A 288,358-nucleotide genomic window follows, 5' to 3' on the forward strand; every position below is an offset into this window, starting at 1 on the left:
ATTATATCAGATTTCTTGGGATTCAAATCAAAATTCTATACTTAATAAAACTATGACGAATTGTAAAGCTAATGGCTTACATGCACGAAGGTAGAATAAGTATTGATCTACAGAAGTACTGGCCTACAGAATCACTAACCTACGTCACCATGTCGTGACGTGCGTAGAATGGCAATGACCTAATGCGTATCGATCTAGTATAACAGGCTGGGACAGATAAAGCCAGACTCTAAATATGAATAGATTGCAACAAATACAAGCTGGATGTATCAAATATCAGACTCCTTTAGACAAAATATATATAAGCCTTTGTTCAGTATACCAGAAATACGTTTAATATGAATAATAAGAAATTCTGTATATCAAACCCTGTAATATGAGGAGCACTGGAACAACACCTCTATACTCCTCAACTATTCTCACAATATTAACTGATCTGTAATGCGCAAACCCTTTAAGTAGCCTAAGCGCGGACCGCAGCTGCCAATCAGAAGACACGCATAACCAACCAATCAGAAAACAATACATGCCTAATAATTTGTTGCATAATATTGAATAATAATTTGTTGCACAACATGATGCCAGAAGTAAACTTGTATGTGTATGTGTGTATGCGGGGGTTTCAGAAGAGGCGGGGGCGGGGGAGTGCAAAAAGGAAAATCGTTACACGTGGAAATTTCCACTCGTACATTTTACAGAGTATTACACTAAAAGCAAAAAGCTCATATGAGCTTTTTGGCTTAGGCCAAAACAGTGTCGAGAAAAAGCATATTTTTAACAAACTTATAGACAACAATCTGGCAAATTCAGGTGTAGCCACATCAATCTGAGGGGGGTCATACTTTCTCGGAAGCTTTTTTACAAAAATCGTAGGTTTTACACAGTAGCAATAAAATTAAATTAACATTTTGCCCTAGTTTTAAGTATTTCTATTCAGTCTGAAGGCCTCATACTTTCTCGCCCCAGTAATAGCACCAATGACACTACTCATAAGGCAAGTGACTTTCTCGTATAAGCTTGACTATCTCCTTAATCTAAACTCACTTCATGAGGTGCTAGGAGACTTCAGTCATTAAGAATATAAATGAGTGGTCCTCGGGGCCTATATATGTAAAAAATGTAATATCTTTGTTGCAATAGTCTTAGCAGTCATAGTTCAAGCATTCTAAATCATTTACAAGTTACGGTCAGTTTTAAACAAAATTTAAATTAAACTTTTAAGGAAATTCAATTAATAATAATAACAAAAAATTAACTCAGAAAAGCATACTCCCTGCTATGACTCGTTAACATGCACATAGTGCCATCGAGTCAGAGTCAATAAACTCTCATTTATTTTCCTCATTCATGAATAACTTTAAAATCCACTTTTAATCCAAGTTTTTAATTAATTAAAATATTAAAGGGTAAAAAATCGTTTACTGTAGCTTACTGCATTATTTTAATCCTCATAACCAACGCTGTAATAATTTTCGTATCCAAAATCGTGTAAAAATTTTCCTACCTCTTATGTTCTAAAATCACTGTCAATGCAAGAAATCATCGAATCTAAATGCCTTATTCTCCTATAAAATTCTGGGAATGGTAAAAATTTTCCCAGTTGGGAATTCTGTCGTAGCCATGGTACCGAGTTCGCGAACAAACCACAGCGCTACCACGAGCGGATTGATGGGGAATCGTCCACGGACGTCCCTGGGCCGGCCACATTTTTGATGAAATGGGTCTTCCTAAAATCCGACATCGAACCTTCCGCCACGCGGAATGCTGGACGCTCCTGATAACAAAGCGCCAGCCCGACGCGGGTAACCGCGACGGAGCTAGGGCGCAGTTTCCTCCGCATTTTTTACATTTTGCTGATTACCGACCCAGACTTGAGGTCGATAAATTTCATCGGATTCATCCTCATGTTAGACTAGACATCTATCATGGCATATAGAAATTCTTCTCCCCCCATTAATGTTAAAAAAAACCTTTAAGCCCTATGTATTTCAACATCAATTGTGGCAAGGACATACTAAAAAAAACTAAACAAGTTAGCAAAATTTTGGGGTGGGATAATTTTTAAAACTGGTTATTGAAACTATTCTTTCAATTTTCATTTACTTCTTGATGAAATAAATGAAAATCCGAGCACCTCTACTAGATAACATTCTATTTTCTCCACGTAACGAACTATTTTCTCATCGCATTTCCGAAGAAGTGGATGAGAAGCCCCAGCAATCCACTACGTAACGAACTGGAGATAGGGGAAAATTTCAAAGCTAACAATTAACTACAACTCTTTTCATTTCCGAAAAAATGATAAGGCCCGAAGCACTCCACCACGTAACGAACCGTGAAGTTCGTGGGATCTTACCTAGAATGTTAACCAATTAATCAATGGGTGATGTAAGTTATTCATCATTCATCCTCTGATGAGAGCACTCGTTATTGGCATGACGAGTTAACGCTTGGCAATACGAAAGGTACAAATAAGATTTAGGAAGTAATCAACTAGAAAAGACAATGGTCACTCGTTGGGTTTTCTGAACCTTTGAACCTGAATCATGGCTGGGTGTTAGGATAGTTACCTGTCTATCTGATGTATGAAGATAATTACAATGAATAGAAATATACTAAGCCCTCTGTTGGCTTCTCTATCGGTTGACCAGAGCGTCGTCTCACTTCTGCTCCACCACTCTCCTAACCTCTACTCCGTTCTCTATTCCAAACCAAAGTCAGTCCCCTCTCCGCTTGTCTCACCTCTATATCCCGGCCATGGAGCTCTTCCTACATGCCGAATCGTGTTTTTAATTGCCACTATGCAAACCGCTGACTCCATAGGCAGAAGAAACTACCTGTTTCCTGAATAGCTCAGGAGGTTTGCATAGCACAACACTGCGCATTGATAACATGCCTCAGAGGCTGAGACAACTGAGAAAAACAAGTGAATGCCCTGGTCAACGTGAAGCATTCAGAGAGGCTTTTATAAAATAAACATATAATCTTAGGGATTGATATGATATGCTTACTTTTGGTAACATAATTTTGTACTTTGAAAGATAATTTGATCTGGAGAATCTATTATGACACTGCAGGTTGTTTTCTGCTATATAAATTGTTCAGGCAGCAGGAAATATTTCACCCTGATTTTTCCAGGACGAGGATAGTAAGTCTATAATATTTAGTTTCTTGAAATTTAGATGAATATATATCCTAACCTACTTCAGTAGTGGCGGAAAAAGGGGGATCTATTACCCACAACTTTTGTCCCTGCAGTAGAGGTGTGCGGGATCCAGGGTTGGCAAAATTTGTGTTTTTTTTTAAATAAAAGAACAAAACAAACTGTTTTTTTTGTTTAAAACATGTTTTTTTTTGTTTTAAACACAGTAAATTATAGTTAAAGTCATTGAAGGAAAAATACTCATTTTTACGAGAACAGTGGCAACAAGGACAGTTTATTTCCCTTTGGAGATAAGGTTTACCATACTGAAGGGTAGGAGTATGCGGGACAGAATTTTTTGGGTCGGGACGGGAAATTCTTTAAATCCCGACATTCGGGACAGGGAAAATTCTCAATTTCACGACAAAGTCGGGATATGTTTGAAAGTTGTCCGATAAGTTCCAGACATTTACGATGAAGAAAACATCGACAATTGACGACTTTTTAAAATGACCATTCGGCATTTCCCGACTGCTTGGGATCTCGAAAAGTCGGGAAGTCTTTCCCGAAGTCGGGATCGGGACGGGAATTTTCTTTCCCGATCCCGACTTTTCGAGATCCCGCACACCTCTACTGCAGGGACAAAAGTTGGGCGTAATAGCCCCCCTTTTTCCGCCACTGCTGAAATAGGTTAGGATTTATATTCATCTAAATTTCAAGAAACTAAATATTATAGAATTACTAACCTCGTCCTGGAAAAATCAGGGTGAAATTTTTTCTGCTGCCTGAACAGTTTATATAGCAGAAATCAACCTGCAGTGTCATAATAGATTCTCCAGATCAATTTATCTTTCCAAGCAGTGGCGGCTCAAGGGGTAGAGCCGCCGTGCCATGGCACTACCCTCAGAAGAAACGCATACCTCGCCAAGTATTGTTAAATGAATACACTGATAGTTTACAGACAAGGAGATTCGAATCTTGCAATCGGTCAAGCTGACGTGACGACCGCCCCAACCTCCTCACTGCATCGCCAGCTGTTTCGTTCGTACCCTCGCGAGGCAACAGTCCGTGCCGCCTAAGAGCTGGCCTAACCAAGTTGACACACGTGCAGAGGGTTGAAGAAGACTCAGCGAGGAACATTTCCACCATGAGCCGAGAACAAAGTGGCAGGATGCGGGGTTAGCCCATAAGAAACCGTGCCCGTCTTGGCCTCGCACGGCGGGGGAACTTTGGCAGTGTTGACACAGTTGCCACCTTCAGAGAAAAGTCGCTAAATACGACTGATTTGTAAGACCCGTTGGGGAAGGGAAGTAATTTCTGCCTACTTTTGGAGAAATGAACCTAGTACTTTTCCAAAGCTAGATGAACATTTTTGATAATATTGTTGATGGATGCACCAAGAGGGCCATTCAGACTTTTTTAAAAATATGAAAGTGACAAATCCAATGATGATGCGAGTTTCCTTTGGCATTTCGACAATTTCTTTTCATAACAAAGATATTTTCGACATCCAGTTAGAATACGTGTGTATGGAGAAGGATAAGGTGATAGGATTTGCTTTTTCCTTTCCTCTTGTAATTGTTATATTTTTAGGGAAGTGTCCTGTAGTGTATAAAGATAGGTTAGTGAGTGAAGATAAATCGGATTAGTGCGTTATTACCTAAACACACGTTGTTTTCCACGTTAAAAAACGAGGATACACATCTTGGACAGTGGTGAAACCGCAAGGGGAGGGGGTGGCATTGCGGAGGGTTTTTTTTCGATTTCTTGATCACGTTGGCACTACCCATCATAGTTGCCGCCGGCCGCCACTGTTTTCAAGTACAAAATAATTTACCAAAAGTAAGCACGCATTGTGTATTCAGATATTAGTTTCTAGCTTCCACCAGTCTCAAATTTATAGGACGGTACGAAACAAGGAACTGAGAAGTTTCGAATTCTACAGTAAAGCACGGGTCTTTCTTGTTGCACGACAGTTTTGCTACCTTGTGCATAGACAGCTAGCCTGTCTAGCCTAACAACGTAGGCAGTTAGCCTAAAATTAAAAAGCCTTCTCCTTTGACGTAAGAACATAAGGTTGATCAAGTGTTGTGCGATAAGCAAAACCCGTAAAGCACGGATTAATGGACACTGATTCAATGAAAAGGCAGGGTTGCCAAACAAATCTATTATCACAGACTATAAAATATCAAGTGCCAAAATGTGTTTTAAACACTTGTAAGAAAACATGTTTAAAACACATTGTTTTAAACGATTAAAACATTTGTAAAAAATAAAGTCGTGTGTTTTAAACGTTTAAAACAAAGTGTCTTAACACTTTTGTTTTAAACACGCCACCCCTGGAGGGATCCCGAAAAGTCGGGACCGGGATCGGGAAAGAAAATTTCCGTCCCGATCCCGACTTCCGGAAATGACTTCCTGACTTTTCGGGATCCCAAGCAGTCTGGAAATTCCGAATGGTCATTTTAAAACGTCGTGAATTCTAGACGTTCTCTGCATTGTAAATGTCTGGAACTTATCGGAAATTGTTAGGTTTTGTACCAGAAGTGCAAAAACAAGCACTTAAGATGGAAATTAAGTGTAGAATTCGAGATTTCAAAAGCTTTGGGAAATTTCAAACACATCCCGTCCCGAAAATTTTCCGACTTTTTCGGGAAATTGACAATTTTCTCCGTCCGGAATGTCGGGAATTAAAGAATTTCCCGTCCCGTCCCAAAAATTCTGTCCCGCACACCCCTTCAGTATGGTAAATCTTATCTCCAAAGGGAAATAAACTGTCCTCGTCGCGACTGTACACATAAAAATGAGCATTTTTTTCTTTAACGACTTTAACTATAATTTACTGGGAAAAGGTTGACTTTGTTTTGTTTAAACCATGTTTATAACATGTTTTATTAAATTCATGTTTAAAACTATGTTTAAAACAAAAAAAACATGATTTAAACATAAAAAAGTTTGTTATAATTATTTTTTTTTTTAAAAAAAATGCCAACCCTATAAAACAGTTGATCCTCGATTAGCCAGTAAAGATCTGGAGTCACGCTGAACTCTGATTTTGTGTTGTATAAAAGTTGAACTGAGATTAAGTCTCTGCGATCAAAGTTGACCCGCGATTTTATTCCGATCAGCAGAGATTGACCGTAGTTCAGCTGTTGTAACATGGCTGTACTAACGAATATTTGCTTCTAAAATGTGTTGCAAGTGAACGTATGCGGCAAAACTGGAGAATCAATTCATAAAATCCTGTTTTCATAATAATAAAGAAGCATGCACAACGAGGTGAACAATGATAAATATTTCTTCCATTTTTTTTCTTTCCATATATCGTATGTCATTGTTATTTACTGTTTGAAATACCATGTATTTTTATCTTGAAATTTGCCTCAAATGACTGCAAGAGCATATTGTAACATTGCTTAATTGCACGATCAGAGAAAAGTAATTTGAGAACAATCGAGCGTTGATACAAACCGAAAATATGACCCGCTTACGTTTTCTTGTTGATATCATTGCGTTGGGATGAAGAGGGAGTATAAAAATATTACCATTTCGCTTTACTGCATCCAGCCAAGTGTTATTGCAATTCCATCTTGTCCGCAGAATGGAACAGAGCACGTGTGTATATATCTACTGCTATATGAACCGAGCACGTCGCATTTTAGTTGGTAAAGCTTTCTCTCCTCCCGATATATAAATAACACATATTTTATTTCGAATATTATTTGTTTTGGGCATAACTTACATCCGAGAGGACAAACGCCATTGTTGTTTCAATATTTCTTTCCATTCGGGAAAACGCAAACACATTTTACATTTCACAACGTAGCATAGGCGCCGACTCAATGGGGGCTCGAGCCCCCCCCAATGTTAACGATGTGGGGCAGGGCCCCCCAAATAATTTTGCTTAAGAGGATCTAATGTATTATTTTGCTTCTCTTGTAAAGTTTACTCTGAATCGTGTAACAGGAACTAAAGCCTGAATCACACGGAACTGGACATCCAGTAGGAACGCTGGACTGGCTAGCCATTTGCTAGTTTTCGCCTCACACGGTACTTGTTATACCGTACTTGTCGATAGTCTTTCGTTCCCATAATGGCGGCCGCGCGAGATGTAAGCAACGTATCACTTCACACTTATAAATACGATAACTATTCAACCGAGAGGAATATCGCTTCGTATTAAATGTTTTAGGTAGAGAAGAACGGCGCTGATAAAATACATACTTTACAACGTTTGCTATACACGTATGGAAGAATATTTTAGCTTTTTCAATTGTAAACATGCCTTTCGTGCTGTATGCACTCGGAAACCAAAGACAAAAAGGCTACTTTGCAAACTCACAGATTATCTTCACATGGCCAAACTTTGCTCTGATTGGCTGTTCCACAGAATCTAGTCGAAGAAGTTAGTAGCAATTAGAACATGTCTACAGCGCCTAGAATAACGTAGTGTGGAAAACGGCATGGTTCTGCACTCTCTGGCTGGTTCCACTCGAAAATGATCCGCTAGAGGCGCTAGTGTTGACCCCGGTGCTTGGTGTTCGACTGCTTATAATGGAAGTAAATGGAGTTTTCGCTGCAACGTCTGATTCTTTTACATGAAGCATTTCTATGAATGTGATAATTGCTATGATATTTGGTACAGTGGTCGCGAAGATATTAACGAACATTCTAGACAGTCGACCACGTCCTGTTATCGTCATACTTTCGTCAATAATACGGGAGAAAAATACGCGTGGAATGTTCTTGGCAACTAAATTTTTGTGTATGAATTAGGTTCATTATTATTATCATCATCATCATTTCTTTTAAAGATATACACACTGAAGCATTTGTATTTTTGAGTAGTTGTATTTGCTATAATATAAACCCACGAAAGTATGAACCCCCCTCAAGCAGGTTTGGCTACACTTAAAACAAGCTCAACATGCCTACATGAGCTTTTTGCTCTAGTGTGGAACCCTGCCTAATCCAAGATTTTTGTAAAAAAGCCCTCATGGATTCCATGAGAAAGTATGAACCCCCTCAGATTGATTTGCCTATACTTATAAAAGGCACTTCTGTGAGATTGTTGTCCATAAATTTGTTAAAAATATGCCCCTCTTGATATTTTTTTTGGCCACACTTAAAACTAAGCCAAACGTATTAACACACTCCCACACCCACCCACACCCACAACACTGATCTTGATCTTGACCTTGAGATGACCTTGACCATTTTTTCGATTATTTTTTCGATTATTTTTTTCGATTTTTTCGATTATTTTTTTCGATTATTTTTTCGATTATTTTTTTTCGATTATTTTTTTCGATTATTTTTTCGATTAATTTTTCGATTATTTTTCGATTATTTTTTCGATTATTTTGACCTTGACCTTGACCACACCCACCCACACACACGTACACCCACCCACACCCACCCACACATATTCACTTCCGGTCCACTTCCGGTCCACTTCCGGTCTACTTCCGGTCCACTTCCGGTCTACTTCCGGTCCACTTCCGGTCTACTTCCGGTCCACTTCCGGTCCACTTCCGGTCTACTTCCGGTCCACTTCCGGTCCACTTCCGGTTTGCCTACTTCCGGTCTACTTGTGGCCAAGTTGTGGCCTATTTCTGCTTTTTTTATCCAGCATAGAGTTTTGATTTGAATCCCAAGAAATTGTATATAAATACCAAAGCCAAAAATATTAAGTGTATACACACATACACACATACACACACACACAAAGCACAGTGTTGAACCCAGCTGATATTTTTATCCAGCATAGAGTTTTGATTTGAATCCCAAGAAATTGTATATAAATACCAAAGCCAAAAATATTAAGTGTATACACACATACACACACACACAAAGCACAGTGTTGAACCCAACTGATATTTTTATCCAGCATAGAGTTTTGATTTGAATCCCAAGAAATTGTATATAATAAACAACAACAAAAATGCCGAATCAAAAATATTGTAATCAATGCAATAAGAATATATCCAGCCCCAATTGGGCTAAGCACCAAAAGATTTGTGACCCAGACAAATACAGAACTCCCACAAAAATTTGCCCCAAATGCAATAGAAAATACAGCATGCAATACTTCACATATATACATAAAGATACTTGCTCTGTACAGTCATCAACATTGCCCTCACAACCATCTACATCTGGTCTGAAAAGAAAGCATGAAGCACTTGTTAATGCTGGACCTGCAAAACAGCCACGCTATACACCACCTATCCGTAGCAGTTTTAACGGTCAATTAAGGGATCACCGGTTTGTATCAGAGCCAAGATGTGGCATTGAGAATTTCTTGAACAGTATAAATTCTGATCTCCAGGCAATTCTTAATGCACAAAATGGCTCTTATAAACTGTCTCTCAAATTGTTTGCACAATATAAGAAACCAAATGGCACAAAATTTACACAGCCCCACATAACAGAAACTGTACCTGTATACTCAAACGCAAATTCAGACAAAATAATAAGCAGTTTGATAAATCAATTGAATATTAAACACTCTGAATTTGCAGCAAAAGAGTCTGGATGGAGCCTATGTGGCTCTCCACACAAGTTATATGTTAATATTTCTGAATTCAGCCCATTACAAGGATCTACATATCTGCCATTACCTGCCAATATCAAAAACAAAAGAGCCGTGGTCAATATTGAAAATACCGACCAGAAATGCTTTTTGTGGTGTATTTTAGCTGCTTTGTATCCAGTTTCAAGGCATCCTGAGAGAATAACTTATTATAAACAATATGAACACCAATTTGATGATGCAATGGAGGGTTTAGAATATCCAATATCTGTTCAGAATATTGATAAATTTGAAAAAAAGGCCAGGAATATCAATAATAAACAATTATCTATTAATGTATTTATTTGTTCCACTGGCAATTGCTTGATAGAACCTCTCAGAATCAGTACATTTGATGATGAATCTGCTGTTCCGATTGATCTGCTCTTAATTGAAGGGGATGGCAAATATCATTACACTCTGATACATAATCTTGAAGCTTTAGTGAGAACACAACTAGACAAAACTCATACAATATTTAAGTTGTGCAGAAGATGTTTAACTGTATTTGATGGCAGGAAAATGGTAAATGGGGTTCCTGAATGTAACACAGAAATTGCTAAAAACAAGTTAATTGAGCATCTGAAATATTGTGGCAACCATAAACCTGTTCATATGGTGATGCCCAATCCAAGTGAAAATTGCAAATTCAAAAAGTTTGAAGCCTTGTTGGAACACCCAGCATATATTGTCTGTGATTTTGAATCGAACCTCAAGCCTCTTGCATTCTGCAATCCAGATCCTGAAGAATCTTCAATTACACCATACCAGCTACATGAACCTTCCAGCTTTTGTTATATAGTTATACGGGATGGTGTAGCTAGTGAGCCACACTTATACATGGGACCAAATGCCATCAAAATATTTGCACATAGAATAGAAAATGAGTGCCGTGACATAGCATCTAATATCTTATTAAAATCAAAGCCTATGTTGCCTTTAACAGAGAAACAGATTGAAGATTTCAACAATGCAGAAAAATGTCCGGTATGTGATTCTGAATTTTCAGATACAAATATCAAGGTGAAACACCATTCTCATACAGATGGTAAATTCTTAATGGCCCTGTGTAATAGCTGTAATATTAAGATCAAGAGACCAAGATTTGTCCCTATATTTTGCCATGGAGCATCCAATTATGATTTCCATCATCTGATCAGATATGAGGGGTTTGAGAAGCAGAATTTAAATATTTTAGCTGAAAATGATGAGAAATATATATCTATTAGCAAGATAATTAAAGTTAATGGTGTTTCTATTCACATAAGATTTCTTGATTCTTACAGATTTTTATCTCATGATAAATTCAAAATCACACGTGCCTCGTTTCCAAATCAGGACCTGAAATTAATTAGGCGGAAGGGTGTATATCCATATGATTATGTTACAGATTTTTCTAAATTTGATGAGTGTTCCCTGCCACCACAAGAAGAGTTTTACAGCAAAATCAGAGGATCTGGAATCACTGATGATGATTATCACCATGCCCAATTGATGTGGAACAATTTAAATTGCAAGACATTTGGTGATTATCACAAGGCTTATTTAAAACTTGATGTCACCCTCTTAGCTGATATATTGCAGGCATTCAGAAAATCTTCTATGCAAAATTATAAACTGGATCCAATATATTTTTTCAGTGCCCCGGGCCTAGCATGGGCCGCAACGTTTTTGAACACTAACATGCATTTGGATCTGATCCACGATCAAGATACGTATCTGTTTATGGAGAAATGTATAAGAGGAGGGATGGTGCAATGTTCCCAGAGATATGCCAGAGCAAATAACAAATATATGCCTGATTATGATCCAGCACGGCCATCAAATTATATACTGTATGTAGATGCAAACAGCCTCTATGGTCATGCCATGATGCAAAAACTGCCATATGCAGGGCTTGAGTGGGTTGAAGATTTCAATATTGAAGATCTTCAGGACTTTGATGACAGTGACTATGGCCTCTTCTTAGAGGTTGATCTGACAATTCCTGATGATTTGCACAATAAATTTTCTGATCTGCCCCCAATTCCCGAGGTTCAGTGCTCACCTGGCTCTAAACAGAAGAAGCTCATGATGACTCTGGAGCCGAAACAGGGTTATGTCATATATTACAAAAACCTCCAGTTCCTGATGAAACATGGTGTTCAAGTGACCAAAGTTGGAAAAGTCTTAAGGTTCAGGCACTCAAGATGGTTGAAACCATACATTGATACAAACACAGAGCTTCGAACATCTGCAAAAAGCCAATTTGATAAGGGCTTGTTTAAATTGATGGTTAATTCTGTATATGGCAAAACAATTGAAAATGTCAGAAAACATACCGATGTTAAAATAATTACTGACCCCAGCCTGAGCAAAAAATTGGTTGCAAAGCCCAACTTCAATTACAGAAGAATTTATGATGAGCACATGGCACTTTTCAACATGAAAAAAACAAAGATTAAGTTTGATAAACCTATTTATGTAGGGGCTGCGATATTGGAATTGTCCAAATTACATATGTTAACATTGTATTATGATGTGCTGAAACCTTTTTATGGTGATAATATAAAATTGATGTACATGGACACGGATAGTTTTATTCTTGATATTAAAACAGAAGATGTTTATCAAGATATGTCACAGCCTGAATTGCTTGAATATTTTGATACCAGTGAACATACAATAATTCAACACCACAACAAAAAGGTGCCTGGCAAGTTAAAAGATGAGACACTTGGTGATGTTATTGTGAAATTTGCTGGGTTAAGTGCCAAGATGTACAGTTTTGAGACATGTAGTGGTGCTGTTGCCAAAAAAGCCAAGGGCATTGGCAGAGTAACTGTAGACCAAGAACTTGAATTTGAAGATTATGAAAATTGCATCAAATCCCAGAATTTAATCAAAACATCAGAATGCAGAATTCAGAGTGAGGATCACTTCTTGACTAGCAATATTGTAAGAAAAGCGGCTCTGGATCCACATGATGATAAGAGATGCATTTTATCATGTGGCATACATACTTTGCCATGGGGGCATTGTGATTTGAAAAGTGGTAATCAATGCCCAAACACAGAGCATGATTTGAAATAAATAAACATGCCTATGAACTTATTTGGGTTCAAAAAACAGGCTATTATGGAGCTGCCGACACCACAAGCCTCTCCTGATATGCTGTCTAAACTGAGTGGCTTGTTAATTATTCATCTGAACAGCATACTTACAGAAGTTGATGATAAAACAGGTAAAACATTGTACATATTTAACAATAATTTAAATCATTACCAATTACCTGTAGGTGGTCAATTACAATTTATTACAACTCCTGAGGGTGATGTCAAAATTTCAGTGGGGAGAAATATTTATAGAATTAAGCACTCAAACATGATTTCTGGCACTGTATATACTGTTTCTGCTGGTGACTGCTTATATATTGAGGTCCCGGGATCTTATGACAAGCTTATACCCTTTTTTATAGAATTAAGAATCAGATACTCTATAATAAATAACCACTAAAACAAAAAATGCCTAATGATATATTTGGCCATACAAGACATGAAGATCACAGTGATGAGATTCTGATGCTTGATGTCAGAGTCAAGAAATTAAGAAGTGATTTACAAGCTTTACAAACCACACTCAATGCCAGTCTTCAATTAGAAATTACAAATTTGCAATCAAAATGCATGGACCCTCTTCTTAAAATTGATTCAGAACTGAAAGTGCTGCTTCAGAAATATACTGATCTGGCCACATTGGATAATTTTCAAAGTTTAGAAGAAGCTGTAGCAGCTCTTCAAGCCAAATTTAAGACCCAGGCCACCAACTCTGAGCAATTGAAACAGCAATTAGAGGAGCAGATTAATAATGTCCAGACACAGCTCCAAACAATTGTCAAAAGCATAAAGTCACAAGAAGATTTTGATCTAGTGATTTCCACTTTAAAGGAACAGATTCAATCACTCCAAATACCTAATCTGGACCCCTTGAACAATGCCATAGCCGAGGTTAAAGAAAAAATTGAGACACTTGAAAATTTTATGAACAACTTGCCATCTTCTGATGCTTTGAATGCAATAACTCGGAGTGTAGCAAATATTAAGCTGCAACTTGAAACATATGAAGATTTTGGAAAAATTCAAAGTTCCATAACCCATCTTGAGGGTACAATAGCAGCAGTGCAAAGTGATTTGGCAAATGTACTAGAATCCCGATTGCCTGGGATTGTAGATACCCTTGTTAGTGTCCAGCAACAGATCACAAAGCTTGAAAACCTCAACACTGAATCTGAACTATCTCATTTTCATCACTTGATAGATGATATCCAAACAAAGCTTGAAATTTTACAACAATCCACACCCTCTCAGGCAGATATAGCCCTGCTCCAAAATGCTATGCAAAATGTGGCTGATGCTTCCGAATTAAATAATGTGAAATTGGCACTTGAATTTTTACAAAATACAGTATCAAATTTGCCTACATCACAGGAACTTAAAAATATTAAGAGGGCAGTGAATAGGATATTAAAATCAGAAGATATCAAGAATATCCAGACAGAGATCAAACATCTCACACAGACAGTGGCCACTCTACCAACCAATCAACATATTAATGAATTGCATGCCCTATTTGAGGATATCAGAAGACAGGTCCATGATCTTACTGCTCAAAATTCAAAATTGGCAGTTGTTGAAAATTTGCAACAAATTGTAGCTAATATCAAGCAACAGCTAGGGACCATGGAATCCAATCAAGCAAATGCTCTGTCTGTTTTTGCCACCCAGCTTCAAGAGATTGTGCAACAATACAAGAAACTTATTGTGGACATAAAAATCAAGCCAGGCCATGATGATGTTGTTAGGACCATCAATGAGCACCTTGAATCTGTAACAAGCAGATTGCTTACAGCAGAAAAAGAAATAACAGGCATAATCGAGAATCCAAAACATTCAGTAATTCTTGAATTGTACAGCATCCCCAACAAAGAATATGATTCTCCATTTACACCAGGTGGCAAAATATATATGCTATCCCCTGCACAGTTTTATTACCAGTTTTTTGTTGGGGGCACACTGAGACCAATCAAAATCAAATATTGGCTACAACCACAGGCACACCACTACCCTACCTTATCAATAACAAATGCTGATAACAAAGTGAAAATCACCAGTGTAGAGTTAGAGGATTTTACAGATCCCAATACATTAGAAACATCTTATGCTGAAGATGATGGCTCTCTGGAATTTAAAATACAAATAGGAGACAAATTATATTTAGAAAATCCTGCAGTCTCAGCTGCTGAACACCCCATAGTTGCAATATTCTTGTTTACGTATTATGTCTAGACAAATTATTGTTGATGAATTACACAGACAAGCCAGACATAATTTTAAGAGACTCCCAGTAGTCACAAAAGGCATAGATGATTTATGGCAGAGCGACTTGATTGAGTTGTCAAGTGGGCAGTTGAAAAACTTAGACAAAATCAACAAGGGCTACAAGTATCTACTCACTGTCATAGACACATTTTCAAAATTTGCCTGGGCTGTGCCACTCAAATCCAAGACTGGAAAATGTGTTACAGAAGCCATCAGGACAATCATCAATCAGAGTGGAAGATCCCCGCGCTATTTGCAAACAGATAATGGCAAAGAATTTTATAATTCTGTGTTTCAACAATTTGTTAAAAGCCAGTCAATACAACATTATTCGAGTTACAGTGATCTCAAAGCCTCAATTGTAGAGAGATTCAACAGAACCTTAAAAAATCTTATGTATAAACAATTTACCCTCCAAGGTAATTATAAATGGATTAATATTCTTCCAGAACTTCTACATAAATATAACAACTCGGTCCATTCCACAATCAACATGAAACCCTCTGAAGTAACTTCATCTGATGAGCAAAAATTGATCAGCACTGTTTATTATCCTAAATACCAGCCAACAACAAGAAAAGCCAAATACAGGGTGGGTGATCAAGTAAGAATCAGCAAATATAAGCACTTATTCAAGAGAGGTTTTACAAGAAACTGGAGTACAGAATTATTTACAGTGGTTCAAGTTAAACCTGGGACCCTTAACACATATATAATAAAAGACCACCGAGGAGAAATTCTCAAAGGCAGATTCTATGAACAAGAGCTCAGCAAAACTAAACAGCCTGACACATATCTCATAGAAAAAATCATCCGCAGAAAAGGCAACAAGTTATTTGTCAAATGGCTAGGACTCCCAGAACACAGCTGGATCGATGCAAACAAAATAATAATATGAGCACCTGGGATGTTATAAAAAGGCTGCCAGAACCTGAACAGCAGAATAAGAGAAATGGCAAGTTGCTGCCTGAAAATATTAGGTGTCTTATTGTTGGGCCATCTGCTTGTGGTAAAACTACACTAATGGTTGATAATTTTTTATTGGCACCCAACTGGTTAGACTGGAAAAACAGGCACTTGTATGTTTTCTCTAAGAGCTTGGAACAATTAAAATATCAGCAGCTGATGAAGCTATATGATGGATTGGATATTGCCACTTTTGAATCAGATGTTAAGCCACTTCATGAATGTCTCGATAATTCTGTTGTTGTGTTTGATGACATTATACTGGATAATCAAAACAAGGTTAGAAATTTCTTTACACAGGGCCGACACAAAAACATTGATTGTTTCTACCTGGCACAGACTTTTTCTAAAATACCGAAGCAGCTGATCCGAGACAACAGCAATTTTATATGTGTGTTTCATCAAGATCATACCAACCTCAAACACATACATGATGAATATGTAGGTGGGGACTTGAGCTACAATGATTTTTCCAAGTTTTGCAGTAAGTGCTGGAACCAGGACAGTTATGGGTTTGTCACAATTGATATGACAAGAACACCTAATACTGGAAAATACAGAAATAAAATCAACAATTTTCTAGACATTGAAATATAAATAAATAACCATGAAAAGGCCAATCATTGATGATCTTAAACTAAGAGATTATCTTGTAAAAAGATTTAAGGGATGGAAATCAGAGAACCGAGGAATTTATGAAAAACACAAACAAACAGAACAGCCTGTAATTGATGCTATTAATAATTTAGGTAAGAATATCAAAACTGTTACAGAGCAAAATCAAAATTTGATCACAGAGCTTGTACCTGTAGCTGCCAGGAACATATTAGATTATCCATTCACCCCACTTTCCAGTATTCATACACCTAGTCCTGTTGCTCCTCGAAGAATTGAAGCTACTCAGGATCCTATTGAATTGGGTCTTCTTGCTCAAAAATATTTAACCACACCTAAAGACAATAAAGATGAGGTTTTTGGCTTATATGCTGACACAGAGCGTGATGGTAGCATCATACATAGAATTGGCAATTTCAGAGTAACATTTATGGGAGATGATATAATTGTTTATTCAGAATCTCGTCTCGGAGAAAGAGGTGCTTTTGTTAAGTACCCCGGAACACCTGGATTATGGGAACTGATGACTAGGAAAAGGCCTGGCAGCTATACAGATCAAGATTATGATTATTACAAAGAAATATTAATAAAATCAGATGCTCTATACCAGAACAATGATCCCACACAAAAAAGAGTCAAGTCTAGCAGTGGAGCAAAATACAATAATTTAATCAAGCCCATATGGTCACAGATCAAGACTGGCAGTGGAATCAAACAATACAACACCCTGCCCAAAGAATTTGTGTGGGTTGATGATGTCAGGAAACTTGTAGATAGGTTATTGGTGATAGCTGGGGAGGAAAATGCTGGCAACCACAATTTTTACAATGAAAAGGTTGGAATTATGGACATGATAAGCACCAAATTGTCTAATTTTATAGTGAATGACACTAAGGGGATTGGATATCTCATAAAAATTATTAATACTCTACCACCTAAATTTTGGAATATTTCTGAGGGTCGGGGGTTGGTTAATGACATTATAAACAAGCTGCCATTTGAACTACATATTCCAGGCTATCAGTATTGTGGTCCAGGCACAAAATTGGACCATAGATTAAACAGAGGTGATCCTGGTGTAAATCCCCTAGATGCTGCTTGTAGAGACCATGACATAGCATACAACACACATACTGATCTTGACAAGAGACATGTTGCAGACAAGAAATTAGAAGAGGCTGCATTTGGTAGATTTGTAAGCAAAGATGCTTCTTTGAGTGAAAAAATAGCAGCATTGGGGACCACCATAGCTATGAGCACCAAACAAAAACTGGGGTGGGGGTTGTGAATATGTATATAATAAACCTACAATGAAGGCCAAGGGTGTTATGTATCAAATACCTTATGCAGGTCTCAAATCTCTTAAAACTATTGACAGTCTTTTGACCAAAAAGCAGCGGAAGAAAAAAAGCTCTTGTCTTGCAAAGGGCCATGGTATGAAATTGTTGCTTAGTACCCCCCAATTAAAAAAATTACAGCAATCAAGAAAAAAATCACATGTGGGGGGATTTATATTTACCATCCCTGCCATCTTAGCTGCTCTCGGGGCTGTGGGGAGCTTGGCTGGGGGATCAGCTGCCATAGCAAAAACAGTAATAGATGCCAAGAAAAATAGGGCAGAATTAGATGAGCAGAGGCGCCATAACCTTGCCATGGAGAAAAAAGGCAAAGGTGTTAAGAGAGCCATGAATAAGTTTAAAAAAAACAAGAGCCGCTTACAAACCAAGATATTGAAGCTTTAATCAAGCCACTGGGCATCAAAAATTTTAGAGGTGTGTACATGTCTGATTCTTTGCCGGAGCAACCACTCAACAAAGAGTGTGGAATAGTTAATTTGGATAAGTACAAAAATCAGGGTACTCACTGGATCTGCTATCTTAAATATTTAAAAGATGAGGCATTTGTGTTTGATTCATTTGGAGGTGTTCCACCTGAAAATTTAGTAAAATATCTAAAATCAGCTAATCTTTATTACAATAATGCCCGTGTTCAAAACTTCAAAGATGTTAATTGTGGACATTTGTGTTTATCTGTTCTTAGATATATGTCTCAAATAAATAAACCATCAATTGAAAAATTTCAAAAGGCCTTGTGGTATTTAAAACATCATGGGGGTATTCCATCTCACCAGCCAAAATTCAATATTGAAACTCAAATTGCATGATGACATAGTGTATCCCAAAACAATAGCTCTCAGAGCATTTTACGGCATGTACCTAATCCCCAATATTACACACCACAACAACAAAATTGCAGTAGGTAATGAAAAAATTGTCATCACTCCAGGGCAATATAATCTGTCCACTCTAAATGCTCAATTACCCAGAGGTGTAGTGTTAAGTCAAAATTCTGTCACTCACAGAGTAGAGATTGTATCTGCTACAGAAACAGTGAATCTGGGTACTATAGGAGAGCTGTTAGGATTTGAGAACAACACAAAACTTGAACCCGCCATCAAACACACTGCTATGAATATACCCAAATTCTTAGCCATAGAGACTCTGAATATTCACTGCAATGTGGCTGAGGGTATGATCACCAAATCAAATGGCATAGGCACTCACAAACAAACTGGCATCATTGCAACATTCAAACCTAATTCTGAATTTATGGAGCCCATCATCTACAATCCATCCCCAACATTATATTTTCCTGTGTGTCATAACAGAATAGATTATATTGAATTGATGGTCACTAATGAAAAAGAAGAATTAGTTGATTTTGCTGGAGCCACAACAACTGCAATCATAGAGATTAATATTTAAATAAAAATACATACAATGGAAAATATTGAGAGTTATGAGCTATAATCTTTCCCCCCAAACAGGAGGACATTTGCAAATTTAAATCAACCCAACACAGAAATTGAGGTTGATCTTGATGTAGGGGATGGCTTTATACACCCCCACAGAGCAGATCTATACATCAAATTTGATGTTGTAAAGCTCGATGGAACAGATTATCCGGCAAATTCAAATATAAGACTTGTAGACAATTTTGTGCCACATCTGTTCTCTGAAATTGAGATCAGAAAGCATGGCGTTGTTATAAACAGAATAGATTATCCCGGCATTACCTCCACAGCTTTGGCAACACTAAAATTATCCAAAACCGAGGCTTCTTACTACAAAATAGGTGGATTTGAAGCTGGTGATAAAATATTATCTAAAAACCACACTGTGCTGTTCCCCATGCGCCTGTTGCCAGGATTCTTCTCAGATTATAAAGATATTATGTGGAAGGGTGGTTTAAGAATTACATTTAGAAGAGCTGCAAATGATAACAATGCTTTGATGAGGTACAGTACAATAAACCCTACAGGGGAAGCTCTGCCTAATACCCTACCTGATGAGGGCAAATGCATTATTCAGACTATGGAGTTAAGAATCCCAGTTGTTGAATATGAGGCCAGTTATGCTCTTAAATACAAAGCTGATATAATAAAAAATCCACAGGTTCCTCTGCAATTTTTTACATATCAATGCGTACAGAAGCCCGCATCTGGTTCTTATTATGAATTTGATGCCACAAATTCATTCTCCAGTATTCAATATGACATGCCTGATTTTGTAGTGGTATTGTTTCAGACTGGGAGACACAACAATCAGGAAAAAAATTCAAGTAAATTTGATAACTGCAACATCAAGAACATATATCTTAAAAATGGCAGAAATGAGGTCTTTCCTAGAGAAAATTATAATTTAGACATGTCCAAGGATGATTTCCTCAAATTATATGAGGCATTTTCGGCTTTCAAAAGAGTCACTACTGGCAATACTGACATGTATTACACACCAGATGAATTCAAAGAACAGAGACCCATGTTTGTCATCAACACTTCAAAAAGAAAACAGGTTGTGGTGAATGACAGGACAAACATTAAAATTATCTGTGAATTCCATGAGGCTTTACCTGATGACACCATATGTAGTGTTATTCTCATAGGAGAAAAATCATATGTTTATGATGTAAGAAATGAGAGGGTCACAGAGCAATTCTAGAGGGTCTCTGCATATTGCATTGTCTTAGTACTAGATATGCAAGATGGGCCTGGTGTCCAATTGAACTTAAACCGGAAGTAGACCGGAAGTGGACCGGAAGTGGACCGGAAGTGAATGTGTGGGTGGGTGTGGGTGTGTGTGGTCAAGGTCAAGGTCAAGGTCAAAATAATCGAAAAAATAATCGAAAAATAATCGAAAAAATAATCGAAAAATTAATCGAAAAAAATAATCGAAAATAATTATCGAAAAAATAATCGAAAAAAAATAATCGAAAAAATAATCGAAAAAATAATCGAAAAAAATAATCGAAAAAATAATCGAAAAAAATAATCGAAAAAAATAATCGAAAAAATGGTCAAGGTCATCTCAAGGTCAAGGTCAAGATCAGTGTTGTGGGTGTGGGTGGGTGTGGGAGTGTGTTAATACGTTTGGCTTAGTTTTAAGTGTGGCCAAAAAATATCAAGAGGGGCATATTTTTAACAAATTTATGGACAACAATCTCACAGAAGTGCCTTTTATAAGTATAGGCAAATCAATCTGAGGGGGTTCATACTTTCTCATGGAATCCATGAGGGCTTTTTTACAAAAATCTTGGATTAGGCAGGGTTCCACACTAGAGCAAAAAGCTCATGTAGGCATGTTGAGCTTGTTTTAAGTGTAGCCAAACCTGCTTGAGGGGGGTTCATACTTTCGTGGGTTTATATTATAGCAAATACAACTACTTTTTTGATATTTACTGTCTCTTTTCTTCCGATTTAAACTAATCGCGGCGATGATGATAATGATGATCGCATGAAACGACAAGGGGAACCCAACAAAAACTTTCTTAGTGCAATCGACATGAGTGTAAGGCAACTTTCAAACCAATGGGACAAGCGACACAGGATGTTCATACTGTCACACTAGTAACACACTTCCAGACTGTAAAATAGCATTCATTGCACATGAGGATCCAAACAGTAAACGACACGTTCATATGGCGTATTCGCGTGCTACTTGTTACTTCGGTCGGGAAGCTCCTTAAAGGAAGGGTGCGGAGACCGAAGCGACACGCTACAGGGGGAGTTCCCAACTAAGTGACAAGCGACATGGTGCCTTCAGTCTATTAGCAAGCGTTGCTTGCGAACAACAGATAGGCGACACGATAAACCGTACATTACAACAACAGATCTAGGCGACACGATAAGCCACACGTGTCGCTTTGTCGCTTCTGCGTCTCTCAAACTGGGCCATTTCCTCAATAGCTTGCAACAGGTTGCCGTGGTTTGTTGTTCGCGCATACGCGATGCAATGAGTGTCTTGCTTTAGTGAGATTGCGCACCAAAGCGGCACGCGACACTTATCGCTTGAGGATTTCACCAACCGAACGCCGGCCTGTGCTTCCCGTCATTCCGCTACGATGTGAAATGTTGCTCTTGATTGGCTCGTTTCCAAGCAACATGTGTCAGTTCGATATGAAAGTTGCCTTGGACCGAATGACTCGTGTCGCTTTGGTGTGAAATCCTGGTATCGTTTGTCGCGTGTCGCTTTGGTGTAAAATCACCTTGAGGAAACGGTGCAGTCAGAGCTTTTGTCCCTACGGTTCGAAAGGCTGCATTGATTTCCGACTGCTCGCTTTCAAGCGACATTTGTGGTTTGTTGCCTCGGTATGAAATATCTCTCAGGATACTATTTATATTCTAATAACATAGAAAAATAAACTCTAATACACAGTCCAAGACCTGACGTCCGGAATCACATTGCCATGTTTCTTCTTGTGTTACGCGTGCTATTTATTTATTAATTTTATTTTACTTTTCTTTCCAAATTAATGCCATTTCGTGACTGCAAATCACTCCACAAAAATAACTGTTTCCATCAATTCACTTACCGCCTTTCTAGAGAAACAAATCTACACAACATATTCCAAAAACTAACTAAGCCGCATTACTTTCATAACAAAATTAGCACCTGGCTCGATCGCACTGCCATCTACTTGTCATCGTCTCGGGGAACTAGTTTCTTGGGTCGTTTTCCAGACTACGTTATTCAAGACGCTGTAAACATGTCCTATTCCTCAAAACCAGTCAGCCAGGCGGCCATGATTTCTACCTAGAAAGTCAGTTCATCGCCAACGAGGGCATTCTAACTAGAAATCCAGTTCCGTGTGATAGGGACTTAAATTTAAATACACATTTGAAATGTTCTAGGATCTAGACCATCAACTTTAGGGGGCTATGACCAGAGACAGCCGCAGGCAGCGACTAACTGTGGATTGATGCATTTGAAGTTGTTGACCAATTTCTCCCTGAGAATGACCATCCATATTCAAAGCAAGAACCATTCCTTGCTTACGTGGTTTTTTTTCGAGAAAACATGCTCAAATACACTACACACCACCAGAACACTTCACAAATATGATAACGTATCCAAACTGTCAATAATGAACATGCAGTTTGCAACATAAAACACGTCACAAGTTGCACTACGAACAATCGTTTTACAGATTCCTGACAATTGATTACAAAGCCTTGCAGCAGTAACTGATTGCAACACCCTCTAGCGGACACTCCAAACACTAAATCAACAAAATAATAACACCACACTACGCGGTGATACCAGACCAATGCTTCAATCAATTGATTTCAAGTTGTGCAGGAAAGATGCATGCATGCGAAACTCAAAATTTTCAACATCCGTAATAAGAATACAGTGATGCTATCTTTTTTTTTTTTTTTTTTTACAGAGTGTAGTTGTTGGCAGGGATTATTTGAGAAATTTTAAACCTTGGAGGGGATGCCAATAACTAGGGTACAGATTTTTTTTACATTAGAACATAGGCTTTAACGTTCGCAAACTGAAGCAAGAAAAGTAAATAGCAAAAATGTTGCCATGCACAAACTGCGAAGATCTGCGAGCTGAACTTGCCAGCAAAAACGAAATTATAAGGATTCTAGAAGCCGATCTCTTACTGCTCAAAGAAAATGAAGTGTGTGAAGAAACCGTGTGTGCTTATCAAGAAAAATGGAGTGATGTAGTTAAATCACGTTCGTCGCATTGCAAAAACCCCCGTCTGCCGAGCGGAACTTATTGTGGAAAAAATTTCCCACGTGAAATACCGGTACACAAAAATCAGTTTTCAGTGTTACAAGACTTTACGGAAGGAAAAACTTCCAACAACGACAAAGTATCTGGAGCAATAAAGAAATCCGTCACAAAGAGGGCATGCAGCTACAAAGTGAAAGTATGTAACAATGGATCAAAACGTGTGAAAGACAATGATACTAACAACATAAGGAACATTGTCACATACGCAGACAGTCATGGGCGCAATTTAGCTCCACAAATACATGGACTTACACCAAACATGCGCTGCAGTGCTATTGTGAAACCTAGTGCAAGGACTAAGAGGTCACAAAAACAGTAGTTGAAGATGCAAAAACGCTGGGTGCAAAGGATAATGTGGTCATAATAAGTGGTGCAAATGACGTCTCAAGAAACAACGCAGATGCCATCATCCCAAATCTGTTAAATACTTTACGAAGGCTAAATCACACTAACATAATCATTACCAAAGTAAACCGTAAATTAGAGAAAGTATGTAAAGCCTTCAAAAATATGAAACTTTTGGATCTAAACTCAATGGACAGGGCACTCCACACGCAGCACGGCTTGCACTTTAACAGAACAGGAAAAAATCGCATTTGCCAAAGGATCATGGATATAGTTAATGAAGATCATACAGACTGTTCTACCATCCCTCTCCCTTGGAAAAAAAACCCTCTACAGTGAACGTGGAATACAACACAGTGCTAATTACATGCAACAGTGATGATAGTGATACAGAAATGTTTCAAGAAATGCCAGATGCAGGCAGTGGTGATGATCGTGATAGTTATATGGAAATATATCATAAAGTGCCAAATGCATGCAATAGTGTTAATGGTGGTAGTGATGTAGAAAAAATTCAGAGTTCAAAGATAAATACACATCGTACATTAAGATCCTCAGAAAGGGTAAAGCGTGTGCCCCAAAAATGGAATGAAGATTTTTTATGGTAAGTCGTAACAAAAGTGAAAGAAAAACTACTAAAAAAAGCAAATGCTTCTTCAATCTAAAAGGTAAAACGACAAATCCATCGTGTCTAAAGCAGCCAAGTGGCAATTTTCGCGTCGCTCATTGTAATGTGCGGTCTCTTGTACCAAAAATAGATGAACTACAGTGTGTTAGATTACTGCATGATTTTGATATTGTCGCAATCTCTGAAACCTGGACTGATGCCTACATGCCAGTGGCATCTATCAACCTACCAGGATATCAGATCGTGAAAAATGATCGGATGTATAAAACCGGAGGGGGCATTGTCATTTACATGAAAACAGAACTGAACTTTCGCATTGTAGGTTATAATGACTTGGACAATGGTAGTGATGTTGAATATATCAGTATTATTGTAAATAATAATAGTAAAAGAATAGGTGTGTGTATTATATATAGAGCACCAAACATAGCGTACACAAAACTCTCCATTGTAGATAATCTACTCTCTGAGCTATACCCTTGTGTAGACACCCTCTTGCTGCTGGGTGACGCAAACTGTGACTTCTTAAAACGCGAATCAAGACACTATGTATTTAAAAGCAATTTTTAACACATTTGGCCTGACTCAAATAATCAACAAACCCACTCGAATCACAGCAAATAGTAGGACACTCTTAGACTTCATAGCAATAGATGATACTGAACTTGTTCACAGGTCGAATGTTGAAAAACCTATAGGCACCTCTGATCACTGTCTCACATATGTATCGTTGGTTTGTGAGAAGCCCATAAACCAGATGAAATACGTTGCATATCGTGACTTTTCTAATTTTGATAGCGACAAATTCGAAAATGATATGAAAGCCATAGATTGGGAATTGCTGAAACCTATCCATTATATTGAAGACAAAATAAACTATTTTAATTCAAAAATCATCAGCGACTTTGAAATTCATGCACCTACCAAAACGGCAAGGGTAGGTAAAAGATATACTCCATGGAACACAGATAATGTAAAACTAGTAATGAAACTCAGGGAAAATGCCTTACGTAAATTTAAACGAACAAATAACCCACACGACTGGCTACAATACAAGCATCTCCGTAACTTCACAACGTCAATTACAAGGCAGGAAAAGAAAGCATACTTCACATCCCATATAAACAGCAGAAATATGAACACACGTGTTGCACCATCAAACATTAACAAATATGCATTTACGTGTACATGTGTGTGTGCCTATATATATACACACCGCGTGAGGCACCTAAAAGTACCACCTGAAATAGCGAAGAAACCAGAAACAGTAGCGATGTGAGGTTTGCGGGAAACAATAATATCAAATGGGGCTCGTAAATCGGAGGTATGGGGTGGGTCGAAAATTATCGACAAATGGGGCATCTGGAGCAAAGTCATATTTTTTTAAATGGAACGATATACAATAACATGCATAATATAAAAGAGTGCATGCAGAGAAACACAACGCCGTTGGTCTCATGCATCTACTGCACATAGGAACGAAGATATGGCCATGTGAAAATATGTAAACAAACTAACAAGTGGCCCACTTGACCGTCAATACCACGGCATGTAAGACTTCTCAGGTGCCTGACAGAACTGCCTTTACGCAGAGCAAGTTTTGATAGCAGGTCCACGAGATCGTGTTAGTTCATAGCAAGCAGTCGTAGTGGTAAGAGCGAAGATTATGGTGTTCACAAACATAGAAAAAGCGGACATGATCCTGATTTATGGGGAATGCCGAAGGAATGCCTCAGAAGCCTACCGTGTGTACGCAGAGAGATATCCGGACAGACGACAGCCATCTCGACGTCTGTTTGGTAAGTTATTTATTAAATTAAGAGACACCGGAAGAGTAACACCACGAGCACGTGTGCGGAACAAGCCAACTACAGGTGAGGCAGGTGCAACAAATGTTCTCGCCGCTGTTGCTGTGAATCCGCAAGTTAGCTCCCGTGAAATTGCCAGGGATGCTGGGATGAGTCAGCGAAGTGTATTGCGCATTCTGCACACACACAAGTTTCACCCATATCATATCTCCCTCCATCAGGAACTTCACGGGAATGATTTTGTGGACTGTGTTCGGTTTTGCACATGGATGTTACGACACGACACACCCGATTTGTCACGTATCCTCTTCACTGACGAGGCAACTTTTACCAATCATGGAAATGTCAACCTAAGGAACATGTACTATTGGTCGGTGACAAATCCACATTGGCTTCGCCAAGTGGAACGCCAGCGCCCATGGAGTGGGACACTGAATGCTGACTGATACATACAGTATTTACAACACGAACTGCCTGTACTATTGGAGGACATACCACTTCAGACAAGGAGGGAAATGTGGTACCAACATGACGGGTGCCCAGCTCACAGTGCAAGACGCGCTACAGCATGTGTGGAAAATACATTTCCAAATCGTTGGATTGGACGTGGAGGGCCTGTCAAATGGCCGGCTTGTTCCCCAGATTTGACACCGTCAGACTTTTTCCTGTGGGGAAAGCTGAAGGACATTGTCTACCGGGATGTGCCCACAACTCCAGAGGATATGCAACACCGCATTACTGCGGCCTGTAGGGACATTCCCTACGAGATGTGCGATGATCTTTGCGTGGGCGCCTCGTTGCCTGTATCGCAGCTGACGGCCACCACTTTGAACACACACTTTGACAGGTTTTCGCTTCTTACGCAGTGGTTCTTCGACATACTGTCATGGTCATTTTCATTATGCTGTAACACTGTCAAATACATGGTGCTGACGATGTCTACTGTATTTTTTCTTCCTTTAACACGTTCTGTCTTCATCTGGTCCAATGGCTTCCGACATCTCATACTTGTACATGTCGTGGTACTGACGGTCAAGTGGGCCACTTGTTAGTTTGTTTACATATTTTCACATGGCCATATCTTCGTTCCTATGTGCAGTAGATGTATGAGACCAACGGCGTTGTGTTTCTCTGCGTGTGCTCTTTTATATTATGCATGTTATTGTGTATCGTTCCATTTAAAAAAATATGACTTTGCTCCAGATGCCCCATTTGTCGATATTTTTCGACCCACCCCATACCTCCGATTTACGAGCCCCATTTGATATTATTGGTTCCCGCAAACCTCACATCGCTACTGTTTCTGGTTTCTTCGCTATTTCAGGTGGTACTTTTAGGTGCCTCACGCGGTATATATATATATATATATATAAATAAAATTGTATTTAGAATTTAGTTTTATGTAGTTTTATGTGTATACATATACTCATTAATTGTATCGTTACAGTTCTTACTTGACTTGAAATTGTCCATACGCTTTTCTTTCATCTTTCTTACTTATTTACTATTATTATTATTATTATTTATTTTTTCTTTTGTTTCTTTTTTTCTTATTGGATATATATACCTTTTGTAACTGTAGACTGTATTCTGACAAGGGTTAGGTGGGAGAACAGCGTACGCCGAACCTCGCCCGCTCAATAAAGATATATTACTTTATTATTATTATATTTACAGTGATTGTGGGACAACCTTTGTTGGGGCTAATAGAAAGTTAAAGGAATTCATGAGACTTGCAAAACAACCTAATCACAATGAAGCCATTTCAAGTGCACTAAGCACTAAGCTTAGGTATCCAGTGGCATTTTAATGTTCCTCGTAATCATAGGCGTAGTTTTGCCGGTCCGCTTGGGGAAGGGTGGGGGGGGGGGGGGTGGCTAGCTGGGGCTAACTTTATTCATGCTTTTATCCATTACAAAAATATTCACGGGCATTCTCCCTGGGAGACAGGTGATCCTCACATCATCTCATCCAAAGGAAATGGAATTGATAGAAGGAATAAATACGGTATTATAGATGGTTGCAGATTTATTAAGGAACACATTTTTTCTTTAGGATACAGAAGGTATGATTTTAATATGTCATAATTTTAATGGTTAATCCTGTGTTCATGGTAATGAGCAAATTATAATGCTGCAAGGCATTTAAAAGCACGATCTACATAGGTAATGGAACAGTAAAAATTTAAATTTCCTTAATTTATATACAACGAAACCTCACATTTTCCTAATTTTACTACAACTGAGAACAACTTGTCACTAGATTCGTGAAAAAACTTTAAGATATCAAACCAATTACGTATCTACTCGTCTAAAACTTCAATAGAGGTGCACTGTTTTTTGCACATCTGTATAAATCCCTGATTTTCTTTTGTCGGGAAATTAAAATTTTCCTTTCTGTGTTTAACAGCACTGACGTACACAGGACTGGGGGTGGGGTGGAGCTACAGCCCCTTCCGAAATCGTGAGAAAATCAACATTTTCAAATAAAAGCAGTAAAGAACTCGAAGGAAAAAGAGAGTGGTAAATGCAAACCCCCTTTAAAATGACCCCCGATCGCCATTTTAAGAATGGAAAGTTCTAAATATATACATAATATCTCACTGTATATGCTGCACCCCTTGAAATCTTTCCAGTTTTACAATTCCAGCCTGAAAAAAAATCCTTTGAACGTCACTTATCACCATACTGCACAGAAAGCCCATATGCTGAACAACAGATTTATTTCACAAAATGAAAGAAGAAGCAAACATAGTACACGAATACTACAGCTTTACGGAGTACTAACAGCCAGCCCCCTTCGAAACACGGATTGCAAACAAACATCGTACATCACAGTCTGTACAGCAAGTGTCTGACGTGAATCACTCGACCCCGCCGGTCAGCTGATGCCACTTGGCAGTGCTGCCCTCACACAATGGCGGAATTTACAGGTACTACACACATTATGGTCATATCTCCCCCTCCCTGGAGAGAATAATTTTTGACATAGGAAAAAATTATTTACAATACACAAAATATACAAGAAAATATAACAAGTTTAGTCCAAAGTTCAAAATAAATATTTGAATAAACAAAAATCAACTTAAATTTTTATCCGGTTCCACACTTCAGGATATTTGTTCTTAAATTCATCCAAATAAAATTTCCTTCTTTCTACACTACAATTCCATTTTTTCAAGTTTTCAACATGATGGTTTTCTGTTACTTTTCCTTTACTTAATTCAATTAAACTAAATACACCTTTTCTGAGTTGCTTAAAAACATAATATGGAACTTCATATACATTACAATATTTTCTAATCCTCTTGTCAACAAGACTACTGAGATAATGTGTTTTGAGAAATACCAAGTCATGAATTTTGATCTCATCTTAATTGTGTTACATTATGTCTCAAGTTTCTCATTTTTCTCTTATTTATATCCTGCAAAGTGTCTGAGAAAAGTTTATCATCAGAAATTCTTTTCTTCTGTCTGGGGAATATTAAAATAATTTACTACACTGGCATCTAACTTACGATTGAACATTAATTCCACTGGTGCATATCCTAAATTGGAATGGACAGTATGATTGATTAAATGAACAATAAGATCTATATATTTTGGCCAGTCTTCCTGACTTTCTGAACAACACATACACATCATTCTATTCAATTCTGCATGTACCCTTTCTACTAAATTAGAACTTGCATGATAATTTGGAGTAGACATTACTTTAATACCTAGAGAACTTAATGTATCCACATATTTCTTTGAATGGAATGTTGTAGCATTATCAGAAACAATACCATCTGGAATACCCATATGTCTGATGCATGCTTCTTTCAACCATCTTAAAATACTATCTGTATTACAATTACGAATAGGATAAACAAAAAGATATCTTGTTTTTAAATCTTGAATTGTCAACAAATATATCTTGCCACACTTGCTCCTGACAAGTGGCCCTTGCACGTCAAAAAATAAAATAACACCATTCAAAGAAGAATCGTGAAATGAAAATACATTTTTGAATGGATGTCTGTCAGCTTTGGTTCTTAGCCATACCTCACAATTCTTAACATATTTCAGCACATCTTTTCTCATTGCAAAGTTTTTCAAAACTTTCACTACGTATACACAAATCATCTACATATATGATAACAGAGTCACTTAAAGTGTCAATTAAAACTTTAGACATAGCCATTGTAAAAGCTTGGACACCGTTACATGTACCAAAAACCAATATCTTGAAATGAAATTGTTTTCCATCAAAAGCAAACGCCGTGGAAGGCCTAGACTTTTCTGTAAGAAGTATCTGATGAAATCCAGCGGACATGTCTATGACTGAAACATAAGATTTATTCTTAAATCCTCTTAAAGCAAGTTCAATATTTATTGGACATAATTGGATGGTTTTTATGTAACTTTATAGGCCTAAAGTCTGTACACACTCTTATACCTCCAGAAGATTTAGGTACTACGACTAAGTGATTTAAATATGGAGATTCACAAATTTCAATTATATCACATTCTAACAATATTTCAATATAATCTCTCACATACTTTCTATATTGGTAAGGAATAGGGTAAGGCTTACTTACTAATGGTTCTTGAGTATCTAGTTCAATGTTATGTTCATATACATTACACACACCTGGTTTTTCATCAAATAAATCTTTAAACTCTACAACCAAATTAAACAATTGCTTCTTTTCTTCTATTGACAAGATTTCTGCCTGATCTACCTTGTTTCTGAAATCTGTAGTATTGGCAACCATTTCTGATACATTTTTATTTAATCCAACATTCAAACATTCTTGAAATATATCATCTACTTCTTCAGATACACATGGTAAAAGCTTAATCAACTTATTACCTTGAGCAGTCTTGAATAACAATTCATTACATGAAAAATCAATATTGGTTCCCATATTGTATAAGAAGTCTAAACCTAATAAAATTCCAACATTTAGGTTCTTTACCACTACAAATTCTATTAAAATACCTTCTCCATCAAAACTTAGATGACAATGATCTTGCCTAATACCTTTTGTTGTTTCTTGCCAGAATAATCTACAAGTATTATGTCTGTTATTGGTTGTAAAATTGGTCGTGTAACTTCTTGAGTAATCTTTTTCCATTTATCTGCAGAGAGTAACGAGAGTTCACTACCCGAGTCTACGAGGCATTTATAATCTAAACCATTAATTTCACAATTAATAAAGCATGTACCTTTTATTTTTTGTCTAACATTAATAGCTAAATTCATGTTTTTTGTACTGAATTTCTCTTCTACTATCATCAATGTTGTAGAATTATCAGAAAAAATACCATCTGGAATAAGCATATGTCTGATGTATCCTTCTTTCAAACATCTTAAAATACTATCTGTATTACAATTACAAATAGAATAAACAAAAAGATATCTTGTTTTTAAATCTTGAATTGTCAACAAATATTTCTTGCCACACTTGCTCCTGACAAGTGGCCCTTGCACGTCAAAAAATAAAACAACACCATTCGAAGAAGAATCGTGAAACGAAAATACATTTTTAGATGGATGTCTGTCAGCTTTGGTTCTTTGACATACCTCTCAATTCTTAACATATTTCTGGACATCTTTTCTCATTGCAGACAAATAAAATATTTTAGTCATTCTTCTGAGCATTTTGTCTGCTCAAAAATGACCCATGTTGTCATGATATGACCTTAAAAGTATTGGAACTAAAGATATAGGTATACACAACTTATAATGATTAATGAAATGAAAATCACGATACAACAAAATTCCATCCTGTAACTTAAAATACTTTTTCCAGTTTCTTGATCTATGTTCAAAAGTACCTATAATTTTGTTTCCAGATAAATAATCAATGATTGGTTTAAAAATCAAATCTTTCTTTTGTTCATCTATAACAACTTCTTTTGGTATATTAATAACATCATTCCTTAATAAATCTACTACATTTACATGCAAGTATTGAGTACTTTGATCTGGAAAATTTCTAGAAAGAAAATCCGCTAACAAATTATCATTTCCTCTGCAGTACTCCACTTGAAAGTCATAATTTTGGAGTTGTAAAGACCATCGCAAAAAACGCGAATTCCAATTTTTTGCATGTCGAAGCCAGATTAGGCAACGATGATCACATACAATAGTAAATCTGTTACCTAGGAGATATTCCTTGCATTTATCAACACAAAAAAGAATACTAAGGCATCCTAATTCACTAATTGTATAGCGTGACTCATAATCCTTAAGAGTTCTACTCATGTATGATATTACATGCTTTTCACCATTAATAATTTGGTATAAGTTACCACCATGAAAAACAGAAGATGAATCTGTTTGAATGTAAAATATGTTTTCAAACTCTGGATGATAAACCTTGACATCCTGTTGCTTCTTTTAACAAATCGAAAATAGATTGTTCTTTGTCTCCCCAGTGCCATTTCTTCCCTTTTTTCAGCAACTCCTACAAAGGTGAAGATAAATTTGAAATATTAGGAATAAACTTCCTTAACCAAGTAAAACATCCAATGATTTTTGAAGACTTTTAACATCTTTAGGAGGTTGTAATTCCACTATTGCCTTAACTCTATCAGGATTCATACTGATACCATCTTTATCTATGATATGTCCTAAATACAATAGTTTCTCTTTGCAGAAAAATGTCTTTTTCAACTTTATGGTCATTCCAGCCTGCCTAAGCTTTTTAAATACTTCTCTCAGATCTTGCAAATGTTTTTTCAAAACTTTCACTACGTATAAACAAATCATCTACATATATGATAACAGAGTCATTTAAAGTGTCAATTAAAACTTTAGACATAGCCATTGTAAAAGCTTGGACACCGTTACATGTACCAAAAACCAATCTCTTGAAATGAAATTGTTTTCCTTCAAAAGCAAACGCCGTGGAAGGCCTAGACTTTTCTGTAAGAAGTATCTGATGAAATCCAGCGGACATGTCTATGACTGAAACATAAGGTTTATTCTTAAATCCTCTTAAAGCAAGTTCAATATTTATTGGACGTAATTGGATGGTTTTTTTGATGTAAGTTTATAAGCCTAAAGTCTGTACACACTCTTATAGCTCCAGAAGATTTAGGTACTACAACTAATTGATTTAAATTTGGAGATTCACAAATTTCAATTATATCCCATTCTAACAATTTTTCAATATAATCTCTCACATACTTTCTATATTGGTAAGGAATAGGGTAAGGCTTACTTACTAATAGTTCTTGAGTATCTAGTTCAATGTTATGTTCATATACACATTACACACACCTGGTTTTTCATCAAATAAATCTTTAAACTCTACAACCAAATTAAACAATTGTTCCTTTTCTTCTATTGACAATATTTCTGCTGATCTTCCTTGTTTCTCAAATCTGTAGTATTGGCAAACATTTCTGATACATTTTTATTTAATCCAACATTCAAACATTCTTGAAATATACAATCTACTTCTTCAGATACACATGGTAAAAGCTTAATCAACTTATTACCTTGAGCCGTCTTCAATAACAATTCATTACATGAAAAATCAATATTGGTTCCCATATTGTATAAGAAGCCTAAACCTAATAAAATTCCAACATTTATGTTTTTTACCACTACAAATTCTATTTAAATATCTTCTCCATCAAAACTTAGATGACAATGATCTTGCCTAATACCTTTTGTTGTTTCTTGCCAGAATAATCTACAAGTATTATGTCTGTTACTGGTTGTAAAATTGTTAGTGTAACTTCTTGAGTAATATCTTTCCATTTATCTGCAGAGAGTAACGAAAGTTCACTACAAGAGCCTACGAGGCATTTATAATCTAAACCATTAATTTCACAATTAATGAAGCATGTACCTTTTATTTTTTGTCTAACATTAATAGGCAAATTCATGTTTTTTGTACTGAATTTCTCATCTTCTATCATCAAGTCATTATAAAAGTCAACATCTACTTGGCAAATATGTACATAAAAGTTAAGCTTAGGTCTTTTAAGTGTCCCTTGCACGTCAAAATATAAAACAACACCATTCGAAGAAGAAGCATGAAATGAAAATACATTTTTAAATGTATGTCTGTCAGCTTTCGTTCCTTGACATACCTCACAATTCTTAACATATTTCTGCACATATTTTCTCATTGCAGACCAATAAAATATTTTATTCATTCTTCTGAGCATTTTGTCTGCTCCAAAATGACCCATGTTGTCATGATATGATCTTAAAAGTATTAGAACTAAAGATATAGGTATACACAACTTATAATGATTAATGAAATGAAAATCACGATGCAACAAAATTCCATCTTGTAACTTATAATACTTTTTCCAGTTTCTTGATTTAGGCTCTTAAGTACCTATAGTTATGGTTCCAGATAAATAATCAATGATTGGTTTAAAAATCAAATCTTTCTTTTGTTCATCCATAACAACTTCTTTTGGTATATTAATAACATCATTCCTTAAAAAATCTACTACATTTACATGCAAGTATTGAGTACTTTGATCTTGAAAATTTCTAGAAAGAAAATCCGGTAACAAATTATGTTTTCCTCTGCAGTACTCCACTTGAAAGTCATAATTTCGGAGTTGTAAAGACCATCGCAAAAGACGTAAATTCCAATTTTTTGCATGTCGAAGCCAGATTAGGCAACGATGATCACATACAATAGTAAATCTGTTACTAAGGCATTCTAATTCACTAATTGTATAGCGTGACTCATAATCCTTAAGAGTTCTACTCATGTATGATATTACATGTTTTTCACCATTAATAATTTGGTATAAGTAACCACCATGACCAAGAGAAGATGAATCGGTTTGAATGTAAAATATGTTTTCAAACTCTGGATGATAAAGCTTGACATCCTGTACAATTGCTTCTTTTAACAAATCGAAACTAAATTGTTCTTTGTCTCCCCAGTGCCATATTTCCCCTTTTCTCAGCAACTCATACAAGGGTGAACATAAATTCAAAAAATTTGGATAAACTTCCTTAACCCAGTAAAACATCCAATGATTTTTTGAAGACTCTTAACATCTTTAGGAGGTTGTAATTCCGCTATTGCCTTAACTCTATCAGGATTCATACTGATACCATCTTTATCTATGATATATGAATGGAATGTTGTAGCATTATCAGAAACAATACCATCTGGAATACTCATATGTCTGATATATCCTTCTTTCAAATATCTTAAAATACTATCTGTATTACAATTACGAATAGAATAAACAAAAAGATATCTTGTTTTTAAATCTTGAATTGTCAACAAATATTTCTTGCCACACTTGCTTCTTACATGTGGCACTTGCACGTCAAAAAATAAAATAACACCATTCGAAGATGAAATCATGAAATGAAAATACATTTTTTAGATGGATGTCTGTCAGCTTTGGTTCTTTGACATAACTCACAATTCTTAACATATTTCTGCACATATTTTCTCATTGCAGACCAATAAAATATTATATTCATTCTTCTGACCATTTTGTCTGCTCCAAAATGACCCATGTTGTCATGATATGACCTTAAAAGTATTGGAACTAAAGATATAGGTATACACAACTTATAATGATTTATGAAATGAAAATCACGATGCAACAAAATTCCATCTTGCAACTTAAAATACTTTTTCCAGTTTCTTGATTTAGGCTCTTAAGTACCTATACTTATGTTTCCAGATAAATAATCAATGAGTGGTTTAAAAATCAAATTTTTCTTTTGTTCATCCATAACAACTTCTTTTGGTATATTAATAACATCATTCCTTAAAAAATCTGCTACATTTACATGCAAGTATTGAGTATTTTGATCTGAAAAATTTCTAGAAAGAAAATCCGGTAACAAATTATGTTTTCCTCTGCAGTACTCCACTTGAAAGTCATAATTTTGGAGTTGTAAAGACCATCGCAAAAGACGTAAATTCCAATTTTTTGCATGTCGAAGCCAGATTAGGCAACGATGATCACATACAATAGTAAATCTGTTACTAAGGCATTCTAATTCACTAATTGTATAGCGTGACTCATAATCCTTAAGAGTTCTACTCATGTATGATATTACATGTTTTTCACCATTAATAATTTGGTATAAGTAACCACCATGACCAAGAGAAGATGAATCGGTTTGAATGTAAAATATGTTTTCAAACTCTGGATGATAAAGCTTGACATCCTGTACAATTGCTTCTTTTAACAAATCGAAACTAAATTGTTCTTTGTCTCCCCAGTGCCATATTTCCCCTTTTCTCAGCAACTCATACAAGGGTGAACATAAATTCAAAAAATTTGGATAAACTTCCTTAACCCAGTAAAACATCCAATGATTTTTTGAAGACTCTTAACATCTTTAGGAGGTTGTAATTCCGCTATTGCCTTAACTCTATCAGGATTCATACTGATACCATCTTTATCTATGATATGTCCTAAATACAATATTTTCTCTTTGCAGAAAAATGTCTTTTTCAACTTCATGGTCATTCCAGCCTGCCTAAGCTTTTCAAATACTTCTCTCAGATCTTGTGAATGTTTTTCAAAACTTTCACTACGTATACACAAATCATCTACATATATGATAACAGAGTCACTTAAGATGTTACCTAGAACTTTAGACATAGCCAAAAACCAATCTCTTGAATTGAAATTGTTTTCCTTCAAAAGCAAACGCCGTGGAAGGCCTAGACTTTTCTGTAAGAAGTGTCTGATGAAATCCAGCGGACATGTCTATGACTGAAACATAAGGTTTATTCTTAAATCCTCTTAAAGCAAGTTCAATATTTATTGGACGTAATTGGATGGTTTTTTTATGTAAGTTTATAAGCCTAAAGTCTGTACACACTCTTATAGCTCCAGAAGATTTAGGTACTACAAATAATTGATTTAAATATGGAGATTCACAAATTTCAATTATATCCCATTCTAACAATTTTTCAATATAATCTCTTACATACTTTCTATATTGGTAAGGAATAGGGTAAGGCTTACTTACTAATGGTTCTTGAGCATCTAGTTCAATGTTATGTTCATATACATTACACACACCTGGTTTTTCATCAAATAAAACTTGAAACTCTACAACCAAATTAAACAATTGCTTCTTTTCTTCTATTGACAAGATTTCTGAATGATCTACCTTGTTTCTCAAATCTGTAGTATTGGCAACCATTTCTGATACATTTTTATTTAATCCAACATTCAAACAGTCTTGAAATATACCATCTACTTCTTCAGATACACATGGTAAAAGCTTAATCAACTTATTACTTTGAGCCGTCTTGAATAACAATTCATTACATCAAAAATCAATATTGGCTCCTATATTGTATAAGAAGTCTAAACCTAATAAAATTCCAACATTTAGGTTTTTCACCACTACAAATTCTATTAAAATATCTTCTCCTTCAAAACTTAGATTGACAATGATCTTGCCTAGTACCTTTTGTTGTTTCTTGCCAGAATAATCTACAAGTATTATGTCTGTTATTGGTTGTAAAATTGGTTGTGTAACTTCTTGAGTAATCTCTTTCCATTTATCTGCAGATAGTAACGACAGGTCACTACCCGAGTCTACGAGGCATTTACAATCTAAACCATTAATATCACAATTAATAAAGCATGTACCTTTTATTTTTTGTCTAACATTAATAGGCAAATTCATGTTTTTTGTACTGAATTTCTCTTCTTCTATCATCAAGTCATTATAAAAGTCAACATCTACTTGGCAAATATGTACATAAGTGTTAAGCTTAGGTCTACACTCTGAATTTATGTTAGTGGTTTTCAATAAAGTTTCATCACTACTGTCAAAATCTTGTATCTTATGTTGGTATGACACAACAGCATTATCTTCACCTATTGTACCCTGTGTCGCCATAGTAATAGGCTCACAATTCAGTTTAAACTTTCATGAGGCAAAAATGTAGAAGCTTCAGCTCTCAAAGAAGAATTTTCTCTATTATTCCTATATGGAAAATTTACTGCATGTACTACATCAGTATTATCTTCAAATTCAGTATTAGTACTACTTGTTCGCATCAGAGGTTTCCTCTGATTAAACCTATTATATGGATTATATCTATTTCTATCATTTAATCTACTATAATTTTCATTTCTGTAACCTCCTTGGTAATCATTGAAATTATTAAGAGATCTATTGCTTACAGTATTATTTCCAGATTGATAATCTGTATTGTTGTTATACCTTCTATAGGAATTAAATCTATCACAATTGTTGTTACCAACATTTCTTGCGCTATTATTTACATTTCTGGATGTATTTGGTTCAACATTGCCATCAAACTTTCTTACATTTACTTGCCTAACAAACCTACTGGATGGCTTTGAAACTACATCACACTAATTATAAAAAGCTTCATGTCTTGAAACTAATTCAGCTGCAATTCCCAATGAGATATTAGGCTGATTAAGTATAGCCTCTTTCTCTTTCATTGGCATTTGATGAGCAATGAGAATAAGTTTTTGCTGATCACTCATTTCAGGTTGAACTACATTTAACACATTTAGCTGTGACCAGAAATAACCTAACAAACTTTGCTTACTCTCCTTGGAAAATTTCTTAGATAGTACATTTGTCAAACAAGTACTCTTCCATTATGGACTTTCAAACACATTTAGAAACAATGCTTTAAAAGTTTCATAATCATCTATCAATTCTTTGTTTTGATCAAACCAATGTTTTGCAACACCCTTAAGAACCATAGGTATGTACTTCATGTAATGTTTAATTGGAATATCTGACATTACAAAACTATCTTCAATTTCTTTTAAAAGCTGAGACGCTAAGTAATCTGTCCTTGTAGCATTGAAATTTGGCAACCTTCCAATATCAGAGTATCTTAATACACCATGCTTCCATTAATTTCAGATTCAGTTTCACTAGCTACATAACCATTTCTATCTTTATTAAAACTAGATTTTCTTTTGTTAACAACATTTCCGTTTGTTCTCAAAGAATGGCTAAGTCTGTATAGTTTTTTCTTATACTCTATTGAGCTTTCAGTATCAGAACTAGAAGTATCAGACTTTGTACTAGTAGTTTTCTTTCTAAATGTAACATTGGAACATTTTTCTACTGGATATCTCTCATCTATTTGACTAGATCTTGAAAAACGTACATGACTAGCAATACTACTAGGATTTTTATTAAAATCACTAAGTTTACTGGTGCTTTGCACTTGACTTTTGTTAGTTTGTTGCTGAGCAATGACCTACAATGCTCTTAAGTCTTTCGAAATATCTCTTAACTGATAATCAAAGTCAACAAATTTATTGTCTACTATTTCTACTTTTGACGCAATGTCAGTTACTTGTTGAACACAACCCTTATATGTAATTTCACATCCTGCAATTTTATTTGATACTAAATGAACGCTTTGACTCAGGTCCTGTATTGTTTGACCTGTCTTTGTTGAAAGTTCTGAGAATTCTTCTTGTAACTGAACAATACTAGCATTCTGTTCACCTACTTTATTAACAACAGTGTCATACCTAGATTGGTCAGTACCGATAATGGACTTTATTTCTCGAAGTTCAAGATCATTCTGTTTCACGTGTTCATTCCACCTTTCTTGTAACTTGTTACTTTGATCGGAGCAGTTTTTTGCAACCTCGTCAATTTTTGTTTCTAACTGATTACGAAAAGACTCAAAATTATTCTTTACATCAGTTAAAGACTCACGAGTTTGAACACACAAATCAGTAACTCTTTTCTCAACCTTCGCTTGAAGACGAACAAATTCGTCATTAAAGTTAGATTCAAATTGATCTAGTTTTTTAGCACGTTTTCCTTCACGTTAGCAACACAGTCTTCTACTAACCTTATTTTCCTTGTAACAGTTTTTTCTACTTCAGAAAACTTCGAACCCAACGACGACAGCTGAGAATCCATCTTTTCATCCCTCGCCGCGACGTTCTCTTGCATGGAAGCAACATTTTCTTGCAAGCCAGTAATCTGGGATCCAAAGGTAGATAGCTGCTGCTGCAATACATCTCCTAGTCGAGATTCCAACTGCTTCAATGACTGTTCAATGTCTGGTTTTGCTGGCATTTTGCTGCAACTAGTGACCTACTTATCCTTTCCACTAAACGCACGTAGCTGGTAGTCAAAGACCATCTTCAACATTCGCGACCATTACAGTACATGGCACTGAACAGCTGCTTACCTTCGTAGTGAAATCAACTTCTCCCTTCGCAGCACAATTCGTAACATAACGGTCAAAAACTTCGTTTTTCGTTGTGCGGTCTGATATTTGGTCCGTTGTTCATGCACCACTTATCACCACACTGCAAAGAAAGCCCATATGCTGAACAACAGATTTATTTCACAAAATGAAATAAGAAGCAAACATAGTACACGAATACTACAGCTTTACGGAGTGCTAACAGCCAGCCCACTTCGAAACACGGATTGCACACAAACATCGTGCACCGCTCACAGTCTGTACAGCGAGTGTCTGACACGAATCACTCGACCCCGCCGGTCAGCGTTGCCATTTGGCAGTGCTGCCCTCACATAATGGAGGAATTTACAGGTACTACACACCTTATGGTCATAAGTGATATGGGAGAACATTTATCTTGCCCATTGTTGACTTTAGCCATGTTTTAATACATCTCATTGTAGAAAAAGACAGTTCAGCTGTAGGTGAAGACACTGACAGTCTTCCGTAAATATGTAATAAATCAAATCTACTTCAGCTGAAAATGATCACCAGGGTGTGATTTATGATTTTATGAGAGAGGATGGGGAGGGGATGAACTTAGTTGGTTTGCTATCTTATTAATCTTATAGATGTTTGTAAAGAGCTCCCCAGAATACTATTTATTAGGCTGTAATAATTTTCCATTCATTTTAAACTCTTATGCAGATCTTTTTGTACCAATATAAGGGTGTTTCATAAAGTGCGCAGTTTTTGAAAATGCAATAACTCAGCCAAAATTGCATGAAAATTGACATTTTTATTTTTATTATTTTACACATTTACTACGATTTAATAATTGAAAAGTGTCCAGCATATGCCCGTATGCGATTTAAATGTGAAAAATGATGTCTGGCATATGTCCATATGGCATATTTCTTCGTTTCACGTGATCAGTTGCTTTGATCTCTTGCGTCAACTGAACCTTGTAAGGGTGCATATGAAGGTCTTCTTTCAGTATTTGTTGCACGGAGGATATCGATATCCCCAACTGCTGTGAACGACGGCGAAGTGACTTCGCGGGGCTAACATTCACACTGTCTTGCACTACTGCAATGTTTCCATCTGTGCGACGACTACGTTTTCGCCCAGGAAAATTTATGGTTGCAAGTGACCAGGATATCTCGAATTTCTTCACCAACCTCGTAACTGTTGTTGCAGGGGGGGGGGGCATTGTTATGTCCGAAGATCGCGCGAAGTTTACGAACTTTCTGTGCATAAGACTGTAATGTGTTTTCAAGATAACGACGCTTTGCTCGATAGTGAAACGCTCCATGGCAACTAAACTGAACAAATGACAAGAAATTGCTCAATTAATAATCGGAGTGATCAGAGATTACGAAAATGATAACAACAGTGTTGCCAACCTTCAAACAAAAAAATGACAAGCGATTTAAAAACTGCACACTTTATGAAACACCCTTTACTATACATTATTATAATTTGGATGTTAATTGCTTAATATCTTATCTGATAGAAATCAACGCCATTTTAAGTTTCATTGATTCAGATTATAGTCCAGTCCAGTACTGCCTATTGGCAAATCAAAGACCAAATAAGAATGAACAGCAATATAAGTTTTGCCAACATTTAATGAGCAGCAACGTGTCTAAAAGATAAGGCATAACAAAATAATATGTATTTTTATATGTAGATACATATGGGACTCTAAAATTAAGTGAACTAAACTTTAACACTATAAGTAGTATGAATCTTTCGGATCTTAAGAAATTGTCTATTGAAGAAGTTTATTAAGAAAACAAAGAATTACTATTACCTCGTAAGTTACTGAATTATCACAAAAGGTGGAATATTCTTGTTCTCTATGTGGGCTTAAGGATAAATTAATTTATTTATTAAAAAGAATTACCATTTCTGCCTGAAAAGAAAGTCTGAATGAAACAAAATATAAAAAAACAAAATGCACTAGAAGGATATAGAAAGTTGCTATTTGTAGGTGAAATATTATTTAATTATCCTGAAAATTAGACTTTTAAATGAGGATCGTCGACCAAATAACTTTTATATACCCCTGGCCAGATGACTTTAAAAGAAAACCAATTATGGCATTCGAAGCAGGTTTTATATGATCACTTTGCCCATGCATTCTTTAATTTTCTTTCTGAAATTCCATAGTCTAAGCTTGTTTGCTTGATGCCTGACGTTTACTATTAATAAACTCTCCAATCAAAAGGAATGATCATTCTGCCTTAATTTCACAAACAGTATAAGCACAACATCAAAAGAATGATTTTCTGATAATTTCCAATCTCCAAAAGATGATTACGATTTATTTTTGATACATAACGAGTGTATCCTTCCATGACAAACTTCCCATGTGTTACTTGAAACAACAAATAAGCTTCTTCTTACCTTCAGAAGAATCAATTTATCCTGAGACTCCAAGAGATAGATACCTGAGATTCCTAGACCAGCATCCTAGAAGTGATCCTCAAGATTCACCCATCACCAGGAGAGTTGAACACAACTTACAACTTCATACAATGAAAAATCCAAATAAATCCCGCGCATCTGGATACATAGGGGACGATGTGCAACAATTACAAAAGACTTAAAAAAGAGTGATTTCGCCAATAAACTGTAGTTATCACCATTTAATAAAGCAACTTTGCACAATTGAATCGCTTCTACAGGATTGCGACACATTCACGTGACATTTAGGTGTACATTTTTAAAAGTCCCGCATGCAATACAAATCCACAGAAACTAAATTAACTTCTTTGTACTGACGCCTTCCACCCCCCCCCCCCCTCAAGACTGCTTTCTGTTCGTCTCTACAATGACGGCTTCTCTTTTTTATGTTCGATTGATTGATTTAGTTTATTTTACTTCTCGTTTTGTGCTCTTGGCTAATTTGCGAAGATGGGGGTGAGAGATGAAATGATGAAATTGATGAATGGACATTCACAAACAACCAAGCCCGAGCGGGATTCGAACCTGGGACCCTTGGCACCGCAATGCACTAACCACTTGGCCACAGGGTCCAACTTTTTTATGTTCGAAAAACAAAACACAATTGTAGGAACTCATTTTTGAAAGGATACATTTATGTAAACACTGGATGCAATGTCGCTATTGTTTGAATATAAGAATGTTTACAAAGCTCTCCAAGGTGGAAGATCAAAAGAAATAATGGTGATGTATTTCATTTGAAATTTGGTCCGGAACATATGGTTCCTGTAAAAAGGCACTTGCACTTCAACTTTCATTGTATTCTACATCAGGACATAATTTGAACTTCTTTCCTTACATGTGACTGCCACACCACAAGAGTAACATATGAAAGTTTCATGAGTTTTTTTTTTTTTTAATTGTGTGGTTTCTCTTTCCTTAATTATTTTATGCATTTGTCACATGGGCCGGGGGGGGGGGGGCTAATGTGTGTTTCTTGGAGGGTTAGCGCCCCCTAGCCCCTACCTAACTACGCCTACATTCGTAATCCTCATGCAGGAGCTTGTGGGAGAGTGGTATCAAATCAGTGAAATACCACCCCAAAAGAGTTGTGGGAAATGACATGACATACTTACTTTTGACGAGTTATATACAGTGTTAACCCAAATCGAAGCATGTTTGAATTCCAGACCGTTAACTGCTCTATTCAGTGACCCCAACAACATGCAGGCACTTACTCCAGGGCATTTCTTAATAGAAGAGGCATTGATAGCTACTCCAGATAGGGACTTTGCTAGAACAAAAATGAACAGACTGTCAAAGTGGCAGCAGCTTGTGCAAAGGCTGACACAGCATTTCTGACACAGATGGTGTACAGACTACCTTTCTCAGTTACAACAGCATCCTAAGTGGAGGAGGGAGCAACAGAATCTACAGGCTGATGACTTGGTTGTGGTCAGAGAAAATCAACTTGCACCTCAACAGTGGAAACTTGGCAGAGTAATCGACGTTCATCCAGCTGGAGATGGATTGGTTAGAACTGCAACAGTGAGAACCACAGTGGGAACCAATGAAGGAACCTATAAGAGGCCAATAGTCAAAATTGTCAAACTGTAGCTTTCATCAGTGAGTGAAATTTGTCACCAGTGATGTCATTTTTAGAATGAAATTTTGGAAAATTGCATTGAATTTACAATTGTTCATTAAAAATGTATTCTATATTGTGTATTTAGTAAAGTGTTGAAATTAACCATTTCAAGTTAGGTGGCATGTTCTGTACCTTGTACAGTTGGAGTCAAGATGGCCAACAGAAGACTTGCAGGACTTTAATGCATACTCAAAAGTGAGTGAATAGTCTGTGTGAGCAGGGAGAAGGGTGTGACAAGATGTATTTCAGCTGTCTGCAATTAATGTAGTACCTTGCAATGAATACATCATACATATGTAATTGAGTGTCTATATTTTGTGTACTAGTCTGTCTACAGCATCATAACCATTCCTGGAAAGGTTACAGATGGCATCCAAAACAAGAAGAGTGCTTCCTGTTGGTCAGTGGGCGTGAACACATGCCTTCCACGCAGGGGTGCCGACTTGTCAAAATTTTTGGGGGGGTTCTGATCACTGAAATAAATTAATTAATGACTCCCTCCCTCCCTTTTTTAAGTTTTGGCCTCAGTGTTAGGAATCTCGTAAAAGCCCATGAATTCCTCAAAAATATTAAAATTTCCATTTACAGTTCGAATGCAAAATGTCAATTGTTCACGGATGGATATGTCACAAGTTTCGTCAACCATAATAGCAAAATATTCGCGCCTTTTAATATCTGCTACCACGGAGCGCAAAACAGATCTCCCTAATATATCAATGATCTCGTTCTGAATGTCATGTAAGAGCCATTTGTAGCCCGAACGTCCCATCCACTCTCCTAGTTCATGCACATCTTATTTTGAAACTCTTTTTAGTAAAAATGTTAACAATACTCATAATTATATACTTAGTATATAGTAATAAGTCATGTGTTTTGCTGTCTCTGGTCATAGCCCACCCCACCCCCAAAGTTGATGGTTTAGTGGTCTCAGCCACCCAAAGTTGATAGTCTAGAACATTTCAAATGTGTATTTAAAGTTAAGTTCATGTGGCACAATTCAGAGTAAACTTTACAAGAGAAGCAAAGTAATACATTAGATTATCTTAAGCAAAATTATTTGGGGGGCTCTACCAGTGGCGGCTGGCCAAGTGCAACAAGTGCAGATGTTTTCACCTAATTTTCAAATTAATATTGACATTTTTCATTTGCTTGTTAAATTAAACTATTTCCCAGCAGAATGCACACAATAATACTCAAATAACACGCCGCTCGGCGCTACGCACGTATTGAGTTCGTCCCAACCCAAGAGCAAACACCACTAGGTTGCGGAAAACTTAGCCGGTTGTCATGGCAACAGTGACGTCACCTAGCGTTGGCCTTGAACGGGTGTCGCCTTCTAGATGAAGCAGTTCTCTCGTCGGAGAAAACATTGCATCCAGTGCTTGTGGCAAAATCTTCGCGTTCTCGCGAGATCTTGTTCCGCGTGTGTGTTTCGCGTTTCCTATCGTGTGTTGTGTTCATGTGTTGAGCTGTGGTTTCTACAATGAACCCAGTAAATGACTTAGTGTGTAATTTGTTGCAGACACCATTTTCCAGACAAAAAAGACGTTTTAAATTGGGGGGGGGGGCACTGGCACTTACTATTTGTTTTCATTGCCTATAAATATACTTCTTCACCTGTTATTTTAGGCACGAGCCGCTACTGGGCTCTACCCCACATCGATAACCTTGGAGAGGCTAGAGCCACCCAAGCCCCATGGAGTCGGCGCCTATGCTTCCACGTCATCACAGTGAAGCATTTTGTTTTGAAGTGAAAAGAGGGCATAACTAAATAAGTGAGTGGTCATCAATAATAATTGAGAATTGTTGAAGTTCTTGGATACCTTGAAAATATGTAACCTTGGCACGACACAATTTAGATACATGTGGCAAAAGTAAAACAATTTTTAGACGTTCATGTTCCACATGAAAATTCTTGCAACTAAGAAAATAACCGTTCCCTAATTAGAATCTTACCTGCCTGAAAACATGAAGAACCAATAAGCGCTCATTAATTAGGATGATCAAAATTTTATTTATATTGTTCAATGTGCATTATTTAAAATTGATCTACTCGGGAGAAATTTACTGTGGTAACACATGGTTAAGAAGTGGTACTGGTTTACAGCACGAATGCACAGATCAGTTGATGAACAACTGGCATCCAAAAGCAAAAACCAGAAGGTAATTTTGTAGTTTGTCCTGGCGGGTCATGGACTATTGTATTTGCATACCAGAACATATATACATAATTGTAAACATGTTATTGGGAATTAACCAAAAATGAACGAATGGTGCAGTGCAGAAATTAATTATTTTTGAAGTGAATTTTCAATTATTGGTATATCGATGAATTAATCTGATGAGTGCATGTTGAAATCTTTTTAGGCAAACCACATGTTCCAAGAGTAGTTACAGTAATCAGATTAAAGTTGAGTTTATAAAATTTTCTATGTTTGTCATTATGCTATTGATTAAGAAAAATGATTGTTTGATCATTTACACAACACTAAAGCAAAGCAAATTTTGTAACTGGGTTATTCTGGCCATATGTCTTACTTAGTTGGGATTGTTCAGGGCTCGATCTATGCACAAAGTTATGTTGACCAGGAAACGCGTTACATGCTGGACCATTTGTTAGGGATTCAGCAACATTCGATTATCACTAGACATTTAGTGCAAGCCATGTGGACATTTCATCTACAATCACAGTCACTTCTGGGATGTAATGATCTCATTGTAAGTCAATTAAATAGTTACAACCCAGAAGTGTCCATGAATGTACTCTGAGAAAGTAAAGTAAAAGTAAAAAAATAAAGTGCTTCCCTGTGCTCTTGGACCAAATCGTGAAGGTGTAAAGAGGATGTGGAGTTAGGGTCCAAGACTTTCTTCATCTAGGCCAAAGGTGGGGGGGATGTGATCATCACCATGCCCCTCTGCCTTTACCCCATGAAAAGTGATGTATAGTAAACTAAACACAAAAACCCATATTTCAAGTCTATGAAACTAAATTTGGAGAATATGCGGTAGTCAGTTTGTTATAATCCTGACACATTCTTATGGAAAAATAGTGAATATAAAAGTTACAAAAGCTAAGTATTTATAATCTCAAAGTCCCTGTGACTAACATAAATTGAATTTCTTGATGCATATGTGAAATTAATTCACATTGGCAACATTAACAGTGGTGCTAGCGTTGGACTGATGAAAGTTTCAAGTGACATCCTAATTAGTTCTTCTGTAACTAACATGTAAAGAGGAAAACTTTGTGCAAGGCAGATTGCTTATACAATCGTCAACATCTTGCTTGACATGCATTTTGCATATTATATTAGGTGCAAGTTCCTGTAGATAAGTGTCTTCCAGGTCTCATGCAGGCCTCAGGTAATGACTCAATTCTGTTAATTTTCTTATAATTAATTCTAAAAGCTTATCCGTGAAGTTACATTTTTGCAGGCAGTACCGGATTGCATTTTATTACTTATTATTATATTTTAGGGAGTTTGAACATCCAAAGTCCTAGTTCTGTATTTAAATTTCAATATTTTTACATTAAAATAAATTAATGTAAATTCCTGTTGTTAGAGGACAAGAACACCACACTTAGATTCCCCTACTACAACAGGTAGCGCTGGGAAATAGCAGACTACATGGACACAGACAAACAGTTAACAACAGGGCACCTAGCAGAGAACTACAAACAATAGAAGCATGCCAGGCAACAGGACAACAAGTTCCAACGAGGATGGTGCCTGTTTTATATTGTATTCCAGATACAAACAAGGTTCATTGAGTAACCTATTTATTAATGAAGTGCGTACAGCAACACAGCTTACTGTGGACGTTCATCTTGTGCACACTGCCTGCACTGCTTGCCATATGCTGGACATGATGCTTTTTTATGCTTTCTCTTGAGAAAGAGAAATTTGTTGAGTTCACAAAAAGTGATCCAGTGTTATGTAAATTAATAGACTATCATGTAAAAGGACGGCCTGATGACAAGAAAAATGTACCTGAAGAGTTGAAGTTGTATTATAAGTTCCGTAGTGAAATTCATGTGGAGGAAGGATTGGTGTTTTTAGGTCATAAGGTAATTGTTCCACTGGGTTTAAGAAGCAAAGTTTGTCATTGTTGCATGAAGGTCACTTTGGAATAGTCAAAACTAAATTGAAAGCCAGAAAAATAGTCTACTGGCCAGGATTGACATCAGACATTGAAAACTTAATTTTAAAATGTAAGGTATGTCAAAAGCTTCAAAGAGCTAATAGTAAAGAATCATTGATATAAAATTCAATTCCAGAAGTACCTTTTGAGAAAGTTAGTATAGATATTTTTGAGTTTGCAGGCAGTGTGTAGTTGCAGTGGGATGCAAAATTAAGCAAGTGAAAAATGTGTAGATGCAACATTGAGAATTGAGCATGTCTGATAGTGAAAGAGATGTGCTAGGTGTAACATATGCAGCGAGTATTGATGGTGCCACTAAAATGAGTGCTCAAAGTGAAACCAGTAAAGAATGGTTAGAAAAAGTTAGGGTAGAAAATGAAAATGTAGTATTCAAGTTGGATACAGGTGCTGAGGTCAATGTAATGCCAGGGAGAATGTTGAAACAAATCAAACCTAAGTGTAAAATGAAGTCTACAAAAATTGTGCAAGAAGTGCAAGAGAAAGCATAAAAAAAGCATCATGTCGAGCATATGGCAAACAGTGCAGGCAGTGTGCACAAGATGGCCGCCCACAGTAACCTGTGTTGCTGTACGCACTTCGTTAATAAATAGGTGATTCAATGAACCTTGTTTGTATCTGGAATACAATATAAAACAGTGGCAGTTGCCACTGAAATTAATAATAAAAAAAATATATAAAAAAGCAGTTTTGCGGATAAAGTGAGTACTAGTTTCTTTGTATTTATCTACTAAGCATCTCTCATTTCCCAATTATGAGTAAATAATTTATATGACAATATTGTGAGTTTCGTTATGGATAGTGCCACATGTCTGAATAATAATCAGATGATTGTGAAATGTGCAGATTCTCTGGGTACATAAAAAATTCTATACAGTTGAATTAACAAAATTGCTGTGTGAAGACAGAATTTAAGACAGGTTTGAAATCTTTCGATGACATGTGTGGCTCCGATTGCATAATTTATTTTTATTCTTTTGATTTGTTCAACTTTTCTTTAATTGATATGGCAAGTTAATAAGCTATTATAAGACAACATAAATTAACACACACACACAAACTTCCTCTAGTATGTAACATTTTCTCTTGGGCCAGGCTTTGCACAGTGGTCCAAACAAATTCACCATTAACTAGAAGTTGTGAAAATAGATTCAGTACACTTGTGGTTCAAGAACAGGAAGCTACTGGAATATAAGAATCCTAGAATTGAAAGCTACCTGTGGTTATAAAATGAGAGTCATCTCTTGATGATGTGATCTATTTTAATTTGTAATAGCATAGACTTTTTCATCTAGTTAGCCTTATGTCTTTATAAACCTCTATTGATGCCAATTCTGGTTTGAAACTTAGCTTTTGTACTTCTAAGATCTAATTTTAAATTGATCTTATGTAGTGTTGCATTTGTAATATGCCATAACTCAAGTTTTGTGAATAGAGTAACAAAACAACAAACAACCAGAAGTTAAGAATGTTAGCATAATATCTCAACTTTCAAGATTAATTAATTCTTGCCATTATTAATAAAATGTAAAATGCTGTACATGTTATTTAACACCTTCATCAATCATTCAGCAAAACATGCGCTCTTCGTATAACCAGGTTCTGGAAGCCATGAAAAGGTGCTATCCTGAAAGAGTTCATGAAAACTAAATCAGATGTTGAAGTTACCCTTCAGTCAGTGCTAGACCATAGTAAGTATGACCTGAACATAAGCAGGGGACCAAGAAGAGAGATTACAAGACACACACTTTTACTTCCTGTTCCTTGTGTCACTTCAGATATACAGTAGAGCGTCGATTATCCGAACGTCGGTCAACCGAACGACCGCTTAACCGAACTGTGTACTCGCTCGCACCTGTTACTCTCCCACCCTACCGTCCATCATCCCCCTCACTCCCAAACCAAGTTTCCCACAGTAGTCGCCGCACTGAGCCACCGCTGGCGGAACATTGCTTCTAATGGGGCCTTCATAAGGCGCTGCTGACCGGCCAAGCCGCCAGTCGCTGTGTTTCAACAATCAGCACACTTCTGTCGGTGTATGTATTGTTCATGCAAAATGCGTATGTAATATGTACATATTTTTGTTTAATAAACTGTACCACATACTATATATTCCTACTAAAGTTGCCTTTGTACGTTACTTTGTAATACTTAAAGAGATGCCTGTTTTTATGAATAAATTTACTGTACAGTACTTCTTTTTGGCAAATAAACATGTACAGTTCGATTATCCGAACAAACCAGTTTTCCGAACACCCATGTCCCCCAATTACTTCGGATAATCAACGCTCTACTGTACTATGAACCTAAGAAACTATGAGAAGTTGCTCTTTGTCAAAACTTTCTTTTTAAAGACAATCAAAATAATAAAATTTTTAAAGATTGCAACCACTACCAGATTAGGGTTGGCCACAAAATCCAGGTAATGGGTATCCATATTCAAATCATCTGATATTCATTTTGGATACAACAGATAATCTGAATATCCTGATCATTCGGATAGAACAGAGATGATGGATGATTTGTTTGGTGGAATCACCAGCAAATGAACCTGCGCAGACCCTTGACTCCTGTTCACCGCACTTCTGCAAGGAGGGGAGGAGCAGAGGGGAGCATGCTTCCTTGTGAACGGAGCTGAGCGGATTGAGGGAAAGGTGTGCAAAGCATTTTAGCAAAAGATTCTTTTGTTTCTGGTCACTCTGTAGGAAATCCGTGTAGTGAAATACAAATACGACAAATAAAAGATTGGATAGCTTGTAAAACAGATAAATGGTAAAACTGCCCAGATAATGAACACGTTTGGATATACGGATAATCCTGACAATTCAGGTATCCGAATAATCGGTATATCTTCATATCAGATTATCTGATGTTTGGATATTTGAAATCTAAATATAAAATTTTCTAACATCCGGATAAAATTTTATCGGGATTTGGCTATCCATATTCAACATCGTACTAGTATGTTTTGTAGTAGGTGTATGCAAACAAATACATAATGTGAGTGAGTGTGACTTGCACTTTGAGCAATGAAAAATAAATGCGTAACAGGTAGAATTTCTAAATTTATTAAAACGAATTATGGCATAAGTCCATAATTGTTATAATTTACAGGGTGTATTTTTAAATGTTATACTATAGAGGATGCATGAAAAGACGATACCGCAGTAGGTTCTACATTTTATATCCCATCCCAGAACATAATTAGACAATTTAAATTACCTCCCAACGTGTCAATCTTTTTGGCGGAATGTTATGCAATATATAGAGCATTACTTCATATTCTAGAACAGGGCCTTCCACAGTCTCTTATACTGACTAACGCCTTGAGTGTGCTCCAAACGTTGTCAAGATCAGGCACAGCAATCTATAAACTTATGTTTTTTTCCTTATCTTATTCAAAGTGCAGCGTTACGGCTCTGAAAACGGGGACAAGAAGTGACCTTTACTTACATCAAGGCACATTAAATCAAAACAAATCTCACGACTTCATAGACATCTACGCCAAGCAAGCACGAACACTAAAACACACAACCCCCTTACTATTGCCTTATACAGACTTGCTCCCTCGAGTAAAAATAAAAATCCAACACGAATGGGATGAATGGTGTGCACATGAAATCCAAAACACAACCACCTATAAGTAGAACATGCACATCGGCACAAAACAACCTTGGTATCAATCTTTGAAAATGCCTCGAGCAGTGATTGTGTTCACCTTGAGAATGCGCACGGGTCACGTTCTGGTGAATTAACATTTGGCAAGAATACATACGGTACCTATAACTTCCTGTCAATGCGGAGAACCCAGCCAAACAATAACGCATCTGTTTTTCCAATGCCCCTTACGACAAGCCCATCGGGAACAGTTGCATCAAACCGTACTTCGACTAGCTGTTCCATTTCTGGTGTCAATCCCAACCCTGATAAGTCGTCCTCGAGCTCCCATCATGTGGATGCTATATAGCTTTGCACGAAAATACAGCATCTTAATGTAAACAAAAACAATAAGGAAGATCACAGTGTAACATACCCAACAGGATAACCTCCCATCGTGAAAATCACGCGTGAAAGTAAAAGTGTATTGTGCAAGTTCCATAAGGAATAACGACTGAAGGAGACAAAAAGAAGTAGGATCAAATAAAGCAGTCCCAAAGTCTAGAAACTGCAAAGGATAGGTGGTGTGAGCCACGATAAAGCAAGCAAGTTATACTATAGAATGCACATATGTGACTAAAATCATGTACAAAAATTTCTAGAAAAGCACAAAAATCAAAATTCCAAACCTATACCCTATCCCAGCTAACTGTAGAGCAGATCCGTGCATATTGGCAGAGGAGAAGGAGGAAAATCGAGTGGTGAAAGTGCAGCATTTGCCAACCGTATGGTCCTAACCATACATTTACGGAAATTTCATGGCATGTACAGATGTACGGTCCAGACCTTAGTCCATACGCTAAATGCACGGCTTGTCAAAATTTGCTCTTGCAGTTTTATCCCTAATATTTCTCTAAGCAATTCTTAAACCAGTCGTACGGACCTGGAGACAAAAATATGGTCAGTTTGCAATGTGCGTTTGGTATTATCATTTTCAAAAGTTTGCAATACTTACAGTGCGAAGGAGGAAATAGGGTAACTCCTGTCGCCCATTACACAATCCCGTTTCTCTCACTGTTCATTGGTGGAGCCGTCTCACGTCACTACTTGCGCAGAGACTTGTTCTCATTCGCCTGGTCTACAGTTACCTGGTACTGAGTTTACTAAGGAATACAATGTACAAAATAATCCAGCCATGTGAGGTTGTGTTTTTGTATGCATCTTTTAGTGTAGCTAGAAAAAGTTCTCGGAAACCAGAACTAAACGTCGCAGATAAATAAAATAATAACCACTAAAATAACTGTGCTAGATTATTTTGCATCTATAAAAAGTGGTTATGCATATCTTTAAGAAGAACATAGGAAAACAATATGTAGCCTACCTGATAAAAAGTAAAAAACTATCGGAGTAGATTTCCATGTCCCATGTAGTGCTCGAATGAGGTTAAATCCCATGTTTGTATACCTACTTACCCAATTTCATTGCTACAGTTAACACAGCATTACAGATACATCTTCATAGACAAGTGCATACACAAAAAAAGTAATATTGTCATGAAATTATCAACTAACATGGAAATCAAATTGTCCCTTACATCACATGACTTACCTACCTTAAATGCGATGAAGCAAGTTTATCAAACATCCTTATTTATTGACTGATAGACACCCCAGAAGGGTGCTTGCATACTTTCACAATTCTTAAAGTTCCTTAGTCTAAGGGCACAGTGCAGGCGGGTAGTGTTGGCTTGGAAACTATATGATAAGTGGTGGAGCAAACTAAGTGGCATCCTAGAATCTGTCAATCATGAAGAACTTGCTCCTCTCAAAAGTTTTATAGAAGACTTCTCTCCTTTGACAGACCTTAATTCAGATATTTTAATTCCATTAATGAAACGAGTTTGAGTTCAGGTCAATGAATTTAGCAGAACTGTTACTCTTGTACAGAATAACACCTATTTGACAAAATCATATAGAAAATATGACAAACCCATTGAATTGCATCCTACATAAGTACTTTGTATGCAGCACGCCACACGTACTAGGGTTGAGATAACACTAGCCTGAACCAATACGAATTTCTGCTGATATTGAGACTACTTGGAAATTTGGCAATTTAAAGAAGTTCAAAATACATTGTTATTAAATGTGGAAATAAAAGGATCACTTCAGTCTACCATATTTTCATATCCAAAAGTTCATGTGATATTAATGTTCTCACATTAGCTTTTTCAGCCATAAAAATATTGTGTGTACCCTGTAGTATGCTATAATAATTTACTACAAACAAGATTTATGATCTGCTACAAACGACCCTGATTGGCAATCATCAATAATCCAATTCCACTAATGTGTACCTCTGCTTGATTAAGTCGTCCTGGGGTGGCACCTATCGTAATTCCTATTGATGGCATGGCTCATGAGTGTAAGACATCTGAGGATGTAGTTAGGATTCGAATATCCATATTAATCAGTAGAGCCCGGAAGTTCAGGCATTTATTTTCGTTAAAATAGGCAGGCAAAAAGGCATTTATAATGTAGGAAATAGGCACTAAAAATGAAAAAAGGCAAAATAAACCAAAGAAGGCACATTTGGAAGTCGCTTACTTTTATCTATAATTTCTGGCAAAATGTTAAAATCTAAATTGGGAAGAGCATTTCAATTTTCTCCGTCTTGATTGCACATAACTTCAAGGTGTTTTTTTAAGTTCTCAACATTCATTGATAGTCGTCTGTCAGAGAGAATGTTTTTCATAATAGAAAATGATCTTTCTACTTCGACAGAAGTTATTGGAGCATACATAAAACAAGCTAATGTAGCTGGACTCATTTCGGTAACAGCATTTTCACCTTTTAGAATATCACAAATTGTTTTCAATTGTTTCAAGACCTCATTTGCACTCACTACCCGTTTGCACTTTTCCCCAACAGCTGACCCCTTTTCTCCTGGCACTTCCGTCATCTGCTGCATAGATTCCTCGAAGATTTTCATGGATGCTATAATTGTAATTGTCTCTGGCAATCCAGCAAAATGTGCAAAAATAAACTTGAATAGCACAGGAGTTTTTTCACTTCACGAATTGAAGCCGCTTCATTTTCTGGAAGAGCATCCATCACCTCACTGATTTTTTGAAGGTTGTTAGCATAATATATAGCTGTTGATATCCAGGTTCCCCATCTCGTCAAGACTGGTGCTGAGGTAAACTAAGCTCAATCGCAACTTCCTGAAATTTTCGGGTTCGAGAAGAAGATTTCAGAAATATCTTCTTTGTGTTCGAAATCAACCTGTCCACTTCAGCAGTCAATCATGCACAAGAAATGTTACCCGAAAGGCAATATTCTAACTCAGCATGAAATACTTTTTCTCACACTTTTCTCCTTCAGCAATGTTGAAACATGCGTGAGTTCAATATTACTTAAATAAGGCGAAAATTATTCACATAATAAACGGAAGAATAATAACTGCCAACAACGTTTTTGGGAGAAAAATAATTTATATACACATTTTTTTTTAAAAAATGTCAATTTTCATTGAAAAAGGCAAAAAAGGCATTATAATTAAAAATAGGCAGTGGGGTCCCAAATAGGCAAAATAGGCAAAATGAAAAGGCTTCCAAAACATTCGAAAAAACATAAGAAACGTATATCCGGAAAAAATTTATCAATATATGCAGTAGATAAAAAGAGGCATTTTGCCAAACTTCCGGGCTCTATTAATTAGCAATACTGTCTGGTTATCTACATCTAAAAGTCTGAATGAGTTTGCTATTATTTAATTTGTTGGGGTTATATAAGAGTCAAATTCTGCTTTTATAATGTGCCAACTAGAAAGTCTATCAATCAAAAATTCGCATCCCCTTGGTTCACCACTGAAATTAAAAGAGTGCTGAACAAAAAGAAAAAATATTATTATAAATATTTTGTGACAAAAAACATTTCATGGTTTTTGAAATTTGTGTCTATTAGGAAAGCAGTAAAGAAGAAGATAAGAAATGCGAAATTTAATTATTACAATGATTTAAATTTTTGTTTTATGCATGACAAAAATTCATCTTGGAAAAAAGTTAAATCTTCAACATCCAGTGATTCTTGTATCCTGGATCCTGTTAACGGAATTTTAACTGACAAACAAAAAATAGCTGATACATTTTGTGAAATGTTTGAAAAGAATTTTTCTCTTCCTTCAAATGGTAATTATGCAAATAAAGAGTGGTCTACTATGCCAATATTTCCTCCAGTTATTGATGAAAAGGAAATCTTAGATGCTTTTCGTAAACTTAAACCCAGAAGTGATTCCGGCATTCAACGCATTCCTAATTATATTTTCAAGGGGTGCAGTAATTTACTTGCTCCTGTTTTGTGCAGCATCTTCAACAGGTCTCTATCAAGTGGTACATACCCTAAAATGTGGAAAGAAGTAACAATTATTCCTATCCCAAAAGCGAGAGGGAACACTGAGGTATCTAATTTTAGACCTATTTCAATTATTAATATTTTTAGTAAGTTGTTTGAACAAATTGTTTTCAAATCACTCTATTTTAATTTTAAGAATAAGATTAGTATCAACCAACATGGATTTATGGCTGGGAGATCAATAAGTACAAATCATTCAGTATTCTTAAGTGACATCTCTCGGGCTTTTAGCAATAGACACCAATTAGATGCTATTTACCTAGATCTGTCTAAGGCTTTTGATTCTGTGAACCATAAAACTTTGGTTGCTAAACTTAGCAACTATGGTTGTACACCGATTTATTGTAACTGGTTTAGTAATTATCTTACGCACAGATTATTTAAAGTCAGGTTTCAAAATGCTCTTTCCAGACCTGGTTTTATCAACAAAGGTGTACCTCAGGGGTCTCCCCTGGGTCCTCTTTTGTTTATTTTATTTCTAAATGATATAGAAGATGTTGTAAAGTATTCGAAATGTATTTTATATGCTGATGACTTTAAGCTGTATGCAGAGATTAATGATGTAAATGACCATTATAAACTACAAACCGACATTAATGCAATTAAGAAGTGGTTAGATGATAATCAACTTTCTATCAACTTGTCTAAGTCAGCTGCAATGACCTTGTGAATCTTAGTCTTGTAGAAGATGTTAAGGATCTTGGGGTTTTTCTTGACAGGAAACTTAGCTTTAAGGTGCATCTTAATCATATGATGTCAACAAGTAGAAAACTGACAGATTGGGTCATAAACAAATGGCAAGGTCTGAACAACCTCCACCTTCTCTTAGTTATGTACATGGCGTTTGTCAGACCCATTCTGGAATTCAGTTCTGTGACATGGAATTTTTCCTGTGGTGTTGGAAAATGTGACATCATTGAGAATATACAAAAGAAATTCCTTTCCTATTTATATTTTAGATTTAAACTGTTTAAATTTTATAGTTATGACAACCTATTGAACAAGTTAGAAGTTGAATACCTTTCAGCTAGAAGAAACAGAAATGATATAAAATTCATTGAGAAAATTTTAGAAGGTTACTACTCTGTCCCTACGCTTTTATTGAGAATATCTATATGAGCTACACCATATCGAGTACGTACTAAAGATTCGATATTGACAACATCGACAGATTATAAATATAATGAGTTTTTAAAATCCATAGTCAGTAGTAATAATGATTTCCAACGAGCCTAAAGATCAATTTTATTTTAATCATTCATCAGGCCTATTTTAATGACTTATCATGTATTAACTAACTAACTAACTAACTCTCTAGCCTTCTTAAACCCGAAGGTTCATGGCTGCAGTAACACAGGCCTTCCATCTGTCCCTATCTTGAACAAGATCTATATACTCTTTTCCATCCCTACCGATTTCCTTTAGGTCCATCTCAACGTTGTCCCTCCATCTTCGTCTTGGCCTTCCTACAGGTCTCTTACCATCAGGTTTCCCAACAAGAATCCTGTAAACTCCTCTTTCCTCTCCCATTCGTGCCACATGGCCTGCCCACCTAAGTCTTCTTCATTTAATTATTCTAATAATATCTGGACATGAATACAAATTATGTAACCTTCTCCACTCACCTGTCTCCTCATCCCATTTAGGTTCAAATATTTTCCTAAGGATCTTATTTTCAAATACTCTCAATTTATGTTCCTCTTTCAATGTAAGGTTGAAGTTTCACATCCATATAATACTACAGGCAAAATTACTGTTTTGTATATTTTAACTTTTAGTTTCTTAGATATTAAACGAGAAGACAAAAGTTGATGAAGAGAGAAGTAACATGCATTTCATGAATTAATCCTACTTTTTATTTCCTCTTTAATATCATTTTCATTTGTTAATATTACTCCTAAGTATTTGAATTTGGAAACTGGTTTAAACAAGTTGTTATCAATAATTAGATTCTGATTATTACCTAACACTTGGTTTCGGCCTGTAAGCATATATTTAGTTTTCTCTTTGTTAACTTCCAAACCTATCTCTTTAGCAGTTTTGAAAAATATTTTAGCATTATTCTTAATTGTATTTATATCATCCCCATATAAGTCGACATCATCTGCATATGCTAACAACTGAGTCACTTATCATGTATACTTTAATATATATTTCATTCATATTTTATTGTACCTCTTATTGTATTTAGTATTTCTTTTGTACAGTCACTTCTTTATCATTCAATCTTGTATTATAAATTTAGGACTTTTTTGTATTTACATGTATACGTACTGCTGTACTAAAGCCAGCCAGCTGTTTTTCAGCAGGATAATACTAGCATAAATAAATAAATAAAAATAAATAAAATCAGAATATTCATAGCTTTAGTATCATTGATGCCCAATCGTTTTTAGAGTTAGTGAGGGTTGATTGATTTTGTCTAGTAAATATAGTAGTCGTAATGATGGAAGTGCAATAAAAACTAAAGTGATTGCTGGTATAATTGTTCATATTGTTTCTAGGACTTGTCCTTCTAGTAGCATCCGGTTGGTTAATTTCTTATTAAATAATGATATTATTAAATATCCTACTAGTACTGTAATTATAATTCAAATTAGTATTGTGAGGTCGTGGAAGAATATTATTTGTTCTATTAATGGGGATGATAGTGGTACTTGTGCTATAACCAGCACAGAATTTTTCGGAAAGGAAGAGCTTCTATCTAGCAGATTTGCTTACACTTAAAACTTGCTCAACATGGCCATATGAGTTTTTTGCTTAAGTGTAGTACTCTGCCTAACCCAAGAATTTTGGAAAAATACCCCTCGGGAATTTTTCGGAAAGGAAGAGTTTTTTCGGAAAGGAAGAGTTTTTTCGGAATGGAAGAGCTCCCCTCTCAGATTAATTTGCCTACACTTACAAAAGGGCACTTCTGTGAGATTGTTGTCCATAAACTTGTCAAAAACTTGTTGGCCACACTTAAAACAAGCTCAACATGTTTATTTGCTCTAGTGTAGTACCTGCCTAACCTGTAAAAATGCTCTTCGGAAAGTATCAACTCCCCCCTCAAGCAAGATTTTTGTCCATAAAATTGATATTGTTTTGGCTATACCTGAAATTAAGCTAAAACCCATACCCACCTATACATATTTACTTCAGGTTTAAGTTCAATTGGATACCAGGTTCATCTAATATTAAAACAATGCAATTCTTCTAGAATTGCTCTGTGACCCTCTTATTTCTTACATCATATGTTTATATGTTTCATATTAATTAATGTGTGCAATTTCAGCCGGGAAATTCCCGTGAAAAATATGCCCCCCTCGGAATTTCCCGGCTGATGCAATTTCTGAGTATTGAAGCTTTGCATGCAAACAAAATTGCATCAGCCGGGAAATTCCCGTGAAAAATATGCCCCCCTCGGAATTTCCCGGCTGATGCAATTTCTGAGTATTGAAGCTTTGCATGCAAACAAAATTGCATCAGCCGGGAAATTCCTGTTTTTTTTCTTCTCGGCCCGGCTTAGGGTATATAAAGAGATTTTGTATTGCATCAGCCATTATTGCGAGAGTAGCTGAGGAGTACAGACGTGTTGTTACAGTACTTCTCATACTACAGGCCTGTTTGTTTTAATATATATCTGCCCCAGCCTGTTATACAAAACAAGGTCATTGCCATTCTAGATATGCATGTCTGTACAGGTATTTGCGGACGGTCAGTTTAGATCAATATTTCTACTTGTGGGCTATTGGCTTTACAACCTGCCATAAGATAAGCATAGAGATTAGATTTAAAACCCCAGGAAATTTTATATAAATACCAAAGCCAAAAATATTAACACACATACACACATACACACATACACACATACACACACACACACACACACACACACACACACACACACACACACACAAAGCACAGTGCTGAACCCAACTGATCCAGCATAGAATTTTGAATTGAATCCCGGGAAATTGTATATAATAAACAACAACAAAAATGCCGAATCAAAAATATTGTAATCAGTGCAATAAAAATATATCCAGCCCTAATTGGGCCAGACATCAAAAGATTTGTAACCCAGGCAAATACAGAACTCCCACAATAATTTGCCCCAAATGCAATAGAAAATACAGCATGAAATACTTCACATATACACATAGAGATACTTGCTCTGTACAGTCATCAACACAACCATCTACATCTGGTCTGAAAAGAAAGCACGAAGCACCTCTTAATGCCAGACCAGCAAAGCAGCCACGCTATGAACCCATCCACAGCAGTTTTGCTGGCCAACTTAGGGATTATCCGTTTGTATCAGAGCCAAGATGTGGCATTGAGAATTTTTTGAACAGTATAAATCCTGATCTGCAGGCAATTCTTAATGCACAAAATGGCTCTTATAAGCTATCTCTGAAATTGTTTGTACAATATAAGAAACCAAATGGCACAAAATTTACACAGCCCCACATAACAGAAACTGTACCTGTATATTCAAATGCAAATTCAGACACAATAATAAGTAGCTTGATAAATCAATTGAATATTAAACACTCTGAATTTGCGGCAAAAGAGTCAGGATGGAGCCTATGCGGCTCTCCACACAAGTTATATGTTCATATTTCTGAATTCAGCCCATTACAAGGATCTACATATCTGCCATTACCTGCCAATATTAAAAACAAACAAGCCGTGGTTAATATAAAAAATGCCGACCAGAAATGCTTTTTGTGGTGTATATTAGCTGCTTTGTTTCCAGTTTCAAGGAATCCTCAGAGAATAACTTATTACAAGCAACATGAACATCTTTTTGACGATGCAATGGAGGGTTTGGAATATCCGATGTCTGTTCAGAATATTGATAAATTTGAAAAAAGGGCCAGGCACATCAATGGCAAACAATTATCTATTAATGTATTTATTTGTTCCACTGGCAATTGCTTGATAGCACCTCTCAGAATCAGTACATTTGATGATGAATCTTCTATTCCGATTGATTTGCTCTTAATTGAAGGGGATGACATTTATCATTACACTCTGATACATAATCTTCAAGCTTTAGTGAGAACACAACTAGACAAAACTAATAGAATATTCAAGTTGTGCAGAAGATGTTTAACTGTATTTGATGGTCGAAAAATGGTGAAGGGGGTTCCTGAAAAAAATGCAGAAATTGCCAAAAACAAGTTAACTGAGCATCTGAAATACTGTGGCAACCATAAACCTGTTCATATGGTGATGCCCAATCCAAGTGAAAATTGCAAATTCAAAAAGTTTGAAGCCTTGTTGGAACACCCAGCATTTATTGCCTATGATTTTGAATCGAACCTCAAATCTCTTGCATTCTGCAATCCAGATCCTGAAGAATCCTCGATTACACCATACCAGCTACATGAACCTTCCGGCTTTTATTATGTGGTTGTACAGGGTGGTGTAGCTAGTAAAGAATATTTATACATGGGACCAAATGCCGTCAAAGAATTTGCACAAAGAATAGAAAATGAGTGCCGTGACATAGCATCTAACATCTTATTAAAATCAAAGCCTATGTTGCCTTTAACAGAGGAACAGATTGAAGATTTCAACAATGCAGAAAAATGCCCGGTATGTGATTCTGAATTTTCAGATACAAATATCAAGGTACATCACCATTCTCATACAGATGGTAAATTCTTAATGGCCCTGTGTAAAAGCTGTAATATTAAGATCAAGAGACCAAGATTTGTCCCCATATTTTGCCATGGAGCATCCAATTATGATTTCCATCATTTGATCAGGTACGAGGGGTTTGACAAGCAGAATTTAAATATTTTAGCTGAAAATGATGAAAAATATATTGCCATTACCAAGATAATTAAAGTTGATGGTGTTCCTATTCAATTAAGATTTCTTGATTCTCACAGATTTTTACCTGCTAGCCTGGCTACACTGGCCACTCAATTACCTGATGATGACTTGAAAATTACACGTGCCTCGTTTCCAAATCAGGACCTGCAATTAATTAGGCGGAAGGGTGTATATCCATATGACTATGTTACAGATTTTTCTAAATTTGATGAGTGTTCCCTGCCTCCACAAGAAGAGTTTTACAGCAGAATCAGAGGATCTGGAATCAGTGATGAAGATTATCACCATGCCCAATTGGTGTGGAACGATTTAAAATGCAAGACATTTCGTGATTATTACAAGGCATATTCGAAACTTGATGGGACCCTCTTAGCTGATATAATGCAGGCATTCAGAAAATCTTCCATGCAAAATTATGGACTGGACCCAGTGTATTTTTACAGTGCCCCGGGCCTAGCATGGGCTGCAACGTTTTTGAACACCAACATGCAATTGGATCTGATCCACGACCAAGATATGTACTTGTTTATAGAAAAAGGTATAAGAGGAGGGATGGTGCAATGTTCTCAGAGATATGCCAGAGCAAATAACAAATATATGCCTGATTATGATCCAACACGGCCATCAAATTTTATAACGTATGTAGATGCAAACAGCCTCTATGGTCACGCTATGATGCAAAAACTGCCATATGCAGAGCTTGAATGGGTTGAAGATTTCAATATTGAGGATCTTAAGAATTTTGATGACAGTCACTATGGCCTCTTCTTAGAGGTTGATCTGACAATTCCAGATCATTTACATAACAAATTTTCTGATCTGTCCCCAATTCCTGAGGTTAAGTGCTCACCTGGCTCTAAACAGAAGAAGCTCATGATGACACTGGAGCCAAAAAAGGGTTATGTCGCATATTACAAAAACCTCCAGTTCCTGATGAAACATGGTGTTCAAGTAACCAAAGTTGGAAAAGTCTTGAGGTTCAGGCACTCAGAATGGTTGAAACCATATATTGATACAAATACGGAGCTTCGAACATCTGCAAAAAGCGAATTTGATAAGGGCTTGTTTAAATTGTTGGTTAATTCAGTGTATGGCAAAACTATTGAAAATGTCAGAAAACATACCGGTGTTAAAATAATTACTGACCCCAGCCTGAGCAAAAAATTGGTTGCAAAGCCCAACTTCAATTACAGAAGAATTTATGATGAGAATATGGCACTTTTCAACATGAAGAAAACAAAAATTAAGTTTGATAAACCTATTTATGTAGGGGCTGTGATATTAGAATTGGCCAAATTACATATGTTAACATTGTATTATGATGTGCTGAAACCTTTTTATGGTGATCGTGTAAAATTATTGTACATGGACACGGATAGTTTTATTCTTGATATTAAAACAGAAGATGTTTATCAAGATATGTCACAGCCTGAATTGTTTCAATACTTTGATACTAGTGAACATACAAGGATTCAACCCCACAACAAAAAGGTGCCTGGCAAGTTAAAAGATGAGACACTTGGTGATGTTATTGTGGCATTTGTTGGGTTAAGTGCCAAGATGTACACTTTTAAAACATGTAGTGCTGTTGTCAAAAAAGCCAAGGGCATTGGCAGAGTAACTGTTGACAAAGAACTTGAATTTGAAGATTATGAAAATTGTCTCAAATCACAGAGTTCAATCAGAACATCAGAATGCAGAATTCAGAGTGAGGATCACTTGTTGACTTCAAATATTGTAAGAAAAGTGGCTCTGGACCCACATGATGATAAGAGATGCATTTTATCATGTGGCATACATACTTTACCTTGGGGGCATTGTGATTTGAAAAATGGCAATCAATGCCCAATTACAGAGCATGATTTGAAATAAATAAACATGCCTATGAACTTATTTGGGTTCAAAAAACAGGCTATTATGGAGCTGCCGACACCACAACCCTCTTCTGATATGCTGTCTAAACTGAGTGGCTTGTTAATTATTCATCTGAACAGCATACTTACAGAAGTTGATGATGAAACAGGCAAAATATTGTACATATTTAACAATAATTTAAATCATTACCAATTACCTGTAGGTGGTCAATTGCAATTTATTACAACTCCTGAGGGTGATGTTAAGATTTCAGTAGGGAGAAATATTTACAGAATTAAGCACTCAAACATGATTTCTGGCACTGTTTATACTGTTTCTGCTGGTGACTGCTTATATATTGAGGTCCCGGGATAATATGACAAGCTTATACCCTTTTTTATAGAATTAAGAATCAGATACTCTATAATAAATAACCATTAAAAGAAAATGCCTAATGATATATTTGGCCATACAAGGCATGAAGATCACAGTGATGAGATTCTGATGCTTGATGTCAGAGTCAAGAAATTGAGAAGTGATTTACAAGCTTTACAAACCACACTCAATGCCAGTCTTCAACTAGAGATTACAAATTTACAATCACAATGCATGGACCCTCTTCTTAAAATTGATTCTGAACTCAAAGTGCTGCTTCAGAAATATACTGACCTGGCCACATTGGATAATTTTCAAAGTTTAGAAGAAGCTGTAGCAGCTCTTCAAGCCAAATTTAAGACCCAGGCTAACAACTCTGAGCAATTGAAACAGCAATTGGAAGACCAGATAAATAATGTCCAGACACAGCTCCAAACAATTGTCAAAAGCATAAAATCACAAGAAGATTTTGATCTAGTGATTTCCACTCTAAAAGAACAGATTCAATCACTCCAAATACCTAATCTGGATCCTCTGAACAATGCCATAGCCGAGGTTAAAGAAAAAATTGAGACACTTGAAAATTTTATGAACAACTTGCCATCTTCTGATGCTTTGAATGCAATAACTCGGAGTGTTGCAAACATTAAGCTGCAACTTGAAACATATGAAGATTTTGGAAAATTTCAAAGTTCCATAACCCATCTTGAAGGTACAATAGCAGCAGTGCAAAGTGATTTGGCAAATGTACTAGAATCCAGATTGCCTGGGATTGTAGATACACTTGTTAGTGTCCAGCAACAAATCACAAAGCTTGAAAACCTCAACACTGAATCTGAACTATCTCATTTTCATCACTTGATCGATGATATCCAAACAAAGCTTGAAATTTTACAACAATCCACACCTACTCAGGCAGATATAGCCCTGCTCCAAAATGCTATGCAAAATGTGGCTGATGCCTCTGAATTAAACAATGTGAAATTGGCACTTGAGTCTTTGCAAAATACAGTATCAAATCTCCCTACATCACAGGAACTTAAAAATATTAAGAGGGCAGTGAATAGGATATTGAAATCAGAAGATATCAAGAATATCCAGACAGAGATCAAACAACTCACTCAGACAGTGGCCACTCTGCCAACTAATCAACATATTAATGAACTGCATGCCCTGTTTGAGGATATCAGAAGACAGGTCCATGATCTTACTGCTCAAAATTCAAAATTGGCAGTTGTTGAAAATTTGCAACAAATTGTAGCCAATATCAAGCAACAGCTAGGGACCATGGAATCCAATCAAGCAAATGCCCTGTCTGTTTTTGCCACCCAGCTTCAAGAGATTGTGCAACAATACAAGAAACTTATTGTGGACATAAAAATCAAGCCAGGCCATGATGATGTTGTTAGGACTATCAATGAGCACCTTGAATCTGTAACAAGCAGATTGCTCACAGCAGAAAAGGAAATAACAGGCATAATCGAGAATCCAAAACATACAGTAATTCTTGAATTGTACAGCATCCCCAACAAAGAATATGATTCTCCATTTACACCGGGTGGCAAAATATATATGCTGTCCCCTGCACAGTTTTATTACCAGTTTTTTGTTGGGGGCACATTGAGACCAATCAAGATCAAATATTGGCTTCAACCACAGGCACACCACTACCCTACCTTATCAATAACAAATGCTGATAACAAAGCGAAAATCACCAGTGTAGAATTAGAGGATTTTACAGACCCCAATACATTAGAAACATCTTATGCTGAAGATGATGGCTCTCTGGAATTTAAAATACAAATAGGGGACAAATTATATTTAGAAAATCCTGCAGTCTCAGCTGCTGAACACCCCATAGTTGCAATATTCTTGTTTACATATTATGTCTAGTTGTTGATGAATTACACAGACAAGCCCGACATAATTTTAAGAGACTCCCAGTAGTCACAAAGGGCATAGATGATTTATGGCAGAGCGACTTGATTGAGTTGTCAAGTGGGCAGTTGAAAAACTTAGACAAAATCAACAAGGGCTACAAGTATCTACTCACTGTAATAGACACATTTTCAAAATTTGCCTGGGCTGTGCCACTCAAATCCAAGACTGGAGCATGTGTTACAGAAGCCATCAGGACAATCATCAATCAGAGTGGAAGATCACCGCGCTATTTGCAAACAGATAATGGCAAGGAATTTTATAATTCAGTGTTCCAACAATTTATTAAAAGCCAGTCAATAAAACATTACTCGAGTTACAGTGACCTCAAAGCCTCAATTGTAGAGAGATTCAACAAAACCCTAAAAAATCTTATGTATAAACAATTTACACTTCAAGGTAATTATAAATGGCTTAATATTCTCCCAGAACTTCTACATAAATATAACAACTCGGTCCATTCCACAATCAACATGAAACCCTCTGAAGTAACTTCATCTGATGAGCAAAAATTGATCAGCACTGTTTATTATCCTAGATACCAGCCAACAACAAGAAGGGCCAAATACAGGGTGGGTGATCAAGTAAGAATCAGCAAATATAAGCACTTATTCAAGAGAGGTTTTACAAGAAACTGGAGCACCGAATTATTTACAGTGGTTCAAGTTAAACCTGGGACCCTTAACACATATATAATAAAGGATCACCGAGGAGAAATTCTCAAAGGCAGGTTCTATGAACAAGAGCTCAGCAAAACTAAGCAGCCTGACACATATCTCATAGAAAAAATCATCCGCAGAAAAGGCAACAAGTTACTTGTCAAATGGCTAGGTCATCCGGAAAACAGCTGGATCGATGCAGACAAAATAATAATATGAGCACCTGGGATGTTATAAAGAGGCTGCCAGAACCTGAACAGCAGAATAAGAGAAATGGCAAGTTGCTGCCTGATAATATTAGATGTCTTATTGTTGGGCCATCTGCTTGTGGTAAAACTACACTTATGGTTGATAATTTTTTATTGGCACCCAACTGGTTAGACTGGAAAAACAGGCACTTGTATATCTTCTCTAAGAGCTTGGAACAATTAAAATATCAGCAGCTGATGAAGCTATATGATGGATTGGATATTGCCACTTTTGAACCAGATGTTAAGCCACTTGATGAATGTCTCGATAATTCTGTCGTTGTGTTTGATGACATTATACTGGATAATCAAAACAAGGTTAGAAATTTCTTTACACAGGGCCGACACAAAAATATTGATTGCTTCTACCTGGCACAGACTTTTTCAAAAATACCCAAGCAGCTGATCCGAGACAACAGCAATTTTATATGTGTGTTTCATCAAGATCATACCAACCTCAAACACATACACGATGAATATGTAGGTGGGGACTTGAGCTACAATGATTTTTCTAAATTTTGCAGCAGGTGCTGGAACCAGGATAGTTATGGGTTTGTCACAATTGATATGACAAGAACACCTAACACTGGAAAATACAGAAATAAAATCAACGATTTTCTAGACGTTGAGACATAAATAAATAAACATGAAAAGGCCAATCATGGATGATCTTAAGTTAAGAGATTATCTTGTAAAAAGATTTAAGGGATGGAAATCAGAGAACCGGGGAATTTATGAAAAACACAAACAGAACAGCCTGTAATTGATGCTATTAATAATTTAGGTAAGAATATCAAAACTGTTACAGAGCAGAATCAAAATTTGATCACAGAGCTTGTACCTGTAGCTGCAAGAAACATATTAGATTATCCATTCACCCCACTTTCCAGTATTCATACACCTAGTCCTATTGCTCCTCGAAGAATTGAAGCTACTCAGGATCCTATTGAATTGGGTCTTCTTGCTCAAAAATATTTAACCACACCTAAAGACAATAAAGATGAGGTGTTTGGCTTATATGCTGACACAGAGCCTGATGGTAGCATCATACATAGAATTGGCAATTTCAGAGTAACATTTATGGGAGATGATATAATTGTATATTCAGAATCTCGTCTCGGAGAAAAAGGTGCTTTTGTTAAGTATCTTGGCACACCTGGGTTGTGGGAATTGATGACTCGGAAAAGGCCTGGCAGTTATACAGATCAAGATTATGAGGATTACAAGGAAATATTAATAAAATCAGATGCTCTATACCAGAACAATGACCCCACACAAAAAAGAGTCAAGTCTAGCAGTGGAGCAAAATACAATAATTTAATCAAGCCCATATGGTCACAGATCAAGACAGGCAGTGGAATCAAACAATACAACACCCTACCGAAAGAATTTGTGTGGGTTGATGATGTCAGGAAACTTGTAGATAGGTTATTGGTGATAGCTGGGGAGGAAAATGCTGGGAACCACAATTTTTACAATGAAAAGGTTGGAATTATGGACATGATAAGCACCAAATTGTCTAATTTTATAGTGAATGACCCTAAGGGGATTGGATATCTCATAAAAATTATTAACACTCTACCACCTAAATTTTGGAATATTTCTGAGGGTCGGGGGCTTGTTAATGACATTATAAACAAGCTGCCATTTGAACTACATATTCCAGGTTATCAGTATTGTGGTCCAGGCACAAAATTGGATCATAGATTAAACAGAGGGGATCCTGGTGTTAATCCCCTAGATGCTGCTTGTAGAGACCATGACATAGCATACAACACACATACTGATCTTGACAAGAGACATGTTGCAGACAAGAAATTAGAAGAGGCTGCATTTGGCAGATTTGTAAGCAAAGATGCTTCTTTGAGTGAGAGAATATCAGCATTGGGAACCACCATAGCTATGAGCACCAAACAAAAACTGGGGTGGGGGTTGTGAATATGTATATAATAAACCTACAATGAAGGCCAAGGGTGTTATGTATCAAGTACCTTATGCAGGTCTTAAATCTCTTAAAACTATTGACAGTCTTTTGACCAAAAAACAGCGCAAGAAGAAAAGCTCTTGTCTTGCAAAGGGACATGGTATGAAATTGTTGCTTAGTACCCCCCAATTAAAAAAATTACAACAATCAAGAAAAAAATCACATGTGGGGGGTTTCATATTTACTATCCCGGCCATCTTAGCTGCTCTCGGGGCAGTTGGGAGCTTGGCCGGCGGATCAGCCGCCATAGCAAAAACAGTAATAGATGCCAAGAAAAATAGGGCAGAATTAGATGAGCAGAGGCGCCATAACCTCGCCATGGAGAAAAAAGGCAAAGGTGTTAAGAATAAGTTTAAAAAAAACAAGAGCCGCTTACAAACCAAGATATTGAAGCTTTAATCAAGCCACTGGGCATCAAACATTTTAGAGGTGTGTACATGTCTGATTCTTTGCCAGAACAACCACTCAACAAAGAGTGTGGCATTGTTAATTTGGATGAGTACAAAAATCAGGGCACTCACTGGATCTGTTATCTTAAATATTTAAACAATGAGGCATTTGTGTTTGATTCATTTGGAGGTGTTCCGCCTGAAAATTTAATAAAATATCTAAAATCAGCTAATCTGTATTACAATAATGCCCGTGTTCAAAACTTCAAAGATGTTAATTGCGGACATCTGTGCTTATCTGTTCTTAGATACATGTCTCAAATAAATAAACCATCAATTGAAGATTTTCAAAAGGCCTTGTGGTATCTGAAACATCATGGGGGTATTCCATCTCACCAGCCAAAATTCAATATTGAAACTCAAATTGCATGATGATATAGTGTATCCCAAAACAATAGCTCTCAGAGCATTTTATGGCATGTACTTGATCCCTAATATTACACACCACAACAATACAATTGCAGTAGGGGATCAAAAAATTGTCATCACTCCAGGGCAATATAATCTATCCACTCTAAATGCTCAATTACCCAGAGGTGTAGTGTTAAGTCAAAATTCTGTCACTCACAGAGTAGAAATTGTATCTGCCACAGAAACAGTGGATCTGGCTACTATAGGAGAGCTGTTAGGCTTTGAGAACAACACAAAACTTGAAGCAGGCATCAAACACACTGCTATGAATATACCTAAATTCTTAGCCATAGAGACTCTGAATATTCACTGTAATGTGGCCGAGGGTATGATCACCAAATCAAATGGCATAGGCTCTCACAAACAAACTGGCATCATTGCAACATTCAAACCTAATTCTGAATTCATGGAGCCCATCATCTACAATCCATCCCCAACATTATATTTTCCTGTGTGCCATAATAGAATAGATAACATTGAATTGATGGTCACTAATGAAAAAGAAGAATTAGTTGATTTTGCTGGAGCCACAACAACTGCGATCATAGAGATTAATATTTAAATAAAAATACATACAATGGAAAATATTGAGAGTTATGAGCTACAATCATTCCCCCCAAACAGGAGGACATTTGCAAATTTAAATCAACCCAACACAGAGATAGAGGTGGATCTTGATGTAGGGGATGGCTTTATACACCCCCACAGAGCAGATTTATACATCAAATTTGATGTTGTAAAGCTCGATGGTACCGATTACCCGGCAAATTCTAATATAAGACTTGTAGACAATTTTGTGCTGCATCTATTCTCTGAAATTGAGATCAGAAAGCATGGGGTTGTTATAAACAGAATAGATTATCCCGGCATTACCTCCACGGCTTTGGCCACACTAAAATTATCCAAAACCGAGGCTTCTTACTACCAAATAGGTGGATTTGAGGCTGGTGAGAAGATATTATCCAAGAGTCACACTGTGCTGTTCCCGATGCGCCTGTTGCCAGGATTCTTCTCAGATTACAAAGATATTATGTGGAAGGGTGGGTTAAGAATTACATTTAGAAGAGCTGCAAATGATAACAATGCTTTGATGAGGTACAGCACATTAAACTCTACAGGAGAAGCTCTGCCTAATACCTTACCTGATGCAGGCAAATGCATTATTCAGACTATGGAGCTAAGAATCCCTGTTGTTGAGTATGAGGCCAGTTATGCTCTTAAATACAAAGCAGATATAATAAAAAATCCACAGGTTCCTCTGCAATTTTACACATATCAATCTGTACAGAAGCCTGCCTCTGGTACCTATTATGAATTTGATGCTACAAATTCATTCTCCAGTATTCAATATGACATGCCTGATTTTGTAGTGGTACTGTTTCAGACTGGAAGACACAACAATCAGGAAAAAAATTCAAGTAAATTTGATAACTGCAACATCAAGAACATATATCTTAAAAATGGCAGAAATGAGGTCTTTCCCAGAGAAAATTATAATTTAGACATGACCAAGGATGATTTTCTCAAATTATATGAAGCTTTTTCGGCTTTCAAACGCGTCACTACTGGCAATACTGACATGTATTACACACCAGATGAGTTCAAAGGACAGAGACCCATGTTTGTCATCAACACTTCAAAAAGGAAACAAGTTGTGGTAAATGATAGAACAAACATTAAAATTATTTGTGAATTCCATGAGGCATTACCTGAGGACACTATTTGTACTGTTATTCTCATAGGTGAAAAATCGTATGTTTATGATGTAAGAAATGAGAGGGTCACAGAGCAGTTCTAGAGGGTCTCTGCATATTGCATTGTCTTAGTACTAGATATGCAAGATGATCCTGGTGTCCAATTGAACTTAAACCGGAAGTGGACCGGAAGTAAATATGTGTGGGTGGGTGTGGGTGGGTGTGGGTGTGTATGGGTATGAGTGGCCTAGTTTTAAGTCTCACAGAAGTGCCTTTTGTAAGTGTAGACAAATTAATCTGAGAGGGGAGCTCTTCCATTCCGAAAAAACTCTTCCTTTCCGAAAAAGCTCTTCCTTTCCGAAAAATTCCCGAGGGGCATTTTTCCAAAATTCTTGGGTTATGCAGAGTACTACACTTAAGCAAAAAACTCATATAGCCATGTTGAGCAAGTTTTAAGTGTAAGCAAATCTGCTAGATAGAAGCTCTTCCTTTCCGAAAAATTCTGTGCTGGTTATAGCACAAGTACCACTACTGATGATCTATCTTGTAGTCCAATTTGGTTTCAGGTTGCCATTTTTAAGAAAGGGTAAACTTATATTTGAAGCTTAAATTCAATGCACTTTTCTGCCATCTTAAAAATTAGTTAGTAGTATTGGAAGTTCTGAATATGTATGCTCGGATGGAGGTGCTGCCTGATATCATTCAATTGATGATGTTTGTTGTAAATTAAATAGTGTTGGCTGGGCACTTGTTATGCCTTCCCAAGTAATGAAAATTATAATAACTACTGCTGCAAATGATAAAATTGATCCCAATCTTGATACAATATTTCATGTTGTGTAAGCGTCCAGATAATCTGAGTATTGTCGTGGTATCCTTCTTAGTCCTAGGAAATGTTGTGGAAAGAATGTTAAGTTAATTCCAATAAATATGGAAATAAATTGAATTTTTAGCCAATCTGGGTTTATTATTACTCCTGTAAACAGTGGAAATCAGTGTACTAGTCCTGCCATAATAGCAAATACCGCTCCTATGGATAGTACATAATGGAAGTGGGCTACAACATAGTATGTATCATGTAATACAATATCTAATGATGAATTTGCTAATACTACTCCTGTTGTAAATAGAAAAATAACTCCTAAGACTCGTAATATTGATAGGGAATAGTTGATTTGTGTCCCGTGTACTTTAATTCCTGTTGGTATGGCAATAATTATTGTAGTAAAGTATGCTCATGTATCTACGTCTATTCCTACAGTAAATATGAGATGTGCTCCTACAATAAATCCTAGGAAACCAATTGCTATTATTGCATAGTAGATTATTCCTAATACTCCAAAGGTTTCTTTTTTACCTCTTTCTTGGGTTACGATGTGTGAAAATATACCAAATCCTGGTAAAATTAGGATGTAGACTTCTGGGAGTCCAAAAAAATCAGAATATTGATATAAAATCGGGTCTCCTCCTCCAGATGGGTCAAAAAATGAGGTATTTAGATTTCGATCTGTTAATAATATAGTGATTGCTCCTGCTAGAACTGGCAGTGACAGTAATAGTAGAACTGCAGTAATAATTACTGATCATGCGAATAGTGGTACTCGTTCAATGGACATTCCTATGGTTTGTATATTAATTACTGTTGTAATAAAGTTGACTGCCCCTAAGATGGAGGAAACTCCTGCTAAATGTAATGAAAAAATTGACAGGTCCGCAGATGCTCCAGCATGTGCAATTCCTGGGGATAGGGGGGATATAATGTTCAGCCAGTTCCTACACCACTTCCTACAACTCTTCCTGACAAAAGAACGGGGGTAGTAGTCAAAATCTTATATTAACGTGGGTAGTAGTCAAAATCTTATATTATTTAATCATGGGAAGGCTATGTCGGGGCTCTCAGTATTAGGGGTACTAATAATTTCCAAACACCCCAATTATAATAGATACTCGTATAACCATAAAGAAAATTATAATAAATGCATGTGCGGTTACAATTACATTATAAATTTGATCATGTCCAATTAGACTTCCTGGCTGACATAATTCTATACGAATTAGAATACTTAATAATGTTCCAACCATTCCTGATCATACCCTGAAAATTAAATATATTGCACCAATATCTTTGTTAGTAGAAAATAATCATCGTTGCAAGAATGGGGTGGCTGAATTATAGGTCATAAACTGTAAATTTATTTATGAGTTTTACTCTCATTAATTTTGGCTTTATAGTTAATATATTTATTTATTAAAATTTCCAGTACAGCAAAGTCTAACCAAAAAGTTATCGACTTTGGAAATGTTCTGTAGTGAATTTCACGAATACGACGTGATTGGTTTCAGTGAAGTGTGGTTTAATGAAACGATCGGCGATAGTGAAATACCCCTGAAGGACTTTCAGGTATTCCCCAACGATAGAGGTTCAGGTGGAGGCGGAGTAATGTTACTGCTAAACAAGAAGTGGCCCTGCATCAGACGTCTGGATCTGGAAACGTCATGCGAATTAATATGGACTCAGGTAAATATAGGCTCACAGAAACTTTTAATCGGCTGTTTTTATAGACCCCCAAAATCTGGAACTGCAACCTTGTCAGCATTATTAGATTCTGTGCTGAATGCTATGAAGGAAACTGACATCATTCTTATGGGCGATTTCAACCTTCACATAAAATGGTCATCGTCGAACTCTGGCCTCTGCACAGACAATGATGACAGGTGGTTTTTTGATCATTATATCAAAGCGATTGGACTTCATCAGTTTGTAGACTTCCCCACAAGACGCACAGAAACTCTCGACCTGTTGCTGTCTTCATACACAAAGGTCAAGGCCACTCCCGTTGAGCAATTCATCGCCACGGACCACACCCCCATCCATGCCGAAATCCGAGTCCCTGGAAAAGCCCCCAGGCCCTCCCCCTCCTCCAGACCTGTCTACAACTGGAAAAGAGTCAACTGGGAGCAGCTTTCTCTTGACACCAGCCTTGTACCGTGGACAATGATGGACCCCCTCCCAGCGGAAGAAGCAGTGGATTTCCTTGTAGACTGTGTGCAAGCCATAATTAAAGATCACGTGCCCCTAAGGAAAACAAAAACATCTCGATTCCCATCGTGGTATAGTGAAGAGACGAAACTTACGCTAAAGAACAAAAAGAATGCGTGGATCCTGTGGAAACAAGTCCCAAACGTTCATACACGGAACACTTTTACTCAATTAAGAAAACATAGCAAAAACTTAATGCAAAGAGACTATAATAATTACATTCAAACTGTGACGGAAAGTGCTGCTAAAAACCCCAAAATGTTCTGGAAGCTAATTAACTCACGCCGACAACACGACCGTATTCCCGTTCAAGTCTCCTGGAACGGTAAGTCTGCTACAAAGAAGGAGCGCACATCACTTTTTAACTCGTATTTTCACAGCAACTTTACAAATAATACCGCTACTGCACTGCCTGAAGTCAAGCCCATCACTCCTTACACACTCTCTCAAATCTCAACTAACTGCAATGAAGTCCACAAATTATTAAAATCTCTTTCATGTTCTAAAGCTAACGCTCCTAATGATATCCCTGGCATATTTCTACAACGATTAGCCCATATTCTATCCAAACCAATCAGCATAATCTTTAACAAATGTTTTTCTGAGGGTGTATTTCCTCTTGCATGGAAGCAAGCAAATATAGTTCCTATACTCAAACACGGAAACAAAACTCACGTTACTTCTTATCGTCCGATTTCCTTACTTCCTGCACTTGCACTACTAGCCGAAAAAATAATTTCCAATCATATCCTTGCGCATGCTACTCCGTTCCTCTCTCCCACTCAACACGGTTTTCTTCCTCATGCTTCATGTGACACAAACCTTGCTTGTTTGCTCACCAATGCGGTTAACTGCCTGAGTGCCAAGCAAGACATGGATGTCCTTTACTTAGATTTTTCTAAAGCGTTTGACTCTGTCCCACATACAAAACTCATCCATAAACTTTCAATCAGATTCAACATTCACGGACCTCTTCTTAAATTACTCTCATCTTACTTGTACAATAGAAAGCAAAGGGTTATCATATCTGGTTGCTCTTCGTCATGGCTCCCTGTAGCTTCCGGTGTGCCTCAAGGAAGTTCTCTAGGGCCCCTGTGTTTCACTCTTTTCATGGACGATATTCATGAATATATTTCTCCAGAATGCTCAATTTTATTGTATGCTGATGACTGTAAGTTATTTAGAAACATCGCTTCAGTTGAAGACACTTGTTCCTTGCAAGACAATCTCACACACATTGAACGCTGGTGCCAAGACTGGAATCTGAAAATAAATCCCGAAAAATCCGTTTTTATGAGGTTTACCCTCAAATCCAATTTTACAGCACCATCCTATAGATTATGCAACAAAATCATCCCGTTCGTACAACAGCACAAAGATCTTGGAGTCATTTTCGACAGCAAACTCACTTTCATCCACCACATAGATTACATAACTTCGAGAGCCATGAAAACCCTTCGGCTAATTTACAGATTTACAGATATCACACATGTTTCTGCCCTCAAAACCTACTTTACATCGTGCGTCGTACCTATTCTTGAATATGGTTCCTGTATTTGGTCAATGGCCTGTGATAGCAATATAAAGAGAACAAACAAAGTGGTAAATTTCTTTATCAGAATAGTCAAACATAGATGCCCAGCCCTTGCAAACTTTTCCAAACATGAAATTCTATCCACTCTTCAAATTCACGATCCGTCCCTTCGCCGTCAAGTTTCAGATCTAACATTTCTTTTCAAAATCATGAATGGACAACTTTTCACTAACGAACTCTTGCCACATCTTCACATCCGGATCCCACGTACGAACAGCAAATGCAACAACTTCTTTTACACAAAAGCCTCAAGGCTATCCCTAGAACAAAGGTCATTTCTCTATAGGCTACAAACAAGGTACAATACACTAGTTGATCCTCCAGGCTTCCATCTATCTAAGCAGGCTTTCAGAAATGCGTGCAAGCAGCTGAAGAGAAATTAATATTTGTTATACCCTTGTTATTGTTTTATTATTATTGTTTAATTTTTATTATTTTTTTGTATTATTCTTGTTACATATGTGTGCGTGCTTCTCATTTGTTAATTTCTATTTTTCTCGCTGTTGATATCCTGATATAAAATGGTTTTTCTCTGTATTCAGGATTTCTCAAATAAATAAAAAAAAATAAAAAACCGGAAAGAAACAACAGTAAAACAGTACACTAGTGTTAAAATGAATACGCGAAACAAGATAAAATAAAATAAACAAAATATAAATATAAACATAAACAAGTCGAGACAGTTCCAAGGTAAACAGATGTGTTTCACAAAAGCATTAGTTATATACAATTTTTTCTATGTTGGTGATAAAAGATGGATATGAACTGAATATATCGGTTTGGTTTGAGATGACATTGAACTGATTTGTTAGCCTATGAAATAGTGAACGTTGAATGAGTGAGAGTCTGGGAGTTGCAGTGTGGAAAGTTTCCTTGCTCCGTGTTTTGTGTCTGGGCACTCTGAGGGAGAGTTTGTTGAGTGGGATGCTGCATCTTAGGTTTCCATTAATTATCTTATGTAGTAATTTCATATCTGCAACGTATCTACGTGATTCTGGAGTATTTATGTTTAAGTTTAGAAGCAGATCTCTCTTAGGCAGGTGTCTCAGGGCCGGCACTCTATATCGAACGATGGAGAGGAAAAAGCTGAGAACATTGTCGATCTTGGAGGTATGAGAAGGGGCAGCCATGTTCCAGATGGGTGAACAGTATTCTAGAATGGGGGACACAAATGTTTTGAAGTAAATAGAAAGTGCTTTCGGGTTATGGATTTCGGTGAATCTGTAAAGTAAGCCTAGCATACGCATTGCCTTTTTTGTGATGGTTGATATGTGATTATCGAAAGTTAGTTTAGAATCTATGAGGATACCTAGATCTCGTTGTTGTGCTTCTTTTGTTAGAGTGATGTCAGTGAGTGTATAATTACCTTCAAGATTGTTTCGCTTCAATATAATTTTGGACTGCAATTTCAAGGTAATACATACAATGTATTAAGGCCTAAAAGAGTGCCCTTTATTTATGACTTTGAAGGTCATTAATTTAAAATTAACTTAAGACCTTAGAAAGACATATAAATTGGTTGAACTAGAGGGATTCCATAAATTGATATAAAAATTGTGATTACTGATAATACTTGTTCTTTTAGATTTAGCGGCTTGTTATTAATAATTCACATATTGGTTTTGTAATTTATTAGAATTGAGGTGATGGAGGTTCGTAAGCAATAATATAAGGTTAATAGCGATATACTGATTTATAAAGTAATTATTAGTAATTGTTTAAAGTTGGTTATTTTGATAATAACCATTCATTTTGGTAAAAATCCTAATAGTGGTGGATGACCCCCAAGGCAGAGTATTGAAATAAAGAGGGATATCTTTTTTATAGAGGGAAGCTTTAGTATGAAGAGTTGGTGGGTATAATATGATTTGTTTATTGAAAATAGCATAATAGCGGAGGAGGTTATAAGGATGTATACGAGTAAGTATGTTAATCAGGTGTTATTCTCAGGATGATTCATGATATGTGGTTAATTGATGAAAAGGCTATAATTTTTCGTAATGAAGTTTGATTTAACCCTCCAATTGCTCCAAAAATTGCTGATATCCCGATTGTGATAGTTAAAATTATGTTTAAGTCATCAACTACGTAGCTAAGTAGTGTTGATGGAGCAATTTTTTGAATAGTTGTTATTACCAAACAATTAATTCATGTCATCCCTTCTATAACTTCTGGCATTCAGATGTGGAATGGAGCTGCTCCTATTTTTATTAATAATGCAAAGATTAGAAGATGAATTTGTAAATTAAAATTTATTGAGTTAATTATAATGAGTGCTGCTGTCAGAATTATTGATGATGCTAGCGCTTGAATTAAGAAGTATCTAAGTGATGCTTCTGTATTTCGTTGATTATTTGGTGTAGAAATTAATGGAATAAAATATATTAAATTAATTTCTAAGCCTATTCAGGCTCCATATCATGAGGTGGAAGAAATAGAAAGGAGGGTTCCTATTGGGGGGGTCAATAGGATTTTTTTTTTGGGGGGTTGTGAGCATTAAAAAGGGAAGGATTGATTAAGAACCTTCATATGTGGGGTATGAGCCCTCTAGCCTAATTAGCTTACCTTTTTATTATATTTTGGTGTATGACGCACCATGGAGTTTGATACCATTGGGGAAAGTTTAATTCTTTCAGTTATAAAATATATAGGATAATAAGAACATGTTAGGTTTCATGTATATTTTACTCTATCATGGTAATCCTTTTTCAGGCATCTTATTTATATGCTAATTATAGTAGTGGGTTAAAAAAGGTATTTATTGGTTTTTATTTTTATGGTTAATAAATAGAATCTATCTATTAAATAATATAAAATATTTCAACATTATCTTTAATTTTATTTAATTTTGAAAGTGTTTGTATCTAACTTAAAGTAATTGTCTTACTTTATATGTAATTTTAATGCTTATTGAGGGAAAAAAATTGTGTTCTATATAATATGGGAGTGAGAAAAATTAATAGGGGGGAAATTTTCGTGAGATAGTTTCTAATTACAATCTAATTTAATATAATTCATCTTATGTAATAATAAGAACCTCTTTATAATTTAAATTAAAGTTTTTATTCTGGCTTAAATCTCCTTACTTAAATTTCACATATGTATTTACTAAAGAGAGGTAAAGAAATTCCGCCGATTTCTGGTGGGTTGGACGGTTGCAGGGTTAAAGTTTGGTGGTTCGCAGTGCGTGGGTTTGTTTAGTTTAATATAATTTAGATTACAGGATTTTAATTTTTAATAATGTTGCCCAGCAAAATTCGTGCCAGCTGCCACAGTTAGTCGTGGGGGCATAAATGGTGAGTTCTTGGCTAAATTGTAGTAATAATTAATTTTTGGTTGTTTGCTTTTTATTTGTTAGGTGAAATTTTTAATATAATTTGTTCTTTATTTTTATTAATTTTATAAAGGTGATATGTTTAGACTTGGATTAGATACCCTATTATAATCATTGTAAATTTAGTTTGAGTAGTATTAGTTATGATCTTGAAACTCAAAGAATTTGGCGGTGCTTTAATCTATTCAGAGGAACCTGTTCCGTAATCGATATTCCATGTTTTATTTGACCTATTATTGTAAGTTATCAGTTTGTATACTGCCATAATTTGAGGATTTAAATATATATTTTCTTTTTTCTTTTGTAATATATTCAAGCTCAAGGTGGAGATGGGTTACATTGTGTTGATTTGGATGGTATATTGAGAATATATTTCAAATTGGATTTAATTGTAATTTTGTTTTAGAAAAGTATTTTGATTTATTAGCTCTAGGGTATGCACACATCGCCCGTCGCTCTCATTTATATAAGTGAGATAAGTCGTAACATAGTAGGCGTACCGGAAGGTGTGCCTGGTTTGGTTACTATCAAAATATTTCTATTAGATAGAATATTCATTTACATTGAATAATTAGTGGTGCAATTTGATATATTTTGATAGGGGTTCTATTACTATTTGATCTCGTTTATAAATAGGTTGTATATGAAAAGGAATTTTATATTTTTTTGGTAATATGTTTATCATATATAAATTAGTTTGTAATAGATTAGTAGTATAGTATAGGGATTTATTAAATATATGAAATATTAATTTTTATTATAGATGCTAATAATCGTACCTTTTGTATCAGGGAGGATTAAATTTTAATTGAATATTCTTTTTTCTCGAAAGGTGAGGAGCTAGTAAGGTTAATTTTAAGGTGAGAGTGTTATATTTTTCTGTTAAAATTATTATTTGTAATGCTTATATCTAGTTATTAGGGAATTATATTTAATATAGTTTTACATTTTAATATTTTTATATTAATTTATATTATAGTATTAATATTTAGTTATGACTTGGGGGTGTGCTTCTCGTTAATATATTGGTCATAACTTTATAATAAAGTATTATATTTATTGGTTTGGAGATTGCTAGTTTTTGCAATTTTGTTATAATTTATTGGGATTTAGATAAAAATTTAGTTTAGTTTGACTTATTTACCTAATTATATATTTTAATTAGTTTGATTTAGAAATTATGATTCTAAAAGTATATTTAATTATTTAATTAGAGGAATTAGGCAAAACTTTATTCTTGCCTGTTTATCAAAAACATCTTTTCATGGTTTTATATGAAGTATAACCTGCCTAATGACATTTGTTTAATGGTCGCAGCAGTATTTTGACTGTGTGAAGGTATCATAATCATTAGTCTTTTAATTGGGGGCTAGAATGAATGGTTGGACGAGGAGTAAGCTGTCTTTGATTAAGTAATATATATAATTTTACTTTAAAGTGAAAAGGCTTTATTTTTTAAGGGGACAATAAGACCCTATAGATCTTTATTTTGTTTTATAATATTTTGGTTAGGATTATGATTACACGAGGCGCATCCTGAAAGTAAGTTTCCCTTATTTTTTTAAAGAAAAAACCAACACAGTTTCAGGAAACCATTTATTGGCAACAGCTACAGCAAAGGTTCAGCTATTTTTCAACAAAGCAACCACCAGAATTGAGACACTTGTCGTATCGTGGTATCAACTTTTGGATCCCACTGTCGTAGAACTCTGCTGCCTGTGAATGGAACCAGCGTGTGACAGACGTCTTCAGCTCTTCGTCGTTGCCAAAATGCTCACCGGAGGACAGGAATTTCTTGAGGTGCAAGAAAACGTGAAAATCGCTGGGAGCCAGATCAGGACTGTAAGGTGGATGATAAAACAACTCCCAGCCAAATTCCGTCAAAACAGCTGCTGTGCGCCGAGCCGTATGTGGACGAGCATTGTCATGGAGGAGCACAACACCTGCAGTAAGCATGCCACGCCTCTTGTTTTGAATGGCACGTCGCAATTTCCTTAGTGTTTCACAGTAATAGTCAGCGTTCACCGTTTCACCTCTGGGGAGGAAGTCAATGAGCAAAATGTCCTTCCTGTCCCAAAACACGGTGCACATCACTTTCTGTACCGACAGCGTCTGTTTGAATTTCTTCTTAACCGGAGATCCACTATGCCGCCAATGCATTGACTGCTGCTTGGTTTCCGGGGTGAAGTGCGAAATCCACGTCTCATCGCCCGTGATGATCCTGTCGAGGAATTCATCGCCGTCATCATGGTACCATTGCAGGAATGTCAGTGCTGCTCCTGAACGTTTCATTTTGTGTTTGGGTGTCAGGTTTTTCGGAACCCACCTGGCACACAATTTTTTGAACAGCAGGCGATGCGTGACAATCTCATGCAACACGGATCGCGATATCTGCGGAAAAAGGCTACTCAACTCCATAATCGTGAAGCGACGGTTCTCTACGATGCGCTGCCGCACCAGCTCAACAAGATCATCAGTGATGAGGGACGGACGCCCACTGCGCTCTTCATCATGGACACTTTGACGACCTTCCGAAAACTGCCGACACCAGCGACGCACCATCTGCTTACTCATAATGTTCGGCCCATAGACCTCACAGAGCTGACGATGAATGTCAATTGGCGCAATGCTTTGTGCATTCAGGAATTTTATCACCGACCGAACCTCGCATGCAGCGGGAGAAGGAATACGAGCTTCCATTTCAGACCGCTGCTGCCTCGCTACTGGCGCCGGGTGGGATCTGTCCGCCTGGCATATGATTGATATGTCTTAGCTCTGCTGGGCATGTGCAATTTACACGGCTCATTATGTTTACTTTCACGGGAAAAAATAGGGAAACTTACTTTATGGATGCGCCTCGTATATGTTATTACGTAATATTTTGTTGGGGTGATGGGAAGATAATGATTAACTCTTTTTATTTAATATTCAATGATTTTTGTTATTTGGATCCATTATTAATGATTGAAAGAATAAGTTACCTTAGGGATAACAGAGTAATCTTTCTTGAGAGATCATATCGACAGGAGGGGTTGCGACCTCGATGTTGGATTAAGATATCATTTGGGTGTAGAATTTCAAATTTGATGATCTGCTCGACCTTTAATTTCTTACATGATCTGAGTTCAAAGCGGCATGAGCCAGGTTGGTTTCTATCTCTTAATGTTTTAAATGTTTTAGTATGAAAGGACCAAATATTTATATTATATATATAATATTGATTAATAATAATTACTATAATGGCAGAAAAGTACATTGAATTTAGTATTCAAAAATTACGATAATTACCTTTTTATAGTAAATGATATTAGATTTATTTATTGGAATTACTTCTTTTATTATTTTAATTGTATGTGATTTGGTTAGAGTTGATTTTTTTACTTTGTTTGAGCGCAGAATTTTAGGATATATCCAAATTCGTAGAGGGCCCTAATAGGGTTGGGGTTTGTGGTGTCTTTCAGCCTTTTGCTAATGCAATTAGGTTGTTTACTAAGGAACAGACATTACCTATTTTGAGAAATTACTATCCTTATTATATATCTCCAGTTTTAAAATTGTTTTTGTCTTTATTTGTTTGGGTTGTTTTTCCTTACCATACTTTATTATTTAATTTTTATTTGGGGACCTTTTTCATTTTATGTTGTATAAGAATGGGAGTATATATAGTAATATCTGTTGGGTGATCATCTAATTCTAATTATGCATTGCTCGGGGGTCTTTGAGCAGTTGCTCAGATTCTCTCTTACAGGGTGAGTTTATTATTTTCCTGTAGTTTACAGTTATTACAAGCATAAGAAAATAGTTTTTCATTGTGACGTTTCAGGAGAACACACACTCCCTTCATCAGACATTTATTTTGATTTTGACTAAAGATACAGTTATAACAATGGTTAGCAATTTTTTAAACAAAAGAACCATTACATAATGGATGTTGTTAATGTTACATTGTTGTAATATAGCAACTTAACTGTGAACAGAAGCAGTCTGTTTTATTTTTATTTCAAATAAAAAAAATTTGATCACATTATTTTTTTATTTAAAATTATGAATCCCAAATATCATCAGGTTCTCACAAAGTCTCTTGATGTTTTCTGTTACATTAAATTTTAAAGATGGTGGCTTACTCCATTTGTGAAAAAGAAAACTCCATACTGGATCTATGTTACCATTTTCATTATTTAATTTATTCCAGTGTTCTTCTGCAATGAATGAAGCTTCCCAGACATTTAACTCTGTGTTTCCCGTCAATCTTTTTAAAACCCTTCTCTTTTTAATCGAATGCTTCTCTTCGACGATGTGAGCTGACAAACCTGTTCTTGGGTTTAGATTTATAATGTTCGTGTTTGTGCCATCTTATTGCCATTTTCCTTGCAGTTTGTCCTACATAATCCTTTGAACATGAACAACTTATATTATATATTCCTGTGGTTTCCACATCTGGTAGAGAGTTTCTCATCTTGAATTCATTAAATGTACATTCTAAACTTCTTGGTGATCTAAAAAACAATTTTGAAATTAAATCTTCTAAAAATTTTGGCAATTTCATGTGAGAATCCCTTGTGGAATGGAATGCACACAAATTTCTTTTCAACACATTTTTCATCTTTGTCTGTATTTCTCTTTTCGTTTAGTTTTCTTGCGACTTGTTTTTTGATTTGGTTTATTCTGTTAGTGTGAAAGCCATTTTCTTTTGCTATATTAAAAAGCCTTCTTCAATTTTGATATCCTTATTATTAGAACATGTGGCCGCGGTGGCTCAGTCGGTAACGCGTCTGACTACCATGCTCAAGGTCCCGGGTTCGATCCCCGGCCGGTTCAAATCCGGGAACTTTTCTAATGATGGAAGCGGCCCCGGCATCCACCCAGCGTCGAATAACATGGGTACCTGGGGGAAACCCTGGGGGGTAAAGGCGGTCAGGGGCGTGATGCTGATCACATCACCCCCACTCACGACCGGATCAAGAAAGTGTGGGGCGTTACCCCCACACCCCCTATACGCCTTCATGGCATGGTGCTATGCACAGGGGAGCACTTTACCTTTTTTTATTATTAGAACATAGTCTTTGTGCTCCCAGGAAAAAAATTATGGATGTATTTTTCCCCTGCTAATTTTTTCCTATGGACTGATGTTTGAATTGTTGCATCAGTTGTCTTAATTTGCAGATCAAGGAAACAAATTATATTGTTATTCATGGGTTTGTAAGTGATTTGATTTATTTTACTTCGCGTTTTGTGCATCTTGGCTAATTTGCAAAGATGGGGATGAGTGATGAAATGATGAAATTGATGAATGGACATTCACAAACAACCAAGCCCAACCAGGATTGGGCAAACGCAGCACGATGTGCTAACCACTCGGCCACAGGGTCGGGCAGTTTGTAAGTGAATTTTATGCGATGATGTGATTCATTTAACAATTTAAATACGTCCATGGTGGTGTTCTCATTTTTAGCAACAATTAGCACAACATCTACATATCTGATGTAGAGTATGATATCTGCAACTATCTCATTAAGAATTGGAGATTTTATGTAATGAAGAAAAATGCTGGAGATGATTCCGGATACTGGGTTTCCCATTGATAGACCATTACTTTGCTGATAGATTTTGCCATCAATATAAAGTAATTGTAATTTGTACATACAGTAAACCATCAAACCATTTCCCATGATTCTACTGGGTTAACCTTCATGTCAATAAGCCATCTGTGTAATGCATCTGTGGCACCTTCTATTGGGACACTAGGATATAAATTTTCAACATCAAAACTTGCAATACGATACTCATTATTCCAAACAATATTTTTTAGTTTCCGTTTCACTTCACATGCATTTTTAACACTGAATGGTGTTTGTTTAATTATAACAAGCCTTTCATGTGAAAAAGTTGCAATGATGGGTCATATTGGAGTTCCCGGTTTGTGAGTTTTTGGTAGCCCAAAGGCAATCGGCAGGGTTGAATTTTTGAAAATGAGTTTTTTCATCATTTCTCTTGGTATCGTGATACTGTTTTCAATTACTTTCTTTACCTCATTTATTATTTTAGTTATAGGGTTTTGAGAGCTTTCTATGAAATTGTTTACTTTGAAACATTCTTCCATTTTTCTTTATAGTCGTTAATTCGGACAAGCACAGGTTTATTTTCCTTGTCCGATTTTATTAAGAAAATATTGTTTTCTCTCAACCAGATCTTGAAATTATGAACTTTTTTCTCCAACCTTATATGCTCTTTCTCCCGTTCTGTGTATTTTGGACCTATGTTATTTCTTCTGTTGTGTTCAAAACTTAACTGTTCATCAAGAGCATCATGTGTGAGACTTTGTAATTTTCTCTTTTCCTCCTCATCATCTAAGAAATTCAGTGTTTTTTCTATTGCGATCACAAAATCTTCCTTGTGTATATAAGCACTACAAACTGAAAATTTCATTTTGAACTGACATCAACTGTTTCCCTTCTTTCATTGTTGTTGTATATAACTTGTTCCTCCACAATTAGCTGGTAGAATTTCCTATCAAGTGTCCTTTCTGAAAGCTTGCTGCAGTGTTCTACAACTTGTTGTGTAGCTCTGTTTACTTTATCCCATATGACTGGATGCAATGAGGTGAGTTTAGTTTTGATTTTATTATCTTTTATGTTCTTAATTGGTGGTTATAACTTACTTTTACTTAATATTTTTCAATATTATCTGAGATTTATTTTTGTTGCTTTTCCATTAGGTTTAATTTGACTAAGCTCTTGTTTAGCTGAAACTAATCGAACTCCCTTTGATTTTGCTGAGGGAGAATCTGAGCTTGTCTCTGGGTTTAATGTTGAATATGGTGCTGGTGGGTTTGCCCTAATTTTTATATCTGAATATGCTAGTATCTTATCTATGAGTGTTTTATTTAGAATTTTATTATTGGGGGTATAGCTTTTCTTATTTATTTTATTTAAGATTTTTTTTGGGGTTCGGGGTACTTTACCATGATTTTGCTATGATAAATTATTATATTTGGCTTGGAGGAGATTTCTTCCAATTTCTTTGAATTATTTGTGTTTCTTTCGTTGGTTTTAAGGGGTTAATTATATCAATATATGTTTAATTGCATAATATTTAGAATGTGTAGACTTCTAGAATATTTATATTCTATTTTATGTTTTCAAGACATATGTTTAAATTTCGGCCAATGAGCCATTTTTTTAATATTTTATCTCATATTAGTAATGTTGCTGGGGATATGATGAAGTATATAAAATATATAATTGTTAATACTTGCCCAGTAGTGAGGTATGGGTTTTCTACTGGTTGGGCAAAATCCAAGTTAATAGAATAGTTGTTCCTAACATTATTCAGAATAATATTTGGTTTATTGGGTAGAATTGTAAACCTCGGAATTTTCTTTTATGATGTATTGGTATAATTAGTAGAATTATAATAGATAATAATAGTTCTAGTACCCCACCTAATTTATTTGGGATTGATCGTAGAATTGCATATGCAAATAGAAAATATCATTCTGGTTGGATATGTCTGGTGTTACTAGTGGATTTGCTGGAGTGAAGTTTTCTGGGTCTCCTAGGATTGTGGGAAATATTAATGAAAGTTGTATTAGCATTAAGATTGTAATTATAAACCCTAATATATCTTTTATAGAAAAATATGGATCGAATGGGATCTTATCCATATTGCTGTTAATAGAAAGTTGATTATTAGATCCGGTTTGGTGTAAGAAAAGTAGATGAACTATTGATATTGCTCTTAAAATAAATGGTAGTAAGAAGTGAAAGGTGAAGAATCGGGTCAAGGTGGTGTTATCTACTGCAAACCCACCTCAAATTCATTGAACTAATGTGGTTCCTAAATATGGGACAGCTGAAAGTAAATTAGTAATGACTGTTGCACCCCAAAATGATATTTGACCTCATGGTAATACATACCCAACAAATGCTGTTGCTATTGTTGTTATTATAATTACAACTCCAACTGACCATGTAAGAATATATAGATAAGATCCATAGTATACTCCTCGTCCAACATATATATATATATATATATATATATATATATATATATATATATATATATATATATATATACATACACAAGGGTTGATCAAATGAAAAGGTACAAAATGACACTGTCAGTGTAAATGAATACTTTATTCAAAGTATCCTCCATAGACCTGAGCACATTGATCCCATTGATAAACGAGCCGAATGATTCCTTTTTCCCAGAATTCCTTTGGCCGTGACGCGGCCCAGTCCTTCACAGCGTCCTTGAGTTCATCGTCCGAGGTGAAGCGCTTTCCTTTGAGATGCTTTTTCAGGGGACCAAACACATGGAAGTCACAGGGGGATAAGTCCGGACTGTAGGGCGGATGGTCTAGCTGCTCCCACTTGAACCTGCCAGTTCCGCGTGTGTGACCCTGGAGATGTGTGGACGTGTGTTATCATGGAGCAGAACCACACCCTCTGTGAGCAGCACCGGTCGTTTGTTCTTGATGGACCTGCGTAGGCTGCGGAGTGTCTCACAGTACACATCAGAGTTAATGGTTCGTCTGTGTTCAAGGAATTCCACAAGTAGCGGACCTTGCACATCGAAAAACACGGTAAGCAACACCTTGCCAATGTTAACGCCATCCTGTCCAAACACACACTGCTGCGTCACTTGGACGGCGCTCTGCTCTCTCCTGCGCATGCGCGTTTCCCTGCATGCTCCGATGTCGCGTGGCGACTCCAATCGCACCCCTATATATCACGCTACGTTCTCCCATCGTGGCATCGGTATTATATAAACGATTCCGTTGTTACGACGTTTTGTACCTTTTCATTTGATCAACCCTTGTATGTATATATACAAATAAAGAATAAGGAGGCTCAGTTAGCATGAATAGTTCATAATATTCATCCATAATTTACATCTCGACAAATGTGTATTACTCTAGTAAAGGCTACATCTGTTCTTGAAATATAGTGTATTGCTAGAAAAAGACCTGTTAAAATTTGAATTGAGATACATATACCCATAAGTGAACCAAAATTTCATCAATAGGAAATATTTAATGGAGCTGGTAATTATACTAATGCATTGTTTGCTAGTTTAAGTAGGGAGTGATAAACTCATGTTGGCTTTGTCATTTGTAATAATTTTTAGAGAGCCCTCTGAAAGTCTAGTGATTTTTACAATTGAAATTAATGAAATAAATAAGTAGATTACTATTATAATAGTTATTAATATAATGGATTCATTATATAATTTTATTCCTAGTAATGGGGTTTTATTACTTCATGTTGTATATGTATCTATATTTTGTAGTGTGGAGGGTGTCATTAAGGGGTCTATTACTATTAACAGAAATAGACATAATATTGGGATTATATTCTCTATTAATATTTTTATTCTTAATTTGAATATTTCATTTGGTGTGAGTCATGTTGTATAAATAAAAAGAACTAGTATTCCTCCTAGAAATACTAGGAATAATACATTGGAAAGGCATGCGGATTTTGTAAATGTTGATATTGTTAGACAGGCAGTGATAGATTGTATAATTAGTATAATTCCTATACAATATTAACTGAATTTTAATATCAAGGGGTAGTTTAATTAGAATGTTAGCTTTTGGAGTTATTGGTGATGTAGTTATATCCTCCTTGATGTTTTTAGAATTATTAATTCATTGGTGATTTACAACACCACTGTTTTTATTAAACTATAAAAACTTATGCTAAGAGTATTATTAATATTAATTATTTTATTTATTAGATTTTATGTTTATTTCTCAGCGGAGGCATTTATTAGTAACTTTATTAAGACTTGAGTTTATTGTGTTGTCTTTATGTTTATATACAACTTATTGCTTTATTAGTAATCAAGAAGAATCCTATTTTTGCTTACTATTTCTTTCATTTTGTGTATGTGAGGGAGCTCTTGGTTTATCTATTATAGTATCAGTTACACGTACTCATGGTAATGATTATTTTAATTCTTTTGTGCTATTAACGTGTTAAAGTATGTTTTTTATTTTATATTTTTAATCCTTTTAAGATTTTCGATTTGGAATTAGAATTATTGGTGTTTGAATAATTAGTCTTGTTTGTATACGTCAAATTGATTCAAGGGTTTTGGTTGCATATTCTTCTGTGGCACATATGGGTCTATTTTTTTTAAATAGGAATTATAACTATAAGAGTGTGGGGCATGAGTGGTGGACTTACTTTAATAGTGGCACATGGCCTCTGTTCTTCTGGTATATTTTGCTTAGTAAACATTACTTATGAGTGGTTGGGTAGTCGTAGCATATTAATCAATAAGGGAATAATTAACTATATTCCTAGATTAGCTTTATGGTGGTTTATATTAAAAATTACTAATATAGCAGCTCCATCAACTATTAATTTGTTGGGGGAGATTAGCTTATTAAATAGAATTATTGGGTGGTCCTATTTTAGTTTTATGGGAGTTGCAATACTATCTTTGTTAAGCACGGCCTATACTTTATATTTGAATTTGTATATTCAACATGGAATATACTATTCTGGTATATTTTCTTGCTGAGGAACTAATATTCGTGAATATTTATTATTATTATTTTGTCATTTATTTCCATTAAATTTTTTAATTGTTTTTTGTTCTCAAAAATTTCATTGAATTTAAATTATTTAAGTAGCTTAAGTAGAATATTAAGTTGTGGGCTTAGAGGTAACTACGAAGTTCTTAAATCAATGTTTTTTTTTTAGTTTTTATATTACAATTATAAGTTCAATTATTTTATTAATTAGTAGCTCAATCCTATTATTATTAGGAATAATATTTTTAATTAAATATATTACAATTTTTATTCAGTGAAGTATTATGAATTTAAATAGTTCTAATATTATTATACCAATACAATTTGATTGAATTGAATATCTTTAATTTTTATAGGGTTGGTTATATACATTTCTTCAATAGTTATTAATTATAGAGGCTCTCATATAGGAGTAGATTATAATATATATCAATTTATTATTTTAGTCTTATTATTTGTTGTGTCTATGATGTTTTCCATAATTTCTCGTCATACAGTGTGTCCAAGAAAAAATATACGAATAAAGAATTTAAATAACTCAACAATCGTTAACGACAGAAATGTCAAATAATGTTTATTTCGAAGAGAAAATCATAGAATTGTTTTTAACCAAAGAACAAGAAAAAAATTTCACCTTAGTAGATCTCAATGTGTGCTCCTTTGGTGGCGCGACAAACATCAAGGTGGTACTCAACCTCCATCCAAGTGTTCTTCAACATTTGATGAGTGACGGAGCCACATGTATCGATAATTCTTTCACGGAGATCATTGAGGTCTTGCACAGGTGTTTGGTAAACCATAGTCTTCACATAACCCCAAAGGAAAAAGTCCAAAGGACACAAGTCTGGTGACCGTGGTGGCCATTTAATGGGTCCACCCCTCCCAATCCAATTACCAGCAAAATTGTTATTAAGGAAGTTAGTAACACAACGGGAATAATGTGGGGGGCCCCATCCTGCTGAAATATGTACCCATGAGGTATACGAGGTACAGCATACTGTTGCAACATTCGCAGGTAACTTGCACCTGTAACTGTAGCTTCCTCAAAGAAAAAGGGCCCAATTATGGAATCTCGTGTCAAACCACACCACACATTCAACTTTGGGCTGTCGTGTTCATGTTCAACAACTGCATGGGGATTCTGCTCACCCCATATTCTACAGTTATGCCTATGCATTTTTCCGGAAATGTGGAAGGTAGCCTCATCTGAAAATGTTACGCGTGTCAGGAATTCATTGTCATCATGAATGCATGATAGCACTTCAATAGCATAATCAAACCTAGCAGGTTTATCACTGCACTTTAGTTTCTGAACAAGCTGTAACATGTAAGCTCTAAGCCTTAACCTTTTATGTACGATATCATGCACAGTAGAAAGTGGAATTTGAAGTTGAGAACTAGCACGTCTCACAGATGTATGCGGGCTTCTCTGGAAAGCTTCCTGAACTGCAACCACTTTATCCACGCTCACACGCTTCCGACCACTACCTTTCTTCCTCAAGAAAGACCCTGTTTCCAGCAATTGTTTATGCCATTTAACAATGTAATGACGTTCTGGTGCTTCCTGTCCATATTGTTGCCGGAATCTTCTTTGTACCATTACAGGAGACTTCAATTCTGCAAACCATAAGCAGCACTCAACTTTCTGACGAACAGTAAATGGCGCCATTGTACAGACTACTCACGAACAAAGCCGTGCATGCGCTTAATTATGTTACGATTTTTTCCCTTCTGGTGGTAAAAAAAAATCCTTTCTTCCCTCTTCCAAATAAACGTTATTTGACATTTTTATCGTAAACGATTGTTGAGTTATTTAAATTCTTTATTGCTATATTTTTTCTCGGACACACTGTATTATTAGAATTATTTTGGGTTGAGATGGCTTAGGGTTGGTTTCATATTGCTTAGTAATTTATTATTAGAATGTTCATTCTTATTCTGCGGGGATATTAACTGCCCTGTCGAATCGAATTGGGGATGTATTTATTTTACTATCTATTGCTTGAATATTAAATTATGGTAGTTGAAACAATATTTATTACTCATGGTTAATTTCTGATTTTGATATAATATGAATTACTAGATTTATTATTGTTGATTATTTATGATTGATTGATAACATACTTCACCCACTACCCTAGATAAACCTGCACTGTGGCCACTGAAATCCTATTGGCACCTTTGGTCCCTTTCCAGTTATACACATCAAACAAAAGACAAAAATAAACATTACAACACCTCAAATAAGACTAAAAATGAGCATGACAGAACAAAATTTGGTTTGCTTTTATATTCCAGAAATCTCTGCTAGCTAAATTGATTGTTACAGTGTGAAATCTCACAAAGTGCTGTTTTTTCTCATTTGTTTATAATGAAAGGATGATACCAAAAGTTTCCCTGCAATTATAAGAGCCCACATTGGCAAAATCTCTTGAGTTTGATGAAGAAAATCAGCAAGAAGGGGGAGAGGGGAGGAAGGGGGGTTGACTGATGTTGCACAACCCATGCAGGTACTCAAATAAAGAATATCAACTTGAGGCAATTGTTGAAAGAAAGCTGTTTAGACATTTGACATATTAATTTTCTAATTAAGGGAGGGATGCAAATGTCCACAATTATTTTTCCACACTCTTGTAGTAAATTATATGCTCTTCACTGTGGCACTCAAGAGTTGGCTGGGTCTTTTTAAGTACTTTGAGGATCAACGATTGTCAAAATTTGGAAAAATTCAAAGAAAAGTAAAGACTTAGAAGAGCAGTAAAAGTCAACAAGTCAAAAGGTTTCATTCATTAGGCAATTTTCCTCAAATCATACTAAAATTGGTTGTTGGCAATTACAACAAAAAAGGTACACATTTCCAGAATCAGGTTGAACAAAGTTATAATTTTGAAATAATGTGTTGTAGCACTTTAGTTACCAGTCACTTCCTCATGAGGGAACTTTGGCTGAACATCATAGTTGGCATGAATGGATGCTTGAGAAGGCATGAAGGAAAAAGTCATGTATTAATTAACTACAATAACTACTAGGACTGAGCCAATACAGATACCGATGTAACCGTATCGGATGATACCAGTGGTATTGGTAAGTATTGGTTGAAATTTTCCAACCGATTCCTTCCGATACCATTGTCTTTGAGTTGCTACAATCAAGGCCAAGAGAAACATTTGACCTTTCCAAAAATTCGCTCACCCTTCCTTGTGGCAGATTAGTTTTTCAGAGAATTACCGAACAAACCCTCCACCTCCTGGGAAGCAGATGATTGACAAGATCAAAGGCATGGATAAAGGGAAAGCTGTGACCAATCTTCTTGAAGGCATATAACTACCTGGTAGGTGTAAAGGCTGTGTGGAAACAGAGGATATATTTAATTTTAAATTCCTTCTTGCACGCTTGTGGTGGACGTTTTAAAACCAGCATTATTACCATCCTGGACTGTTTCCGGGTCAGATGATTTAGGACTTCTTGCGAAAGACGTGTGAAGGCTGCTGTGGAATTCGATTTGTTTTATCTACATTCAAGCAAGGCAGGAGGGTTGTGGTTTGTATAATTTATTCTTGCACTCTTATGTGACTGTTGGTATCAGCCTTTACTGCAGCAACTTATTTTTGTTGCAAATGACAGAGAATGATGGACAGCATGGCATAAAAAGGCGTTATTTTAACAACTGTATTTGCATATATTATTATGTCTCTTTTCTACATCTCCAGGCTAACCCAAAAGGCAGGAAATAATAGTATTTACATGAAACTGAAGAAGAGACAATCAACCGATTTTTTAATATTTTTCTTTTGTAACTGCAGCATGTTAAAAAGTCTTGCAACACTTCAAAAATCCGTTAAAAAGTCTTGCAACACTTCAAAAATCCTATCTGGGTCTACAGAGAAGTTCACAAAAAAAAAAGTACCAAATGTCCCAAGACTTTTTAAAGTATCATAATGCTTTTCTTAAAAAAACCTAAAAACAAAATGAGTTTCCTGTGGATGTAGCACAATGCCATGAAGGCACATTTAGGGTATGTGGGGGTAGGCCCAGACACATTCTCGATCTCAGCCATTTTTGGAGGTGATGTGATCAGAACCACTCTCCAACTGCCTTTACCCCATGGGGCTGCCAACAGGTATCTATTGATTTGAGGCTTGATGAACCCCAGATATGCTTTGGGGGGGAGGGGGAGGAGAAGGCCAGAAAATTCTGACCTTACATCATCCACCCCGGGAATTGAACCCGGGTCTCCTGCATAGAAACAGACACCCTAAACACCATGGCTCCAAGTATTATAATGCTGCAGGAGAATAATTAGTGAGTTATTTAATGTCATAAAACGAACGTGATATTTTAAAATGGAATCGATTTCAAACACAGCATTTCCCAGCTGTGCAATGAGGTTTAGATGTTGCAAAACAATGATTACTTGCTGAAAATTGTTCATTAAAATTTGCATTTTCAGAAGGATGATCTAGAACTATTCATGAATCACTGGCATTGAGTATTGTTGCTTTCTGAAAAATGAGAACTTTGAAATATTACACATTTAAAAGATTCTTCATCAAAATTATTCAATATGTTAAGAAACACAAAAACTTCATGCACAAAATTGAACATAAAATATCATAATAATTTTCAAAGAGAAAAAATTAATTTCAATCAATGCAATCTCATTCCAATCACACTAACATCATATTTAAACATTATTTGAAACGAGGTAGAGATTATCAGGGCATTAAACTTTATCACCAATAAAAATAAATTTGTTATTAACATATCACAAAATCTGTGTCCATAACTGATTTTAACTTTGCTAGTACAAGGTGGCCACTGCAGGATCATGATAAAATTCAAGTATAATTCCCGGTATCCAAGGCGTACTTTCCAGAAATTCAAGGGTACAAGAAAATGTTCTCTCTATTTCAATAGTATCTATTACCACCTCTCACCACCCACACACAAGTATATTAACAATATAAAGCATAAATGATATTCCATTGTATGAAAACAGTCTAATACAATTCAATATTTAAAATATTTTATTTCATATGTGAAGTTTACATTTGCCATTTTCACATACTTAGACATGAAATACATCTACAAACATGAGTCGCAAATGTTACAGGACATATTAATCTATAAGAAATTATTAACTGTATAAGAATTTCACACTGAAATTTACCTAATCAAGTTCAAGGGTAAAAATGTTTTCAATATAATTATTCAAGCATTGATTGGTTGATTTATTTTACTTCACATTTCTGCCACGTTTTGCTAACTGCAAATATGAGGTTCAGTAATGATATAATTAAATTGATGAAGGGATACTCACAAAGAACATCCATTCGCAGGCTGGGATTCAAACCTGGGACCAGGGTTGTTAAAGGTCCACGAACCCATAAAGTCTATTGGGTTCTACTGCAGGACCGGAATTTTTTTCTCTCGCATATTTTAAATTTGGTCCAAGTTGCATATTGTTTCATTGAAATGAGGTTCCTGGAATGTATTTTAATTGATTCTGAAAAAGGTTCCTGGACTGTATTTAAATTCATGCAGGAAATAAGGTTTCTGGACCGAATTTCAATTCATCCCAAACAAAGGTTCCTGAACAGTATTTAAATTGATCCGGTAAAAAGGTTCCTGGACCGAATTGAAATGCTTTAAATATTAAAAGGTCTTACAATGTATAGAAGTCATTTACATTTGCAGATTTTCTCTCCTAGTCTGGGATTCAATTTATTTACAATTCCTCAACCCGGGTTGATGGATTAAAAGTTACCTTCTAAAAATGTCTGCGAGTACGGTATACATTGGAATGCCACACTGCGGTTGTAGAAACCGTACGAAGGAAAACAATCAAAATTCTGTTGCTCTCTCATGAGCCACGTTCAAAAACCTCCCTTGTCGAAGTGTTACAGAACCCGTCACATGTTACTCAGACATTCGAATCCAGGAACCGCAACCAATAGGAGCTATCGATGAGGTAATGTGAGGCTGCAGCTATCACAGCAGGGATGGGAAGTGTTTCTACATCAAGGGGAATTGTCCTTTATGCAATAAAATTCGGGGTAAATGGCACTGTTCATTGCCAAAGTTTTCCGGTGTCGACTCCACCCCTGTCATGTCCCTAAAGAATTTTGTTCGTCACTTGTTTGCCCTAAGATTTACATTGCAGTGCAATGGCATGGCTATTCAAACGTTCTTTTCAACAAAGGCAACAAGCAAGCGAAAGAAAACAAATGTGCGCAAGTAGTGACTCAAGAGGTCTCAACCAAGAGAAGGAATACATTTAAGAGAATGGGGCTACATGGAGATGGGTAACATGACTGCAGATTTTGCATTTTGTCCATTGCTGCCATTATACGCAGCCTTGTTCCTTAGATTCTCGAAACAGCCAGCACCTGGATCAGTCTTTCATGCTCACAAGTGGATAAATATTTTTATAAATATCTTCTCTTGCACAAGTTAAAATTCGATCCAAGTTGCATATTGTTTCATTTCAATATGGAATTTGGACCCTATTTAAACTGATTTGGAAAAAAGAGTTCCTGGCCAATATTTAAATTGATCCTGGAAAAAAAGGTTCCTGGACGGTATTTAACTTGATCCTGGAAGAAAGCTTCTTCAACCGAATATAAATAGATTCGGAAAAAAGGTTCCTGGACAGTATTTAAATTGATTCAGAAAAAAAGGTTCCTAGACTGTATTTAAATTCATCCGGAAAAAAGGATCCTGGACAGAATTGAAATACTTCCCAGATAAAACGGTTCTCTACGGTCCAGAACCTATTTACGCTTTCTGATTTTCTCTCCTGGACCGGAATTGAATTTACATAAAATGTCTGGACCTTTAACAACCTTGCCTTGGACCTCTAGCATCATAGTGCACTGTGCTAACCACTCTGTCATGGACATTGGTATCGCAAGTAAATATTGCATGGTGAGGGAGATCAGTCTGTTGATCAAACTTGAATAATACAAGGGATAATAATTATCATGAATTAATAAAAATGCATCAAAATAGGGAAGCTTTAACACCAGTTACTCCTACTGGTGATGAAGCTTCTTCCTTTGCTTGGTACTTTGGCTAAAAAAATTTGTTAAGCAATGGCTTGCTATTTAAAAAAAAAACACATCCTGTTACGAATGATTACTTTCTTACAACTATATCAAATCAGGTTTGCACAGTGCCATTAGAAGGGATGGTTGAGATCTCAATTAATAAAATGGTGGCACCATAGTTGTAGACATGAAGTATCGATTTGTATAATATAGAGCTGTGGATCCCATCCCAAATGATATATGCACAGAATGACAAGAATTTCCAGAGATTTATACTCAGAAACACTCACTGCGCCAAACCACCATTCCCTGTGTGCAAATGGTTTTTATGGTTCTATTTTATTCTTCACATGTTTAGTAAGTATATACATTTATGGGTATAATACTTGTCATATTTTAAACAATGATAAGTTTTTTCTTTTGTGTGTACTCTTGTGTGTACATTAAGGTGTTGTTTTCGGGGCAAAATTTTTGTTGCAAATTGTACACATAAAAGGTTTTCCATTTGTGTGTACCCTCATATGTTTATTAAGTGAGTCTTCGTAGGAAAACTCTTTGATGCAAATATAACAATTATAAGGTTTCTCTTTTGTGTGTATTCTCATGTGTCTATTGAGGTGTGGTTTTTGGGTAAAATCTTTATTGCAAATTGCACACTTAAAAGGTTTTTCTTTTGTGTGTATTCTCATGTGTCCATTGAGGTGTGGTTTTTGGGCAAAATCTTTATTGCAAATTGCACACTTAAAAGGTTTTTCATTTGTGTGTGTCCTCATATGTGTATTAAGCGAGTTCTTGTGGGAAAACACTTTGCTGCAAATAGAACAATTAAAAGGTTTCTCTTTTGTGTGTGTTCTCATGTGTCCATTGAGGTGTAGTTTTTGGGCAAAATCTTTATTGCAAATTGCACACTTAAAAGGATTTTCTTTTGTGTGTGTCCTCATATGTGTATTAAGCGAGTTCTTGTGGGAAAACACTTTGCTGCAAATAGAACAATTAAAAGGTTTCTCTTTTGTGTGTGTTCTCATGTGTCCATTGAGGTGTAGTTTTTGGGCAAAATCTTTATTGCAAATTGCACACTTAAAAGGTTTTTCATTTGTGTGTGTCCTCATATGTGTATTAAGTGAGACTTTGTAGGAAAACTCTTTGCTACAAATAGAACAATTAAAAGGTTTCTCTTTTGTGTGTATTCTCATGTGTCTATTGAGGTGTGGTTTTTGGGCAAAATCTTTATTGCAAATTGCACACTTAAAAGGTTTTTCTTTTGTGTGTATTCTCATGTGTCTATTGAGGTGTGGTTTTTGGGCAAAATCTTTATTGCAAATTGCACACTTAAAAGGTTTTTCTTTTGTGTGTATTCTCATGTGTCCATTGAGGTGTGGTTTTTGGGCAAAATATTTGTTGCAAATTGCACACTTAAAAGGATTTTCTTTTGTGTGTGTCCTCATATGTGTATTAAGCGAGTTCTTGTGGGAAAACACGTTGCTGCAAATAGAACAATTAAAAGGTTTCTCTTTTGTGTGTACTCTCATGTGTATATTAAGATAATCTTTTCGGGCAAAATCTTTGTTGCAAATTGTACACTTAAAAGGTTTTTCTTTTGTGTGTGTCCTCATATGTGTATTAAGTGAGACTTTGTAGGAAAACTCTTTGCTACAAATAGAACAATTAAAAGGTTTCTCTTTTGTGTGTATTCTCATGTGTCCATTGAGGTGTAGTTTTTGGGCAAAATCTTTATTGCAAATTGCACACTTAAAAGGTTTTTCTTTTGTGTGTATTCTCATGTGTCCATTGAGGTGTGGTTTTTGGGCAAAATATTTGTTGCAAATTGTACACTTAAAAGGTTTTTCTTTTGTGTGTATTCTCAGGTGTCTATTGAGGTGTGGTTTTTGGGCAAAATCGTTGTTGCAAATTGCACACTTAAAAGGTTTTTCTTTTGTGTGTATTCTCATATGCATATTAAGCGGTTCCTTGAACGAAAACACTTTGCTGCAAATAGAACAATTAAAATGTTTCTCTTTTGTGTGTATTCTCATGTGTCCATTGAGGTGTGGTTTTTGGGCAAAATATTTGTTGCAAATTGTACACTTAAAAGGTTTTTCTTTTGTGTGTATTCTCAGGTGTCTATTGAGGTGTGGTTTTTGGGCAAAATCGTTGTTGCAAATTGCACACTTAAAAGGTTTTTCTTTTGTGTGTGTCCTCATATGCATATTAAGCAGTTCCTTGAACGAAAACACTTTGCTGCAAATAGAACAATTAAAAGGTTTCTCTTTTGTGTGTATTCTCATGTGTCTACTAAGGTTATGTTTTTGGGCAAAATCTTTGTTGCAAATTGCACACTTAAAAGGTTTTTCTTTTGTGTGTGTTCTCCTATGTATTTTAAGGTAATATTTATGTGCAATTTTTTTTTCGCAAATTGTGCAATTGATAGGCTTTTCTTGGCTGTGAACTCTCCCATGCATCTGAAGATCTCCTTCATATGCAAAATTAATTTTGCAAATTGGACACTTAAAAGGATTCTTCCTTCTCATATGTCTATTAAGGCCATGTTCATATTCATAATGTTTCTTGCATATTGAACAATTGAAAGGCTTCTCTCTTGTATGAACCCTTATATGTTTATTCAAATGTTCTTCTTTGAAGAAACTTTTGGTGCACAAGGAACAAATATATTGCTTTCTTTTGTTATCACCCTTGTCATCTTCAATATATCCCTTGGTTTTAGACGATTTTGAAGTTTCAGCCTCTACTATCCCTTCTTCACTTAGATATTCTGGATTATTTTTTGGTTGCTCTTGTTCACTCATTTTTCCTGCAGATACTGGTAAATGGGTAAATAACTTTGGAACATCTTGGACCTGTCCTTCCATATAGCTCTTGTTCAAGCATCTGAAAAAAAAATGAACATACAAATGTAGGTGTGCTTCTAAAATAATTACTAATATCTGCAGTACAGAAGACTTTAAGGGAGTAGCATCTAGTTTTCTGTGCTAAAAGAAATGAGACTGTACTTTAATAATTGCTTACCTCAGATGCCAAGATAACATTACTGTGACTTTCACTCCTTTTACTATCATCAATACTAACTTCATTAAATTCTTCAATGTGAACAATTATAGATTGCAGTGACAAGATAAACTGATTTATCTACTTGCTAATTTCAGGAGTAGGCATTAAACATGCAACACAACAAGTCTTATATTACTGTACTACATAACAGTAAACTATAAATATCAGCACCATGTGAAAATGAGGGATAAACGCTGATACCAGCTTTTTAAAATTTCTTGACATTAAGAAGATAATTTTCAATAAATTTGTTTGTATAAATGTTCAAAATGTAACATGCAAAAAATTTCCAAATATTACAGGATTGCTGTTCTTATATCCGGTGCAAGAACTGCCTTTATGGCAGTGATCCTCTGTTGCCACATTTCCCTACGAAGGAACTCACAGTCAAACAACCAATTAGGCCTAGTGTTTGGAAGCAATGATGTTCAAAATCACCGTCCGCAAATCAACCAGTAGGGAAACAGGATTTTGTCAAAATAACAGTTCTGCACTGTGGTTGCACATCAGTTGCTGTAATTGCTCTGTAATAATATGTGACACCAAGGGATGAAGTTTCCTTATTTGCTTTGTACTTTGGATCAGGAAAAGCCATTAACAATTTGCTCTGCTAAAAAGCCTGCATCATGGAATAAAGGTTTTCCATCTTACAACTACTGTCAACATGCTTTAAATGTGCCATTTGAAAGCATGGGTGGGATTTCTATTGGGTAACTGCAGTGTGGTATTAAAAAGTTTCCAGAGGAGGGGTGGAATTCTACTGACTGTCTAGAGACAGCATATATATCCTATATAGCTATAAACACACACATACATATATACATATGAATCAAAAATTTTCTACCCCCATAAAATAGCACCTAAGATACTTTGCTAAATTACTGCTACATTTGCAAAATCATAAAAATTACTCATTTACTTGCATCTCAGGTTTTTTGTGTGTGTTTTTTTCCACTTATTTTTACTTGATGCATTAACTTGCACTGATAATATTGCATCCAAAATATACTCTAATATACTTTAATATTCATATCCATATACATATCCCATAGTGAACCATCATTAGTTGATTCTCCTGTCAGAAAAATAATAAATATAGTTAGGTGGTAAACTTCTATTTCTTGCATTAATTTTGTTGTACAGTGTGTCCGAGAAAAAATATACCAATAAAGAATTTAAATAACTCAACAATCGTTAGCGATACAAAAGTCAAATAACATTTATTTGGAAGAGGGAAGAAAGGATTTTTTTTTACCACCAGAAGGGAAAACATCGTAACATAATTAAGCGCATGCACGGTGCTGCTTTTGGTTTGCAGAATTGAAGTCTCCTGTAACAGTACAAAGAAGATTCCGGTAACAATATGGACAGGAAGCACCAGAACGTCATTACATTGTTAAATGGCATAAACAATTGCTGGAAACAGGGTCTTTCTTGAGGAAGAAAGGTAGTGGTCAGAAGCGTGTGAGCGAGGGTAAAGTGGTTGCAGTTCAGGAAGCTTTCCAGAGAAGCACACATACATCTCTGAGACGTGCTAGTTCTCAACTTCAAATTCCACGTTCTACTGTGCATGATATCGTACATAAAAGGTTAAGGCTTAGAGCTTACAAGTTACAGCTTGTTCAGAAACTGAAGTGCAGTGATAAACCCGCTAGGTTTGATTATGCTAGTGAAGTGCTATCATGCATTGATGATGACAATGAATTCCTGACACGCGTAACATTTTCAGATGAGGCTACCTTCCACATTTCCGGAAAAGTACATAGACATAACTGTAGAATATGGGGTAAGCAGAATCCTCATGGAGTTGTTGAACATGAACACGACAGCCCAAAGTTGAATGTGTGGTGTGGTTTGACACGAGATTCCGTAATTGGGTCCTTTTTCCTTGAGGAAGCTACAGGTACAGGTGCAAGTTACCTGCAAATGTTCCAACAGTATGCTGTACCTTGTATACCTCAAGGGTACATATTTCAGCAGGATGGGGCCCCCCACATTATGCCCGTTGTGTTACTAAGTTCCTTAATAACATTTTCGCTGGTAATTGGATTGGGAGGGGTGGACCCATTAAATGGCCACCACGGTCACCAGACTTGCCTCCTTTGGGGTTATGTGAAGACTATGGTTTACCAAACACCTGTGCATGACCTCAATGAACTCCGAGAAAGAATTATCGATGCATGTGGCTCCGTCACTCATCAAATGTTGAAGAACACTTGAATGGAGTTTGACTCCCTTGATGTTTGTCGTGCCACCAAAGGAGCACACATTGAGATCTACTAAGGTGAATTTTTTTTCTTGTTCTTTGGTTAAAAAAAAATTCTATGATTTTCTCTTCCAAATAAACGTTATTTGACATTTCAGTCGTTAACGATTGTTGAGTTATTTAAATTCTTTATTGGTATATTTTTTCTCAGACACACTGTACATATCAATAATTTGCAGTTTTATATAATATTATCAGTTTTCGATTGAGCATATTCTAGGTTTGCATGTCAAATACTGATAATGTTATCAACCACAAATTTATTTGTATGTGTGTGACATGTATATTTGTAGCTGTAACTTTTGAATGTAATTAGCGGAGACCTATAATTGGGCAGCTAAATGCCTGTTGATCCCACCCCCCAACTTAAATAAATAAAAAAATAACAGTTCCATTAGCTTGTTAATTCTGAAAATTGAATTGAATTGAATTGAAAAGTCTTTTTATTTACTACAGAGCGAGATTCAGCCTTGGGCTGCTCTACCACCTAACTCTGGTGAATAAAAGTTACAATACATACATTTATAATACTGAATAATACTGAAATCAAATAACATAACATGAATGAATATGACATAAATGAAAAATAATAAAATTATAAGAGAATACAATGACAGATACATTAACACACACACACACACACATACACACGTGTACATACGCAATTTCCAGATAGATACTAAAATAGCATGCACACAGGTTGAAATATTCTTTGTGTCAGATAAGTGTTTGCAAAATACATGGTTTTACTTTACTTGATTCCTGTTGCTTAGCCGTACGAGCTAATGCTGAATTTTTGTCTTTCCAATAAAAATAATACGACTTGTTCTTTGAAGTTTTTGGGTGTTGTAGCAAAAGAAACATAATCGGGGAGAGCATTCCAAACCTTTGCAGACCAGAGGGAGAAGGAGCCTTCGAAACTGACAGCAGAGTGGCGGGGAATGTCGATTTTTCGCCGACCTCTAGTATTGTATGGATGTATGGAATTTCTAAATGCCAGTTTCTCGTGGAGATAGCTAGGTGTTTGCAATTTTAATACTTTATATATTGTAGAACACTGATGCAGGAGGCGTCGCCTAGACATGTTAAGGATTTTGTATGTATTGAGCAAGGGTAGGATGTGCTGATTTCTCCTGATCGAGAGAACGTAACGAATGCAAGAATTCTGTATTTTTTGTATTCTGTTCGATATTTTACGTTGTAAATTCGTGCCGTACACCACATCACAGTAATCGAAAATAGGATATATTAGAGTTTCGATGAGATATAATTTCGTTTCTCTAGTGAAAAAGTCTCTCCTCCTGTAGAGTGATCTCATTATTGTTAGTGCTTTTGTGCATTGCGCTGAGATATGTCCTGCCCAGGAAAATTTGGGATCAAAAGTAAGGCCTAGATTTTTAACGGTTGGTGCATAAATTATGTTTTGGTTTTTAATTTTGATGTTAATCGTATCATAATTTACTTTTTCAAGATAATAGCTAGAGCCTAAAATTGTGTAGACGCATTTATTCTGGTTAATTGCGAGCCCATTTGCAGTGAGCCAATTGTTAAGGGTATGTAGATCATTGTTTAGATTATCTATCTTGTTTAACAAATCTGATGGTGATGACGATATCATCAACTGCGTATCATCCGCGTAACAATGTATATTACAATGGCTGATGGTCTTTGATATATCAGCGACGTATAAGGTGTATAAAAGGGGGGCCAGAATGGAACCTTGCGGGACTCCTCCATTTAATGTTATCGGTGATGATCCGGTGTCGGCAGGGTAAAAAACCCTTTGTCTTCTTTCGTTTAGATATGATTGGAACCAGTTTATTACAGGCTTCGAAAAACTGTAGTATTTCATTTTTGCTAGGAGAAGGTTATGATTGACAAGATCGAAAGCTTTAGAAAGGTCTAATAACACTAGTATAGTTAGTTTTTATCGTTAATTGAACGTAAAATATTGTCCGTGACAGATAATAATGCCGTGGTTGTACTATGAGAAGTACGGAAACCTGATTGAGAATCAGGTAAGATATTATATTTTGCAATGTACTCTTTTAATTGTATAGATATTATCTTTTCTGTGACTTTTGAAAATATTGATAGAATGCTGATTGGTCTTAAATCGCTTAGAGAGGTTAACGCCTGCTTTTTGGGGAGCGGAATAACTCGAGCTTCTTTCCATGCATTTGGAAATTGGCTGGTTTTCAGAGAAAAATTTATGGTATGCGTGAGTGCCGTAAGTATGAAGGGAAGGGCCAGTTTAAGCATTTTGCACGTAATGTTGTCCACTCCTGCAGCATTTGATCGAATACTGTACACTGCCTTTTCAACCTCAGAATCTTGAACCTGGCAAAAGGATAATTCTTTTGCATCGTTTTGAAAGCAGTTCTCTAAGAAATACTTGCACTCCTTTGCAATAATGGCGTTGTCTCGAAGAACACTGTCGTAGACATTTGCAAAATGTTTATTAATTTCAGAGGGACTGCTCAGGTGAGGCGGAAGTTCTCCCGCGTTCCGTTTGCTACCGATACCAATTGTTTTTAGGCTATTCCACATATTCTTTGAATTTCTCTTATTGTTATTTACAATAAAAGAAAAATAAGCTTTTTTCTCTTGCCTCATAACAGAAGTGGTAAAATTTCTTAATCTTTTATATTCGTCCCAATGTAAAATTAATTTGCTTCGCTTGTATTTACGCAGCGCACCATCCCTCAGTTTCATGAGCAGCTTAAGATTATCCGTTAGCCACGGCGCTGGCTCTTTCGTCACCCTAACCGTTCGTAATGGGGCGTGAGCGTTAAACAAGGCGACGAGATTTTTCTCAAGAAATTCTATTTTAGAATCGATGTTTCCAAGTTTAAACGTTTCATTCCAATTGATGTTTACAGCATCTAGACAAAAATTTTCATATTCAAATTTCTTAAAATCTCGGTACGTAACGTACTTGGCTTTATCCCTGGGTTTTGCGCAATGCAGTGACACGCTCGTCAAGCAGTGGTCTGAAGTTCCGATTGGACTCGCGATTTCGAAAGAAGATACAATGTTGGGGTTGTCAACAATTATTAAATCTAACAATGTTTCGGAAGATTCTGTTATTCTAGTGGGTTTATCAATCAATTGTGTTAAACTATACGATTTTATAATATCTTTAAGAAACAGGGTCTCCGCTTTTTGTGTGCTGAGCATGTCGCAATTAAAATCGCCTAGCATAAGGAAAGCGTCTACGCTGGCATAGTTATCTGAAATAATTTCTTCCATGATGGCGAGATTTGTATAGGGTACATTTGGTGGACGGTAAAACGCGCAAATGCCAAGTTTTAGGTCACTTACACTAACTATCATGCTAATATATTCAATATCATTGGCTTCGGATGGTCGGAAGTCTACGAATTTTACTGCCAGCGCCGAGCGGATAAATATGGCAATGCCCCCGCCCTCTTTCTTGTTTCTGTCGTTACGGAAAACCGAGTAACCGGGGATGTTGATTTCGTTCGTCCCGTCTGCGCTACAGAGCCACGTTTCCATTATTATTACGATATCGTAAGCACGTTGGCGTACCACGAACCTCAGTTCGTCTATTTTCGGGATTAAAGAACGAACGTTTGCGTGTGCTATGCTGAGGTCGGATAAATTTGGCAACCTCTGCTTCCGAACCAGGGTGTCGTGGGTCTTTGACCGAGTAACGGGGGTTGAGACTGTTTGATGGTCAGGCGGGTAGGGGTCGCTCTCTCTCATGACGTTTTCACCCATTCTTGAAAGAAAAAGGCGCTACTGTTTCTCCTTCCCTCCCCTCTCTCTGCAGCCGATCGGAATACGTAGCTGTGGGGACGTTCTTTGATCAAAAAAGCGAACAATATATCAAGGCAAGCACTTACCTGACTAACACGAAAATTTCTAAGACACGCATCCAGGTTATTTCTTCTCTTCATCGGGTGGAAACGAGTACACAAACAACGACACACAATCACACACACATTTACACACACTATTGCTTGAGACGAAGACACAAACACATAATATTTTAACGGCAAAATAGAATTAAACATATTTAGATTATTAGTTTTCATGGCTCTTGTAGAATACACTTCCTATGAGCGACATAGGAGGCACTTGTTGCGATCCCAGAGTTTTTTCTTGTTTCTTTTTTTTTTATCGCGTATTACGGCTAGATTGTTTTATAGGTTTGATAGTTGTCTACATGATGTGACATAGTGTTTTGTGTTACCTTTCCTGATCACTATTTTCCCATCTTCCGTGTACACCTGTTTGAGACCGAACTTCTCGATGGCCTTCCTGAGAAGCTGCAGCCGTGCACTGCAGAGATCTTCTCTTATGGAGATTCCAGAGTTTTTTAGTTTTCTTTTGTTCCTGAAAACTAGCGACCTTGCCCTGTAATTAGTAAATTTCACGATGATGCCTCTGTGCGACCCGGGAGACTTCGGACCTACCCTGTGCGTGCGGCACAAATCACCGTTGCTTATGTGAACCCCTAAATGCTCCTCAAAAAGAGAGAGGGCGATGTTGTCGGTACTTTCCCCTTCGGTCTCTGGAATTCCGAAGATACGTATGCTATTTCTTCTTTGGTATTGTTACAGATCCTCTGTTTTTTCTTGCAAATTTCGGATATTTTCGTCTCTGTCCGCGAGTTCCGCGCGAAGGTAGTTGACTTCTTCCGAATTGAACTTCATCGTTTCTGTCAAACGATCCACCACAGCTTTTGTGATCGATTCAATTATGGAATCTGTGATCAGTTTTAGCACTTCTGGGGTTTGCACCGCTGATTTCACTTGCTCGCAGATCTCCCTGACGAAGGCCTCTGTGTCCTGCAGGGGTGACTGACCTCCAGCTGCTGCTGATGCTCCGTGTTTTCTAGGCGCCATGGCTGCTGGCTGCTTTGTTCGCGTTCACAAGCGAGAGAAACTATTCAATATTTCGATAGAGTGACTGGGGTGGGAAAGTATCTCTATACAGAAATCGTTCACACTATCACTTACGAAACAGTTTCTATGAAACAACACCGCTTATCCTCTTTACACCTGCCTTTGTATAACGAAATTCTGGGAGCGCAACTTACACACGTTCACTCGGCCATGCAACACAGGATGTTGGAATTCGTTAGGAGGGTCACCAAGTTACACATAATTAGTCCAGGTCTCCTTGAATACAAAACATAAGTGATTACCAGTACTGCATATATAATGTCCATCATTGTATATATCATTTCATGATCAATTGTTGTTACAGAACTGAATGAATTCATTTTTGATTCTTCTGTATTTTTAGTCATGATATTTTACAAATGTGTTTAACTTGCAAAATTGCAAAACTACCAACTTGACAACGCATGCTGAAACCGAAAAATATTTCCAACAAAGGATACCACCTTCCGACTCGCCAATTATTATAGATTATGTATGTGTAACTTTATCACTATATACGAGGTCAGACAATCAAGTAATGGGACAGATTTATATTGTGAAAAGGAAACAAAAAATTGAACATTGCTTGATTATTACTAAAAGTACATCCCTCCTGCATCAATACAGCAATTGGCACAGTTGGCCAACGATCAATACAACATCTGCAAGTCTTCATGTGGTATGACTTGAAGATTGGACGTCACAACCTGTTGTCTGGTCTTGTGTTCATCAAAAGTGTGTAATTTCAGCAGGAGCTTCACTTTCGGGAACGGGGAATAATCACAGGTGGATAAATCTGGGGAGTAAAGTCGATGATTCAACACACTCACTTGTTTTTGGACTAGGAATGTATAGACAACCACTGCTCTGTTGGAACGTGCATTATCGTGGAGCAGGAACCAAGTGCCCGGTTCAGGATACTGAGGTCTGATACCTTCATGTTCTCTTCCATAATCATTCCGAGCACTACAATAGTAACAACTAATTACACTTTCACCTTCTGGAACAATTTCATGATGAATAATGTCTTTGCTATCATTAAAAAAAAAAACATTGTCTTCACCCTTGGCTTTGAGAGCTGCATTTTCTTGCCTCTTGGTAAATTTAGTGACTTCCATTCAGCGATTTGTTAGTTCGTACAAGGTCCGTAGTAAAAATGCTCTGTTTTGTCCTCCACAACAATAGAATTCAAGAAATGTTTATTCCCGCAAGCAGTTTTCAGAATGTCCTTCATGAAACTTGATGTTCACTCCATGCTCCATAGCTATTACGTGATGACATCCTTGCACCTCCTTCACGACATGGCAGCATAATTCCCAGCATGCCTCTCGCAAGTTCATGAGGTGTTGCCAGGTTGTGGATTATGGACCACAGTCTCATTACTTTATTGTCGGACCTCGTACATCAAGCTACAGCCGTGTAATTTTTTCATTTGTTAAATTTTTCATGGGCAACCAACAATCAAAAGGAACTTGCCTCTTTACTACTACTGCCTTCTTGTGTAGATGCACTTGCAAATTTTCAGAACCGATCCTTTGATCAACACAGTCTTCAACGCCACCAGCTTTATCTGTTTTCGTTTATTTTGAAGGCAGATTCCAGACATTGCAGAGTCTGGAACTCGTAATGCTCACTTTTGTTACTAACATTCTAGCTTCACAAAGAAATCTAGCTCATTGTTCTAAAAAAAAGCACACTTATCTTTAAAAAAATGACTTTGTAAAGGACTATCATGCTCGCATCAAAAATTCCATGTAGGCTATCTTCGTGCACTACTGTTCAAGTATTTGGCACTCATACAAATACAGACGTTGTGTGGTGACAAGTTCGAGTCACGTGACAACTCATTTGCAACTTTCACATTCCTGCCAAATTCCGTGGACAAAGAAAAGGGAAATGGGGAGATGCTCTTCAACTTCTTTGACAGTTTTAGGAAAATAACAGCCCTTGAGGCCACATCTGCATTCGCCAAAATTGGATATTCCAGCTGTCTGACAGATAATGTTGCAATTGAATGGCAAAGTGAGAAAAAAAATGCCAATAATTTGTTGTTTCCCCCCAAATATAATTTCCCCAGGGATAAAATTTAACAAGCAGAGGGCAACATCTTAGCCAAAACTTGAACAAAGGAAAGGCTTATCTTTTTGTGTATTCTCACATGTTTCCTAAGGTAATCTTTACAGGCAAAATTTCTGTTGAAAATTAAAATATTTCTCTTTTGTATGTGCCTTCCTATGTATTGGGTTGATGAAAAAATAATGGCCATATTGTTTTGCTTTGTGTTTTGCAAATAATTTTTCCTTATATAAAGGGTGGGCACAAAGTCGCTTTCCCCAAAACAAGTAAGGAAAGAAAAGAAATAAGCGAGGTATCACCGAGCATCTTTTTTGTACTAGGACTGGCACTACTGTGTCTCTAGGACTGGTAACAATGTTTTCCGTACGTGTTTTGTTTACTGTTTGTTGAAGAGAGTTGTTTACTGAGTGAAGTTGTTATCTTGCATTGCAGATCTTGATATGAATCGCAAATTAACAAAGGAACAATGTGTTTTCATGCTACAAGCTTGGTGGAAACACAACAAAAACACAAATGTGGTGACAGCAGAATTCAGGAGAAGATTTCCAGGTATGAAACCACCATCACGTCAAGCCATGAGAAACCTGAACCAACAGTTTGAGGCTAGAGGTCCTGTGCATGATCTACAGAGATGACCCCGAAGTGTACGAAATGAAGAAAACACTGCACATGTTGCTCAGACTTGTGTGTCCAGCCCAAAGAAGTCTACCAGAAGGCACGCAGGGGACCTGGGAATGACACATACCTCTGTAAGGAACATGTTAAAGGATTTGAACATGAAACCTTACCGGCCAAAGCTTCTGCACGCGTTACATGAATGTGATCCGGACCGACGTGTTGAGTTCTGTGAGTGGTGTCTCATTCGGAACGAAGCTCACAGAGACTTCTGGAAATGAATTTTGTGGACAGATGAGGCCTCATTCAAGATGAACGGTCACGTAAACAGACACAATTGTGTTTATTGGAGTGATACCAATCCACACGAAATTATATGACGGAAGAGTTAAACGTCCCTGGTGTCACTGTTTGGGGTGGTATTTGGAGTGGTGGTGTCATAGGACCATTCTTTTTTGAAGGAACTGTTACTGGTGACACATACCTTCAGATGTTGCAGGACATTGTGATTCAAGAACTTGTCAATAACCCTCGTTTTGAAAACATTCCATTCACGTGGCAACACGATGGAGCACTGCCTCATTTTAGTGTTGTTGTGAGAGAGTTGTTGGATCAACATTTCCATGAATGGATTGGTTGTCGTGATACCACAGATTGGCCACCATGTTCATGTGACCTCACACCATGCGACTTCTCCATGTGGGGTATTGTCAAAGACGAAGTGTTTTCCTAGAAACCGCAGGATTTGGTTCACTTGCAACAGCTAATCGAACAATCGTTCAAGAGATTGGATGACAATCCTCAATTGTGTCATTATATTTGCAAATCAGTGCTGAAGAGATGTACCTTGTGCATTGAACATGGTGGGGGACAGTTTGAACAGTATTTGAAGTACAAACGACACTTTGAAGTACAATAAAGATTGTCAAGTCACCTAGGTTCTTTTATTTGATTTCTTCATTTATTGGGGAAAGCGACTTTGTGCCCACCCTGTATATCTCACTGATTATATTGCATTTTAAAGCTTATTTATTGCTTGATCGATCTGCCTTAAAATAATATTCCTAATGCTTGATTTACCTTAATTCTAGGTAATACTTCTCTGCATGGTGACTGTTTTACTGGTCTGCTGCCGAAGACATCCACTACAACTATCTGAATCCAAGCGCCACCATCACAGCAGGGAAGTATTGTCAAGAAATCACTTAAATGAACCGGAAACTTCAATCTCTGTGAAATATTTCTCTCGTAGGAAGTTTGCGAGATGCTTGGGGAAGTGTTACTTGGTTGGCAGGAGGTCCGGTGAGTATTGTGGGTGAGGCAGAGTTTCATAGTCCAATTCCTTCTGTTTCTGCAGGGTTGGTTGTGTGATGTGCGGCCGTCGGGTATGAAGTTGGTTATGTAAGGAGGGAAAGCCCTCAAGAGTGAAAGGTTCCTTCCTTGTTATGTACAGGCACAGGGACGCATTTACGCACATGCTATCTAGGCTGCAGCCTATGGGACTGCACCACAAAGGGGCCCACACCACAAAAAAAACTTGAAAAAATTTAATTTTGAATAGACTAAAATAAAAAAATGTCTGTGTTTTAATACTGTAATAATCCTGTCATAAACGTAAAAGACGTCGATGCAGTTATTTTGTGTGTTATGTGGGCTAATTCAGCTGATCTCTTCCGTGGACAGCTCATATGAGTTGAGTCAGCATTCAGGAATCTCGAACACTTGGCGTGGTGTGGGAACACTGGCGCTGTCTAAAAATAGATCAGTCGCTGTGCTGTATTCATGTTGACATGCACGCCATGTATGAATAATTTGTATTGTGCTTTTAACCTTTCTCTATTGCGTGTTTTGGTGGTAGGCCTACTGTTTCAATTTGTTATTAACACGTTTTCATAACAACAAACTAAAGCTATCACTGTAATATTTTTATATATATATAATCTAGTATTATGGACGGAAATAAAATGCAAACTAATCGCCATAAAAAGAAAGAGGTATTTAAAAGCGGAAGTGCCAAACGAAAGATTGCAAAAGAGAAAAAAAAGAAGAATGAAGAAGTTATAGGTAAGTCACGTCATTTGACCGATTATATGAAGTTTAAGCCAAGTTCATCTGCTGCTCCAAAAAAACAATGATGATGATACACGGAGCAGGCAAACGAAAACAAGTCTCTGCGCAAGTAGTGACACCAGACAGCTTCACCAATGAACACTTGAGAGGATCGGGATTGCATGGAGGGGTTACTGCAGTTACCGGCCTTCCCAGCAGCGGGTACTGCTTTGTTCTGCCCATTTGATTTCTCCCCCTTTTCTGTCGCTATGCGCGGCCTTGCTCCAGAGATATATGGAACAAAGTATAAACATTTTGAAACGAGATCTTAAAAGATTTAATAGCCTACATGGCTGACTCTACCACATTGCTACAGATTTGAAAATTTTTCTAGCAACAGTGAAGAAATTTATAATGGCTTTTTATAATTTTGATTTGGTGAAGCAACGTGATACAGAAAAAACAAACTATAAAAAACAAACTGTACTAGTTATTTTTTTTTAAAAAAAGGAATGGAAAATTCGTTAAGCAAACTTGGATTTTTTGAATGAAAAAAAAAATAGAACTGTATTTGAAAATTCAGGTGGTCCGTGAAAATTTTCAGGCACCATGGTGACTGGGCACCCTGTATTTTTCTACCCCAGCTTATACTGTCCTAGTCTTGTCTCTTTGTACGTACTTTCATCCTCACAATATAACGATGCTTTCCATCCACTTTTGACTATTTGCGAAAATAATGATTAGATGGCATTGATGAAAGACACACTCTTAACGCACAGGCTAGGATTCGAACCTGGAACCTTCCGTACAGAAATTATGAACACTCGGCAATCAACATAGCTCCAAGTCTAGTCTCTTTCGATATTTTAGTAAAAATAATGATAAGGTTATTTATTTTAACAGATAAACTTGCAATTCATTCTGAATTCTGCTAAAATCAGATTTTTTAATATTCTATAAGTATAAGTATAAAAAATTTGTAGTAATTCACTGCATTCAACTAATTATATTCACTTTTGAAATGGCTTTTTTGTAACTATAAATATTAGAGCCAAAATTTAAAAAAATGAATATGAAAAAATATATATGCTGACCAAGGCAGTAATTTATTTTATTAAAAACATAAACTAAACGTTACATTTCAACCTTCTAGCAAGGTCTTCTTCAGACTCTGTATCAAGTACAAAAGTAACAAGATACAGAAATAGGGAATTATATATACACAAAACATTATTCCCTCCAGACCATTAGAAAGTTGTTCTGGAACTTTCTAGCAGGTGGCTTTCACTTGTGAACTGTACTTTCACCTAAAAGGCTAAACATATTTACTTCCATATAGAATGTGGTTGGACTTTCTATGTAACGCTCTTTTTCCTTTAATTTTCTTCCTTCTCCTCTCCTCTTTCTCTCTTGTCCTTTCCACTCTTTCTAACACCTTCTTCCATTCTTTGTTTACCTTCAGTCCCCCATTCCAGTTTTACGAAATGAAAAGCTGGCAGGAGAAATTTAGAGAGAAAATAAAAATAAAGTTGAAGAAGAAAGGAGAGGGACTAGGATGGATAGAAGAAAGGGGAGAAGAAGAGGATACCAGAAGAAGAGTTGTGCTAATAGGGAATGTAGACCTATCAAAAGAAATGGAAGCTTTCTTAAAACTAGGAAGAGGTTTCAAAGTTAAAGAAAGAAATGTAGATTATGAGGAAGTTATATATGACATTGAAGAAGCAGTGCTCCATATAAAAGAAGAACCAGCAAGAGACAAGTTGAGAAGAAGAACAGCAGCCATACTGAAGAAAGAAATGGGAAAACAAGGAAAAGTAGATAATTTGAGTCAAAAAGAAAGGGAAGGGATGAAGAAAATCAGACAAGAAATGATGTGGTGATAGAGCAGGCAGATAAAGTTCGAGCAATTGTGGTGATGGAACGAGAATGGTACGAGAGGAAGTTTGAAGACCTAAAAGAAAACGGATATGAGGAGATTTGTGGAACAGAAGAAGAACAAACTATAAAAGAAAGGGCCATACAAGACTGTAGGAGGAGTGGATTCAAGAAATGCATAAAGGAGACAGGAAGACTACCATGTTTGAAGGGCTTTCCAAAGATACACAAAGAGGAGATAAAGTTAAGTCCAGTAATGAACTGCAGAAACAATATTTTGGAACCTTTGGAAAAGAAATTAAAGAAAGTTATTGAAGTGTTAGTAACACAGCAAGAAAGCAGAGCAGTTAAGAACAGTGAACAAGTAGAAGACCTCATAAAAGGACTTAAGTTAAATGAGATGAAGACGACAATGTTTAGCTTAGATGTAAAAAGTATGTTCCCGAGCATAAAGAGGGGCACGTTTTGGACATTATTAAAAAGAGAATGGGTGGAAATTTTGTGTGTATTTGTGCTTTTTACTTGGAGAAATGCCAAAGGAAGCATCTTCTCTGAGAACCAAATTGTACAACTATGTGAAAGAATTTGGGTCCAGTGTGTTTACAACTGATGGATCGGTGTTTATATTGTAAGTTATGTAAAAATACTGTGAATTGCAGAAAAAAATATTACGTTACGCAACACTTAGAAACTGCTAAACACAAATCGGTTTCTATTGAGAAGCAAATGTCATGCGAGGTAAAACCGTCACTAATTACATCTTATGCTATTTCTCCTAGGCAGTGTCAGTTTTCTGCAGATTTGTGTAAGACATTCATAGAGGCAGACATTCCTTTGTGGAAATTGCAGAATGCCTCTTTAAGGGGATTCCTATCGATGTACACAGGTGAGCATGTACCGAATGAGTCACCACTGCGTAACAATTACATCGAAGGGTGTTACACAGGTGTCATTGAAAGAATTAGGGAGGAAGTTAGGGGGGGAAAAATTTGGGTGTCTATTGATGAAACAACCAATGCTATGGGAAGGTTTCTTGCTAATGTTGTAATTGGTACAATGGAACACAATGCAGAGCCCAAAATATTTTCATGGTGTTAAGCATGAAGATGTGCATTTGTTTGTAACAGATGCAGCGCCATATATGAAAAAAGCAGCAACGGCCCTTAAAGCTATTTTCCCCGCTATGCTGCACATAACATGTCTCGCTCATGCTCTCCATCGAGTTGCAGTGGAATTCGTGTTTCATTTCCCGAAGTTGACTCTTTAATTTTCAATGCTAAGAAAATAATCCTCAAAGCGCCATCCCAGGTTCTTTTGTTTAAAGAAACAGCCCCTGAACTTGCTTTGCCTCCACAGCCAATACTAACTAGATGGGTTACTTGGACATCTGCTGCAGTATATTATGCGACCAACTATCAGAAGGTGGCTGAAGTAATTCATTCCCTATCTGAAGATGATGAAACATCAATTTACATAACACAGCATCTTTTGAAAAATTCTGTTGCGTGAAACGACTTAGGATTCATCACCACCCATTATTCAAATTTGCCACACACAATAACATTACTGCAAGAGAGAAGTGAAACACTGATAAATTCTATGGGCCATTTTCATTCTGCACTTGACCAAATTTGTGCTGTACCAGGTGTTAAACGTCAGGCTGTTTATGAGAAATGTCAGCGAGTTATTGCAGCTAATAAGGACTATGACAAATTAAGGGCAATTCAACAAGTTCTGAAAGGTGAAAATATACAAACTGAGTTAGATCAAAACTTAAGTGTGCTTTAAGTATGCTCCCGTAACATATGTGAAGGTTGAAAGGTCTTTTTCAATTCTAAAAAATGTGTTGTCCGACCACAGACATAACTTGTCGGTTGATCACCTGAAGAAATACCTTGTTGTGATGTGCAATCACAATTAGTACTTATTCAGAGACTGGCAAACCATACAGTACAAACTGGAAATGCATTTAAACAGTTCCATAGTTCGAACTGCTGTGTGGAATATATAGTGTAAATTTTTAAACTGAAATAACCCTGTGTGCAGTGATAAAGTGTATATTTAAATAATTTGTGTACTGGTTGGAAGTAGCCAACAATTCTTTTGTCAGACTATTGTGTGTAGACATTATACAATGGAAAATTTTGGGCTGACGTGACTCCTGATTTATAAAGTACAATATTGGACTGCTGTCTCTAATGATGAGATCCTGGTTTATTTTAAGCAACTATAAAGAATGTACAGTTATGTTTCTATATTTTTTAAACATCTATTCCTTTTTGCATGTCTATCTTCATTATTTTGAGTTAAATTTCATAGCCTTCTTATTGCCTGTTTGTATTTTAATGCCTATTTTGAAAATTATAAGTGCTTATTTGCCTGCCTATTTTATGTGTTTTTTCTGCCTAAACATCCGGTCTCTAGTGATAGCCCTAAGGTTAGTGTTTTTTGTGCCCTTAGCAAACAAAAATTGTACAGCCTGTTCTTCTTCCAGGAGGCAAACATAAATGGTATCGTGCATCTGGATATACTACAAAATTTTCTAATTCCTCAGTTCGACAAAGATGACCAAGATGTAGACCTTTACTCAGCAAGACGAGGCACCACCTCACTACCACATAGCAGTCAGAGATTTTCTTGACACCCGATTCCTAGGTCGGTGGATTGTTCGTACAGGTTCAATTGCATGGCACAATTGCTCCCCAGATTTGACTCCAGCTAGATTTTTTCTTGCGGGGTTTCATTAAAGATCGGATTTTGTACAACCTTTACCTGCTGATCTTGCTGAACTGAGACTTCGCATTACCGCCGCTGCTGCAGAAGTAACGCCTAACTTACTGTTGAAAGTCTTGAATGAAACCGACTTCAGGTAGGATGTATGCTGCATTACAAATGGTAGCCACATCGACCCAACATGAATGTTGTATGACAAACTTGATGTGTTTTGCTTTGCAATGGCACCTCAACAGACTCTGTAAGTTACCTGAATACATTTCTATATGCTTTCAAAGTTGTAAAGTCCTTTTTGAATCACCTGTATTTGCTATATGCCAATTTAGTACAAAATAAACATTGGCAAAAATAAGTTTTGATCTTTTCTCACATGAAGAATTACTGAAACATAAATGAAGGTGTCCTACTGTAGTTGTAGATGGGGAAACAGCGTAGATAGTAGAATTGTAGTTAATGCATGATTAAGTGTTAGAAGTGCGGTTTTGCTAACCCTGAACTTTGAATTAATTCAATGTTAGATTTTGAGTAGGGGTGAGTCGATACCACTTTGAACCGATACAGATACTTGTGTAATTCCAAATTTAAAATAACAAAGGTTATATTATACTATATATACATATAATATATATATATAAATTATGTGTGTGTGTCTGTGTAATTATTAAAATTACATTTTATATGTACGCCTTTCTGACGAGGGGCGATGAATAAATTAACCCATCAAACGATGCTCTGTTGCAACGATGCATCTCAACTTTACATTTTTTTTAAAGTGACAATCGATCAGATGTTTCAATTATTAGAGAAATATTAAGTGAAGCTAAGAGCAAAGCAATCGTGTGGTCATCATCCTCCTCTCCCCCAATTTTGAAAAATGAAATCATGCCTCTTCAACATCCGCTAAAACTAAAGGATCACTCTTCCAAAACTAACATTAAATCATCCGTGAACACAAGAATAATTGGCAATTTACCAGCCTGGACACGACGTCTAAAACTAACAGTAAAGCTGTAATGTGAAACCAATCTCGCCTCATTTTGTCCTTTAACAAAGAGAATAATAATTAGTAAACGAAATGTAAGGGGAGAATGAAAACTTACCAGTCTCTTGCTTCTATATCAGGCGATTGACTTCAGAACAGTGATATTCGAAGTGACTTTCCTTTCGATATACTTTCAGCAAATGATTTCTAAGACAAATTAAATGCATAGTTCTATCGCTTGGCGTGGGAGGAAATCCAAACCCATCACTACACTTTCCAGAAAGTAACTGCCGTCATCTGTGGTTCAAAGAAAATTATTCCCCTGCTGAGGTCCCTGTGTTGAAACCAAGTTATATCCAGGTCGGGACAAACAAAAGTCTAAAGTTGGAAAGGAAAAGGGGGGTTAGCCCAGGTATTTCAATTTCCAGGAAAATGCTATGTACTATGTCTGAGACACGTCCACCACTTTCATGGGCGATGACCTTTTTGACTGCGGGAGGTCACTAAAGAGAGAAATGTCTGCAAACATCAGAGAAAGTACAAGGATTACTAACAGGTGCATCGTTGGCTTTCGGGACCTCATTGGGGTTATTGTTACATGAGACCACATTTGTACGAACAAAGCCTGGTAGACTTCGAAGAGAACTAAACAGAAGCAGCAAACTCCTATGGGGACAATTTCACGTTACGCTTCATTTGCAAGATACTTGACTGCAAGTCTTATCTGCGTACAGATCTTTGTGTCACGTACTTGCTGTTCCCGGAAACTTGGGTACAGGTTCATTTAACAAATGTGCAACTATTTTTCATTCTTTCAAAACCAAAGGTAAGTTTGAAAAGGTGATCGAAACTTTGAAATGGAAAAAGTCAATTGGTTTTGGTTGTGCCACTAGCAACTCATAAACAATGGTGTCGGTGCAAAAATAACAACCGATACTTACTGATACAGATACCTCCAGTATTGGCCAATACCTATCCCCAGTATTGGCTGATACAGATACCTCCAGTATTGGCCAATACCTATACCCCAGTATTGGCTGATACCGATATATCAGCATCGGTATCAGCTCAGACCTAATTTTGAGTATTCTTCAACATATTAGTGTTTTGGGTTACAATATCCCAATTCCTGGTGAAACTCTTAAGTTTTGAAGCGGTGCATTAACAGCAAACCATTGCTTCACAACAAAGTTATTTCTGTTAATGCTAGTTTGGGATTTGACATCCACAACCTCAGTTGCGCTCCGATCAAACCCTTGCTCCCAACTAGTACATTATAACCATATATTCTTTTCTTAGTTTATTGCATTAATTTGAATGTTAATCTGACAAAATTGACATTTGTGTCTTATTATTTCTCCCCCTTTTTCAGACGTCAAACAGATACTCAGTGGCGGTGCCAGGATTAAACATCTGGGGGTGCTGACGGGGTTTGGAATGAAAATAAACAAAACATGAAATATGCATGCACGTTTTAGTCCCTAAATCAAATATCTAACAACTTTTAGTATAGTCATCTATGATAATATGCTAACGAAACTGAAGAATAACAGAGACTTTCTTCATTTTTGCCTGACTTTAGCCAATTGAGGTACTGGACCTACAGTTTAATTGATTGATTTAGTTTATTTTACTTCGCGTTTTGTGCCTCTTGGCTAATTTGCGAAGATGGTGATGAAATGATGAAATTGATGAATGGACATTCACAAACAACCAAGCCCGAGCGGGAATAGAACCTGGGACCCTTGGCATCGCAGCGCGATGTGCTAACCACTCGGCCACAGGGTCCGGCGGACCTACAGTTTAAGGTGGGATCCGAACCACTATGTGCATCCACCGATTATCGAACCTGGGATCTGTTGATTACAAGGCACAACCAATTGTGGTACAATATTTAGTTATTAATCAATGTCAAAGGCATTGTATAGGTGACAACAACTGTTGAGTGTTCAGTTTGTGTGCATTGGGTAAAAGAAAGGCAGCCTAAAGGTCTGCAATTTGAAAAAGAAAATAACACAATAAATACAAAACTATGTAGACACTTTCATGTAAATATCAATTCAGTTTTTTTTTTTGACTGCTTCACTTTTCTGAAAATGTTCTGTTGCGTTTGTTATACATAGCCTCCCTTCCATCTAGGCAGATGCTGTGGTGTAAGGACAAAACGCTTCTTAGTTAAAATCCCTTGGGTCACACTCTTTCCAACAACTAACAACAACATTTCTTCGCAAATTTTTGGCATCTATGTACCAGTCGTTGAAAAAGTCTGAAATGGTACATTGACTAGAAAAAATTAACAAGGAAACGACCGTCATGATACAACTCGCTCGCATTAAATAATTGCCCAAGAACGACCTCATGATACTCGGAAGCAACTATTTTTTCCCAATGCAACTTAAGAAAAGAGGAAGAACAAGCAGGCGGGCAACAAAACCGTGTATCAACAGTGCAACAACAACTGACACTGAGCTACAAACATTTATCGAAAAACACAAACAGACTACTTGAAACACAAGAAGAAACAATTCTGAAGAAATAAAGACAAGGGGTGCTGATCTTTATAGACTGCGAACAGCACAGGAAAATGTTGTAAATAATAACAACAGTCTCACTTCAGTACCTAACGTTCGGCCCTCGATATGACAACGACATGGCATAATATGACACTGAAAGAGGTAATGATTTCGGTAGAATATAGGTTTTGGATAGGGGGTGCTGTAGGGGGTGTGTAAGAAAATTAAGGGGTGCACAAGCATGCCCTCGTGCCTTCCTGGTGGCGCCTTTGCAGATACTACAAGGACTGTATCATCAACATGCAAGATATCCCAATTACACTCTACCTCACTAGCTAACTAATATGTTCTCTTTGGAACATACTCAAAAACGTAACATTAAAATAACCTTTTATTAATTTATTATTTAAATATTCTATTAACATTAGGTACGATTGCCGTAGCCAACAAAATTAATTAAGAAATATAAAGTAAAATAAACAGATTCGTGGAAACCATGATTAACAAGTTTCTCTGTCATTAAAATCGCACAGTTTATAATTGTAATTTTTTTTTTTTAGCAATTTCAATATATTCTAGGAATTAGACAGATTAATCACCGCTATTTACATATCACTGATAAAGGCATATAATTTTATTTGTACGGTTGACAAAACACAAATATTTGCAGAATACTTACAAAAGAGAATACCCAGAATTGTGTTTCTCATAAAGGACATAGCTGGAGAGGAGACATTGCCCACTTTGAGACAGCACTTTGCCCACTCTGAAGGGGCTGAGTCTTCTTATTGGAATTTCCAGAAAAATGATATCTGTATTTCCCTCATGCTGAACAGTAGAGACTTCCATAGGGATCTTGGTTATGATTAGTAAATGACAAATATATTTTGTATTTAATTTCTATTAACGTTGTAATAACATTGTTTGAACATGAATAGGAATTTCTTTTAATGGATACCACTGCACAGTTGAATATTCAGAAAGTGAATGATTGGTAAATTCTTGGAAAATCTTAGCATAAAATGTTAACAACCGCATTGTATAAGTGTATGTATATTTGTTATTTACTGTTGGCTTTGATTTCTTTTTGCATAATCAGGAAAATGAAGCCTGCAACATCCTGTAATGAGATCATTTGTCACTCAACCATCAAGGTGGCATTGTGTAGTTACCAATAGTGAAGGGGCTGTATATATTGAATGGGAATTCTCTCAATTCTGGGAATTATGTGAAGTTTATTTTCAACAATTCATCATTTCCCCACATTGTTGCAAACTTATCTAGTTCTAGAGACTACAGTGATAGTAACATGATGCAAAATAATTTTTCGCTAGTTAGTATCTTGAGATGGATGCAAATAGCAGGCAGTCTCGATGCACACACACATTTTAATAAACGTGGAAGTGAAAAGAAAAAAAAAGTAGTCAAACTGAAACCAAGGGAAAATTTACGATTTCAAGACCAGAAAAGTGATGTATAATAAGCTAAACACAAAAACCCATATTTCAAATCTATTACAATAAATTTGGAGAATACCCATGTGATGGTCAGTTTGTTATAATCGGGACACATTCTTATGGAAAAATAGTGAATGTAAAAGTTACAAAGGCTAATTATTTATAATCTCAAAGTCCCTGTGACTAACATAAATTGTATTTCTTGATGCATATGTGAAATTAATTCACATTGGCAACATTAAAAGTGGTGCTAGCAATGAACTGATGAAACACCGTAAATTTTCAAGTGATATCCTAGTTCTTCTGTAACTACCATGTAAAGAGGAAAACTTTGTGTAAGGTAGATTGCTTACACAATCGCCTACACCTTGCTTGACATGCATTTGCATATTATACATATTAGGTGCAACTTCTTGTAGATAAGTGTATTTCAGGTATCATGCAGGCCTCAGGTAATGACTCAATTCTGTTAATTTTTTATAATTAATTTTAAAAGGTTTTGCATGAAGTTACGTTTTTCTAGGTGCTAGTTCATTGCAATTTATTATTATTATATGTTAGAGAGTTTGAACATCCAAAGTCATAGTTCTGTATTTATATTTCAATATTTTTACATTAAAATAAATTAATGTAAATTCCTGTTGATAGCGGACAGGAACACCACACTTAGATTCCCCTACTACAAAAGGTAGCACTGGGAAATAGCAGACGACATGGACACAGACAAACAGTTAACAACAGGGCACCTAGCGGAGAACTACGAACAATAGAAGCACGCCAGGCAACAGAACAACAAGTTCCAACGAGGATGGTGACAGTGGCCACTGAAATTAATAGAACAAAAAAAAAAAAATAGATTTGCAGATGAAGTGAGTACTAGTTGCTCTGTATTTATCTACTACCGTGTTTCTCATTTTCCAGTTATGAATAAATAATTTATATGACAATATTGTGAGTTTTGTTATGGATAGTATCGCATGTCTGAATAATCAGATGATTGTGAAATGTGCAGATTCCCTGGGTACATAAAAAATTCTATACAGTTGAATTAACAAAATTGCTGTGTGAAGACAGAGTTTAAGACAGGTTTGAAATCTTTCGATGACATGTGTGGCTCTGATAGCATAATTTATTTTTATTCTTTTGATTTGTTAAACTTTTCTTTAATATCTTTAATTGATATGGCAAGTTAATAAGGTATTATAGAAGGTCGATCTGTGTATGTGCTCGATTTTGAACCGTCACTCCTGTGCACAGAATCTAGCGATCCAAGCAGTTAAAAGCGTGGGAGTTCGATTAGAGCCTGTAGTATCATGGCACTATCGCGAGTGTGTGTTGTGTGCATCATGGCTCCTAATGTGAACCGTTTTTGGGAGGACTACATAGTTGCACTTTTCCATGCCAAATATCCGGTGTCAAAAATTCAGAAACAGTGCAAAGAACATGGATGCGCCTTGGGTTCGACGACCATCAAGAACATAATCAAGCGGCATAAAAACCACGAGGTTCCAGCTATTCAGTCTCCCACCAGGGGACGAGGAAGTAAGCGTGCACTGCAGTGATGAAACCCGTGTCTCGGAAGTTGCATCGAATGGCACTACAGGAAAACTCCCCGAAGCAATGTGTGGTGGCCACACGACTCCACGTGGTGCAGTCAACTGTGAACCACACCCTGTGAGAAATTAAACCTCCGGAAGGTTTTTCAAAGCCGTGAACATTACCTCAGTGAGGCCTATCTGTGTAAGGTCTCATCACATACATCTTGTTCTACCCAGAACTTTCTGCAACAGATGGCAACAGACACCGGCATTCGGGCTATTCCATTTCAAGATATACTGGCGATGTCACCAGATGGGAGTCCCGTGGATTTCTGTGGGTTTGGTCTACTGAAACGGGCACTTTCCTCTTATTGTGCCACCACTCTCTGGCGCCTGTGGAAAGCCTGTCAGGAGGACTGGCTGAAGATTCCACTTCATGTACTTCATCGTAGCCTCCTACAATGGAAGTTACGGTGCAGGGCTATTGCCAAGACACATGGTGATCACATTGAGGCCAACCGATGGTGGTCCCGTGGATTTTCATAAGGTAAGTGCTAGTCTAAAATCGGACACATATACGCAGATGACCTTCTGTATAAGACAACATAAATTAACACACACACACACACACACAAACTTCTTGTAGTATGTAACATTTTCTACTTGGCCGGGCTTTGCAAAGTGGTCCAAGCAAATTCACCATTAACTAGAAGTTGTGAAAATAGATTCAGTACACTTGTGGTTCAAGAACAGGAAGCTACTGCTGGAATATAAAAATCCTAGAATTGAAAACTACCTGTGGTTATAAGATGAGAGTCATCTTCTGATGATGTGATCTATTTTAATTTGTAATAGCATAGACCTTTTCATCCAGTTAACCTTATGTCCCTATAAACCTGATGACAATTCGGGTTTGAAACTTAGTTTTTGTACTTCTAAGATCTAATTTTGAAGTGTCCCTATGTAGTGTTGCATTCTTAATATGCCATAACTCAAGTTTGTGAATAGAATAACAAAACAACAAACAACCAGAAGTTAAGAATGTTAGCATAATGTCTCAAGCTTCAAGAATAATTAATTCTTGCATTTTTAATAAAATGAAAAATGCTGTACATGATATTTTTCCAAGAAAACTGCTTGTTCGTATTTAACACCTTCATCAATCATTCAGCAAAACATGATCTTCACATAACCAGGCTCTGGAATCCATGAAGAGTTGCTTATCCTGAAGGAGTTCATGAAAACTAAATCACAAGTTGAAGTTATCCTTCAGTCAGGACTAGACCACAAAATTCAGGTCATTGGTATCCATATTCAAATCATCTGATATTCACTATGGATACAACAGATAACCTGAATATCCTGATAATTCGGATAGTACAGAGCTGATGGATGATTTGTATAGTGGAACCACCAGTAAATGAACCTACGCAGACCTGCGACTCCTGTTCACCACACTTCCACATGGAGAGGAAGAGCAGAGGGGAGCATGCTAACTTGTGGACGGAGATGAACAGATCTAGGGCGGAATCGTTTTAGCAGAAGGTTATTTTCTTTATGGTCCCTCTATAAGGAATTTGTACAGTGATATACGAATATGATAAATAAAAGATTGGATAGCATGTAAAACAGATAAATGGTAAAACTGCCCAGATAATGAACACATTTGATTATCCAGATAATCCAGACAATTCAGATATCAGAATAATCGGTATATCTTCATATGAGATTATCTGATGTTTGGATATTGGACATCCAGATAGAACATTTTCCAACATCCGGATAACATTTTATCGGGATTTGGCTATGGGTATTGCAGATCGCACCAGTATGTTGTAGTAGGTGGATGCAAACAAATACATAGTGAGAGTGAGTGTGACTTGCACTTTGAGCAATGAAAAATAAATGTGTGACGGGTAGAATTTCTAAATTTATTAAAACGCATTATGGCAGAAGTCCATAATTTCTATAATTTACAGGGTGTATTATTCAAATGTTATACTATAGAATGCACATAGTATGTGACTGTAAAATCATGTGCAAAAATCCCAAGAAGAAGTATAAAAATCAAGATTGCAAACCTACTAAGGAATACAATACGCAAAATAATCTAACACAGTTATTTTTAGTGGTTATTATTTTATTTTATCTGCGATGTTTCGTTCTGGTTTCCGAGAACTCTCTGAAGCTACACTAAGAGATACATACAAAAACAGAATCTCACTTGGCAAGTCACTTTACACTTCTCTCACTTGGGGCTCTACAAAAGTGTAGATTGACTAGCCATGTGAGGTTGTATTTTTGTATGTATCTCTTAGTGTAGATTGAGAAAGTTCTGGGAAACCAGAACAAGACATAGCAGATAAAATAAAATAATAACCAATAAAAATAACTGTGTTAGATTATTTTGCATCTATAAAAAGTGGTTATGCGAATCTTTAAGAAGAACATACGAATTCAATATGTAGCCTACCTAATAAAAAGTAAAAAACTATGGAAGTAGATTTCCATGTCCCATGTAGTGCTCAAATGTCAAACATTATGAGGTTAAATCTCATGCTTGTATACCTACTTACTCAATGTCATTGCTACAGTTAACACAGCATTACAGATACATCTTCATAGTCAAGTGCATACAAAAATAAATGTGATATTGTCATGAAATTATCAACTAACATGGATATCAAATTGTCCCTTTCATCACATGACTTACCTACATTAAATGCAATGAAGCAAGTTTATCAAACATCCTTACTTGTTGACTGATAGACAACCCACATGGGTGCTTACATACTTTCACAATTCTTAAAGTTCCTTAGTCTAAGGGCACAGTGCAGGTGGGTAGTGTTGGCTTGGAAACTCTATGATAAGTGGTGGAGTAACCTAAGTGCCATCCTAGAATCTGTCAATGATGAACTTACTCCTCTCAAAATTTTAATAGAAAACTTCTCCTTTGACAGTCCTTAATTCAGATATCTTAGTCCCATTCATGAAACGAGTTTGAGTTCAGGGTCAATGAATTTAGCAGAACTGCTACTCTTGTACAGAATAACACCTATTTGACAAAATCATATAGAAACTATGACAATCCCATTTAATTGCACCCTACATAAGTAGTTTGTATGCAGCAAAGCACACGTACTAGGGTTGAGATAACACTAGCCTGAACCAATACGAATATTACTCATACAAATTTCTGCTGATATTGAGACATACTTGGAAATTTGGCAATTTAAAGAAGTTCAAAATACATTATTATTAAATATATAAATAAAAGGATCATCTTGCAACCATACCATTTCAGTCTACCATATTTCCATATCCAAAAGTTCATGTGATATTAATGTTCTCCCATTTGCTTTTCTCAGCCATAAAGATATTTTGTGTACCCTGTAGTATGTTATAATAAGTTACTACAAACAAGATTTACGATCTGCTGCAAATGGCCATGATCGGCTGCTGCGAAACATTGTTGGATGGGTAGATCAGTGTCACTGATTGATTGGTTGATGACGTACTTCACCCACTACTCTAGATAAACCTGCACTGTGGCCACTGAAATCTTATTGGCCTCTTTGGTCCCTTTCTAGTCAGACACATCAAACAAGAGACAAAAATAAACATTACAACACCTCAAATAAGATTAAAAATGAGCATGACAGTCAAAATATGGTTTCCTTTTATATTCCAGAAAGCTCTGCTAGCTAAATGAATTGTTACAGACTGATGTTTTTCCAATTTGTTTATGATGAAAGGATGATACCAAAAGTTTCCCTGTAATTATATGAGCCCGCATTGGCAAAATCTCTTGAGTTTGACGAAGAAAATCAGCAAGAGGGGGGGGAGAGGGGAGGAAGGGGGGAGGGTTCACTGATGTTGCACAATCCATGCAGGTACTCAAATAAAGAATATCAACCTGAGGCAATTGTTGACAGAAAGCTGTTTAGACATTTGACATATTAATTTTGTAATGAAGGGAAGGATGCAAATGTCCACAATTATTTCTCCACCCTCTTGTAGTAAATTGTATGTTCTTCCCTATAGCACTCAGAGTTGGCTGGGTCTTTTAAGTACTTTGAGGACCAACGATTGTCAAACGTTGGAAGAATCCAAAGAAAAAAAACATCATTTAGAAGAGCTTCCAGCACTCCACATAATTAATACAGTAAAAGTCAACAAGTTCAAGGTTTCATTCATTAGGCAATTTTCCTCAAATCATACTAAAATTAGTTGTTGACAAATACAACAAAAAAGGTACACATTTCCAGAATAAGGTTGAACAAAGTTATAATTTTGAAATAATTTGTGTGGTAGCACTTTAGTTACCAGTCACTTCCTCATGTTAGCTGAACATCATAGTGGGCATGGATGGATGCTTGAGAAGGCATGAAGGAAAATGTCATGTACTAATTAACTACACTAACTACTAGGACTGAGCCGATACAGATACCAATGTCATAGTATTGGCTGATACCAATGGTATCGGTAAGTATTGGTTGAAATTTTCCAACTGATTCCTTCCGATACCATTGTATTTGAGTTGCTACAACCAAGGCCAAGAGCAACATTTGTCCTTTCCAAAAATTCGCTCACCCTTCTTTGTGGCAGATTAGTTTTTCAGAGGATTACTGAAAAAACCCTCCACATCCTGGGAAGCAGATGCTTGACAAGATCAAATGCATGGCTAAAGGGACAGATGTGCCTAAACTTCTCGAAGGCATATAACTACCTGGTAGGTGTAAAGGCTGTGTGGAAATAGAAGATATATTTCATTTTAAATTCCTGCTTGCACGCTCATGGTGGATGTTTTCAAAATTACCATTACTACCATCCTGGGCTGTAACCGGGTCAGATTATTTCGGAGTTCTTGCGAAAGACGTGTAAAGGCCGCTGTAGAATTCAATTTTTTGTATCTATATTCAAGCAAGGCAGGAGGGTTGTGGATTGTATAATTTCTGCTAGCACTCTTCCCTTCTCTTTCTTTTATGTCCTAATAATCCACAAATAATGGAAATATATTGGTACAAAAGAACTTCCAAATCCCAGACCCTAGCTATCACTTTCCAGCCAGGAACTCAACAGTAAGGAATGCAGTGTCAGATGTTACCTAAGCTTTACTGGGTCACCAAAGGCGTGAAAACGTAAACAGGTGTAACCCAGGAAGAAGTTGCAGGTGACTGACTTGGCATTGCTTAGCAAAATCCATCGCAATAAATATCTAGGACAATGGGGTTCATCATGAAGAATTACGATCAAGAAATCGAAGTAAAGGAGAGTGAAGTCTGAGAATTCAGACTAGTATCACAAACGGACACCTCGTTTATTATCCAGTCCGTAGTTCGACACTTCGAGGGAGCACCTCCACACAGTGAGAGTCAGGTATTTCCATTTAGCATGGTGATCCAATTTTAAAGCTTATAAAAGCCAATTGTTGTGTTTGCCATACAGTGTGTATGTGTTACCTCTTGCATGTTACCATTAAGCTCTCCATGAGCAGCGAATATGCCATCATTAAGGATGATGGCATACATGAGATACGCCACCCAGATTCGATCCCACATCCTTAGGGAACATTACGCTGTCACTTTTGGTATCAGCCTATACCACAGAGACTTGTTCTTGTTGCAAATGACAGAAAATGATGGACAGCATGGCATAAAGAGGCATTATTTTAATAACCGTATTTGTATATATTATTATGTCTCTTTTCTCCATCTCCAGGCTAACCCAAAAGGCAGGAATGTTTAGTATTTACATGAAACCGAAGAAGAGACAATCAACCGATTCTCTAATTTATTTATTTATTTTTTATTATTTTAACTGCAACACTTCAAAAATCCTATCTTTGCATCCTCTGGGTCTACAGAGAGTTTAAAAAAAAACATTACTAAATGTCACAAGACGTGTTAAAGTATCATAATGCTTTAAAAAAAAGTTCCCCTTGCATATAGCACAATGCCATGAAGGCACATTTAGGGGATGTGGGGGTACGGCTGGACACATTCTCGATCTCTACCATTTTTGTAGGTGATGTGATCAGAACCACATTCCAGCTGCCTTTACTCACACGGGGTTACCCCCAGGTATCCATTGATTTGAGGATGGGTGAGACCTGGAGATGCTTTGGGGGGGCAGGGGGGAGAAGGCCAGAAAAATTCTGACCTTACATCATCCACCCCGGGAATTGAACCCGGGTCTCCTGCATGGAAACAGACACCATACAGAATACACCTCCGTGGCTCAAAGTATTATAATGCTGCAGGAGAATAATTAGTGAGTTAATTAATGTCATGAAAGCAATGTGATATGCGACTTGGTAACTAACCTTTATTATTTTAAAATGGAATCAATTGCAAACACAGCATTTCCCAGCTGTGCGATGAGCTTTAGGTGTTGCAAAATAATTTTTTCCTCAAAATTGCTAATTAAAACTTCCTTTTTCAGAATAATAATCTAGAACTGGCCCTTGCTTACTATTCATGAATCACTGGCATTGAGTATTGCTTTCTGAAAAATGGGAAGTTTGAAATATTACACATTTACAAGATTCTTCATCAAAATTATTCAATATGTTAACAAACACAAAAACTTCATGCACAAAATTGAACATAAAATATCACAATAATTTTCAAACAGAAGAAATCAATTTCAATCAATGCAATCTCATTCAACCACAACAACATAATATTTAAACATTTTTTCAACAGAGGTAGAGTTTATCAGTGCATTAAACTTTATCAGCATTAAAAATAAATTTGTCAGTAACATATCACAAAATAACTGTCCATAACTGATTATAACTTTGCTAGTATAAGGTGGCCACTGCAGGATCATGATAAAATTCAAGTATAATTCCCGGTATCCAAGACGAACTTTCCGAACATTCCAGGGTACAAGCAAATGTTTTCTCTATTTCAATATTACGTATTACCGCCTCTCACCACCCACACACATACGCACACAAATATATTACCAATATAAATCATAAATGAGATTCCATTGTATCAAAACAGTCTAATACAATTCAATTAAAAGGTTCAATTCAATATTTAAAATATTTTATTTCATATGTGAAGTTTACATTTGCCATTTCACATACTTAGACATGAAATACATCTACAAACACGAGTCACAAATGTTACAGGATATACTAATCTATATGAAATTGTTAATTGCATAAGAATTTCAAACTCAAATTTACCTAATCAACTTCAAGATATTTTGATATCTGGTAAAAATGTTTTCAATATAATTATTCAAGCATTGATTGGTTGATTTATTTTACTTCACATTTCTGCCACTTTTTGCTAATTGCAAAGATAAGGATGTGTCATGATATGATTAAAATGATGAAGGGTCATTGAAGAAACTTTCATCTCGTACAATTTAAGATTCAATCCAAGTTGCGTATTGTTTCATTTCAATACAGAATTTGGACCCTATTTAAACTGATTAGGATAAAAAGATTCCTGAGCCATACTTAAATTGATCTTGAAGAAAAGTTCCTGAACAATATTTAAATTGATCCTGGAAAAAAGGTTCCTGGACCGGATATAAATAGATTCAGAAAAAATGTTCCTACACCGAATTGAAATACTTCACAGATGAAAAGGTTCTTTACGGTCCAGAACCCACTTACGCTTCCTGATTTTCTCTCCTGGACAGGAATTGAATTTACTTAAAATGTCTGGAGCTTTAACAACCCAGCCTCGGACCCTAGCATCATAGTGTGCTGTGCTAACCACTCTGCCAATAACATTGGTATCACAAGTAAATATTCATGGTGAGGGAGATCAGTCTGTTGAAAAAAACAGAATAATACAAATGATAACAATAATTATCATGAATTAATAAAAATACATCAAAATAGGGAAGCTTTAACACCAGTTACAGGGTGGCCACTCTAAGACAGTGATAAAATTCAAGTATAAATGCCAGTCTTCAATGCTAACTTTCAAAAAATTTAAGGCAAAAAAATTAAGGACACAAGCAAGAGTATCCTCTGTTTCAACCTTACTTATTACTCCGCCCCCCCCCCCCAAAAAAAATATTATCATTAATACAAAGGGTCTTTGTTGTTAAATATTGTGGTTCATTGTTAAGTGACCCAAGTTCCAATCACGAGTTTGGACATTTCAGGTGGGAATATTCAGAAAATGTCCCTGCAGAAGAAGTTCTGTGGCTTACCCAACCTCTCATCAATGGGTAAATGGTGGGGGGGGGGAGGTACAGATGGACAGAGTGTAGTCCTGATCACGTCACCTCCAGTATGGTCGAGATCGATAATTTATGAAACTCTATCCTCCACATCTTCGGTATTCCTGAATGGCATGGTGCAACGTACAGTTACAGGCAATAAAATTGGGACTCATAGATCCTGAAATCCTCGCTTGCCTACAAGGCGTTGTGTATGTTGCATAAATATACAGGGCTTGTAGAAGTTGCCGTTGAAACTTCCCTATTAAAATATGCTTATCGCCGTAGAGTTAGGCAACACACACAACGCCTCACAGGGAAGCGAGTATTTCAGGTCTCTCTGCCCAATTTTTATTGCTGCTGAGTTTACAGAAAAAACTTTCCCTTACAATATTCCTTATGTTACAAAGAAACAATAGGGGCAAAAGCACTTAAAACACACAATATAGATAAATGGAGTTGTATTTCTAAAATGTTACGTTGTTCAATAAACACGATTCAGAATCATATGTTTTGGAGTCAGTTTTTTCGAATATACCTAGAATGTACCCAAAAAATTAGGTTCATCCAAGATTTAATATGGACCCTATTGCATTCAAGTACTGAACAGCGTGAAATAAACCCACATTGCTGTTTCTATCCTAAAGAAATATCAATGATCTCTGATATTGTACTCGTACATAAACGTTCACAGTTTTAGAAATGAAACATCGTTCAAAAAAATAAGTTTGAAACCAATGACACTTAGCAAGGCAAGTAAAAATAAGGAAAGACTGCACGAGAAGTTAAAATAGGAATCTAGACGTATTCCATTACGATACTGTATTTTCCTCTGGGATCTTTTTCGCATTAAGCAATTATCCTAGCCTACCACATTATACATTTGTCCTACCACAAGTTCAGAGAAGAATTCTGTTTTAATATATTTTCCAATGCAGCTTTCTTTTACTTCCTTGACAAAACATTAATCTAAAATGTGAAAAACATGCTTCACAACATTTATGAATATGTATAAATAAATTTGAGATCGGATTAATAAAAGTTGCAATTTTTCACGTCTAAGGAGCAAAATTCCTGCATAATTCACATATAATTCCCAGAGCCAATAATTCATGCATAATTCCTGGAATTCAAGGAATTCCTGGTGAGTAGCCACCCTGAGTCACTGCTACTGGTGATGAAGCTTCTTTCTTTGCTTTGTACTTTGGCTAAAAAAAAATACTTAAACAATGGCTAGCTATTTAAAAAGCCCACATCCTGTTATGAATGGTTATTTTCTTACAACTCCCTGCTGCAAATTTCTACTGTTTTCAGTAGAGAAATTCTACTGTTTTCAAATATCTCCTAGTGTGTACTGTGAAATCTAATGGAACCCTATTGCAGATTTCTCTACAGCTAATGTACTCTGCAGTAGGACTACTGTACTGAAGAAACAATGTGAATAATTATGCATAATACTTGGTACAATATATTATAAAATCATTTATTGATTCCAAGAATAGGCAAATTCATTCTTGACACCATATATTCAGTAATTTTGAGATTTTGAAGTGCATTGGAAAAAAACATTACACGAACAGAATTTCTACTGTTTTTGTAATGAATACTACTGAAGTCAGATATATCTTAATGAATAAGTTACTACAACTCTTTCTTAAGAAATAGCTCAGCCATAAAGCAGCTAGTAGATTTAATACATTATCATATCAGTTGATTTTCTTTTCAGCATTGAATTTCCATGGTTAGTATTATGTCTGTGTAGTGCAATTGCAGAAAAGAGCCATCTCTTGATCAACATAGTCAAGAATGTTTGCTTATTTTGGTTTATCGAGCATTGAGGATCAGGTCTTGTTTAAAATAATTTTTTGATGTTTTTGTGTGAATATATGAAAAACAATATGTCAATTTATGTATAAAACAGTATGTTTTTCAATTTTCTACAAGTGCATTAACCACAGTGAAGCTACACACTTAAAAACATGTTCACTACACTTAATTTTTTGTTGTGTGGGCACATTCCTAAGTAGCAAGTTCCACATGCTTTACCATATATTCATTTTAGTTGTTTATACGATTTCTCCATTGCATTTTCAGTTGTATTGATTAGAAATATTTCAATACTGATAATAGTACTGTTTTTATAAATAAATATGCTGAACACAATAATAAAAGATCTTGGTTGTATAATTATGTTACTGAAAACATAAAGAGTACAGTTCAGCCACAGCCACTTAAGATAGGAGAAACCATTGGACTACCAAAAACAGTAGAAAACATTAGTAGTACATGAATAGATTCTCCCGGGCTATCGACCAGGTGAGTTGTGGAAAATATTCCAAGCTTTTGAGAGCTTTGTCACTCTCATCTTCAGGGTTGAAGTGAGATAGCTCGAGAGAATCTATTCATCATTCGTCGCCAGGAAAGCTTCAAGTCTTACTATTAGTAGTACAGTACACCTTCTGAAAACAGTAGACACAGTTGGGTTACTGAAAACAGTAGCATTACAGTTCACCTACATAAAACAGCAGATGTTTCAAAACACCCATTGATCTACTGAAAACAGTAGACAGAATTTTCAGTAGGGTATCAAAAAAAGGTTTGCACAGTACCATTGGAAAGGATGGTTGAGATCTCAATTAATAAAATGGTAGCACCATAATTGTAGATATGAAGTGATGATTTGTATAATACAGAGCTCGGGATCCCATCCCAAATAATATATGCACAGAATGACAAGAATTTCCAGAGATTTCTACTCAGAAACACCATTCCCTGTGTGCAAATTGTTTTTAAGTTCTATTTGCTATGCACCCTCTTGACATGTTTAGTAAGTATATATATTTATGGGTAAAATACTTGTCACATTTTAAACAATTAAAGGTTTTCTCCTTGTGTGTAATTTCATGTGTCTATTAAGGTGATGTTTTTGGGCAAAATCTTTGTTGCAAATTGAACAATTAAAAGGTTTATCTTTGGTGTGAATCATCATATGAATATTAAGGTTTGATTTCCGTTTAAAATCTTTGCTGCAAATTGAACAATTAAAAGGTTTATCTTTGGTGTGAACCCTCATATGATTATTAAGGGTTGATTTCAGGGTAAAATCTTTGTTGCAAATTGAACAATTAAAAGGTTTATCTTCGGCGTGAACCCTCATATGATTATTAAGGTTTGATTTCCGGTTAAAATCTTTGTTGCAAATTGAACACTTAAAAGGTTTATCTTTGGTATGAACCCTCATATGATTATTAAGGGTTGATTTCAGGGTAAAATCTTTGTTGCAAATTGAACAATTAAAAGGTTTATCTTTGGTGTGAATCCTCATATGAATATTAAGGTTTGATTTCCAGGTAAAATCTTTGTTGCAAATTGAAAAATTAAAAGGTTTATCTTTGGTGTGAATCCTCATATGAATATTAAGGTTTGATTTCAGGGTAAAATCTTTGTTGCAAATTGAACAATTAAAAGGTTTATCTTTGGTGTGAATCCTCACATGCACTAGAAGAACTGCTTTCTGGGAAAAAGCCTTGTCACAAATTGAACACTTAAAAGGTTTATCTTTGGTGTGAATCCTCATATGAATATTAAGGTTTGATTTCCGGGTAATACCTTTGTTGCAAATTGAGCAATTAAAAGGTTTATCTTTGGTGTGAACCCTCATATGATTATTAAGGGTTAATTTATGGGTAAAATCTTTGTTGCAAATTGAACAATTAAAAGGTTTATCTTTGGTGTGAACATTCATATGAATATTAAGGTTTGATTTCCGGGTAAAATCTTTGCTGCAAATTGAACAAATAAAAGGTTTCTCTTTGGTGTGAACAAACACATGACGATTATAACTTCCTCTTCAGGCAAAACCTTTTCCACAAATTGAACACTTAAAAGGTATTTCTTCAGTGTGATACCTCATATGTAGATTAAGATAATTTTTCCAGGCAAATTCTTTCTTGCAAATTGGGCAAGTAAATGGTTTCTCTTTGTTGTGAACCCTCATATGAATATTAAGGGTTGATTTATGGGTAAAATCTTTGTTGCAAATCGAGCAATTAAAAGGTTTCTCTTTGGTGTGAACCCTTCTTTGTGTGTAAAGGTTATCTTCAGGAATAAATTTTCTCTTGCAAACTGAGCGATTCAAAAACTTCTCCTTTGCAACGACATTTGAATGAGCAAATAAATTTCCTTCATTGGAGAAAACTTGGTTGAACATTGAAGAGATATGTTGTTTTTTCCTGTTACAGTGCTTGGTACCTTTAATATCTGCCTTGGTTTTGGACCATTTTGGTGAAGGTTCAGGTTTAAAGTTACCTCTTGCACTGACACATTCTGTATTGTATTTTGCTTGTTCTTGATCACTTAATTTGCCTGAAGGTACTAGTGTAACTGACCTTGAAATATCTTGGCTCTGTCCTTCCATGTAGTTCTTGTTCAGATATCTGGAGTGGGAAAAAATAGAATTTATCACTGAGATTTACATATCACTGAGTAGAACAGACTCTCATTAAGAACATACTTGGAAAAATGTAAATATGCTATTGGTTCAGTAATATTTTTTGTCAGCTTTTCCAAATCTATTAAGGTCAATCAAATATTATTCTCACTTTTGCAGAAATTCACTTTAGGCTGGCCTTATTTCTTTCTGCATATCAACAGATTGTACACTATTATTGCATTAGAAAGTGAATGGAGTGAAAATTCCTAGTTGGGGGATGCTTGGTGAAATTTCAGGATATGCATGTATGGATTGATATCACTTATTAAATGGAACTACTTACATACTTTGTAGCACTTACAATATGTGTATGAAAGGATAGGTGCATCAAGGAGCAGAAGAGGGGGGGGGGTCAGATAACCTAGGTCTTCATCTTGCAAAGCAAATTACTTATTTCCATAATTTTATGATGGAGATTTTCTCATCCTTGTGGCATTTTCAAATAAGAGGATTCATTGTTTGGAATGGTACAGCAGCCTGCATCAATTGTTGGAACTCATGATAACCTAATTCACGACTGGCAAGTATACGTGAATATCAAGATACATACCCAATGAATGTTATAGTGTTATTTAATAAATGTGTCAATAGTACTGCGAAAAATGAATCAAAGTGATGGTCTCGCGTTTACTCATGCAAAAGTGTGGAAACTGACAAAATTAATGGATGGGTTCAGCTTCCACATAATCACAGAGAAGTCTTTTGTTCTGAAGTGAAAAGGGGACATAACTAAAGAAGGGAGTGGTTATCAATAATAATCGAGAATTGTTGAAGTTCTTGGGTACCTTGAAAATATGTAACCTTGGCACGACACAATTTAGATACATGTTCCATGTTCCATGTACCACATAAAAATTCTTGCAACTAAGAAAATAACCGTTCCCTAATTAGAATCTTACCTACCTCAAAACATGAACCACCAATAAGCATTCATTAATTATGATGATTAAATTTTTATTTATATTGTTCAATGTTCATTATTTAAAATTGATCTACTCAGGAGACATTTACTGTGGTAACACATGGTTAAGAAGTTTAGATCGACCACAAGGGAAAAAAACCTTGGGACGAAAAGTCCCCGCACAGCTTTCCCTTCTTCCCTCCACCTCGGGCCATAAGGAAGCATGGTCCACTCTCCCCCATTCCCTACTCGCGGGGTATGGTGCACAGGAGTCGTGGGTCTGCGCAGGTTGTTTTGCTCGTGGTTCCACTATAGTACTGGTTTACAGCATAAATGCGCAATGCATGAACTGTTGAATAACAACTAGCATCTGAAAGCAAAAACCAGAAGGTAATTTTGTAGCTTGTCCAGGACTATTGTATTTGCATACCAGAACATATATACTTAATTGTAAACATGTTATTGGGAATTTCCAAAAATGAACGAATGGTGCAGTGCAGAAATTAATTATTTGTGAAGTGAATTTTCAATTATTGGTATGGCCATGAATTAATCTGATGAGTGCATGTTGAAATCTTATTAGCCAAACAACATGATGCAAGAGTAGTTACAGTAATCAGATTAAAGTTGAGTCTATAAGATTTTCTATGTTTTTCATTATGCTATTGATTAATAGAAATTATTGTTTGATCATTAACACAACCCTAAAGGCAAAGCGAATTTTGTAACTGGATTATTCTGGTTATATGTCTTCATCGGGATCGTTTAGGGCCCGACCTATGATCAAAGTTATGTCAACCGGGAAACCCGTTACATGCTGGACCATTTGTTATGGATCGACCCATATTGGTTTACTACTAGACTTTATCATAAGCCATGTGGTTATTCATCAACAGTCACAGACACTTCTGGGTTGTAACGATCCCACTGTAAGTCAATGAAATTGTTACTACCCAGAAGTGTCCATGACTGTACTCTTGAAAATTAAATGTCAAAATGCAGGTTTTCTCTTTCTAAAACAGAACTCTGGTTACATTCATTTATTGAAAGGGTGAATGTGTCATTTAGGCTCTTCATGGAACATGTTAAAATTTCTTTCAGATTAATAAAATATTGTTTTGTATCCGTGACCAAATGCATCCTGGTCCTTCAACAACAGCCAATTCTACAAACGTTGAGAGTATTAAATAAATATTTGTATTTTTGTTATATACTTTCTGGCACCTTTGGCCAATTGCATTGATGAGGATGAATGATCATTGGATAAAATCGATGAAGTAACACCTATGACATATCACAATTTGAACCCAAAACCTTTTATATAAAATGACTTGGGTTGACCTCACAACACGTTGTCCAACAAAGCAGGGAAAATAATAATTAGTGGGTATGAAGGAAACTAAACAAGGACATGACATATATCACTTACTTTATATTAATATTATTCAACACTACAATATGCAATTCGATGTTTTATGAACATAGAAGGATGCGTTAGCATTTATTGTTGTAAGAGGTTTGACACACATACTAATTCTTCCATATACATTTCTCACCTTGTGACGAATTTCAGGATCCTTAAATATTTGCCTTAAAAGTATGTTATATTGCGTCCCTAAAATACATCACAAGTTGGGACTTTTGTCCATAGCTGTGTTTCAATTATCAACCTTCATTTGTTTGCATGTAGTTTTCGCAAACATCCAAGGGTTATGCTGGTGATGCCTTACTTCCCAGCAATTGCAAGACGAGCAAACTACTCTGTTGTTACAACTACTGGAAGCAACATGACTTAGCTACAGGCACGCATCTACAAGGTCACACCCATGCACGACGTCGAAAGCAACGAACCTGAGAATGGGGGCAACTGCATTGAAACGCTTCTTTGAGTATTGTGGTATACCTATGTGAAATGAACAGTGCTGTGAGTTTATTTCTACTACGAGTAACAGTTTCAAGATATATGACGATGTTTTGGAAGATGGCACTACGAGATTCTTGTCACGCCCGCAACATTTGTACATACGTCTTGAAGTATTAGATTGGAGTCCCGATACAAGACAGACAGAGAAGACAAGTACCGAAGGTTTCCACCATCCACATCAACTATCTGAGACCTGGGTTCCAGTGTTGCAGAAAAAGGGGGGATGCTATATGAAGACCTGGCTCTATTCCCAAACTCCATCCAATACTCCAATCACTTCTCTGGATCACAACAAGGGGTGCGTCATCAAGAAGGTACGGTCAAAGTGAAAGTGACAGTGAGAATTTTAGCATTGCTGCATTCTACTACACAAAACTGTCAAATTACGTCAGGAGTATTTTTGTGCTCAACACATACAGAAGTTTGAACTAACTCAGAAGTTGCTTTGTGAAAAAAGTATTTGTGCGGCGTTGCCTAATAATGTGTGCTTATTTTGTTTAAACCAGATGCTTGTGTTCGAGTTCGAGCTGGACTCCTTGGAACATTGTTGTTGACTGATCTATTGTTGTTTAAGCAACCTCATCATTTATTTTCATGTCCATTAGTACCGAACTCACCCAAAAGTAGCGCTGCCAGCATTGTTCCTCAAAATTACTACATTTACTGATGTGGAACGTGCTCACTGTGTGTTTTGCTTTCACGAAAGGCAATCAGCAACTGCAGTGCAACATAAGATTCCTACGGAGTATCGAAAGGCACTTCCTAGCAAGTATACAATTTACTCATGGCACCAAACCTTCATTGAGACTGGTTGTTCTCTACCACATGCAAAATCACCAGGACGTCCACAAGTTCCTGAAGCTGCTGTGGAACAACTCAGAGAACGCTTTGCCCAGAGTCATACGAAATCATCACGACGTCCATCACGTGAGACTGGCATTCCACAACCAACTGTTTGGCACATATTACGTAAACGCTTGCTATTGAAACCATACAAACTAACAATGGTTCAACACATTATGGATGCAGATAAAGTTGCTCGCCAGCAATTTTGTGTGTAAATGTTGGATAGAATTGCAGATAACAAGACATTCCTAGACAATATCATTTTTAGTGATGTTTCACATCAGTGGACAGGTGAACACCCATAACTGCAGAATATGGGGTAGTGAAAAAAACCATGAAACTGTGCAGCGTATTTGTGATAGACCTAAGGTCAATATTTTTTGTGCCCTTAGAAAACAATAATTGTACGGCCTGTTCTTCTTCCAGGAAGCAAACATAAATGGTATCGGGTATCTGGATATACTACAAAATTTTCTGTGTATCTGGATATGTTACAAAATTTTCTAATTAATTCCTCAGTTCGACAAGGATAACCAAGATGTACAAATTTACTATCAGCAAGATGTTGCACCACCTCACTACCAATTACCAGTCAGGAGATTTTCTTGATACCCGATTCCCAGGTCGGTGGATTGGTCGTACAGGTCCAATTGCATGGGCCCCTCGCTCCCAAGATTTGAACCCGCTAGATGTTTACTTGTAGGGTTTCATTAAAGATCAGATTTTGTACAACCTTTACCTCCTGATCTTGCTGAAATGAGACTTCACATTACCGCTGCACTGCAGAAGTGATGCCTGACTTACTGGTGAAAGCCTTGAATGAAATTGACTTCAGGTGGGATGTATGCCGCATTACAAATGGTAGCCACATAGACCCAACATGAATGTTGTATGACAAACTTGATGTCTTTTGCTTTGCAATGGCACCTCAACCGACTCTGTAAGTTATCTGAATAAATTTCAATATGCTTTCAAAGTTGTAAATCCTTTTTGAATCACCTATATTTGCTATATGCCAATTTAGTACAAAATAAACATTGGTAAAAATAAGTTTTGATCATTTCTCACATGAAGAATTAAAGACTCATAAATTAAGGTGTCATACAGTAGCTGTAGATGGGGAAACAGCGTAGATAGTAGAATTGTAGTTAATGCATGATCAAGTGTTGGAATTGCATCATCATTTTGCTGATCCTGAATTTTGAATTAATTGAATGTTGGATTATGAGTGTTCTTGAACATATTAGTGTTTTGGGTTACAGTATCCCAATTCCTGGTGAAACTGTTAAAAAGGGTCTTGAAGCGGTGCATTAACCGCAAGCAATTGCTTCACAACAAAGTTATTTCTGTTAATGCTAGTTTGGGATTTGACATCCACAGTCTCACTTGCACTCCAATCAAAACCTTACTCCCGAATAGTACATTATAACCGTAGATTCTTTTCTTAGTTTAGTGCATTATTTGAATGTTAATCTGGCAAAATTGACATTTGTGTCTCATTATTACTTCCCCCTCTTTCAGACGTCAAACAGATACTTAAGAAAAGAGGAAGAACAAGCAGGCGGATAACAAACCGTGTATCAACAGTGCAACACCAACTGACACTGAGCTACAAACATTTATCGAAAAACACAAACAGACTACTTGAAACACAAGAAGAAACAATTCTGGAGAAATAAAGACAAGGGGTGCTGATCTTTATAGACTGCGAACAGCACAGGAAAATGTTGTAAATAATAACAACAGTCTCACTTCAGTACCTAACGTTCGGCCCTCGATATGACAACGACATGGCATAATATGACACTGAAAGAGGTAATGATTTCGGTAGAATATAGGTTTTGGATAGGGGTGCTGAAGGGAGTGCAGAAGAAAATTAAGGGGTGTGCAAGCGCCCCCTTGTGCCCCCCTGGTGGCACCTTTGCAGATACTACAAGGACTGTATCATCAGCATGCAAGATATCCCAATTAAACTCTACCTCACTAGCTAACTAATATGTTCTCTTTGGAACATACTCAAAAACGTAACATTAAAAAAAACCTTTTATTAGTTTATTATTTAAATGTTCTATTAACATTAAGTACAATGGCAGTAACCAACAAAATTAATTAAGAAAAATAAAATAAACAGCTTCGCAGAAACCATGAGTAACAAGTTTCTCTCTCATTAAAATCACACTGTTTATAATTGTATTTTTTTTTTTAGCAATTTCATTATATTCTAGGAATTAGACAGATTAATCAACGCTATTTACATATCACTGATAAGGGTATATAATTTTATTTGTATGGTTGACAAAACACAAATATTTGCAGAATACTTACAAAAGAGAATACTCAGAATTGACATTTTGAATTGTGTTTCTCATAAGGGACATTTCTATAAAGGAGACATTGCCCAATTTGAGTCAGCACTTTGCCCACTATGAATGGACAGAGTCATCTTATTGGAATTTCCAGAAAAATGATGTTTCATGATGTGTGTATTTCCCTCATGCTAAACAGTGGAGACTTCCATCAGGATCTTGGTTATGATTAGTAGATGACAAATATATTTTGTATTTAATTTCTATTAGCGTTGTAATAACATTGTTTGAACATGAATAGGCATTTCTTTTAATGGATACCACTGCACAGTTAAATATTCAGAAAGTGAATGATTGGTAAATTCTTGGAAAATCTTAGCATAAAATGTTAACAACCGCATTGTATAAGTGTATGTATATTTGTTATTTACTGTTGGCTTTGATTTCTTTTTGGCTAATCAGGAGAATGAAGCCTGCAACCTTCTGTAATGAGATCATTTGTCACTCAACCATCAAGGTGGCATTGTGTAGTTACCAATACTGAAGGGGCTGTATATATTGAATGGGAATTCTCTCAATTCTGGGAATTATGTGAAGTTTATTTTCAACAATTCATCATTTCCCCACATTGTTGCAAAGTTATCTAGTTTTAGAGACTGAAGTGATAGTAACATGATGCAAAATAATTTTTCGTTTGTTAGTATCTTGAGATGGATGCAAATAGCTGGCAGTCCCGATGCACACACACATTTTATTAAAAGTGGAAGTGAAAAGAAAAAACGTAGTCAAACTGAAACCAAAAGATGATTTACGATTTCAAGACCAGAAAAGTGATGTATAATAAGCTAAACACAAAAAACCATATTTCAAATCTATCACAATAAATTTAGAGAATACCCATGTGATGGTCAGTTTGTTATAATCCTGACACATTCTTATGGAAAAATAGTGAATCTAAAAGTTACAAAGACTAAGTATATATAATCTCAAAGTCCCTGTGACTAACATAATTGAATTTCTTGATGCATATGTGAAATTAATTCACATTGGCAACATTAAAAGTGGTGCTATCATTGAACTGATGAAACACCGTAAATTTTCGAGTGATATCCTAGTTCTTCTGTAACTACCATGTAAAGAGAAAAACTTTGTGTAAGGCAGGTTGCTTACACAATCACCAACATCTTGCTTGACATGCATTTGTATCTTATACCTATTAGGTGTAACTTCTTGTAGATAAGTGTCTTTCACGCAGGCCTCAGGTAATGACTCAATTCTGTTAATTTTTTAAAATTAATTTTAAAAGGTTTTGCATGAAGTTACATTTTTCCAGGTGGTAGTTGATTACATTTTATTACTTATTTATTATTATATTTTAGAGAGTTCGAACATCCAAAGTCATAATTCTGTATTAAGTTTCAGTATTTTTCCGCTATGGACAGGAACACCACACTTACATTTCCCTACTACAACAGGTAGCGCTGTGGAATAGCAGACGACATGAACACAGACAAACAGTTAACAACAGGGCACCTAGCGGCAGCTGGAGAACTACAAACAATAAAAGCACGCCAGGCAACAGGACAACAAGTTCCAACGAGGATGGTGGCAGTAGCCGCTGAAATTAATAGAACAAAAAAACAGATTTGCAGATAAAGTGAGTACTAGTTTCTCTGTATTTAACTACTACCGTGTTTCTCATTTCCCAGTTATGAATAAATAATTTACATGACAATATTGTGAGTTTTGTTAAGGATAGTACCACATGTCTGAATAATCAGATGATTGTGAAATGTGCAGATTCTCTGGGTACATAAAAAATTCTATACAGTTGAATTAACAAAATTGCAGTGTGAAGACAGAATTTAAGACAGGTTTGAAATCTATCGATGACATGTGTGGCTCTGATTGCATAATTTATTATTATTCTTTGGATTTGATCAACTTTTCCTTAATATCTTTAATTGATATGGCAAGTTAGTAAGTTATTATAAGACAACATAAATTCTCTCTCTCTCTCTCTCTCTCTCTCTCTCTCTCTCTCTCTCTCTCTCTCTCTCTCTCTCTCTCTCACACACACACACACACACACACACACACACACACACACACACACACACACACACACAAGAACAGGAAGCTACTACTGGAATATAAGAATCCTAGAATTGAAAACTACCTGTGGTTATAAGAGGAGAGTCATCTTCTGATGATGTGATCTATTTTAATTTGTAATACAGGGTGTCCCACGAATGGCGCAACTGGGAATTAAGAGTGGTGTTACTTTGTAACCGAAACCTGTACATCCATAAGTCATACACCAAATGTTAGCCCTGTCCAAGTTGATATTTTTAAACATAGAAACAACAAACGGGGTGCAGTGTTGCTAAATGTAAGTGAAAGTGTAAATTTATTTTTCCACAAAGCATGGAAAATTGCATGTCAAACATTCGTACGGAAATTTGGACGTCAATTTCCACCTTGGGTAGGTGGACTATTTCGCTATCTATAGTTCAGAGAAGAAAACCGATCGTTTTCGCGTATAGCCAATCCTGAAATGCCTCGTAAAGGCGTACCGGTCAAAATGGGTGTTTTAAAAAAAATTATGAGGTACAGTGGTTCGTAGGGGAAGATTAGAATTGTTCTGTGAAATCAAGTACTCTTTGGAAGAGAGGGTGTTCATTGTGGAACATTATTTTTGTTCAAAATCGTACGCTAGCGTGAAAACTGTGTTTCGCGAGAAATATCAGAATAACAGTGTTCCAGAAAATTCGACGATATATCAACTTGTTTCCAGATTTCGTGAAACAGGATCAGTTAATGACAAACCCTACCACAGACAACCACCAGTTTTGACACAAGGTGTGCTGCAGGATGTGGAGCAGAGAATATCACTATCTCCCAGGAAATCTGTTCGTAAACTTGCTGCACAGTCAGGTGTATCAAAAACAACAACTCACCGAGCGTTAAAACAATTGCACCTACGTGCATATAAGGTACAGGCTGTGCAAGAACCGAAGGAAGCAGACAAAGGTGCACGTGTAAGATACTACCAGTGGTTTAGAAATTTTATTAGAGACAATGGTGTGAATATTTAGGATAAGGTTTTTTTCACGGATGAAGCATGGTTCCACTGAAATTGATATGTCAACAGTCAAAATTCTCGACACTGGTCAAGTAACAATCCCCATTTGTTACATGAACAATCACTTCATCCACAAAAGATCGGTGTGTGGTGCGCGATTTCGCAGAGAAAAATAATCGGTCCATTCTTTTTCAACACAACAGTTGACGGAATAGTTTATCGTGACCTTATCACACAGTTTATTTCTCTGTTGGAACGTGATGAATGTGATTGTTGGTTTCAAGAAGACTCCGCAACATGTCACACGTCTAATGAAACTTTAGACATGTTGGCAGAGTTTTTTGGCGATCACATTATAAGCAAAAACTTATGGCCCAGTCGCTCCCCGGATCTGACATCTCCAGATTTTTTTCTGTGGGGTTATTCGAAACAAACAGTTTACATTAATAACCCAAGAACACTTGATGATCTAAAAATAAACATTTCCACAGCCATTAACAATATAAACCAATCAACCTTGCATAAAGTTGCTTCCAACATGATAAAACGTGTTGATGAATGCCTCAGGGAAAATGGTTGTCATTTTCAACATCTTTTGTAAAGCTACACTGCCTGTTACGTGCATTGCATGGTTACCAGGAGTAGGTAAGTAACACTTTTTTCACCATAATTTTCATTTTCTTTTTTTTCCTGTTTCCAGTATTTCCATGTCATAGACCATCACTAAACACACCTTTTGTTGCCTTCAAACATCAACAGTGTTGCCACTGTACCTCATAATTTTTTTAAAACACCCATTTGGACCGGTACGCCTTTACGCGGCATTTCAGGATTGGCTATACGCGAAAACGATCGGTTTTCTTCTCTGAACTATAGATGGCGAAATAGTCCACCTACCCAAGGTGGAAATTGACGTCCAAATTTCCATACGAATGTTTGACATGCAATTTTCCATGCTTTGTGGAAAAAATAAATTTACACTTTCACTTACATTTGGCAGACCTGCGACTCCTGTTCACCACACTTCCGCAAGGAGAGGAGGAGCAGAGGGGAGCATGCTTCCTTGTGAACGGAGATGAACAGATCGAGGGCGGAAGCGTTTTAGCAGAAGGCTATTTTCTTTATGGTCCCTCTATAAGGAATTTGTACAGTGATATACGAATATGATAAATAAAATATTGGATGGCGTGTAAAACAGATAAATGGCAAAACTGCCCAGATAATGAACACATTTGATTATCTGGATAATCCAGACAATTCAGACTTCTGAATAATTGGTATATCTTCATATCAGAATATCTGATGTTTCGATATTTGAAATCCAGATAAAAAATTTCCAACATCCGGATAACATTTTATCGTGATTTGGCTATCTGTATTCCAGATCGCACTAGTATGTTGTAGTAGGTGGATGCAAACAAATACATAGTCTGAGTGAGTGTGACTTGCACTTTGAGCAATGAAAAATAAATGTGTGACAGGTAGAATTTCTAAATTTATTAAAACGAACTATGGCAGAAGTCCATAATTTACAGGGTGTATTATTCAAATGTTGTACTATAGAATGCACATAGTATGTGACTGTAAAATCATGTGCACAAATCCATAGAAGAAGTATAAAAATCAAAATTGCAAACCTACTAAGGAATACAATCAGCAAAATAATCTTATACAGTTATTTTTAGTGGTTATTATTTTATTTTATCTGCGATGTTTCATTCTGGTTTCCGAGAACTTTCTGAAGCTACGCTAAGAGATACATACAAAAACAGAATCTCACTTGGCTAGTCACTTTACACTTCTCTCACTTGGGGCTCTACAAAAGCGTAGATTGACTAGCCATGTAAGGTTGTGTTTTTGTATGTATATCTTAGTGTAGCTGAAAAAATTTCTGGGAAACCAGAACGAAACGTCACAGATAAAATAAAATAATAACCACTAAAAATAACTGTGCTACATTATTTTGCATCTATAAAAAGTGGTTATGCATATCGTTAAGAAGAACATAGGGATACAATATGTAGCCTACCTAATAAAAAGTAAAAAACTATGGAAGTAGATTTCCATGCCCCTTGTCCACTATGAGGTCAAATCTCAAGCTTGTATACCTACTTACTCAATTTCATTGCTACAGTTAACACAGCATTACAGATACATCTTCATAGTCAAGTGTGTACACAAAAGAAAGTGATATTGTCATCAAATTATCAACTAACATGGAAATAAAATTGTCTCTTTCATCACATGACTTACCTTAAATGCGATGAAGCAAGTTTATCAAACATCCTTATTTATTGACTGATAGACAGCCCACAAGGTTGCTTGCACCCTTTCACAATTCTTAAGGTTCCTTAGTCTAAGGGCACAGTGCAGGTGGGTAGTGTTGGCTTGGAAACTATATGATAAGTGTTGGAGTAACCTAAGTGTTATGATAGAATCTGTCAATCACAAAGAACTTACTCCTCTCAAAATTTAAATGAAAACTTCTCTCCTTTGACAGTCCTTAATTCAGATATTTTAGTCCCATTAATGAAACGTGTTTGAGTTGAGGGTCAATGAATTTAGCAGAACTGTTACTCTTGTACAGAATAACACCTATTTGACAAAATCATATAGAAAATATGACAAACCCATTCAATTGCATCCTACATAAGTACTTTGTATGCAGCACAGCACATGTACTAGGGTTGAGATAACACTAGCCTGAACCAATACGAATATTACTCATACGAATTTCTGCTGATATTGATACAACTTGGAACTTTGGCAATTTAGAAGTTCAAAATACATTGTTAGTAAATGTGGAAATAAAAGGATCACCTTGCAACCATATCATTTCAGTCTACCATATTTCCATATCCAAAAGTTTGTGATATTAATGTTCTCACATTTGCTTTTTTCAGCCATAAAGATATTTTGTGCACCCTGTAGTATGATATAATAATTTACTACAAACAAGATTTACGATCTGCTACAAATAGCCATGATCAGCTGCTGCGAAACATTGTTGGATGGGTAGATCAGTGTCACTGATTGGTTGATTGATGACATACTTCACCCACTACCCTACACAAACAAGCACTGTGGCCTGTAGCGATTTATTGCAATTTAGATCGCAAAATCGTACAACTTCCAACTCTGCGTGTTGGAAATTCCTCCGCTCAAAATTAAGTGATAGAAATCACTCATTATTTAATTCCCTGAACTTCCGACAGATGGCACCACTAACTATTCGCGAGATATCTCGTCGTAATCACGCCATCTGGAACTCAGACCTAACCAGGAAGTGAAAGAGCAGGGATGTGTACGTGTGCACAGCGGCCAGTTGCGTCTTGTGCTTGATATTGCCAACAGACATTATTCACGCGCTCCACTGCAAATGTTTCTCGGGCACGTAGTTTGAATTTTATCGGCTGGACTTACAATTCAGAACTCGTGATGAATTGCCGAAGTTTGTTGAATGTAAATCACGGGGCTTCGATGTAAAATAGACGTCGCAACATTTAAATAAGGTACCAGTTGCCAAATTGACGCATGGAATGGAACGCGCCATTTAACAGTTTGCAGCAGGAGTGACATTGGAAATGGGCAAATGAGCTACTTCAGATTCTAACTACGAGGTACACGCACCCATGTGGATTTGTCTACCAAAAAGTGAAGGAAGTCGTCCCCTTTCAGAAACCAGAACTTTACCACACATAAAACGAAGGTAGGCAATGGATATTGTATTTTTTTGGTAAATTATAGTGTGAGTGAAAAATGCCGATTTTTACTTTACAAAAAAAACTACCCAAATTACGTAAGATTTGCATCAAGTGGTAAAAATCCCTATTTTGTCAGCGAGGAAGTTCTATCTTACGTCATACATAAATATGTATATGTGTTTGCTAGATAAACGATAATATTGAAACTTGTAAAATATCACGAAGCCGTAATTTGAATGCAGCACTTCGTAAAATTACTGGTATGACACGTGCTTGCGATGAACCTCGTCCACTTTCAACATATAGACTATAGTTAAAATTGGTGATGTTAATACGCACATGCAAAACTGTTTGATAATTGTAGTTCTTCAGCGTGTTCGTTTTTTGTGGAGAGACTTGTAGGATTTTGGGAAACCAGTCACAAATATGTACACTTCGCAACATCTTATTTGACCGCCCCGAAAGAATTCTAAGTCCCGAAATTGTAAACTTAGCAACATTGCACTTCAGCTCCAGGTGAGAGTAGCCAACTTTGAGTAGGTCCTTCCACTAGACGAAAAACGCTATGGTGATAGGTTTTCAATTTAACACTTTCCATGAACTTAGAAACTATAAACAGCTATTATAATACACAATCAAACAGAAATAATAAATTGGAAAAATAACCTTGAAGGATATTTACGAATCTGCTTGATCGACTTGAAATTTGGGGGGTTTGAAACACTGAATAGAGTTTTTCTCCACCTGGAGGAAATTGCCATCAACTTTGTGCAGAAAGAAACAATTTGTGAGGAGTTTATGCGACATTTTATTTACAATACCTTGCATAATATCGAACAGTTCTCAAAAAACATATATTTTACACGACTTGTCGAGAAAATGTGCTTGAAACACAGGAAGGTGGGAGTCTTCATATACGTCAACATGTTTTTAAGGGTATAAAGTCATTAAGTTGACGTAGAGCAGTTGGTTAGGCACTGCTATCCTTATTTTTCATCAAGCGTAAAAGGTCGCGGGTTCAAATCCCACCCTCTCCTCTTTTTTTTCCTTTTTTTTTTGTTTGCTGAACAGATACCGTTGATATTAGAATATTTAAAAAATGTATCCGATGCACACTTGAGGAACGTCCCTTCTGCGCATATTTCCCCTTAGAAGTTGGAGATTTCCAGGATTTAAAGTTAAAACTTTTCTTTTTATTTATTGTTCATATGTTGTGTTAACACACACATCATGATTAATTCACAAATCACATATATGTATTCAGGATGCAAAATGTAATGTTATTTAAGTTATGTATTGTTTGTTCTTCACTGACACCTAAAATATTGATTATTTGATTTCGATATACCAAAAAAAGATATACAGTTATGTTAAGTAGTGATGTAGTGCAGTACTGTAACGAAGGAGAGCATTTAATGAGTTCAAATTGCTAAGATTGGTAATTTTATGTCCATTCCTTCGTAATGACTGTTGTCAATCCCCTCACCACCAGCTTACCATGCGTCTAAAACTAATAGTAAATCGCTAATTAACATAAATAAATTGATATTGCAACGAAGGCCGATTCGATAAGAAACTACTAATAAGTATTTATATAGTGAGTGACAAACAAAAAATTCAAAACCTCATAATGATCATTAATTCCTCACTGCTTTGCATCTAAAATGTTTGTCTTCTTTGAACAGAAAGTACGAGTATCAGATATAACAAACTTTCTGCACTAACTTTGCAATATTCAAAACAACCATTACAGACTTAGCTCTATGTAACTTGATTCTGCGCATTCCACGTGGCATGTGACTTCCTTCTATCATCGAAATAACTTTCTCTTACTATTTCCTTTCCTCTCGTGAAATACAGAGACCAATGTTAACTTCTTAGCATGGTGGATAAACTTTACACCCAACGATATACTCCTGAAAAAAAAAACCCTGCCTAGGTGGAGGTTCGAACCTACGACCTCCCTCGTAAGAATCAAGCAGGCTACCTTTTATCCAGGTAGCTCATGTTAAAATATGCTACCAGTTTGAAGAAACCAATTCACACATAATGTCATATCTATAATTTCCGCATGGCAATTTTCATGAGGAAATGAATTCAGATAAAATCGAGAAACGCTGAAAGGGAAAAATGATGAACATGTCTATTGGCGTTTTGTCATAGTTTGTAAATTGTGTAAAAATTCCATGTTTTGAACAAGCAATCATTTAGTTACGAAGTATTTTGTTGTTTGTTTAAAGTAGGAACAGGAGAGCGAAAAGGAGTCATTTGAACCAGACCATGTTTGACAAGAAACTTCAGCTTTTTTCCAAAGACTGTATGAAAGAGAGAGGAACGTATGTAATATAAAGTATGTGTGAAATTAAAACAATGGAAACCTTGAAAGATAATACTAACGATCTTCAAACTATGAAAAACATATTTCCGTGGTGGAAAACTCCAAGTCATTTTCGAAATATGTTTTTCTTTATTATGAAGTGGAGATATGGGACGATACGATCCCTCAGCAAGAAAATTTTAAGTAAGCCTACCTTCAACTTTTTTCAATGGTCATAATTACTAATTAGGGTCAGGAAGTTGATGAAAAATCAACTTTTTTCTGACCCTTAAAAACAATGCTAAACCTGATATCATGTCCGTTTCCCTTCAGTTAGAGCCGGAAAACACTTTCTATTTTACATTTTTTTTTTGCATTTTTGGGCCTTTTTTGGCTTTTAGTTTATTTGTCAGTATTTTTAACAGTTTTTGTTGAATTTTTACTTATTTTTGGGGTTTATTTTTCTCCTCCCCTGTTGTTTCGTGCATTTTAAATGCATTTACTAGTAAAACTTACAAATATTTAGATGTCTTCACATGGTCCTTTTAGCAAATTCACCATGAATCGAAAATACGGCCAATGGAAAAGCATAACGTTATTCTTAACTTAAATGTTTGGCAATGGATTAAAAAACTTTGTGTGAAGATCTACTTTGAGGTTCTTTTTCTGGACACTATTATCGCTTTAATCTGTAGTTTTAAAGTAAAATTAGTCACAATATTAAATGCAATTACACTCTGGTATATGCGAAGCAGAACTGTATTTTCGGATGCTGGCTGACTAGAGTATCATAGAAGGCCCACTCTGAATGGAGATGAATTGGTTGATTTGGTGTTTTAAGTCAACTTTATGCATAGTAAGGCTAATCGGGAAGAGACATTTAAACCCACGATTGGCAAAGAAAGTCTTCATGAATTAAGTAATGATAATGGTATAAGATTGATTACTTTTGCAACCTCAAAGAATTTAATTGTGAAAAGTACCACTTTTAAACATAAAGATATCCATAAATATACCTGGTCTTCTCCAGATGGTAAAACTCATAATCAGATAGATCATATTCTCATTGATAAGAGAAGGCATACTAGTATAATTGACGTTCGTACACATAGAGGTGCTGACTGTGCCAGTGACCATTATTTAGTAATTGCTAAATTAAGAGGAAGACTCTCATTGATAAATCATAAGCAACAAAATCTAAAAGTTCTAAAATTTGATACAGGAAAGTTTACTGATGAAAGAATTAAGAAAGATTACCAAATTAAACTGCCAAATAGATTTGATGTTTTGCAGGATTTAAATGATGATGAAAATATAAATGAAACAGACGTAAATAAGAATTGGGAGCACATATGTAATGCAATAGAATCAGCAGCTAAAGAAAGTATAGGATACCATAAACCGAGAAAAAGTAAGCCATGGTTTGATAATGAATGTCATAATCTAATAGAAATAAGAAATCAGGCTAGACTTAGGTGGTTAAATAACTCTGATGATACAAATCTAAACAATTATAATAGAATAAAGCGAGAAGTTAACCGCACGTTTAGAAGTAAAAAAAGAGATTACTTGAAAAGCAAAATTAACGAAATTGAAACAAACAGCAAAAATAAAAATATCAGAGATTTATATAAAGGTGTAAATGAGTTTAGAAAGGGGTGGCAACCTAAAGGAAACTTGATAAAAGATAAAGACGGTGATTTTCTAGCTGACCCAAGCGATATTCTAAATAGATGGAAGAACTACTTTAATGACCATTTAAATGTCCATGTAGGAGATAAATCAGAAGTAAATGAAGTACACACAGCTGAACCTTTAGTTCCAGAACCTAACTTGACTGAAGTTAAGGATGCTATTAAAAGGCTAAAGAATAACAAAGCACCTGGCATTGATTTAATACCAGCTGAGTTAATTAAATATGGTGGAAATTCATTAATATGTCAAATTCATAAATTAATTTGTTTAATATGGAATAAAGAAGAAATCCCTCAACAGTGGAAAGAATCCATAATTGTTCCTGTGTTTAAAAAAGGTGCAATAATTACCGTGGAATTTCTCTACTCTCAACAACATATAAAATATTATCTAACATTCTTTTAACAAGACTAACCCCATATGCTAATGAAATTATAGGTGATTATCAATGTGGATTTAAACGTAACAGATCAACTACAGATCAAATTTTTCACATCAGACAGACACTTGAAAAAAAGTGGGAATATAATCAAAATGTCCATCAGCTATTCATTGATTTCAAAAAAGCATATGATTCGGTCAAAAGAGATAAATTATATAATATATTAGTAGAGTTTGGAATACCTAAGAAGCTTGTTAGTATGATAAAAATATGCACTAGTGAAACAGAAAGTAAAATTCGTGTGGGTATTAATATGTCTGACAAATTTACAATTCATGATGGGTTAAAACAAGGAGATGCCTTATCTCCATTGCTCTTTAATTTTGCCTTAGAATATGCTGTTACGAAGGTAAAAGAAACTAAAGAAGGGCTAAAATTAAATGGTGTGACTCAGTTGTTAGCATATGCAGATGATGTAGACTTACTGGGGGATGATGTGAATACAATTAAGAATAATGCTAAAATATTTTTCAAAACTGCTAAAGAGATAGGTTTGGAAGTTAACAAAGAGAAAACTAAATATATGCTTACAGGCCGAAACAAAGTGTTAGGTAATAATCAAAATCTAATTATTGATAACAACTCGTTTGAACCAGTTTCCAAATTCAAATACTTAGGAGTAATATTAACAAATGAAAATTATATTAAAGATGAAATAAAATGTAGGCTTAATTCAGGAAATGCATGTTACTTCTCTCTTCATAAACTTTTGTCTTCTCGTTTAATATCTAAGAAACTAAAAGTTAAAATATACAAAACAGTAATTTTGCCTGTAGTATTATATGGGTGTGAAACTTGGTCCCTTACATTGAAAGAGGAACATAAATTGGGAGTATTTGAAAATAGGATCCTTAGGAAAATCTTTGGACCTAAAAGGGATGAGGAGACAGGTGAGTGGAGAAGGTTACATAATTTAGAACTACATAATTTGAATTCATGTCCAGATATTATTAGAATAATTAAATCAAGAAGACTGAGATGGGCAGGCCATGTGGCACGAATGGGAGAAGAAAGAGGAGTTTACAGGATTCTTGTTGGGAAACCTAATGGTAAGAGACCTGTAGGAAGGCCAAGGCGAAGATGGAGGGACAACGTTGAGATGGACCTAAGAGAAATCGGTAGGGATGGAAAAGAGTATATAGAACTTGCTCAAGATAGGGAAAGATGGAAGGCCTGTGTTGCTGCAGCCATGAACCTTCGGGTTTAAGAAGGCTAGGGAGTTAGTTAGTTAGTTAGTTAGTTAGTTAGGCTAATCGGGACTGGACCTACAGTTTAAAGTGGGATCCAAACCGAGGGGATAAAATAACGTGAACTGTGTGGTGTGGGGGGATCGTTTGCTTATGGAATGGAAGGTCATAGGTTCAAACCTACTTCTTTGCAAAATCATTTTCGGGAAGTAAACGGCTTTGGATGAGAATGCTTATCTACGTTTCTTGGATATTTCCGTTGATATTTATACGATTTATGTCCAGCATTTCCGGATGCAGAAAGTTGACATGTAAGTTCTTAATATGTGTTAACTTATAACAGCTGAATGAAAGGAAAAGTATTTCCTAAAATCCTGCCAATCACTGAAAGATTACAAACATTAGTAGAAGCATTACTTGAGGCATGCACAGTGGCGACGATTATGGAGTGTGGAGGGGCAGATGACCCAGCACTATGCTTAACATTATCTACCAAGGGAAAGAAACTGTCCTTGCCCCCTCCCCCAGCTTGCCCCATCAGTTTGAAACCCAATCGCCGCCACTGAGCATGCATCGCATAAATATTTACAGTAATATCAAATAATATTATATTACGTTATTAGAACACTTCGTACTCGGTAAATAAAAAGGAAAAAATAATAAGCAAAGCGTGGGATTTGAACCTATGATGTTTCGATCTTGACGAAAACAGTAAAAGAAACGAAAGTGCTATCATCCAACCAACTACTCCAGGAGATTGCTAACAGAAAGCTCAGTAAAACACGTTAATCTCAGTTGAAGCAACATTGTGCCGGAGTTTCGAACCATTTTTCGCCAAGAACCAAGGAAAAGACACACTTTGCAGAATCGTTTGGTGTTGTGCAAGGTATCTTTACTAAACATTTCGCATTAAATCATCATAAATTTGCCTTCTTGCATTCAAATGTGACCGCAATTCTTTCCAGGTGGATGAGAACCTGTTCAGTGTTTCACAATGCACATACATTTTCCTATTTTCAAATTCAGAACAAAGAATCTTGAAATATTTTCAACATTCGTATTTCTACTTAACATTTTTTTGTCTACTTATATATTTTATTACTGCTTTAGGGTATCTTTACTTTATGGAATGTGAAAGAATGAAAAAATTCAGGAGCGTTTTCATTCAGGAAGAAGAAATGTTGCAAAGTTGGTTACTCTTAGTTGGCTCTGAAGCGCTACTGCCAAATTTACGAATTCCGGACTTTGAAATTTTTCAGGGCGGTCAAATAAGATGTTGCGAAGTGTACTTGGAGTAATTGCGACGAAGTCCTTCAACACAATTCCCCCCTTTCTCCCCCCTTTTTTTTGGATTCCGTCAATTTACTGGCAAATTGTGCGAAGTAATTCAATTACTTAGTTCTGAATGAGCATCTAGGGCATCTTCGACAAAAAAAGGAATAAAAAGGGTTTGTGTAAATTTGTCTCATATTTCTTAGTATGGGCCTTTTTACACTTTATGAATCTATAATAATAATGACGACGGTTTTGAAAGAGTAAAATCATTTCATTTAGTCTACATCACATAAAATGGTTGATGCGTAGATAAGAAAGCAAATTAATAAAAATTGTAGATTCTCCAATTTTGCTGATTTACACATTTTTGAACCCTTTTATTGAATAGTTGCTTAAGATTATTTGAACTACAAACATAAGCATAGTGATAATTGTGATAAAATTGTTTAAACAAACTGTACCTAGTCAACGTCAAAAAGGATGTAATTTCTTGTTCAATTTGGATTTGCCATATTATTATCCTAAATGTTAATGAAGAACGTTGTTAATGGTTTTCTTGACGTAATCTTGTTATGGTAATTAACAAAGGATTATATTCGTTTTGTTGTTAACCTTTAATGTTGAATAAATGACGTCATTGAATTGTTAAAAATTGGACATCTGTTTTTGACTTCATTTGCACTGAATTTTTCCCTAATCACTGCGTGCTTCGATGATAGAAAACGAAGAGTAAAAAGTGGGATTTGTAGCTAGAAACAATTGTACTTTGGTGAAGGTAAATAATTCTAGATTACCATTAGGTTTACTGTAGTGTACAACGCATTTTGGAAACTTGTGGCAGTACTGTGTTCTTAATTTTCAGGATCGGCTTGTAAACAGCAATATTATTGTGTTTATCCCCTAATTGGAGTTAGGATATCGTGAAGTTCATAAGCAACTTTGAGGGGTCGCGAACAACGTGACAAGTAACCTCCACCCAATTGATTTTATAACTTATTAGCAAGGTGCTTGAACCAGACCACAGCCTTTGAGGTAGTAGAACAACGATCAAGCCAAGTCGCGACTAAAATATAAAAGCACTTTGCGAACTTGAACGTTACAGGCCACTGAAATCCTATTGGCCACTTTGGTCCCTTTCCAGTCAGACACATCAAACAAAAGACAAAAATAAACATTACAACACCTCAAATATCAGACTAAAAATGAGCATGACAGTCAAAAATTTGGTTTGCTTTTATATTCCAGAAATCTCTGCTAGCTAAATTGATTGTTAGTGTGAAATCTCACAAACTGCTGTTATACCCATTTGTTTATGATGAAAGGATGATACCAAAAGCTTCCTCGTAATTATATGAGCCAGCATTGGCAAAATCTGGGGAGCTTCAAGAAGAAAGCCAGCAAGAAGGGGAGAGAGGGGAGGAAGGGGGTTGACTTTTGTTGCACAATCCATGCAGGTCACTCAAATAAAGAATATCAACCTGAGGCAATTGTTGAAAGAAAGGAGTTTAAACATTTGACATATTAATATTGTAATGAAGGGAAGGATGCAAATGTCCACAATTATTTCTCCACCCTCTTGTAGTAAATTGTATGCTCTTCCCTATAGCACTCAGAGTTGGCTGGGTCTTTTTAAGTACTTTGAGGACCAATGATTGTTCAAACTTGGAAGAATTCAAAGATAAAAAAACAACATTTAGAAGAGCTTCCAACACTCCAAATAATTAATAACGTAAAGTCAACAAGTTCAAGGTTTCATTCATTAGGTAATTTTCCTCAAATCATACTAAAATTAGTTGTTGACAATTACAACAAAAAAGGTACACATTTCCAGAATAAGGTTGAACAAAGTTATGATTTTGAAATAATTTGTGTGGTAGCACCTTAGTTACCAGTCACTTCCTCATGTGGGAACTTTAGCTGAACATCATAGTGGGCAAGGGTGGATGGTTCAGAGGGCAAAAAGGAAAAAGTCATGTTTTAATTAACTACAATAACTACTATGACTGAGCAGATACAGATACCGACGTATCCATATTGGACGATACCAATGGTATCGGTAAGTATTGGTTGAAATTTTCCAACGGATACCATTGTCTTTGAGTTGCTAGAATCAAGGCCAAGAGCAACATTTGTCCTTTCCAAAAATTCGCTCACCCTTCGTTGTTGCAGATTAGTTTTTCAGAGAATTACTGAACAAACCCTCCACCTCCTGGGAAGCAGATGTTTGACAAGATCAAAGGCATGGGTAAAGGGAAAGCTGTGCCTAAACTTCTCGAAGGCATATAACTACCTGGAAGGTGTAAAGGCTGTGTGGAAATAGAAGATATCATTCATTTAAAATTCCTCCTTGCACGCTCATGGTGGATGTTTTCAAAATTAGCATTACTACCATCCTGGGATGTTTCCGGGTCAGATTATTTCGGAGTTCTTGCGAAAGACGTGTAAAGGCCGCTGTAGAATTCAATTTTTTGTATCTATATTCAAGCAAGGCAGGAGGGTTGTGGATTGTATAATTTCTGCTAGCACTCTTCCCTTCTGTTTCTTTTATGTCCTAATAATCCACAAATAATGGAAATATATTGGTACAAAAGAACTTCCAAATCCCAGACACTAGCTATCACTTTCCAGCCAGGAACTCAACAGTAAGGAATGCAGTGTCAGATGTTACCTAAGCTTTACTGGGTCACCAAAGGCGTAAAAACATAAACAGGTGTAACCCAGGAAGAAGTTGCAGGTGACTGACTCGGCATTGCTTAGCAAAATACATTGCAATAAATACCTAGGACAATGGGGTTCATCATGCAGAATTACGATCAAGACATCCAAGTAAAGGAGAGTGAAGTCTGAACATTCAGACTAGTATCACAAATGGACACCTCGTTTATTAACCAGTCCGTAGTTCGACACCTCTTTTATTAACCAGCCCGTAGTTCGACACCTCGAGGGAGCACCTCCACGCAGTGAGAGTCAGGTATTTCCATTTAGCATGGTGATCCAATTTTAAAGGTTATAAAAGCCAAGTGCTGAGTTTGCTATACAGTGTGTATGTCTTACCTCTTGCATGTTACCATTAAGCTCTCCATGAGCAGCGAATATGCCATCATTAAAGATGATGGCATACATGAGCTACGCCACCCAGATTCGATCCCAGTTCCTTAAGGAACGTTCCGCATTATCTTTTGGTGTATCAGCCTATAACGCAGACTTGTTTTTGTTGCAAATGACAGAGAATGATGGAACGCATGGCATAAAAGAGGCATTATTTTAATAACTGTATTTGTATATATTATTATGTCTCTTTTCTCCATATCCAGGCTAACCCAAAATGCAGGAACGAATAGTATGTTTTAAATTATCATAATGCTTTAAAAAAATGTTCCCCGTACATATAGGACAATGCCATGAAGGCACATTTAGGGGATGTGGGGGTACGGCTGGACACATTCCCGATCTCTACCATTTTTGTAGGTGATGTGATCAGAACCACACTCCAGCTGCCTTTACCCACACGGGGTTACCCCCAGGTATCCATTGATTTGAGGATTGGTGAGCCCCAGAGATGCTTTAGGGGGCAGGGGGGAGAAGGCCTGAAAAATTCTGACCTTACATCACCCTCCCTGAGAATCGAATCCAGATCTCCTGCATGGAAACAGACACCCTACAGAATACACCTCCGTGGCTCAAAGTATTATAGAAATGCTGCAGGAGAGTAATTAGTGAGTTAATTAATGTCATGAAAGGAATGTGATATACGACTTGGTAACTAACCTTTATTATTTTAAAATGGAATCAATTGCAAACACAGCATTTCCCAGCTGTGCAATGAGGTTTAGTTGTTGCACAATGATTTTTTCCTGAAAATTGCTAATTAAAACTTGCTTTTTCAGAAGAATAATCTAGAACTGGCCCTTGCTTACTATTCATGAATCACTGGCATTGAGTATTGCTTTCTGAAAAATGGGAAGTTTGAAATATTACACATTTACAAGATACTTCATCAAAATTATTCAATATGTTAAGAAACACAAAAACTTCATGCACAAAATTGAACATAAAATATCACAATAATTTTCAAACAGAAGAAATTAATTTCAATCACTGCAATCTCATTCAACCACAACAACATAATATTTAAACATTATTTCAAAAGAGGTAGAATTTATCAGTGCATTAAACTTTATCAGCATTAAAAATAAATTTGTCATTAACATATCACAAAATCTGTGTCCATAAGTGATTATAACTTTGCTAGTATAAGGTGGCCACTGCAGGATCATGATAAAATTCAAGTATAATTCCCGGTATCCAAGACGAACTTTCCGAACATTCCAGGGTACAAGCAAATATTTTCTCTATTTCAATATTACGTATTACAGCCTCTCACCACCCACATACACACACACACACAAATATATTAACAATATAAAGCATAAATGAGATTCCATTGTATCAAAACAGTCTAATGCAATTCAATTAAAAGGTTCAATTCAATATTTAAAATATTTTATTAAATATGTGAAGTTTACATTTGCCATTTCACATAATTAGACAATAAATACATCTACAAACACGAGTCACAAATGTTACAAGATATACTCATCTATAAGAAATTGTTAATTGCATATGAATTTCAAACTCATTACCTAATCAAGTTCAAGATACGTATTTTGATATCTGGTAAAAATGTTTTCACTATAATTATTCAAGCATTGATTGGTTGATTTATTTAACTTCACATTTCTGCCACTATTTGCTAATTGCAAAGATGACGATAAGTCATGATATGATTAAATTGATGAAGGGTTGTTGAAGGAACATTTTTCTCATACAATTTAAGATTCGATCCAGGTTGTGTGTTGTTTCATTTCAATACAGAATTTTGACCCTATTTAAAATTATTGGGATAAGAAGATTCCTGAGCTATATTTAAATTGATCCTGAAAAAAAGGTTCCTGGACAGAATTGAAATACTTCAGATAAAAAGGTTCTTTACGGTCCAGAGCCCATTTATACTTCCTGATTTTCTCTCCTGGACAGGAATTGAATTTACTTAAAATGCCTGGAGCTTCAACAACCCTACCTGGGACCCCTAGCATCATAGTGCACCATGCTAACCACTCTGCCATGGATATTGGTATCACAAGTAAATATTGCATGGTAAGGGAGATCAGTCTGTTGATAAAACCGGAATAATACAAATGATAACAATAATTATCATGAACTAATAAAAATACATCAAAATAGGCAAGCTTTAACACCAGTTACAGGGTGGCCACTCTAAGACAGTGATAAAATTCAAGTATAAATGCCGGTCTTCAAATGATAACTTTCAAAAAAATTAAGGCAAAAAAATTAAGGACACAAGCAAGAGTTTGCTCTGTTTCAACCTTACTTATTACCCCACACCCAAAAAAATATTAATATTAATACAAAGGGTGTTTGTGGTTCCAATGTGTCGAAAAGATCTAATTCAATTCTACTGAAAGCTAAATTTCGTGGTTCACTGTTGAGTGACCCAAGTTCCAATCACGAGTTTGGACATATCAGGTGGGAATATTCAGAAAATATCCCTGCAGAAGAAGTTCTGTGGCTTACCCAACCTCTCATCAATGGGTACGTGGTGGGGGGGAGGTACAGATGGACAGAGTGTAGTCCTGATCACGTCACCTCCAGTATGGTCGAGATCGATAATTTATGAAACTCTATCCTCCACATCTTCAGTATTCCTGAATGGCATGGTGCAACGTACAGTTACAGGCAATAAAATTGGGACACATAGATCCTGAAATCCTCGATTGCCTACAAGGCATTGTGTGTGTTGCATAAATATACAGGGCTTGTAGAAGTTGCCGTTGAAACTTCCCTATTAAAATACGCTTATCGCCGTAGAGTTAGGCAACACACACAGCGCTTCGCAGGGAAGCGAGTATTTCAGGTCTCTGTGTCCAATTTTTATTGCTGGTGAGTGTACAGATAAAACTTTCCCTTACGATATTCCTTGTGTTAGAAAGAAACAATAGGGGCAAAAGCACTTAAAACACACAATATAGATAAATGGAGTTGTATTTCTAAAATGTTACATTGTTCAATACACACGATTCAGAATCATATGTTTTGGAGTCAGTTTTTTCGAATATACCTAGAATGTACCCAAAAAATTAGGTTCATCCAAGATTTAATATGGACCCTATTGCATGCAAGTACTCAACAGAGTGAAATAAACCCACATTGCTGTTTCTATCCTTAAGAAATATCAATGATCTCTGATATTGTCCTCGTACATAAACGTTCACAGTTTTAGAAATGAAACATCTTTCAAAAAGATAAGTTTGAAACCAATGACACTTAGCAAGGCAAGTAAAAATAAGGAAAGACTGCACGAGAAGTTAAAATAGGAATCTATACGTATTTCATTACTATACTGTATTTTCCTCTGGGATCTTTTTTGCATTTAGCAATTATCCTAGCCTACCAACGTTATACATTTGTCCTACCAAGAGTTCAGAAAAGAATTCTGTTTTAATATATTTTTCAATGCAGTTTCCTTTACTTCCTTGACAAACATAAAATCTAAATTGTGAAAAACATGCCTCACAACATTTATGAATATGTATAGATAAATTTGAAATCTGGATTAATAAAAGTTGCAATTTTTCACGTTCAAGGAGCAAAATCCCCGCATAATTCCCGGAGCCAATACTTCACGCATAATTCCTGGAATTCAAGGAATTCCCAGTCAGTAGCCACCCTGAGTCACTGCTACTGGTGATGAAGCTTCTTTCTTTGCTTGGTACTTTGGCTAAAAAAAAGTACTTAAAGAATGGCTAGCTATTTAAAAAGCCCACATCCTGTTATGAATTGTTATTTTCTTACAACTCCTTGCTGGAAATTTCTACTGTTTTCAGTAGACAAATTCTACTGTTTTCAGTTGACAAATTCTACTGTTTTCAGTAGGCAAATTCTACTGTATTCAAATATCTCCTACTGTGTACTGTGAAATCTACTGGAACCCTATTGCAGATTACTGTACAGCTAATGTACTCTGCAGTAGGACTACTGTACTGAAGAAACAATGTGAATAATTATGCATAATACTTTCTACAATATATTATAAGATCATTTATTGATTCCAAGAATAGGCAAATTCATTCTTGACACTATATATTCAGTAATTTTGAGATTTTGAACTGCATTGGAAAAAAACAGTACACAAACTGAATTTCTACTGTTTTTGTAATGAATACTACTGAAGTCAGATATATCTTAATGAATAAGTTACTACAACTCTTTCTTAAGAAATAGCTCAGCCATAAAGCAGCTAGTAGTTTTAATACATTATCATATCAGTTGATTTTCTTTTCAGCATTGAATTTCCATGGTTATTATTATTTTTGTGTAGAGCAATTGCAGAAAAGAGCCATCTCTTGATCAACATAGTCAACAATGTTTGCTTATTTTGGTTTATCAAGCATTGAGGATCAGGTCTTGTTCAAAATAATTTTTTGATGTTTTTGTGTGAATATATGAAAAACAATATGTCAATTTATGTATAAAACAGTATGTTTTTCAATTTTCTACAAGTGCATTAACCACAGTGAAGCTACACACTTAAAAACATGTTCACTACACTTAAGTTTTTGTTGTGTGGGCAAATTCCTAAGTAGCAAGTTCCACATGCTTTACATATATTCATTTTAGATGTTTATACGATTTCCCCATTGCATTTTCAGTTGTATTGATAAGAAATATTTCATTACTAATAATAGTACTGTCTTTATAAATAAATATGCTGAACACAATAATAAAAGATCTTGGTTGTATAATTAAGTTACTGAAAACATAAAGAGTACAGTTCAGCCACAGCCACTTAAGATAAGAGAAACCAATGGACTACCAAAAACAGTAGAAAACATTATTAGTACATGAATAGATTCTCCCGGGCTATCGACCAGGTGAGTTGTGGAAAATATTCCAAGCTTTTGAGAGCTTTGTCACTTTCATCTTCAGGGTTGAAGTGAGATAGCTCGAGAGAATCTATTCATCATTCGTCGCCAGGAAAGCTTCAAGTCTTACTATTAGTAGTACAGTACAGTCCATCCCAAATGATATATGCACAGAATGACAAGAATTTCCAGAGAATTCTACTCAGAAACACCATTCCCTGTGTGCAAATTGTTTTTAAGTTCTATTTGCTATGCACCCTCTTCACATGTTTAGTAAGTATATATATTTATGGGTAAAATACTTGTCACAATTTAAACAATTAAAGGGTTTCTCCTAGTGTGTAATTTCATGTGTGTATTAAGATGATGTTTTTGGGCAAAATCTCTGTTGCAAATTGAACACTTAAAAGGTTTCTCTTTGTTGTGAACCCTCATATGAATTTCAAGGCTAGATTTATGGGTAAAAACTTTGCTGCAAATTGAACAATTAAAAGGTGTATCTTTGGCATGAACCCTCATATGATTATTAAGGTTTGATTTCTGGGCAAAATCTTTATTGCAAATTGAACACTTAAAAGGTTTCTCCTTAGTGTGAATCCTCACATGCACTCCAAGATCTGCTTTCTGGGAAAAAGCTTTGTCACAAATTGAACACTTAAAAGGTTTCTCTTTGGTGTGAACAAACACATGACGATTATAACTTCCTCTACAGGCGAAACCTTTTCCACAAATTGAACACTTAAAAGGTATTTCTTCAGTGTGATACCTCATATGTAGATTAAGATAATTTTTCCAGGCAAATTCTTTTTTGCAAATTGAACACTTAAAAGGTTTCTCTTTGGTGTGAACAAACACATGACGATTATAACTTCGTCTATAGGCAAAACCTTTCCCACAAATTGAACACTTAAAAGGTATTTCTTCAGTGTGATACCTCATATGTAGATTAAGATAATTTTTCCAGGCAAATTCTTTTTTGCAAATTTTGCAAGTAAATGGTTTCTCTTTGTTGTGAACCCTCATATGAATATTAAGGGTTGATTTATGGGTAAAATCTTTGTTGCAAATCGAGCAATTAAAAGGTTTATCTTTGGTGTGAACCCTCGTATGATTATTAAGGGTTGATTTCTGGGTAAAATCTTTGTTGCAAATTGAACACTTAAAAGGTTTCTTCTTAGTGTGAATCCTCACATGCACTCGAAGATCTGCTTTCTGGGAAAAAGCTTTGTCACAAATTGAACAATTAAAAGGTTTATCTTTGGTGTGAACATTCATATGAATTTTAAGGTTTGATTTCCGGTTAAAATCTTTGCTGCAAATTGAACAATTAAAAGGTTTATCTTTGGCGTGAACCCTCATATGATTATTAAGGTTTGATTTCCGGTTAAAATCTTTGTTGCAAATTGAACACTTAAAAGGTTTCTCTTTGGTGTGAACCCTCATATGATTATTAAGGGTTGATTTCCGGGTAAAATCTTTGTTGCAAATTGAACAATTAAAAGAATTATCTTTGGTGTGAACATTCATATGAATATTAAGGTTTGATTTCCGGGTAAAATCTTTGTTGCAAATTGAACAATTAAAAGGTTTATCTTTGGTGTGAACCCTTCTTTGTGTGTAAAGGTTATCTTCAGGAATAAATTTTCTCTTGCAAAATGAGTGATTCAAAAACTTCTCCTTTGCAAGGACATTTGAATGAGGAAATAAATTTCCTTCATTGGAGAAAACTTGGTTGAACATTGAAGTGATATGTCGTTTTTTCCTGTTACAGTGCTTAGTACCTTTAATATCTGCCTTGGTTTTGGACCATTTTGGTGAAGGTTCAGGTTCAAAGTTACCTTCTCTATTGACACATTCTGTATTGTCTTTTGCTTGTTCTTGATCACTTAATTTACCTGAAGGTACTAGTGTAACTGACCTTGAAATATCTTGGCTCTGTCCTTCCATGTAGTTCTTGTTCAGATATCTGGAGTGGAAAAAAAAAAAGAATTTGTCACTGAGATTTACATATTACTGATTAGAACAGACTGTCATTAAGAACATACTTGGAAAAATGTAAATATGCTATTGGTTCAATAACATTTTTTGTCAGCTTTTCCCAAATCTATTAAGGTCAATCAACTATTATTCTCACTTTTGCAGTAATTCACTTTAGGCTGGCCTTATTTCTTTCTGCATATCAACAGATTGTACATTATTATTGCATTAGAAAGTGAATGGAGTGAAAATTCCTAGTTGGGGGATGCTTGGTGAAATTTCAGGATATACCTGTATGGATTGATATCACTTATTAAATGGCGCTACTTACATACTTTGTAGCAGATACAATATGTATATGAAAGGATAGGTGCATCAAGGAGCAGAAGAGGGGGGGGGGGTCAGATAACCTAGGTCTTCATCTTGCACAGCAAATTACGGATTTCCACAATTTTATGATGGAGATTTTCTCATCCTTGTGGCATTTTCAAATAAGAGGATTCATTGTTTGGAATGGTACAGCAACATGCATCAATTGTTGGAACTTATGATAACCTAATTCACGATTCGCAAGTATACGTAAATTTCAAGATATACACCCAATGAATGTTATAGTGTTATTTAATAAATGTGTCAATAGTACTGCGAAAAATGAATCAAAGTGATGGTCTCGCGTTTACTCATGCAAAAGTGTGGAAACTGACAAAATTAATGGATGGGTTCAGCTTCCACATAATCACAGAGAAGTATTTTGTTCTGAAGTGAAAAGGGGACATAACTAAAGAAGGGAGTGGTTATCAATAATAATGGAGAATTGTTGAAGTTCTTGGGTACCTTGAAAATATGTAACCTTGGCACGACGCAATTTAGATACATGTTCCATGTTCCATGTTCCACATAAAAATTCTTGCAACTAAGACAATAACCATTCCCTAATTAGAATCTTACCTACCTCAAAACATGAAGCACCAATAAGCATTCATTAATTATGATGATTAAATTTTTATTTATATTGTTCAATGTTCATTATTTAAAATCAATCTACTCAGGAGACATTTACTGTGGTAACACATGGTTAAGAAGTATAGATCGACCACAAGGAAAAAAACCTTGGGACGAAAAGTCCCCGCACAGCTTTCCCTTCTTCCCTCCACCTCCAGCCATAAGGAAGCATGGTCCACTCTCCCCCCTCCCCTACTCGTGGGGTACGGTGCACAGGAATCGTGGGTCTGCGCAGGTTGTTTTGCCCGTGGTTCCACTATAGTACTGGTTTACAGCATAAATACACAATGCATGAACTGTTGATTAACAACTAGCATCTCAAAGCAAAAACCTGAAGGTAATTTTGTAGATTGTCCTGGACTATTGTATTTTCATACCAGAACATATACAGGGTGATTTCAAACTCCCATTACAAACTTAGGGGGTAAATCTAGAAGGAAAAACAAGCCGAAAGTGCCATTACGAAAACGGCACCGTGTGGCTGCCAGAGCCGTGAGAAAATCTGTTCACACCTCTTTCAAAGAGCAATAACGTCTGAACCACGAAAGATACGAAGATCGGCTCTGGCGGAAGTGGAGGAAGTCGTATCCAAACAATATCAGGGCATTGAAATTGCGGCGCTTTTCGTAATGCGCAAGGGGAATCCCCAAAGGAAATGGGGAATCCCCACTACATGTGAGCGGAAAGTCGCGCAAAATGGAGAAAGACGACGAGGGAACATGCTGTCACAGGACGGTCGAAAAGTGACACATGGAGGGAGTCCCCAGAGGAGCGCATGAAGTGCGACAAATGGAACATGCTTGGACAGTGACTGTCGCGCATCCCAGATGGTACGCAAAACGGAGTGATGGATGTACATGTGCATGCTACGTGGAACGCAACGTGCAATTACAATTGCGATATGAACCACTACGTGCCCCCTCCCACCGGGAATTCGTTGAACCCAGGACCTCGTGAGTACAAGGTCAGCCGGAAGTCGGCTCTCTGAGGAGCAGCACCAAATATCCACGTGCCCCACGAATGCAGGGACACCTCCCTAAAAGGCACAGCCACAAAAAAAAAAAAAAAAAAAAAAAAAGAAATTGGCACGTACGTATGAAGGGTTTCACATTGGAATGTACAGTATCACTTTGGCAGAAGGAAAACAGAGAGTAGCACAAACAGATAAAAATCAGTAACACAGATATTGACCCTTTGTCCTGAAAAATAGGCAACTTGTGCTAAATCTTGAATCATTGCTGCTTGATGTTTCTGTTCATTACCGATGGTATGAAGGAACGACGATGAACTCGGAATGCAGCACGTAAGCACTGCGAAGGACAGTATGAAAACATCCTTTGGCATGTGCAGAACGGAAACTCACAACAGGGGCTCAATATGACGACCACCAACATCGATGCACACATTGTACCTTCGAAGAATGTTCTCATACAGACGATTGAAGACCAGTGGATTCTCTCGAATGAAGTCCGCTGCTGCCACAATCCTAGCAACCAGGTCATGCTCAGACTCGATGGGGGTTTCATAAATGAGACTCTTCATGCACCCCCATAGATCGTGGGGGCCACGGCACGGGCCCGGCACGCCCTATCCATTGCCTGTCATATCTGTGGGTCAGATGGTCCCGTACGTCCCGTGCAAAGTGGGGTGGCGACCCATCATGCTGGAACCACATGTTTTGCCTAATGGCCAATGGCACATTTTCCAACATCTCGAGCAATGTCTCTTGGAGAAAAATCAGATAAGTATGACCTGTGAGATTGGTGGGAAGTACGTATGGGCCAATTAAACGACCAGCCAGTATTCCTGCCCAGATGTTGATGCTCATTCGCTGCTGGAACCCACGAGCTTTCGTTGCGAATGGGTTCTCTTCATCCCACACATGGCTGTTGCGGGAATTAAAAACACCCTCTCTGGTGAATTTCGCCTCATCCGTGAAGAGCACCAACTGTGGAAACTGAGGCGTATTCACGCAACGACTCACAAACCATGTGCAGAAGCGAACACGTGGTTCAAAATCTGTGGGACCCATGGCGTGCACCTTCTGGGGGTGATATGGGTGCAGTTGTTGATCATGAAGGACATTCCACACTACAGACTGAGATACACCAACATCCCGCGCTACGATTCGGGTACTCGTACCAGGGTCTTCATGCACAGCATGAAGAATTGCCTCCTCCACCGCAGGCGTGCACCTTGTCCTTGGGGCACCTGTGTCCACTCTACTCACAACAAATGTTCCAGATTCACGAAGACGACGGTTCAATTTTTCGAATATGGTGTGTGATGGTGTCACACGTTCCGGGAAACGTTCCTGGTACATCGCACGGGCAGCCCTTCCATTGCATCTCGCTTCACCGTAAATGAGCATCATGTCTGCATACTCCTCGAAACCACCATCGTGGGAGTTTTCACGTCTACACACACCCACAACGTCGTAATGTTCCCAGAAGATACGTCGTGTGTACGTACTCAACCAATGTGTCACGTCCAGCGCTCTCTCCATACAGTCTTGCAATACCCAGAGGGCGCAAGGGTCAACTTCGACCAGGGATAGTGAGTGACTCCTAGTATGACGTCAGTGCACACCTTCATGCATCACAGAGGCTACGAACGGGAAGGAACGTCAGTAAGTACGGGTTGGTCGCTCCCGTTCCATGTCCTTCACGTGAGAACGTTAATGACTAACGTCGGACTCGCATGGGATACCTCTACACGCTCTGCAGTAATGTAGTACAGAACAATACGAACGTGTCCCAGCATTCGTGGGGCACGTGGATACGTATTTGGTGCTGCTCCTCAGAGAGCCGACTTCCGGCTGACCTTGTACTCCCGAGGTCCTGGGTTCAACGAAGGGAGGGGGCACGTAGTGGTTCATATTGCAATTGTAATTGCACGTTGCGTTCCACGTAGCATGCACGTGTACATCCATCACTCCGTTTTGCGTACCATCTGGGATGTGCGACAGTCACTGTCCAACCATGTTCCATTTGTCGCACTTCATGCGCTCCTCTGGGGACTCCCTCCATGTGTCACTTTTCGACCGTCCTGTGACAGCATGTTCCCTCGTCGTCTTTCTCCATTTTGCGTGAGTTTCCGCTCACATGTAGTGGGGATTCCCCATTTCCTTTGGGGATTCCCCTTGCACATTACGAAAAGCGCCGCAATTTCAACGCCCTGATATTGTTTGGATACGACTTCCTCCACTTCCGCCAGAGCCGATCTTCGTATCTTTCGTGGTTCAGACGTTATTGCTCTTTGAAAGAGGTGTGAACCGATTTTCTCACGGCTCTAGCAGCCACACGGTGCCGTTTTCGTAATGGCACTTTCGGCTTGTTTTTCCTTCTAGATTTACCCCCCTAAGTTTGTAATGGGAGTTCGAAATCACCCTGTATAATTGTAAACATGTTATTTGGAATTATCCAAAAACGAACGAATGGTGCAGTGCAGAAATTATTTGTATGGCCATGAATTAATCTGATGAGTGCATGTTGAAATCTTATTAGCCAAACCACATGATGCAAGAGCATCAGATTAAAGTTGAGTCTTTAAGATTTTCTATGTTTGTCATTATGCTATTGATTAATAAAAAGTATTGTTTGATCATTTGCACAACCCTAAGGCAAAGGAAATTTTGTAACTGGGTTATTCTGGTTATATGTCTTCATCGGGCGAATGGTTATCAATAATAATCGAGAATTATTGAAGGTCTTTGATAACTTGAAAATATGTAACCTTGGCACAGTACAATTTAGATATATGTGGCAAAAGTGAAACAATTTGTAGACGTTCATGTTCCACATGAAAATTCTTGCAAATAAGAAAATAACTGTTCCCTAATTAGAATCTTACCTCTATGAAAACATGACGCACCAATAGGCATTAATTAATTAGGATTAAAATTTTATTTATATTGTTCAATGTGCATTATTTAAAATTGATCTACTCAGGAGAAATTTACTGTGGTAACACATGGTTTACGGCATAAATGCACAGTGCATGAACTGTTGATTAATAACTGGCATCTAAAAGCAAAAACCTGAAGGTAATTTTGTAATTTGTCCTGGGGGGGGGTCATGGACTATTGAATTTGTATGCCAGAATATATACTTAATTATAAGCATGTTATTGGGAATTAACAAAAAATTAACGAATGGTGCAGTGTAGAAATTAATTATTTGTGAAGTGAATTTTCAATTATTGGTATGGCCATGAATTAATCTCATGAGTGCATGTTGAAATCTTATTAGCCAAACCAAATGATCCAAGAGTAGTTACAGTCATCAGATTTTCTATGTTTGTCATTATGCTATTGATTAATAAAAAATATTTTTTGATCATTTACACGACCCTAAGACAAAGCAAATTTTGAAACTGTATTATTTTGGTCATATGACTTTGTCGGGATCATTTAGGGCCCGATCTATGACCAAAGTTATGTCGACCAGGAAACCCATTACATGCTGGACCATTTGTTATGAATTTGAATTTGAATTTAAAATTGTGGGTGTGTCAGCACTAAGGCTATTTTGCACCCGTCACATTATACGGGGTCCAGCCCCTTATCGATACAAATAACAACTCTATCGTTGCAACTAAAATCATAAAATATTAAAATGTTCTGACTTTCGTTAAAAGCTGAGGCTGTAAAGGGGCACTCAGCACACACAAGGACAAAAAACAGGACAATACAAACAAAATTATACTGACCATGGGGCCAGTCGCCAGAGCCTCGTTAGTCTTCAGTCCAGGGTGTACTAACGTGGAAGTGAGGTTGACATTTGGGTGTACTACGTGGAAGATCACCCCTTACACCCCTCCCCCCACCATTTGTTATGGATTGACCCATATTGGTTTATTACTAGACATTTAGCATAAGCCATGTGGTTATTCATCTAGTCACACACACTTCTGGGATGTAATGATCCCATTGTAAGTTAATTAAATTGTTACCACACAGAAGTGTTCATGACTGTACTCTGGAAAAGTAAATGTTAAAATGCAGGTTTTCATTTTCGAAAACAGAAGTCTGGTTACATTCATTTATTGAAAGGGTGAATGTGTCATTCAGGCTCTTCATGGGACATGTTAAAATTTCTTTCAGATTAATAAAATATTGTTTTGTATCAGTGACCAAATGCATCCTGGTCCTTGAACAACAGCCAATTCTACTAAAGTTCAGAGTATTAAATAAATACAGTCGAAACTGGTTATAATGACTCCGAAGGGACCGCCAATTTACGGTCGTTATAGCCGAAAGTTGCACAAACCATTCTTTTTTTCCCTAAACATTTCAAATCCATAAGTTTTATGTTTTATACTTGCTGTATGTGCTATAATAGTCATGAATGAAACATCCTCGTTCCAGTTACTGTATTAGAAAAACTCTGGGGTCATATTTTAAAACAAGCCAGTTTCATCTGCATTGAATATATCATCTGGGTTGTGACCTTCACACAAAGCAGGCCACTTCTTAGATAGGCCCTTGTCTGTTACGCCATCAGGTACACCGGCAGCTTCACCACAAATTTTCCTGGCGACAATATCATGGCGAGCTCGGAAATGTTGTATACAAGAGGAAGAACAACTGAAGTTCGAATTGCCCAATCGACGTGCAAATTCGTGGCTTTCACTTGCAGAATAGGTTTATTGATCAGCACATTACTTGTTCTTTACTGCTTAAACCATCTAAGTAAAGCTTCTTCAATCTCTTTGTGCTCAGATGATCTTGCCCTCTTGAATTTTAGAGAATTTTGTTTGAAAACACACTGCATTTCCAAATTGTAGAAATTGTTGAGTGTGATACACCCAATTCCTTCACGATGCAGACGTTTGTTTCCCCATTTTCTAATCGCCATATTATGTGTGAATTTTCTTCAATATTAAACACTTTCCTTTTCTTTGGCAACATCTTAACAACGATGCTTACCTTGACTATTTAACAGACATACTGATTTGAAATCTACAATCTACTGAAAACTAGAATTTGAAAATAAGGGTTGCATTGTTGTCAGCAAACCCCCCGCCCAAAAAACAAATCAACATTGGATGTTATAGCCAATACATTTCTCCGAAAACGTGATAAAAATACGTGAGTGATGCCATTCTAAGAGATTTTTTAAATATAGTGTTTATATAGGTTTTAGACGGGACTGCTAGATTTCACCGTTACACTAAATACGTAGTTACAAGGGATGTCGCTATCAATGGTTTCGACTGTATTTGTATTTTTTGTTACATACTATCTGGCACCTTTGGCCAATTGCATTGATGAGGATGAATGATGATTGGATAAAATCGATGAAGTAACACCTATGACATATCACAATTTGAACCCAAAAACATTTTACATAAAATGACTTACGTTGACCTCACAACATGATTTTCCAACAAAGCAGAAAAAGTAATAAATAGTGGGTATGAAGGAAACTAAACAAGGATATGACATGTATCACTTAATTTATATTAATATTATGTAACACTACAATACGCACTTTGATGTTTTATGAACTTAGAAGAAAGCGTAAGCATTTATTGTTGTATGAGGTTTGACACACATACTATTTTTTCCATTAACATTCCTCACCTTGTGCCAAATTTCAGGCTCCTTGCATATTTGCCTTAAAAGTATGTTATATTGTGTCCCTAAAATACATCACAAGTTGGGACTTCTGTCCCTGGCTGTGTTTGCAAATATCAACCTTTATTTGTTTGAATGTAGTTCTCGCAAACGTCCGAGAGCTCTGCTGGTCATGCCTTCCTTCCCAGCAATTGCAAAATGAGCAAACTACTCTGTCATTACAACTACAGGAAGAAATATGACTTAGTTACAGGCACGCGTCTACAAGGCCACACACATGCACGATGTCAAAAGCAACGAACCTGAGAATGGGGGCAACTGCATTGAAATGCTTCTTTGAGTATTGTGTTATAACTATGTGAAATGAACAGTGCTCAGAGTTTATTTCTTCTATGAGTAACAGTTTCATGATATATGAAGATTGAACTACCAGATTTTTGTCATGCCCGCAACATTTGTACATACGTCCTCAAGTATTAGATTTGAGTTCTGATACGAGACAGACAGACAGAGAAGACAAGCATTGAAGGTTTCCACCATCCACCTTAACTGTCTGAGACCTGGGTTCCACTGTTGTGGAATAAGGGGGATGCAATATGAAGACTTCATCCAATAATCCAATCACTTCTCTGGATCACAAAAGGGGGCACGTTATCAAGAAGGTATGTGCAAAGTGAAAGTGACAGTGAGAAATTTACCATTGCTGCATTCTACGACACAAAACTGTCAAATTATGTCAGGAGTATTTTTGTACTCAACACACACAGAAGTTCGAACTAACTTATAAGTTGCGAAAGAAGTATTTCTGCATTACATGATAATGTATGCTTATCTTGGTTAAACTAGATGCTTGTCGTCGATTGATCTATTCTTGTTTAAACAACCTAATTATTTATTTTCATTTGCATTAGTACCGAACTCACCCACCATTAGCGCTGTCAGCATTGTTCCTCAAAATGGTTACTTTTACTGGTGCGGAACGTGTTCGCTGTGTGTTTCGGTTTCACGAGATGCAATCAGCAACTTCATTGCAACATACGTAAGTTTCGTACGGAGTATCATACGGCACCTAAATTTGCACCAAACCTTTGTTGAGACTAGTTGTTCTGTAAGACAAGGAAAATCACCAGGACGTCCACAAGTTCCTGAAGCTGCTGTGGAACAACTCAGAGAACGCTTTGCCCGGAGTCATACGAAATCATCACGACGTCCATCATGTGAGACTGGCATTCCACAACCAACTGTTTGGCACATATTACATAAACGCTTGCTATTGAAGCCATACAAACTAACAATGGTTCAACACATTATGGATGCAGATTAAAGTTGCTCGCTAACAATTTTGTGTGCAAATGTTGGATAGAATTGCAGATAACAAGACATTCCTAGACAATGTCATTTTTAGTGATGAGTCAATGTTTCACATCAGTGGAAAGGTGAACACCCATAACTGCAGAATATGGGGTAGTGAAACCCCCCATGAAACTCTGCAGCATATTCTTGATAGCCTTACGGTCAATGTTTCTTCTGCCCTTAGCAAACAAAAATTGTATGGCCTGTTCTTCTTCCAGGAGGCAAACATAAATGGTATCGTGTATCTCGAAATGCTACAAAATTTTCTGTTTATTTGGATATATTACAAAATATTCTAATCCCTCAGTTCAACAAGGATGACCAAGATGTACACCTTTACTATCAGCAAGAAGAGGCACCACCTCACTACCACATAGCAGTCAGAGATTTTCTTGATACCCAATTCCCAGGTGGGTGGATTGGTCATACAGTTCCAATTGCATGGTCCCCTCGCTCCCAAGATTTGACCCTGCTAAATGTTTTCTTGTAGGGTTTCATTAAAGATCAGATTTTGTACAACCTTTACCTGCTTGAGTTACTGGTGAAAATGAAAATGACTTCAGGTAGGATGTATGCCGGCATTAAAATCACACTGTTTATAATTTGTTTTTGTTTTTGTTAGCAATTTCATTATATTCATGGTGGTTGCGGTAAACGCGGTTTAAAATTACTTACGTGAAATTTGGAAGATTTCGTACTCCCGCGCCGCCCGGGAACAAACAATGTAGTGACGTGATACCATCTCCGCTTCAAACGCTGTACCCTTTTGTGAATGAAGACAGTGGATCTTCGAAATTAATAGGATTGAACCATTAAATTGTGCAACGTGGAAGTACGAAATCTTCCAAATTTCACGTAAGTAATTTCATTATATTCTAGGAATTAGACAGATTAATGAATGTTATTTACATATCAGCTGATGAAGGCATATAATTTTAATTGTATGGTTGACAAAACACAAATATTTGCAGAATACTTACAAAAGAGAATACTCAGAATTGACATTTTGAATTGTGTTTCTCATAAGGGACATAGCTAGAGAGGAGACATTGAGTCATCACTTTGCCCACTCTGAATGGGCTGAGGCTCAGTCCGAAAGGTACAAAGTACAGACTTGAAGTATGGTCTTGGCGGAAGTGACGTCACCTAGTACAGTTCAAAAGTGCCAAGAACAGAAGCACACAAGTGCACAGCTCGCAGTACAGATGGTTGCTGACTAGGTCACGTGGTTTCTGCACTCGTTGTTCATTTGTTTATAATCACGGAGGTAGAAAGCCAGCAACACAGGTAGGTATACATTATCGGCCAGCAAGTTGTTGGTTATACTTCTTCTAACGTGTGGAAATGTATGTGTACGAACACTTGAAAATGCTGTGATTTCTATGGTGAAAAATAATTGTTTAAAATGCAAGGAAAACAACGATTAGTCAGTTTTATCTACTGATCGTATTTGGCGCTGCAGTAGAAGTGCAATTCGAAAGACGTGTACTTCAGTCCATGACTTGAAGACCGCACTCCAAGACCATACTCGGAAGATGCTCGCTTCAAGTACGGTCTTGCACCTTTCGGACACGGCCTGAGTCTTCTTATTGGAATTTCCAGAAAAATGATGTTTCATGATGTCTGTATTTCCCTCATGCTAAACAGTGGGGATTTCCATCGGGATCTTGGTTATGATTAGTAAATGACAAATATATATTTTGTATTTAATTTCAATTATCATTGTAATAACATTGTTTGAACATGAATAGGCATTTTTTTAATGGATACCACTGTACAGTTGAATATTCAGAAAGTGAATGATTGGTAAATTCATGGAAAATCTTAGCATAAAATGTTAACAACCGCATTGTATAAGTGTATGTATATTTATTATTTACTGTTGGTTTCATTTTCTTTTTGGCTAATCAGGACAATGAAGCCTGCAACCTTCTGTGATGAAATCAGTTGTCACTCAACACACTCAACCATCAACGTGGCATTGTGTAGTTACCAATACTGATGAAGTGGGGGAAAAAAAGGTAGTCAAAATGAAACCAAGAGATAATTTATGATTTCAAGACAAGAAAAGTGATGTATAATAAGCTAAACACAAAAACCCATATTTCAAGTCTATCACAATAAATTTGGAGAATATCTATGTGGTGGTTAGTTGTTATAATTGTGACATATTCTTAATGAAAAAAAATGAATGTAAAAGTTACAAGGGCTAAGCATTTATAATCTCAAAGTCCCTGTGACAAACATAAATCGAATTTCTTGATGCTATGTCGAATTAATTCACATTGGCAACATTAACAGTGGTGCTAACATTAAACTGATACAACACCATCAAGTTTCAAGTGCATTTTAGTTCTTCTGTAACTACCATGTAAAGAGGAAAACTTTGTGTAAGGCAGATTGCTTACACAATCACCAACATCTTACTTGACATTCATTTTGCATATTATATTAGGTGTAACTTCTTGTAGATAAGTGTATTCCTGATCATATGCATGCCTCAGATAATGACTCAATTCTGTTCATTTTTTATAATTAATTCTAAAAGTTTCTGCATGAAGTTACATTTTTCCAGCTGGTAGCCGATTGCATTTTATTCTTATTGATTATTATATTTTAGAGAGTTTGAAAATCCAAAGTCATAGTTCTGTATTTAAATTTCAGTATTTTTACATTAAAACAAATTAATGTAAATTCCTGTCGATGGTGGACAGGAACACCACACTTAGATTCCTCTACTACAACAGGTAGCGCTGGGAAATACCAGACAACATGGACACAGACGAACATTGAACAACAGGGCACCTAGCGGCAGCCGGAGAACTACAAACATTAGAAGCACGCCAGGCAACAGTACAATAAGTTCCAACGAGGTGGTGGCAGTGGCAGTGGCCACTGAAATTAATAGAACAAAGAAAAAAGGATCAAGTGAGTACTAGTTTCTCTGTATTCATCTACTACCACGTCTCTCATTTCCCAATTATGAATAAATAATTTATATGAAAATATAGTGAGTTTTGTTATGGATAGTGCCGCATGTCTGAATAATCAGATGATTGTGAAATGTGCAGATTCTCTGGGTGCATAAAGAAACCTATAGAATTGGATTTTGTAATTAACAAGATTGCTGTGTGAAGACTGAATTTAAGACAGGTTTGAAATCTTTCGATGACATGTGTGGCTCTGATTGCATAATTTATTCTTATTCTTTTCATTTGTTCAACTTTTCTTTAATATTTTCAAATGATGATATAGCAAGTTAATAAGCTATTATAAGACAGCATGAATTCACACACACACACACACACACAAATGTCCAGTAGGTAACATTTTCTCAAGGGCCAGGCTTTGCACAGTGGTCCAAACACATTCACCATTAACTAGAAGTTGTAAAATAGATTCATTACACTTGTGATTCAAGAACAGAAAGCCACTGGAATATAAGAATTCTAGAGTTGAAAGCTATCCGCGGTTATAAGATGAGAGTCATCTCTTGATGATGTGATATATTTTACTTTGTAATAGGATAGACTTTTTTATCCAGTTAGCTTCATCTCTTTACAAACCTTTATTGATGCCAATTCTGGTTTGAAACTTAGTTTTTGTACTTCTAAACTCTAATCTTAAAGTGATGCCTCATAATCTGTTCTTATGTAGTGTTGCATTTTTAATGTGCCATAACTCAAGTTTGTGAATAGAGTAACAAAACAACAAACAGCCAGAAGTTTATGTTTCAAGTTTCAAGATTAATTAAATATTGCCCTTTTTAATAAAATGGGAAATGTTATTGAGTACATGATATTTTTCCAAGAAAACTGCTTCTTCGTATTTAACACCTTGATCAATCATTCAGCAAAACAGGCACCCTTCATAGAACCAGGTTCTGGAAGCCATAAAAAGGGGCAATCCTCAAGGAGTTCATGAAAACTAACTCACATGTTGAAGTTACCCTTCAGTCAGTGCTAGACCATAGTAAGTATGACCTGAACATAAGCAGGGGACCAAGAAGAGAGATACAAGACACACACATTTACTTCCTGTCACTTGTGTCACTTCAGATATACTATGAATCTAAGAAACTATGAGAAGTTGCTCTTTGTCAAAACTTTCGACCATCATTGAAAGGGTTTAAATCAAAGTAATAAAATTTTACGCAAACAACTAAAAAATAAAAATGAAGAAAATATAATGCAGCTGAGTTACCTGAAATATTTAGACAAAGTTGAGCCTCTTGTGGAAAATATCTTCAGAAAGCGAAATTGGAAACAAGTCAGCATTCTTCTTTTTCAATTCAACGATTGGACAACAATGTAGTGCTGGCAGCTGCCAAGTTGCTTCTTCCTGCTTCTATTCTTCAGGATGTAGGTGGAAATGTTAAGGTCAACTCACGCATGGGTTGGACAAAGAGTGATGAAATTCCTCGCATGGAAATGCAAAGTTTAACAATACCAGATTTAGATGACTAGCCACAAAAGTGGTAATGAAAAGTCTAATTCAGAATAAGCACAAGAACTTAACTAATTAATTGTTGTAAAATTTTTAAAGATTGCAACCACTACCAGGTTAGGGGTGGCAACAAAATCCAGGTAATGGGTATCCATACTCCAATCATCTGATATTCATTCATTTTGGACACAACAGATAATGAATATCCTGATAATTCGGATAGTACAGAGCTGATGGATGATTTGTATAATGGAACACCAGCAAATGAACCTGCGCAGACCCACGACTCCTGTTCACAGCACTTCTGCAAGAAGGGGAGGGGCAGAGGTGAGCATGATTCCTTGTGGACAAAGCGGAACGTTTCGAGGGAGAAGCATTTTAGCAAAAGGTTCTTTTGTTTGTGGTCACTCTGTAGGAAATCCATGTAGTGAAATATGAAAATGACAAATAAAAGATTGGATAGCCTGTAAAACAGATATCTGGATAATCCAGATAATTCAGATATCCAAATAATTGGTATATCTTCATATCAGAATATCTGATGTTTGGATATTTGAAATCCAGATAGAAAATTTTCCAACATCTGGATAACATTTTATCGGGATTTGGCTATCCGTATTTTAGATCGCACTAGTATGTTGTAGTAGGTGGATGCAAACAAATACATAATGTGAGTTGTAGTGTGACTTGCACTTTGAGCAATGAAAAATAGATGTGTGATGGGTAGAATTTCTAAATGTATTAAAACGAATTATGGCATAAGTCCATAATTGTTAAAATTTACTGGGTGTACTTTTCAAATGTTATAATACAGAATTCACATATGTGACTGTAAAATCAAGTGCAAAAATCCCAAGAAGAAGCAGAAAAATCAAAATTGCAAACCTACTAAGAAATACAATATGGAAAATAATCTAACAGTTATTTTTAGTGGTTATTATTTTATTTTATCTGTGACGTTTCGTTCTGGTTGTATGTATCTCTTAGTGTAGCTTGAGAAAGTTCTGGGAAACCAGAACAAAATATCGCAGACAAAATAAAATAATAACCACTAAAAATTACTGTTAGATTATTTTCCATCTACAAAAAGTGGTTATGCTCATCTTTAAGAACACAGGAATACAATATACAGCAGCCGAGAAAGGAAAAACATGGAGAGAGGTCAAGGAGTTGGCACGTCACAGAGCCAAATGGAGGTGTCTCACTGAAGCCCAATGCTCCTGATGGAGCAAAAGGAATTAAGTCAAGTTAGTCAGTCTAAGGGCACAGTGCAGTGGGTAGTGTTGTCTTGGAAACTATATGATAAGTGGTGGAGTAACCTAAGTGCCATCCTAGAGTCTGTCAATCATGAAGAACTTATTCCTTTCAAAACTTTTATAGAAGGCTTGTCTCCTTTGACAGACCTTAATTCAGATATTTTAATTCCATTAATGAAACAAGTTTGAGTTCAGGGTCAATGAATTTAGCAGAACTGCTACTCTTGTACAGAATAACACCTAGAAAATATGACAAAGCCATTGAATTGCATCCTACATAAGTATTTCATATACAGCACAGCACACGTACTAGGGTTGAGATAACACTAGCCTGAACAAATACGAATCTTACTCATACGAATTTCTGCTGATATAATTACGGGGAAGTATGTCTCAATATGAGCCAGCATTGGCAAAATCTCTTGAGTTTGAGGAAGAAAGACAGCAGGGGGGAGGGGGGGAGGGGAGGAAGGGGGTTGAGATTTGTTGCACAATCCATGCCAGTCACTCAAATAAAGAATATCAACCTGAGGCAATTGTTGAAAGAAAGCTGTTTAGACATTTGACACATTAATTTTCTAATGAAGGGAGGGAGGGATACAAATGTCAACAATTATTTTCCACCCTCTTGTAAGAAATTGTATGCTCTTCCCCACGGCACTCAGAGTTGACTGGGTCTTTTTAAGTACTTTGAGTATCAACGACTGTTAGAAAAGTTAGAAAAATTCAAAGAAAAGTAAAGACTTAGAAGAGCTGGCAGCACTCTAAATAATTTATACAGTAAAAGCCAACAAGTCAAAAGGTTTCATTCATTAGGCATTATTCCTCAAATCATACTAAAATTGGTTGTTGGCAATTACAACAAAAAAAGGTACACATTTCCAGAATATGGTTGAACAAAGTTATAATTTCGAAATAATGTGTGGTAGCACTTTAGTTACCAGTCACTTCCTTATGTGGGAACTTTGGCTGAACATCATAGTGGGCAATGGTGGATGGCTGATAGCGCAAAAACAAAAAAAGTCATGTATTAATTAACTACAATAACTAGTAGGGCTCAGCCGATACAGATACTGATGTATCCGCATTGGCCGATACAAGTGGTATTGGAAAGTACTGGTTGAAATTTTCCAACTGATACCTTCCAATACCATTGTTTTTGAGTTGCTAGAACCAAGGCCAAGAGCAACATTTGTCCTTTCCAAATGTTTGCTCACCCTTCCTTGTGGCAGATTAGTTTTACAGAGAATTACTGAACAAACCCCCCACCTCCTGGGAAGCAGATGATAGACAAGTTCAAAGGTAAAGGGAAAGGTGTGACCAAACTTCTCGAAGGCATGTAACTACCTGGTAGGTAAAGGCTGTGTGGAAACACAGGACATATTTCATTTTAAATTCCTGCTTGCATGCTAATAGTGGATGTTTTAAAAACTAGCATTACTACCATGCTTGGCTGTTTCCGGGTCAGATGATTTCGGAATTCTTGCAAAATACGTGTGAAGGCTGCTGTGGAATTTGAGTTGTTTTATCTACATTGAAGTGACGCAGGAGGGTTGTGGATTGTATGATTTCTTTTTGCACTATTCCCTTCTGTGTCTTTTATGTAACTGTTGGTATCAGCCTATACCACAGTGACTTGTTTTTGTCACAAATGACTGAGAATGATGGACAGCACGTATAAAGAGGCGTTATTTTAATAACTTTATTTGCATATATTTTTACGTTGCATTTCTCCCTCTCCAGGTTAACCCAAAAAGCAGGGATGAATAGTATTTACATGAAACTAAGGGAAGAGACAATCCATCGATTTTTCTATTTTTTCTTTGTAACTGCAGCACGTTAAAAAGTCCAGCAACATTTCAAAAAACCTTAATGTTTGCACCCTCTGCGTCTACAGAGAAGTTCACAAAAAAACTACCAAATGTCACAACACATTTTAAAGTATCATAAAAAATTTTCTTTTTTTAAAAAAAGGGAGTTCCCGGTGCATATAGCACAATGACATGAAGGCACATTTAAGGGATGTGGGGGTAGGGCTAGATACATTTTCGATCTCGGCCATTTTTGGAGGTGTGTGATCAGAACCGTGACACTCCAGCTGCCTTTACCCCACAAGGTTGGTCCCAGGTATCCATCGATTTGAGGCTGGGTGAGCCCCAGAGATGCTTTAGGGATGGGGGGAGAAGGCCAGAATAATTCTGAAATTACATCACCCATCCTGGGAATCGAACCCGGGTCTCCTGCAGGGAAAAAGACACCCTACCAACTACACCACCATGACTCCAAGTATTATAATGCTGCAGGAGAATAATTAGATACTTATTTAATGTCATGAAAGGAATGTGATATGATGAATTCGTAACTAGCTTTTATTATTTTAAAATGGAATCAATTGCAAACACAGCATTTCCCAGCTGTGAGATGAGGTTTAGATGTTGCAAAAATATTTTTTTTTTGCTGAAAATTTCTAATTAGAAGTTGCATTTTCAGAAGGATGATCTAGAACTGGCCGGCCCTTCTTTACTATTTATGAATCATGAACACTGGCATTGAGTATTGCTTTATGAAAATTGGAAATTTGAAATATTACACATTTACAACATTAAACAGGAATTCTTTTTTAAAAAAAAGACTAATTTTACTTACGTTTTGTGAGTACCCGGTTTTCCTTGAACGACATTTCGAGAACAACTGTTCCTTTCTTCAGGTTATTACATTACATAGGCTATTCAAAATACATCATAGCCACGTCAAATCTTTTCTCCCAAAATTCCAGGAATAAGGATATAGGTTTGGTTATTAAAAAACGAAAAATTGGAGTACATATTAAAACCCCTTAAAAACTTACAAGCCCTTCGTTATAGCTAAGTCACGGTATAAAACCATCTCAGGTTAAAAGAACACTTCCACAATGAAACTGTAAAATGTTAAAACTATGTTTTATTGTGGAAGTGAAGCTATAGCTATAACGAAGGGCTTGAAAGTTTTTAAGGGGTTTTAATATGTATTCCAAACAATTTCTCCCTTTTTAATAACCAAACCTGTATCCTTATTCCTGGAACTTTGGGAGAAAAGAATTGACGTGGCTATGATGCATTTTGAATAGACCATGTAACGTAAGAACCTGAAGAAGGGAACAGTTGTTCTCGAAACGTTGTTCAACAAAAACCAGATACTCACAAAACGTAAGTAAAATTAGTCTTGTATTTTTTAAAAAAATACCTGTTTAGTTGTTAATAGTGAGTAATTCGCACAACAATTAACTATGAATTTATTTCCTCATCAAAATTATTCAATATGTTAAGAAACAAACATTTAATGCACAAAATAGAACATGAAATATCACAATAATTTTCAAAGAGAAGATTTAAACCCTATTTGAAAAGAGGTGGAGATTATCAGTGCAATAAACGTTATCACCATTAAAAATAAATTTGTCATTAATGTATCACAAAATCTGTGTCCATAACTGAATATAAATTTGCAAGTACAAGGTGGCCACTGTAGGATTATGATAAAATTCAAGTATAATTCCTGGTATCTAAGGCAAACTTTCCAGAAATTCAAGGGTACAAGCAGATGGTTTCTCTATTTCAATATATTACGTATTACCGCCTCTCACCACTCACACACACACACACACACACAAACACACACACACAAATATATTAACAATATAAAGCATAAATGAGATTCCATTGCATCAAAACATTCTAATGCAATTCAATTAAAAGGTTCAATTCAATATTTAAAATATTTTATTAAATATGTGAAGTTTACATTTGCCATTTCACATAATTAGACATGAAATACATTTACAAACACGAGTCGCAAATGTTACAGGATATACTAATCTATAAGAAATTATTAATTGCATATGAATTTCAAACTCAAATTTACCTAATCAAGTTCAAGATATTTTGATATCTGGTAAAAATGTTTTCAATATAATTATTCAAGCATTGATTGGTTGATTTATTTTACTTCACATTTCTGCCACTTTTTGGTAATTGCAAAGATGAGGATGAGTGAAGATATGATTAAATTGATGAAGGGATACTCACAAAGAACATCCATTCACAGGCTGGGATTCAAACCTAGGACCAGGGTTGTTAAAGGTCCATGAACCCATAAATTCTATTGGGTTCCCCTGCAGGACCGGAATCTTTTTTCTCTCGCACAATTTAAATTTGGTCCAAGTTGCGTATTGTTTCAATGAAATAAGATTCCTGGACTGTATTCTAATCAATCCTGGAAAAAGGTTACTGGATCATATTTTAATTGATCCTGAATAAAATTTCCTGGACAGTATTTAAATTCATGAAGGAAAAAAGATCCTGGACCAAATTTAAATTCTTCCAGAAAAAAAAAAGTTTCTGGACCGAACTTCAATACATCCCAAAAAAAGGTTCCTGAACAATATTTAAATTGATCCAGAAAAAAAAGGTTCCTGGAGCAAATAGAAATACTCTAAATATGAAAAGATTTTACAATGTCTAGTAGTCATTTACATTTGAGATTTTCTCTCCCAGTTGGGAATTCAGTTTATTTGCAATTCCTGGACTAGGGTTGATGGATTAAAAGGTACCTTCTAAAAATGTCTATGAGTACGTTATATGTTGGAATGCCACACTGCGATTGAAGAAACCATAGGGAAGGAAAAACATCATAACGCTGTTGTTTTCTCTTGAGCCACGTACAAAATCCTCCCTTGTCGAAGTGTTACAGAATGCAATGAACCATATTCGTGTGATGTCACATTGAGTGCAAGCAAACCAGTCACGTGTTGCTCAGGCATCCGATGCTATCAATGAGGTAACGTGAGGCTGCACCTATCAGAACAGGGACGGGCAATGTTGCTACATTGAGGGAAATTGTCCTTTATGCAAGGAAATTCGGAGTAAGTGGAGCTGTTCATTGACAAACTTTTCCGGTGCCGACTCCACCTCTGTCATATCCCTAAAGAATTTTGTTTGTCACTTGGTTGCCATAAGATTTACATTGCAGTGCGATGGGATGGCTATTCAAACGTTCTTTTCAACGAAGGCAACAAGCAAGTGAACGACAACAAGTCTGCGCAAGTAGTGACTTGAGAGGTCTCAACCAAGAGAATGTGGCTACATGGAGAGGGATAATGTGACTGCAGCATTTGCATTTCGCCCATTTGTCCCACTATGCGCGGCCTTGTTCCTTAGATTCTCGAAACAGCCAGCACCTGGATAAGTCTTCCATGCTCACAAGTGGATAATTGTTTTTCGTAGGGTCCGTAATGAGAACCAGGGTTGTTGAATAAACTTTTTTCTCCACAATTTAAAATTCGATCCAAGTAGCATATTGCTTCATTTCAATACAGAATTTGGACCCTATTTAAACTGATTCGGAAAACAAGATTCCTGTGACATATTTAAATTGATCTCGGAAAAAGGGTTCTTCGACTGTATTTAAATTGATTCTGGAAAAAAGGTTCCTGGACTGAATATAAATAGATTCGGAAAAAAGTTTTCTGGACCGTATTTAAATTGAGTCAGAAAAAAGTTTCCTGGGATGGAAAGATGGAAGGCCTGTGTTGCTGCCGCCATGAACCTTCGGGTTTAAGAAGGCTATGGAGTTAGTTAGTTAGTAAAAAGGTTCCTGGATGGAATTTAAATTCATCCAGAAAAAAGGTTTCTAGATTGTATTTAAATTCATCCGGAAAAAAGGTTTCTAGATTGTATTTAAATTCATCCAGAAAAAAGGTTTCTAGATTGTATTTAAATTCATCCAGAAAAAAATGTTCCTGGACCAAATTGAAATACTTCACAGATAAAAAGTTCCAATCACGAGTTTGGTGATTTCAGTTGGGAATATTCAGAAAATGTCCCTGCAGAAGGAGTTCTGTGGCCTGAAATCCTCATTTGCCTACAACGTGTTGTGGGTGTTGCATAAATCTACGGGGCTGGTAGAAATTGCCATTCAAATTTCACTGTTAGAATCTGCTTATTCCCGTAGAGTTAGGCACCACACACAACGCCATGCAGGGAAGAGAGTTTTTCAGGATCTATATGCCCAATTTTTATTGCCAGGGACTGTTCAGGTAAAACTTTTCCTTTACAATATTCCTTGTGTTAGAAAGAAACAATAGGGGCAAAAGCACTTAAAACACACAATATAGATAAATGGCGTTGTATTTCTAAAATGTTACATCGATCAATAAACACAATTCAGAATCATATGTTTTGGAGTCAGTTTGTTGGAATACATGTACCAAAAAAAATTAGGTTCATCCAAGATTTTATATGGACCTTATTGCATGCAAGTACTCAACAGAGTGAAATAAACCCACATTGTTGTTTCTATCCTAAAGAAATATAAATCATCTCTGATATTATATTTGTACATAAACGTTCACAGTTTTAGGAATTAAACATTGTTCATACAAAGAAATTTCAAACCAATGACACTTAGCAAGGCAAGCTAAAAATAAGGAAAGGCTGCACGAGAAGTTAAAATAGGAATCTATACGTATTCCATTACTGTACTGTACTTCCCTCTGGATTTTTTTCGCCTTTAGCAATTATCCTTGCCTGCCAACGTTATACATTTGTCCTACCACGAGTTCAGAGAATTATTCTGTTTTATTATAATTTCCAATGCAGCTTTCTTTTACTTCCTCATGTAGCGATTTTCCGTAAAAACCTGGTTTAATATTTATAAAATTACCAAAAATCCTACAATTTCTCAACATCGAGTGTTGTTTGCGGTAACCCGCTCATGTTACGAAAGAAGTGACGTAGTTCTAGAAACTCGCAATAGGTGGCAGCACCTGTCTTGCTAGCTCGGCTGTTTTCATAATGATGCCATCGGTGCATGACGCTGTGGGAAGTAAGCCTGAACTGACACACACAATTCTAATCACGTAGCAGCATGAGGCAGTTGTAATTGCCGTTTTGGCAGTTCGAATTGGCATCGCATGGACTTTGCCTTTTTCAGCAAATGCAATACCAGGGGGGTATGATTCATGTACTAGTTAGTAACGTCAATGAATTAGAATAGATGAACATTTGACGATTGTATGTGAAAACGTAGATGTACAACGTTTGTGAGGGGGCAGAACTTGGAAATCAGCCCCATACTTCTTAGTGAATGATGTGCTGTAAATACGTTTTGGGAAACATGACAGATACCTATACTAGTGCATGAAACATCGCATTGAACTTCCAAATAAGGTATGAAAATTACGTTCTTAAAGTGTGCCCACAGTATTTGGTGTTATATTGGGCTCACCCCAGTTTTCCCAGTGTTAGCACAAACTAGTGCAAGTGCCCAAGAAAATAGTTCCGGTTGCATAATGCACGTTTACTAGTACTTTAAATGCACAAAACGTATTTAAATTAACTCCCCCAGTGAAGTTGCTCACTTTGAACTTCATGGCAAATAAGTTTGAACAGATAAATCATTATTGAATTTATGTAATCGTGATTCTTGTAAAATTGGAAAAAAGTACTGACCTAGAATTCTTAATTATTTGCAAGTAGAACATTTTGGTGTTACCAGGTTGTGTTTTTTGCAGTAAAACAAAAAAACATTTAAAAAAGAAAGATACCGTCACAAAGAGTAACATTTACTAATCGCGACATCATTGATTTTCGTCATGTTACATGCGAACACTTCTGAATGAAGTAAAGAAAGTAATTACTCCCGTAACCTTCTTTCCAAATGAGCATCTAGTTTAATGCATGTCTTTTTGTGTTAGTCTTGTAATTTATCGTAAACTACAAAAAGCATCGACGTTCTTAAACAAAGCAATGAAATGAAAGCCATGTAGGTAAACATTGTAGTGTTGTATCTTATGAATGCCAAGTGTTGACACTTTTGATTAATCAAGTTTTTGCTGGACAAAAAGTTATAGTTAAGTTTAAGCAAACATGTATGTTACAATATTGAAGAGTTTGCTAAAATTCTTATTTAACTTTTTACTCATTTATGCAAATGTTGGAATTACTGATTGATGAACTTGAAATTGACAAATGTGATGTTCGCAAAGTAATTGTTCACTTCTTGTTATTGCTTGCTGTTCATACAAAAGTTATTAATGCAAGATAAGCCTGTGAAGATTAGAAGTTGTTGTTAAAACGAAATCTTTGAACAAAGTTGCCAAAAGTTGTTAAAAGTAAACTACGAGTACGATAATTTAACCTTGCCATACCAATCAATAAGTGTGGGCATACATGACTTGTGTAGTTAGTGGTGAAGGTAATAATAGTGATAATTATACTTTCCGTTACAATACGCAATTTTGGAAATTTCGCCTAACGTTTATTTTGCATTGAATTAGGCACAAAATCAGAAGCCTAGCATACGTCCCTTATTACAAATAAATATCTGTAATTTATCTATACACATGAGTAGCATATGATGCATATTTGATTGGGTCCAGATTACTATTACAATTGTAATTGAGGTGCTGTGAACAACACTGCAAACACCTCACGCCGCTTTCCAACTTTAGTAATTTTGTAAGGGTTCTGCAACGTTAATATTTTTTTTAATCTCTGCCTCTAAGATTTATAACTTAGTAGCTTACTTTTTTTTGTACCACCAAAGCAGAATGTTACACTCGACAAACCTAAAATCTAAACTGTGAAAAACATGCCTCAGAAAATTTATGAAATAAAAGTTGCAATTTTTCACGTCCAAGGGTCAAAATTCCTGCATAATTCACGTATAATTCCCGGAGACAATAATTCATGCATAATTCCCTGGTGAGTAGCCACACTGAGTCACTGCTACTGGTGATGAAGCTTCTTTCTTTCCTTGGTACTTTGGCTAAAAATAATTCTTAAACAATGGCTTACTATTTAAAAAGCCCACATCCTGTTATGAATGTTTTTTTTTTTACAACTCCCTGCTGGAAATGTCTAGTTCTCAGTAAACAAATTCTAATGTTTTCAAATGTCTTCTACTGTGTACTGTGAAATGTACTAAAATCCTATTGCAGATCTACTGTACAGGTACTGTACTCTACAGTAGGACTACTGTACTGAAAAAATTATGTGAATAATTATGCATAATACTTGCTACAATATATTATAAAATTATTGATTGATTCCAAGAATAGGCGAAATCCATTCTTGACACCATATATTCAGTAATTTTGAGATTTTGAAGTGCATTGGAAAAAACAGTACATTAACTGAATTTCTGTTTTTCTAATGAAAACTACTGAAGTCAGATATATCTTAATGAATAAGTTACTACAAATCTTTCTTAAGAGATAGCTCAGCTTTAAAGCTGCTAGTAGTTTCAATACATTATCATATCAGTTGATTTCTTTTCAGCATGGAATTTCCATGGTTATTATTACGCATATATCTGTGTAGTGCCTCTTTTGATCGACATAGTTAACAGTGCTTGCATGTTTTGGTTTTTCAAGCATTGAGGATCAGGTCTTGTTTAAACTACTTTTTTCTGTTTTCGTGTGAATATATGAAAAACAATATGTCAACTTATGTATAAAACTGTATGTTTTTCAATTTTCTACAGTGCATTAACCACAATGAAGCTAAATACTTAAAATCGTGTTCACTTTTTTTGAATATGATTTTGAATTTAAAATTTTGGGTGTCAGCCCTTGGACTATCTTGCACCAGTCACATTATATGGGGGCCAGCCCCTTATCATTACAAATAACAACTCGAACGTTGCAGAACTAAAAATATTAAAATTTTCTTGACTTCTGTTAAAAGCTAAGGCTGTAAGCGGACACTCAGCACACACAAGGACAAATAACAGGACAACACGCACAAAATTATACTGGCCATACTGCCAGTTGCCAGAGCATTGTTCATCTGCAAAATGCAGTCCAAAGTGTACTAAGTGGAAGTGAGGTTGACTTTTGGGTGAATACGTGGAAGGTACCCCTTACATCCTAAATTAACTTTATTTGATTTCTTTGTTGCGCATTCCTAGGTAGCAAGTTCCACACGCTTTACCATATATTCATTTTATTTGTTTATATGATTTTTCCATTGCATTTTCAGTTGTATTGATAAGAAATTTTTCATTACTGATAATAGTAGTGTTGTCATACACCAATATGCTGAACACAATAAAAGATGTTGGTTGTACAATTATGTTACTGAACACATAAAGAGTACAGTTCAGCCACTTAAGATAGGAGAAACAATTGGACTACCAAAAACAGTAGAAAACATTAGTAATACAGTTCACCTACTGAAAACAGTAGACACAGTTGGGCTGCTAAAAACAGTAGAAAACATTAGCTGTACAGTTCACCTACTACTGAAAACAGTAGATGTTTCAAAACACTCATTGATCTACTGAAAACAGTAAACAGAATTTTCAGTAGGGCTATCAAAAACAGGTTTGCACAGTACCATTGGAATGGATGGTTGAAATCTCAATTAATAAAATGGTTGCACCATAGTTGTAGACATGAAGTATAAATTTGTATAATACAGAGCTCGGGATCCTATCCCAAATGATATATGCACAGAATGACAAGAATTTCCAGAGATTTCTACTCAGAAACACCATTCCCTGTGTGCAAATGGTTTTTAAGTTCTATTTGCTATGCACCCTCTTCACATGTTTAGTAAGTATATATATTTATGGGTAAAATACTGGTCACATTTTAAACAATTCAAGGGTTTCTCTTTGTGAGTACTCTCATGTGTATATTAAGTTGAAGTTTTTCGGAAAAATCTTTGTTGGAAATTGCACACTTAAAAGGTTTTTCATTTGTGTGCCCTCATATGTTTATAATGCGAGGATTTGTGGGAAAAATCTTTACTGCAAATAATACAATTAAAAGGTTTCTCCTTAGTGTGTACTGTCATGTGTGTATTAAGGTGATGTTTTTGGGCAAAATCTTTATTGCAAATTGTACACTTAAAAGGTTTTTCATTTCTGTGTGCCCTCATATGTTTATTTAGTGAGTCATTGTAGGAAAACTCTTTGCTACAAATAGAACAATTAAAACGTTTCTCTTTTGTGTGTACTGTCATGTGTGTATTAAGGTGAGTTTTTTGGGAAAAAACTTTACTGCAAATTGAACAATTAAAAGGTTTCTCCTTAGTGTGAATCCTCATATGCACTCGAAGATCTGCTTTCTGGGAAAAATCTTTGTCACAAATTGAACACTTAAAAGGCCTCTCTTTGCTGTGATACCTCACATGTACACTAAGATTTCCTTTATGGGCAAAATTTTTGTTGCAAATTGAACACTTAAAAGGTTTCTCTTTGTAGTGAACCCTCATATGAATATCAAGGCCAGATTTCTGGGTGAAATCTTTGTTGCAAATTGAACACTTAAAAGGCTTTTCTTTGTTGTGAACCCTCATATGTCTATTAAGGCTAGATTTCTGGGTAAAATCCTTGTTGCAAATTGAACACTTGAAAGGATTATCTTTGTTGTGAACCCTCATATGAATTCCAAGGATTGATTTCTCGGAAAAATCTTTGTCACAAACTGAACACTTAAAAGGCCTCTCTTTGCTGTGAACAAACACATGACGATTATAATCTCCTCTACGGGAAAAACCTTTGCCACAGACTAAGCACTTAAAAGGTTTCTCTTTGTTGTGAACCCTCATATGCATATAAAGTTTTGATTTCCTGGAAAAATCTATGTTGCAAATAGCACACTTAAAAGGTTTTTCATTTGTGTGTGCCCTCATATGTTTATTAAGAGAGCATTTTTGGGAAAAATCTTTACTGGAAATAGAACAATCAAAAGGTTTCTCCTTTGTGTGGATTCTCATGTGTCTATTAAGGTTATTTTTTTTGGCAAAATCTTTGTTGCAAATTGAACAATTAAAAGGTTTATCTTTGGTGTGAACCCTTCTTTGTGTGTAAAGGTTATCTTCAGGAATAAATTTTCTCTTGCAAACTGAGTGATAAAAAAACTTCTCCTTTGCAAGGACATTTGAATGAGCAAACAAAATTCCTTCCTTGGAGAAAATTTGGTTGAACATTGAAGAGATATGTTGTTTTTTCCTGTTACACTGCTTGGTATCTTTAATATCTGCCTTGGTTTTAGAGTATTTTGGTGAAGGTTCAGGTTCAAAGTTAACTTCTCTATTGACACATTCTGTATTGTCTTTTGCTTGTTCTTGATCACGTAATTTTCCTGAAGGTACTAGTGTAACTGACCTTGGAACATCTTGGTTCCGTCCTCTCCTGTAGTTCTTGTTCAGATATCTGGAGGGAAAAAAAAAATAATTAGTCACTGAGATTTACATATCACTGAGAAGAAAGGATAGTAGAATAGACTGTCATTAAGGACATGCATTAGCAAGTGAATCAAGTGAAAAGCTGGGGGATGCTTGGTGAAGTTTCAGAATATGCATGCATGGATTGATATCACTTATTAAAGGGCGCTATTTACATACTTTGTAGCACATATAGTATGTGTATGGTAGCATAGGTGCATCAAAAAGCAGAGGGTGGTCACATCCCACAGCTTACACAGCAAATCCTTTTTTTTTTCCCCCAAATTTTATGATGGAACTTTTCTCATCTTTGTAGTACTTTCAAATAACAGGATTCATTGTTTCGAATGGTACAGCAGCATGCATCAATTGTTGGAACTTATGATAACCTAGTTCACGATTGGCAAGTATACGTCAATTTCAAGATACATACCCAATGAATGTTATAGCATTATTCAATAAGTGTGTCAAGAGTAGTGCGAAAAATGAATCAAACTGATGGTCTTGCATTTACTCATGCAAAAGTGTGAAAACTGACAAAATTAATGGATGGGTTCACCTTCCACATAATCACAGTGAAGTCCTTTGTTTTGAAGTGAAAGGGGACATAACTAAATAAGTGAGTGGTTATCAATAATAATCGAGAATTTTTGAAGTTCTTGGATACCTTGAAAATATGTAACCTTGGCACAACACAATTTAGATACATGTGGCACAAGTGAAACCATATTTAGACTTTCATGGTCCACATGAAAATTGTTGCAACTAAGAAAATAACTGCTCCCTAATTAGAATCTTACTTACCTCCCTGAAAAAATGACACCAATAAGGATTCATTAATTAGGATGATTAAAATCTTATTTGTATTGTTTAATGTGCATTATTTAAAATTGTTCTACTCAGGAGAAATTTACTGTGGTAACACATGGTTAAGAAGTAGCAAACTACTCTGTCGTTACAACTACTGGAAGCAATATGACTTAGCTACAGGCACGCGTTTACAAGACATCTAAAAGCAAAAACCTGAAGCTAATTTTGTAATTTGTCCTGGTTGTTTAAGCAACCTAATTATTAATTTTCCTTTCCATTAATACCAAAGTCACCCACCGGTAGTGCTGTCAGCATTGTTCCTGAAAATGGCTACTTTTACTGGTGCGGAACATGCTTGCTGTGTATTTTGGTTTCACGTGACGCAACATAAGTTTCATACAGAGTATCGTAAGGCACCTCCTAGCAGGCCTACAATTTACTCTTGGCACCAAACCATCCTGGTGGCCGCGGTGGCTCAGTCGGTAACGCGTCTGACTACCATGCTCAAGGTCCCGGGTTCGATCCCCGGCCGGTTCAAATCCGGGAACTTTTCTAACGGTGGAAGCGGCCCCGGCACCCACCCAGCGTCGAATAACATGGGTACCTGGGGGAAACCCTGGGGGGTAAAGGCGGTCAGGGGCGTGATGCTGATCACATCACCCCCACTCACGACCGGATCAAGAAAGTGTGGGGCGTTACCCCCACACCCTCTATACGCCTTCATGGCGTGGTGCTATGCACAGGGGAACACTTTACCTTTTTTTTACCAAACCATCCTTGATACTGGTTGTTCTGTATGACATGCAAAATCACCAGGATGTACACACGTTCCTGAAACTGATGTGGAACAACTCAGAGAACGCTTTGTCTGGAGTCCTACGAAATCAAGACGTGCATCACGTGAGACTGGCATTCGACAACCGACTGTCTGGCATGTATTATGTAAACGCTTTCTCTTGAAGTCATACAAACTAATAATGGTTCAACACATTATGGATGCAGATAAAGTTGCTTGCCAGCAATTCTGTGTGCAAATGTTGGATAGAATTACAGATAAGAAGACATTCCTAGACAATGTCATTTTTAGTGATCGTTTCACATCAGTGGACAGGTGAACACCCATAACTCATGAAACTGTGCAGCGTATTCGTGATAGCCCTAAGATCAATGTTTTTTGTGCCCTTAGCAAACAAAAATTGTATGGCCTGTTCTTCTTCCAGGATGCAAAGATAAATGGTATTGTGGATCTGAATATGCTACAAAGTCTTCTGTGTATCTGGATATATTACAAAATTTTCTAATTCTTTAGTTCGACAAGGATGACTAAGATGTACACCTTTACTATCAGCAAGATGGGGCACCACATCACTACCACGTAGCAGTCAGAGATTTTCTTGATACCCGATTCCCAGGTCAGTTTATTGGTCGTACAGGTCCAATTGCATGGCACCCTTGCTCCCCAGATTAGTCCCCGTTAGATTTTTTCATGTGGGGTTTCATTAAAGATCGGATTTGTACAACCTTTACCTGCTGATCTTGCTGAACTGAGATTGCATTACCGCTGCCACTGCAGAAGTGATGCCTGACTTACTGGTGAAAGTCTGGAATGAAATCAACTTCAGGTGGGATGTATGCCGCTTTACAAATGGTAGCCACATCGACCCAACATGAATGTTGTATGACAAACTTGATGTGTTTTGCTTTGCAATGGCACCTCAACAGACTCTAAGTTACCTGAATACATTTCTATATGCTTTGAAAGTTGTAAAGTCCTTTTTGAATCACCTGTATTTGTTATATGGCAATTTAGTAGAAAATAAACATTGGTAAAAATAAGTTTTGATCTTTTCTCACATGAAGAATTAATGAAACATAAATGAAGGTGTCCTAAAGTAGTTATAGATGAAAAAACAGCGTAGATAGTAGAATTGTAGTTAATGCATAATTAAGTGTTGGAATTGCATCACCATTTTGCTGATCCTGAATTTTGAATTAATTGAATGTTCGACTTTGAATATTGATGAACATATTAGTGTTTTGGGCTACAATATCCCAATTCCTGGTGAAACTCTTAAAAGTTTTGAAATGGTGCATTAACAGCAAGCCATTGCTTCACAACAACGTTATTTCTGTTAATGCTACTTTGGGATTTGACATCCACACCCTCTTTTGCACTCCAATCAAATCCTTACTCCCAACTTGGACATTATAACCATAGATTATTTTCTTAGTTTAGTGCATTAATGTGAATGTTAATCTGGCAAAATTGACATTTGTGTCTTATTATCTCTCCCCCTTTTTCAGACGCCAGAACAGATACTACAAGGAAAGTATCATCAGCATGCAAGATATACCAATTACATGTATGCCATTATCATCAGAAAACTCCAGGCGAACAACTTTACAACAATAAAGAAATAACTATTTATAATGTATACATGAATGGGAGATTAATGAAGCCTGTATCTTCACCCATACTTCCAGAAAGTAATAACGAGATTATTCAATATGCTAAGAGAAGAAGGAAGAAACGTATGTTTCAGTATTAGCAAATATTTTATCTAAAAGAGAGATTTCTTAAGACACAAAATGTTCATATGAAAGAGAAACAATAAAAACCTGAACAATTTGCAACAAAAATTGTACCCAAAAAGAATTTCTCACTAGGTAACTAGTATGTTCTCTCTAATGTTCTATTAACAATAAGTGTGGTGGCAGTGGCCACAAAAATTAGTTTTAAAAAATAAAATAAAATAAACAGTTTCGTGGAAACCACGAGTAACAAGTTTCACTGTCATTAAAACCAAACTGTTCATAATTGATTTTTTTAGCAATTTCATTATATCCTAGGAAGTAGACAGACTAATCAATGCTATTTATATCAGCTGATAAAGGCACATAATTTTAATTGTATGTTGGACAAAACACAAATATTTGCAGAATACTTACAAAAGAGAATACCTAGAATTGTGTTTCTGATAAGGGACATAGCTAGAGAGGAGACATTGCTCACTTTGAGTCAGCATTTTGACCACTTTGAACGGGCTGAGTCTTCTTATTAGAATTTCCAGAAAAATAATGTTTCATGGTGTCTATATTTCCCTGATGCTAAACAGTGGGGACTTCCATAGGGATCTTGGTTATGATTAGAGCCCGGAAGTTCAGGCATTTATTTTCGATAAAATAGGCAGGCAAAAAGGCATTTATAATGTGGAAAATAGGCACTAAAAATGAAAAAAAGGCAAAATAAACAAAAAAGGCACATTTGTAAGTCTCTTACTTTTATCTATAATTTTTGGCAAAATGTTAAAATCTACATTGGGGAGAGCATTTCAATTTTCTCCGTCTTGATTGCACATAACTACAAGGTGTTTTTTTAAGTTCTCAACATTCATTGCTAGTCGTCTGTCAGAGAGAATGTTTTTCATAATAGAAATTGATCTCTCTACTTCGACAGAAGTTATTGGACCATACATAAAATAAGCTAATGTAGCTGGACTCATTTCGGTAACAGCATTTTCACTTTTTAGAATATCACAAATTGTTTTCAATTGTTTCAGGTCCTCATTTGCACTCACTACTCGTTTGCACTTTTCCGCAACAGCTGACACCTTTTCTCCTGGCACTTCCATCATCTGTTGCATAGATTTCTCGAAGATTTTCATGGATGCTACAAGAGTCTCACCTCTTTTCTCTAGCTTTGAAATTGTCTCTGGCAATGCACCATAATGTGCAAAAATAAACGACAGTTCATTATTCAGTTCTGAATAGCACAGGAGTTATTTCACTTCACGAATTGAAGCCGCTTCATTTTCTGGAAGAGCATCTATCACCTCACTGATTTTTTCAAGGTTGTTAGCATAATATATAGCTGGTGATATCCAGGTTCCCCATCTCGTCAAGACTGGTTGCGGAGGTAAACTAAGCTCAGGCGCAACTTCCTGAAATTTTCGGGTTCGAGAGGGAGATTTCAGAAATATCTTCTTTGTGTTCGAAATCAACCTGTCCACTTCTGGGTGCAACACTCTAACTTCTTCGGCGATTCTGTGCATTGTGTGGGCTACACATGTGATATGAAGCATGTTCGGGAAGAGAATTTTCAATGCAATGGCAGCCTTCTTCATATAGGGAGCTGCATCACTGATAAAAAGTAACACGTCATCATGATGTACACCATCTGACCAGAGCAGAAGTAGGGAATTTGAGAATAACTGAGCTATTGACGAACAATTGGCTCTCTATAGTTGTTCTGACGTGAGAAGAAATGACGAGGATTCTCCGCATGTTGGTTCCATAGTTCCTATGATGACGTTGGCTATGTAGCGTCCCATACCATCAGTAGTTTCATCTATTGAAATCTAGATCTTTTTTCCACCAACTTCAGCACGAATTCTTTGCAGAGCTTCTTTGTAGCAGACGCTTAAATATGTTTTCCGCAGCGTAGATTCCGACGGCACCGTTTCTTTAGTGTATTTCTCCAGGAATGTCCTCAGTGATGTGTTTTCCGCTTTCCAGAAAGGTATTCCTGCTTCCATGAAAGCTTTGCACAGTTCAAGAGACAACTGAGATTGCCTGTTGGATGATGTGCCCACTGTTGAAATTAGGGATATCTTCTTCTGTCCGATCATTTTAGCAGCTGCAGATTTATGTTTTGCTGTTGACACATGCTGAGATATAAAGTATTTTTTTCTCATGGTTGATTGTTTTTTCACATATCTTGCAGAGAAGAATAGTACCGTCTCTCGAAAATGTGCTTTCACCAAATTCACGCACGTTACCATGTAACTTACCACTTAATGGCACACTAAATTTCGGTATGATGACAACTACACGATCCTTTACCTCCAAAGTGCAGAACTAAACTAAAGGTAGAGAACTTGATTCTGGAATCCATGCAAAGGCCCTTGGGCATTAGTGCTGTTTCTTGTCAATAACCTCCTGACACGGACGCTGGACATGATGACGTAATTGTGCAGGTGTTCTGCAACAGTTATTCATCAGTCAATCATACACAAGGAAATGTTAACGGAAAGGCAATATCCTAAATCAGCATGGAATACTTTTTTCTCACACTTTTCTCCTTCAGCAATGTTGAAACATACCCGAGTTCAATATTACTTTAATAAGGCGAAAATTATTCACATAATAAACGGAAGAAAAATATATGCCAACGAAGTTTTTTGGGAGAAAAATAATTTATCCTACACATTTTTTAAAAATAAATTATCAAATTTCATTGAAAAAGGCAAAAAAAGGCATTATAATTAAAAATAGGCAGTGTGGTCCCAAATAGGCAAAGTAGGCAAAATGAAAAGACTTCTAAAACATTAGAAACAACATAGAAAACGTATATCCGGAAAAAGTTTATCAATATATGCAGTAGATAAAAAGAGGCATTTTGCCAAACTTCCGGGCTCTAGTTATGATGTATTAGTAAATGACAAATATATTTTGTATTTAATTTCAATTATCATTGTAATAACATTGTTTCAACATGAATAGACATTTCTTTTAATGGATACCACTGCACAGTTGAATATTCAGAAAGTGAATGATTGGTAAATTCTTGGAAAATCTTAGCATAAAATGTTAACAACCGCATTGTATAAGTGTATGTATATATTTGTTGTTTACTGTCGGTTTTGTTTTCTTTTTGGCTAATCAGGACAATGAAGTCTGCAACCATCTGTGATGAAATCATTTGTCACTCAACATATTCAACCATCAACGTGGCATTGTGTAGTTACCAATACTGAAGAGGCTGTATATATTGAACGGGAATTCTCTTGAATTCTGGGAATCATGTGAAATTTCTTTTCAACAATTCATCATTTGTCCACATTGTTGCAAACTTATCTAGTTCTAGAGACTGCAGTGACAGTGACATGATGCAAAATAATTTTTGGTTAGTTAGTATCTTCAGATGGATGCAAATAACTGGCAGTCCCGATGCAGCAACACATTTTAATAAACAGGTGGAAGTGGAAAAAAGGAAAGTAGTCGAAATAAAACCAAGAGATGATTTATGATTTCAAGACCAGAAAAGTGATGTATAATAAGCTAAACACAAAAACCCATATTTCAAGTCTATCACAATAATTTGGAGAATACCTATGTGGTGGTCAGTTTGTTATAATCGTGACATATTCTTAATGGAAAAATAGTGAATGTAAAAGTTACAAAGACTAAGTATTTATAATCTCAAAGTCTCTGTGACTAACATAAATCGAATTTCTTGATGCGTATGTGAAATTAATTCACATTGGCCACATTAACAGTGATACTAATATTGAACTGATGAAACACCATCAGGTATCAAGTGGCAACTTCCATATCTACCATCTAAGAAGGAAAATTTTGTTTAACCTTTAGTTCCCGGCCGTTCCATACGTGGAACAAAAAAAGTATGTCCCTGTCAGCCACGGTTGCATATATGGAACAAACAGCTTTAGATACAATTATCGAGGGTTTGCCACACTTATATTTGTATATTGAGGTTGAAACACTGACAGTTCGGTTCGGGAACATGTGTTTACGAAAATTCCAAATCCCCCCTCCTTTCTCGGAATATGTCACGTGTTTGGACTCACACTTGACAGACACAATGAATGCTTGGTATTTACGATGTTGTTTTCCTCCAAGCTTCCAACGCTGTGATTTAGTACTGATAAGGCACACATTCTTCTTTGTGTTTAGACCTGGTGATCCAGCCGAAAGTAGTAGCAGGGGGGGGTCAAGGAGAGGTTGGATTGGAAGAGGTTTAGCGGTGTCAGCTTTCTGTCGCCTCTATGTTAGAAATGCAATGAAGTCTGACGACAGCCCGAGGCCAGAAGCCAGAATCATGAGTATCCAGAAGTATAGACAAAACAAATGATTGCAAAGGCTCCCTCCCCTACTCTGTTTAGGAAAGGCCTCGCCATAGACGTTCAGAGCAGTGGCTGTGAAAGACCGTGTTATGTGTTTTCCGATTGTGTGCCCCCTGAGCTGTGTTGAACTTGTGTTGGGTAATTTTTTTGTGATATGTGCTTCTGATTTTTTTCGTTCGCACTTGCATCTTGTGTAGCTACTGTGATTCCATTTGTTCCCGGTTGACTCGGCTCTTTGTGGAAATATGTCCGGAAGGAAACGATTATGCGTTAGGGAGATCAATGAGCTTTTATATGATACGGACAATGAATGTGAGAGCATGGGATCAGATGTTGATCAAGATGATGATGTTGATGTGGGGGATATCTGATTCTTCTTCGGATGAAAATGACTCTCCTCTCCCAACCGCATCATCATCGATGTCATCAAGTTCGTCAACCTGGGGCCCGCACACCTCTCATGTTCAGGGTCCAACTCCTCTACCTTTTACTGGCCGGCCCGGACCCAAGACCTCAGATTTGACTCCTGATTCTTCACCTTTCGATTCTTTCCGCCTATTCTGGACGGATGCTCTTCTCGACATTATTCTGGTAGAATCTAACGGATACTACCAGCAATTTGTCGATGAGAATAATCCGTCCAGGGTAGAACCCCCCATCACCCTTGGAGAATTATTCCTTTTCTTTGCCCTCTGGATCTATTTTGGACATAACAAGCACGACTACATGGACTCTTACTGGCAGACAAATTCCCTCCACACACCTTGGGTCCGGCATGTTATGTCACACAACCGCTTCCGACACATCCTAGCTTTCCTGCACTTTGCTGACAACTCTTCCCCTCCTCAAGACAACACCGATCGACTTTGGAAACTACGAGAGGTTCTAGAACATCTGAGACAACGTTACTTCGACTTATATCACCGACGGAACACATGTAGCCATTGACGAGGCTATTGTTCTTTACAAGGGAAAGGTGCTTTTCAAGCAATATATCCGAAAGAAGCACAAGCGATTTGGCATAAAGCTGTACTTGCTTTGTGATGCTTTGGGATATACTGTTGATATGTTAGTTTACCTTGGAAAGGACAGTGCCAGACAGACTCCAACTGTGACAGCCACCCATGCCCTGGTCATGGAACTAAGTACGAGAGTACAAGGAATTGGTCATAAACTTTTTATGGACAATTACTTTACCTCTCCCGAACTTTTTGATGATCTCGCAACAAAGGACACCCAATGTTGCGGAACTGTCAATAAGAATCGGCGTTCCATGCCCACTGACTTGAAAACGGGGAAGACCAAACATAGTGACCTGGACGTGTATACAAAGGGGGACCTGACAGCTTTCCTTGGAAGGACAAACGTGACGTCCGTGTGTTGACAAATTTTCACAAACACCCCGCACAAGGAAACTTCACTGACGAACACGGCAACTCCTTGAAGCCCCAGATCATACTAGACTACAATAGGAATATGGGTTACGTGGATAAGGCAGACAGAATGGCATGTACATACCTGACTGACAGAAGGATGAAAAAGTGGACCAATAAACTGTTTTTCTACCTTCTAAACCAAAGCATCCTCAATGCATACATCCTCCTCAGCCAGGTCTCCCAGACTCGCAGACATCGAGACTTCCGGATAGCTTTGTCTGAAGAGTTGGTTCGGCGGGGATCTATGAAGCAGGCTGGTCCTTCTAGACCTTTGATTGTTGATCATCCACCTCCCCCTGAGATGGTAAGATTGGAAGTTTCTGCTAGCAAGCATTGGCCTAGAAAGACCAGCAAGCGCATGAGATGCAAAGTGTGCAACAAGAAAAAAGTTTTCTGCCGCACGTTTATTCAGTGCAAGAAGTGTCTTGTTTTTCTGTGCCTTGATCCCTGTTTTGAGAAGTATCACACAGTACAATAGATGCTGAGTACCTATTTATATAACCCTAATTATTTTGCTGTGTTATATATAACTAACTAGCCCTCGATCATGTCTCTTTTTCGAACGGTTTGCCAAATATTGTAACCCAACATAATATTTTAGTCATTGCATTGTTCCACATAATGAGACTTATTTCACTTTGTATGGCAGCTAGGAACATGAAACAAGTTTCATTATGTTGCGAAAGGTCCATTCTTTGAAAAAAAAGCAAAAGTTCGGGTTTTCTCCCCAAAGTATCTGGAGAAGAGGGGGCAAACTCCACATTTTATGTTTTTTCATTGAAATTCGGGGGATGCAGCCCCCGCCAGTAACCCCCCCCCCGCGGTTGGGGCATCCAAATTTTACATGGTTGCATGCACTGATGTTCTACCTGCAAAACAAAAGTTATCCGAAGTAGATTGGTCCCATAGTGTCCCAGTTATAACAATTTTATGAATAATATGCAAATTCGCTGTTTTGAGGGAAAAAAACAGTTTTACGTTTTGCCTTATTATTCAAATTGTATTGCACCCACGAACATGAATCAAGTTTCATTCTATTGCGGAAGGTCCATTCTTTGAAAAAAAAAAAAAAAAAGCAAAAGCTCCGGTTTTCTCCCCAAAGTAGTTGGAGAAGAGGGGGCAAACTCCTCATTTTTATGTTTTTTTCATTGAAATTCGGGGGATGCAGCCCCCGCCCGTAACCCCCCCCCCCGTGGTTGGGGCATCCACATTTTACATGGTTGCATGCACCGATGTATTACCTGCAAAACAAAAGTTATCCGAAGTAGGTTGGTCCCATAGTGCCAGAGTTATTACGATTTTTCTCCATTACGTATACGAATTCAAATTTCGCGCTCAAAGCCTCGGCGACACTGGGCTTACTTTCGTCAGACCGCGCGGCGTACTAAAGATTAAGGCAGATTGCTTACACAATCGCCAACACCTTGCTTGACATGCATTTGCATATTAGACGTATTAGGTGCAACTTCTTGAAGATAAGTGTCTTCCAGGTCTCATGCTGACATCAGGTAAAGACTCAATTCTGTTCATTTTTTATAATTAATTCTAAAAGCTTTTGCATGAAGTTACATTTTCCAGGTGGTAGCCGATTCCATTTTATTACTTATTTATTATTATATTTTAGAGAGTTTGAACATCCAAAGTCATAGTTCTGTATTTAAATTTCAATATTTTTACATTAAAATAAATTAACGTAAATTCCTGTTGATGAAATGTGAGAATGGATACAGTAAACTTGTGGTTCAAGAACAGAAAGCTACTACTGGAATATAAGAATCCTAGAATTGAAAGCTACCTGTGGTTATAAGATGAGAGTCATTTCTTGATGATGTGATCTATTTTAATTTTAATAGCATAGACATTTTCATCCAGTTAGCTTTTTGTCTTTATAAACCTTTATTGATGCCAATTCTAGTTTGAAACTTAGTTTTTGTACTTCTAAGATCTAATTTTAAAGTGATGTTTCATAATCTGATTTTATGTAGTGTTGCATTTTTAATATGCCATAACTCAAGTTTGTGAATAGAGTAACAAAATAACAAACAGCCAGAAGTTTAGGTTTCAAGTTTCAAGATTAATTAATTCTTGCCCTTTTTAATAAAATGGGAAATGTTATTGAGTACATGATATTTTTCAAAGAAAACTGCTTCTTCGTATTTAACACCTTGATCAATCATTCAGCAAAACAGGCACCCTTCATAGAACCAGGTTCTGGAAGCCATGAAAATGGGCAATCCTGAAGGAGTTCATGAAAACTAAATCACATGTTGAAGTTACCCTTCAGTCAGTGCCAGACCATAGTAAATATGACCTGAACATCAGCAGGGGACCAAGAAGAGAGATTACAAGACACACACATTTACTTCCTGTCACTTGTGTCACTTCAGATATACTATGAATCTAAGAAACTATGAGAAGTTGCTCTTTGTCAAAACTTTCGACCGTCACTGAAAGGGTTTTTAAAAACAATCAAAGTAATAAAATTTTACGCAAACAACTAAAAAATAAAAATGAAGAAAAAATCAGTTACCTGAAATATTTAGACAAAGTTGAGCCTCTTGTGGAATATATCTTCAGATAGCAAAATTGGAAACAAGTCAGCATTCTTCTTTTTTCAATTCAACGATTGGACAACAAATGTAGAGCTGGCAGCTGCCAAGTTGCTTCTTCCTGCTTCTATTCTTCAGCATGTAGGTGGAAATGTTAAGGTCAACTCACGCAAGGGCTGGACAAAGAGTGATGCAATTCCTCACATGGAAATGCAAAGTTTAACAATACCAGACCATCAGATTGAAGACAGTGCCAAAATCGATGTCAGAAAGAGAGTAATGTTGTGGTTGGCCAGTCCAGCTTTAAGTGACTAGCCACAAAAGTGGTAATGAAATGTCTAATTCAGAATAAGCACAAGAACTTAACTAACTAATTGTTCTAAAATTTTTAAAGATTGCAACCACTACCAGGTTAGGGGTGGCAACAAAATCCAGGTAATGGGTATCCATATTCAAATCATCTGATATTCATTCATTTTGGATACAACAGATAATCTGAATATCCTGATAATTCGGATAGTACAGAGCTCATGGATGATTTGTATAATGCAACCACCAGCAAATGAAACTGCGCAGACCCGCGACTCCTGTTCACCACACTTCTGCAAGGAGGGGTGGAGCAGAGGTGAGCATGCTTCCTTGTGGACAAAGCGAAACGGTTCGAGGGGAGAAGCATTTTAGCAGAAGATTCTTTTCTTTGTGGTCACTCTGTAGGAAATCCGTGTAGTGAAATACGAAAATGACAAATAAACAATTGAATAGCCTGTAAAACAGATAATCTGCATAATCCAGATAATTCAGATATCCGAAAAATCGGTATATCTTCATATCAGAATATCTGATGTTTGGATATTTGAAACCCAGATAGAAAATTTTCCAACATCCGAATAACATTTTATCGGGATTTGGCTATCTGTATTCCAGATCACACTAGTTGGATGCAAACAAATACATAATGTGAGTGAGTTTCCCAGAACTTGAAATGGTACACTAAGAGATACATACAAAAACACAACCTCACATGGCTAGTCAATCTACACTTTTGTAGAGCCCCAAGTGAGAGAAGTGTAGAGTGAGGAGCCATGTGAGGTTGTATTTTTGTATGTATCTCTTAGTGTAGATTCAGAAAGTTCTGGGAAACCAGAACAAAACATCGCAGATAAAATAAAATAATAACCACTAAAAATAACTGTGTTAGATTATTTTGCATATATAAAAAGTGGTTATGCGAATATTTAACAAAAACATTGGGATACAATATGTAGCCTACCTGATAAAAAGTAAAAAACTACGGAAGTAGATTTCCATGTCCCATGTAGTGCTCGAATGTCAAACACTATGAGGTTAAATCCCATCTTTGTATACCTACTTACCCAATTTCATTGCTACAGTTAACACAGCAATACAGATACATCTTCATAGTCAAGTGCATATGCAAAAAAAAAAGTGATATTTTCACGAAATTATCAACTAACATGGAAATCAAATTCTCCCTTTCATCACATGACTTACCTACCTTAAATGCAATGAAGCAATTTATCAAACATCTTTACTTATTGACTGATAGACACCCCACAAAGTTGCTTGCATCCTTTCACAATTCTTAAAGTTCCTTAGTCTAAGGGCACAGTGCAGGTGGGTAGTGTTGGCTTGGAAATGATATGATAAATGGTGGAGCAAACTAAGTGGCATCCTAGAATCTGTCAATCATGAAGAACTTGCTCCTCTCAAAAGTTTTATAGAAGACTTCTCTCCTTTGACAGACCTTAATTCAGATATTTTAATTCCATTAATGAAACTAGTTTTAGTCCAGGGTCAATGAATTTAGCAGAACTGCTACTCTTGTACAGAATAACATCTTGCTACCTCCATTTTGGTGCAAGGTGCATGAATCTTAATCTTAAACCTCAGCTAGAATATCTACAGGGTAGGGTTCTTTGTAGACAACGAAACCAGACAGGATGCCTACCAATCGAGACGTTTAAACGAATATATTATATAAACAAGGATACATGGAAAAAGAATATTTCCATGATGAGCTACTTTTCTCTATAATTCTCATCTACAGTCAAGTTTTATCTCAATATGTTTTTTATTATTTTTTTCTTCAATTTGTATATTCTTCTATCTGGACTTCCTTCTTAATGGACAGTCTGGATCTGGACTTCATTCTTAATGGACAGACCTGGATCTGGACTTCCTTCTTAACGGACAGGTCAGAACTTATTCCTGAATTTCCTACATGAGATTCCTTCTTAATGGACAGATCTGGATCTGGACTTCCTTCTGGATTTCCTTCTACTTCAGTTTTTGACGATTTATGAATTCATATATCCATTTTCTCTTAAGCTTTGGGAAATATACTAATCTCCTCGATTGTGGCTGCGATTGGAATGTGCCAACACTAACTGGGTACAACAGAGTGTATACTTGGTGCCAAACGTTCCAGAGTTTGATATCTTCTAGGAAGTTTATTTATTCACAATCATGAACCGTTTGTCTTGTACTTGAGGTGAACAGGCTGTGAATGGTATAATCTACAAATGACTGTTTCAGTTGTATACCTCGCATTGTAGCTGGTTGAAATTTTGTCAACAGGACACAGAGAACATGTGCTTAAGTATTGGCCATACATTTAAATCAAAAATTATAAATTCTGTATTTTGCACTACTGAGTGAATCGAACACAACACTGGCTACACTGACTTCCCTTCACCACTACCATCACTACTGTGCCTGACCACAGTACTAGACTGGCACAATGTGACTTCATTTCACAAACCATATTTCTGAAACCAATAATGATACTTCAAATAATCGATTTTATGACCTGTTCAAATAGCGAAATAATACATTTATTTTCAGTGCTTTATGAAAACTATTTTTAATGCTCGAATAACAAAATAATAAATTTATTTTCACTCATTTATGAAAGACTGCCTCCCCCCCCACCAAGGAAAGATCTGCAATGTTATTTAAGTCAGGCTTTGCCATTGGGCCTGTGGGCGTAAATAGCTTGAAATTTGTAGGTAATCATGACAAAAGACCACTTTTGAAACTTTTGAACATGTTACTGTCATATTTAGGAAGTGCCTGCCTGGAATGCCTGATTCTCAAAAGGTTCATTGGAACAGCATGTGTGCATTCTTACAGAGTATTCTCTCTACTACTTGCCCTTATACTCATATGCAAGAGTTTGTTTGTTCGAGTTTTTGTTTTACGTCCACTTTATACATGATAGGAGGGACGTGGTGCTGATCACATCACCTACACCTTTAGCCATGATCAAGAAAATGTGGGCCCTAACTCCACACTCCCCTTACACCTTCATGGTGTGAAGCATAGCACAGGGGAGCACTTTATACTTTAATTTTTTTATGCATAATAGGGCTAATTGGGACTGGACCTAAAGTTTAGAGTGGAATCCAAAATGCTGAGTGCCTCCACCAGGTATTGAACCGAGGATCCCTTGATTACAAGGTGACAATGTTACCACTACATCACCATGGATGCCCAGGCATGCAACAGGTGTTCCAAAAATAATACCTTGCTTTTGCTGTACTTCAAAGAGCAACAATTTTATGAATGGTGGGTCGGTTTCTGGAAACCAGCAATGCATGAGGTGTATGTAGGACCATATAAATTTATTCACTCAATGATAGAGCACATGATTAGTTTAATGACTAAATTGGGACATTTAAAGGCCAATCTGTACTTTTTGGAAAAGAAGTCATAGAGATTAAAATTAATATACAGTCTCCACGAAATAGAGACTTCTAGTTGCTGTATTTATGACTAGCTCTTGGAATTTCAAAACAAGCTACGTGGACTGGCATCTAGCAACAGTGTTGCCAAGTATACAAAATTCCAGTGCAAACTTACGATTTATGATTCTCCATGTAAATATATGGTCAATATTTAGGCACATGATGCTTGTTACTGTCACAAGTGTTGCCAACAAGCTGAAATACCTAAGTTTTGATTCCCCACATGTTCAAAGTAATAACCCCCCTACCAGCAAACACACCAACTGGGTGCCAAGTAAAATATTTTACTAAAAGTTACTCAATACAATTTTGAATCTGGAGTGTATGTTTCTTTACTGGAAGATTAAACATTAATATTTTTAACAAATAAAAAAAACAAAATTCTTTTCTTCAAAAAGAAGAAACAAAAATTCGAAAATTGTGGATCATATTGATCAATGTATTTCACTGTACTCTGTCATTCATGCAGCAATTCCCTTGTTTCACACACACACACACACACACACATATGCATGTAAATGTCTGGGTCATGCCCGTACCCAGGAGGGCAAGGGGGTCATGCCCCCCTCGAGCCATGAAATATTTTGATGTGAACCTACAAAAATAACGGATTTTGCAAGAATTTAGATTTTCTTCATGTATAAATTAATGGGTTGTCTCTGGAGAGAGGCATTACAAAGGAGAATTGAGTATGTTTTATTGAAAAGTCGTGAAAGTAGAATAAAGTAAACTGTGGTATAATTAAATCAAACAGTTTTCAAATGATTCATTTCATTTCTCACAATTTAGTATGTGTGCAAATATTCTGTTTTCTTTCCAATGCCTTGCACTGGGCCGGTGACCCCTCCCTCCAGTTCAGTGCATTGATTGAACGTAATGGGTTCCTTGCCAATGTAGGATAAATCTTATTTGTGGTTAGGAGCTCTATACCCAAGAAGTCGAGCACTCTCATAATGTACCATGATTTCCTTTTATCTTAAATATAAGGGTTGTGGGTTACTCAAGTAAATACAATGCATACGTATACTTTCTTATTTTCACCATTCTTGACATTTTCAAACCTTTTTACAGACTACAATTTCGAGGTTTGTGCATAAAAATTTCAGGGGCATTCTGACATTACTGGCACTGAAAATTCACAATAAAAGTATCAAAACATAATGCATGAGTTAGGAGGAGCTTGGGAGGGGTGGATGGGCAAAGAATGGCAAGTCATCTATTAGTGACCATGATAACATGTTTCTGCACCTAGAAAACTTGACAGACTGCAATGGTATTACAGGTCAGTGAAATTGAACAATGTGTTTCAAGATGGTGAATGAAAAACTGATTTTCCTCATGTTGCATGCACAATCTATACCATGCTTTCTTTTTCCCCAAAACTGTCTACAATGATATTCGGAGTATAAGAAACTAAACCCAGTCATTGTAGATAATTCCTTGGTCTGCAATTTTGCAGTAAAACTATTAAAATTATATTTCATAGTTTAGGAGAGGGGTGGTGGTAAAATCGCAAACATACATTTTGCCATAAATGTAAAGCTTTTGAGTTGCAATTTTTAGAGTTACAAGATAACTTAAAGGATTGGAGTCATGTTTTAGAAAAATTTGTCACCCTGTTTAAAGATGGTGGACGACAGACTGATTTAACATACCTTGCGAGAGTTTGTAGGTATGCAAATATTTGAGGTTAGATTTTTGTAGATTAAGAAAACAAGTCTCAGCTATGTTAGGACAGTTTTAAGCTCAAATTCATGTTGCAAATAGATACACCCAGGGAATGATTTTATTTTGCATTTGCATTTGTTGAAAGCATTTCAAGATGGTGGATGAAAAATATATTTTTCAGTAACACTTCGATCTAGTGAATACGTATTTCTTCATTTTTACAGAAAAAACTACTTATGGAAATCACTTTCTGCAGCATTGTGGAAGTTCATGAATGTGTTTTCTATCATTTTTAGTTCAAATTCATGTTTTTTTCTAGGAAAATATATCTCCGACACGCAATTGACGTTGCTTTAATTTCCTTCCTGTACGTGAACCGGATGTCCCATGCGTTTGATGACGTAACCCCTTGCAAGTGTTTCCAACCACACCGTTTTTTAACTATGTTTGCCTAATCTAAGCCACCTAACCTTACCGTTATACTGTGAATGGTTTTTGGGGCTATGCGAGAATGGTTTGTGGGGGCTATCCGTGAATGGTTTCTGGGAGTATCATTAAATGGTTTGTGGCACAATGCGATCACAAACCACAATTTCGAACCTGGGAAAAAAATACGAAATTAGTAACATGAAAGTAGGTATTTTTTGGTTAAGAAGGTTGGAAACACTGCATACCATCGACAAAACACAAGCACGATGCATGATGAACCATTACTCTTGTGCCATATTGTATGTTAGGGAAACGAACACCAATAAGTACTCGTAATGTGAAAAATGGACATTATTTCCTTGAGAAATTCATAACACCACCTTAAGGAATGTTCCAGGACGCAGAATACGTAAGTAGCAATGTAAAAATGTACGAAATGAATAAGTTATAGGTGTATTCAGCCGATCAAAGTGGTATTGATTTTTCATATTCTGAGATAGCTTCTGATGCCACTTTCAAATATCTGCCTAAACTATATTTTTGGACATTAAGAAAATATACTAAAATAGGGCATTTCTTAAGCTATGGCTTGACAAATAATTTTTCTTAACAATATAGTGCATATGTATGTTGGGATCCAAATAAGGGGCACTAATGGGAGCTGTTATAGTTTCATAGCAAACAGATACTTTGGAGGATTGATACAGTATTCCATTTGGATGAAATCAGCAAAGACAATTAAACATGTCAGCCTTATAATATTGACATGGTTAATACACCGAGGAGATATTTAAACTTGATTTCCACAAAAATAATGGAAAAACACAAACTGTGAACAAACTGTATTGAAGCAGAATTAAAAGTGTGTGCAGCTACTGTATGTTGTATAGTAGGAGTAGGTAAAGGTAAAGTTCCGCATGCATATAGCACCACGCCATGAAGGCACATTCAGGGGATATGGGAGTAGGGCCTCACATATTCTTCATCTCAGTCATTTTGAAGATAATGTGATCAGAACCAAACTCCGGCAGCCTCTACCACCCCCCCCCCCTCCCCAAGGATCCATTGATTTAAGGGTGGGTGAGTTCCAGAGAAGCTTTATGCAGGGACAAGACTGGAAAAATTCTCACCTTAGATCACCCAGCTCAAGATTCAAACCCGAGTCTTCTGCATGGGCAGTCAGACAGCCTGTCTACTTTTTTTCTTTACATTTGTAATAAAAGTAATCCTCCTAAGCAGTAGTATCCCCCCTTTTTCTCTCTATTTTCTCAATTTTCACACACATCAATTTTCTCTATTTTTTCTGTATTCTCATTGGAACAAACACAAACATCCATGTCTGAACCAGGGACCCCTGGCATTGCACTGCATGCTGTGCCAACCACTCTGTCATTAAGGTCGACTAAACCACCACAGCTATCAAGTATTAGTATAGAATTGCAATGCGCAACCCTGGGAACTGATATATTAACTGTTACACCATCCAGCAAGAATAGAATTTTTCAGAATATAGTATCTTAGATAATTTAATCATTTGTCCCGCACTGTGGTTGTGCGGTCATGCTTTGGGCTCCAGCTATCCGACGTGTGCAGGTTTGAGTCTCCTTTTGGAAACGTAACAGCTTTTCTCCTGAGATTTTGGCCTGTGTATGAGACTGGTGAACACTCGCCATCATGATTAAATTGGGGAGTTACGAACGAGTAGTGTAACCCGAACATGAAAATCTACGACGACAACTGGGGGTTCTTCGTGCTGACCACACATCACCTCGTAACTAGTTTGATGATCTCCCACCTCAGAGTAGGATCAAGAGGGTGTGTGGCCGGCAGTCTGTAGGTAGGCCTGGGCGCTCAATGGTCTGTTGCAGCATGGGTTATGTATATTTTTAGTTTAATTATTTTAAGGTGTGAGACCTTGATTGTCAATTCTTCACTATGTTAACAGAAAATATTAAATAGTTTTTGATTCAGCGAACTAAAACAATACAAATTGAATGTTCTAATATATTACTATCAGGGACAAATGTATTTTATTTTAAAAATATATATATTTATAAACATAACCTGAAAAAAAAAAATGAATTTTGCCTGGTTTTTTTCTGGGTTTTATCTTTTAAAAAAAGGTAAGATTCTACTTTACTTCCTTTCCCTAAGGAATACGTGTCATATATTGTTGGAAAGGTTATTGTATAAGGAATTCAACAACGTAAATACCAAAGCAAGGAAAAAATACCTGGAGGAGGAAATCGATAAAAACCGATGTTGTCCGGATATGCATAATTCAACGTACTGAGGAAATTTTTTGATGATGAAGCACATATTTAGGGGTGAAATGAGTGGTGATGGAACCTAACCTAACAGGCCTAACCCAACCTCATAGGCATACCTCGCCCCCGTGAATGGTTTGTGGGGCTACCTGTGCATGGTTCGTGGGGCTACCCATGCATGGTTTTTGGAGCTTACGTGCATGGTTTGTGGGACTACCCGTGCATGGTTTTTGGGGCTAACGTGAATGGTTCGTGGGGCTACCCGTGAATGGTTAATGGGGCTATCATGAACAGAAAGTGTAAAAAGAAAAAGAAACCATCCAACCAGACATACGCCATTCTGATCTGTGATCATACAAATGCACAACACACCATGAACACAAAGAAGCAATCACCACGCACACGAGCAAAGCACACACATTCACAATATGGACACAAAAGAGGAGTCTACACTGTTGTTAACTCCCATCGGTTACCACCAACAAAAAGCAATAAGACGTAAAGTAGAAACTAGCCCCCCCAAAAAAACGGCAAAATGCCAACCCTAGGATGCACGTAAAGATGACAAAATGAAGGCTGACAACCAAAAAAGTATATGTAGTCCCCCCCTTTTGAAAATCCTGGACACGCCACTGTATAATTTGCTTGATCCCACAAGAAAAGGGGGGGCATCAAATGGCAGGAAATTTCGAAGGACTATAAATTCCAAACTAGAGTGAATATTCCAAATATAAAAAAAAATATGGGTTCTTATATATATCTAACAATATCACATTACAAATTTCATCCTAATCTGACATGGTGGGGTGGACACTCATGGACAATCTTATGTGTAACCCTGCAGCACTGGTGGCACAATACAGAAATTACATGAATCATAACTCTTAAGTAATAAGGTCCAATCTTGAACCTTAGTGCTCTCATGCTCATTTTCAATCCATGTACTAAAATTTCCTTCACCTACCTTTCTGCAGGCTCTGCCACTTCACTTTCTACTTGGTCAGGATTCTCTACACTATACTTCATGTCTTTATCTTCACTTAAAATTAATTCACCATTGTCACCGTCTTCAGCTGGCATTTTTTCAACAAATTGTCCGTGATCACATGGATAAAATCCTTCATTTTTAGGAACATTTTGTCCACTAGGAACTTCCGGAGTTTTGCCTTCAAAGTGCATCCAACTATCACCACTCACACTTTCCACTTTACAAACTGACATTTCTTTCATGTACTCACTAGATAGTTTGATGTCGAAAGAAGCATCTTGTATGCACTGATTAGATGGTTTGATGTCAACAGAAGGATCCTGTATGCACTGATTAGATGGTTTGATGTCAACAGAAGCATCCTCTATGCACTCGTTAGATGGTTTCATGTCAACAGAGATATCAACATCAGGAGGCTCCTTGAATGATTCTGTTTCAGTCTTGACACACGACTCATCCGGAAGCCACACATTCTCCAGAGATGTTTGTTCACAAACCAATGGATCAGCACTTTGTGTTCCAGACTCAATGCGCACTTCCACAGAAGAGAAACCCGTATCAGACATTGGAGCAGCCAAATTTTCTTGACTACCATGAGACCAGCACCACTTCTGAAATACAATCACAAAGAGGGTGCATTAAAATCACGATTTTTATTTTAAAATATTTAATCAGATTTTCTTTAAGTCACAGTTTATAATTTAAAAAAAAAAACACACACACACAAACTTCTACACATTTTAAGCCTTTCATTTTCTAAAAAAAAAAATGAATGCGAGGTTTGATACACCCAGTGCATCATTTCTCAACCTATGGGGCGCTGCCCACTGGAGGGTCCAGAGAGGGCATTTGGTGGGTTGCAAAGTAGGACTCGAAAAATTATTTAATGTCTTAAAAACCTTTGTTTTAACAATTTGAATTCAACCCATGCTGCACCTAGTCACATGCATGTTGACTTCAGGTATCACTTGATATTTCCAACCACCTTTTTGTGTGTGTGTGTGTGTGTGTGTGTGTGTGTGTGTGTGTGTGTGTGTGTGTGTGTATGTGGTTATTGAGAGGTGTCAAGTGTCATCATTTCACATTGCTATCGAGACTGCTTGGATTACAAAGCTAGCTCCATAAAACAATTGTTTTCAATTTCAGCATGTGTATTTAGTTAGATTTTAAACTACAGGGTGGTTCAATAAGTCACTTAACACCCCCAGTACAAGGCCACTGCAGCATGCAACGTGAAAATGGCGATGACCAATCGTTGCCTGGCCAAGGGGGGACCACATTGTCACCCACATGGTCAGCAGCCATCTTCATTTCAACTTCAGAAATTTAAATGGGAAGGGTTTCGTGCAACATATCAAAATGGGCTAGAATTTCACCAGGAAAACAACTGTGACATTTGTTTTCACATAACTTTAATTGTTGCAGAGTTAACAATACCACAAAGTTATGGCTCAATAAGTCACTTAACACCCCCAGTACAAGGCCACTGCGGCATGGAACGTGAAAATGGCGATGTCCAATCTTTGCCTGGCAAAGGGGAAACCACATTGACATCACCCGCATGGTCGGCAGCCATCTTGATGTCCGCCATCTTGAATCAACTTCAGAAATTTAAATGGGAAGGGGTTCGTGCGACATATCAAAATGGGCTAGAATTTCACCAGGAAAACAACTGAGACATTTGTTTTCACCTAACTTTAATTGTTGCAGAATTAACAATACCACAAAGTTATGGCTCAATAAGTCACTTAACACCTACAGTACAAGGCCACTGTGCCATGGAACGTGAAAATGGTGACTTTTACGAAAGGAAACAACATTCAATGAAATATTTCATGGTACATATATTAGGTTAGTCAAAAAGTAAATGCAATGTTTTTCTTTTCTTCCATAGGTTGGCTGTACAGCTTTCTGTGCTTGCAAGCCGATAGATAGTATCGTTGTCTTTGTCTGTGGCAGGTTACAGCGTATCACTTCAGTTCACTCTGCTGTGTTGCCAAATAAATGTCGGCTGCACCACTGTCCATGTACACCACAGAAGAACAGTGTTCTGTAATTCGTTTTTTTTTTGTGGTCTGAAGGTGTACCAGGAGCTAAAATCCATAGAAGACTTTCAGCACAATACTGTGACAATGTTTTACCGCTCCGAAGTGTTTACCAGTGGATTGAAAAGTTCAAAAGCGGTTGAACAAGTGTGAAGGACGAGGAAAGAGCAGGTCATCCAGCCACACCCACTACTGATGACAACATTGAGCAAGTCCGTGAGCTGGTTCTGAATAACCGACGAGTGACTGTTGATGAAATGGCAAACCATATGCATGTTAGTCATGGTTCTGCATATGAAATTATTATCCATAACAGGCTCAACTTTCATAAAGTCTGTGCAAGATGGGTCCCTAAAGAACTCACTGACGAGAACAAGCGAAATCATGTGAGAATCTGTCAGCAATTATTGGACAGACATGCTAACGAAGGTGAAGCCTTTTTGAAACAAATCATCACTGGAGATGAAACATGGATCCATCACTTTGAACATGAGAGGAAACACCAGAGCATGGAATGGAAACACCCTGAATCTCCAGTGAAAAAAAAAAGTCAAGCGTCAACACTCTGCAGGAAAAGTGATGCTCACACTTTTTTGGGACTCAGAAGGGGTAATTATGTGGAAAAGGGGACAACAATAAACAGTGAACGATACAGTGATATGCTTTCGAACAAGTTGAAGCCTGCAATTCGAAGCAAACGACGAGGTTGATTGTCGAAAGGCATTCTTTTGTTGCATGACAACGCACATCCCCTAACCACCGCCAACACCACTCAAACTCTTCAGAATCTGGGCTTTGAGGTGTTAGAGCATACGGCATACAGTCCCGATCTCACCCCGTTGGATTACCTACCATCTGTTCGGTCCACTTAAAGATGCTTTAAGAGGCCGTCGATTTGACACAGACCAACAGGTGAAGGAAGCGGTGCATACGTGGCCTGCGGCTCAACCGAAAACCTTTTTTTCTCAGGGTATCGGAAAGCTTGTGGAACGTTGGAACAAGTGTATTGAAGTGCAGGGGGACTATGTTGGAAAATGATATCATTGTAACTTTTCTATTGTTGCAGTGAAAGAAAAAAAATTATTGCATTTACTTTTTGGCTGACCTAATAGTATTAATATTATCCAGTTTCTCCTTAAGTACTTGACACAGTGCCACAAAGTTAAGATGCTTTTGAGTCATTGCACTTCATAAATAGTTCTTGAGCCAATGCAATGAACAAACTAACAAGAAAAACATAGCATAAAAGCAAGCACACTAGTCTTCCTGCTCTTCTTAAATAGAAGCAGTGGGTATTTGCTACTAGGCTATAGCCAGTGACTTGCACTGAGGAGTAGCTAGTCTAGCAGAGATAGATCAATCAATCTCACAACTCTAATTATTATCAATTCACAATATTTATTGTCTTGTTGAAGCTACAGTCCATATGCAACACTTTTCTTCACGTGCTTCTCGGAATCTGCCTTAGCTGACTGTTCCTCCACCTCACCAGTTCCAGGTAGAAACAGCCGACGGAAGGGAAAGGGAACTTTCCTGCCTCTATCTCCCATGCCCCCCGCTGCAATGGCTTAAAGGTCGTGGTTTCAAGTGCTCCAGTCTATCTTCTATAGGAACAGGTAGGGGATTGGTTTCCCCTTGATTTCATTGTAAATTCTCTAAATAACTCGGGGAAAAAAAATTCTGCAGTACTTATGGTCTCTGTATTTACACAACTTTTAAACATTGTACAATGCGTATGTATAATATGGAATGTAGTTTTATTATTTATGAAATGGGAACATATTATGTGCAGACAAAAATGTTATGCTTTCTTTCTTTTTTTTTCAAATATGGAAAATATAATAGTTAAATAACAAATATTTGCTCACAACACTCTCTCTCTCTCTCTCTCTTTTTAGTAGTGTTTTACTTAAATGTACTACTCTCTTGGCCTCCAATTAAAACAATTGGGTAAGCTAAACAGTCAATAAATTAACATTCTTATTTTTGTTGTTGGTTTGGTTTATTTTACTTCGCTTTTCCGACACATTTGATTATTGCAAAAATGAGGATCAGTGATATATGATGGAACTGATTTAGGGTCCTCACAAAGAACAATCCAAATTGTTCATATGTGTTGTACTCTCCAGTGAATAATGAACTAATGTGGAATGAGAAATTTATTCCAGAACTCAAAAAGCCAAATGGATATTATTGAAGAAACTACAAAAAGCTGTTTGTCCCCTTTTATATATTGACTTCTTGCCACCTCCCATCACTTCTTCTAACTGTATAGATTTAATTGCAATAAGTAGCTAATGTACTTATGGAAGTCATGAGGGCAATCATCAACAGAGATCTCTCGATTCCTGATTTCACAGTGACCTACAGATGCGCTGGGAGGAAATTATTTTTTAATTTATTTTTAGCGTTGCTCTTCCATCACTTTACCTAACACTTTAAACTGTAGGTCCAGTCCCGATTAGCCTTTCTGTGCATAATGTGGATTTAAAACACCAAATCAACCAACCATGGCAAAGTGGTTATCACAGTGTGCTACGACACTAGGCGTTCCGGCTTCGAACCTCGACCTGGGCATGGGTGTTCTTTGCATGTGTCCCTTCACTAATTTTATCGTATAATCTTCACGATTAACCAAATGTGACAAAAAATCAATGCTAAGTAACAAAAATCAAATCATTCATTGATTGATTTGGTACATTTTATTTTGCTTTCCTGCTACTTTTGGCTAATTGCAAAGATGATAAGCTAAATTTGATGAAGGGTCATACACGAAGAACACCCATGGCCAAGCTAAGATCTCTGGCGGACTATAGTCCATTTTTTTCCACTACGAAGTGAATGTAAACAAAAGCACGTGTTCTAGACAAAGCCAGTGCAGCCCTATTGGTGGATTCTGGCAGTAGTCCCTCCGCAGACCTTTTGCACCTTGATAGATAGTTCATTCAATGCCATCTTGAAACTACAGTAATACAGCATTGTATGCTGTTCAAAGCATTTACTAGCCTTATCCTTGCTTATGAATTCATAACCATTCTTTAGTAAAGCACCTACGGTGACATTGACTCATTCAAATTAACAAAATTCCCGCTACTTGTCCATCACCCTGTGTTGTGCAGTGTTGCAAATTCACAATATTAAGTAAAGTCTATAATCTTGAAACACCGGACTAGACAGAATCAGAAAACATGATTAAAACTGACAGTGACTGACCTGAGAACCTCTAGATTATACATGTGTTGATGCATATACCACAAACACGCACACACTACTTTCAACTTCATGCATTTTATCTAGAATGGTAAAAGCAACGCACTGCATAAGATTGTAGGGAAACCTTTGAGAAAGCCAAAGTGCTTGATGCAAATACAACCAGTGATGCTTAAAATCGTACAGAATGTTACTTTAGCATTTATTAAATGATCCACCTACGCTTCCTTTCCTTTACTTCCCTCATAAAACATGCTCAGATTTCAGGAACCTGAATTCTCCCAGCTTGTCAAAGAAAAATGCCAGATGCATACACTGGCAACTGCTTCCAAGAAGGAATTTGTAGAGGGAAGGGACACAAGCTTTTGGCGTAACAGATGGGGAAACTGTGCCATTCAGTGTTGCTACCCAACCTTTATAGAAACATATTACAATTCAGTAATATTCCAAAGCTGTTATTGTATCTAATTGCTATATAGCCAACTTCGCAACTACAAAGTTTTATTAATGTTCCAACATGGGTGTACGAAATAAGACCTTCACATTTCTTGTATCTAATTCATAAGAGAAAAAATAACATAGATGGAGACACTACTTTTCGTGGTCAAGAATCTTCCGAAACACTGTTACCCTCAAGCACACGGCTATTTATAGCTTTCCTCACCTCGACCCTGCAAAACCTGCCCTCCTCTCTATTGCCGTGTGGTGGTTTTTGAGATTTTGCGTAGTGTTTATAGGTTGTAAGTATCATTGAATGTTGATGTGGATTCAACAGCAAGTGTTACAAAACATCTACATTTAAAACCCTGAACAAGTGGCGATACCAAAATTGTGGTGAATCCAGAGTATTGTGTTGATTGTTAACTTCTGAACAGGTGTCTTAAAAACAAGAATTTATGCGGTCCGCAAGGAAATTCAGCCGAACAAAAATGTGGAGGGCACATTTTAGCCGATTTTGTACTTGCTGCCGTCAGCAGGAAAGTGGCTGTTTTTTTTTTTCATGGATGAGTTTGTCTACGCTCGTTAAATTATTCCAGGAATTATTTATTTTACTTCGCATTTCTGCCACACTTGGCTAATCGCGAGGATGAGTATGAGTGATGATATGGTGAAATTGATGAAATAACACCCACAAAGAACATCCATGCCTATGCCAAGATTCAAACTTGGGACTCCTGGCATCATAGCGTCCAGTGATAACCACTCCACTACAACGGCCAGCTGTGTGAATTCTTCTTATATTGTATATTACCACTGATGAGAACTGACATCGTTGGTAAGTGTTTACCTCTATTTTATTATATTTTTTCATCTCTCGTATTTACAACAGTGTTCATTTTAGAAACTAATATTTGCACATTTTTAAAAGTCACTCTAGTTTCGAAACGTTGTGGAAAATACTGACACTGAAGCTAACACGTGTGCTGGGAGGAAGGGGCAAGTGCTGGCAAATGGAAAGTGGGCACCGTGCACATTAATACAAATTTCGGTAACTTATTGGCCACACCTACTTCGTTTTAAAGTTGGAAACAGTATAGTCAAATCAAATTGTTTTTGATTCTCGAAAGGAGGTGGGAGTTACGTGTACTGTTTTTAGTAGCCATTGCTCATTTTAAAATCTTCTCTTGTCTTTGACTTGTTCTTTTTAGGAATACAAAGCAATAAAGGGGGGGAGGCTACGACCCACACCAACCCTGCCCTTGGGCAACTCACTGATTGCTTCCCCAAGTATCAACGTCACCGCACGTCACTGGCTATAGCCTAAGGGTCGCTAGTCCAGGAAGTTTATAATTAACATGGTTGATGAGATCTAACAAGCAAATTAAGCTTTATAGGTAGATATTCGGTTTGTTTGTTTGAGGAAATCCCTGGGTCCCACGAAGTGTAATATTCTTCAAGTTGGGTCCTCGATTGGAAAAGGTTGAGAACCACTGCCCTAGTGGATACAGAGGCAAAGAAAATTGGCTATTTTAACTGCAGAAACAAGAATATGGACTAGATGTAGCACCCCTTTTGTATGTCAATTGTGACATGCCTATGATAAAAGTTCCCTGTGCATATTGCACTGTGCCATTAAGCCACATTTAGGGGATGTGGGGGTAGGGCACCAGACATTCTCGATCTTGGACACTTTAGACATGATGTGATCAGCAACCATTCTCCAGCCAACTTTACTCCCAGGACCTATTTATTTGAGGCTGGGTGAATCCCAGAGGTGCTTTGTGTATGGACAAGACCAGAAAATTTCTTACCTCAGATCACCCAACCTAGGAATCAAACCTGGATCTCCCTTGTGGCAGTCAGATGTCCTACCTACTAGACTCCGACAGCACCAAACATGCACTATGGTTTCTACAAAAACATGGATGGGCAGAGACGTGAATAGACAGGCAGAATACTTGAAATAGTACAGAAGACAGTCAGCATGTTCCAATGGAGCAATCTAATATAACAGTGGTTTATAATTTTTTGGTTCATTTTGTCCATGCTGTATCTGATTATTTCATGGTGCTCCAAGTCAGAAAATGCAAAACAGTAATTGCCCTTACAGTGAAACTTAGAATAAATATTCCTCAGGGTGCAGTAGCTAAAGAGCTTAAAATGTTGGGAGAAAAAATAAGATCAAGGAACTTAAAAATGGGGTTTCACTGTGTTATCTGATTTTGTTGTGTAAAATATACAAATTAGTTATGGAAGATCTACTGGGACTGTTTATTAAAATATAGAATGCAGTGTTTTATTTTTTAAACAAAGGTATCCATCCGGAATGTTGTAAAAAAAACTACATTTGTCCTACAAATTAGCCTTTCAATAAGCAAACTCATTATGAATGTGCGACTTACTCACAATAGCAATATAACACGTATTTTTTAAATATTTAGAAAATATTCAAATTTTTTTTTAAAAAAATGGTAAAAATGAGTATGTTATTTACACAACAACATTTCGAGAATTTACTGTTCTCTTCTTCAGGTCCAAAACTTCGACTACGAAAAACTTTCCATAGCCATGTCAAGATATTTTAAAAACCAAGAATAAGGATGTGGGTTTGATATGGGTTAGACAGGAATTTAAAAACTATGCCTAAAACTGATGTTGCCTACATATTCTGTTACAAATTAAAAGTCCCTGAAGTTAAAAGACCCTTTCCTTCTAAAACACTTATTTCAACATTGAACAATATAAAATATTTTGACATGGCTATGGAAAGTTTTTTGTAGTCAAAGTTTTGGACCTGAAGAAGAGAACAGTAGACTCTCGTAACGTTGTTGTGTAAAAAACATACTCACAAAATCATTTTTTTGTGTCTTTTGAATATTTTTTAAATATTTTAAAAATATGTGTTATATTAGCCTTTCAACCTCCTCATTTTACAAAGTTCCTGATAAACGCTCACGTTTGAAAACTGAAAAGTTGAATGTGGTGTTTTAATTACCCACTCTAGGTGTGGTCTTAATTATCATCATTTTATTATCAACAATGTATGGTAAAATATAATGAATTTAAATTTTTCTTTTAAGCATGGCAATATCTTGTTCTACCGTGCGTTCATTTCGATCTGCAGCCGAGAGATCGGGAGAAGCGTGGCGGGCGGCGCTCACAGAGATGCCGACACTTGCGGCCTGTAATGCCCGCTTATTTTTATGGACTAATGCAGACATTTATATAAATATTGCAAAACGAGCACTAACCTGTGTTATAACACGCAAAAGTTCTTCTGTAATTCATCACACAAATAAATACGCTTTAGAAACGATGTTAAGAGCCACAGATAATAAAACATTTTAATCATAGTTTTGACCAGTAACGTCCTGCTTAAGTTTATGTCCTTGAAAAAGTTTTGTATCGATGGGGATCGTTTGGAGGTTTCGAATGTGCAACACTGTATCAGGTTTACGCTGCAGACGAAACCGTCAAAAGTCAATGGTTTTCGTGAGCTTCCTTGCAATCCGAAATCTCCGAGCTCGAGTTTTTGTTCCTTCACGACTAGATTAAGACAGAGCTGTGAATATAGTGGCGAGCAGATGTATACCAAGAGCGTGTTAATTTCGTACTGTGCGCAAGAGTGTTATTCTTGGTTACTTGTCGTTACTTGTGTTATTGCAGTGTGTGTGTGTGTTGTGTCAGTGAGACGATTGGAATGCCAGCTCAAGTTTCACTTTAGAACAAAGAATTTTTATGTATGACACTTACGTGAAAACAGACTCGTGTCGGGAAGTGTGTAGGCAATTTGTACATAAATTCCCAAGCGTTTCACCTCCACATAGAGATACGGTTAGACATCTTGTCCTTAAATTACGATAAACTGGATCGTTAAATTTTAAAACACCTAAGCAAAAACAAGTGATTCTAACCGAAGCAAAACTCGATGAAATTGGTGCAGCGTTAGAACGTTCTCCAAACAAACCTCTATGCCGTGTTTCACAGGAGATGGGCGTGTCAAAATCATCAGAACATACAGCCACTAAGGTACAAAAATTAAAACCGTACTCTTATAACAAAGGTTAGTGCTCGTTTTGCAATATTTATATAAATGTCTGCATATGTCCATAAAAATAAGCGGGCATTACAGGCCGCAAATGTCAGCATCTCCGTCAGCGCCGCCCGCCATGCTTCTCCCGATCTCTCGGCCGAATATCGAAATGAACGCACGGTAGTTACATATATTCCATTCCTCATGTATTTTGAAAGAGTTTTACAATGAAGTCCACGCCACACACACATATGAAAATACAACAGAATAGAGTAGAATGAAATACAATTTTATTCACATGAACCCTGATCCTTACATATTCCTTTCACAGTGGTTCTTTAAGAAGTAAACACAATTTCATTATTAGTAACAGCAGGTGCAAAAATAATACTTTCTATACCTTAGACATACATCTATTACCACACCAAGAGCAAATGAGATTTGATGATAAGGATGTCGAATCGACCCTTCTGAATAGAAATATGTATCATATATCATTGGAAAGGGTAGGAATCAAGGATTCCAGAAGTGTAAAAATTTCATAAAAATTGCCCACCCCCCAATTCCGGGCTCCGCCCCTGGGGTAATTGACCTACGCCCCCTACCACTACTGCGCCCAGCCCTTTTCTAAAGATATCCTTTAAAGGCATGTTAGAACCTGCGCAACAAAAAAATACGAATGAAAACATGATTTTAAAAAAGTTCAATCCTAGTGAAAATTCGTATATATATCCACGTTGAAAACCAAAGTTCGACCTGGCAATACTGTGTGTTTAAAACTAACATGGATTAGGTTAAAGGAAACCATCTATGGTGAGTAATGTAGTAGTAATTTTTTTATTATTTCATAGAAGTGTAACTGCAAATTGAGAAATGAACAGTGGCAAATCGTAGTGTGAAATACATACTATTAGCGAACATCTCTTTCTTTTACTTTCAAATGGTAAAACACAAGGGTCGATTGTGCAGTCTAGCCGATTAGACTATTTGTTAGTATTACAACATATTCAAGTAAAAAATTAACTTTACCTCAAAGCCCGTCTCCCCTCTCTGCTTCTCTTCTGCAGATGACAGGTATTCATTGAGAAGGTTTTCTGATTCAGAAGACATGTTATGGAAGTCCTGTAAGATTCTCTGGCATGTCTATGCATGGATAGCACACGAACTTTGGCAAACTGTCATCCTCTGAAACCTAGAATGAAGAAAACTGAAGTCATAAGTAGGATAGGGAAGGGACATGGATATTTAGACACTGGGTAGTATTGGGTAAATACTGGGTATTTATTAAAACTGTAGTCATCTACCAAGAGCTGCCATAGCTCAGCTCATAGAGCATCTGGCTATCACTAGGAAGACCTAGGCTCATTTCACGGCAGGAGATCTGCACAAGGATATTTTCCAGTCAATTCCATTTCTGCATGGCTCCGAAGATCACACAGCCTCATATAAATGGGTACCTGGGGGCAATCCTGGAGGGTAAAGGCATCCAGGCAGGAAACTGATCGCCATCACAACTTTGGCCACAATCAAGAATATGTGGAGCTCTATACCTCCCCATCACCCCATGTGCATTTCTCTATTTTAGTTATGTACCTCAAAAGTAGATATTTATTACAAATTAAATGTTCCCGTTTATATTTTGTACTGAGACAAAAATATAAACATTCCTCTTAGCAATTGTTACAGTTGAACATCTGGATTCCCTACCAAACTTGTAAAAATTTGTTGTACACTGTATTCTTAAATTATACAAAGCTTTGTATATTTCTATTCCTATTATATTTTGGTCATTCCCGTATTATATATTGCATGTCCTCACTTTCGTAAATACATTCACATCTCTTACTCAGCATGGCCACTACTGGACCATGATAAAATTCAAGTATAATTCTGGTTCAAGGCGAACTTTCCAAAAATTCAAGGATATAAGCAGTTGTTTTCTCTATTTCAACCTTACAAATTACCACCTCTCAACTTCCCAAACAAATATAAAGGGTCTGTGTCTGTGATTACAACGTATACACAAAATACTAATTCAATTAAATGGCATACGTATACACACACACACACACACATCTATATCTACTTATTTAATTTCAGGTGCGGAGTGGTTTACATTTGCCATATCACTAGTTCATGCTCGAAATACATACACATCTACAAACACAAGTCACAAATGTTAAGGAATACATTAATATACAAAAATAATTGTTAATTGTATAAGAATTTCAAATTCAAATTTTAATTGTTTGAAATTAATTTGTTGTACTTCCAGTGGTACTCTAAAATTTGGTAGTGTGTGCTGCAGGTCAATATTTTAAATATTGTTAAAATGACACTTTATTAAATTGTAAGTGAGTGTGGCGTGCATCCAAGACTGATTGCAGGTTAATATACAATATAATACTCTTGAAAATAAAAAGATGAAGCATTTTCAAGCTCATAAAAGTTTCAAGCAATGAGGGGGCGTTTTTCTTAAGTGATCAAATTCATCAGTGACATAGTTGAGGTGTTTAAAACTCTTGGACCAACAAAATGAAGACTGTATGATAGAACAGGGTGTAATGCCCTGGACATTACATTGTGATTCTTTGTTATTTAGTTAAAATATAGTATTTGTGCATTTTCAATTTGGCAAACATTTATGATGCCATAGAGAACTAGTGTCAGATAGAAAATAAACTAACCTTGATGTGCCAGGACCTGGCAACATTTAAGAAACTAATAGATTTATCAACAAGCAAGAAATACCATAGCACCTAAAAAATATAGTTAAAAAAGATGTCTTGAAAAATTGCAATATGTGACTTAAAGTTCATTTAATTGCTGTTAAGTGTGAATTTACAAGAATAAATCTTGTATAAAGGTGAAAGAGTGAGTTTTGTTTTCCTTGTAATTGATAAGAGTCTTGTGACAACGACATGCGGAGCGACGGGTAAATTCCTGAACTTAGTGAAAGGTACGTAACAAGAGGTTCCCAAACTTTTTCATTTCATGGGGCCCTTATGTTTGAAGATTTTTCTGCAGCACCCAAGTCAGAATGTAAGCCTATCTAGCACTTGTGATGCTCAGTTAGTGTAGTTATGTTTCTAGCCTTATGTTAAAAAATAAACACATATATCAAATTCACAAACAATATACATGTAAAAAGTACAGTAACTGTTCGATGTCTGCCGAACAGATTTCTTCATTTTTACAGAAGAAACTACTTACGGAAATCACTTTCTGTAGCATTGTTAAAGTTCGTGAAGGTGTTTTCTCTCATCGTGTAATCTGTTTGAGTGCATTTTATTTATTTATTTATTTTTTTTTTTTGAGAAATATCTCTCCAACACACAATTGCCGTTCCTTTCATTTGCTTCCTCTACCTGAATCGAATGTTGCGTGCGTTTGATGATGTAACCCCGTCACCATTTCCAACCACGCAGTGGTTTTGCAAGAAGATGACGTGTCCTTCCTGACATTATTACGACCCCCAATTTTAACTATGTTTGCCTAACCTAACCTTACCATGCATGGTTCGTGGGGCTACCGGTGCACGGTAGCATGGGTAACATAGTAGGTATGTTAAAAATGACGAAATAAACGAGTGAGAGGTGTTCGTCAGAGATTGAACAGGTACTAAAAGTACTAAATAAGCACATATCTGGAAGTGTCATTTCAGTGAAAATACTGGAACATTTCGCGGCACCCCTGTAAGGTATCCATGGTGGCACACCCCTCCGCGAAGCACACTTGGGAAACCACTGTGATAGAATATTTTTGAAAATTCTCATGTGTACCAACAGTGTTTCATATGCTATCCAATTTTTGTACATACACGTGAAGTCAATTTGCAACCAGGTGAGTAGTGAAACTTTTAGTTTGGTTTTGTTTACATGGTTAATACAGGTTCCATGTCTGCATCAGAGGTATCAAATGTACACTATATAATTACATGTAAAATTACACTAAATGTAGACAGGAATGGGATTTTTCGGAGTCATCCTAGCTATACCCCTGTTTTGGACGTAATACCGAATTTGTGAAATAGTAAGATGGAATGTAGTTTCTCTTTCCCCCTGCTGAACTTTTGTCAATTATTTGCAAATTATTATGAGAGGCTCGAATGAAGATTTGTGCTCAAAGCCAGATCAAGAAGTAATCAGGTGTTTAAAGCATTTAGGGGCATTAATTATTCGGTACTAGTTAGATATAGCGAAGACACATTTAACTTGTTTATTTTCAAATTAATTTCATTTGTACTTATCTCATATGCATAGCAGAACATTTTTCAACTTGGGATTACTTATTTTTCAATGAAAAAAGCGTTATTTTTAACATTATAAGTATTTATTGGTCGTTGCTAATTGGCGGCCAAATCTTGACTCACGTTGTCTATCATCAGCTGATATGCAGTGTTACCAAACTTATGAACCGATAAATGCCGCAAACCCTATTCACAAAAGGTTTTCAAGCAAAAATTGATCCACAAACCATTCACAGAAGGTTAGGTTAGGCAAACATAGAAAATTAAATTGGAAAAAAAAATGCTTACACGTCATCTTGTAAAACTACCGCGTGGTTGCTACACTGACAGGGGGTTACATAATTGAACACACAGAACATTTGATTCATGTAGACGACGGCAATAGTGGTACGAGCTATCGTGCAACGGAGATACATGAATGTCAAAAATTACATTATTTACCAGCCGAATAAGTTCCATGAATGGAAAAACACTATTCCCAGCTTCCAAAAGTCCACAGGAACTCAATTCCGTAAGTACTTTTCAGTCTTTTCTCCTGTAAATTTGAAGAAATGCGTTTTCGCTATATCTAACTGTTACCAATTATTCTACTGCTAAGAGACATAAAGGTGATCCACCTAATCTAATAATGAAAGGATTTCACAATATTTTATTAATTCCAAGAGCCCTAAACCTGACCTGACTAACATAACAACAAAAACATTTAGGAGTGAAATAACACTCCTTCACATCCCACACACGTGAAAGAAGATGGTAGCAGAAGTCTGTAACTAAGACAATAGTAAATGAATGACTGCTTGCAAACAATCATATAGAAGTGCATGGGAGGGAAATATTGTTCTCCAGAAAACATGCAGGAAGTAGTCACGAAACCTCTGAAGTATGATGTGTGTTAACAGACATAATTAGAAATCAAACCACGCAAAATACCACAGCGGTCTAGTCGGTAAGGACCATCCCCCATGATGGAGTGATTAGCACATCGTGCTACAATGCCAGGGGTCCCGGCTTTGAATCCAGGCTGGGCATGAATGTTTGTGAGTGTCCATTCATCAATTTCATAATATTATCACTCATCCTCTTCGGAAATTAGCCAAAAATGGCACAAAAAGCAAAAAAGCAGAGTAACATAAAGCAAAGCACTCACACTAGTCTGTAGGGCATTTGACATTACAAGTTGTCTATCGGCCGAACACGTCGCACTCATTTATTTAGTCACTTCTTACATTGGAACTTACCTATTGTGCATTGCGAAACATTCTTTTAGGTGTTCCTCTGCATTTCTCATGAAAATAATGTCAATAATAGCCCCAATATTCTTCCTTGTTTCCCTTCTGCAATACACAATGTGGCCACGCAGCTTGACTTGCGTAGTGGATAACACACAATATAGCCATGCAGCTTGATATGGATATGGAGTGTTTCCAAATTTACTAACCGAAAAATGCTTGACAGATAGCCCCAAAAACCATCCATGGGTAACCCCACAAACCATTGACGTTAGCCACAAAAACCATCCACGGGTAGCTCCATGAACCATTCACACGAGGTTAGGTTCCATTAGCACTCATTTCGGTAACGGTTCCGATTGTTTTATGATTTCTCCTAGCACAAAGACTAATTATCGTAGAATTTTGAAAATCATTGTCACACGAAATGTGAACCTTCCTTAACGTAATGAGCGCTGTTTGGAATCGAAAAAAGTTATTTATGTTGAAAAAAACAACTTTATAATTACCTTACGCACTTCTCATGGACAAGATATTCTCCGTCGACAAGCGACAGTAAATAACGTAGAAGCGTGGGAATGAATGTAGAAGTAAATCGGAACCTTATTAGAATGCATTTAGGGACTTTAATTTAATGCTAAGGGAACCAAACCTAACCTGCCTAACCTAACCACGATAACATATATTGAACAAAATATTAAGTGATCGCTAAAACTCATCAGTATGTGTTAACAGACATAAATCGAAAGTGAACCATGTAAAAATTGGGAACGAGTTTACAATACCGGACCACTCTCCAATTTCTATAAAATTTCGCCTACTCACTAATTGTGAACTCCTAATCACGAATCTGTATGTAATAATTGGTGGTCGAGTATGGAAATCGAGGGAAAAAAATGAAATAAACTATGTTTTCTTAACGTAACGTAACCCTACCATAAGAACAATAGCTCCACAGAACACACCATTTTTCCCCGAATGGGTGTTACTTATCGCACAACACTTTAGCAACATTGTGTTCTGACGTCACAGGAGATAGCTTTTTCATGGTAGGCAAGGCAAGGTATAATTCTCTTAGCCAAAATATTAATTTTTCTTTGTATTTATGCTAATGGAACCTAAACTAACTTCGTAGGCATTCCTCGTCTGACGTCAATATTCAAGGTTGCAAGATTGTTGTGCATAAAGGAAGACCATTAATGAATTGCAAAAGAAAGATGGTTCCGAATTACTGTGTATGGACAATCACCGTGGTAAATTGCAAGGTTATTTTACAAGTTCTACACGTAAATGTACAATTTTAACAAGTGACCGCCAATTGTGAACTACAGATATGTGATCAGGACACCGAAATTAGTAAGCAGGTGAAATTTTATAGACATGGAAGAGTGGTCCGGTATTGTAAACTCATGCCAAAAAATTGCATTCGTAGCATGATGAAATCACAATAAAACAAAAGGAACTTGGGCCCAATGGCAGGATATTATGTCATCAAGCATGCACAAAATTCGGTTCACCAGAAAGCAAATGGAAGCAATGCCAATTGTGCATCCGAGAGATATATCTCTTCAAAAATACATGAATTCCCGGTAAAACAGATTCAACGATGAAAGAAAACATCTCCACCAACGTCGAAAATGCTACAGAAACGGTAAAAATTTACTATCCTGCGAACACCTATAATTTCTTCGTTTCGTCAATTTTTGACATTCCTACTTACCTATCTACTTCGTGGAACATTCCTTAAGGTGTATTGACGTTTCTTTGATCAAAGTAATTGCAATTCTTCATTATTGTCATTTGAATTTAGAGTCAAAATTTCCAACAGATTCTGGGCTCCGCCCCTGGGGTGATTGACCTACCACCCCCAACCGCTAACGCGGCCCCGCCTCCGCTCCGGCTCCCCGGCCTTTTCTATAGACTCCCTGTTAAAGGCATGGGTAAGACTGCAGAATATGGGATGCTTAGGAGTTAGTAATTGGGAAAAGTAAGTTTTAACGTGCAGAAGAATTTTTTCTTTAAAAAAAAAACCAGAAAAACATGTCCAGGTTGGGCGATATTGAAATCGTAGCAACCAAGGAAAAGGCGTATTCCTGCACAAATCTAGTGGAAGCAAAAAATGCCTATGTTGTTAGGTAGCTAGGTTTAGTTCTCTTAGCCTAAATAATAATTAGTCATTTATTTATGCTAATGAAACCTAACCTAACAGGCCTAACCTAACCTTGTAGGCATTCCTCGAAGAAATAATGAAAGAAACTGTGCATAAACAATATGGACACGAACGAATGGAAAAATGCATTGCTTTTAGTAGCAGGAAAAAAATTTCATTGTATTTATGCTATTGGAACCCAACCTAACAAGCCTAACCTAACCTTGTAAGCATTCCTCGTCTGAAATAATGAAAGAAACTGTGCGTCTGCGGGTGGAATGCAGAGCGACAAATCAACTCGTATGCCGTGAAATGAAGGATCTCACTTATCGCACAGCACTTGAGCGCGTAAACAATATGGACCTGAACAAATGGAGAAATGCATTGCTTTTAGTAGCAAGGAAAACATTTTTTACGCGTAATAATATAATAGTAATCGTAAAAGGAACACCGGAAAATAGAAGTAGAAGGTACGTACTTTCAGGGGATATAAATTTTGTTCGTCTATTTAGAGGAAAAAAGCAGCCCATGTTCTGCAGTGAGACCAAGGAATGTTAGAAATTGGCCGGAGTCACCTACCCCAAATGAGCCTCAAACTTTTAAATTTGAAGAAATCCCTTTCCAGGATACGGAAAACTTACCTCAATTTCACACAAAACACCTTCCCGATGTTAGACAATACTACAGGAACTTATTACGGTAAGTAGTTTCTTCTGTAAAAATGAAGAAATCTGTTCGCAGGATAGTAAACTAGTACCACACAAGGAACTTGAGCCCCTTTGGTTTTAGGCTCCGCTCTCTTCCAGCTTGAATTCAATGCTAATTTCACCCCTCTAAAGATCACACACAAATGAAAAGTTCTGCATAAACCCCTGGCACTGATACGCAGTGGAATTACATTACACCTAAAGTATACACCACTGAAGATACTAACTTTCTTACACGGCACGGGAACAAAGTAACCGGCCTGACACAACTCCATGTGTTCGATGTAAACCACAGATTAATAAGATCGCTTACTTCCTATCTCTCCTTTGTAATCTGTGCGTATACCAAATTGGGCATGTGGAGCCACCCTACGGCTGTTTCGAAACGTAAAGCGTTGTCATAGCAACCTCTCCGCCAATCATATCTTACTCTTGGCAGTGACAGTTGAATGCGTCTCAGCGCAATGATGAGCTCACCCCACCCTTCCATTCCTGCTTTTATTTTCTGCTAATAATTCGGAACATATCTCGTAAGGTCGAATTAATTATTTTATATAAGTGCATAGAAATGTTCTACAAGGATAAATACCACTGTTCAGTTAATGCATGTTACGTTTGAATGATTTCTACATCTAAGTTACGAGATATACAGAATTAGTAGCCCAGAAGCACAACATAGGAAAATAATTTCAAGTTCCTGAAATTCCAGCACATAAATCATTCCGTTGTGCATGAAAAATGGTCCGTGTATTATCTGTGGTAATAAGTATTTTTATTTCGTATTCTCCCTATTATGCGTTGCTTTTTTGACATTTTAGGCAAATCGCGTTTTTATCTTGTGTAAACTCTACAGCGATTACTTTGTTCGTAGATCAATGCGTTTTACCCCTCCCTCGTCGTTGTTTATTTAGCGTCGCATTTTTTTCAATTTTAGGCTAATCGCGACGATGCTATGAAAAATTGATGGCACAAAGAAAGCTCTAACAGGGATTCGAACCCAGGACCCTTGCATTAACTGAACAATGGTATTTATCCTTGTAGAACATTTTTATGCACTTAAATAAAATGAATACTACGACCTTACGAGATATGTCCGAATCATTAGCAGAAAATAAAAGCAGGAATGGAAGGGTGGGGTGAGCGGATCATTGCGCTACCCAAAGTGTTCTAAAGGGCGCTCGAGCCATGCTGCAACATTTCCCAAATTGTATCTTTCTCTTCATAACAATTGCTGCACAGTTTAACGTGGGTGGCAATCTGCAGGATACAGAACACTTAATATCAGCAACTGTTTCTGGTGCCGTCACTGTAATTTTCTCCCTTGTGTAGGACTACCATATTCAATCGCAAGATGTAGACACTTCTGATTTACCAACGTAGAAAATTCCATTCATCTGTCGATGGCCTCATAAAACGAAAGACAAATGCATCCACTTTCTCCACAATTGATATCAGTGGAGTACCCTGAGAGGGGGGAGATTTGATGCTGAAAATGCCAGGGAAACAAAAGACAGGATTCGAAGGTTTTGTCGCAGGAAATAAGAATAAATCATAAAACGTATATTAAAAACTACTGATGGAACATTAGTGCTATTCATCTAATGAAACCATTACAAATCGGCTGGCGGCTTGTAGGTATGAAATATACTGGAAAAAAAGATATATACATATAGTCAGTACTTGTGTTCCAAACTTAACCACCATCCTAAGAAAATTGGGGACCTACAAGTGAGTAGCGTAACCCAGTCTGGGAAATCTCTTATAACAGCTGAGGGTTTGATGTGCTGAACCCACGTCAGCCCATTACTGGTTGAAGATCTCCACACCTCTAGATAGGGTTGTGGGAGGCAGACTGGCAGTCAGTTGATAGGCCAAGGCCCTTCCAGGGCTGTACAGCAGTGGATCTCAATCTTTTACAGTCGGGGACCCAACTTGAAGGATATTACACTTCGTGGTACCCATAAGATGGGAACCAGCGGAATTACTTTGTAGGGTGTGCACCTAGTCTATAATCATATATTTGCTCTTTTACAACAACACGGCCTGAATTTAAATTGTTAAAACAATATATCTAAGTAATTTAAGGTAATAGGTTTTTAAGACCCAGTTAACAAAGTTTCGAGCCCAACTTCCCGACCCACCAAATGTCCCCTCAGGACCCAGGAGTGGGTCGCACCCTATAGGTTGAGAAACTATTCTGTAGAACCATGGGTTATGTTATGCTGTAGATGAAAGTAAATATTTTACACTACAGTTAATTTCTATCACAACTTACATTCAGTGTTCTGTAGATGAAATAATATTTTGGAAAATACAACATAGAAACTAGTTCAGTGCCATCTGCCATGAGAGAATAGAATAAAATAATAGTTATGAGTGACACAGCTCATTGGGGAAGTTATCAAACAGAATAATTTCTGGAATAAAATTGTAATTGTTTTAATTCTATCAGTCTATTTCTCTGTAAAAACTACTATGATGATGACAATGAATAGTTATGGGAAAATAGAGTAAGAAAAGGTCACACCTTACACAAGTTAACCTAGAATGCCTCTATAGCAACTACCTCATCTCGAAGTTGTACCTATATGGAGACGCATAGCAGTTCGGATCCCACTTTAAACTGTAGGTCCAGTCCCGATTGGCCTTACTGTGAATAAAGTTGACTTAAAACACCAAATCAATCAATCAATCGAAGTTGTATGAAATTTCACTTTTCTGGTTTGCATGAGAGTAATTTCAACCCATTTCTAAAAACGTGTGGATGTTTGTAAGATATATTATTAACTAATCACTGCATGCTTATTCATTTTAGTATTTGTCAAACATCCCTAATTTTTAATCTAGAATGGGAGTAGGATGTGTCATACAAGCGAGTTTTGTTCGAAGTTACTTACTGGAACCACTCTACATATTGACTACAATTCCATCATATGGCATTGCATATTTCATAGTTACACAAAAATCTGGACTCGAAATATGAATGTCTTAGAATACAAAACAAAGCAGTCATGGAGTATGTACGATCAAGCTAGATAAGCACACTCCTAGCCCACACTCCTGAACACACACACAATGGAATTATAAATACACCACTGAAAGATCTTATCCTGCACAGATATGTATTTTTATATATTCATATACTTAATACAGTACTGAAGATGATACAATCCATGCATTCAGAATAAATATTCCACATGAATTTTAAAGTTAATTAAAAAACAAAAGAAATGTGCAAATTTCCAGCTGATGACAAAGAAACCAACAGTATTTTTTGCAATTTAGAGAGATTTCACACCAAAGTGACATGTGGCATATGTCACTTGGAAATAAACCAATGAACAGCAACGTTTCACCCATAGTGGATGCCATATTGACAAAATCCCTGCTACTCATTATCAGCTTCTAAATAATGTCACACATGTTTCTAGTCAGTCTAAAAGAAAGTGAACATAAAGAATTAATAAATAATCATTCTTTTAAGCTTCACACTATCAGGTCGATCATTGGTGCATGATGTTTCTCATACCATCCCTTCCATCAAGAAGTAAATTTAACTTGGCTTCGTATCGAACATAGGTGTCTCACTCATGATGATTTGCTGCAAGGGCTAGACCATCCAATGTGTCATGTCTAAATGTTAAGTGATTGGCTTATTCCTACCTAATGAGTAGATTATACTTTCCTCAAATTTTTGATCTTACCAATTATTGACCAGATTGGGAGATAATGACAGCACTTTAATAAATGTCATTACCTTTTTGAGAAGAGCGGGGCTCTTGAGGAAGTTCGTAGTTTTGTATATGTCCTTTGCAAGTCTTTATAACATTTCACTTTCAACCTTTCTCAAGGGGCTCTTCACACCCATTTTTTAACTCAGGTATGGGTTCGATACCCGGTGGAGACCCATAGTGTTTCGGATCCCACTTTAAACGGTAGGTTCAACCCAATTAGCCTTTCTGTGCATAAAGTAGACCTAAAAGAACAGTTCAAACTCAAGTAAGGATATTAGATAAGAGGATTCTTCCTCACATACATTGAATGGCCCAATATAGTCATTATGCCTACAAGTCCCAAAATTTATTTCAAGCATCTTACGTCCAATTACATATATAAATTATATTGTTAACATTAAACATATGGAATATAGAGTAAAAGACTATAAGGAATCCTTAAAATCCTACATCAATTAATTTCCACTGTATTGAATATTATCATAATATTGTTAATGAAATTCCATTAGACAAACCATTGTGTCATACTGATAGGTTTCTTGGTCGGACACTCACTATGGTGACATGTTAAACTTCACCAAGAATGAATTTACATGTTGAAATACTCCAGAAGAAGAGAACAGTTTCAGAGTCAGTACATTACTCCTAATGATTTAGTACTTATACTGTGGAAATGTAAAACATTATATTCTATTGCTAATAACAAATGTAAGGGAAAATAAACAAACACATTGTTATTCAGGTATATATATATTTATTGAATCACTAGTAATTAATATATTTTGCATAAGGTATGTTAATCTCTTCAAGGTCCTACAGACTTAAATTAGAAGAGCTTAATAGGCAAGTAAAAGTATAAAAGTAAATTTTAAATAATCTGAAAGTAACTTACAGCTGCAAATATTAATTTTCTTCAAAATTTGAAAAGTTTTTACATGTAAAAAAAGTATTGAAATATATTCCAAAAGTAAGACAATAACAAGCAAAAATAGCGAATAAAATACAGTAAATGAAAGTAGTACCCATATAACATCTGAGTATTTCATGTTTTAAATTTCTTATATATTATGTATTTAAAAAAACAAATCATAAATCATCAAATAAAATGTGATTGTTCATAAAAATGTACTATAATTTTCTAAAAGATGCTGAGTATGGATAATACATACACAGAAGATGTTATGTAACATTATAAAAATACAGTACTAAGGAAATTGTTGCATATTGTGAAAAAGTGATACATATACACATTTCTGCTAGACGACATGCGACAATATTCATGTGAAGTTTCCAAGAAACCCCACAATAAAGGAATATTTGTGTGCAATTACATGTCCAAAATGGTCACATTCCCACTGATAATGTGCAATGCTAATGCAAGGCAAAGTGGAAAACTGAAACTGAGGCAGCATAGAAAGCTTGGTAGTTACAGTACGAATGTATTTAAGTGCTAAATGGACCAACCAACCATTTCATCTACTAATGAATTGTGAAATGTCACATTTCTTGAAAGAGGCATGCAGCGGATCGATGTTGTGAATATGAAGTAGAGTGATGTCTCCAGGATCTGGAAAAAGTACCATAAGACATGCACTGCGGTGGCTCATCCTCGACAAAGGCTAAAATGCAAGACAACGGTTCAAAAGGATTGATACCTACGGTTGATGGTTTGACAGAACTTGACTGTTACTGTACCACAGCTGCACTAAGAGATCCAAAATGCATCTGAAGTAACTGTTGCTCAACAAATGGCTCACAATCGACTCCACAAAGGTTCTTTACAAGCCAAGAGATCTTTAGCAACACCAAGTATTCATAGGAATCATAGGGTTGCTCAGGTCACATGGACGCTGTAGCATCGGAATTGTACAAGGCAGCAATGTCCACTGTTTACAGATGAAACCTCTATTGCTTTCCACCATGCCTACAATAAAGTTTCATGTGTGGAGGCACCCCAGAGAATGCTTGCACCCACAGTTTGCTACATAACGTCATTAGCATCAGCAGCAAAGAGCTTAGGTGGAATAATGTATGGCCAGCGAACACTCCTTATGCCAATCCAGTGTCATATGGCAAGTTAAAGGAACAGAGACTGCATCCTCGAACTCATTTTGAGTCATATTACTGTGGCCCATGGTGAACATTGCATGCTGGTGAATGATATCCCCCCCCACCGCCACCACACCCATATCATTACCCAGTTACTGCAGAAGCACAACACAACCTCAACTGCATTGAAAATGCATGGCACTCTTAAATACACATATCACCATGGAACCATACTCCTTAGGTTACATTGGACATGGTGAAAAATATGCCACATCATGCAGAAATGCCGCATACCCAGATAGGATCCTAAAAAACAGAAACTACTGAATCAGAGAACACCTGAAAACCAGAAACTATTGAATCAGAGAATGCCTTTGTGATAGCTAACACTCATTGTGCACCTTTGTTGTTCTGGGTCATTTTGTAAGAATGCTACTGTATACTCTTCTTCATCTTGTTTTACGTAGAACACTTTACCTTTGCCTTCAAATAGACATGTTTGCTTTCTGCCTCGATTCCTGGTATATCCTATTTCCATCAAGACCTACATATCAACATCATTTCTGTAAACATCACAATATGCAACAATTGTATTGAGCACTGTACATAAGAATATAATTTTATAAAAACAAATCCTAAAGGTAAAACAATAACAACAAAGTTTAACAAATCTTAAAAACATGAAATAAATTGTGATTGCTCATAAAAAATGTACTAATATTTTCCAAAATGAAAATGGATAAAAAACATAAATATATATAAACAAATTGATATATAACATTATAAAAATACATAAATAAATACTATCATAAAAACATATTAAAAAATTAAAACACCAATAAAGAAGCTAAAATAAAAATCTCATTAAAATATGTGAGGTGGCATACATGTGAGACCTGCAAAGCTGCACTGGTCATAGATGATGCACAGTTAGATGATGACACACTAATTTTACTTATTTTAAATCGGATACTAAACTTGATCATCACAATGTGTGCACCAATGAATTTTTTGAGTGTGTACTGAAATGGGAAACATCATTCAAACAGTTATTTGCAGGCACGGGACATGAGTCAAACCTGTGTAAAAGACTTGTGCAATGTGCAGTGCAAGATGATAGTGTTCGTGCCCTTGAACTTTGCACTGAAAAGGAATTAATGAATCTTCTCCATATGTACTTTACAATAAGAATTCAATGGGCGGTAAGATTCAGGAACAGAGAGATAGAAGAACTAGGGAGAACAAGAAGTTTGGAATGTACAGCTGAGGCTGTAAAGGGACACTCAGCACACACAAGGACAAGAACAGGACAACACACATAACATTATACTGGCCATAGTGCCAGTTGCCAGAGCCTCGTTTGTCTGCAAAATGCAGTCCAGGGTGTACTAACGTGGAAGTGAGGTTGACAATTGGGTGTACAATGTGGAAGGTCACCCCTTACACCCCTTTTAATTTTTTTTGTATCATATTAAATTTGTCTTCACACATATCCAGAAGAAATATATCTATGATGTGTACATCACATTACCATATAAATTAAGGAAATTTTAAATCATATTCTCAATTTCATTATCAGCGGTCCCATATTTTTGCAATATATAATAATTCATTTGTTAATAGTAGTGTTCAATTTACATTAAAATACCAAACAAAATGAAACTCTACTTTTGCCAGTCGTGACTACAATAAGAGATACACGGATGCCAAACAAATGTATTGCATACATTTGTAGATTATTCTATAGACATTAATGTTTGGATTCAAATAATAAATGATTTTCAAGGGGCAAAATTCAGTAAAAAATTCAATGCATTCTAGCACATACAAAATGAACACAAAGCATTAACATATCCTCTATTTTGTGATTTTCAAAATCTATAAATAAAACATTTCAATAATAATTAAGATATTAAATGCATGCTAGCAGACACAAAAAAGAACATTAGTGACATTTTATGAAATAAAGTTGTAACTATTCAGTAATTAGAAACTATAATATTTCACTATTTTGTGAATAACAAAATCAATAGCAACATTTCTAATTGCAGAAATCAGTAAAATCATTTAATGTACTACATATCAATGAAACAAACCTTGAACGAAATGTCACTAACTCATGAATGCAATAATAAATAACAAAACCTTCTTTGTATACATTCCACAGAAGATCAACTCTCCACAAAGTCACAAACAAACTTTGGTAGAACAAAATTTTGAAGGAAAAAAATTAACCTCAATGTTTCACTGTTTTGTGGAAAGGTTCCAGACTTCTTGTTCTCCCTAGTTCTTCTATCTCTCTGTTCCTGAATCTTACCGCCCATTGGATTCTTATTGTAAAGTACATATGGAGAAGATTCATTAATTCCTTTTCAGTGCAAAGTTCAAGGGCACGAACACTATCATCTTGCACTGCACATTGCACAAGTCTTTTACACAGGTTCGACTCATGTCCCGTGCCTGCAAATAACTGTTTGAATGATGTTTCCCATTTCAGTACACACTCAAAAAATTCATTGGTGCACACATTGTGATGATCAAGTTTAGTATCCGATTTAAAATAAGTAAAAATTAGTGTGTCATCATCTAACTGTGCATCATCTATGACCAGTGCAGCTTTGCAGGTCTCATATGTATGCCTATTGAGGAATTTTTTGCAAAAATATCCAACCACGTACCTCACAGCATTCAATTCAAGTTTCTCAAAGTTTTCATGTGTGCTGAGTGGTGGATCATCAATGTCACCTTCGATTTCAAAGTTACTTTGCTCTCTTGCTTCAGTGGAAGGCTCATACATAGATTGTTGTTGCAAATCCTCAAAAGAGAGCATGATATGTTCCAAATCATTCTCACAATTTTCTGAATCTGATAATTTCATAAGTGAGGTGGTGAGTGATTGCTTAAATGCTAACTGGAACAAATAAGATGTAGGGTTGTTGTTACATCCATGCTTCTGCCTTATTATTGAAAAAAGGTTTTCCAGAGAATCTTGACATAACCTTCTTGTAAACAGATGTGTGTATCCATAGCAGTTCTTCAAGTCAATCCATAGATTTAACACTGCTCTTATTGTGCTCATCCACCCTTTAAGGGAAGGAGGCTGACGAGGGCATGGAAACCTCCACTCCTTAAACCATTCCAGACATTCTCTCAAAAAATTTGTATGTTCAGACATGCCCGTTATTGCAGATCTCATTGACTTATTTTTGTCATTCAATGAAGAACTGTTCATCACATCAAAAAGCTGATCCAGTCTTTCAAAACAATTGGCTGTGTGTATAGCTTCTGCTGACAGAGCACCAAATGCTACCAAACAGTGTATAGCTGCTACTACTGAATTACTTAACACCTGTGCAGCAAATTTTACCTTCATCTTGGTGAAGGGTGGCAGATAAACATGCTTGTGGGTGAGCTTGGGTGCCAATCTCAGATCTAATTTTTTTTCTCTTCTCACTTGATACAGATCAATGATATGCTGCCAGGAGACTTTATGGGGACCAATATTTACACCATGTTTGTGAATCATGTTTCTCACTGCCTTCAGTAAGTGTGGAGGATCATATATGCAGTGAATGGTGTTACCATTTATTTCAAACAAAGGTCTCTCAGCTGTTGCCCCAAGGATCCTCCGAGCTGCTTGATTGTTTGGTCCCAAATCACATACAAATGCTTTAACCACAACACCCACTTCCTGCAACTGAATAATGAGTTTTTCCACAATCCTTGCAATTGCTATTGGAGGTGTCGGTCCTGAACTGCAAAAATACCCTAGGGGCTGCTTCCATCTCCTTGAGATTCCTTTCAACATGAATGCTAGAGCCTGACTTGCCAACCTTCCTTCCGTCCGTGTAAATTCTCCAAGGTCCTCGAATCCAATTACTATATCATTTCTCATGTCATAATGAAGTCCTTGTTTAATACTGTGAGGCAACCACCAGTTTAGTATTTCTTTTTCAATAATTATATACATATTATTTTATTTTTGTACGTGTTTCGTGTGTAGTTTGCGCTCTTCTCTGGAGTATAAGTGATCCAGTCAAGGAGGACTCTGACGAGAAGGTGCGGGTAGAAATTTCGTATTTTAGTTATATACTTTTCTTGGATTTATATTCAACATTAATCTATTCCTATTCTCCTGGGGTATTTGGGTTATAGTTAGGGATTAGTTGAGGTCCAGTACTACCAGTGTACCCTCATATACGGTCCATAACAGATTACGGGCAGCTAGATGTGGAATTTTAACATGTAGTGTAACAAAATACGCAAGAGGGCAGCACCTCGTGTGACTGACCAAAAAGGACTCTTGTTGGACACCCCCTCTGCCGGTCAGTCCAAGAACCACCCCAGGAGGGAGAAGGGGGAAGTTTTTTATGTTTTTCTTTCTCTCTCTTCGAGGAGAGAGTCTACAAAAAGACAACAAAGATATAACATGGCGGAATAGAAGGACATAGTAAAACAGCCTGTAGAGAGTGTGTGAGTGTACATTGTGCAAATAGTGCGGATAAGGATTTTTTGACATGTGTAATATCGAAGCAAGGATCTTAGGAAAGGATTGGACATAGTGAAAGAATGAAGCCGCAGAAGGAAAGTGCGTAAAAGAAGAGGACTGGACTAGCTTAGAAGGAATATGCAGGTGAGAGTGCAGTGAATAAGGGCCCCAACGAAAGGCGCCGGGACTTAGTTAGTGTGTGTGCACGGGGTAAACAAAACAAATAGTAGAGGCCTCTAATAACTAAGACGGAACTGTAAATACAACAAGAAGCAAAAGTATATACTTATAATGTTCACAATCATTTAATCATATTTTTTCAACAACGCAGAAATAATAAATTCAATATTTGTATAAATATTATTGTATTAATTGTTTTTTTTTGAACATCTTATTGTGCTCACGGCGGCGAGGTGGGGAAAGGGTTAACACCTACGTAAACTTTCATAAAGAGTCTCATGCCATCCCTTTCGCCTCTCCCCGTTGTGCGTCACAAATACTCATTTCATCAACTACCAGAGAGCACACATGATCTTTCTCTGGCATGGCTTTCATATGCTGCCCAATAACTTTTAAAATTCTGTCATTTATTCCTGGTCCTATTGGAATAGACTTCATCCATCTTCTAAGTGTTGCTTCAGATGGTAGGCAGAAGTACTTTTGAATAAGTCTATAGGAACGAGGTCCTGAAAAATATAAATTTGTGGCAAATTCTTTCATCCATGATGGCCACCTACGTCCACCTTTCTTCCTCTGCGTTTGCTTCACCTGGATCTCAAAAAATTTCAAGATGTGATATGGAAGATGTGCAGCACATTTCTTCAACATACCTTCAACAGTCCTTTCATATTCAATTCGGACAAGATGTTCCGATACCTTCCTAACTTTCTTTCTTGCTCTAAACAACTGGGAATGCAGCTTTGACATGGTACTTCTCATGTTGTTTAGTCTCGCTTGTGTTCGAGGAGTAGGCTTGCTCCTGCCAGAAGTAGTTGGCCTTTTAGGAGTCGAACATGGGTCAACTGCAGTTGGCCTTTTAGGAGTCGAACATGGGTCAACTGCAGTTATTTCCATTGCACAGGGTGAAGCTGCTATATCCATTTCCTCACTTGCAACTGGACAATCACTTGCACTCTTTTCACTATCAACTGTTGCTTCAGTTTCCTTCAATTCTGACCCCATGAGCTGTGTGTTGGTTTCCCTGTTACTGCCACTTGGTTCACCAACCTCTGGTCTGAAGTGCAGAAGCAATGTTGATGGCAGTTTTTCCTTGCCTGTAATTGGGTAATTTATATAAAAATATACACATCTATTATGACAATCATTCATATTTTGTCAATGGAAAGTGTCAGCTGTTTACTTACTGATGAAAAATACAAAACTTATATATATTCTGTAACAATACCAACATGATCCCATGTGCATGCCACTTCCAAAACTGAACATGTGATATGCCTTCAATTGTTCCTTAGACAAGCTCTTTTGTACACATGAATCTTACATGAAAAAGTATTGAGGCATGAGAGAGTTAAGCTGTAGTTATATAAATACTTTTGGAATGTCCATACTAATTCAGAAGTGAGTAAACTCTGTCAAGAATATAACCTCACTTTCTTTCATGACGTCAGTGTTATTTGAAAATTACGCTACTGTGAAACATAATAAAATATCCCATTTGTGATTATTTCCTATAATAATGAAACAAATGTAACCCTCATTTAAGGAAAAGGAAGTAGAGTTAAGTAACATGAAGGGCATAAGAAATAAAGTTCCTGACAACAACAACATTTACTGTAAACTAAAAGGAACAAAGCCACTGTCACTTCCAAATAATATCAATTCTGTTCAATCAATTGTATCCCTTCAATTGTGATGTACCTCATTAGTTGATGGGAATACTTGGAATCAATGTGGACTGATTTGAATCTCAATTTAAATCAGGTGACTTTTTTAGAAACAAATCACTCATTTAAATCACTTTTGGTGAAAGTACATTAACTTTGTAACAATTTAATTGTGTTGATGGTGCGAAGCTCATACGATAGGGAATGTAATATGTAAACTGTAATCACACTTACATTTCTCTTGATTTAAAATACAGTAATTTTTATAGGCAAAAATAGCAATTTTTTTTATCATTAACACCCTCAACAAACATTTCCATAGTAGGTTCACATATGTACAGTCTCAAACAGAAAAATGTGTGCATTTTATTTCCTTTAACCAAACTGTTCAAATATTTTACAGGACTGTTCAGCAGAAAAACTTTTCTATAACAAAAAATCTCTATATATATGATGCAAAAACTATACAATCAATTCTAAGTGTGTTTTTTTTACCAAAAATAAAATCTGATTTATCATTTTTTTTATCCACCCTGCTTGGAATATTTAGTGAAACATTAAATACATTTGTTTCTAACATCCTCAAGAAATGTATTGTGTTGTTAGGTGTTATGTACTTTAAGCAAAATTCATCTCTAAAGCATACATATTTCTTTTTAATGCAGAAAATAGAAAATACCATTTCTTATGCATGAGCCATAACTGATGACAATGTTATTCCATACGAAATGCAATATACTTACTTGGTTCTACATCTGGGTATGCTTCATGCACTAACTTATTTCTATTACAATTCATAAACATCTTGTCCGAAAAATGTTCTCCACAAACTCTGTAATTTTGGTATACTTTGTGCCTCAAGTCCTTTCTCCATATTTTTTCCAACCATATCTCAGCTCTACGATAAAAATAAAAGATGAGAAATTATTTTAGAAACACATAACTATGCAAGACAAAGCACTCTGCATTTTATGTCACTCAAAAAAGATAAATTCCATGGTGCTAGAGTTGTTTGTGAGCTAAGGTCAAAGCTTGTCATCACAAAGAAAAGTTGCTGAAATGAATATGCATTAGATCACTATCTGTATCTGTTGAATAAAGTACAAGAGTGGTGTCAAATGTATAAGGGTCCATTCTGTGATAGCTCCTTCAACTATTGCGGAAAATCTTATGTGCTTGTCAACATTCAATTGATTTATTTTTAATCACTATTCACATTATTTCTCATCGTAACTAATTCTTATGGTACCATACAGTGTGTGGCAATGCAAATAAAAAAAATATTATAGATATTGAACTAAACTTGCTAACATATGAAGCAAAGTTTTACCACATTATTTTTTAGAAAGATTCACTGAAGCTTGCTGCCTAACCTACAACTGGCTAACAATGCAATTTTGTCATTGAATGGATCATGGAATCTACTACCGGGAGTGCTTTCAAGAAAAATGTTATGACTCAACATATTTCTGAATAATATACCAGGCCAGAAAATATGTCAACAAATGAAAATCACCAATACCATCTAGTAGATCAAAGCCCATGACCAGCAACAGGAGCTATTACAGCACTAATATTAACTACAGGAATAATTAGATGATCCAATCAACAAAATATATTATTATTAATAATACGAGTAACATCCATAATTATTACACTAATTCAAGTGACTAAAGCACATAGATTAAAATGAGATTTCAAACACAAAATCTTCCTCCTGTGGCACCAGTGAGAAAGGATTGTTCTTTACAGTAACACATATGTAAATGTTGGTAAAATAGAGGGAAACTCTCATATACTGCACATGTAGGTTGGTTAGATTCATTTAGTTTCCAAAATTAGTGATTACTTTTGACTTGTAAATATGAATTGCATGTCTATTTCAAATTTGAATGTGTGTGTAAAGACACTTAATTGAAATTAATGCACAAAGGGAAGCAATATCATCTGGTGTGCATTTACATTCATGGCTACTTCATACCTCAATCAGGGAACAAGGTACTGATTGTGAAATTCCAATATTTCATGCCACACATGAATTTTGTACATTGATTGTATTCTCATCTCTACAAGTACATATTGAAGTTTTCCGATTAGTTACTTTGTTTTCTTTGCAGAACTTTATTTACATCACACTTCATCCTTATGTGAGTAAGTTTGAGTGGTTGATGTTTCTATGTGCTTAGGGATGTACCAATCTGTACGTTTTAAGTATGCCAAGTTTGGCCCACGTTTTTTTTGTTTTATTGTAATTTCATCATGATACGAATGCAAATTTAACATGGTTCGATTTCGAATTACTTCTGTTAACACATACTGCGGAGCTTTAGCGATTACTTATGATTTGGTTCAATGTATGCTTTCGTAGTTAGGTTAGGCAGGCCAGGTTTGGTTCTCTTAATATTATAAATAAATTCCCTAAATTCTTTCTACAAAGGATCCGATTTACTTCTACATTAATTCCCACTAGTCTACGATACTTACAGTCGCTTGTCAAAGGAAAATACATGCACGCAAGCCTGCGTAAGGTAATTTTTAAGTTGTTTTTTTGAACATAAATAAATTATTTTTAAAAAATCGAAAGAGTGCTAATTACTTTAAGGAAGGTTCAAATTTCGTGTGACAATGATTGCTACAATTCTACGATAATTAGTATTCCTGCTAAGAGAATTTTTTTAAAAATCATAGAACGATAGGAACCGTTACCTTTGGTTTCATCGCTTTAATATTTACACACATTTTTTCATCTCCTGTACATGTTGACAGAGTTTTATATGCTAGAAGAAATAAACTTCATGCAGTAGCGAATAGGAGCGCGATAACTTGCAACTTTTACAACATGCACAAATGAGCTTTTCTGAACTTCATTCCCACTATTCTCGCTGGCTTCCTATCCTCCTGTGTGACTTATAAATAGCATTAAGTTACAAAATCGAACCTTTACCCTTTTAGACGTTTTTCTTAACACATGGTCTTTTACTTAAATGAAGCAAAATACAGAATACGAAGACATGCTAGGAATTATTCTCCGTGGAAACTAACTTTATGGAAATGATTTTTACAGAAAGAGCGAGCAGAATTCATAAATAACTAACCTTTCAGGATTTGATGGAAAACGAAAAAAAGACAGCTCTGGATTCCTCTTGTGACAGTTGTTACAATAAAAAGCTGCACAATAAGCCATTGTTTTTGTTTTTCTACATCCGTCTTAATATAGTTAGCGACTTAGCACACATCCATCACCACAGATCATATGGAACGATGTTACGTCACAGATTACGTCATGTAGAAGTAGTGACTTTAAAAATACGATTTTTCTTATACATGTTTAAGGGCCGGTTGCACCATCGCCACTTAATCTGCCACTTTACAAAGTGTTGGATAACGACAGGCGGGAGATTTAGGCGGCGGTGGGTTGCACCAAGCATTTTTATCCTCGGCCTTGTAAGGTGGAACTTTCTCCTGCTTGCCGTACGACCTGGCAACAGAAACTGGAGAAAGTTGTGTTTTCGATTGTGTTTTGCTTGTTTATTACGTGCTAATATCTGCTTGTCAATTCCAAATGGATGCTTTTTCAACTGAAATATGTTTAAAAAACTAAATATTTATTGCAATAAAATGAAACAGCTGATAGAAGTAGGTAATGCATGTGTCGTACTCTCATATAATATCAAATGTATGTTAAATGATACAATATAATCCGTAATCTTTCGAAGTAGTGGGAAGCTTACAAAATTTTCAGTTTATTTTTCACGTACTCCAATTAACATACTGCAAAAAAGAATATTCCTCGTCTTATCTTTCACTAAGACATACGGTCACTTTTTAAAAAATATTAAACACTACTAAACAGTGACTAAAATTTTACGAAGTCGTAACAAATGCAAGTTACATTTATTCAATGTTTAGTGCAAGGCTGACATATCTGAGTTTGTGTAAATATACGGAATTTATCATTCGTTTCTGTTAATAATTTATCAATCCGTAACCCCTTCTTTAGCGAATAGCGAGTATTAGTATTATCAACGTTGACCATCTTATAGGTTTCTTCTTTATTTATAATGCAGCTTTTGTGAAAGTTGGTTAACGATGCAGATGAAAATTAAATTTTTGTATTCAAAACAAATTCGAATAGCACAAAAAAAATCGTTAATCAACGGTTCCATGTACAAGGTACATTTTGGGAATTACTATCATCTTAGCACAAAAGGAAGAATCAAATAGTAATGTAAAGTACCGTAGTACTGTATGTACGCATGTTTTGTTCTTATTAAGAAAAAAGAAACTCCAGGCTGTATATACTTTCAGATAGTTAGTTTCGTGCAACGTTACATGCTAGTGCAATGCAAGAACGTATATATTTCTTTACAAAACACAGTAATATTCACCAGGAAAATATACATTGTATATACGTACAAGCTGTGTTCCTTTTTAGACGAGCAGATAGGGACAGTATTAGCACCTTGGGTAATACATGCTAAGAACACCAAACATGGCCTGCCTAACCTATCCACGTATGTATATAATAGCTTAAATAAACAAATTATAATTTGCCAAACCTATTTACATGCTTATTTATGCTATTATATGCCTACGTGGATAGGTTAGGCAGGCCAGGTTTGGTGTTGTTAGCATGTATTTCCCAAGGTGCTAATGCTGCCCCTAGCCGCTCGTCTTTTTAGGCCAGTTATTTTGAAAAATCAAATACAAGATCATGTGTATTGCATATGAATGTAAAAAAAAAAAACAACAGAAAAAACTTGAGTGCACGTTTTATGCATCTTAAGGCATGTAGATTCGTGCAAGGTTTATTACAATGGTGCATTTCTTTGTATCTACGAAACGTAACACCATTCGGAAATTGTTCCTTGTATATGCGTATCAACGCCGTAAAGATACTGCTGTACCTGTCTCTATTATTATTATTATTCTTTGCCAGTTTTAAAGTTAAAGTACAAAATCTCGCACAATGTAATGAAAAATATGTTACTTCGCATAAAACGTTTCCTCTAAGTAGTAAATACCGAAAAAAACTTTGGCATTTACGTCTTATGCTCTCCCATGAATATTAGGGTAGGGTTAGTTAGGTTAGGTACAAAACCAGTAGGAAATTGTTCCTTGTACATGCATGTCGACATCGTAAGGATGCTTGTTACCAGTAAACTTTTTTTTTTTTTTTTTTTTTTTGCCAATTTTGGAAGTTAACCTACAAAATCACACATATACAATGTATACATTTCTTAAAAGATTGGTATTATGTCTTATGTACTACTAGGTATGTAGTTTCTTGCAAGGTTATTATTGTAAATGTGTGTGTTTGTAAAAAACACACCACCATTCGGAAATTGTTCCTTGTACGTACATATGTATGAACTGGACGGTAAGAGTAGCTACTGCTAAATATTATACGTGCATTCTTTGCCAGTTGTTATTCGGAAACAACACATTACTTGTTTATTTGCAATGTTACATTCACACCAATGGCGACGGAAGTGACTCTAATAATATTACACGTGTTTTAATCTTAAAGATTACAAATTACCAGGATTGCGAAAAAGCAACTGATGCATGGTGTACATTTGGTATATTGCGTTTTGTTGAAAAAAATTGTTACAGCAAACACACATTCATTTATTTGGAACGGCATTTTAATACAATTTTGCAAGCATCAAACGCATTACTTTAACCTGGTTTTATTTTCTGTATCCGCATGCACTCAAATCCTACATACGAAATTACAGTGAAACTGCTAATGCTAATATCAATATACAACATTTTCGGAACACACACGAAAATGACCATCTAATATTCATTTCTACACATATATTTACAAACGTTGCTTTATTTATTGCCGTTCCTGGGATAATTAACAAATCCGCCTTTTTTTGCTGTTATTTGGTAATGCAAAACATGCAGCAAACTTTCGCAATTTGCAACAGCTGATCGAGACTTTGCCATTTTATCAACTATAAAAGTGTAAACACAGATTATACTAGGTGCTGCACGTATCTGTTGGCTGCACAGTGTACTGCTTTTCCATGTTTACCTGGCACTTAACGCGTTAGGCGGAACCCCGACCGCCACTTACGTTACACGGGACTTTAAGTGGTAGGTAACGTTAGGCGGACATTGAACAACCGCAAAATGGTGTTAAGTGGGGGATAAGACGTTAAGCGGAGATGGTGCAACCGGCCCTAAGACGGGAAAGGCATTTAATAAAATACAAAATCACGTACAAGTGATCATCATTGATTAATAGATACATAAACTAAATTTTTAATGAGAAAATTAGGATTTAGCATCGATGGTGGTGCCGACTGGTAGCTGGTTAATTCATGCACGAACAAATGAATTCCGAAATTAACCTTATTCGGATTTTTGCACCAGTGCGGGAGGCCTGTGTAAACCATAGAGCAGAGGCAGAGGTACAAGGAAGATGAAGAAACAAAACACTAACCAACGCGCTAAAATGGCTACAGTGTTGCCAGATCAAAATTAGGAAAGTCCTCATGTTCTTCCTCTTCTGGCACACACCGCCTATGCAGTCTCTGGGCAAAGTTGCTATTTGTGTCCTCTTCTGGAAAAACAAAATATTCTGAGAATTTGAAATTGCCAAAGTCACTAACACTTGGGAAGGTCATAATACACTTTACCATTCTCGCCTGTTTAGCACTTGTCACTTGTCTTCGGCACTAGCACCATAGAATAGTTAGGGTATAGAAGGTGAAACTACATTTAAACCTCGCTGCGCTTGGAAATTGCAGTTCCATCGGTGGTCAATAGATGGCGCGTCATCTTCTTTTCCTGCTCCCAGTAAATAGGGGGCGAGATCATTGACCCACTGGAGTTCTCTTCACCACAGAAAGGACGGGAGTGGTTGAGAAACCGGTTTTCTAAAAACGAGGGGTAAATATATTTCGTTTTCTGATTTCATGCAGATCGTGAATTTTCGGAGTTATGACTTTGCCAGGCAGCTACATACCCTACCAGGGTGCGAAATCATTGAAGATTGATGTTTTGGGGGGGCAGGAAGATTGTGGTCTACACAGACACACACAAATTATACACAGGGCCGGGTTTTTTTGTTGTTAATTTTTCAAAAATTTCGTGAAAAATATATAAAATATCGTGTTTATAGTTAAAAAATATGGCAGTAATTTCGTGAAAATTTCGTGGCAATTTTTAATGCCATGCAGTTATACATAATGTTACTAAATCAATGAATGATTTTATACAAGGCATTTTATTTGCACGGAAAATAAGCTTAAAAATAGTAAATAATAAATTTCACCTTCTGAAAATTAGCCTTACTCAGTTATATTTATATTTTAGAAAAAGTGGAATGTAACTTTTGGATACTGTGCCTTTCCAAATGATTTCTCATTTCTTTGCAGCCAACATCTTCAAATCGAATATATTTCTTAAATAGACATTTGTAAAAAATGCAATTTTTTCGTTTTTATCTTGAAAATGAAAATGTTCGCAGAAACTGTCAATTTTCGCGAAAATTCGTGACAAAAGTACAACCGTAAATCAGTCACATTTGTGACATTTTGCATTTATCGCTAATAACAAACAAAAAACCCGGCCCTGATTATACATATATATTATGCATGTGCATGAAAATTAGAGGATAGTAGAGAAACGGGTTATATTTTAAAATTTTCTACCAAGCAACTGAGAAGAAAGAACCTATATGATTAATATTTATAATGTTATTAAATATAAAATTAAATTACTAAATATGTAAAAATACATTCGTATTAATTACATATAAGGGAATTAATTTGATATTTTTTATGTATCAGATATTTGTAATTGCCTTCTCGATAACTAACTAACTCTCTAGCCTTCTTAAACCCGAAGGTTCATGGCTGCAGCAACACAGGCCTTCCATCTTTCCCTATCTTGAGCAAGATCTATATACTCTTTTCCATCCCTACCGATTTCCCTTAGGTCCATCTCAACGTTATCCCTCCATCTTTGTCTTGGTCTTCCTACAGGTCTCTTACCAACAGGTTTTCCTGTTGCCTAAGCCTTCTTGATTTAATTATTCTAATAATATCTGGACATGAATACAAATTATGTAGTTCTAAATCAGGGACGTCGTTAGGGGGGCCTGGGGGGGCTTTGGCCCCGGCAGTTGTAACTCTGGCCCCCGCAAACAAAATTTTGATCGATTAAAATTATCCTAAATTAATACTACATATTATTTTCTGGTAAATTTGTAGCAGAGTTGGAAACACTGTTCCGAAGAAAATCTTCGGAAGCAAATGTAGGACAGCAAAATTCCACCCTTTCCTTGCTTACCAGATTATAACCAAGGTCATAAAATCTGCCTGCTTAGAGGTTATTACCCTTGCCCTAAGTTCCTGGAAACCAGAGATCCGACCCTTTTGTTGCAAATGACCCTTCCAATACAGATGGAATCAAAGACTCCGCCGTGGCCGAGCGGTCAACAGTAGGTGGTCGAGCGACATAGGCTATGGAGAGAGTTCTCCAGTACTGACATTGTTCTGAGATTTAAAATTGCTCCTTGCTTCAGCTTCAGAGCCACAGATTAGCTTTGTGTTCTTGCTTTCGAGGAAGGTCTGCTATCGGGTTCCTACGGTCACTGTGTATTTGTTCGTGTGTGGGAAGAGTTCTAGCGTTGTTGTGCATTTCCATCTTGAATGGATAAATTTATCAAAACCGGATATTTTAAAACTATCTCAAAACATGTGGAAGATGACGGCAATGAAGAGGGTGTTGGTCCAAGTTCTGACGTTCCAAAGTTAGACAAAACAAGTGAATGTACTAATGTGAAAACAATTACTGATCTTGGGGTAGATAATCCTAGGCAACCACTTTTGCAAAACTATCCAAATACTACGTTCGGAAAGCGAAAGCGGTCATTTCAAAAACACTGGTTTGCATCTGCGCCGTGGCTAGAATATAGTGTGGAACTTGACGCATGCTTTTGTTTTCCATGCCGTAAATTTGGCACAGATTCAGGATATGCAGAACCAAATTTCAGGAAAATAGGGATGCGCAACTGGAAGAAAGCATGTGAAAAAATCAAGGAACACAAAGGAACGTCATACCAACTAAAATGCATGGAACTGTGGGCGAATTACAAAGTGAGTACCAATTACTTTTGTAAAACAATTATATATATATATATATATATATATATATATATATATATATATGTGTGTGTGTGTGTGTGTGTGTGTGTGTGTGTGTGTGTGTGTGTGTGTGTGTGTGTGTGTGTATGTTCGTAGATTAAATTTAAAAAATGAAATATGTGTATGTCTGTATCCAGTGTTCAAATTGAAAAAATGCTGAGGGAAAAATTTCACAGCTTCCCTATTCTAATTTTGAGAATTGTACCTGATAGAAAGCCAACTGCGTTGGGCAGAAATTTCTCAAGGGGAGGGGTTTCAAGAATCCCGTATCTAAAACATACGGACTGATTTATATAAATTTCTTGGGTTCAAAGTAAATAACACAAATTTTCCAATTAGTGTACAAGGTTTCAGTAATCACTGATCTCGTCTCAGTGGACTTTTATTTAATATCAGAATTATTTTTCTTAGAGGAAGGCAAATTAATCAGGAAATATTTTCTCATTAAATATATATTGTAATTTGCAAACCAACAACAGCATTAATTTTAATGTAAAATTTAGTTCAGAAACTGACAATATATATGTTGATATTAATGTAACATTTACTTGAAATTGAAAGAAATGAATGCGTCAAATTCTGAGCAATGGCAAAATATGATCTTGAATATACTTATGAGGGTAAATTCTTTACATGGTCAGGAGTTAAATTAACCCCCCCCCATTTTAATTCGAACACTGGATATACTTTGATTTTCGTCAAACATATGCAACGGTGATACAAGAAATTAATGAATGGACAGTAACAAAATACACGCCTGCCTGTCCAGGGGAGGACATCGAGTAGTGGTAATGTCGTCACCATATAATTCCATATGTATCCTTGGTTCGATATCTAGTGGATGCACATAGTGGTTCGGATCAAACTTTAAACTGTACGTCCAGTCCCGATTGGCCTCCTATTTGTGCATGAAGAGGACATAGAAAATTTGGGGACAAAATTCGGGAGCTAACGCGCTCAGCCACTGAGGCGGCTAAAATTCAATAGGTTTCCATTTTGGCTATTTTACCTTTTTTCCTACCTCGTAGGTTAATTTTTACGACAAGTCGATGTGGATTGATGAATGATGGACGGATGGAAAAGTGATGGGAGCATAGACAAACAGAATGAGTCACCAATGGCTGGTGGAGGTTTGAACATGGGATCTCTGATTTCGTAGCCCTTTACGCTTACCACTCCGCCACGAACACTGGAATAAATTAAATAAGTAATGCCATGGTTTAGAATGAATGTCGGAGAGAGTGGAAGCCGAGATAATAACATGTACACTAATGCATTGTTGGCATTGCTAGCAGATGTTAACGGTCTACCAATACCTCGCAGAACGGAGAAATAATTTTTACCTATATTTGCATTGTTTTAAAAAATATATACAGCACTGACGAACGAAGGAACAAAGCTAATCTCCACTGTCTAGAGCAGGGGTTCCCAAACATTTTCGTTTCACGGTTCCCTTCGTGTTTCAAGATTTTTCCACAGCGCCTACGTCATGAATGTAGGTCTATCTAGTACTTGCTTTGATTGACTGAATTGATGTTTTAAGTCCATGCATAGTAAGGCTAATTGGGACTGGACCTACAGTTTAAAGTGGGATCCGAACCACTATGTAACTCCACCGGGTAACGAACCCGGGACCCCTTAATTACAAGGTGGCGAACTCTAACACTACGCCACCGGGGAGGCCCTATCTAACACTTGTAACGCTCTGTTAGTGTGCTTACGTTGCTTGCCTTAAGTTAAAAAATAAACATATTTAAAATTCAGAAACATTTTTTATGTAACAAGTACAAAATAAGAACATGTATTTGGAACAATCATATCGATGACTGAATTTCATTGAAAATATTGGAACATCACGCGGCGACCCCGTAAGCCTACCAGGGTGCCGCGGCGCACACTTTGGGAACCACTGGTCTAGAGATTACAATTTCTGTAAAACTGAGTCCTAGGTTTGAATCCTGAAGGAGATATTATTTTCTTTCATTATTACAATAACTTGTCATCGTAATCAAAAATAGTTTAAAGTCCATTTTATGCTCAAATATATTAATTGGAACTGGATTTATAATGTCAATTGGACTCCGACCCATTGTGTAATGTGCCTCCATCGGGACTTGAACCTGACACTCTTTGGTTATAAGGGAACGTGGTAAACCACACCTGGGAGGCCCGCCGTGGTGAACGTGTCGTTATAAGAAATATGCAATATAAAGCAAAAATGTGAATTTATTCTTGAGAATGTTAAAAAACAACAAGAAAACCAGAATATTTGAGTCGCTAATAATATTCTGCATATTACATATAATTGTGATGGCCGTTTGCGAGTTTTCCTTCATTAATTGCCATTCATAATTGTCAACATTGCGATTAACTAAAAGTAACAAAAAAGCGGTACAAAATTTGAAAAATAAAATATACATAGAATAAAAGTAAATGGCAATTAATGAAGGAAAATTCACAAATGAACTGGAAAGAAAGGTAATAACAAGTTGATATTTACTACCTACTTTTGGGCTTTTTGAAGTTGTCATTTTTGGCGCCAATTTACCTGTATTTAGCATGGTTTGTGGCTATTATAAACGCGCTCCCTACTGATAACACGAACTGAGACAGAAATAAACAAAGTGTGAAAATACCTAAGTCAGTGTCATCATGACACTTGTACAAACAACCAACGTCGTTTTGCGATAATGCAATGTGCAAGTTTAGAGGTGCACAATTTTCGAAAGAAAAGTGGCACGCGTCCTATTTTTCCTATTACATCTCGAGGCATTGGTGTACACATGGGGGAGCTGATGAGGCTACAACTCTCCCGAAACTTTGAGAAAAACAAAATTTTGAAATGCAATCTGTAAAGAACTCGGGGAAAAAAACAAATAAATTGGTAAGTGCAACCCCCACACCCCCTAAAATGACCCTAGATACCATTTCTCTCTTTGAACAACTTTAAAAAGGAATCCCAAAAGTGGTAATTACCAAATATTTTATATTGTCTCTCTCCACCTCCCCTCCGAAAGAAAATCCTGCGTACGTTTGTGTCTGGAGGAGAGTTACAAATCACTCGCGTAATGTAAAGTGCTGCTTGCGATGGAATACTGCTAGAATTTAAATTTGAAAATAATTTCAATGTTAAAGGCGTCATCATTATTACTATTATTAATATGATTTTGTAACGTCCTATTATTGTTATCATTACGTCCCTGCCTAAATTCGCAGACAGAAATACGATTGATTGATTGAGTTATTGTTTTAAGTCCACTTTATGCACAGTAAGGCTAATGGGGACTGGACCTACAGTTTAAAGTGGGGTCCGAACCACTATGTGCCTCCACCGGGTATCGAACCCGGGACCCCTTAATTACAAGGCAACGACGCTACCACTGCGCCATCGAGGAGGCCCAGAAATACGAATAAAACGCGATCTTCTATCTTCAGGAAAGCAACGTCTTGACAAGGCACAAGGCGGTCCTAAGACCAGCACAAAGTTTGAATGGAGACAATACAACAAGCTTGTTCAACAAATGTTGGCGCGAAGGTTGCGGACAACCAAAGGCGGCACTGCGTCCCAAATACTCTCTGAACTGCCTGTCATAAAATATTCCTGCGAGAGGACAGTCGAACCTGACAAATTGCAAGGAGCGGTCTTTCTTGCTTTAAGGGAACAAGGGAAAGATGGAGAAGATAAAGGGAAGGAAATGACAATCAAATGGTAGAGAAGACTTATCCCTGGGTTGTACCCCTGCTGTTTGAGAGCACAGTTTCTGAAAGGCAATACGCAAATATGGTTAAATTTTCCCTTCCCCAGTAAATCTTTGTTTCCGATTCATTTTGTTCATTCTGCTAGATTTTGCTTCTATCCAGGGTGCCAAGTACCAGAACGGTCCAATGACCTCGGTGCCCTCGAGCAAGGAATAGCTTGAGTGAGGAGGCAGGAGGGCTTTGGGGGAGGGAGGCGGGGCAGATGCAAGAGGACGAAGAAAATGTAGCAGTTTACTTACATGATGACTCGTGAAAGTAAAATTGTTATTGCTTGCTTGAAAGAATGAAAGATATGAAATGAGTAATGGTAGTAGGATTTGTGGTATAACCAGGACCACTTACAAGTGTACAAATGATGAGCTCATATAATTAAACAGCCCGATTTGCCCACACTTAAAATTATGCCAAGATGCCCTTATTCCCCAATTCTTCAAGTGTGATATGCTCTTAATTTTAAGAATTTTGAATCCTAGTGTACAAATGATGACCCCCCTCAGATTGATTTGCCTACACTTATAAAAAGGCACTTCTGTGAGATTGTTGTCCATAAATTTGTTAAAAATATGCCCTTCTTGATATTTTTTTTTGCCCACACCTAAAACTAGGCCAAACGTATTAACACACACACACACACACACACACACACACACACACACACACACACACACACACACACACACACACACACATATATTTACTTCCGGTTTAAGTTCAATTGGGCACCAGGCTCAACTTGTATATCTAGTATTAAGATAATGTAATTTTTCTAGAATTGCTCTGTGACTCTCATTTCTTACATCATAAACATATGATTTTTCACCTATGAGAATAACACTACATATGGTGTCATCAGGTAATGCCTCATGGAATTCACAGATAATTTTAATGTTTGTCCTGTCATTAACCACAACTTGTTTTCTTTTTGAAGTGTTGATGACAAACATGGGTCTCTGTGCTTTGAATTCATCTGGTGTGTAATACATGTCAGTATTGCCAGTAGTGACCCTTTTGTATGCTGTAAATGCTTCATATAATTTGAGGAAATCATCCTTGGACATGTCTAAATTATAATTTTCTCTAGGGAATACCTCATTTCTGCCATTTTTAAGATATATGTTCTTGATGTTGCAGTTATCAAATTCACTTGAATTTTTTTCCTGATTATTGTGTCTTCCAGTCTGAAACAGAACCACCACAAAATCCGGCATGTCATATTGTATACTGGAGAATGAATTTGTGGCATCAAACTCATAATAAGTACCAGCGGCAGGCTTCTGTACACATTGATATGTATAAAATTGTAAAGGAATCTGTGGATTTTTTATTGTATCTGCTTTGTATTTAAGAGCATAACTGGCTTCATATTCAACAACTGGGATTCTTAGCTCCATAGTCTGAATAATGCACTTGCCCTCATCAGGTAGGGTATTGGGCAGAGCTTCTCCTGTAGAGTTTAATGTGCTGTACCTCATCAAAGCATTATTATCATTGGCAGCTCTTCTAAATGTGATTCTTAAACCACCCTTCCACATAATATCTTTGTAATCTGAGAAGAATCCTGGCAACAGGCGCATAGGAAACAGCACTGTGTGGCTTTTGCTTAATATTTTATCACCAGCCTCAAATCCACCTATTTTGTAGTAAGAAGCCTCGGTTTTGGATAATTTTAGTGTGGCCAAAGCTGTGGAGGTAATGCCGGGATAATCCACTCTGTTTATAACAACACCATGCTTTCTGATCTCAATTTCAGAGAACAGATGCAGCACAAAATTGTCTACCAATCTTATATTTGAATTTGCCGGATAATCTGTTCCATCGAGCTTTACAACATCAAATTTGATGTATAGATCTGCTCTGTGGGGGTGTATAAAGCCATCCCCTACATCAAGATCAACCTGAATTTCTGTGTTGGGTTGATTTAAATTTGCAAATGTCCTCCTGTTTGGGGGGAATGATTGTAGCTCATAACTCTCAATATTTTCCATTTTTTTTTATGTATGTATTTTTATTTAAATATTAATCTCTATGATAGCAGTTGTTGTGGCTCCAGCAAAATCAACTAATTCTTCTTTTTCATTAGTGACCATCAACTCAATGTTATCTATTCTATTATGGCACACAGGAAAATATAATGTTGGGGATGGAGTGTAGATGATTGGCTCCATAAATTCAGAATTAGGTTTAAATGTTGCAATGATGCCAGTTTGTTTGTGAGTGCCCATGCCATTTGATTTGGTGATCATACCCTCAGCCACATTACAGTGAATATTCAGAGTCTCTATGGCTAAGAATTTAGGTATATTAATAGCAGTGTGTTTGATGGCTGGTTCAAGTTTTGTGTTGTTCTCAAAGCCTAACAGCTCTCCTATAGTACCCAGATCCACTGTTTCTGTAGCAGATACAATCTCTACTCTGTGAGTGACAGAATTTTGAGTTAATACTATACCTCTGGGTAATTGAGCATTTAGAGTGGACAGATTATATTGCCCTGGAGTGATGACAATTTTTTGATCTCCTACTGCAATTTTGTTGTTGTGGTGTGTAATATTAGGGATTAAGTACATGCCATAAAATGCTCTGAGAGCTATTGTTTTGGGATACACTATGTCATCATGCAATTTGAGTTTCAATATTGAATTTTGGCTGGTGAGATGGAATACCCCCATGATGTTTCAGATACCACAGGGCTTTTTGAAAATTTTCAATTGATGGTTTATTTATTTGAGACATATATCTAAGAACAGATAAACACAAATGTCCACAATTAACATCTTTGAAGTTTTGAACACGGGCATTATTGTAATAAAGATTAGCTGATTTTAGATATTTTATTAAATTTTCAGGTGGAGCACCTCCAAATGAATCAAACACAAATGCCTCATCTTTTAAATATTTAAGATAACAAATCCAGTGAGTGCCCTGATTTTTGTACTTATCCAAATTAACAATGCCACACTCTTTGTTGAGTGGTTGTTCTGGTAAAGAATCAGACATGTACACACCTCTAAAATGTTTGATGCCCAGTGGCTTGATTAAAGCTTCAATATCTTGGTTTGTAAGCGGCTCTTGTTTTTTTTAAACTTATTCATGGCTCTCTTAACACCTTTGCCTTGTTTCTCAATGGCCAGGTTATGGCGCTTCAATTCATCTAATTCTGCCTTATCCTTTTTGGCATCTATTACTGTTTTTGCTATGGCAGCTGATCCCCCAGCCAAGCTCCCAACAGCCCCAAGTGCTGCTAAGATGGCCGGGATAGTAAATATGAAACCCCCCCACATGTGATTTTTTTCTAGATTGTTGTAATTTTTTTAATTGGGGGGTACTAAGCAACAATTTCATACCATGGCCCTTGGCAATACAAGAATTTTTTTTCTTGCGCTGCTTTTTGGTTAAAAGACTATCAATAGTTTTAAGAGATTTAAGACCTGCATAAGGTATTTGATACATAACACCCTTGGCCTTCATTCTAGGTTTATTATATACATATTCACAGCCCCCACCCCAGTTTTTGCTTGGTGTTCATAGCTATGGTGGTTCCCAATGCTGCTATTCTTTCACTTAAAGAAGCATCTTTGCTTACAAATCTACCAAATGCAGCCTCTTCTAATTTCTTGTCTGCAACATGTCTCTTGTCAAGATCAGAATGTGTGTTGTATGCTATGTCATGGTCTCTACAAGCAGCATCGAGGGGATTAACACCAGGATCCCCTCTGTTTAATCTATGCTCCAATTTTGTGCCTGGACCACAATACTGATAGCCTGGAATGTGTAGTTCAAATGGCAGCTTGTTTATAATGTCATTAACTAACCCCCGACCCTCAGAAATATTCCAAAATTTGGGGGGTAGAGTATTAATAATTTTTATAAGATATCCAATCCCCTTAGTGTCATTCACTATAAAATTAGACAATTTTGTGCTTATCATGTCCATAATTCCAAACTTTTCATTGTAAAAATTGTGGTTGCCAGCATTTTCCTCCCCAGCTATCACCAATAACCTATCTACAAGTTTCCTGACATCATCAACCCACACAAATTCTTTAGGCAGGGTGTTGTATTGTTTGATTCCACTACCAGTCTTAATTTGTGACCATATGGGCTTGATTAAATTGTTGTATTTTGCTCCACTGCTAGACTTGACTCTTTTTTGTGTGGGATCATTGTTCTGGTATAGAGCATCTGATTTTATTAATATTTCTTTGTAATGTTCATAATCTTGATCTGTATAGCTGCCAGGCCTTTTCCTAGTCATTAGTTCCCACAATCCAGGTGTTCCGAGATACTTAACAAAAGCACCTCTTTCTCCAAGATGAGATTCTGAATATACAATTATATCATCTCCCATAAATGTTACTCTGAAATTGCCAATTCTATGTATGATGCTACCATCACTCTCTGTGTCAGCATATAAGCCAAAGACCTCATCTTTATTGTCTTTAGGTGTGGTTAAATATTTTTGAGCAAGAAGACCCAATTCAATAGGATCCTGAGTAGCTTCAATTCTTCGAGGAGCAACAGGACTAGGTGTATGAATACTGGAAAGTGGGGTGATTGGATAATCTAATATGTTCCTTGCAGCTACAGGTACAAGCTCTGTGATCAAATTTTGATTTTGCTCTGTAACATTTTTGATATTTTTACCTAATTCACTAATAGCATCAATAATAGGCTGTTCTGTTTGTTTGTGTTGTTCATAAATTCCTCGGTTCTGTGATTTCCATCCTTTAAATCTTTTTACAAGATAATCTCTTAATTTAAGATCATCAATGATTGGCCTTTTCATGGTTATTTATTTATGTTTCAATGTCTAGAAAATTGTTAATTTTATTTCTGTATTTGCCACTATTGGGTTTTCTTGTCATATCAATTGTGACAAACCCATAACTGTCCTGCTTCCAGCACCTACTGCAAAACTTGGAAAAATTATTGTAGCTCAAGTCCCCACCTACATATTCATCATGTATGTGTTTGAGGTTGGTATGATCTTGATGAAACACACATATAAAATTGCTGTTGTCCCTGATCAGCTGCTTGGGTATTTTTGAAAAAGTCTGTGCAAGGTAGAAGCAATCAATGTTTTTGTGTCGGCCCTGTGTAAAGAAATTTCTAACCTTGTTTTGATTATCCAGTATAATGTCATCAAACACAACAACAGAATTATCGAGACATTCATGAAGTGGCTTAACATCTGGTTCAAAAGTGGCAATATCCAATCCATCATATAGCTTCATCAGCTGCTGATATTTTAATTGTTCCAAGCTCTTAGAGAAGACATACAAGTGCCTGTTTTTCCAGTTTAACCAGTTGGGTGCCAATAAAAAATTATCAATCATTAGTGTAGTTTTACCACAAGCCGATGGCCCAACAATAAGACATCTAATATTTTCAGGCAGCAACTTGCCATTTCTCTTAATCTGCTGTTCAGGTTCTGGCAGCCTTTTTATAACATCCCAGGTGCTCATATTATCACTTTGTCTGCATCGATCCAGCTGTGTTCTGGGAGTCCTAGCCATTTGACAAGTAACTTGTTGCCTTTTCTGCGGATGATTTTTTCTATGAGATATGTGTCAGGCTGTTTAGTTTTGTTGAGTTCTTCTTCATAGAATCTGCCTTTGAGAATTTCTCCTCGGTGATCTTTTATTATATATGTGTTAAGAGTCCCAGGTTTAATTTGAACCACTGTAAATAATTCAGTGCTCCAGTTTCTTGTAAAGCCTCTTTTAAATAAGTGATTATATTTGCTGATTCTTACTTGATCACCGACCTTGTATTTGGCCTTTCTTGTTGTTGGCTGGTATCTAGGATAATAAACAGTCCTGATCAATTTTTGCTCACCAGATGAAGTTACTTCAGAGGGTTTCATGTTGATTGTAGAATGGACCGAGTTGTTATATTTATGTAGAAGTTCTGGAAGAATATTAATCCATTTATAATTACCTTGAAATGTAAATTGTTTATACATAAGATTTTTTAGGGTTTTGTTGAATCTCTCTACAATTGAGGCTTTGAGATCACTGTAACTCGAATAATGTTTTATTGACTGGCTTTTAATAAATTGTTGGAACACAGAATTATAAAATTCTTTGCCATTATCTGTTTGCAAATAGCGCGGTGATCTTCCACTCTGATGGATGATTGTCCTGAAGGCTTCTGTAACACATTTTCCAGTCTTGGATTTGAGTGGCACAACCCAGGCAAATTTTGAAAATGTGTCTATTACAGTGAGTAGATACTTGTAGCCCTTGTTGATTTTGTCTAAGTTTTTCAGATGTCCTCTTGCCATTTCAATCAAGTCCCCTTGCCATAAATCATCTATGCCTTTTGTGACTACTGGCAGTCTCTTATAATTATGTCTGGCTTGTCTGTGTAATTCATCAACAATAATTTCTCTAGACATAATATGAAAACAAGAATATTGCAACTACGGGGTGTTCAGCAGCTGATACTACAGGATTTTCTAAATATAATTTGTCCCCTATTTGTATTTTAAATTCCAGAGAGCCATCATCTTCAGCATAGGCTGTTTCTAATGTATTGGGATATGTAAAATCCTCTAACTCTACACTGGTGATTTTTGGTTTGTTGTCAGCATTTGTTATTGATAAGGTGGGGTAGTGGTGTGCCTGTGGTTGTAGCCAATATTTGATCTTGATTGGTCTCAATGTGCCCCCAACAAAAAATTGGTAATAAAATTGTGCAGGGGACAGCATATATATTTTGCCACCTGGTGTAAATGGTGAATCATATTCTTTGTTGGGGATGCTGTACAATTCAAGAATTACTGTATGTTTTGGATTCTCAATTATGCCTGTTATTTCTTTTTCTGCTGTAAGCAATCTGCTTGTTACAGATTCAAGGTGCTCATTGATGGTCCTAACAACATCATCATGGCCTGGCTTGATCTTTATGTCCACAACAAATTTTTTGTATTGTTGCACAATTTCTTGTAGCTGGGTGGCAAAAACAGACAGGGCATTTGCTTGATTGGATTCCATGGTCCCTAGCTGTTGCTTGATATTAGCTACAATTTGTTGCAAATTTTCAATAACTGCCAATTTTGAATTTTGAGCAGTAAGATCATGGACCTGTCTTCTGATATCCTCAAACAGGGCATGCAGTTCATTAATATGTTGATTAGTTGGTAGAGTGGCCACTGTCTGAGTAAGTTGTTTGATCTCTGTCTGGATATTCTTGATATCTTCTGATTTCAATATGCGATTCACTGCCCTCTTTATATTTTTAAGTTCCTGTGATGTAGGGAGATTTGATACAGTATTTTGCAAAGATTCAAGTGCCAATTTCACATTATTTAATTCAGAAGCATCAGCCACATTTTGCATAGCATTTTGGAGCAGGGCTATATCTGCCTGAGAGGGTGTAGATTGTTGTAAAATTTCAAGTTTTGTTTGGATATCATCGATCAAGTGATGAAAAAAAGATAGTTCAGATTCAGTGTTGAGGTTTTCAAGCTTTGTGATCTGTTCCTGGACACTTACAAGAGTGTCTACAATCCCGGGCAGGCGGGATTCTTGTACATTTGTCAAATCACTTTGCACTGCTGCTATTGTACCCTCAAGATGGGTTATGGTACTTTGAATTTTTCCAAAATCTTCATATGTTTCAAGTTGCAGCTTGATATTTGCAACACTCCGAGTTATTGGACTCAAAGCATCAGAAGATGGCAAGTTGTTCATAAAATTTTCAAGTGTCTCAATTTTTTCTTTAACCTCGGCTATGGCATTGTTCAAGGGGTCCAGATTAGGTATTTGGAGTGACTGAATCTGTTCCTTTAGAGTGGAAATCACTAGATCAAAATCTTCTTGTGATTTTATGCTTTTGACAATTGTTTGGAGCTGTGTCTGGACATTATTTATCTGCTCTTCTAATTGCTGTTTCAATTGCTCAGAGTTGTTAGCCTGGGTCTTAAATTTGGCTTGAAGAGCTGCTACAGCTTCTTCTAAACTTTGAAAATTATCCAATGTGGCCAAGTCAGTATATTTTTGAAGCAGCACTTTCAGTTCTGAATCAATTTTAAGAAGAGGGTCCATGCATTGTGATTGCAAATTTGTAATTTCTAATTGAAGACTGGCATTGAGTGTGGTTTGTAAAGCTTGTAAATCACTTCTTAATTTCTTGACTCTGACATCAAGCATCAGAATCTCATCACTGTGATCTTCATGCCTTGTGTGGCCAAATATATCATTAGGCATTTTTGTTTTAGTGGTTATTTATTATTGAATATCTTATTCTTAATTCTATAAAAAAGGGTATAAGCTTGTCATATGATCCAGGGACCTCAATATATAAGCAGTCACCAGCAGAAACAGTATATACAGTGCCAGAAATCATGTTTGAGTGCTTAATTCTATAAATATTTCTCCCTACTGAAATTTTGACATCACCCTCAGAAGTTGTAATAAATTGCAATTGACCACCTACAGGTAATTGGTAATAATTTAAATTATTGTTAAATATGTACAATGTTTTACCTGTTTCATCATCAACATCTGTAAATATGCTGTTCACATGAATAATTAACAAGCCACTTAGTTTAGATATCATATCAGAAGAGGGTTGTGGTGTTGGCAGCTCCATAATAGCCTGTTTTTTGAACCCAAATAAGTTCATAGGCATGTTTATTTATTTCAAATCATGCTCTGTAATTGGGCATTGATTGCCATTTTTCAAATCACAATGACCTCATGGTAGAGTATGTATGCCACATGATAAAATGCATCTCTTATCATCATGTGGGTCCAGAGCCACTTTTCTTACAATATTGCTAGTCAATAAGTGATCCACACTCTGAATTCTATTTTCTGATGTTCTGATTGTGCTACATGATTTGAGACAATTTTTGTAATCCTCAAATTCAAGCTCTTTTTCCACAATCACTCTGCCAATGCCCTTGGCTTTTTTTGCAACAGCGCCACTACATGTTTCAAAACTGTACATCTTGGCCCTTAACCCAGCAAATGCCACAATAACATCACCAAGTGTCTCATCTTTTAACTTGCCAGGCACCTTTTTGTTGTGGTGTTGAATCTTTGTATGTTCACTGGTATCAAAGTATTGAAACAATTCAGGCTGTGCTATATCTTGATAAACATCTTCTGTTTGAATATCAAGAACAAAACTATCAGTGTCCATGTACATCAATTTTACACAATCACCATAAAAAGGTTTCAACACATCATAATAAAATTTTAACATGTGTAATTTGGCCAATTCCAATATCACAGCCCCTACATAAATAGGCTTATCAAATTTGATCTTTGTTTATTTCATGTTGAAAAGTGCCATATTATCTTCATAAATTCTTCTGTAATTGAAGTTGGGCTTTGCTATCAATTTTTTGCTCCGGCTGGGGTTAGTAATTATTTTAACATCAGTATGTTTTCTGACATTTTCAATTGTTTTGCCATACACTGAATTGACCATCAATTTAAACAAGGTCTTATCAAATTGGCTCAATGCAGATGTTCGAAGCTCTGTGTTTGTATCAATATATGGTTTCAACCATCTTGAGTGCCTGAACCTCAAAACTTTTCCAACTTTGGTCACTTGAACACCATGATTCATCAGGAACTGGAGGTTTTTGTAATATATGACATAATCCTGTTTCGGCTCCAGAGTCATCATCAATTTCTTCTGTTTAGAGCCAGGTGAGCACTTAACCTCGGGAATTGGGGGCAGATCAGAAAATGTGTTGTGTAAATTATCTGGAATTGTCAGATCAACCTCTAAGAAGAGGCCATAGTCACTGTCATCAAAATCTTTAAGATCTTCAATATTGAAATTTTCAACCCACTCAAGCCCTGCATATGGCAGTTTTTTCATCATGGCATAACCATAGAGGCTGTTTGCATCTACATACAGTATATAATTTGATGGCAGTGCTGGATCATAATCAGGAATATATTTGTTATTTGCTCTGGCATATCTCTGAGAACATTGCACCATGCCTCCTCTTATACATTGTTCCATAAACAGATACATATCTTGATCCTGGATCAGATCCAATTGCATTTTAGTGTTCAAAAACATTGCAGACCATGCTAGGCCCGGAGCACTGTAAAAATATATTGGATCCAGCTTATAATTTTCCATGGAAGATTTTCTGAATGCCTGTAGTATATCAGCTAAGAGGGTCACATCAAGTTTTAAATAAGCCTTGTGATAATCACCAAATGTCTTGCATTTTAAATTGTTCCACATCAATTGGGCATGGTGATAATCATCATCAGTGATTCCAGATGCTCTGATTTTGCTGTAAAACTCTTGCTGTGGTGGCAGAGAACACTCATCAAATTTAGAAAAATCTGTAACATAATCATATGGATATACACCCTTCCGCCTAATTAATTTCAGGTCCTGATTTGGAAACAAAGCACATGTGATTTTGAATTGTTCATCAGATAATTGAGTGGCCAGTGTAGCCAGGCTAGCCGATAAAATTCTGTATGAATCAAGAAATCTTAAGTGAATAGAAACACCATTAACTTTAATTATTTTTTTAATGGCAATATATTTCTCATCATTTTCTGCTAAAATATTTAAATTCTGCTTGTCAAAACCCTCGTACCTGATCAAATGATGGAAATCATAATTGGATGCTCCATGGCAAAATATAGGGACAAATTTTGGTCTCTGGATCATAATATTGCAGTTATTACACAGGGCCATTAAGAATTTACCATCTCTATGGGAATGGTGTTTCACCTTGTTATTTGTATCTGAAAATTCAGAATCACATACCGGGCATTTTTCTACATTGTTGAAATCTTCAATCTGTTTCTCTGTTAAAGGCAACATGGGTTTTGATTTTAATAAGACATTAGATGCTATGTCATGGCACTCATTTTCTATTCTATGTGCAAATTCTTTGATGGCATCTGCTCCCATGTATAAATATTCTTTACTAACCACACCACCCTGTACAACCACATAATAAAAGCTGGAAGGTTCATGTAGCTGGTATGGTGTAATTGAAGATTCATCAGGGTCTGGGCTACAGAATGCAAGAGGTTTGAGATTTGATTCAAAATCACAGACTATATATGCTGGGTGTTCCAACAAGGCTTCAAACTTTTTGAATTTTGCATTTTCACTTGGCATTGGCATCTCCATATGAACAGGTTTATGGTTGCCACAGTATTTCAGATGCTCAATTAACTTGTTTTTAGCAATTTCTGCTTTCTCTTTACAAACACCATTCACCATTTTTCTACCATCAAATACAGACAAACATCTTCTGCACAACTTGAATATTGTATTGGATTTGCCTTGTTGTGTTCTGACTAAAGCTTCAAGATTATGTATCAGAGTGTAATGATTTGTGCCATCCTTTTCAATTAAGAGCAGATCAATCGGAATAGCAGATTCATCATCAAGTGTATTGATTCTGAGAGGATCTATCAAGTAATTGTCACGGCCAGTAGAACAAGTAAATACATTAATAGATAATTGTTTGCCATTGATGTGCCTGGCCTTTTTTTCAAATTTATCAATATTCTGAACAGGCATTGGATATTCTAAACCCTCCATTGCTTCATCAAAATTGTGTTCATGCTGTTTATAATAAGTTATTCGCTCAGGATGCCTTGAAACTGGATACAAAGCAGCTAAAATACACCACAAAAAGCATTTCTGGTCATTATTTTTTATATTAACCACGGCTGTTTTGTTTTTGATATTGGCAGGTAATGGCACATAAGTGGAACCTTGTAATGGGTTGAATTCAGAAATATTAACATATAACTTGTGTGAAGATCCGCATAGGCTCCATCCTGACTCTTTTGCAGCAAATTCAGAGTGTTTAATATTCAATTGATCTATCAAACTGCTTATTATTTTGTCCGAATTTGCATTTGAATATACCGGTACAGTTTCTGTTATGTGGGGCTGTGTAAATTTTGTGCCATTTGGCTTCTTATATTGTGTAAACAATTTGAGAGACAGCTTATAAGAGCCATTTTGTGCATTTAGAATTGCCTGCACATCTGGATTTATACTATTTAAAAAATTCTTAATGTCACATCTTGGCTCTGATACAAAACGGTGATCCCTTAATTGGCCACTAAAACTGCTATGGATGGGTTCATAGCGTGGCTGCTTTGCCGGTCCAGCATTAACAGGTGTTTCATGCTTTCTTTTCAGACCAGATGTAGATGGTTGAGGGGGCAATGTTGATAACTGTGCAGAACAAGAGCCCACATGTCTATTGAAATATGCCTTGCTAAATATTTTGTTGCATTTGGGACATATTTTAGTGGGAGTTCTATATTTGCCTGGGTCACAATTTTTTTGGTGTCTGGCCCAATTGGGGCTGGATATATTCTTATTACACTGATTGCAATATTTTTGATTTGGCATTTTTGTTGTTGGTTTATTATATAAGATTTCCTGGGGTTCAATTCAAAATTTTGTACTTAATATATATATATATATTTTGTTCAGCTGTGTGCTTTGTTTATTTCTTGTGTATATTTAATATGTTAATATTATTAATTTTTATTCTCAGTTTATTATATAAAATTTTTTGGGTTTTAAACCAAAACTCTATGCTTATTATGACAGGTTGTAAGGCCAATAGCCTACAAGTGGAAAAAAAGAATAAATATTGATCTACACTGACCCTCCGCAAATACCTGCACAGACATGCATGTCCTAGAAAGGCAATAACCTTGCGCCGTGTTATGTATTGATTTTTGTACAACAGGCTGGGGCAAATATAAGCCTGACTCTAAATATGCGTGGATTACAACAAACAAGCTGGATGTAACAAATATCAGATTTTTTATACAAAATATAAACCCTTTTGTTCAATATACCAGAAATATATTTAATATGAATAATATATTAAACCAAACAGGCCTGTAAGTATGAGAAGCACTGTAACAACACATCTGTTCTCCTCAGCCACTCTCACAATACTGGCTGAGGAGTAGCGCAAAATCTCTTTATATACCCTAAGCATGGATTAAAACATCTGAAGCAACAAAGCAATCAGAATATAACACATCATCACATTATGTCATAATTAACCAATCAGAAAACAACACATGCACAATATTGGATAATAATTTGTTGCACAGCATGATGCAAGAGCTCTTGTCTCTTGCATCATGCTGGATAATAATTTGTTGCACAACATGATGCATGTGTGTGTGGGTGTGTGTGTGTGTGTGTGTGTGTGTGTGTGTGTGTGTGTGTGTGTGTGTGTGTGTGGGTGTGTGTGTGTGTGTGTGTGTGTGTTAATACGTTTGGCCTAGTTTTAGGTGTGGGCAAAAAAAATATCAAGAAGGGCATATTTTTAACAAATTTATGGACAACAATCTCACAGAAGTGCCTTTTTATAAGTGTAGGCAAATCAATCTGAGGGGGGTCATCATTTGTACACTAGGATTCAAAATTCTTAAAATTAAGAGCATATCACACTTGAAGAATTGGGGAATAAGGGCATCTTGGCATAATTTTAAGTGTGGGCAAATCGGGCTGTTTAATTATATGAGCTCATCATTTGTACACTTGTAAGTGGTCCTGGTTATACCACAAATCCTACTACTAGTAATATTTTTCTAGTTTGCTTCGCTCTCAATATAAACGTTTCTAATAAGTAACAAATTATAATTGTTATCCCAAAAAACTGTGTATGTGTGTGTGCGTGTATGTAATATGTTTTGTTAATGATGACATACTGGATACCAAATAATGTAAAAAGTAAAGTGCTCCCCTGTGCTTTTCACCACGCCATGTAGGCGTATAGAGAGTGTGGAGTTTGGGCTCTATACTTTCTTGATCATGGCCGAAGGTGGCCGCCTTTACCCGCCAGAGTTCCCCCCATGTACCCACTTTATACGACGCTGGGTGGGCGGCCGTGCCGCTTGAAAAGATGGGAAAAAATCCCGGTTCGCCTCCGCCGGGGATCGAACCCGGGTCTTTCTCATGGTAGTCAGACGCCCTAACGATTGAGTTCTAGGACACAAAATAATGACTAAAACTATATGCGGGAGTGCTCTGAAAATACTAAATAGTTAAAATCTGAAAATGTGTTGTGCTTATTGATACATAGAAATTATTCTCAGTTGTAATTAATAATGGTAATTATGAAAATATTTCGTTGTGGAATTGTATTACAATTAAAGAACAGGTATACCAGTTTTTTCAGTGATTTTATAGTAAAAACAGTATGCTATTCAGCGCAGCTTTGTGTTTGTGTGAATTCACTGAAAACCGCAAAAGTAGCTTCTCTACGCCTAGCTGTATCTTTTCTTCGTTTTATTATTGCTGGAGCCAGAAGAGTGTTTTTTTTTAAAAAAAATATTTATTATTATTTGGACATAGTATCTATCTCCCAATCGATTCCGGAGAATTTTCGTGCCTCAAATTCATAGTGAGATATCAAACAAATTACAAGACATTCAGAAAGCTCTAGACATTGAACCTTCGACCATACCTGGCCTGTCTGCAACACGGTGGGCATCACACAGCCGTGCTGTGGATGCTGTTGCTAAAAACTATAAGGTAATTTGCTTAGCTTTGGAGGAAGAGCACGGACAAGCATCTGCTGAAGGACTTCTGAAGAGCCTGAAGTCCATTTTCAACGTAGCTTTCTTGTTTGTATTCCAGCACATATTAGGAATTACAAGAGGATTAAACGACTTTCTGCAAAGAGAAGATGTAACTCTGGCAGATGCGCATGCATTTATTTCGTCTGTTCAGAAGACACTCCAAGATTTAAGAAACGAAGAAAAGTCACGTGACATGTTTAATAGGATAATGAAATTTGCTGAAGATAATGAAGTTCAGGTTCCTCAGCGAGGCACCAGGAAAGCTAGTTCTTCAGCCAACTCCCAGCTTTCAAATTTTTTCATCACCTCAAGTATCCCGAAGAAAGTCGGAATGCATTTTGATGAAGTATTTTTTCGTCGAAGAGTGCTCTTTCCTGTACTGGACGATATAACAAATGAATTCAATAGACGCTTCTCGGATGAGAGTAAATATGTAGTTGCTGGAGTGCAAGCCTGCCATCCCCAATCTTCCAACTTCTTAGATAGAGGCACCCTTGAAGCCTTCGCACAGAAGTTTGATATCAAATATAACCAACATGAGATTGAGGTACTACAAAACTATGTTCGTAATATAAAACCAACAACCACACTAAACAGCATTTCTGACCTGCATTCAGCTTTGCCGGAAACAATTTTTCCAATTACAGCAGAGCTGTTACAAGTAGCATTAACGTTACCAGTAGGCTATCATCTTATGCGTGTGAACGATCTTTTAGCGTGCACAAGAGATTAAAATCTTACCTCAGAAACAAATCAAACCAAGAGAGAACATCTGCTTTGGCAACCATAAACATAGAACAAGAAATTTCAACGTCATTAAATGTTGATCGTGTCATAAACTCGTTTGCATTACAAACGAAGCGACGTCATTCCTTGATAGTTCCAAGAATGTAACTTCCGGTAATGGCCTCGGTCTCAAGATTAGCAATTGCTACGTAAGTAAGCACGAACACAAATGTGTCAACAGTCCACAGCTGCGACTCCTGTATATAGTTTAAAACTGTGTTTACAAGCTTCGTTGTACTGATTTTTGCATGTCTCAGCAGAGAGGAAATTTCAAAAACATTTCTCCTCTGAAAGTGCTAAGCAGATTTCGTAAATTCTGAAAAATGAATATGTGTAAGATTTCATCTGTAGGTTTGTTTGTTTGATTTGTTGTCTTCACTTTATGCACATAAAGGCTAATCAGGACTGGACCTACAGTTTAAAGTGGGATCCGAACCATTGTGCCATTATCTCCACCGGATATCGAACCCGGGACCCCTTGATTACAAGGCGAAGACCTTACCACTACACCATCGGCGAGGCCCTTTCACCTGTAGGTTTGGAAGAATCCTCATGATGGTTCCATTTGTAGCTGTGTTGAAAATAAATATAGTAGTTTTGTCTTTCCGGAAACTTAATATCAAATATCTTGACAGACAATAATGCAATCATCTCCAGAATAGCTAAATAGGAAAAATCCTGCACAGAATAATTTATCAGATGTCAAGAAATCAGCTTAGCACTTCCACAGTAGTTTCGATAAAAAAGAAGAAGTTGTCATTCAGACAGGCAGAAAGTAAAATACATTAAGAAAACTGTAAAGTAATAGTTTAATAGTAGTACTTTCATAAATTGATTTGCTTCCTGAAAATTCTTGAACTCTAATGTTTATTTGACCTCCAGTATTCACATATATATTATATACACTTCGTAGTAGTTTTATATACCAATGCACTATATATGTAGCAATATTATAATGTAATATAATGTACATATAAAACATTATATATATATATATATATATATATATATATATATGTGTGTGTGTGTGTGTGTGTGTGTGTGTGTGTGTGTGTGTGTGTGTGTGTGTGTGTGTGTGTGTGTGTGTGTGAATCACACAGAGTTGTTTAACTTTACTGTCTGGTAATATTTGCATAGGAACAAATTTTAGATTTGGCCCCCCGAACTGATCAACCTAGCTACGTCCCTGTTCTAAATTATGTAACCTTCTCCACTCACCTGTCTCCTCATCCCTTTTAGGTCCAAAGATTTTCCTAAGGATCTTATTTTCAAATACTCTCAATTTATGTTCCTCTTTCAATGTAAGGGACCAAGTTTCACATCCATATAATACTACAGGCAAAATTACTGTTTTGTATATTTTAACTTTTAGTTTCTTAGATATTAAACGAGAAGACAAAAGTTTATGAAGAGAGAAGTAACATGCATTTCCTGAATTAAGCCTACTTTTTATTTCCTCCTTAATATAATTTTCATTTGTTAATATTACTCCTAAGTATTTGAATTTGGAAACTGGTTCAAACGAGTTGTTATCAATAATTAGATTTTGATTATTACCTAACACTTGGTTTCGGCCTGTAAGCATATATTTAGTTTTCTCTTTGTTAACTTCCAAACCTATCTCTTTAGCAGTTTTGAAAAATATTTTAGCATTATTCTTAATTGTATTCACATCATCCCCCAGTAAGTCTACATCATCTGCATATGCTAACAACTGAGTCACACCATTTAATTTTAGTCCTTCTTTAGTTTCTTTTACCTTCCTAACAGCATATTCTAAGGCAAAATTAAAGAGCAATGGAGATAATGCATCTCCTTGTTTTAACCCATCATGAATTGTAAAGTTGTCAGACATATTAACACCCACACGAATTTTACTTTCTGTTTCACTGGTGCATATTTTTATCATACTAACAAGCTTCTTAGGTATTCCAAACTCTACTAATATATTATATAATTTATCTCTTTTGACCGAATCATATGCTTTTTTGAAATCAATGAATAACTGATGGACATTTTGATTATATTCCCACTTTTTTTCAAGTGTCTGTCTGATGTGAAAAATTTGATCTGTAGTTGATCTGTTACGTTTAAATCCACATTGATAATCACCTATAATTTCATTAGCATATGGGGTTAATCTTGTTAAAATAATGTTAGATAATATTTTATATGTTGTTGAGAGTAGAGAAATTCCACGGTAATTATTGCAGTTCATTTTATCACCTTTTTTAAACACAGGAACAATTATGGATTCTTTCCACTGTTGAGGGATTTCTTCTTTATTCCATATTAAACAAATTAATTTATGAATTTGACATATTAATGAATTTCCACCATATTTAATTAACTCAGCTGGTATTAAATCAATGCCAGGTGCTTTGTTATTCTTTAACCTTTTAATAACATCTTTAACTTCAGTCAAGTTAGGTTCTGGAACTAAAGGTTCTGCTGTGTGTACTTCATTCACTTCAGATTTATCTCCTACATGGACATTTAAAAGGTCATTAAAGTAGTTCTTCCATCTATTTAGAATATCGCTTGGGTCAGCTAGAAAATCACCGTCTTTATCTTTTATCAAGTTTACTTTAGGTTGCCACCCCTTTCTAAACTCATTTACACCTTTATATAAATCTCTGATATTTTTATTTTTGCTGTTTGTTTCAATTTCGTTAATTTTGCTTTTCAAGTAATCTCTTTTCTTACTTCTAAACGTGCGGTTAACTTCTCGCTTTATTCTATTATAATTGTTTAGATTTGTATCATCAGAGTTATTTAACCACCTAAGTCTAGCCTGATTTCTTATTTCTATTAGATTATGACATTCATTATCAAACCATGGCTTACTTTTTCTCGGTTTATGGTATCCTATACTTTCTTTAGCTGCTGATTCTATTGCATTACGTATGTGCTCCCAATTCTTATTTACGTCTGTTTCATTTATATTTTCATCATCATTTAAATCCTTCAAAATATCAAATCTATTTGACAGTTTAATTTGGTAATCTTTCTTAATTCTTTCATCAGTAAACTTTCCTGCATCAAATTTTAGAACTTTTAGATTTTGTTGCTTATGATTTAACACTGAGTGTCTTTCTCTTAATTTAGCAATTACTAAATAATGGTCACTGGCACAGTCAACACCTCTATGTGTACGAACGTCAATTATACTAGTATGTCTTCTCTTATCAATGAGAATATGATCTATTGCCTTCTCGATGCCGCAGTGAATACGTTTTCGCCTAGTAATCAAGGAGTCCCGGGTTCGATACCTGGTGGAGGCACATAGTGGTTCGGATACCACTTTAAACTGAAGGTCAGTGGTGTATTGGCCGCCCCCGCAAGCAGTGTTCTCTCTCTGATGCTGAAATTTTCATTAATTCTAGTAATTCAACAGAAAATGCCGATTAAAAAACCATTTACGAAACATATGTAACACATCAATGAAGCAATTCAAACTCTTTGAGATGAACACTGACTGCAAGTATCCGTTTTTATTCTGTCGGTAAAGTTAGAACATGTTCGTTGTAACGTATGAGCTAACGAGCTCCATGTTCATCATTACTATTTTTAAAATTCTAGGAATTTAGTAATACAATGACTGTAATGATAAGCAGATGCGCCGAGCGACTTCACATATACGTACGTCCCCTCCGAGATGCTAAATGAATTTACTTGCTAGCAGATGGTCATCAAAAAGGGAGTGGGGGAGATCTGATCTCATACATTTATACATTGCTTGTCGCAGGGCAGGCAGAGTGTAAATGGCATAATTAGAATTATGATTCAGCAACAGTCAGTTGCTCAACTTTTGCCATTCGTGTTATTAGTTTTGCGTGTGGTATTTAGAATGGAGCTTCCCATCAAATATTTCCAAGAGCCCCCAAAATTTTTCATATTCAAGTAAAACGATTGTCACTTAATCCACACCTAACGCATGTTACACGTCATTCTCAATTTTTTGCTGTACTGTGACAATGTAGTTGATTTTTCTTGTAAACGTTAATATCTTCAGGGGCTCAATAACCCAGTAGAAAGTGGTGCACAGAGGGCAGTTATTATCTTGCCCTGAGGGCCAGTACCCCCTCTTCTGTCACACAGAGTACATTATTTGGGGGGATTTTGTGAAATTCATTTTCTCCAATATTGAAATTTTTGTTAACATTTCTGTCGAACCGAATATTGTCCAGTGTGTTATGAGATCTACAATGCTCATATGCAAGTTTTTAACTGGGGATAGCGTCCTCCCATTTCGAGCACTTCACTGAGTAACTTTGTGATGCCGACGTTAAGCTGCCGATGTCAAGGATAGCTTTTGGGGTTGAAGTCCTACCCATCTCAAAATCCAAAATAGAGGTATTAACTATCAAATAGGTAATTCCCCAAAACAACATTTTAAAAAATATCTGAGTTTGTAAGAGCCTATTTGTTTTGTTAATTATCAAGCAAGAAATACGTACAATAGTTGATGAACTAAATATTTGGCCGCATGAAGTCCTCCTTCCTCCAAGAAAGAATCCTGTCTGCGCCAGTGGTCAGAAGTAGCGAGCTACTTGTAGCGGCGCTACTGTAGCTAGCTACAAAATTTGTAGCTGTAGCTGTAGAGACGCTACATTTTGAAAATTGTAGTTGTAGCGGTAGCGAAGCTACAAAATTCCTGTAGTTGTAGCGAAAATTTCGCTACAGCTACATTTTCCCTCAGCATTTTGAGGTGAATTTTGAATGTGGCAACAGCATCAGAAAAATCGACAATAATCCTTAATTTTGCAGGAGGTTCATAAAAACTGTCTATTACATGGAGATACAGATTATCTAGATTGTAGATTATAGATATCTGCGAAATTTATTTAATTAGTATCTGAATAATTCAGATATCCAGATAACTAACTGACATATATGAATATATTCCTGCTAACAGCTACGTTTTTTCTAGCTGCATCGCTAATTTGGAGAGAAACATGCCTCTTTTGCTGCACCACTGGAAAAAAGTGCTTCGTTTGCGTCACCCCTGGAACAAATCCTGTGGATATTCATCGTGTAAGACACCAAAATGTTATTAATTGCTGTGTAAGACACAACTTGCAGTGCAAAAACGAACGGTGGATTTTCCACTGAACTAACAAGGGAATAGTGCCAGCAATAAATGGCTCACTACGTTAACAGCATTGATCATCATCAGTATATAGGATCTCACCAGCAAGAAATTATTGTTACAAGAATGATAGAGTTTCTGGAATTACAATTATTTTCGCGACAGTATTTGTTCACAAATTTTAAAATTACAATACGCTTAGAACACTCAGGTTTACACGACAGTTTCCTCAATAATTTTATCATATTGCAAATAGTATGTACTAGTTATTGACTTTCCTGCGGAAACGACAATTTTCTTTAGTTAATATATATATATAGTTTTCAAATTTATGTATTTTTCCTACTTTTGCGTCACTTTTCTGTAACATTTCCTAATCATGACATCATCATCATCATCATCCTTCTGCTTCCTGCCACTGGCTGGGTCAGCATAGAAGTCAAGCCTCTCCATTTTTTCTTGGTCTTCCACCACTCCTCTCTTTCCAAGGTGTTCCAATCTTGTCCTCTTCTCCTAACACTCTCCACTATCTGCTCTTTCCACCGACATCTTGGCGTCCCCCTTGGTCTTATTCCCACTCCTTGTGCATGGTAAGCTCTTACTGGTAGTCTTTCTGCATCCATCCTCTTCATGTGTCCGAACCATCTCGTCTGTGCCTGATCTATTCTGTCCTGAAGCTTCACTACACCCACTGTCTGTCGGATCTCCTCATTCCTTATTCTATCCCTTCTGGACTTCCTCAAAATACTCCTTAAAAATTTAATCTCCACTGCCTGCATCTTTTCTTTGTCTCTCTATGTTATTGTCCAAGTCTCTGTTCCACACGTAATTATTGGCACATAGTATGTGTTATATTTTACCTTCTTGCATTTCATAGGTACATCCCTGTTCCATATTAATCTTCGAATGCTTTGATATAGTCCACCACCCATTTGTCCTCTTCTGTTTATCTCCTCATCTATTCTTCCACTTCTCTCAATCATGACAATGAGGATGAATGGTTTATTTAATTATTCTCTTATCTATAGTCACTTTCTGCCACTTTTGGCTAATTGTGAGAATGAGGATGAATGATGAGCAGTGTGGGGAATGGAGGAGCAGGAGGATCCCATCCTCCCAACTTGACGTCTTTCCTAGTTTTTGTATTGAGTCCATTTTATGCATAGATAAGCTGATCGAGACTGGATCCTAACCACTATGTGCCTCCGCTGGTTATCGAACCTGGGGCCCTTTTGTAGTCAAAGGGCTCCAGGTACTTTTCTTTCAAAATGCTGACTTCATATCAGTCTAAAAGAATGAAATATTTATTCTCAAGAAAAATATGTTGATCTGAACATAAATACGTAATCCTACCAAATTTTATTTGTGTATAGTTGTAATAATTAATTTGGGTAACACCCTAATTGCAATATTCGTATATCAAATTTGAATTGATATGCCACTTGCATAGGTATGGTATTCTCAAAAACTATAGTAAAAATAAGTAACTGAAGTAACACTGCTATCAAAATTATCGAACGACTGGAATAATGATAATAAATAACAGAATCTATTTACCAGTAGTAGGGGATTTTTTAACACCCATATGGTGGTTTCCATTTTTTTATGCAGAAGTAGCGCAAAAAGTAGCGAGTAGCGAACAGGAGTAGCGTAGCGAGCTACTTTTTGGTAAATGTAGCTGTAGCTGTAGCGAAGCTACATTTTGGAAGAGTAGCGGTAGCTGTAGCGAAGCTACTTTTCAAATGTAGCGTTTTGATCACTGGTCTACGCCACCATGTTGAAGTAAAAGCAAATATTTTCAATATTCTCTCCCAGTTATTATTAGAGATTCATATCCTAATTTGGTTTCCAGAATCTACACTTATGTATATGTCTGTAACATAAATTGGAAAGAAAGGGTATTTGCAGGAAAAAAAAATCTCCAGACGGCAAAAGAAACAATAAACAAAGTGTCCATCATTATTTTCATTCAGTTTGTTTTGCACACCGTGTCGATAATGAATTGAAATAAGAAAGTGAATAAGTTGAGGTCAATACCTGCTTCGAATCAACAATTCGATTCCTTCCAGCGTTGTCAATACGTTTAGTATTCTCGTTACTTATCCACTGAGGAGGCCCCAATATTCTACTTGCCGGGGGGGGGGGGGGCACAGAAGGTTGCGCTACGCCACTACTCTAGGTCCAGTCACAATTAGCCTTACTGTGTATAAAGTCGACTTAAAACACCAACTCAAACAATATATTTATAACTCCTTTCCTTTACTAACTGGTTCAAGGTGTCAATATATTACAAAAATAGTTAAAATTGTTTTATTGTGAACAAGCTTTTCTTTAGTTTTTGCTTTCTATTAGAGTAAATCAATTGAATATCATATTGCATTCTGGTTTCACTTTTACTGTGCATATTTTGTTGGTGTAGATCTCTGTTAATGATCTCTTGAAATAGAGAGAGAGAGAGAGAGAGAGGAATAATCCAACACTCATAACCACGCTACTTTGTGTGTGTTTTCGATATTTTCCTTAGTAAAGTATATTTGAAGTCAAAACTATTTACGTATGTTTTGTTATAACTAAAACTAACCCCCTTAATTATTTGTTGTGGGGGGCAATTTTGAAGCCAAGATTGCTGGTGGGGGAAACTCTCCCTCTGCCCACACCACCAGGATTTCGAACCCTGTATCGTACCCCCTACACTTGTTTTGAATCTAGTGAACGGCGTTAGACTATCAAAGTGGTAGGGCAGTCATTTTTATTGGTATATTCTAAATTCTAAACGCCATTAGAATCTGCTGAATCATATGAAATTCGATAGTAACCCGAAAGAAACATACATGATTCCTTTAGTGTTGGTGGAAATAACGAAGTTATAACAGGACTGAACTGGATCTCATTCCAGTGTGTTGGACGTTGGACACGGCACTGATACATATAGCAATTTCATTAAGCGTTCTTAATTTTATTAGCGGGGGGGGGGGGACACAGAAGCTGCTCAAATTATTACATCGCATGAAAGAGCTGCAAAGAGAGCGCTTGTTGCGTGTTGCTAAGGAGCTTTCAGACCCAAGTTACGAGATACACGCGACAAGCAACAAACGACACCTGTCGCTTGGAAATGAACCCTTAGTAATGAATGCATCCTTTCGAAACGAAGGAGTATGGTGTCGCGTGTCTCTCGGATTGGGACGTTTTCTCAGTATCGTGTATCGTGTCGCCTCGGTTTGTTGGTAGTACATACGTGACGAATATTTGCTTATCTAAAGGGGCTCTCGTCGCTTGAAAGATGGGATTTATTTCACAGCCTCTTGGGTGCAAACGCTCAGTGTGGCTTGTCACCCGTCACTTGTTGCTTCGATCTGAATGCTCCCACAGTGTAGGATAGATAAACAGTGGATGGAAGCCAGAAAAACAACAAGGTAGATTCCTTAAACTACCGAGCTACCGGTAATTAACAAACTGTATATTAAATATTAATGGCCTTATGACTAAGGAGCCTTATATATTCTCACTATACAGTTAGCAAATTGTTTTCAGATGAAAATCATTTCCGGGAATAACATTTTGTGATATCTCCAACTTTTAACTTCCCTTGACGTGATATCCTGTATTACTTCTACGAGACGAGGCATCTCGTCTTGTTTCTAGACGAGACACGAGGTGAGACAAACCAGAACAAAGTCTCGTCTGGTCTCGTTTCGTGGTCAACGCTACTTTTCTGCCACTTAAGGGTAATCGCGAAGTTGAGGATGAGTGATGATAATTATAAAGATGACGTCGATCCCCGTGGCGGAATGATTATCAGTGTGCTACGATGCCAGGTGTCCTAGGTTTGAATCGCGGTCTGGGCGTGGCTGTTCTTAATCAATTTCATCATATTTAATCCTCATCTTCATCATTAGCCAAAAGTGCCAGAAATGTGAAGTGAAACAAACCAAATGAATCATCGTCGTGGTTAGTCAAAAGTGGCAGAAAAGCGACGGTAAAAAACAAAAAATCAAATCAAATGATGAAGTGAAACAACGAACAACCTTACCCAGAACTAGGTCCGAATCAGGGATTGCTGTCGTCATAGCGCTCTGTGCTAACCACTCCGTCACGTAGGTCGGCGTCCTTGTTTTTATGAGAATGAGCATGTATTGAGTAGTATCTCTAGTAGTGTGATTTGTACTATAACCAGGACCGGAAAGTATGAGCCCCCCTCAAGCAGATTTGGCTACACTTAAAACTTGCTCAACATGCCCATATGAGCTTTTTGCTCAAGTGTGGAACCCTGTCTAATCCAAGATTTTTGTAAAAAATGCTCTCGGGAATTTTCCGGAAAGTATGACCCCTCTCAGATTGATTTGCCTACACTTATAAAAGGCACTTCTGTGAGATTGTTGTCCATAAATTTGTTAAAAATATGCCCCTCTTGATATTTTTTTTGGCTACACTTAAAACTAAGCCAAGATACACACCTACACAACCACACACACACACACACAAACACACACACACAAAGCATATTGTTGAACCCAACTGATATTTTTTATTAAGTATAGAGTTTTGATTTGAACCCCAAGAAATTTTATATAAATACCAAAGCCAAAAATATTCACACACATACACACACACACACACTAAATATACAAAACACACTGCTGAACCCAACTGATATTTTTTTATTAAGCATAGAGTTTTGATTTGAACCCCAGGAAATTTTATATAATAAACAACAACAAAAATGCCAAATCAAAAATATTGTAATCAATGCAATAAGAATATATCCAGCCCCAATTGGGTTAAGCACCAAAAGAATTGTAATCCAGACAAAAGCAGAATTATCACAAAAACATGCCCAAAATGCTATAGAAAATATAACATGAAATATTTCACTTATGCTTGTTCTGCACAGTCATCAACATTTCCAAACAAAATTGAATGGAAATATTTGTGTGATTGCCCTGTATAACTTAGATTGCAAGGCCATATTTTGTAATTTTCTAGACCAGGAGCTAGACTTTTTGCACCAGAAACAGGCCATAAAATGCCTCTCCACAAATTATGTGAGCATCATGGAGCACACAATACACTTTACAATTTTGAGAATCTCAATTTAAATTCAGGAACAAGAGATTTGGATTTGATGTATCTGGAAATATATCTTTTTTCAAAAAATGTTTGCATCTTGAATCAACCTGCAAACAATATTACATGTTAGGCTGGGCTATCTCAACAGCAGAGGCATGCAGCTTAGTGGTTTCCCGCACTCACACTCTGTAAATATATTCCATGATTTTATTATCCTATTAAAGCACCCAATGCTGCAATTTTTAAATTTTTGCTGAAGAAGATACATGATTATCTTATTCATGTTCAACATCTGAGAATTGTATGCATCAAAATATTGCAGGTGATGATTAAAATCTGCACCACTATACAACATTCCACTATTTGTTGTAACAAATTCTGCCTTTTGGAACCTATCCAGATGCATCATCAAAAATCTAAAATATTTCCAGTTTGAGCTCTGATTGGGAAGAATCTCAAAATCATAGAATCTCCCCACACTTGCATGATTTGAAAACCATCCTCTTTAATAGGAAAAATCAAAATAATAATAAAAAAACAACAAACTGTCCCACAATTCTCCTGCAAGAATTATACTTGTGGCACTCAAAATCAGTGATGTATTTCAAGTTTAGATAATTGAATTTTTGTGTGCTGTTCAGGGCCCAGCGGAACTCTGTTTTATTATTGATTGAAAATAAATCATACTCTGAGAGTGTTGAGAATCTAATTTTAAAATCAGGAAGAAGAGATTCAGATCTAATATATTTTGCAACATCTCTTCTGTCAAAAAATGACATGAGCATTGATCTTATTGTGCACATACACAATTGTGGAGAGCAATCATGTAGATATAAACAGAAATTGTACATGGCTCTGTGTACCTCCCGATCAGAATTTGAGGTTGAGATTTGAAGATTGCAAAAAATTGCAGTTTAAAGGTTCAAAATATCTCAAATCATGAAATTTTATCTTCAAACTCAGCAAATACAGAATAATCTCATTTGCATTTATGACCCCTGAGATATATTTTTCCCTTCTAACAAAATCCGCACCAGAAAACACCAAGCCTGTATCTATGGTTACAAATTCAAAATCATCATAGGATTTCAAATAAGTATCATAATTTAAATGTTTCCAGTTCTCAGATATGTCAAATGGGATATGAAAACAATACATTGATTCAAAATATTTTGTTGTGAACCAATAATTTTTTCTGTAACAATCATAAAAACCTACAAACAGCCCAACAATTCTCCTGTGCAACAGATATATGTATTTTTCCTTCTTGCCCAACAATCCCAGATGTATGCATCCAAATTCATGGTCACTGTCAAGCACCCACCTAAATTCTGTCTCATTTCTAACTGCAAACACATCATATTCACATAAATCGGAAAATGCAAGCTTGAACCTTTCCAACAGTGATTCCGATTGTATATATTGTGACAAATTCCTTCTCTCAAAAAACATTGCAACAAGTGCTGTGTGTTATCCTTCTAAAACAATGACACATTCAAAAATGCAATGCTGTAATTTTTTAAGAGCATGCCCAACACTATGCTTAATAATATTGTTTCTTTGTTGCTGATAATCCCGATTTATTTCCAAATCACACTGCCCGGGATACATGTTTGCTGTACAATATTGCAAAATTGGAACTGTAGCAACTATGTATGTATTATTGGGAGCTTAGATAATTGTTCCCCACACCTGCATGTTTCTTTCCAAGAGGTTTTGTCTAGGCACAGTGCAAGGCACTTACTGCTGCAATTTCTGAATTTTTGCCTCAGAAAATACAGAACAAGCTCATTCAGGCATTTGTGCTTTAAATACCCAACAAGATCCGGGTGGAAATCATCTGCACTGAATAAGTGCCCATCATCTGTGGTCACAAATTCAATATTCCTATTAAACAGATTGGGATTGGAAATTATTCTGTTCAAAAATTTAAAATACACCCAATTTAAGCTCTGATCAGCCATGAGCTCTAAATCATAATCTTCATACCCATCACAACAATTGCTGTACCAACATTCATCAAACAATTTCAACCTGCAGAAATAATAATAGCTCCCAGTGTGGTGATGCACAAACAATCCACAAATTCTCTTAAACTTGTTGTACATAAATTTTTCAAACTTGCTTACATCCTTCAGTGACAAGTATTGAAAATTCTTGTCACTGTTAAGAACCCAGTGCATTTCAGTCTCATTCTGAACTGCAAACAAATTATACTCGGACAGGTTCAGGAACCTAAGCCTAAAATCTTGAACAAGTGATTCGGATTTTATGTATTTTGAAATTCCCCTTCTGTCAAAAAAATTCTGCATTATGACAAGCTTAGTGGCAATGTGAACAATTCCCTGTCACATTGGCATGTATTTTGTATGTTGTGCGCTTCAAGTGACAGGCATATGCATTCATGCTCACAATTTTTAAATTTTTGCCTAAACATATACATTAGAATCTCACTGAAATTTGTATATTTTGAACATTTGTTCATGCCTGGCTTAAAATCTTCAAGTCGATACAAATTGCCCTCATCTGTGGTGACATATTCAATATGATTCAGGGGTAGAGGTACAGAAATTCTGTTGGTGATATTATAGTGGATCCAGTTTAGACTCTGTGGCATAATTATGTCCATTCTGTACACAAAACAATTCTCATTGCAATTGTTGTACCAGTAATCATCATATATTGCAAATCCACAATGCCAATAATAATACTCTACAGAATAATGCACAAAAAATCCAACAATTCTTTTGCATGTATTGAACATGGATATTTCAAATCTTATTAGGGATTTCAGGGACAGGTAGTGAAAGGCAAAATCACTTGAAAGCACCTATTGCATTTCAGTTTCATTCCCAACAGAGAACAGGTCATGCTCGGACAGATTCAAGAACCTAAGCCTGAAATCCCCAATAAGTGATTGTGATTTGATGAATTTTGAAATTGCTCTTCTGTCAAAAAAATTCTGCATATTTAATAATTACACACTGGCATGAATATGCAAGGAACAGAATCATGAAAACCCATTACTCAATGCATTCCGATACAGCCTCATTGTTTATGATTGTTGCAAATTTTGAGATGAAACTGTTTTTTATGTGATTCAAGGCCCATCAAAGATATTACACAGTGAACGATTACAGTGTCACTTGTTTCATCCAAAACAATATTGTATATGAGATGGGGTAATTTTTTCAATTTAATATATTCCAATCTGTCAAGTTGCATGAAGCACTCAACTGCAAGAACCCTCTCGGTGTTATTTTTTGCTGTTCTGAAAAGGAGGTAGCATGAAACAATGGCATTTACAGATTCTGAATTGTATATAATTTTTGTAGAAAAACAATCAACATAGTTGATAGAGCTCATATAATTAGATTTTTCTGCTGAGGTCTTGGAATTTTTGATGAATGCATATCCTATATTCTCTATGTATTCATATGTGATGATATTATCAGGTGCTTTGTCCTGAAATTCTACAAAATATATTTTTGTTGTTCCTACAAGGGTCATAACATAAAAATCATCATAGTACCCAACCTCAGAGTATACATACCTGAGCAACTGATTGTATTTGTGGGTATTGAGCTTGAACAGATTGATCTTATTTTCAGGGGGGCTCACAATGTTGTCACAGAACCTGAGGATCCCATTACTGCTCAGGGATGTGCTTAGCTCAGGTCTGAAAATCTTGTTGACATAACATTTTGTGCCTTTATTTGAAATTTTAACAAGAATTTTGAAATCTACAAGGCTTATCTCTGTGACATAATTCCCCAGGATGCTGACAAGTTGTTGATTTGTATTCAATGCATCTATGATGCTCACTTGCATAATTTGTGTGGGGACATATGGGTTCTCTTCAAAACAAACAGTTCTGTGATTAAAATTATCTGAAAAATCTCTTGCATTTGTTTCATATATACTGTAGACAAGATACTGATTGTTTATATATTTTACAATATAATCTTCAGACATCTTGCAAGTGGGGGCAACAGAATATCTATGGGTTATATTTATATCTAGGCTTTCACTATTCTGTACAGTCAATATGTTGGGAACAAAAAATTCATTCTATACCTTCAATCCTGTTTCTGCTCTATTTCTGCACTCCCTGCTGTCCCTGCTGTGTCTGTTGTTTCTGCTGTGTCTGAAAATATTTTTAATTTAAATAATTGTTTCCCACAATTGTTTCCCACAATTGCATCTTCTGCTAAGATTATTCCCACAGAATTTTTGCAATACAATCAGAATCACAATCTTTGAATTTTTGTCTTATAAAATACATTATAATCTTATTCAGGTATATATGTTTAGAGAACCACACACAATCAGGATCAAAATCATCCCCACTATACAAATGGCCAGCATTTGTTGTGACAAATTCAATATTATTATAAATTGTAGATATTCTAAATTTGTAATGCATCCAATTCAAACTTGGATATGAATCAATCCTCATCCTATGCTCTGAAAACAAATTGTAGCAATTTCCCCACCAGTGATTCCTAAACACTTTGAGCATGAAACATACGTATGTTGAACATACGTTGAAACGTTTATATAGGAACAATGGTGGAAAATATCAGAATCAGATTATCTGGATTCTCTGAGTATGACCTGTTTGCAGTTTGCAATGAAACAGAGATGCAGTGGGTGCTTAACAGTGAATTACCTTTTCACTACCTATGCCTTAAATATATAAGCAAGTTTGAAAAAATTGTGTACAATAATTATGGCAGAATTGCTGGATATTTTGTAAATTTTTACACAGATGATTACGGGTATTATTTCATGCTCAAAGTGTTTAGGAATCACTGGTGGGGAAATTGCTACAATTTGTTTTCAGAGCATAGGATGAGGATTGATTCATATCCAAGCTTGAATTGGATGCATTACAAATTTAGAATATCTACAATTTATAATAATATTGAATTTGTCACAACAAATGCTGGCCATTTGTATAGTGGGGATGATTTTGATCCTGATTGTGTGTGGTTCTCTAAACATATATACCTGAATAAGATTATAATGTATTTTATAAGACAAAAATTCAAAGATTGTGATTCTGATTGTATTGCAAAAATTCTAGGTGGGAATAATCTTAGCAGAAGATGCAATTGTGGGAAACAATTGTGGGAAACAATTATTTAAATTAAAAATATTTTCAGACACAGCAGAAACAACAGACACAGCAGGGACAGCAGGGAGTGCAGAAATAGAGCAGAAACAGGATTGAAGGTATAGAATGAATTTTTTGTTCCCAACATATTGACTGTACAGAATAGTGAAAGCCTAGATATAAATATAACCCATAGATATTCTGTTGCCCCCACTTGCAAGATGTCTGAAGATTATATTGTAAAATATATAAACAATCAGTATCTTGTCTACAGTATATATGAAACAAATGCAAGAGATTTTTCAGATAATTTTAATCACAGAACTGTTTGTTTTGAAGAGAACCCATATGTCCCCACACAAATTATGCAAGTGAGCATCATAGATGCATTGAATACAAATCAACAACTTGTCAGCATCCTGGGGAATTATGTCACAGAGATAAGCCTTGTAGATTTCAAAATTCTTGTTAAAATTTCAAATAAAGGCACAAAATGTTATGTCAACAAGATTTTCAGACCTGAGCTAAGCACATCCCTGAGCAGTAATGGGATCCTCAGGTTCTGTGACAACATTGTGAGCCCCCCTGAAAATAAGATCAATCTGTTCAAGCTCAATACCCACAAATACAATCAGTTGCTCA

At 36.5% G+C, this 288,358-nt stretch overlaps 1 protein-coding gene across 1 annotated transcript; it reads right to left on the reverse strand.

Annotated features, from left to right (window-relative positions):
- Positions 1 to 96,846: 96,846 nt before the first annotated feature.
- On the reverse strand, positions 96,847 to 224,889 carry LOC145999312 (uncharacterized). The gene is made up of 6 exons (XM_083136253.1): positions 224,733 to 224,889; positions 213,951 to 214,585; positions 100,478 to 100,858; positions 99,305 to 99,454; positions 98,630 to 98,782; positions 96,847 to 96,958 (listed from the first exon to the last, which is right to left on the reverse strand). The coding sequence occupies exons 1-6, from the start codon at positions 224,811 to 224,813 to the stop codon at positions 96,847 to 96,849; spliced, it is 1,512 nt and encodes a 503-aa protein (XP_082992379.1). The 5' UTR covers positions 224,814 to 224,889.
- Between the last annotated feature and the right edge of the window lie 63,469 nt (positions 224,890 to 288,358).

This window comes from Lepisma saccharinum, chromosome 15, assembly GCF_977018435.1.
Source record: "Lepisma saccharinum chromosome 15, izLepSacc3.1, whole genome shotgun sequence".
Taxonomy (NCBI): Eukaryota; Metazoa; Arthropoda; class Insecta; order Zygentoma; family Lepismatidae; genus Lepisma; species Lepisma saccharinum.

Excerpts from the sequence above, each read along its gene's own strand:
- LOC145999312 (XM_083136253.1), bottom strand. The coding sequence starts at position 224,813 with ATGTCTTCTGAATCAGAAAACCTTCTCAATGAATACCTGTCATCTGCA. Across the intron at positions 214,586-224,732 it reads GAGGGGAGACGGGCTTTGAG|AAGTGGTGCTGGTCTCATGG; the intron begins GTAAAGTTAATT and ends ATTGTATTTCAG. Across the intron at positions 96,959-98,629 it reads ACAAAAGAAAAACCTTTTAA|GACAATTCCCCTTGATGTAG; the intron begins GTGTGCAATTTG and ends TATTGCATAAAG.